Source organism: Platichthys flesus, chromosome 2, assembly GCF_949316205.1.
Source record: "Platichthys flesus chromosome 2, fPlaFle2.1, whole genome shotgun sequence".
NCBI lineage: Eukaryota > Metazoa > Chordata > Actinopteri > Pleuronectiformes > Pleuronectidae > Platichthys > Platichthys flesus.
This window is the reverse complement of record NC_084946.1, coordinates 11,398,607-11,622,159: the sequence shown is the minus strand read 5'-3', so window position 1 is coordinate 11,622,159 and position 223,553 is coordinate 11,398,607. Positions and strand designations below refer to the sequence as shown.

General features: G+C 42.6%; 1 protein-coding gene across 2 annotated transcripts; it reads left to right on the top strand.

Moving 5' to 3' along the window:
- The first annotated feature begins 36,269 nt into the window (after positions 1–36,269).
- On the top strand, positions 36,270–214,602 carry LOC133963007 (plexin-A1-like). 2 transcript variants are annotated; one of them, XM_062398223.1, is made up of 32 exons: positions 36,270–36,389; positions 68,920–70,291; positions 85,526–85,708; positions 118,578–118,718; positions 132,099–132,199; positions 134,779–134,902; positions 135,972–136,125; positions 137,141–137,240; positions 142,864–142,978; positions 157,654–157,854; positions 170,038–170,134; positions 172,630–172,820; positions 178,827–178,978; positions 181,858–181,981; positions 182,100–182,236; positions 184,982–185,149; positions 187,905–187,998; positions 188,938–189,174; positions 190,919–191,062; positions 192,468–192,702; positions 196,306–196,448; positions 197,840–198,096; positions 200,304–200,370; positions 203,266–203,412; positions 203,759–203,918; positions 204,423–204,526; positions 204,817–204,913; positions 207,257–207,447; positions 209,312–209,481; positions 209,852–210,064; positions 210,642–210,792; positions 211,121–214,602. In XM_062398223.1, the coding sequence occupies exons 2-32, from the start codon at positions 69,116–69,118 to the stop codon at positions 211,214–211,216; spliced, it is 5,670 nt and encodes a 1,889-aa protein (XP_062254207.1). In that variant the 5' UTR covers positions 36,270–36,389; positions 68,920–69,115; the 3' UTR covers positions 211,217–214,602. The 2 variants fall into 2 exon arrangements, with proteins under 2 accessions (XP_062254207.1, XP_062254206.1); XM_062398222.1 differs by having other exon boundaries at positions 196,306–196,454.
- The last annotated feature ends 8,951 nt before the right edge of the window (positions 214,603–223,553 follow it).

Genomic DNA, 223,553 nt, shown 5'->3' with positions numbered 1-223,553 from the left:
CGGAAGTGCATGTAAGATAATTTGTTCCGTTTGCTTCCCCTGTTTCCAGTCTTTATGCTAAGCTAAGCTAGCCAGCTGCTGCCTCTAGCGACATTTCATTGGCGGAAATGTCCAAAGAAGACATTTCCACCTGACCGCCAAGAGTCCAGAGTCTGTACAGTAGTGATTGTGATATCATAATTTTTTTTATAGCATCCAATAACTAATTAAAAGTAGCCTTACAGGAGAATGAGTACATGGACACACATCAGTGTGATAAGAACTGCCTAAAGTCTGAGAATCTGTTTTTAATGCGTTCTTTGACTGCTTGGTTTGTTCTATGTCCCATCCACTCACATGGAGGAAGCAGGGTCTGTGACCTATACTGCAGCCAGCCACCAGAGAGCTTTGACTTCACTTTCAGGGAGCTGCCATTCCGTCCATCTTCATCTGCAGTCTATGCTTCATATTTACCAAACAGACAGGAGGGCGGTATCGATCATCTTATCAGCTCTCAGCAGAAATGTCAAACTAGTCCTTTAAACCAAAGGAATCTGATTGGCTGCCTGCTGGGCCTCACAAACCTGCACACAACCTGCGCACAACCTGCACACGACCTGTGAAAACTGGGTCACTCGATCTGATGCCTCTGCTTTTCTTTTACTACCCCGACCCATGAAATTGATTCTTTTTATCTGTATGTTTGTGAGTGTTTTCGCTGCGTGACACAGGTCGCTCTGCTCTTTCCCATCATGCCCTCGCCGCACAGTAACCTGGTACGTCTGTGTTGTGTGCGAGGCACTCATTTCATGCTTCATTTGTCGCCACACGAGCTCCGTTAATAAACAAGACCCTTTGTTGCCAACGCCTCACCCTGTTTGTGTGTGTGTGTGCGCACTCCTTCAGTACTTTGTGTCGGATTAGGTGCTGCGTCGCAATCATCAGCGTCACACCGTCCTGTCGGGAGAACATAATGTCAAACTCATTACCAACTTCACCATCACCCATTTAGCGATTAAAACTCCTTCCATCAAATCAGTGACTCTGACGCTGTTTGGAGTGTGAGACAATGGACTTTTGAATTTGCAATATTTATCAACACAATCACGGGAGAGGGTTGAACTGCTGTTTTTTTTTCTACCTATCATGCTGAAGGTCAGAGTTCATCTCCCATCTGACCAGAATACACCCGAGATGGGAGAGCGGTGCTTAAGAGCGCACTGTAGGGAACGTCCATTAACCCCTCGTGTCCCTGAACACATCCTCCAGCAGGCTCGGTGAGGACGCTGCGTTCTCTTTTCTCTGCATTTTTTGGGTTGAAACACTTTCTCTGATGATTCTCTTACATGACACATTCAGAGCTGACTTATGAAACACTTTGAGGACAAATTACAAAAGAACACTTAAAATATGGCATTATAAAAATGTTCCCCGGTGATTTTAGTGATTTCCAGACACATTCATTATGATGAAGAAGATGAAGAGGAGATTGCATTCACATTGTTTTCACTTTGTGCTGCACCTACTGTTAGAAGCAGTTTCCTTCAAAATTAACATTGAATGGGGAGTTTATTTTGTCCACTCAGACGGCATGAAGGAGTATTTATATATTGTGTTATTAAAAGGGAGAGAGCTGAGACAGTGACTAATCTATTTCCTTTCACACACAGCACCCGGTAATCACTGTTCTATGGAGCTGCTCACTCATCCATCCATAATGTTATCAAGACACATTATCTGTGTGTGTGTCTGTGTGTGTGCCTATGTGGCTTTGTGAGATTTTTAGGGGCTTTGAAAGCAGGTGTTGAAAATGTTCATGTGGGCATTTTGGTGAATGCAAGAGTGCACATCTTTGTTTCTCAGGGTTTGAAATGCGTGTGTGTGTGTGTGTATGTGTGTGAGTGTGTGTGTGTGTGTGTGTGTGTGTGTGTGTGTGTGTGTGTGTGTGTGTGTTTGTGTGTGTGTGTGTGTGTGTGTGTGTGTGTGTGTGTTGGAGCTCCATCCACGCCGCGGAACCAAATGCAACGTGTTTTCCCTGCAGCCTGTGGCTCGATCTCACATTGTCAACCAGCGGAGGTCACACACTAATGTGAGAACACTGGTCCTTCTTTTCAGACCTGAAAGGCAGATGAGGCTTTCTGCTTGGACGAGGAAACAAAGACATGTCTCCCAGCTTTTATATTTTTTTCCAGGGTACTGCTGCATGTGCTGCCCCACTTTTAAGTACGCCAGTTGGAGAGTTTGCGGTGATGCAGATACCACAGGTGGTTTGGATTGAAACCTAAAAGCCAGTAGTGGATGTGATGGGATTCAGAAACCATTGCAGTCACAAACTAAAATGTAGTTTTGTATCAGGTAAATCCGGATGTTGTGGTCGGTGTTACATCTTGTGCCTGAAAGAGAAAACCCACATAATCGAATGAGGTGTTGGCTCATTTAAGGGACCTTTGCATGAATGGCACCAATAAAGTCTCTTTATGAATAAAACTGATGCTGTTTTCAGGGGGTTCAAACGGAGTAGGTAAATTGTAAGCAGTCTCCTGAGGTCCCGAGGTGAGGGGGGGCTGAGAAAGGGTTATTACATCAGTCCACAGACAATTTTGTGAGAACCCCCTTAAATGCTACGATCAGCTACATTCAGGAGACTGCAATGACACAATCAACAGAAACCCCTTAAAGAAGCTTTATGCCATTAGCTTTTCCTTAATCTCTAAATGTGTGTGTATGATGAGTCTTGAATGGTTAAAACTGCACGTAACTCTTTTACTGTATATATGTTGTCTTTTATATTGTTGTTTATATTGTTCGATATTATTGTTTTTTTTTTATTTTGTTTGTAAAGAGCACCAACCACACCAAGGCAATTTCCTGTATGTGCAAATATACATGGCAATAAAAAGAATTCTGATTCTGATTCTGATTCTGATTGTGGGGGTTTGCACTTAAATTTGTTTACTTTACTATCATCCCTCTTTTATACGCAAGTTCTCTGCAACATCCTCAACGTCACAAACGCACCAACAGTTCACTCTCTCACCTCCCGTTGTGCCAAATTAGTGTGTTACCTGGGTGCCACTTTCCCATCACTGCCGGAGGCGGAGCCGTTAAAAGCCTGGGTCTACTGCAGATTCTTCATTATTTAGGTGTATATACAGCCCCTTTTTATACTAAAAGAATCATTTGAATGATAGGAATGATGTGTTTTGATATTGTGTTTATTTTTGAGGGGGATCTTTTAGGTTCAACGCAGATCCCCTTTGGATGGGGTCCCCAAGTCCCTTGAACCACTCCAGGCTGTTTGATAACATCACATATATGTTGATGACTGGAAAAATTTAATTTGGCTTCTCCCATGTTTGTGAGAAAAATAATTTTCTCCCCTCGCTTTCTGATTCACATGGTCGGAGATGGCTTATTAGATTTGTAACTTTTATGCGCAGAGCTGAGAATGTGTTGTGTGCGTCTTTGTGAGTAACAGATATGTAGATACATACATACATCTATCAATATGCTGAGCTTTTAAAGCAATGCTGCAATATGAATATAGCTCTCGCAGCAGGAACACATTCATCAGATGTTTTACTGTGACATCCGTGTGTGAGTGTGTGTGTGTGTGTGTGTGTGTTTGGGCAGATGATGTGTACTGGTCAGGCACCGATCCCCGTGAGAGTGTCAGGACTCTGACCTCGACCCCTACATGACCCCCGCTCTGTTTTACCGCCCTCAGCCAACTACCGCACACTCCTGTCGTCACCCATTAAATAGTATAGCACACAACGCCACAGGAGGTGATCTCGTTCACCGTTTGACCTTTGTGTTACCAACATATAGGCATGATGTACATACAGTAAAGCTCCACCCGTGAATAGCTTCTGTTTTTCAGCATGTCAGACAAACACTGCACTGACGTGTTGATGATCAGCTGATGGCCAAGTACAGTATATGAGCTGGAGGTAAGACTGCACTTTCATTGCATCAGTTGTCACTGCAGGTTACTTCACTTCAGTTAACTTTTGCTTGTGAATGATATTTGTTGTGTGTAAATCAATTTGAGTGTTTAGAAGTATGACAGTTTAGAAAGAGTGTACCTAAAGGGAGAGGGAGGAAGTTTCCAGCAGGAGCATTAACACTGATGAAACAGAACACGGCCAAAAGTTCCGAGAGGACACTCCAATGACCGTCAGTGATTATAAGAGTCGTCTGTGTTTCATTTTGCAGCTACACGACAAGCTGATGAATTGACTTGTCACTGCAGCACTAATTACATACATACATGTCAAATTTGATGCATGTGTAATGACTACGCTATTTCAGCCTTAACCCAAAATAGGAATTTTGTGAGACGAAACATCTTTCAGAGAGAAGGTCAGAGCAGAAGGGTGGTAGGGTGGAGTTAGATTTGCCTGAATGGTGAGTCATACGTTACTGGTTTTTCTGCAGCTCCACTCTGGATATTGGAAAGCAGCCTGCGCGCCTTGACTCATTCCATTCTCCCCGGGGAGTCCTCTCCGTCAGACTGCTGCGGGAAATTGACCTGTGAGTAAAGCGGGCATTTTTTAGGAATGGTTATTTATTGAAATGCTAGAGAGGAGACGTGATGACTCACAGACAGGCTCAGTCACAAACACCTTCAGATGAGCACACAACCGTTCTGCCTGCACTCCGAGGGAACTTTTATGAGGAGGGTTGAAGAATCGAGGTAACTTCAGTCTTCCAATGCGGCAAAGATCTTTTTCCGCTCTGCAGTCGAGAGCGTTTTCTCTGTCCTCATCCTTCTTTCTCTCATCTCCCTCTGACTCACAGCCTCGGTTGGTACAATATGATCTGGTCACAAGCGCCTGTAATTTGATTTAACCCCTTCTATGATTTAACTTTGTATCTGTCAGATAAAAATTCCCTCTCTGAGCTAAGATACAACATTAATTGAGTTTATCAAGAGCAAAGGCTGGGGATGGTTTCCGAGCTGCGGAGGAAACAATCACGTTAGCTTTGTACTGGAGTTCTGAGTTTCCGTGCATATCTCCAAAATTGCAGCGAATAATGAAGTGATAATGAAATGGCACTCAATCTGATTATCACACTAAAAGTATGTAATCGTTCATCAGACATGAATACAAATCATCAAATTGGATTGATTAGGTTTCCTCCCAAAGTCTGTGATTGATAACTGAGCAACTCTCAATAGATAACGACTGATTGAAGATTGATTCATAGATCTTTTTAGTTTTTATCATACGGAGACAGTAAACACAAATTATTATTGCAGACTTGTGGGCAAACATTTGCGTCTGCAGCATCCCAACATTAACAATCATTTGAAATCTGCTTTGGTCTCTACAAACTCCTGAGGGGAAGATCTGACTCCAGCTAAAATGTGTCCCACCATGTTCACCACCTATCGGCTCTGACATTAAGTGCTTGGTTCTGTTTAGCGACTTCACGAGGAACTGATGAGAGGTGTAAAGTGAACAAAAGGAGCCTGCCGTAAAACCACAAGGATCCTGATACCCATACGTGTGAACCACAGCCTGTTTTCATGGAATCAACAGACCATTATGGGATGACCAGGTATATGCACACTGTGAATCTAAAAAGGTGATAAAAAGGAGAAGTTGTTTACTTGAATGTAGTGGTCAGGGATTTAAGGTTATACCTCAAGCAGAGCAATTGATTTCATGAGACCTGCTTATCTGTATTAATAGAACCCATATTTGTTTATCCATTAACCCACCTACCTCCAACACGCTACAATACCAACACTGGATGGTTCCTGTGTTCTACTGCACGTGTGCAACACTGACCTCTCATTCGATCTAGAAAGTGTCATTTCTCTTTTAGGCAAAACAGTTACTCACATTGCATGAGCGGAATCAACTGAATAACTAGAAAAGAGTTTTGAACCCATTACAAAGAAATGTAAGGAAGTGTTGATATTTCCTTTTTTCTAGTGTGGGCTTTACGCCGTGGTTGAGTTGTTGCCCTGCTCCTGAACCTAGGTTAACCATTTCATTTCATAGCATATAAAAATAAAATCAGTTTTTCGATTCTTCAGGTTCAACCAGCCAAACCAAACAAACTAAGAGACACTGAGAGGCCTCGAGAGCATTTCATGATATGCTCCCCACCCAGGCCAGCGGCCCAGCTGATCTGATGCTTAGCGACATGACCTTCTCGTCTTGCCCAGCGCCATGGAAAGCCCTCAGGCTGTTCTCTCTCTCTCTCTCTCTCTCTCTCTCTCTCTCTCTCTCTCTCTCTCTCTCTCTCTCTCTCTCTCTCTCACCTCCATCCTCCATGCCGCCTGTTTGGGGCTATCCCTGCTCTGGTCTCGTACCTACTGTCACTTGCTATTCGCAGACAACACAGAGGTGCAGCTGAGCGTGAGTAACACAAATCCCATAAACAATCTCAAATATGCACGCAGATGACAAATATAGACGATCACAGGGTTAAAGGAAAATCTAGGGCAGACAGGTTGGAGGAGGGTGGAGACAAATGTGTGTCAGTGTTGTTCAGTGGTGTTGTAGAGGTGTTACAGAATACTTAGGTTAGAATTGGGGTGGCACTGTTGCTGCTGTGATGTAATTTAACCAGACATAATGTGTTGGTGGTTCTGTAGGTACCCGGGTTTCTAGTTCTTGTGTGTGTCTGTGTGTGTGTGTGTGTGCGTGTGTAATAAAGCACCGAGCTGTCCTGTCCTGACATGAACTGGCCACTTACCAACCTGAAGACATGCTCACTTTGACAGCTTACATTATAATTCATGAAGTGGACGCTAGTGTCCTCCACACACTCATACACACACACACACACACACAAACATGATATTTAACCTCTGGTGCTCTTCGACACAGCAGAGAGGTTTTTATTTTCTTCATCTCACAGTGTAGAGTCACAGCCACAAAGACCGCCCTGCAGCCTTTCTGTGTTATTGCTGCAGATTGTTTTCTTCACCACACGAGCGACATAATCATTTGATCTGCCCCGTTGATGTGGGTGTGACTCCAGCTGTATGAGCAGAGAAGACTTCAAACCTTTGACCAGGTAAATTGGGACTTATTTGCATCATTTGATTTGCTGAGTGAGGTTGCCAGAAAACTGTGATATTTTAGAATTTTCATGAGCAGAGTTTTCTTTTTAGCCACACCAATAGACACTAACGACATTGATGGTTCCCACATCAGGTTTTCTCCTGGGATATCATCAGGTCAAATTGATATGCCGTCTCCAGTACTTTAGTTTATACAGACTTTCTCCACCTGACCCACTAATATAAAGTCCCTAGAAATTCTGAATAATCCAATGTGAAAACACAGCAGGGGATCCTCGGCTGCATCACACAGGCGAGTGGGGGGGGTTGATGAAGCTTCTAAAACGCAACAGATGCAAGAAAATGGGGTTGTTCGAGGTGCTTTTATTTTATACAACTCAAAAAACAGTCATGAACACTAAAGCCCCTTAGACCAGGAATCGTTTTCCCCCACCTGCAGGAGACCTGATCTATTTCTGACTCTGAAGATGGAAAAGTTGGACATGGGCCTGTTGCCTTTTTCATGTAGTCAGCCACGAGAACATCAGGCTTGTGCCACCAAGTGTATATAAATATAATCTGTGTGAACGAGCCTCAGATGTGGAAGCCAGCACAGGTATGTGAGGTCTTCAACAGGACAGGAGCACAAACACGACACATGACCAGTGACAAGAAGAAACTTTAGAACATTTCTGTTTGTTTGCTTCTCTGTCAGACTGTGAAGAAGTGACAGGAGTGCCGACTGTCTGCGAGGAGAAGCCTGTGTTTCAGGGTGATGTATTTCTGTTTTGGCCTTTCAGGGTGTGTTAGTCTTTTAAGGGAAATTTCACTTTGGTCCATAGAATTATTAATGCAGATGTTTCCCCTTGACACATCTGTGTGGGAAAGTCCAGGTCCGATTCACACAGATTTTGTTTTTCTTTTGTGGTTGGAAAAGCGTGTTTGTGTTCCCTCTCGGAATTCGGAATCTCCAAAGTTTCATTTTGCGAATACCACCGCCCAAGAAAAGTGTAATTGTTGCACAGCTGCACCGAAATCATTTTTTTTTCCTTCCTCTGCAGTAAGAATGAGGCCAGTGTGAGCAAATAATTTGGGTTTGTGCCTCGCTGCTGGACCAGATACTTGGATAGCTGGATAACGTCTGCGCTATGAATAGTCTTCTCCAATATGACCTCAAAGGACCCAGCACATTGTGGTGTGTTGTTCACACACACACATAAAAGCAGTTGAACTGAAAACATGGTCTTCTACATCCAGAAACTGAGTCCATGGAAGTGTCAGACATTGCCAGCGGGCTCAGGAACACGGCCGTGTGTTTGTGTGTGTGTGTGTGTGTGTGTCCGTCAGTCAGTCAGTCAGCCTGTCTTTCTGTCTTACTGTGTATCAGTGTGTGGGTGTTTTGGAAGGATCCAGGCATGGCATTTATAAGTACTGTGAGTTATTGCAACATTTTTATTCACCAACTTAATGAACATGTTGGACGTGGCTGGAGTGGAGTTCAGGAAGGCAAGAAAAAAACAGTGGTCAAGGAATGGAAAACAGCAAACATGAATTCATAATCTCTGGAAAGATTTTGAGTTGACTCTCGGGTTCCAGTTTAAGACATTGTACTCAGCGAACTTGTCTACACAAATAGGTTTTCTATGCAGTCAGGTCATTGTGAGAGATATTCCTAGGTCGCACATTTTAGCAAATTTGGTGACACTGACGTTCTCTGACAACCTATTGGATTGTGTGACCACTTATTTCCAATGTTTAGGCATGCTAATGTGGTTTTTCAGCCATACATTACTTGCCTAACTTCAATGTAAGAATCCAGTCCCATTGCAAGAAGTAGCCTCTTTTTTGAAGTGAGAACCCATTAACACCTACCTGTTGTTAACATCTATCTGGACACATTACCTCCGCCAAGGAGATTATGTTTTTTTGCTGTCTGTTTCTCTAGCAGGATCATCTAAAAAATAATAAAACAATTTTATTGATGGTGGAAGGGTGGGGTCTGGGGCCAAGGAAGAAACCATTATGTTTTGGAGCGGATGTGATTAAGGGGTTTGATCCCGGAATTCTTTATAATGCAGGGATCTTGGAAAAAATACGTAGAGTGCTTAAAGCTATAACAGTTGACATTAGGCATAGATCCGGATAATCAGCCAGACCAATCTGATCTCAATAAATGTAAAATCAACATGGTGATAAAGTGACCTTGGTTGTGATATGCGGTCCGGATAATGACATGGGATCACAGATCATTTCATGCACACCTGGTGTTTACTAAGCTAATTCTGATTCTAGCTGAATTGTGTTATGATCTTAATTCACAAATTATTGACAGGCTTGGTGTACTCAACAAACATGGTACGTCCCAGATTGAGAGAACTGACGCTGATCTATGGGAGGAACTTACTTGTCTTTTGTCAACTTTTAAAGAGTCTGTAAAGTCTGTGCTTTTGTTTGCAATAAAACTTCTGCTGTTGTTTTATAGTTTCCCCTTTTACCATAGGTGAGAAGCCACTGGTGGCAGTGAAACTTTGCCAGTTAATGAGCGATTTGCTATTGCCTTTTGAGAGTGAGCTATGTCTGACTGCTGTGAGCCAACTGTTTTACTGACCAGTGCATGGGATACATTCAGTTTTTTTTTACCCAGGAATCATAGCGTCCATCATTCCTTCACGCAACACAACACAGCAGAGAACCAGCTACGCTCAATTCAATTCAGTAAGGGCAATTTAATGCAGCACTGGGACTCAGTCATACAGGCTTTTCAGCACAAATGTTATTCTCTGACCTGTTGTTCCGGCAGTGGTTTACATCCTCTGAGGTATTTTTCGTTATCGGCTGTTTGCAGAATTTTTTTTTTTCATGGGCAAAACCTACATTTAAATCCAAGTTTTCCGTTCCAAGTTGAGCATTGAGATTTTCACAATCAGTACAACAAGAAAAATCTTTACTTTCCTGTGTTTAAGAAGCTATATTGTATGCAAGAATATAAAAACCTATGAGGAGTTAAAGTGAAAACATCAGTATATTTATTTTTGGGGTTTGCACTCGGATGAGAGATAGAGCGAACAAGAGCCACAGCTTGTGCTGGGAGACAGATGCACTCATCTTCAAGACACTTCCCTCGCTCTAATATCTACATCTGCAACTCTCTCTCTCTCTCTCTCTCTCTCTCTCTCTCTCTCTCTCTCTCCGCAGTGTTCAGGTGGGATGGTAATGCAACAGCTCAAGCAGCCGTCTTATTAGCTGAGCGCTAACAGGCAGCCGTGTTCCCGTGGGAGCAAAATGCTGCTGAGTCATCTTGTACAAGCTGAGCAGCACAGTAAGTCTTCAGTCTTCAGCCTAGAAAACACACACACACACACACACCCACACACACACACACACACACACACAGGTAAAGGAATGCCAAATACACGCACCTGCTTGTACACAGCTGGATTCCAATGGGAGTTTTACATCAGGCTCTGTGTGTGTGTGTGTGTGTGTGTGTGTGTGTGTGTGTGTGTTACACATAGCCGCTCTCTCTTTCACTCCATCACCTGTGCAGCTTGTTGAAGCAGCAGGATGAGAGCGACGTCCTTGATAGATTCTCTCTCCACTCTATCAGTCTGCCTCTGATTACATTAACACTGAGTCTGAAACGTGTCGTACAGTAATGGATCACTGTGGTGGAGGACCAATCACTGTGCTATGTTTTTCTCATCAATTACCACCTCCTCATCCTGAGTAATTTTATTAACAGTTTGTTTTACATGGCAACTGCCAGAGTTTTTCTGCAAGTATAAAAGAACAGGATTTCTGACTTGCTGCTTGTTAAAAGAACAACATTGCGTTTTTCTCAATGGAATTAATTTAATTGGTGTAAAACCGACGTCCTTGTGTAGTTTAGTTTGATGAAAGGATGTGGCTGGTTTAAATTTTAACCTTTTAAATTAGTACATGGATGATCCTTGGTAAAGGAATAAACCCTGGCCCATTTTCAGATGCTCAACAGAAGGGAATCATTGCTACAACAGCTTTCAAATATAAATCTTGTCCACAAAAGTCTGGACTCTCCTCGCAGGTTTACTTTCACACATGAAGAAAGCAGCAGGGGATTCTGCACTCTGACGCCTACACAGCAACACAGATATCTCTGAGATGTTCAGGTGATTGGTGCTGCATCAGGCAGGACAAATTTCATCTTCACATTTTTTCGTTTTGCAGCACAATGAGGCCGGGGTCCCATCGTATGTTTGAAACCTCATCAACCCCCACTCCGCTCACGTGGAATCCTCCAGAGGATCTCCTGCTGTTTTCTCACAAAGGCTTATTTGGACATTATCCAGAGTTTTAGGGGGTTATACAACCCCTCCAGAGATTGTCAGGAGAGTTCAGTGCATGTCTGAAAGTACTGTAGCTGTAAGTGTTATTCTTGTAGCCCTGTGCACACTAACATTCGGAAGCTGTGCCGAGTTACGATTGCTAAGCTATCATTAGACAAACACTGTCTGGCTAAGTACGTTAGTGAACAGTCAATTGCATCAACATGTTATTCTGTCAAATTTGAAAAAGAACCTCGAGACATTTATATCTTTCGCTGAGTCATTTCTGCGTCAGAGGGAGTTCATGTCAGATTTTCTCAAACTTTCACTCTGACAATTACAGCCAATTTTTCACACTTATACAGTATACTGAAGCAAATACTTTCTCAATATGTCCTCAACTGATATTTTAGAGTCTTGGGTTGAGTCAGTGGCAAAGCGAGGGACATTCGGACCAGGGGAGTGAAAGAAACAAGGAAAGAGCGAGTGAGCGTGACAGTAAACAGTCAAATGATCGATGGATCGCCTGACGTGACTCAGCTCTTGTTTGCCGGCCAGCATTTCCATGACTGCCGAGCCGCCTGCACGACGAAGACAAACGACCCGGCAATGAAGGAAAATGAGGATTTTATCACCCATTTCCCTCTCACACTGTTGCTGGCCCACACTGCCCAGATTGCTTGTGCATGTGTGTGTGTTTGTGTGTGTTTTTCTGCACTGGGAAGTTAACCAAATGTGCGGCCCGCTCTCCTGTCGGGCTGGCTTATGGTTGTACGTTGGCCCAAGGGTGCAGTTTAGAGAAATCACTCACTCAGTCGATGACTTGTAGAGAATTGCACAAAGTCTGAAACACCTATATGATACCTGTGATCATGTGTGTGTATGTGTGTGTGTATGTGTGTGTGTGTGTGTGTGTGTGTGTGTGTGTGTGTGTGTGTGTGTGTGTGTGTGTGTGTGTGTGTGTGTGTGTGAGTGTGTGTAAACGGACATTTATCTCATCCTCAGATATAATTACACTGCCCCAGGGTAGAGCAGAGTTATCCAGCTCTCCTTCTTACTTTTTCAAACCCCTCTATCCCTCTGCTTCACCCCCTATCTGCCTCTCCTACCTCCTTTTTCTCCTCCGAACCAAGAAAGACGATTCGACCCTGCCATCCACGGAAGTCCTTACGGGATTAACTTATTCCCAGAGAATGGATCTCTTCCTCCAAGCCCGGCAAAGGGACTCCCGTTCCTCGCTTCTCCACACATGGCTCTCTCCAGCTTTGGTAATCAACCAGCAGCTCTCCTCCCTGCAGCCTAGAGGTCCAACTCGGGGGAAATCACTTCTCGCTTCTCATCACTTCATCCAAAAATATTAATCTCCCCAAAATCAACTCAAAATATGAGATAAAACAAAATTACACATACAAGGGTGTGTCAGGATTCAGAAGAGGAGTTATTACATTAGGAGGAAGGTTATGAAAAATGCAGGTGATTCTCGTTTTAATCTTCACTGTGTAAAGTAATAGCTTCAGCTGCTGGAGCTGAAGAGCAAACGAGCGCTTTTGTAACGACAATAACAGCGTTCCCACCGACCTGACAGGAATCCGCTGCCTGGGGAGAAGAAATGTAATATCATCACTTCCTGTTTGTGAATCCCTCGCCCCTGTGGGCTGTCGGGTAATGACACCTGCCAACATGCCAACAACTCTCACTTACTCTCAGGGCAAGATTAACAGTTGAAAGCAAAACAGTTTGTTCTGAAGGGAGAACCTGATTGAACAGGCTTAGGAGGGTTTGCACCGCTCCTCACCTCGACTCACCAGTGGTTCATCACACAAGATGTACACATGCAGAGCATTTCAGTACAACAACGCACAACCCACAACGACACACACACTGCTAGTCTGTGCTGTACAGCGATAAATGTCACAACCCAGACCAGCCGAAGCTGCTTATGATTTAGCCTGAAAATAAAAAGGGGAAAAGCCACTAAAAGTTATTCATTTGTTGTGCCACACAATCTGTCCATCGATGGAATAGTTCAAGTATTTCTCAGGCCACAAGGCATCGTTTTATTAGTGCGCTGTACAGAGAAATCACATTTAGTGGGGCCTTTCTGTTCTCCACTGTCTTCACAACTGTGCAGCTGTCTTCAGCCTTGCTCGGGGGCATAATAACCATGTGTTGGTGCCACACACAGACACACACACACACACACACACAGACACTCACCCCCATGCATGCAGTGTTATCTTCAGAGTCACAAGTTAGTGTTTTTCTAAATTGGGCCATGTGGTAGCCTTCTGTTATAAAGAGGCCACACATATTTTAGTGCAGGCCGGGCATTTATCTAGCATAATGTGATTGTGCTGATGTGCCCTCGCTCTCGGGGGCGGTGGGTCAGGGTGGGCCACATGGTTTTGGGTCTGCCCCTCCCCTGGGCTCTGCTTTTACTCACAGCAGTGCTGGCCTTTGTTTGTTCAAATGTCGTCTGTCAGGGGAGCCAGGCTGATCAAAAGTGACTTCCTCTGATTTCAGCTCTCTTGCTCTTCCTTCCTCCGTTCCTGTTTCTTTTTGTTGTTTTGTTATCGGCTGCACTAAAGCAGATCACAAGGAAAACAAATGATTTCGTGTCCACGGCCACCTTAGAGGCACTATTTAGAAATGTATGAATTCAGCGGAGAAAATCTCTTGAACCTTGTCGTCTTTTCAAATAGACGTCTTCACCAGCGATAATTGGATTCTTCTGTCGCGTGTTAGAAATGTTATTAACGCACCCAGTGTTCATTTTCGTGGCCTTGTTTTTTTTCAATAGGTCTCACTCAGACATTTTCCAGACATGTTACGATGTTGCTGAGAGGGAAAAAGCAGGAGGTAAATGTTTTGTCTGGAAAATTTCAGAAAAAAATGTGTATTAGTATAGTGAATTTTATGTTATTTGCATGCTTGTACATTCTCACTTGATCCAAAGTTTCTCAACAACAGCAACAAAATAACAGTCAATCATCAGCCTTCACCTTAGAACCAAGTCTGCTAGAGAATGTGACTTGATGCAACACACATCACCTTCTGCTCAAATGCTCAGTGCACACAAACATCCTCGAGGGGTATCTGGGCTTTAGCCCATTTAAACCTCTCTGTGTAAAGTCCATCTTCAAATTTGATTTTCCCTTGGGCTCGGCTTTTCATCTTTTCCATCCTCATATAGGAGTTGGTGTTCGTCCCCTATACCTCTCCTTTATCATTCCCCTCTCTTCCCTTCCTCATGCTGACCTTTTACTACCTTTCCCTGCATCACTCGTTCCCCAGCTCCCCACTCTTTTCGCATCCCTCTCTTCACTTTCTTTCCTTTCTGTTATCTCCAGCCGCCTCCTTCCCTACTGGGAGCCTGCGAGCCCGTCTCCAGAGTAATGGCTCTTTCTGACCGAGTGTTACGACTCTTTCAACCACAAACGTCTCTTGAGTGACAGACTGAGAGAGGAGAAAATGCCAGTCAGATTGCTGTTTAAGATTAGCCAGGGGAGACAGAGCAGCCAATCTCTGCTGGCTGAGAGTTTAAATATTCCACCTAGATTTGGCTCTGGTGACAGCGCCGTGCGACAAGAGGCTACCCTGAACTTCAATAGCAATTTCCAAATGCAGCGATAGCTCTGCTGAGGTCCAGAGGAAATGTGTCGGTTCAACTCCCTGTTGGAAAGAAGAGCATAAGGATAGGTTTCTCTTGAGGGAGGACTACGTGGTAGATGAGGTTCATCCTGCGCCTGTGCATTGCTGTAGTTCAAGTTGTTTACTGTATCTAGCTGCAAAGATACTGACTCATCACATAAAACATCTCTCTGTCAATTTCTTCTTCCTCTCGTCTTCCTCCCTACCATCCCCCTCCGCTGCTCTCTGCTTTCCTCTGCTTGCTGCCGTGGTGGGTTCAGTTCTTGACAAGGCCCCACATCCTGCTATAGTAGCTAAATGAATAATACATGCATGTTCTTGCAGCACTGTTAGACCGAGAGACATAGAGAGAGCGAGGAGGGAGAGACAGAGAGAGGGAATTAGAGAGATGCTGTGTGTGTTTGTGTGTATGTGAGTGTGCCAAGGACTACTTGGGCTTGAAGCCCCTTATGGAAAAGCCAAAGCTGTCACAGAAGTTTCAGAAGATCCAGTCTAAATCAGCGCGTACAAGAGGAGAACTGGGCTTTTGACAATCTCGTGACAGATCACGTGCTTCTTTTAGTCCTCCAGCAGAGAGAGGGTGCTTGAGGTTGTCGGTGAAAATCCCACTGGGGTGAAGGAGAGGCCAATGCAGCCCCTAGGATGATTGGAATTTCAGTCAGGGTTGGCGAGCTATGATATCCAAGACTCTATGTTTTCCATTTAAACCTGGAATTGAAGTGACTCGATCACATCTAGATTTGATTTTAACCTGATTACATTTACACCAAGTGTTAATGTGTCTCCAATGTTCACATTTTCCACAGCTCTCATGTGGGTCCAGAAAACCAGAGCAAAGTTAAAAAGTTAATTAACAAAATTAGAAGATGGTGGCCGTCATTAAAGCTGAAGGAGAAACAGGTTGTGATGTTATGTCACTGGTATGATTTTGTTAGACCAAATATGAGGCAGACACTAATATTGGTGCTTTGGAACAGTTGTGTACGATTACTTTTTCCACCCACGAAGTTGTTGTATTTGGATCAACACTGCAATTTCATTTACATTTGGTTTTACACTTGGTTTAGGTTTAGGTGCATTTACGTCCAAACTCTCATGTGGTCAAGCTCAATCTGATTTCAATCCCATCACCAAACACACATTTTAATTCCAGGTAAAAATGCGGTAATAGTGTGTTAGTAATACTGCAGTTAGGTCTTTAAGTTTCCTTTAACCTGGCAGAACGAGGGTTGCCCTACATTTTATCAGCTCCTCTCATACAGTTTGGTTGGAGATCAAAGCAGTGTGCCAGCAGCCAGCAGGGCATGCATGCATTATCAATCATGTCTGTGGCTTTTCGTTGTACAGGGAAAAATATTGCAGAAAAAGAAAAAGGTAATCAAAGGCAACAAATCTGTTTTTAGGTGCAGGGGGTAAATTTACACGTATACAAAGGCAGGCGCGCAAACAAATCCAATTTTTTTAGCTGTGTGCACATGCACTGTTGCGTGGGATTTGTGTGTATGTGCATGAAATAGAAGTATGAACAAAACCATTTCGGGCAATCTGTCCCCTGACCCTGAAATTGGACATGTGAAACTGTATGCAGTATACTTCAGAGAACTTGTTATTTCTCCTCACCCCCTCTATCCTTCACTCTCTATCGCTCTCTTCTAAAGGAAAGACATTTCTGGTTTAACCATGACACGTTATCTCAAAGGACACATGCAGATTCAAATGATTCGCCTCTCGCTCTGAACTATTTCCACTTTTATTAGTAAAATAGAGCAAATGAATAGGGGCAGCAGGGGTCTCTGGTCAGTGAATGCATATGAGCCAGGCTTGTTTTTAGACGGCATCTGTAAAGTGAGTTTCTCAGGGTTTGGGGACGGTGTTTAACCAGGAATGAAGTGCGGTCTCAGCTGTTTCTAATGGTCCAGGTTCACTAGGAGCTCTGGCAACTCAGACGGCAGGTTGCTGACTGATGCACCATGACTTCACGCCTCTCACACCGACAGGCAGCTCAGGAATGTGTCTAAGCAGCTCTGCACCAGACTCACACAAACATGCACGGACACCTTGTTTCTAGGCAGAGTACCTGTGAGGGCAGCCTCGCCGCTGGCAGTGCCGTCAACCTTGCGGGCTGGTCTCATCACAATTTTGTAGGAAATGCTACTAAAAGTAATGCACTAGAATTCGTATGAATTCCACTAAATTGTGAGTCAGGAGGCTGGGGTCACGTGACCTATGCACTTCTCTCTCTTCGTGAAAACAAAAAACATTGCGGACATTCATCTAACCCTTATATGAAAAATACATATGAAGTCTGCACCAAGGTGATTCAGCAGAGTGACTGGTGTAGGAATCAGCTGTTCCTGAACCTGCTGGTCTGGGAACGGAGGACACTGTAGCGCCTCCCAGAGTGGAGGAGGGCAAACAGTCTTAGACTGGGTTGTGAGAAATTGGGTTATTAATGAACAAAGATGTCTCTAACTTGGTCCAAAGTGAAACATATGATTAAGTATAAAGCAAACATACATATTTTGACCATATCTGGCCATTAAATACCACTTAAACAGATTTGACAGTTTGGATCCAGCTTGGACCTGCATGGGGTCTGAGAAAGTACACCTGAGAGTGTTTGGAGCAAGATGAAATGTAAACTTTGTCGTAGGACAAAAGCAAAGACATCATCGTAAAGGTCTTGACCTCGGGGGTAACATTTTGTGGGAAAATTGTGAATGGCTCCTGCTCTTCAGGGATGACCTTTGAACCTTGCACCTGAGTCAGATTTGATGGCTTACAGGATGGAAACTAAATATGCAACAGACTTGGTATGAACTGTTTTGGAAAGATCTTGAACTCCACTACCATAGCCCAATGCAAAACTATTGGGGGCGCCACTAAGAAGGGTCAAAACCTTGAAAAAACTAGATTGGACCGTTTTATTTGTAAGAAAAATTAAATCTGACTAAAGGTGTTTTTCTCACACCAAAAAAAAAAATGCAAGGTTCACGGTCGCAATCTCACATAATAGTGAAATCTCATTAGAACTACAAAAGATGGGAACAACACACACACACACTTACAGAGACGCCATTAAATTTGTAGTTCTCTGTATGTTTCTTCCTGGTTTAGATTAGGGTTGTGAAAATAGGGTTTAGAAAACATATTAGCGGTTTGATTTTTTAACCCATGAATGAAAATATTGAAACTGAAACACACATATCTCGACATAGATATCATCAAAATACATTTTTATTAAGAAACATTGCTAAAATATAGCATTTTCCACCAGTAATACAGCAATTTCCGCCATCTTTCTTTAACAGAGCGCTGCGGAGCACCGAAAATGTAGTGCTTAAAATTTGTATGATTCTTTACGAACATTTGGACATAACTTTTAGTATGATATCTTACGAACCGTTTCAAGAGACCACGTTGGCCCGCTGAACTAATTTAACCACGAAACCAGAAATCTTCCCGATGTCCCCGGCTACACTGAAGCTGAGGTGAATATAATGTTGTTTCTGATGAAAAATCCCATTTCAAATATTCTGTCGCCACATGTCCTCCGGTGTCCTTGTGTCTTTGGAACTAGTTTCTATTGAGGAAACAGTCCTGGAGAAAAGACAGAATAAGTAGTTATAGAAATAGTGTGTCTACAAAAAGAAGAAGAAGAAGAAGAAGAAGAGAAAAGGTTCTTCTAATTCTCTCACAGAACTCGGTTTCCTCTTCACCTGTATCTGTATCCGTGTGGAGGCAGAAACTTTCAATTGTGGACTAAGAAATAAAATCTATTTATAAGGGGGGGAAAAAACTAAGTGAGAGAAAGTTTGGTATCTTTTAGTAAAGTTATAACTTGTTTGTGTTGAACAATAAAAGAAATTGAGTAGTAAAGATCTTTCATTCTCTTCTTCATCTCGTCAAGTTTGAACACACACGTCTTGTCTTTTACCGACCCTATTGAAATTGTAAGGATTATTAATATTATTCAGACAAATTAATTGACTTCTTGAGGTTTTTAACAGGCTCAAATTCTTACCAAAATTTGCAGAGTTAGAAAGTGGTGAAAATGTACGTATTCTGGAGGAATATTCAAGGGGCGTCGCAAAATGGCTCAACGGTGCCCCTCCTAGACCCCGCCAAGTAAGAAATGAATGTTGAAACACTGTGAACATGTTACTAAGTGGTTTAGTTACATTTTTATAATTATTTTGATAGTTGAATATTTTATTGTGTGATGTTTGTGCAGCTAGTTGTTTCACATTGTTATGTAGCTGGCTAAACTACGCTCTTCCAGTGGCAGGCATGGAGCACAGCAGTCATGCTACGAGGTTTGCATGAGTGCAACAGATGTTGTGTGCATTGTGACCATGGTTAGCTAAGCAAGACACACAAAATGAGAGTAAGATGTTACTAATGTGTATGTGTGTGGTTAAAGTGTGTGAATAATAAGGATTAAGATATTTTTGTTCATTGCCAACAATTTAAGTTAATGTTCCAGTATTAATAGGCCATTTCCATATATTGTTACCTGTCCATTTACCTGTAAAGGATAAGTGAATGGAAAGAAAATGCATGACATTGTTGAGTATTTTATATTCAAAGTCGCTTTATTAACATCTCCCCTTTCCACCAACCAAACATGCAATCTGTTATATTACACATGCAAGGTAGCACTCTCTAGTTGGGATCTGAGGAGATCAGGTCCTAAACGGCCTCCTCAAGAGTTTGCTCAAGAGATCCTTTCTTTTTAGGTGGAGGTGACATCAATTGAATCCACAATTCGTCAATGAAGACGCAGTCACACATCTGTGTCCCCATGATTTGCAGGATCTCCCTTGCATTGCCAACTTTCAGCAGTACTTTGAACAAGGCCTTGTGGATCTGTTCGAACATTTTCTACGGATCTTTTTATCAGGCTTGATCTCTTGCTTTGCCTTCTCTATAAGATTGTTGATGAGGCTACGCTCATTTACCACACTCTGTGGTGCTTTGGCCTTCCTTATGGTATACATTACCAGTCCTGTAATAACTAAGGCCATCTTTACGTGATCTAAGTTTGGCGTTGACTTCTTTCTTGGCTGACAAAGATGCCGGACTTCGGAAGCCTGCCTTGGCTGGACAGAAGTTTTGCACAAACTTTCATCTGAATCCTCCTTAGCGTCATATTTCCCAGCATCACCACATCCATCTTCTGAAGATTCATCTCCAGAATTTCCATCATCAGAATCCAAACTCTCCTCTGAATCTGACAAATAATGTGAGATGACCCTGAATTCTTCATCCAAGTCCTCTTGAGGGTCCTGGTCTTCTTCATCACAGCCATCTGAAGATTCATCTCCAGAATTTCCATCATCAGAATTCAAACTCTCCTCTGAACCCCTGAGATGTGAGATGACCCTCAATTTGTCATCCATGTCTTCTTGAGGGTCCTGGTTTTCTTCATCACAGTCGTTGATGGATGTAGTGGCAACCAGTGGGGGACTCTTGTGATCCTCATCGGATTTTCCTCTCTCCTCTGACTTTCACAGATATGAGATACGGCTGAATTGGTCACCCCTGTGCTCATGAAGGTCCTGGCCTTCTTCTTGACTGTGGGTGGTGGATGAAGTGCTCAAGCAATTTGTTATATAACCAATTTGAGCGAACATTGTGTGTAAGGTGTCTGGAATGTCACAGCTTCCCTCAGAAGTGTCTAAGCATCAAGCCCATGCAGTTGTTAATTTTGCTCACAGTCTCTCGAGCAATCAACCGGCTGAATTCACTTAAGCTCTCACAGTATCTTCTTGATTCGTCCGATGAATTGGTACAGAGGAACTGTGGAAGGTTGTCTTCCAGGTTCTTCACAACGTATTCCTCATCTACATCGAAGTAGCTTTGATCCGGTCGTACAGGTGAATTCTTCTGAATCCTCTGGGATTTCTTTTTCCCATCTAAAATGATCTTCTTGATATTTTTCTGGATTTCCCTGGTGGTCAGTTCAAGAACCTGTTTGCGGTTCCTGTCCAACACAATTGGGGACAAGGTCACCGGAGGGGGATTCGCATTAAAGTCCTTGTGTGGATGAATTGATGTAACTACTTCTGATTCTAATTCAGTAACGAGGAAATTATAATTATCGCCCATCTTTCTCATACCTGAACCCTGATACTCTTCTATATGATCCAGGGTCCAGTGCAGGGAAAGTGAACATTGACACACACACTGCACATGACCCAAATGTATGACTGCTGTTTGTCTCACTAACTTTCTCCCAGCCGCCCTCCCACACAGACACACACATCCACATTCACACCCTATGCTGTTATTCTCAACAGCGTTTTAAACTCACTCCAGTCTGATGGCTGAAGAGTGTCTGGCCAATTTCCATCTATTGAAAAATCCCTACATTTACAGTATAGGAACACTCGAGACCATTGTAAACAAATGTTGGGTAGCTGTGGCTGCCATTGACTTAAACTGCATTGTTAGCAGCAAACGTGTTTATATGTTGGGCAGCAGACATACAGGGTGAATACAGCAGTGGCGTAAAGGCCTCAGTATGCTTCTCCGAGTCCGTTGCGGACTGACGGACGGACGGAGCGGACGGACCCTTTTTGATTTATAGTTCTACGAGCCTTTTTGTTGTGAAAACAATTCACCGCCAGAACAGTAGATGGCGCAACGGAAGTCGATCTTAGAGAAGCCTACCTCATGAGGTATATGGAAGAAGTCCACGCTGGTTTATTTACGTCCTCCCGGCTCCTCACACACAGTGAACGATGGCAGCTAACAGAAAAAGGATGTTAATGACACAACAGTTTTTGCTGAAATAAAGTGACACCCAGCGGGTCATAATGCTTATGTTATCGTGTCTTAACGCAGCGGTTCCCCGGTCTTGTTTCCAAACTGCGTTGCTAATTCAACAGCTGCAACAGCTTGAAGCTACACGGAGGCAGCTAGCTTCCCCCCAGCTTCCACACACAGTCAGCAGGGACACCCGATACTAACTACTACCAAGTGTTTTCTTCTAACCTGACGGTGTTTGAGAAACAGTGTCATGAGCCGTGGGATTAAAGTCAGCGGGTTTTTGCGCTGTTCCCACCGCAGTTAGCATGGTGGCTAGCCCGCTAGCCCCGTTATGAAAGTTCGTTATAACCGTATGTGACCGTACACACATGCCGTAAGTGCTCTAACCAGCCACCGTCAGCCGGACAACGCCGCTGGCTTAACACACTTGTCACATTAATCATAGTCGTAGTTGTGATTTAGGTTTATTGTGATGTAGGGAATGGAACAGGAAGTTTGAGGTCATGAAATGCTGGTGTTAGCGGATCAATCACAGCCAAGGGCTATCCGTGGGCTCTCCGCCATTTCGACGTGTACTTAGAAAAATGAGAGCTGCACGAAAAGCTCTCCGAGGAGCCTCGGAGAGGCCCGGAGAGGGCGTTCCACGTTGGAGAAGGCGGTCCTATCTGTCCGTGTCCGTCAAAACAGAGAAGCATACATTGGCCTTAAGGCATTACAATTTGAAATACCTGACAAATACTAATTCCGGAACACTCCATTGCCTCAATTTTTTACTGTGTTATCACACTGAGGAAATTTTTATTCTGTCCAGGATATGCTGTCTTAACGTAGAGGTTGTGTAATAGCTGGCTTTTTAGACATTTAGTTTCATACTTATCAACCCCCTTTGATGTTCAGGAATCTCACCTTTCAAAATTTCATGGGGAGGGTTGACTACTGTATTTGAAAGTAAATCGAAAAGATCCCAAAAGGATGTTATTATAAAATGTCTTCACACTTAAGTGATCCTATCGTTGGCCACTCTTTATATCAGTTAATCAAAAGCAAATGTTGGATAATAGTTTGTGTCCCTTCTTTGAGTGTATCTATGTGACTTGTCTGCAGTCCAGTGCCGAAACAAGTTTGGACATAGACAGAGTAGTGAATGTGAATGGACAGCAAACAGGTGGATTATGCTGCAGGAGTCATTTGAAAAGTTACAGTGGCCATTCTAATGCTTCAGCTTTAAAGCAAAGTGAACAGAAAATGCTTGGATGCTCTTGTTGCCTTTATATATCTTGTTGCCAGTGAATCACCGACAAAAATCATCCATTTCATATAAACTATTGCGTCTCCCTTTGAAGTTATGTGACGCTCAACATGTCAGCGAATCAGCCAGGGGGGTAAACAGTCATTCAAAGGCGAGCTCAGTTTCAAAACACTACATTTCACGACAGCCCGTGTAAAAAATCAGAACACGCTTCCTCTGTGATGTTATTTTTATACAACTTTACCGCTTTCCTCCGCCGATGTTTCTCCCCATGATGAGAGGGAATAAAGTGTCTGATCTATCCACAGTGGTCACATCGCGTCATGACACACTCAACGTTTACATTTCCACATATATGAGAATTAAATGCAAGACCCTGAAACTAGTTTATTGTGTGTGTGTGGATTAAATTCGTTTGTGAGCAGATGTTGAGGCTAGAAACTGTTGTGTTTGCTGCTGTTTGAAAACACAATGGTGCTCTGATACTTAATGCGATGATGCAACAAATCCTTTTTGTGTCTTAGACCAATTGCATGTTTTTGTTTTCCTGCAGACCATGATGCACTGGGGGCTGCAGTGGGAAAACTGGCAAGTATGGCCACCAAGCCGAGGTTGGAAAGAAAATGTAACGCTTTATTTATATTTGAACCTAAGACAAACTTAGTTTCCATAGCAACTGTGCTGGCAGCTTTAAAGAGACTGTATGTGTGTGTGTGTGTGTGTGTGTGTGTGTGTGTGTGTGTGTGTGTGTGTGTGTGTGTGTGTGTGTGTGTGTGTGTGCATATGTCATAGTGGCTCTCTTGGTGCATTGTGTCTTTATACAAAGCAAGCATACAAAATGACACACACAAAGAAAAAAGTGTAATTTCACCAAAATCATACAAAGCATAATTGTCCCATTTAACCCTGGTGGTATCAAGCCATGCAAATGGTGTTGATGCTATTTGTGCAGGCTTTGAGATGTTATATCTCTACGCAATCTCTCTATCCACACACTTCCCAAGCTTAAACTGAGAGAGTTCATCAATAAAAAAAAAACAAAAGAAACAGAAGCAGAGTTTGCACAATTCAGTTTTCATAGCAGAATTCCTACAGATGAATTAATATACCAACCAAAGCTCAAAACTCAATTCATGAAATTTTTTGGGCTGAAATACAGCCAAAACACAAATAATTATATAGAAATTGAATAAGGAAATAAACAAATGATTTAAACATAAATGCGCATCTTTGCTGTATTGTTTATTCTGTAAAATACAAGTTTTCATATTGGTGCATACCAGCAAACATTAATGTGGGTACTGATATATCTTTGAAAGACTCAGATGCGCAGATTTGATTGACCAATTGTTAAATCGGTCGGGTTCTAACTCCACATGGATTGTTAACATAGACACCACTGAGGTATCAAAAATGTCTATCAAATGTCTTCTGGTGGCTGTGACGCAGGAGGTAGAGGGTCTTTCACTCCCCAGAGAGCCCGTTGATCATTCCCAGTCTACCCCATTCATGCTGAAGTGTCCTTGGGCAAAATACTGAACCCCACGTTACCTCTGACTGTTGTCTTACCAGTGTGATTGATGTATGAAAGAGAAAGTGCTGCACATAGATGCAATTATATGAGCCCTTTGAGTGGCCATCATGAACAGCTCAATAGCTCAATAGAAATTCAGATGACTCACAATTTTAAGTCACTGAAATGTTTACATTATTTAAATACAAGAAAACACCACATATAAAACCATTTGAAAAAGTGGAAATGAAATGACTTGTGCGTAGTTGGTATTTTTGTTCAAGGCGTAAAGCAGAACTTTTTCCTAAAGAAATTCAGCTCATATTTACACAGATGACAGTCCTCAGCGTGTGTGCATGTGTTCTCTGTGACCCCCTGAAAGTGGGTTCAAAAGCATCAGATGATGAACAGAGAGACGCAGAGACAGAGAAACTCTCCTGATTAACCGGAGGGAAGACAAGCTTAGAGCTGGGAGCAGATGCCACAGCACAACTTGCACGCCTCAGCTGGCACAGCAGCTCAGCACACACACAAGTGGCATGACACAGTAGCATGTGAAGGCAAACTGCCGCATGACAACCTGCTGCTGTTAAATATTCTTCAGCATAAAAGATGAGCGTGGCTGTGAACTCCCTTCTTCCCTCGCTCCTGCATCCTGATAGCTCTGATTGCATCCACAGTCTTGTTTGACTCTCACACGCTAACCTGCGGTCTCTTATTTGTCTCCCCCATCCCGATGGCCTCTTAATCGCTTCTCTCTCTCTCTCCCTCCCTCCTGCTCTCTCTCTGGCTTCCTCCTCCCCCCTGAGAATCCATTGAGGATTCACAACAATAGAGTTGTAGACTGGATTAAGCAATACAATGTCTGATGGAGGGGGTGTAGTGTGCAGAAATCAATGGGCAGATGTGATTTCCTAAGCCGCTAAACATCCTCTGACACGTCGACCAATTAGCCCTGTCAATTGGGGATATCTTTACTACGTGTACAAGGTCATTAGATAAGTACGCCTGTTGCTCAAGAGCTTTCTCCACATGCATTTGAATGTGTGTGTTTGTGTGTTTGTGTGTGCGTATGTGTGTATTTGTGTGTGTTAAGACAAAGGAAAGTATGAGATAGAAACATTTAACAATATAGCTCAGTGTAGTTCCTTCGTCTTGATTACCTGTCTGCGTGGCTTAATAAGATTGGGGATTGGACAATTTGCAGCTTGTCACACTCGTTGCAGTTGCATTCGGTTTAGAGAAATGAATCGAAAAACAATTTTGTCATCATTTCTGTTTCATACAGTGGGTAAATGCAGTTAGAGAAAGCTCTATCGGCTTTGTTCGCACACCTTTCATCACACCCAGTGCTTTTCATTACTCCTCTCCCTGCTGTCACAGGATACTTGCTAAAGAAAATGACTGATAGAATAAATTAAGTTTTTTTTTCTTATTTATAATTAAAAACACATTGCAATTGCAACACAACAGCTTACGAATGCACCTGTAGTCTCTGCTGGTGTTCTTGGGGGAAAGGATGTTTCCTAAGAGACACTCACACCTAACTTTGGGGTGTTCGCATCCTTTGGCTTTTCAGTTTAGCCCAAAACAAAATGACAGGTGTGAAGGTTGCCTTAGGCCGTGGTCAGAACCCGTGGACCAAAATTTGTTCTGACCAAAAGACCAGGTCTCAGTCCAGTTGAAACTTTTTGGATAATTCGGCTTTTCGTTGGAAGTGGATCCCAAATCACTGTAGTTATGCTTTTTATTCATAAGTAATATCAACCTCTTGTACTGTACTAATGATAATTTCTCTACTTGTGTTTTGTTAAATTGCATTTTCAAATTGTATTGCCGCTGCAGGTTTAGGATCGTTGACCAGCCTGTATATCATATGGAACTGTGGGTAGAAAAAGGTGGTGTGGGTGGATTATCGGTGCAGTTACCTTTAATGCCTTGTGCTAAAAGATTCTTTGGCTTCAATGGAGCATCGAACTTGAGAAAAACTCTGTGGCACTTGCACATTTTTATTAGCAGCTGGCAGAGAATACGATTTATAGATTTTAATTGATTCTGGTGTTAATTATACCTCTACCTAAAAGGAGAGGATATCTTATGCTCATTTAACCACAAGAACTGACTATAAATATCTGCAGTCAACTGCGTTCGGTGTGAGGGCAGTGGGTCAGTGTTAGCTGAAGCCGAGGCTCAATTATAAATACACTTTATCTCTCAACCTTTCTGCTGTTTCCTTCGGCATCATTACAAATTGCCGTCTGTGAGTTTACTAGATATAAAGTTAAGACAGCATGCATTGATTTTTTGGGTCAGTCGGGTGTTAGCACACACTTGTCTATACTCTCTGAACCAGCACACAGAGCAACCTTTGCATTAACATGGAGTCATGTCTCTGGCTGCCTGATTGATGTACAGACAATATTAAGTCTCCATTCAACTTTGTTTAGCCCTCTATCATTTCCTGAGGCTTACAATAGGTTTATTAAACCTTTTAATAAAAACTGTGGGATCCTGTAAATGTTGCCTTGATGACTTATCATGGCTCAGTTTTGGAGGTAGCCGGACATGTAGGGTATCCTGGACGTCCATCTCCCCAGCCCCACGTTCCAGCTCTTCCTGAGGGATCCTGACGCATCCACAGGGCCACACAGTATATTAAGTTGTATCAGCGAGATCTGTGTCTACCCAAGGGTCTCCTCCCAGTGTGGAGTGCCCAGTGAATCGCCAGTGGAAGGCGTCCAGAAGGCCTCCTTACTAGATACCCGAATTACCTCAACTGCCACCTTTCGACAGAGTGGCTGCTACAAGCTCTCTTCGGTTGTCCGAACGACTCATCCTATCTCTAAGCTTGAGCCGTCGGGGAAAACAATTTGTACCATTAAGTGAAAGCTAAATTTTGAATTAAAATTGTTTAATTCACTGAATTTACCAAACAAAATGAATCAATCACAGAATCCTGACGTGAAACACATCAATACTGGGACGCAACATTTGTGATGCTATGCATCTGTGCAGATGTCAGAGGAAATAAGCTGTCAAACTCAAATATTATGAGTATCCATCCATCCAAGATGACATTTCTTCTCCTCTCATTAGCTGTAATGTCAGCTAATGGCCCTGTGCACTGTTCTTATATATGAACGTTAATTAAGCTCCCTATTTTTAGAATATATATTTTTTCTCCTCCATATGGCACAAAGCTGTGTGTCACATTTGATGAGGCTGTGCAGAGATGGCATTAATTATGCTCTGTGTTATATCTAATGTTGATCGACTTGTTCAGGCTATAGATGATGTAGGCTGGTCTGACTTTGTAGAAAAATGCACTCAGGTTCAAATATACTTTCGCAGACTTATATAGTAATTACCTCTTTTATTTGGATTCTGTTGTTTATAAATCTTCTAGCCTATTGCTTTCCATGTAATTGTCACTATGATAATGAATCTCCATTTGACATTTGCACAAATTTGTTATTGTTCTGATTAGTCACAGAGATATTATCTTTAAAGGATTTCCTTTCTTTTATCATTTTGTCCTCATGCATCACATCCTGTGTGACCTATCCAACCAGGAAGTCATCAGTAAGCTGTCTGGAGTCACAGAGACAGGTCGCATTGTTTAGCATATAAATAACTGCCCGTCCCGCTGCCAGGCGCATCTTAGCATCCTAGCACATCGTGTTGTTTTCCAGGTTGGAGCTGAGCGTGGCTGACTGAGTCCAGGACAGCTGTGAGTGAGGGCCACTCACTGCTCCGTCAGGGGTGGAGACAGAGGCACTGAACTGAGGCCAGCAATCCTGAGAAACTCCTCCATGTCACCGTTTCTCTCTGCAGTAGGTTTGCTGTGTGGAAGACAGCTTGGAGGGAAAGCATTTTTTTTATCATTCTTCTCGTGTTTGTGTGTGTGTGTGTGTGTGTATGTGTGTGTGTTTTTGTTTGTTTGTTTGTTTGTGTGTGTGTTTGTGTTTGTTTCTCCACAGAAATAAACCAGAATGCTCAGGTGAACAACTAACACCAACCCCTTGAGCACAATCTGCCAGAAACATCAAGGTTTTACCATAGAATAGATTATGTAATATCCCTTGTGTGGATTATATAAGGAACACTGAGTGTAACATCATGTGACCCCCGCCCCTCGCTTGAAGGAAAACAACATTCGGCTAACCATAAAACATTTTATGAAATGTGTCATATGGAGCTTGAGTAACCGGTGAGGGAAATGGTGTAAGTATGAGAAATGAGTGTTTCAGACATCTAAATTCATGTGGCTTTGCTTAAAACACACCAAAAAAGCTTGTTGTGGTTTAAATTCATGAGCTCAGATGTCAGTTCTCTTGAGCCACAGTGATGATCCTGTCAAACAGAAATTCTTCTCCCTGTGAAATCACTTGTTGATTTGTCCGGAGAGTCTTCTGAGTGATTCAATTTCCCCTCAGTCCACAGCTTAATAAGCATAAGGTTCACCTCAAATTGAGAAATAAAATCATTATCCAGATACTGAGAGAGGAGGGAGGATGAAGGGAACCTGTGTAGGAACTACAACCATCATGGTGCCATGGTAACCAGGATATGTCAAGATGAGTTGAGAAGAGGAAGGTGTGAATGCAGTGGTAATGTCATTCTGTGCAGTTTTTTGTTTTCTTTGCAAGGGAGGTTCCTGAAGGTTGTGGAAATGATTTCCCTTTGAAATTGAATCCAAGCCAGCGGAATGTTACCTAAGAAGAAAACATTCCAAAGAACATTCCACAGTAATTCCACGTCGTTGGCCTTTTCAATCTGTTCAGTCATTTACACATTAAGAGCTAAATGCTGGAGCTACAACAAAATGATGTCACTGAACGGGACTCCATCTTTTTGCCAACAAGAGTGTGCTGAGGCACCTCTAATTACTCTGCATTTCATGAAAGCTGCATGCATATCTACTGTCACCGCTACGAACTGCAGACGCTGCACAAGCACATGCTGTGGTTATGAAGGGGGTCTGCCTGCTGACATTTGTAATATCAATCCTAAATGGGTGGCAGTTCCCATATTTTTTCACCATCTCTCATATTTATTGTGTTACAGCTGTTGTGCTGTAGAGTCCCTGTATTTCTTTTGGCATCACAGATTAGGAATCACTTAAGCTCCTGTCGTTTAAAGTTGCCAGAGAGAAGCTAAACATATCCTGCTTAATCTGCTGTTCCATAAATCGTGCATAGATACAAAGAGGCTTGTGTGCATAATTGACAACTCCTCTCATTAGATGTGTAGTTGTAATTCAAATTACTGTCACCCAGTCGTGGATGCAACTATAAACTGTTTGCAATATTGATTGATAACTTTTCAGGTGACCTACACTGGCTGCTGGGAAAGAAAGACTCAACTGTTTCATGTGCAGGCTTCCTGTTTCTGTGCAGTGGCCATTTTGGGTTTTTGCCCCGAGGCCACCGGGATGTGAACAGCGCTGTCTCTCTCTACATGGGATCTTTTGTCCTCTCCACCTTCTCAATTATTCAATGGAAAGAGGAGACATCAGCTCTAGTATAATTACGGTGTGAGTGCGACAAGCTCCTCTGTCAAGGACAAGATGGGGCTGAGTTTTACAGTGCAGGAGTCGACTGAAAGACAGAAGCAGTGTGTACTGAGAAGGTTCAGCTACCGGGAGATGATGTAACTGCAGGTAATTTAGGAGGAAAAGCATTGCGACGATTTTATTTTTTCCGTTGAGACCTCAACTCAACTGCCAAATAACCACAAAGCAGCTTCAGAATGGTGACGGCATCAGCGGCAACTCCTTGGAAACACTCAACTGTCCACCTGAAAAAAAAAAATCATTAAACACAGGGCCAACACTTCAGTTATACACTTCAGTGTGTGCCTTGGGTTTTGGTTTTGCTCTGCATGTTCTGAATGGTCAAGAGGTAACACAATCCATCACTGTGGAGAGAGAGGTGTGTGAGATCTGATTTCAGCTCCGGGCCCAGCTGAGATGACAGACCCTGTTAATAAAGCTCCAGCCAAACCCCAAACTTCCTGTTCAGTAAAACCCTCGGCACAAGCATACCTGCCAAGATGTGACTGAAGCTGTTACTGTCACCAGCCCTGGCATGGGCAAAGGCTTGGCATAATGCCCCCAGTTTAAAATGTGCAAGACAAAGTAGGCAGTAAGCAGTCATTAGGGGAAGATGTTTTGACACAATGTCTCCCACAGGTACTCAGGAAAAGGTCTGGACCAAAACGTATCAAGTCTCCTGCAGCTGGAGTGCTGATGGTCCCCTTACTGTCTCATTCCTCATGATGTAAAAGGTTGAACTGATCCAGGATCAGAACTGATGACTCACGTTATGTGTCTTAAAGCATAAAGAATGGTCAAAAGATTCAACACCAAATCTTTTTATTACAATCGGTTATGTAGTTGTCATATTTACAGTTAACCTCAGCCATATGAAAAAATAGTAAAGCTTTAGAGGAACACTTAACTCCACAGCTGTAGAGAATTGAATTATAATGAAGGCTTACACACCCAATATCCATGTACCTTTTATCAAGCTAAAGCCTGAAACATGCTTCTGCGACTGCGTCTGCGTCTTTTCACGCCGCTGTGGCGCAAGAATCGTTTTCATTCATGCCTCCCCAACCGTTGCGCGTCTTACAAACCAATTCCGTGCCAGAACACTAGGCGGAGTAATGCTTTTTGTCGAAGACGACCTTAGAGACACCTTCTTTCTTCTTCGTCAATTGTTTATTTACATAGCCACTGCGGCTCCTCGTAGCCTTTTTCTGGCGGACAAATCCACCAGTCAGTGACAGGTTATACAAGTGATCATACTATCGGATATCTTCTGCCAAGTGCTCTTCTATTTGGTCCATATTCGTTCTTCTAAATCTTCCGTGATTTCTGCCGGTATTATGGGGCATGAAACCGGAAATGCAGCTCCAGAAGGGATGTAGAGCAGACCAATCACAGCCTTGCGGGCTGAGTGAGCTTGCAGAACTTTGCCGTAAATTTTAGAAAAGGGGGTCGACACCCGTCAGCACGTAAGGAGGGATACATAAGCACGTAAGGGACCCGGAAGGGCTCTTGAGCTTACGGGCCCGTGAAAACGCAGAAGCATGTTTCAGGCTTAAGCTGCTAACTAGCTTAGCATAACAGTAATAACGTTACCTTTAGGGTTCGGTGTCTTTTGAGGTTTGCTTTCTGGTATAACACGCTTCTGTTCCTATTGTGCTCTTTATGTAATATCAAAGTCAAACTAGCAATTATCTACATCATGGAGTTTATGTCTCTAATTGAGTTGGAAAAGCTTGATGATGTGATAATCCTCTGTTTTCCACTGCAACTACAGATCTAAGGTCCTTGGAAATGTACAGGCAACCTCGAACATATGTTTTAAGGGGAGAAATGACATCACTAATTTGCATTATTCTCACAGGGGTCCTGCTCTTCAGTCCCATTCATGATTAGAAATATTTTTTTCAGGCTCACCACTTTTTCGGGGGTGCAATCCAAACCTGTAGGACTGAGATCCTTCAGATGATTCACGAGCAATTCCAGATTATTATCATACACTAACATACCTTTTTTTCTCCCCCACAGTATGACAGATTGCAACCCAGAGGAAAACATTCAGCGGCTGAGGAACTTCAGTTCAGACAGGTGATTCACTTCTAATGGATGTTAATGTGGAGGACATGACTGAGAATATTCCCAGTGGTGTACACGTTCAGCTAATTGATAATTGAGGTCTATGAAAAGATGCACATTAAATCATGGCCAATGAGCCTGCCTATAAGGTTGCAGCAATTTATAGAACAAGTCTCCAGAGTCTCTTAAGGTTTCCCACAACTGAAATGCACTCTGGATGAATAATTAAGGCGGAAATATTCTTGACTTGTATTACCTTACTTAAGGCATCATGTGAATAACATTCAAATGCATAAACATTTTAACCTCTGCCAACTCCAGGTTGCTCGAGCCTCTAATGACTTGATGTCTCCATGTTTGATCAGTGCCTTTCCTAATGAGCCCACCTGTTGAGAAGGGATTTACTTTAATGTAAGGTTTTTTTAATGTTTAACATTAATCATCTGCAAAACGTTGCACATAAATCAATGTCTGATTTGGATCTTTGTGCCACCAATGGATACTACACCACAGAGATTTACCTACAGTACACACATTTTGCATTTCATGTTTGCAGGGGCAAAAATAATTTTTTTCTTCCTAATGAAAAACCTATTTAAAGCATTACACCGACTGGAGCACATTCATCATGTATAGTGCCTGTTACTACAGTGTATTAATTGGGCCGGGCAATATGGTATATATCCACATGTTATTAACAACATTTCTTTACAGTATCACATCATCGCATGTGTACAGTGAATGTATACCAGTAATCACAATTAAAACAGCCTGGTCTTTGTTCCATTGTCTCATTTCATCAGACTAGAGTCATTAAATGTGTGAAACAATTATAATTTGCAGAAATGCGTAAAGTAACTATATACCTGCACAGCTGCCACTCCGAGCTGCCATGTAGGTGCTCTAGGCCTAACACATGAAAAGACACTCAATACTTTAACCGATCAACATGTCAGCTGGAAATTATAGGTTCAATGATAATGCAGTTTAATTTAGCAGTGCAGGTAGCCAATCATCCTCGCTGGATCTTGCGCATAATGCTTAGAAAATCCTCAACTGAACAACAGAGCACTGAGATGTGACAGTTTACATCATTAAATCGCTATGGGCTTCATACTTAGAATGTTTGTCTGTGCTTTATAGAAAGAACATTGTGGGCACAGGCAAACGATGGATTCATGATTTTACCTGCTTCTAATTTCAGATCGTTTTGACCAGATGAGATCCTGTCACTGTGCCACCTGACAATCAGCCATCTTGTTAATAGCCAATTAATGGGCCATTACCTGTTTAGACAGAGCTGTGCCACCTCAGGTTACAAAGCCATCAGGCCTGCACTTCACATGCTGCCTCGAATCGGATTAGTTTTGGTGCAGAATTTTTTTCTATCAAATGTGAAATTCAAAGGATCCAGTTACAATAGATAGAGCATGGATTATTGATAAAGAAACAAAACAATTTTGGAGCATTAAAACAAAGGTTTTTGTTTGTTGATTTTAAGCCCCTCTTTGTGTCCTCACAGGAAGTGTTAGTGCATGAGGCTGGGATCTCCTTGAATTCCTTTAGCATTCAGATGATGCATATAGAAAAGCTGCAGAATCAGTGAGAGTGTCGGTTCGACTTGCACAGTAGTAATGCACACATCTCTGCTCTATCCCTTAAGTGTGTTTACACACAACTGTATGTACAATGTGCTGTGCAGGCTCTGCACTAATGCAGGTTATGTGCATTCTTTGTGTGTGTGTGTTTTCAAGGACAACTGGGAGTCCTTCGTCTCCATGATCAGTCAGTTCTTTTATCTCTCCGCTCACTTAAACATGTTTGCTCTTCTTTCCGAACACAGGCCCATTAATAGTTCATGAATGAAAAAAAAACAAAAGCAAATAGAGAGCAAAGCAGCAGCAAACCACAAAACAGCCATGCGTACATTTATTTAATATTCTGTGTGCTTTCAACCCAAGCTGCTCAGCCTGTGCACTGTCTGGTAGTCAAATCATGACAACCAAGATTAATCTGGCTCATTAAACATTTTACATTTTATTTACGCATCTATAAGATGCCTTGTGTTATATTTTGAAATTATTATTACACAAGTCTCTGTTGGTTTGTATCACAATGTATCTGCTGTGTTTCAAGGCTTATTTTGCATGTGTTATTTTGATCCTGGTCTACATTAAGTCTAACCTTGTTCTTGGACTGATGTGATTTACACTCCTTGAAAATATCCCCATGGGAACTTACAGTAAAGGCCTGATATGGAACAGGTTGGACATGAACCGCACCAGCGCACAGGAAATCAATGTGCTTGTGTTTCAGTGTGAGATGGAGAATGGCTATGTCCAGAGGCCTTTCGCATTGTAAGTGAGGCTAATCTCTTAGTATTACTGTATGGCCAAAGCAACCATTTCTAATGGCAGCTCGGCGCTTTTGCAAACCATTGAAAGCTGCGTGGTGTGAGAGATTCAAGGAACAGTTTCTGGCAAGTGCTGAAAATTCTGCTACTCTTTTATTCATTCAACACACACATGCAAATGTCTTTATCTTTTCTAATCAAAAATACACATTCCACCTAGCTTCTAAGAAACACACACACCCTCTCTCACTCACAACATATTGGGCCAGGTGGTGTGGTCAGTGCCAGATCTTGCTCTCTGCTCTCCTGAGAGCAATTGGTAACCTGAGCTGCCTGTTTGAATAACTCAGTTATCCCAAAAGCTTCCTCGCTGGGAAGACATTGAGGAACATGTACACACTCTGTACAGGCTCCTGATATTCACTAGATGTGAGATGAATATTCAAAATCAGCTTTCAAAGTCGTAAGGTTGCATATCATGTAAGAAAGGAGTAAGAATTAAAATGGGATGAGTGGCCTTATGGGTACAGCTAAAATCAGAGTGTCACTCAGTGTGAATTAGTCTGTGTGAATGTGTCAGCTGATGGGACGCGACAGGCCGGCCAGGGGCCTCCCGTTTAATTAGGAGCCGGCCTATAGGTTTGTTGAGCTTGTGAACCAAACCTGACTCCCGGGGTATTTCCTATTTGAAATAGCATTCACTGTAGATTTAGCTTAGATGTTTTCTGACCTACATTAAACCCGCAGGTGTTCAGTGTTCTGCACCACATCATGGCTAAATTGTGCTTGTCAGAGCTTTACTTTCTATTAATGTCAGTCAGTTGTCCTGCAAACATGTAGACAGCCTCTGCCCCTTCCCAGCACCACTGCCCTGATCTGAATAGTAAGAGTTGCCAAAGTTATGTTTCATTTGTTTGATTTATAAGCAGGATTGGGCTCTAATCTCGAGGTTGTGACAATCTAACATGCACGAAGGTGAACTTGTTCCTTCTGCTGTGATTCTGCTACTACACCTTTTCGTTTACATGAAAAGGCACACATGCTTGAAGTGTCTTGTAAGCCCATGGGGGCTGGGCACATTTTAATGCTTGAAACAAATAAATAGTTATTTGTTCTTTTTATTATGAATAAATTCTAATCCATTATATTTATATACAACTTCTATAAGATATACTGTTTTTAGTTTAGAATGGTGAATTTATATCCATACTCAAAAGGTGAAGCCTCTGTCCAAATAAGCTCATTCCAATAGGAACAGCTATGGCAGGGCCCTCAGACTTTATTGTTTTACAACATGATATACTCACATTCTTTTTGTACATCATATCTCATTCTATTGACGTATAAACGGTCTAATCTGCACATTTATGGGCACGTCATCTCAATATCTCCTTATGGCCTACTAATGCACAAATACACTTGTTACATGCTTGTGCAAAAATCCTTTGCCACTTTACTCAATAACATTTCTATACAAACTATTTCTGTACTGAAAGGTTTATATAAGGTACATATTCTCAATTAAAATCTTATTTTTATTGTATTGCCTCTTTATTAGCTGTCTCTTGTCCACCTCTTGTCAGCTGCTGTAACAAGTGAATTTCCCCGATGTGTGGATCGATCAACTCGATCTTATCTCATCTGAAGTCCCCCCCACCCCCCCACCAGAACCCTCACACACCAGGGTTGAGGGCGCCCTCTATGGTCTCGATGTGGTACTGCAGCAGCGGAGCGCCTCCTCCTCCTCCTCCTCCTCCTAGCGGAGCCGCATTCCTCTCCATTCACACGCAGGGAGCAGCCGGGGAGAGAGCACCTCTACTCCGTGTGAGCAGAGTGGAAATGTCCGCAAGTTTTGGAATTTAAAAAGCAAACAACATGGCGAGGACAAGAGTCCTGAGGATCACCTGAATCTGTAAGTACCGGAGGGAACAACTGTGGAGTGGGAGCCGGCGGGTGGCGGAGCCGGTCACACGTTTAGGTTGACGGCGTGTCTTTCTCTCTCTGTCGGCGGCTCCGTGGAGGGAGTTTGTGTCGTGGTGGGCTTTTTCTTTTTCTCTCTCGCCGCGTCCCCCTCGCTCTCCGCGGCTAGCTCCTCCAAGGGGAGCTGGAAGACCCGAGCCGAACCGGGGGTCGTAAAAAAGACGAGAGGCGGAGAAGCCAGTCATTTAGGTGTGTGTGTGTGTATGTGTGTGTCGGCTTGTGGTGAATGTGTGACTGAGCCACACTGAACTAAATAAGAAGCTCGCTTAGTTCAGTAAACGAATCAAAACACTTCCTGCTTTTTAAATGTTTTAATCTAACTCCAAACACCTGGAGCGCGAACTGAGGAATGGCTGCTTTTTTTTCCTCGTCGTTTTGGAGGAAGTTGCGTGGGATTTGGTGCATAGTGAGGTGAGTTGCTGCGGTAAAACGCAGCACTTTTTGCGGGTGATAACGTGCAGTGTTGCCCATGTAGAACCCGAGCTGAGAGGGGGGGAGAGAACACATGGGGGCCAGTGGCGGGCTGCGTGGGGCTGTTGCATCGCCGCCAGCGCCGTGCGTGATCCCAGGTATTCACGGAGCTGACGCCCGCTGTCGCCTGGGTAAACAGTCCGGGGAGGCTGCGCTGCCGCCGCGCTTGTTTATTTCCTCGCATCTGAGTGGAGCCCGTCCAGGCTTTTCCTAAACGGACCTCAGGGAGGAGTTGTGCTGGATGTCTCCAGAGGGCTGGGAGCGAGGAAGGAGGAGGAGGGACGTGGTGCTTTTAAAAGAAATCGATTCCTTTATTAGCTTTGAAATAATTAGAAATTGTGTCCGCGCGGCGTGAAAAGCGCGTTAACCTGCTAACGAATGGGAGGCAATTTGTGGGCTTTTGTTGTTCGACAGCAATTGAATTCCCCGTGCGAGCGCGCGTGGAGCGTTGCGGGCTGTCTGTGGGTGTGAGGAGTGCGCATTGAAAACCTCCTCCATAGGAGTCTCCTCACTTCTGGCTTTTTAATCAAAACCTAGTTAACCAAATTGCAGCCCCCCCCGTCCACCAAGCACGCTACGTGAACTCATTTGGAGCGTTTTCAACATGTGTTCGTGAATCACATTAGGCGAGCAAAGGCTGAGACGGGATTTGAACCTGTTTTATGGAGGAGCAGTACGAGGAGTGGGGTCAGAACAGAGCATATAGACAAAACATCGCCCCAGTGTTCATTTAAGACTGAAGGACTCCTTAGGCCATTTAAACAAGCCCCTGTGTAAACCTGCCCGCAGTGATTGGTGTATTTATCTGCTGTTGCACCACTTGAGAACAGGCGATACGTGACTAATGTGCCCACTCTTTATCATAAGTGACATGACCCATTTTAGCCCGAGCTCACTCGTGCAGCAGCTTCTTATTGAATGTTCAATGTGATGGCCAGCATTCACATGTAAATGTGGGATTTGAACCATGACATGGGTGTTTGTTTAAGAGGTGGTGCCCAGTCACAGCTTTAAATCATTCGACCACAGACTCACTGACATCTCTCCCACCACACAACAGAGGTGTGCCCAACTCCTTCAGCTGGGTTTTTTGTAAGGGCTCTCTTATCCCACCTTTTCTATTTCGCTGGCGGAATTCCAAAAATGACCAAACGTTATTATTTGCTCCCGTTAAGAGAAACAGTGTTTATCCAATGAATAGCCATGGATCCCAGGGGTATTTGTTCTTGTTTGCAGCTTCCCAAATATCACACATTCTTATCTGACCTAATTCACTATCATACTGCAGAAAATATGCAGGCAACAATCTCACCTCAATCATTATTATTTCAGTTCCTCATACAGCCGACTTCTTCAGAAGTTCTTTTTTTGTTCCAAACCTGTGACCTTGCATGGCATTTCACATGAAAGCTGGCAACCCAGCCAGAGAATTACTAGCAATTTGCCTCAATCTTCCCTAATTATGATACAGATCTGCCCCACAATAGACCAGCAGTGTCGTGAATTTTTGAAAGTCTGCCCTGTCCAGCCTGTCTGGTGCTGTGAAGGGTAAATCGGCGGTGTCCAAACTCTGGAATTCAAGCTGACATGTGCACTTTGCACCCCTCTGGTCTTGCCTTTGTGTGGTTTGCCCCCTGTCACATTCCGCGGGACTTTTCAGTGAGCGGCATATTCAAGGTCTAATGAGATTGTAGATGGATGACAGAGCCCAAGAGCTGTGCTCAAGTGAGAATTGAATTGTGAATTGGCACAGTAAGCCTGGCCCTAAATATTTAGTTTTAGTGCATATATTGATGAAGGGCTGGATTTGAATGAAAATTCTCTCAAGCTCATGTGGGAGTTTCTCAGCTGGAGTGAGAATCTACTTCACTGGGTCAGTGAAATTGTTTATATATGAGAAAAGACTTTCAGTGCCTAACTCTATTCTTCAGGGTATACTGTGCTGTGATTCATGGCTTTCATGCTGCGTGCAGCTATATAGACTGTGCTCACACTCACGGCGTGCAGTGTGTGTGTGTGGCTAGAATGCAAAATTTTAGCTCCGAAGTCGTTTCCCTTACTTTTCCACACATTGGATTTTTTCTGATCTACCTCCCCATTCTCTCCCCCTCTCTCATGCACCTGCACTCATTTTCTAGTTGCATGTTGGTTCCCCCCCCACCTGTGATCTTCTTTTGCCTTTCCGGAGAAAAGACCACATGTAAGGTCTTGTACATCCTCAGTCTATTCCTGAGCCTCTCCAGATTCCCTTGCACAATTTCCAGCAGTCATTTTTCTACCTGTTGGCTAAAATTTGGAGCCTGGCCGTCTCTGTCCTTTGCTGCTGCTTGGTGCAGGGTGAAGCGTTTACTACTAGCGAAAGAGGATCCCTTCCCCAACCAGCGCAGGGGCTATATCAGAGAGTGTGGGTTATGTCATGGTCTAAACTCTGTCCCCCGTGTGTGATTGAGGGCTTCCTTGGCACAGCTGCACTGTAATGCAACATCTACTTTCATACCATAGCTGGTGGAGATGGTGTATTTTATTATATAAGTTTTCATTTGTGTCAGTCATAGTAAACAGGTTAGATGCGATGCTGGCGCTCTGCTGCATGTGTGTTTTATTCTGTGCTTCTCTGTCTCTTGCTCTTTTTCTCTTCATGGTTTCCTCTTGTTTGATGTTTCCCTGCTTCTGTCATATTGTCTCCTACTTCTTCATGTTGTCACCTCTCTCTCTTCCTGAACCTGGTCCCGTCATCTCTTCCCTCTATTTGAGTGTTCTTACTTGGTCTCTCTGGGTTTGCGAAGGCGCCCTGAGGCTAGGAGCCGCACAGCAGCAGCTATATTAAAACGCACTAAAGAGGGACCAGCAGCGGGCCTCTACCCGGAGGCCCTGCTGTTGTACACACACACACACATCTGCAGACACACACACCCTCAGCTCTCGTGGCGCTAACACCTCTCCAGCCGACAAGCCTTAATATGAAATAAACTCACTAGCCAATACCTGGCGGGCATGTCTTGACTGACTGCTCGAGTAGGAATGACCTCCATTTGGCCTGTGTAAGAAGCTGGGATTGGGAGTCAGTGGGTGGTATTGCACTGCAGAACGTTGGTGCGTTACGAATCATATCAAGACGTGAGTTTGCAGGCGAGCCAGCTGCATAAAACCTCATCAGTGCCAATCAGAAGCGAATTTAAAAGCAGACCGAGGTATCTGCAAGCTTCATCACATTTTGAAGGCGAAGGGAGCGCTCAGGGCTGGCAGCTTTATTTTGGTCCCTGGAAACCGCCTGAATTAGAGAGTATGCGTGAAGTGTGGACTGCCAGTGTGTTGAATTTTAAATGAAAGCGAGGTCTGTATTGTTTGAAGCCTTGACCTTCTCGAAAAATATTCTTTGTTGCATCACTCACTTCAGATGCAGCCAACTAAATATTACCTCTGCGGCGGCAGAGTAGAAATGTCTCAGCCAGGAATGGCTTATTTTGAGGGAAGCAGCTTTAGTTTCTCTGTCTCTGTGCTCATCCAAGTGAACTGTCTGTTATGTATAATTAATTTTCTTCTCTCCCAGTTTATTTTTATCGCCTACTTTTAACCATTCCTTCAAAGCACCCCTCCCCCGCTTCCGTCCTCGGCGGTTCCTGCTGAAAGTGACAGCTGCTCACGTACGGGGTTGCTTTTTGAAGCAGGCGCTAAAAAGGCCACTCACTCAAGACAACTTGAAATAGTAAAATCTCTGCCATTCTGACAGTATCAAAAACATGCCGGCTAATCTGGTTGCAAATTGAAAATAAACTCTGTGTCCTCTCATGGAGTACATCATTTACACTGTGTCCCTTTGTTCAGAGAGATGTTGATGAGTTTGGTCGAGATGTAAAGCAGAGGAGAGAACAGTTCATGAACACATTCTCCTGTTCACCGTTTTGTGGGCAGTTCAATTTTATTGACAGGAGGACTGCCTTGGGTTTATTCTCTCTGTCATATTGATAACCTTCTAGTTTGTGTGTTGGGTTCTGGTCCAAATAATAAAGAAAAAACCTCATTGGTTGTATTTGAACCAAGGTCTTGTGGCACATCATAGCTGGGGATTAGAATTAAGATTCTGCCTGAAGGTCCAAAGATGCAGGACTGACCACTTCTGACCCGGTGGCCTTGTGTAGAGAAATCCCCCCCGGGCACAGCCACAGCTCATGAGGTTCTCTCTGTGGCATGATAATGCTCTTGTCAGCATTCTGTCCATCTCCCCTCAGAAACTGACTCAACCTGGTGGCTTGGGTCTAAGTTTTGCATGGACATTAAAAAATTGCCTATCTTGTTGCATTTCCTCCTGTGAAGAAGAGCTGGGCACTACTATCGATCAGGATGTCACAGTTCCTTCCTGTAACATTAGCCAAACCTATCATCTGTATTGGTCTGTCATTTTATTGCTGTGGTGCACAACTGGTCTGGTAGTTTCTCGTAATTTCTGTTTTGGTGATCATTCGTGTGTAAATTCTTCTTCTCCCTTCTTAGTTTTCTGTTGCCTCTCAGCAAGGAGGTTCTGGGTTTTAACCTGAGCGCAGACTGTGTGGGTTTTTTCTGGGCACTCCAGCTTCCTCCCATGGTTCAAAGACTTACAGCTTAGGTGGAGTGGAGACTTTAAATGACCTATGGGTATGAAGGTTTGCATAGATAGTTGTGTAACTTTTTGGCCCTGTGAAATGCTTGTGACCTGTGCAGGGTGTACCCCACCTCTCACCCAATGTCCTCCGGGATTGGATCCATCCCATCCCCCAACTTATTTTGCAGACAGTGTCAACCTTTTAATTATATGCCAAATTCAGGCGCTTTAGAAATAAAAATGTTTATTTGGACACAAGTTAATCCAACTACAAAATTTAACTTACCAGCCCATTTGTGGTTTCTTCCTCATTTTTCTATTACTGTCAGCAGCCTCTGAGCAATGTAAACCATGGTATATGGCAGTTCTGTCTTCATAAGTGTCCTTTCAGTGAAGCACACCAAATTCCACGGGTTCAGACGAAATCTATTGATCTCTAAATGAATAAACTCTATCTGGCCCAGTCTGTCAGTAAAATCGGCAGGAAGTGTTGTTGATTTTCAGATCTCAGTTTAGATGAGGGAGCCTACTGGATGTTTACCGTGCTCACTAGAGTCTGTCTGCCTCTTCAGGCATGTTTGGCTTGTTAATGAGAACCACTGTGTGAGAGAGGAGACATTGCGCTGTGGATGTGAGCCTGTGCATGTATTTGCATTGAGATAAGTAATGCTAAGTCTTTGTGACATGCACACTGTATATCAGTAAACATAATGCTGTCTTAATTTGAATGTCTGCATTAACAAGGTGAGTCCTTGTGTTTAGTGTAAGGTAGCAGTCTCCTGTGTGGAGGAGATGAAACTGAGTTTACACAGGCTCATCTGTATTTATTGTTGTAATTAATGCTAATGGTGCAACAACTTTTAATTGCTTACTACCTTTTCTTCCTTCTCTCCACTTCATTCCTGTCTTCCATTTTTCGATCCCCCTTCTTGCACGCACACACACACACACACACACACACACACACACACACACACACACACACTGTCCTGCTTTCTGTTGTATTTAACAAGGAGAATCTTTTCGACTTTAGCATGTCTCCAGTCCCCTGTCCTGTAAATAAGATCAATAGAAGAATGGCCTTTTAAAAAGAGCCACTTGCCCAGGGACAGCATGGCCATAGCCTAGCCAATAATTGAGCTAGCAGCCTACCTTGCCCCTTTAGTGTGGCTGTGTTGACGCCAAGCCGTAAACAAGTCCAATGTTTTAAGAACGAAGGCCGACTGATTTCAGAGAGCTCAGCAGTAAGGTGGTGTTGCCCCCAAGGTGGAGAGGTGGGCATATTCGCAAAGGACACAGGTAGGATCACTCTGCCTCTTCTCTAGTTGCTTAACGTTTGCTTGTGATCTTACTTGCACATTGACACATGCGCCAAGGCTCATAAACCACACACACAAGATGACGATAAGAGCTCTTTCATAAATTTTGTTTACCATTTACCCCCCCCCCCCCACCATTTGTGCCTGTTGCTCTTTACATGTGGGCTGGTGCGTTCTAAGTAGGCAGATACTTAACTGAAAACCTGTCAATAGAGAATTTTTTTTTTTTCATATCTACAGAAAGGGCCTCTTGAATCCACCATGCGATCCCACTTCAGCTGGAGAAAGAGGGGTAGATTTGGGGTAGCTTTGGTCCTAAATCACTTTGGAGCACTTCCCAGCCTTTCTCCTACCCTTGTTTAGGTCTCATTCACTACTTTTCTAAAGCAGGTCCAAATGGGATCTGTCATGTTTTTTGTGCAAACTCAAAACTTTTCTGACTGAAAGAAGCATAAGTTTATTTGAAATCGTAGCCTACACGTCAAATGATTGTTGTTAGTAGAAGAGGTCCAAAAGTACCACAGACATGTTATTTTGAAGGGAACTGGAACATAAATAGTAGCACAATCGGTTTACACTTTGTAGTAAGAATGGGTTTACTTGCTCTGCAGCTGTAATCAATAAAGAATCGTTAAGAAATTGTTTGGCTCATTGCATCTATGTCCCTGTGCTTAAGGTGGAGCAAAATTTAAGTTGTCAAATATCAAATGTAGTCTGAAACTCCCCTCAAGCGGAATAGAATATCCTACACCTCCTCCCTCTCATGCCTTCCTTTTCTTTCCACAGCCTCTTTGTCAGCTCCCTCTTTTGTACTCTTCTCAAAGGGTTAAAGAGGGAGAAGTGATGAGTAGCTCGCTGCGTCTGGCCTCCATTGTGTTTTGGCATTGTGCCATTGCATAGCATGTCGACCATGTACACATGTACAAGGGACTTTTCTCTTTTCACTGGTGCTACAGTTACCCAGTAATACTACCCTAACCTTTTGCAAATCAATGCAAATACTCTCCAAAGGCTTGTAAGGCAAAAAGGCTAAATGCTAACAGAGGCTCAGAGGCAGCCAACTACAAATATACTGTGGGTTTAATGCCAAGGTTTAATCTATTTACTTTTGTATATCCTTCACTCTTCCTTTACAAACTCTTTGGAGCTACATTCAACATCTTTAGACTAAAGTTTTGGGATGCTCCAGAAAGACGTGTTGTTTTTCCTCAACCCTCACAGTGGAAACATGTGCTTGAGCATCATAAAACTCTGTTTCACTCCCTTTCCTCCCTTATAACGCTTGTTAAGGGGAAAACCACTCGATGACATGTGGTTCAAAACACTGGTGGCTGCTCAGCCTAATTCTTTTAGCAGACCACAGTTACCTCCACACTGCAATGGAGTCCCGGGGTGCTTTTAAGTTGCCTATCCCCCACTGACCCCCTGCAGAGGAGTGGCAAGAAAAGCAGGGGTACTCTGGGAATAAGTACTTCAGGCGAGACAATAGTGGACCGCCGGGAAGGGGGTGGGGTGTTGATTGTAACCAGAAATGGAACAGGAGGAGGAGGCCTAAAAACCTGGAAGAAGGGGTATGATAGGAGGAGGTCAAGGTTAGACTGATCCCTACTTTAAAGCCGGAATGGGCCAAGGACGATTTATTGCCAGGGGGCCTCTTGTTGCTTTTTGCCCAAACCAGGGGTGAACTTCAGAGCTGCTACTGCATTATGGGGATGGGACATGAAGGTGGTTGTGAGTATGAGCTGCACATTGCTGTCCCATACTGTCTCCAGTTTTGACCTCTGACCCTGGCATTCTTTCCCCCACCGGGAGCTGTCACACAGGTCATTGGCACCCAACTTCCCACATGAAGAGAGATTGTGTAGAGTATAAAGTCTTAAGGTCTCACTGCTCGTTTCTGACTCTCCTTGAGTTTGCAATTGCGAGTCGGTTTTCTCAGCTGGCAGATTTTCGTGGGCAAATAAGGAGGCTGAGCATATGACGAAACAGCCAGCTAACATGAAGGAATGTGTGTTACCATGCAGCTCTTGTACGGCCACTGCATTCCAAATGAAATGGGGTGTGTAACTTGTGACTCGAGTGATGTGCTGATGCGTGGCAGCTGGGAGGAGTTGCTTCCTTTCTCTCGGGCTGTCCTCCCTCTCTGCCTCACCAAGATTCACCATTCTCTTTTTTTCCGTTGCATGTAGAAGAATGTGGCTGTTGAGTTCATCGGCTCGGCTTTCAATTAATACCCAATTGTGACCTCATTTGGCTCTTGAAGTCAGCATGACATAGCATCCAGTGCAGCAGCAGACTCTCAGCCTGCCCTCTGACACATGAGAGAAAGTATTTGTCTAACTGGCGCTTGTGGCAACACTGGATGTTGAGTGCAGCTTGAAAACAATGGCATAAAACCAATGACTGATATTACAACAAATAAAATGGAAAGAAAAAGTTTAATTTTCCATCCAAGGATATCATCAACTTACAGCAAAATCATTTCTCCCATCTATTAGGAAGATGCCTTTCAGATCCATCGCCACATGCATCAATAGCAAAACATGGCAAAAAAACGTTTTTAGCTGATTCAAGAGGCACACCTCGTCCTGCCCTCTGCAATCAGTGCTGCAGTCAGACTTGGCCGCAGCACAGACATATTTTCAAAAGTAGCCCGTCTCCCATTCTGCTTGTAGCTGCAGCATCATAAAAGCCTTGAGCATTTAGATTTTTTTGAAAGGGCGGGATAGGAGAATTCTGAACAAAACGATGCCAGAGCCTGCACCTCGGCCAGAAACAGCTGAGGGAAAAGAAGAAGACAACAGAGAAGTGAGGGAGGGATCTTGGCAACACTAGCTAACTCAGAACAGCAACACGGCTGCTCGCACCAAAGAATAATAAATACTGCTGCAGAGAGAAGCTCTTGTATGCAAGTCAGAGTGGAGAAGAAGAGAGAGCGTTGGGAAAGGAGGACGACAAAAACTCAGAGCAGCTGAGCCAAACTTTAATTAAGGATTGAACACGGCATTGGAACAGCTTTCTTACGCGACCCCGCCACACCAGCTTTACAGCATTTTTTATTTGGGAGCCAAACAGATGTTACGTGGGGTGGCGATTTTACTGAATGAGACATTTGGTTTCAGAGAAGAGGAGGAAGTTAAATTCTCCCTCTCTATGGACTGCTGATGGAATTAGATGTAATCATGGAATTAGTGTTAAGTTCTGCTGTTCAAATCACTGATGATTGTGACCCAGTGATAACCTGTTAGCTATCCAACATTATAGTGTGGTACAACCATCTCAGTCTCTTCTGAAATCCTCTTTAACAACTTGCTGATTATCTACATAATTCATGGGGAGCATTAAACAGTAAGATGTGCAAATTGTACTGTATGCTTTCTGGGGCCTTTATGAAAGCATACATAAATTCTTATAGCAGTTGTATTAAGGGTCCTGAATAACACTGTCTGCATTGTGCTGGACTATAAAGCAAAACTCCCCAAATTCGACTTGAATCCAAATTTTAACACATTATCCGAACCTGGCACAGTAAAATGTGAAAAGCTGTAATATCCATGAAATCTACAAAGTAACTGAATCGATCAAAAATCTGGTCAAAGTGTAATTAATCAGGACAAACACCCAAAGTTGCCAACAGAGGTCATTATGTATTAAAAAAGCCTTGTCAATATCATGGTAATTTGAAATAATGTTGGCCAGCTTAGGTCTGTGTTGACTGCCCTGATACCGGGGTTCATGGCCAACTTTACTCCTTCATGGTAAATGTTTGTCATCATCGATGTGGAGAGATCCCATTTGGTTGGGCTCGCTCACCCACCACCCCACCCCCCCCATCTCCATCTTACTCGTTCTGTCACTCTACTATGGAGGACATGATGAAAATGGCTGTTTAATCATGCAGAGAGGTCAACCAATCAAAGGGCCTGGACCGAGTGATTTAAGGGCATGTTCAGAGCACAGCTTGAAGAGGCAGGGAGACAGGGGAGAGAGAGCGAGAGAGACTGGTTGGGGTTTGATTGCTGTATGGCGCAGGTCACCTCTCATCCACTTACCACTGTTCTCATTTTGTCAATAATTGTCCCTGACAGATTGATGTATAGACAGAGAGTTGAGTAAATGGATTCAGTAGAGGGCAGATGGGCAGTGACGACCCGCCAATGATAAGATTCATACACAGACTCCAAACTGACACAACGTCATCAACTACAGAATAGACCCACATTCACTGGAAAAGTCAAACTCCTGAGTCACTAAAGCCGTTTACAGAAATGACCTGCAGATAAAATCTGGAGAATTGTTTACGGAGTTTACCCAGAGTTAGCTTTTCACATATGCACAACACAGTGGGAGGTTTTCTGCACATGCGCTTTGACAACAGTAACATACTCTGAATTATTCAGGTGAGAGGTGGTGCAGCAGCGCGGACAGGAAATGACGTATTAACTCTAGTAGATAACATTATTTTCTTGACAATACACAGACACAGCGCTCAGCTCTTATCACCGTAACTCTCTGTCTCACTTGGACATTTGCCTGCTCACATGCAGCTCCTCTGGAGAAAATATGGATGCACTGCAGAGTTTATATCATGTCTGAAAGCAGTAAAACACAGACACACAAACACACAAGACAGGGCAGTTCTCGCCTGAATGTCAATGGTAGAAGATGAAAAATGGTTTGTAGTGAGGACGCTTGTCACTTGGTGTTGTTGTTTAACAATAGGTGGTAGGAAGCTTTTCATACAATTTCAAATCTACTGTTGTCACATAAGATTAGTGGCTTGGTGTCCCTGTGTCTGTAACCTTTCTCACTACACATTAAAGTTGAATATGCCCTTTTGCATGCCTGGGCTGGAAATGTGTTTTTTTTACCCTAGCACGGCAAAGAAAGATTGAAGGGAATTCCACTTGCTCCTGACAGTGTATTGCCTGATTAACTGAGTCAACTGTATTGACTTCTGCTCCTGTTCACACATCACCCTGACATGGCAGTTACCCCCAAGGTTTCTGAGTGAGGCTAAATGTTTTTTTACTCCGGCCCTGTATTTTTTGCCTCACTGTATTCCCTTCTTCTGTCTTTCCTCTTTCTTAACTTCTGTGTCCATCTTATCAACTCAGCTAGTATAATGTTTTCAGATGGGCTTGTGGAGCATTTCTCTAAGCCATGTTTATAAAGTGCTTCAGTATTTAAATATATCTTTGACAGGAGCTGGCAGAGGAGAAAGGTACTGAGGGTTAGGCCGATGAAGGTAGATTATTGTGATTGGCCATTGAAAAGCCATGCAGTATGCTCTCACATGCTCCTGAATTACAGGTACACATAGAGGACAGGTGTTATACCAAGGTCTCCCTGCCTGTCGCGAACTGCATGCCTGCCACTGGGACGTGCACAGCTAAACCAGAAATTAACAAACTTATGCCAAGTTCTGCCTTGAGAGGGACGGTGAGGAAAGGAGTGCTGCACACTACATCTCTGCAATGAACCAACAGTGCAAAACACCAAGTTACAAATCAGTTGGTATTATGACGAGTGTAAAAATGTTTTCGGATCATTATGAAACTCTGGCTGGGCAAATTGGACCATGGCAGGTCGCCACAATCTAGACAATTATCTGCAAACACTGCTGTACCATTGCAGTGTGCGGCGGTCGAGATTGTGTTACTTTGTGCTCACCGTTGCCCTGCGTGTGTTTTTGATACAACCAATGAGTTAGTATTTGTAGAGTACCACTCCAACAGATAGCTGGCCCCTTGCTCTCTCTCTCTCTCTCCGACTCTCTATTTCTCTCCCTCCCTCCCCATCGCTCTGACCTTGCGTCGGCGTGTGCTGATGAGCGCTGAGTGGATACACTCATATGTGGTGTGTGCGCGTGTGTGAGCACTAGAGAAACCGTGGGATCTCCATTTGTTGTGTAAATGCAAGCCGCTAATTGACTGCTGGGCACGCAGCCTCTCCTTCAGCGGCTGAACCCTGCCCTCCGCTGGGTCCCAGGGATCCTGCCAGGGGAATGTTTGCCCCCTCACACACACATCAACACACGCTCACATCATCCCCCCTTCTCTCTCTCCTTCTCTGTCGGAGCAGGCCTGGCACTCTGCCAAAGTGAGAATGGCATAGCCTCAGTGTATCTCTCTCTCTCTCTCTCTGTCCGTCTGTCCGTCTGTCTGTATGTATGTCTGTCTGTCTCTCTCTCTCTCTCTCTCTCTCTCTCTCTCTCTCTCTCTCTATGTTGAGCTTTTCTGAAAATGTACATGTCATTTACTCATAACAATCTTCTGATGCCATTCCTCTTCTCATACAGCACAATTACTTCTCTCTTTATTCTAGTTTTATAATGGTAAATGGTCTGTATCTATAGAGCAATTTAGAGTAAAACTTTTTTCACCCTTTCACACACACATTCATACAGTGCAATAATCTTGATAGATCTTAATGTTAGAGTTTAAACAAGCAGACAATGGGAATTCCTCAGTGTCATAAATTATGTCACAGGTTAAGTAACAGTCACAACGCAAATGCTCAGACTTTATGCTTTAGTTCATTTATGGCCCAGTTCAGAACAACCTCCGTGGGAAGCTCACAGGAACTAGTTGGTCGAGCTATTGGCAGGCATTGGGCCAAACTGTAGCAAGTGCTGCACTATGTTAGTGTTTTTATCACCAGCGGAAATATGTTGGTTCTCTACACAGATATAGTTGATGGGCAGTTTATACTGGGTTGGACAATTGTTCTGGCTCTATATCTAAATATCTCCTGGTGAAAAGCGGTGACACACACATAGAAACCAGCTACGAAGATGTGAAGAGAGTTTGTTGTGATGAGAGCTAACAACGGTATCAGGGTGCTGTAAACATGATCATGTGATCTACGCAGCGGAGTTAATACATCACTCCCGGCCTCTGCCTGCTGCACCCGGCTGCTCCACCCCTTGCCTGAATAATGTGGAGGATTTTAAAGGCATCTTTGCAGAAAACCTCCTGCTGCGTTGTGCATGTGTGAAAGGCATAGTCTGGGTAAACTCCGTAACCAATTCTCCGGATCACTGTGTTTTGCGTGTATCATAGAGAATATTATGAACGAATTGCAGAAATGCAATTACAATACTTTGTGGAAAAAATAAATGTGCTCGCACGAGTTCAAGCCTTGTGTGCTCTAGTTTTCCCATGGCAGTTCATTGTTCTGCTGAGGTAAACATGAGGAAGCACAGAGAGGAACAGACAAACAATAAACTGACACACTCTACTATAACACTCTGTTTAGACTGCAAACACAAAGAGCAAGTGTGTGTCTGTGTATGCAGACAGTACCACAGACAGTTTATATGTATATAGCCAGTACCACAGTAAAGTACTGTCCTGAGAAAGCAAAAGAAAGGCCTGTACCTGGCACATAAGAATGGCAACATGCCTATTTCCCGCCATTAACCTTCGCACGATATGAAGAATCTAAATGTCAACCATTTCACTTTCCGTTCTTGACCACTCAGAAATGCTGAGAATGCTGCGGATTGGCAGTGATAACTGAATAAAGACAGTCCAATAGGTAGCCACATTTAAATACTGTCATGTTCAGCTTGTTTGATGTGATATTTTCTCAGAACTACAGCATTTGTTCATGGTATGCATGAGGATGACTTTGAAAACCGGTCCACACTTAAATGTGAAGGACTTATTTCAGGTGCTCGACAGAAGCAAATGAGACACAAAGACACAAAAGCAAGGATTTAACGTTAAGCTCGCCACATATGCCCAAGAGACAACAACAATAGGATTAGCTGCCACGCCAAATAACTACGGCCAAGGCCAAGCCTATTATATTGTTATAATGCCCTATTAATGAATGCAAATTTGATCACAAAAGTTAATCATGTAATAAATTACCTGGCACTCAGTGAGCGCAAACCTCTTCCAAGTCAGAATAAATTCAAAGAAGTTGGACAGAATTACACACATTTATAGAAATCACTCCACTAAATGCCCCCTTTTTTTTCCCATCTATATCTATGAATTATTTTCTGGAAAATCTGTGAAAATTTAGAAGAAGAAATCCTATTTTGAAACCTTAAGGCAAGTGATAAAATTCCCAGATGATCCATGGTGATCTGGATCTGCACCGAATTGTTTTATGTTCTTTCTATACCACATCCACGTTTCGTAATTATCTGGCCAGTAGTTTTTGAGTAACCTTGCTTAAACACACCATACAAACCAACAGACAGATGGGCGTGAAATCATGAACTCCTCGTGAAGTATGTTCAGTTGATTCCTAAAGTTGTCCAACAAGTCTGATTCCCTATAGTTGCAGCAGTGGAACAGGAACAGCCAGTATCCACAAGTGGAACAATGAACACAGAGCGAGTGAGTCAGGAAAAGATTGATTTGACATATCATGGTCAAGGAAGTGTTTATCAGGCCCTAACCAGTAGAAGCAAATTTATTTCCTGTTTGATTCCCACTGTATTCCCCATTTCTGCTCCAGAAACAAATCCACTGCCAATACAGCTCATCGAGTTATATTGACTCTGTCTGGAAACGGGGAGGAGAGGGGGAGTGAGATACAATGACAGGGTGGCTGGGAAGTGGAGCGAGGGAATGAGAGGCAAAAAAGAGGAAGTGAAACTGAAACAATTGACAAAAACACAGCGTAAAAACACAGAGTCAGGGAAGGAGGAGCAGGATAAGTGAGGGGAAAGAGAAATGGGAGAAAGTAACAGACTGGGAAAGAGCAATTTGCTCTCCCCCTGCTAGCTGTACCAGCAGGATTGCAGCCAGATAGGCAGTGTTGAATCTGAGTCAGCAAGACTTGAACTGGGGCCCTAGCCTACAGCCCCGGGGCTGCTAGTAACACACACACACAGACTCGTGCAGACATGGTATCAGACCTGTCGTCCTATTCTACTCAGCCCTCCAGCTCTACCCTAACTATAGCTGTTCAGCCAACCACTCTTAATTAGTAGCTGCTGCTGCTGCCGCTGCCCTGCCCCGGCGCCACTCTGGTAAAGCCCCAGCCCCACGTCTGTATGTGGTTGTGATCAGTTTCAGTTTGTGTTTACTCTTTGCATCAGCTGCAGCGTTGCCCTCCATGCTCTCTCTCCAGCGTGTATGCATGCTTACTCTGTGTGCAAACGTTGCAGGTTGAGGTGGAAGAACGAATGAGCACATATTGGTGTATTTGCTCAGCAGACAGTGGTTTGGTGTGTCCTTTGTGTTGTTGCACCACAGGCTTTGTTTCTTAAGTCTCTTTTTAACTCTCCATCTGTCTGCTGTTGCTGCCTGAGAGAGCTGCTACCACAGAGCAAAACTAAAATGTTTCCTTAGTGCTCCTTCTCAGAGATCTTTTTGGCAGAGATTCTGGCATGCCACCCTTTAGAAGCCCCCCAAAGATTTCAAGCAACTGGAGGCAACTGATAAACGAAAAATCCAAGTTGAGTTTTTGTAAAATACAGGTCAGCACGATAGTATCAGCAAAGATTATTTTCTCAACTTAGATCACATTAATTGAGCTTAGTTTTCCCCCATAATCATCCTGTAGTTGTCCATACACCCCAGTTTAAGAATGACTTAGGTAAAAAATCTTAGCAGAAATGCTAGCGCGATTACTCTAAGGGAAAACGGGATTTCCCTTATTTCAGGATGTTGTGGGAGCACTCCAGTATGGTTAGACTGTTGACTTCAGTGTCGGGATGGTTTCAGGATCCTGTCTCACTGTTATTCTTGTTGAGGTTGATGCCTATAAATATCGTGTGCAATTTTGCGTGCATATTTTTGTGTATTTACTGATTAAATATTCTGCAGCACTTTCTCTCAATTTCCACGTTCAAACTCTATACATCTTCTGTCTCCTGGTTTCTCATCACATCCTATCAAGTTCATGGCACAAGGCTGCAACGAGGGTCTCATCCAAACCACGGAGGAAGCTGACACATTTCTTTGCGAGGGCCCCCCCCAGTACAAACGCATAGCTGGGATAACTGTCAGCCATCTACCACAGGCACTGGCCTTGTAATCAAGACCATATTCAAAAGAGAGAGAGAGAGACAGAGAGAACACTAGCTTAGCTCAGCACAGGAAACGCACAGCTGGAAAACAGTCGGTGCATAAAGTTTAACCAGCCCCACATGCTCACTCTCTGTACACACACATTCATATCTGTTCCCGGAAGAACACAGGCCACAACTTGGTACCATGGTGACCCAAATTTGTGGCATCACAGCTCCTTTCTTACCGAGGCTGCATGTAGGGCACACCGTGTCACGCTTGCTGGATGGAACACGTCAAGCGTTGACTGTCACCATCTATTTACACTCAACCATAACAGTCCAAACATTGATGGATGACACAGAAATCTACTGTGAAGCAAGAGATTTGGTTGTGTGCTCAGCCGGGAGCTGGTAAATAAATGTTCACAGCGCAGCACTGCAGCTAAGGCTTTCTAGGATTTCTCCTGTTTGACATGATAACAGCTTTAAGAGGTTTTTGGGGGTGGTCAGAGCAGTTGTGGTCACCCTACATAATCTGTCAATCTCTTTTACCCTGATTCTCTCCTTTTTCCATCCCTCTTCTCCATCTGAATCAGCTTACAGAGGAGCTTCATGTTCTAGTGTGCTTGTTAAGCCCCATATGTAGCTGCACAATATCCCTTCTTCAGTGACAGACTGATGCATGTGAGTACCCGAAAATGAGATCAAAATAAAGGCTGTTGGACTGAGCCTTAACCCATTTGCATCTGCTTTGCACACGCATTCATTTACTTCCTGTCGTTATTTTCAACTCTCTATTTTTCAGGAACTTCCTGCATAAAAAACTTTAATTTTGGTCTGCGTTTGCATGGCACACTGTTCAGGTATACAGGTTAGACAGAAGCAATATGCTTTTTAGGTTTTGCTTCTTCAAAGAGCGAGTTGTCCGTGTTTGGAGTAAGAGTTTTATTTGCATTTAAGATGCTAATGTAGCCCTTAGGTTGAGCAGAAATGGCTAGAGTGTGCCAGTGTTTTGTTTCTTTCTAGTTATTCATAAGGCTTTATTAATGGCTGCCTCACGCTTCACCGCAAGGAAAAATAGATAAACTTAATTTTCTCTTTGCAAAGTTCAGGGCGTAAAGCAAGACTGGTCCATGACACACAAGTTCAGGATTCATGCATCACTTTTTTTCCTGGACTATTGAGCTGAAAACTTGCTGTTTGTTTGTGCAACTGTGTGTATGTGTGTGTCTCGCTGGTGAGTTTGAGGCAGCCATTGAAATTCAAATTAAGTGAGCAGGTCAGGACTTGAGTATTCCTCGAGAGAAAGAAATAAGAGAGAGGAGGCATTAATCTTCTACGGTTGTCTATCTTTCATTCTCTCTGCTGGGGGAATGTAGTAGAGGTCACAAGCATAAGTCTGATGGCAGGTTCCTGTCGTTGTGTGAGTCTTAACCTTTCCCCCTTGTGAAATCACATGCCTTTTATCAAACCAATGCAGATCATTCAGGCCAGCCTTCAGCACTTCAAGGGAAGGGTCAGCCGACCTGCAGAGGAAAGTGGATTGCAGTGCGACGATGGAGACCAGCTTAGCTCTGAATCACATTATCAAACAGGGTTAGTCAAATGATAGGTCAAAGCCCACTTGTACCAAAGACACCTTAGATTGTGGTTTAATTCCCTGGCTTTGTAGACATGATTTGCTCTGTGAAAAGTGTTGAGAACAAAAGGTTGCTTGAAGCTTGCTCTGTTGCTAAGGAGAATAAAATTATAACCAGGCTGGGCTGGCACTTATACCATTTTTTCTTTGCTTTGTATTGAGCCCACAGTTGTTAATAATGATATTTATTATTTGCGGCACTTTAACATGCAGTTCAACCATAGCATGAACTCCATGAAATTGAACTTATATTGTGGCTTTTTTTTACAGCAAAAACTGCAGAAACTAAAGCCTGTGCTACTATATTTACCTGCACGGCATATTTCTCGAAATGTCTTGGATCATTACAGACGCCATCTACTTCACTTTGAAACCGAAAGGCCCATCTTGCATAAACACCTAAACAATGCACTATAATGGAGCTGGAACAACGCCTCAACCAAATGTTCAATCAGCTTTGAATGTGGCGCTGAGTGGCTGAAATAAGCAAGGAATTGTGGAGTTATGAGTGGCAGTCAGCTCCTGGGGGACCGTGGGAGATGGCAGGTCATTTGCCCGGCCAGTATCGCTGTGATATATTTGTACACTACAGCAAGGTGGCTGGCTGAGAGTAAAGAGGCGATAGTGGAGGAGCGAGGTGCTTGTTGAGCAGGCTGGAATACAATAGAAACAGAGGGGAGACTTAATCAGCTGAGGCAAATAGCAGTTAAACACATTTCAATCCGCAGGGAGCGGAGAATTTCTTTATCCCACAATGATTACTTCCCCCCCTGATCAGGTTGTGTCCGTCTCTTCTCCGCAGAGTTCTGACCTCAGACTAAAAGGGACAGTTTTATTCATCTTCTCTGCAGGGTACGCTCTGTGTGGGGCTCCACATAGAGTCTGTTGTCTCCATTGTAGATTCCGTTGTCACAAGGTTGGCAAGTGTACAAGTAGTGCATGTGTGCAGATCCAGGGCTGTAGCATCTAGTGAGGCAGGTGTCCTATAAACCATAGTTATGTCTAGCTCAGTGTTGTGTTGAATCAGACGCTGATATATTTAGTTCCTCTTCTCCCCTGCCTTCTTCCCTCTCCTCCCCTCTTTGTCTCTGGCATTCCTCTCACTCACCACTCTTCCTCTCATCTTCCCCCGCTCCCACCAGCCTCTCCTTATCTCTCTTCCTCTGCGCTCACATTTCGGTCTTCCCAACACATTTCCCTCTGTGTTTTTCTTTTTCTCCATGTCTGTTCTTTTCCTCCCCCCACGCTCACCTCCTCCCCCGCAGAGCTCTGCCTCAGCCTGAGTTCTGCTGCTGTAATGATACTGACAAACTCTTTGGACACAGTTTTAGCTTTGTTACTCATCTGCCTTTTTCTCTTTTTTTCATTCACCGTTCTTTCCCTCCCTCCGTCACTCGCTGCATTTAGACACAGGAACTTCTAATGTAAATTTAGACAAACACAATTGGATGCCCACAAAATACACACACACACACACACATACACACGATCAATGTTTACACTAGTCAGTAATAATTGTGCTGTCTGCCAAGCTGATAGACAGTCTTGGTAATATGACCTAATGAATGTGTGCTGGAGGTTGCCTTGTGTTTGTCTTGTGTTGAACCCTCCCACCTCCTTGTCTGCCCCGTGACTGACTCACAATAGCTGATGTTACTCGTCCTTCTGGACCGACCAGTCGACCCAGCCCTTCCTTTTGGTCTGGCTCCAAGCAAAAGAGCAGCCAGGCACCTCAAACGTTTCCAGCTTTTTGATCATGAAATTAACGTGTTGGACAAAAGAATGAAATTCTTCTTAATCTATAGATCTAAAGGTTTTTTGAGGAAATACATAGGTTTAAAAAAAATTAAGAATCATCAAAAAAAATGCTATATGGAATATCTAGGATTATATTTAATATATAAATAAAAATGTCATATGTTCTCAAGGTTGGTGCAGATGTAGGGCTATAGAAATGTTTAGAGTTGATGAAGCTGTCTGTATTTGGCGATTTTTCTTGTAAAATGACTTTAGACAAAAGAGTCTGTCAGAATTGTGTGAATTTTCTCTCTTAAGCTTCGCTGGTTTCATTTTAATAGTAAGACCTTATGATGCTGCTCACAGAAATTCTTGAGCCCGCAGGCTTGTTTATTAACACAGACTTCGAGACTTGAAATCTCTGCAGCCTGACTGGGTGACCTTAAATGATGTCTACATGGAAATAGTGATGGGAAAGATGAATCTGAAACTGACAGACTTTGTGAGAATAGAGAACCAAACAGGTTTCAGATATTACAGATCAATTCCCAGCTGCTCTCATTTTAGGCCACTTAGCGGTAAATGCTCGGCCCCTGGAACACTTGATTAAAACTCTAAAGAAAAGTGTGGAATCCTTGTGAAGGGTGTATTGCGGCATCATAAAGAGCATTGTTTGAAAGTTGAACTGGTGTTGGCTGTAGTTATGTGACATGCACTTAGTTGCCCACAAGCTGAGGAGGTAAAAAGGTTCCCTTTTAGCTAAACATGCAGCGACTGCTCTCCTCTTATCTCGCTCCATTCCTCCTCGTTCCGCCTCGCCGGCTATCTGAAAAAGTATCGTCAACTCCTCTCATCTCACCCTTCTATCGCTCTCTCTCCCCTCCATTTCCATCACCTCTCTCTCCTGTCTCTTGCTCTCCTGCTTTTTTATTGCATGCTCTCTCACTCTGACTCCATCTCTCAGTCATATTTTTTATTCTCTTCTCCAACCTGGTCTCATCCTGATCTTTGCCTCACTCTTGAAAATATTTTAGTCTGTAGACATCAATAAATATACTTTTAAATAGTCTTATCAATGTACAGTGGACAAAGTGAAAGCTTAAAAGTGTTGCACATATGATTGTTTGCCAGTAAAGTATTAGACACACACACACACACGTGTAAGCCAATGGTCTTTGTCATGGTCTATGTCGCCGTCTCTATAGTGAAGCAGTGATGCATGGAGAGCGATGTGTTGCGCTTCACCAGGATTATAGTATGTGCTGACGACCAGGGACAAGACAGGAAATCGTCTGTGCTCTCGAGTTCCTATTCTCTTCCCCCTGAGCATCACATGGGTGTGCACATACACTCACACACTCACCACACTTTGCTCACGCACACAGGCTGTCTGCTGGCTTGAATATTCACCGGCTTAAACCGGGCTCCTGGGCTAAAAACGGCCGGGATTGAAGAGCTTCCTTTTGTTTCAGCTCCACAACTGTGCGACTGAAAATAATTGGCCGTGGCCTCACATGACTGAGATGTAACTGTGCCATCTAAACCGGATGAATTGCCCTGTCCCACTGAGTTCCTGGACATGACAGCGTCTTTGTTTCGTGTTTATGCTGTCGCAGATCTTCCTGCGTATTGTGAGAGTTTGATTATGTGGGTCACTGTGTTTTTCGGTGAATTATTTGTTGCTCGGTGCCTCTTGATTTTGATGCAGAACAAAAGCTAATGCAGCCTCTTTTATTTGAGCTGAACAGTAAATCAGAATCCCTTGAGGACATGTTTTTCAAAATAACTTACATTTGAACAATGCTGCTTGAAATGTTGGAGACCTGTGTGCCCTTCTAATTATCCATGACATTTTCACTTTGTTTTTCGATGGATTCCCTGTTAAGGAATTAAACTTGCATTACCTCAGGACCGGACATCTGCACTAACCCTGATGTCTTGTGACCAATTTGAGGCCAAAAATCGACTAAATACCATGTTACACAAGCCATACGCCTGCCATAAACCATCTAGAGCATAGAATATAGCAATGCGGTCATAGTCAATGATATAGTTACTAATACTCAACAGTACACATGCGAAAACAGTATGGGCCATAATGGACAGAGATGGATCGGGATGCTGTCGGAGTCTGAAGGGATCCAACATGTGTGTGTGTGTGTCATTTGTGTGTTTTCATTACAACAAACCATGACATCTATCTGTATGAAATGGATGATGTAATGACCCCGACTGGAGGAGGCCAAGGGAAGATGGTCAGTTTTCCGTCTCTTTCAATAAAAATATTAGGCGCTGTTGAGTATGATGTGTAAGAGAAGAATTCACAGATGAAAAGATATGAGCCAGATTAAGACTTGGACATGTGTCAAGTCTTTGAAGTGCTCTGGTTTTATTTCAATCCCTTTCATGATGTAATCTCAACAATGAAATCAAAAAAGTATTTTGGATGGAACAGCCTTTCTGTAAAGATGAGCTGCACATCCTGCCTGTCAACACACACTTGTGAAACCACAGATATGAAAAGGCCAACACCCGACTGTACTTTGGCCTTTTGTTTTCAGGCTCATTCTCAAGCCTCAGCTCTGTGGCTCTGTCGGATTAAAAATTGCCTGAGATTAATGCCAGTTTGGAGTTCAGATATCAGCATCTTTGAAGTATTTTCTCATTAGCAGCTTCCGGTGCTGTTGTTTATATATCATTACACGTGTTTAGTCCAAGTATTTGTGCAGTCCGAAGAAAAAACTGACTTTCCATGCTGTCGGTCCACATGCGTTAACTCTGGAAACATCACAACCAAAAAGAGGAGGTTACGTTTATAGGACCCTTAAAACAAAAAGGAGACAGTGATTCTATTCAATGGCTTTCTCCTTGAAGCGACTCCTCGTCCACCCACGACCAACCACCGCCAGCACTGTCCTCAAATCCACGGAGAGGATGTATAACAGTTTTTTCAACAATCAGTGCTCTCTGGTAAGTTTTTACAAAGAGTTGCGGCACAAGCCTACTCTAGTCCTCTTGGTGTCAAGGGTCAATCAAGCTCATAAATGGAGGGTGTGAGGAAGCAAGAGTAGGAGGGACGGAAGTTGCAGCTGAGGACAGCAGTGCTTGGTAATAAGCTGTTTCGGGCAGAGTAGAGTGCATTCCACTATAGTGAACTCAGCAGGGAGAGTATAAGCACTGCTATGCACCAGCATTGTTATAACAAAAGGAGCTCAGAACACAGGCTTTATTCGTGGATGATTGTAGTTAATGAACATACTTTAAAGCAGGGCTGTATGATAGGATGGTAGATATCACGTGACAATATAGAAACGTGTGTGGTTTCACATTATGCTCTATTATATTTAGTTTTACTGCAAATCACACTCTTTAAGGCAACACATGATGCATTGCATGTCAAACACATGGAGAGAGGCTACAGAGGAGAGCCACAAAAGTACAGTTGATTACACACTCCAATGTTGCAAGAGGCTTTTACCTGTAACACACCACGTGACAAAACAGCTGCTGTGACAACTTGCATCTTCAAAGACATAGCTTCAATTTACACGGTCTAGAAAAGATGTACGTTTTGAAGTTGTCATGAGCACACAACGTAAAGAAATGAAATATTTGTCAGTTGACAGTCTTATGACTGTGATCTAAATTTAGCCACTTCACTCCATCCCCTGACTGAACCTGTCCTCATGTTTCATGACATCACCACCAGTGCATCCACTTTGGAAAGCTCAAACCACAGCTTGATTGGTGTATAAATGCCTGTTACAAAACCACAAGGATATCTGTGGTTGACTTTCATTGTGACTGGTCTTGCTTAGTGTTGAGTCAAGTCATGGGGTGGCACGTTGCTGCATGCCTTTCATGCAGGTGCAGCTTTGTTATGTTGTTTTCATTGTTTTAATATGTTGAACAGAAAGTTGCACCTTATCTCAAATCTAAACACTGTAAGTAGACAGGTGACATGTTAAAGGACCTGTGTTGGATCATAAAGCAGGTGAACTTAAACCCAGTTCACTTAATCTCAAACATGGGTCCTCCGAGGTGGTCTGGTACGCATGTGGCCACATTCTTCTCACTGTGAGAACACTAATGTGTCCACATGTGAAGGGTCGTCTACTCAGCTGTGCTCCTCTGACCCGCTACACTGTCACAATCATTCAAATGTATTTTTACTTCTGGGAACTTGTCAGTGCCCATATGTTGGTTGGTTTGGGTACAACGCCACAATATTATCACTGACATCAGCATAATGATTTCTTCTTTTCCATAGTAGATCTGCATTTCTGCCCAGGCAACATCATGTGGTTTACAGACGAGACATACCTGTTTATTTGCAAATAAGTTAGGGAAATCAGATGTGGTCACAGGAGACACATTAAGGACACATTTAAATTTCAGTTGTGAACGGATGCATTCAACACTGTCCACTTGTTATCGTATCTCTCAGGACAGATGTTAATACCAGTTTTGAATAGCAATATTGCTAACAGTAGTTCTCTTTTTAAATGTGAGGCAAGGAATGTTTTTGTTCTATTTTCAAAAGCTGGATTGACTTGCTTAGATGTTGGAAACATTGTTATCAGTGATGAAGATAAATAAAGGTGGATAAAAACATCCGTTGCCAATTAGTTATAACATCCGAATATCTAGGTTTCATTCTTCATTGCACAAATGGAAAAATTGTTGGTTAATTCCAACCTAAACTCTTAAATGTAATCCTGCCTGGTAAAACAGTTGATAACCTCTTGTTGCATGTCATCACCTCCTCTGATCCTACAACCCCGCTGTAGTTCTCCTAAAGCCCTCTCAAACAGATAAAGCATTAGCTTAATGCTGTAGACAATAGTGCAAGCTCAGTGTGATTTGGCCTCAGTGAGCCAGTGGTGAAACGTTAAACTGACTGCACTGGTACTGCATTACTTGTTGGCATATCAGGCATATTCTGGCCTTGACCTACATATCACCTACCTCTCCCACCTACACACACATACACATACACACACACACACACACACACACACACACACACACACACACACACACACACACACACACACACACACACACACACACACACACACACACACACACACACACACACACACAGGATTTGTCATGGAAAGAAAGACCCAGCCGCACAAACACAGTCGAGAGATTAAGTGTAAACCACTAATCTGACGGGGCCTGCATCTGTGTGTTTGTGTGTCTGCGCTCCCTTATGAAATGTGGGCAGGTTTTCATGCGATGGCTGGCTCAACAGTGTTTCACTCCGTCTTAGCAGCAGGAATGACAGCCTTAGTTTTTCCAGGAATTTCAGCCCTGACGAGAGAAGAAGGGAGGAGAAAACGTGTTCCCATGCTCATGTTGTGAGACACATCAATTTAGTGCATACGAAATTTGAGTTTTATTTGGGCTAGTCTAACTCTTAAATCATAGAAGGTGGAAGAGCATAACAGAGAAGACACAAAGAGAAATTTTAGCTGCAAAACTGGAAGAGAAAAACGGAGCCAGAGCGAGAGGATTTGGTCTGATATAAAGATGGAGACATATACAGTTCATGTGATATTGTAATGAAGAGGGCGGTGTGCTTGAGAGACACCCTGGGGTCTATCATCCTGTTTTTACCAGTCAAATATGCCACAATGTTCATAAACCGTTCAGGTGGTGTTCATAATCCTAGCATCTCAAGCCGCTCGGGAAGTGTTCAAACACTACTGCTGCTCGGTACAGAATTCTGGTATAATGTTAGCTTTGTGAGGAGAAGTGAGATTTGAGGGGTAAATCGGGCTGCTTACACACACCTGTCACTCAGATTACCTCACACACACATATACACTCGGTATGTATTTGTTTGATGAGCTGATGAATTCCTCAGAGGTCTGTCCACAGCACATTCTCTCCATACATTCCAGTGTAGAGCAGACTTGGTTCGATTCAGAGATTTGGTAGGAGCTGGTGTCCGTGTCGGCATGAAATGTGTAAAACCAGACACACACACTACACATCACACATTAGGTGACACACACCCCTCCTTCTTCTCTCTCATATTCGACAAATGCAGGGGGGGAGCAGAGACAACTGTGCTGTTGGCTTAGAGCACAGGCACATATTCATATGACCGAGCCCCCAACACACACAAGCTCATTACAACAGAAACGTATATACCGTCATGTCTCTTAAGTAGTATCTGTTGCAGTATAATCCAATTTCTAAAAACACAAGAAAGTGTGTGTTTTTATTATTATTTAGAACAAGGAGTGGCTGAATTTGTGGAAGGTAGTGCCCACAGTCGGTCTACTGTCTCAGAGTGGCAGCTGTCTCTCTCTCCCTCTCTCTCTCTCCCTCTCTGCCCCCCCTCCCCCCCCCCCTCTCTCTCTCTCCCTCTCTCTCTCTCTCTCTCTCTCTCGCACACACGCACACACACACACGTCTGTTATCCTAACAACACATTGGGTGTAAGAGAAGCAGGTGTCCTTGTCCATATTGGCTCTCCAGCCCTTCAGTGTGCCAGTAGATTGTCTGGTAGTCTCCACCCTCATTCTTGGGCATGCTGCTGATTTAAGCTTGGGAAATGAGACAGGCATAATATATAGCAGAGTATGGCCGCTTGTTGAACAGCAACAAAAAAAAACTTTTAAGGCGGTTTTCCATGTTTTCAATGATTGTTTATTATGATGTGTTTTATGACCTGTTATCTCTTGACAGTCTCTCAAAAACATTTTACATCATCAGATTCCATTATTCCATGCAACAGAGCTGAGCAGCTTGTAAAGTTGATGTAAAGGCTTTATTCTCGGCTAAAATACTTAAAATTATCAGAACAATCCGAGGACTGTGATTGTTTCTACTCTGAAGCTTTTCCTCAACTCCGTCTCCTCAAGGGTAGCCACTAGACAGCTCTAGATCAGATTTTATCACTCCAGCCGGGATGATGGCTTGAACATCAGCCCAGCAAGGTGCTTTAAAGACACGGGGCTCAATTTGTTCCAGTGTCCGTCTTAATAATACACACACTCACACACACACAGACACACGAACACGCACACGCACACACACAACTTTTGCACAGTAGAACAAGGCATTTTTTTGGCAGGCCACCTGCCACTGAGAGAGAAAAAGGGCACAGGCGCTTGTCCTCCACTAAACTGATTTACGTTGGCACTAAAACAGAACTCATAAAGGCTTTTTATGCTCCCTGAGACTTGCCAGTCAGCTTGTTCCCCCGGCCAAGGCAGGAAGGAAATGATACAAGATACCACAATTCACAACACTGCTTTATTGTCAGACCTCTTGAAAATTGCTCTTACCTCCTCTGGAATTTGTCTTGGCTTGCTTGGTGAGAGGAATATAGGAAAAGTTGTTTTTGGCAGTAAAAAGTGCTTGCCCAAATGTTTTATATGTTCTTTATTCCGCACTAAATGTATTAGTCACCTCTTAACTGTCTGATAAATAAATAATACGAAGTAATATCACATAAATGCACATCAGATCTCTAAAATTGTTCTGCGTTCAAATGGAACTTGTGAGGTCATGGCCACGACGTCGGAAGTCGTGTACGCAACATGCTTGCTCGAGTCATTAGAACACCGCCAGAAGCTACAGAGGCAAAATAGGAAAAGCTAGCAGCTGTTGAACATTGTGAAGGAGATGCAAAGGTATAACGACGGAGGAAAAAGAAGAGGCAGAGGGTAACATCAACATTTTTCATGCACCTATTAGAGAATCTATACGACGAAAATATATAAAGGTAAAATGAGCTTTCATCGTTTCACAACATCATCAAACGGGTCACAAATCATCGCCTTGTCAAGAATACAAGGAGAGAGACTCTTTTGTGAACACAATAAACATGAAACCACCAGTGTTATTTAAAAATGAGGACCTTTTTGAACAAATGTCCATGGTCATTAAAACATGGGTTAGAATATTCCTTGATCATACACAAGTGAATTGTGGAATAATGTTGACATTCTCTGATAATCCTCTGCGGAAAGACAGAGAGAGTGATTGCTTTGTTGGAGTGCTTGAGATTTGATTCGGTGGTGTGTTCGAGCGTTTTAGCCTCTATGTGGCTTATATTGGTGACCTGACCCCCCCCAATGCCTCTGAGCCCCTGAGGCGGCCTTTAACTGGGACATGTGTCAGACTGGCTGGATAAGCAGGCAGCAAATGACCAGCGTGTACCATGCTTACCTGCATGCGTGTGTCTCCGCACAAGACTGTAAAGAGAGCAAACCATATTGTCGATCCTCTTCTGACTCTAGGTGTTTTATACATCCGTTTGAGATCTTGTTGTCTGTCCAGGGATTGCCACCCATCCCTCCATCAATTCACCCACCCGTCAGTGTGTTGGGGGGGATGGTAATCCATTTTTCCCATATGCAGATAGTGGCGGTGAGATTAGGCAGACCCTGGGAGAGGATTATGGCTTCGGGGCTTGGCTCCCCTTCTATCTTACCTCCTCTGTAACCATCCAACCCCCCCTAACCCACCACTTCCTGCCTCCTCCTCATACTGTTCAATCCCTCACCCACCCCTCACTCATCTCCCTTTTCTCCCCTGGGCAACTCTCCAATCTCTAGAGTTTGTTGGCTGCTGAGAGAAGTGGTGGAGGACAGATTAAGATAGAGACCCATTTAGCTTTTTGTATGTGTGTTTTGATTTGCATGTGCATAATGTACAGGATAAGTGTGTTTTGACGTGTTTGTGTGCATATGTTATAGACCAATTGAGAGGAAAGGCAGTGTAGTGGGTGTGTATGTTGGCTTGTGCACAGTGTGTGTCTTTTAAACCTCATTGCTTTCAGTAACCTCTGTGATTATGCCATGGTTGGGTTACAATAATTGACTTTGTGCATACGAGTGTGTGTCTCGAGAATTTGCATTCATTTCCACAGCCTTGCCTTTTATTTGCTCCCACACACTGTCCCCATCTTCCTTCGTATGTTTTCCTTCCTCGGTTCACATGTTGTGATGCAGTGCAGAGGGCAGAGAATTTGTTTGAGTGCTGCTCTTCTTCCTTCCTCATCATCATCCCTCTCTCGCCACCTTCTCCTCCTCTTTCTCCCCTCCAGTGGTGAGTGCCGTAATTGATATGCCACCGGCAATAAATCAGCGCAGCTCTAGGCTCCGAGCAGCTACGCTGTCTGAAGGGAACGAGTTTAGCTGCCTTGGAGAACAGGATGGGAGAGGGAGGGGAGAGTGGATCGAGCTCTGCTCACAAGACTCGCTGTCCACTCACCACTTCACAAGACCCAGAAATTTCCCCACAGCGCACAAGAAAACACACACACACCACCCCGGGTCTTCGCCGGATTCCAACCCTTGTCAAACCTAATAAACAAAATGAGGTAAAGCTGCGGAAGGACATCTTCTACCTCCCTTCAATCTCTCATTCTCATTCCTGTTCCTGACGCCCATAGGGATGCGGTACAGTCCTGTCAATTGATGGGACATCCTGATATCAAATCCAATCAACTTGGCCCCTTCCAGCATGTCCCCTCTAATGCTTTTCCCTCATGTGATAACGGCCTTGGTTCCTTCGATATCGCAGCTGCCCATTCCCAAAGCAAGAGACACGTTCCGGACAGAAATGATTGACATGTTTTTCCTTGATGGTGCGAGATATGGCTTGTAACCTTGTTCCAGTGCTTTTCCCACCATTTCCCTTTAGTTGTGGAGGAAATTGAAATTGACTAGGGTCTGGAAGGATAAGGAGGGAGGGAGAAAACTTAAGAAATTTAAGAAAAAGAGTGATTGACTATATCCTCAACAGCTAAGCATGTGTGCTATGACAGGAGATCGAAATGGAATGATTGTGGACTTCTTTTCATGTATCTAGTAAAGTTTATATTTGGGAGATGAAAAATTCCATGCTGTGTTTTTACTTGGGTGTTTGTTGTGATGTCACAGTCTTATTAATGGGATAGATTATAAGCAGCCGGAGACCCCTTGATGCAATTTGTTTTGCCACTCGCACTGTTTTACATCAAGCTGCAGGTGGCTTGAATGAAGAGGAATCACCATAAGGACTTTTTTAAGGTTGTCTCATTCTTCAATCTCTCATTTGCTCCCTCCCTCTCTCTAACTCATTGTATCTTTTTTCCGCACTTGAAAATGACAAAGGAAAACGAGACATCTGCTCTCGAAGCACAACCGTTCTGTTGAGCACGAAATTATTTTTTTATAGGCTGGCTAGTCACTTTATTGCGGCTGCTTATGTCAAAGAGGCCACCATCCACATCAAGTCATTTTAATCTCAGAGTAGAGAATGGGGTTTTATCTGATGCTGCTCCAGCCTGTCTGTCTGCAGTTACCGTGCAGAGGTGCCTCAATCCACAGGGCTCCCCTGGTGTTTGATTTAAGCGCAGGTAGATCCCTGATTAAAATGCAGCAGCAGTGCTTCCTTTTGTTTGGCTCCCGCTGCTCCTCACTCTCTCTTCTGCTTCTCGGTCTGTATGTCTTTCTGTCCATGCAGTATTTGTTTCTCTTCACATTTTTCTTGCCCTATACCTCTTTTCTCTCTCTCTCTCTCTCTCCCTCTCCCTCCCCCCTCTCTCTCTCTCTCTCTCTCTCTCTCTCTCTCTCTCTCTCTCTCTCTCTCTCTCTCTCTCTCTCTCTCTCTCTCTCTCTTTTACTGGATGACCCAACCTCTCCATGAACCTGGCTAGCTTTGTCACAGCTGAGCTATGGTTTGCTATTCCATGACCATTGCTGCTGCAATTTCTCTCCTATCCTGTTTACAGCAGGAGTGACTGCAACTGATTAACAATTCAGTAACTCGTCTTGCTGGGGTCCTTAATTCTCTCAATACTTTTAAAAGTGCATTTTTCCCTTCTAGTGTTTACTCACAGCCTCCCACAAGCCCTTCTCAGGGAAAGCTGCATTAAGCATAAAGGATAAAACATCTTCCCTCAGAGCTTGGCTAACTGACCACTCTTCCTGACCTGCTAAGCTCGGTGATTGATAGACAGATAGCCTTGCTCCTTGAGTGGTTTACCAGATGGACAGCAGGACGTGGAAACAGAGACATTCCTCAGTCCCTTTCCTCTCTCTTTTCTCCTTTTGATTTTGCTCTAGCCCATGCTTTTGTCTCCCTCAACCCCCTTCCGCCATCTTCCTACTCTTCTCATCTCTCCCTAGTGTCTCATCTTTTCTGACTTGGTGTGATCATAAAACACCCTTCGTGCAGACACTTTGATAGTCAAGGTGAAATTGAAGCGTGCAGGTCTCAAGGAGAGTTGCTTCCTGTTTTGCATAATCAGCGTTTACAGGAGAACTAATGTCCCACTATTTCTGGAACATGATTGGCCTGTCAAGTAACAGCATTTGCCCCGCAGACCCCGCTCATCATCACTGTACTGTCATTGAAAAATACCGGAAGGGACAAATACTCTTTAAAGCGACCGGTTGATCTGTTGGTCTAATGTTAAATGTTGGTACTGTCTCCAGTGTTACATTCACAGGGGAGAAATACTCTACATTAGGGCTGCTTGATTAAATCGAAATTTAATCGTGATTGAGATTATGGGGTCAAACAATCTCCAACTACTATAATCGTGTTGAAACGATTATTTGGAATTTTTTTTCGAAAGAGATGCGCATGCTCAATTCAGTCCTTCCCCCAAAGCATTCAGCGGCCCAGCTGACTGGCTCTCACTCTCAAGCAGCAGTAAAGTGAAGGAGGCGAGTTGTCTGTGGTGACAAAACAGCGCGAGTGGAAGAGCAGGGAGGGCAGCAGCACACCATGTAGCGGCCGCGCACCGCACCGCTATTCTCAAGCATGCTCCCGCCTGGCTGTTCAGACCGGTCAGACTGGACCCGCATTTCTCTGCGCCGGCCAGTCAGTCAGAGAGTGTAAGGGTAGCCTTCATTAAGGGTTTGAATAACCTGGCACTGATATCCTGGTTTCACGGAGGAATAAGACACGCAGCCGTCATCTGTGTTTACCGGAACCGGAAGTGATTACAAAAATAAAGCATAGACTTCAGAATAAGGGCACATGTTAATAATCGTTTAAATAATCGTGATTTTGATATTGTCCAAAATAATCGGGATTATGATTTTTTTCCATAATCGAGCAGCCCTACTCCACTTCAACAGCTTTGTATGATTAACGTTATGTTCTGCATATTTTTCTTTAGATAAGTTATATATTTTTCTTTATAATATACAGTATATATTGTGAATGTAGGTCCCTGAGGGTAAGAGGAGTGACTTTGGTAACCTGGTGTGCTGCTACATGAGCCTGGTACCTTTATACAGCTGTTGGTGTAATTACAATAAGGGGTTACTGGATGTTATGTTGATACAGTTCAAACTATTACAGGAAAGTGTTTGCACAGACCTGGCTATAAATTGTTTGCTGTCAATATAACAGGCCCCACTGGCAACCTTTCAAACACATGCCTCCTTGAAAGCCACCAGAGTAGCGTTGAAAAATATGAAATATTAAAGAGTTCAGTTTGGTGGGTCTATAACTCACTCCAGCAACAGTTGTATTACATGTACAGTGCTTTTAATAATCGGCCAATGGCTCCCCAGCCATCTTCACTCATAATTAAATGCTGACACATTCTTGCCTTCCAGACTTGATTTGATATCATTTATCATTAAAGCAGCTTGAGTGTTCTTTCGCAATATGGGAGGCTTTGAGGCCTCTTTTTTGCTTTATGCATAATTCAAAGAAAATGTTCCTTTGTCACTCATCATGTTTTTTTTTTTTTTTTTTACCTTCCAGGGCTCCCACCTCACGCCTATGGATGATGTTCCTGATGATGGCTTGCAACTCTGAAAACAGGACCACGCAATAATAGTCGTTTCCCTTATCCTTTTCTCTCTTTAAAACTACCCCCCTTATTCCTTGCTAATAGAGGTGCGAAGAAAGAAAATCCTGATTTGGGAATTGTAACAGAGTGTGTCTAAACAGCAGAGATATGTGTCCCCTAGCCCGGTCAGTGGCTTCCCCTGGCTCAGGGTTTCTCCTCTTGGAGCTTTTGCTTATCATGAGCTCTTCTGTCTGTGGAGGCCAACCCCCACCCTTGAAAAGATTTGCCCCTGCTGAGTGGGGGCTAACTCATCTTGCCATACACAACACAACTGGAGAAGTGTATGTGGGAGCTGTCAATTGGATCTTCAAGCTGTCAAGCAACCTGACCAAACTGCGCAACCACATGACTGGCCCAGTGGTGGACAATGAGAAGTGCTACCCTCCGCCAAGTGTCCAGTCGTGCCCACATGACTTGGCCATGGCTCCAAATGTGAATAAACTTCTTCTCATAGACTACGCACAGAACCGCCTCATTGCCTGTGGAAGCACCTCACAGGGCATCTGCCAGTTTCTACGTCTGGATGATCTTTTTAAGCTCGGTGAGCCCCACCATCGCAAGGAGCACTACCTCTCCAGTGTGGCAGAGTCTGGTACCATGTCTGGGGTGATCATAAGTTCCCCCCACAGTCCTACCAGTAAGCTGTTTATTGGAACCCCAATCGATGGCAAGTCTGAATACTTTCCAACTCTGTCCAGCCGCAAACTGATGGAGAATGAAGAAAATGCTGACATGTTCAGCTTTGTGTACCAGGATGAGTTTGTCTCGTCCCAGCTAAAGATCCCCTCGGACACTCTCTCCAAGTTCCCTGCCTTCGACATCTATTATGTGTACAGCTTCAGCAGTGAGCAGTTTGTCTATTATCTGACAATGCAGCTGGATACCCAACTAACTTCGCCCGATGCCAGCGGAGAGCAGTTCTTTACCTCCAAAATCGTCCGCCTCTGCGTGGATGACCCCAAGTTTTACTCCTACGTTGAGTTTCCCATTGGCTGCACTAAAGATGGGGTAGAGTACCGTCTGGTGCAGGATGCCTTCTTGGCTCGACCAGGCCGGCAGCTGGCCAACTCTCTGGGGATCTCTGAGAATGAAGACATCCTCTTCACAGTCTTCTCTCAGGGTCAGAAGAATCGAGCTAAACCACCTAAAGAGTCAGCATTGTGTCTGTTCACCCTAAGGAGGATAAAGGAGAAGATCAAAGAAAGGATTCAGTCCTGTTACAAGGGAGACGGGAAACTCTCCTTACCCTGGCTGCTCAACAAGGAACTCGCCTGCATCAACTCGGTAAGCACATTTTTTTCTATCTGTTCTTTCTGCAGGAAGTATTCATTTACTTGCTGTTTTCTTCGTTGTCAATTAAAGTAAGGATTTATTCATTGTGATTGTGACAAAGTGGCGACGTCTTTGCTGTTTTATCAAACAAAACAGCTCTCTGGTTCACTTGCTGAGGCTCACAGGCAAACTGGCTTTCTTTTGAGCTAACTGTTAGCTGCTCGTTGTTTTTACAAAGCCTCATTTCAAATATTAAATTAAATATAGATTCTAGAATCAACATGGTTATTATAAAATTGTTAAACAATTATACTCAAGTGACTCAGTTGTTATCCAAGAGTGAAAGTTATTCCTTTTTACAAATCAGTCTTCAGGGAAATGTGTACTGCCCACTTTGGAAAGTATTGTTGCCAGTAAACATAGGCATTCATGCATACATAGGAGGCAACTATTAAAGATTAGTCTAGATGTCAGTACATTAACATCTCTGAAACTGTCTGCTCCAACTTTTCCACTCAGCCTTTTCCACTGCACACATGCTAATTGAACACAGGCCTACGCCACATTCATTCACAAGGACCACTGCTGCAGGCCCGCAGTGATTAACAATACAAAACATGGAAAGCTCTTATTCCCCTCTGCCCTTGTCTTCTTTTCGCTTTTTTCCGAGACATCTTCTTTTTCCCCACAGCCTTGTGTTGCTTTGATTTAGTCAGACAGGGGACATCATTAGCCTGGTCCCCTGGATTTGTGCAATGTCACTCACAAGCACACACACACTCTCACAAACCCACACACAGCTTGGTTTGGTGCGCTGCGGTGGGAGATCCTGGGGGATAGCATGAGCTACACTTGGTTTTTACTAACTGAGCCACAGTGCATGGCCCTGCATGCATTACAGAGGCTACCTCTCACACAGACACACATATGTGCACTTATACTGAAGACCTTACACAACAGCATACCATCTTTATAGTGAACATACAACTGCTCAACTTTATTTTCTCTGACCTTCATTCTTGATTCCTCAGTCTCCCTGTGCTCACCCACTCTCTTTATCTTGAAACCCGCCTGAATATATTTCCGTTCCATCTATTAGTGTTTAGTGTACCTCTTAGATGACCACCTGTCTTAGAGACCCCATCTTCCATCCCTTGTGCTCTTTAAAATCACCCATCCATCGCTTTCCATCTTGCTCTCTCTTAAGAAAGCCTAATTATAAGACCAGTTTTAAAGCTTTAAATGTCAGTGCACACATTTTTCCTGGCAGGTGTCTTCGCCGCGCACACACACAGAAACCATTCATCCTGAGCCGAGTCTAATGGAGTGAGATACTTTGTAAAAACAGCACTCTTCCTCTGTGTAGTTCTCTATTAGCTTGGCCGCACAGGTGTTTTTTTGTGCGGTAGTGAAAGTGATGTGAATCACCCAGCCAAGTCTCACCTCCCTTTCTTCTGTCTTTCAGACATCATCTGTACATGTAATCTCTCTCTTATTCAGTGATTGTCTTCATTCTTTACTGGGGTTTTTCTTTCTTCGGGCCCATCACACTCACAATAGCTCCGAGGCAAAAAGCAGGCTCTCGTTCATTTCAATTAGACCTTTGCCCCGGTGCAACAGGAGCTTTTAGTGCAGAGTGCTATGGTATAACATCACATGTTAGAGAGAAGAATTTCACTTCCTTTTTTGCAGTGCAATGCCAATCATTATCCTACTTTACTGCAACACAAATGCTGCATGTGAAACTGCTGTGCTTATTTACTCTTATCTAGTGAGGAAAAGTATTGACATCATGATAACTTAGACAACAATAGACCAATAGAATCCAACCTCAAAGGAGAATAATCAGCTGGAGAGTGTGTTGGCTTTTTGATAAGACTCCCTGGTTTGCATTTCATCTACCTCGGCCATATCAATGTAGCCTTTACTTTTTATAGCTGGGAGAGCACAGATGCACTATTAGCATTAATGAAGTCATACCAGTGAGCCATCATGCAAAATAACAGGGCTCTGCAAACAGCACACCTAAATGGTATGCAGCCCATGAAAATTCATTATAGTTTGAACCCGCTAGATTTGATTAGAGATTAGAGATTTCTAATAATATCCAATAACAACATATTAAAAAAATAAATGCTGTAGCTCTAACAAGCTCTGGCTAACTACACTACTGCGAATCACTTCTGCATAGCTTTAAAAAGAAGTACATGCCATACAGAGCAACAGCTGGAGAGTGAAAGAAGAAGGGATTTCCAGGTAAACACAACTGATGAGGTTTAGACATCGGTGCACCTCACAGTTACAACATGTTATTGCTTAACATTTGCCATTACTATTAATTCATGTTTGTTTAATCCTCGTTTCTGTCCCACCTCCCTCTCCCTATCCCGTTCACACAGTCAGCCTTGTTACCATGGTTACTCGAGTTTAGATACGAAATACATTCACTGATATTTTATCACCACTTAAACATCCCCTCAAAACTGTTGTCCTGTATAAACTGTCATATATGATTATCTAATAGCCTCAGAGATAAGCCTATTGCCTGACCCCGTGACAGTAGCAAGGCTTGAGGGGTCAGCCTCAGGATAATGATGTCTGCCACGCTTGCCCCTAAGCACTGACCTAATGTCAGCTGCTTGCCACTGACCATAACCTCAGTCAGTGGTTCTTGAAGACCTCAAGTGTGACCTCAGATCAGTGCATGACATCTTTTCTCAGTGCGGAGGCGGATGCTGTGAAAAATAGAAATGGCAGAATCAGTTGGAAGAATCAGGGAGAGCATTTAAATATAAACATGAATATCTTAACATGAATGGCTAGACAGGATTCCCCCACATTCTAAAGATAGATGCTTTCATTAAGTGTAATTACATGTTAATGATATATTGTGGGGTTATACTGTTACTGCAAACAACAACAGTCAAAGTCAAGGCAAGTTGCTTACACAGGGCAGCAGACACTGATAATTGATGTTAACAAATGGAATATACCTTTTTTTTACCTAATAACTTCTTAATGTGACCAGTGGTTGATTTGAATCTGAACATTTGGCTGCCTGATCATCCAGATGAGCTTTTGGGCCCATTTTCAGATTTTGAAACATTATGTTTTATGTATTGAGGCTCGAGTCCTCTTTCTAGCAGGTTTGGCTCTGTCTTGCCCCTTTGCTGCATGGCTTCGTTGCTCTCTCGCTCTCTCAGTGCTATTAGTAAAGGCCATAGTGCCAGAACATTGATATGACTAAAGCATCTTTCTAAATGCCAGCTCCCTACTGGCTCAACAGATACACTCTAAGTAAGGAAAAACTCAAACAACTAACAGCTCCAACCGATCCAGGTATATGAACTGAAGATATCTTGACTCTTCTGTGCTCACATTTTTGAGCTACCCGTGTTCGGCGCTGAGCCCTGCCCAGAGTTTCCGAACCACTCCTGGAATTCAAATGCACTTCTCTAACCTCTTGACTACAAACTCATAAATGGCCTCCTCTACTACATTTGACTGAGCAGTGCGGGATAAGCTGTTTGATGTGGGAGGAAGGGTGAATGCATTTAGCTTGACCCTGCCATAGATCTGGTGAGAGGGCAGGGCAGAGGGGGTTTGAGCCCTGGACAGCTGTTAGCCACATAGCAATGATGGATGAGTGAGCTGTCTGTTAGCTCCCTCTGTGGAGTTCATATTTGTGCTGGATAATAATTTTCAGCCTCTGGCTGTCTTTAGGATGTTTATGGCCATAGTGACAGGCTTGCTGTGTTTCTGTAAACGCTAATGTTTGAGCATATTAGTTGTAGCTCTGTCAAAAAAGAGTGTGTAAAATCTCAGATGAAGCAAACACACACCATTCAACACTTCAGCCCTGTTACCTGGTTATATTTTCCTGCTCTGTACTCTATGTGCGGCCATACATTTTTTGGCCGCAGACTTATGTCCCTGAGCTTTATAAGTGAACCCCTGACCTTCTCTCTGGTTTTAAAGTGGATCAATACAAACCATTTCTACACCAGGAGGGAGAGTCTGACTCAGTGAGATGAATGAAAAGAAAGAAAGTTAAAAAAAATGCAGTGACAAAGTGGGGGGGGAAACGAGAGAAAGAGGCACGGAGCTGGGCAAAAGCAAAGATTAACAAGTTGCAGGAGGTGTGCAGGACGTGGGCGGGTATTACAATGAGAGAACAAGAGGACAAGGAAGTCGGATGCCTAGCAGCATGCAGGAGAGAGTAAGGGAATTTGAAGGATGGTGTTGAGGAGATGAGAGAGATGGAGTGAGTGTGAAAATAACACAGCAAGCCAAGACAGACTCGAGGGGATAGGGGATGGAAAATGAATTGAATGTAACACAGAATGCACGGAAATGTATTACTTTATAAAACCAGAGCCTTGGTTCTGTAATTCTCAGTTAATTGGATGTGATCAGGTCAAGCTTGTTTGTTCAGGTGTCTTTCATGTGCCTACATCACTGAAGTGTGTGTACTGTAGGATAAATGCTACACTGATGCTGCGTATTGTAAAGATTGGAAACCAAAACATCAAGCTGCAGGCTAGAAACGTAATGAACTACTCTTAGCATCACAAAAATTCCCCAAAATATCAGTCTTGAGGGGTTTTTGGAGCCATGTTATGGGCAGCAGTCACGGCTGGTCGACTGCAATGTGGATGTGACGTCAATGTTGTGAGTAATGACAGTTTGAATTCTGATGAGAGAAAATTTCATCAGGAAAGAGAGGCAGAGAGGGAGAATGAAAAACAGCCAAGGAGAGAGCTGTATCCTTTCTCAGGCAGGGACTGCTCGTAGGAGTGGCGTTGATTCCGAAGCAGAAAGAAGATGAGGGCGAGAGGAAGAGTGATAGCATCAGAAATCTTTTCACCACAGCTGCCAAGAACAGTGGGAGAAAAGGGAGAATGACAAAAGGGGGAGAGAATTAGAGGGAGGACAGGAGAGGGTGGTTGAACAATGATAATATTGGTGTCTGTCACCTGGTCACCACACTGTCCTGTATCGAGTCTCTCAGTCATCTCAATGGTTTCACACGGTGAATGTATTTGTGTGTGTTTTTGTGTCAAGAACACAACAAAACTCCGTTGGGGTGTTTGGACAAAATACCTCTAAATTAAAAAAGGTCTACTCTACTTTGAGGAAGCCAGGGGCTCTCTTTGCTCTGGGGTCACTTTGTAGAATATATTTTCTTACTCACTAAATCCATCACATTAAAGCAAAAGATGAAGCAAGTTTCAGCTTTGAGGTCATTCAAAGTTTGCTTATTTAGTTATAGAAAGCCATTGAAAAGTCATGTGAATCAACACCAGGACAGCGGTGGGAACCACTTCCTAAAGCTCTTTTTGAATCTTTTAACACTCAACACAGCAGATTTGGTTTTCAGGCTGTTGAAGTCAGTTACTAATTGACAACACGTAGACAATGTGTTGGCTTTTATCAGCACAAACTCTCCAAACATCTTTGTCAGTGTCTTCTTTTTGTGTGACATTTGTTGATATTTCATTTTTTTTTTTTTGCGTTTGCTGTGGACTTCAAACTAGAGTCCAGGCGGAGAAGTTCTGCAGACATCAGTATTCTCTCACTCGGACATTCAAATTGCATATTTACCTCGACATCTGTTTCAATTACTTTTCTCCATACACATAATGGAAAACACCTCAACCTTTCTTAATGTAGAGCATCACATTTCACACCAACTGCTTATTATGTAGCACAATAGTATAGAACAATATAAATGGTAGTAAATGACTTAAAAACAGTTCTTAGTAGGTATTATAAGACTTGAATTGGAATTGAAGTGATGGGAAAGAATGAGAGGAAGAAAAAAACATAATGGCAACATTCCTTGTCCCAGTTGTTGTTAACTCTTCACTAGACGAAGCTCATATCTGACCTGAGGCCTTTTCAGAATGTCAGGCTGCTTTCTCTCAGTAATCAGATGGATGGGGAGGTTGTGAACTGTGTCACAATGCAATCCATCAGTCAGTCTGATAATCAATCATAGCAATATATAGTTGTCACAAGTGCTAGTCATTTCATGGTGCATAGGCCAACTGTTGTGTCAAAGGTAAGATTTGATGCTAAACCTGAAATCAATATGGGAACATGCAATAATGTTTTTAATGGTTGTCAAATGTATTCGATAAAAACAAACATATTTGAAAGTCGATTTATTTCGATCTAGGCTGTCGGCCAGGAACAAAAACAATGTTGTCAGTAAAATTCCTAATTTGTTGGCTGTGGTATATTTTATATCTTAATAATTATATATTTTATTAGTTTACCTAATTGACTGTAACCATGTAGTTAGATATAATTAGACAAATTTTACATTTGGTACATGTGAACTGTGTGTAGCGCACACAGTTTTAAAAAGGTTTTAACACCATAAGAGAATCAACAGCCCACTTTAGTTTTTATTTGCAATGCGTCCTAGAGATGGCTGCTGTAAAAAGCAAAATGTAAATAAAGACAATTCATTTATTTGCTCCTTAATATTGCCCATAAAGGTTTGCATGGTGTATCTGGAATACTCTCAGTGGACATTTTAAATCTTACTGCCCAGTCATCAAGTTGCTGTCACCGCCGTGTTTCTAATGAGGTGCCCTTTTTGTGCAACCAATACAAATCTTAAAGTGACTTATCATAACTTAAACAGCCTTTCAACGGAATATGTACACATACATACAGAGCACAAAGGCATGTTTATATGTTGATGCTGGTGGTTATTAAATTCACACACAAGGCAAATCAAAACTTTTTTATTACAATCAAAAACAGCACAACTAAAGAGGAGTTGGCTGTTTCCCACCTCCAAGTGCTTATGTTAATCTGTTACCAGCCAGTGTAAGTGTGTGTGTCTGGTTATGTGTTATAAAGGATCCCTTGATGTAGGGCTGATACAAACACTCTACAATACTGTCTAACTGAAGATCCTGTGTTCAGTCCTAGTTTAGTTTCTGTAGAGCCTGTAATATTAGCAAGACAAGACAGAAATTAACACCATGCTTCATCACGGCTACATCGCCTCACATTTAGCAAGCCAAGCCCTTTTTTCATTACGTTGTTACAGAAAGTGGAAATGACTTTCAGACCAGCTCCTAACCTTATTAAATCAATCATTACGAATATCATCTAATGAACGCAACACACTTGTGGTCTTTGTAAAACACAGTCCGATATCTGTAGACCTTATCTAAAAGGATGTGCCAGCAAATGCATTTAAGTAATTACTGTAGGCCTGATTAACTGAGGCAGAGTTGAAGAGCGCAGTTAATTGACAGTCTAAATGAGTTGAGCTCAGATACACCGATTGGGCGGCTTGTCTTAGCTGTTGATTCTAATGGGTCGTCTTTCGGTTCGTGTTTAATTTGATTTGAAATATGGAATAAGTTGATTCCAGCTACAAGTTTTTGAATTTCTACCACACTGTGGGGGTGTGTGAGCTTATATGTGAGCTAACAGTATCACGCCTGCTCTGAGCTAAAGTGGCGCTCTCATCCCATTATTTAATGACAATAGGAAACCTTTTGGAAAAGACCCCATGCAGACTGTGTGAGAGCTGCTTAACTCTCCCTCCCCCCCCCCGAGGAGTGTTTCGCTCAACAAATCCCCATGTCCAGCACTACTCTAATGATACTAATTGTCAGTGTAATTATGTATTGATCTGTACTGTGTGTGTGGTCGGTGTGTTGCATACATCATTATCAGGAGTAATCAGTAAATGTGGTGCAGGGGGTGTGCCCTGGTTGCACATCGCAATAGTCTCAGTGTGTTGGTTTGTCCAAGTTTTTTTCAGGGCCCTCATTTGTTTCAGCTTTTCATTTGATTTCCCATGTTGAAAAAGCTGAATGTGCATACTCAGCAGCTGTTGACATAGATCATCATCTGCCAATCAAGTATGCTTTTTTTTCCCCTGCACTGACGTGACTGTAAAATATTTTTTCTTTCCCAACAACACCCTGGGTCCCATTAATAGATCTGTATTTTAGATGCTTCCAAGAATAACAAGTGGGGCAATTGTGGATACTTCTTTGCTTATTAAAAAGAAGAAATTATGTTCCCAGAGCATCCAAAATATGTGTTTGCATGAAATACATGCTTATTATGCTCTATCAAATAATAAGAGAACATTTTAGCAAAACTATGATGATTTTATGACTCTCTCCCTTAAGGTAAAGGTTCGTATCCATTTACGAATCTAAGGTTGAGCATAAATGAACCCTAAGATGAGCTGACAAGCTGCAAAGCTGGGTTTCTCCATGTTTAATTTTATTAGATGAACCCACATTTAGTCACATTGATCATATGTTTCCTGGCAGCTTTTGTACAACTTGGATTCAGCTACCGGTGTCATTTGAACTTTCACCTTTAAAATATCTTTTGCGGGTTGAAACCTTTAAACCTGTTGACTCCGTCTTCCACTGCTGGTCGCTGAGCTGCTCCATCAGAGCAGTCGGAGGTTAAGTAGCAGGGCGCCCGTGGTGGCTACTGATGGAGGGAGGAAGTGTGTTACTTATGCACTTTCCCCACCCACAGTTCCCAGCTGGTGTGTGGTTGGAACTGATGCTCGCTGATCACAGACTTCTTTTGTTTCAAACTCCTTGTGAGCTTAGATTGTGAAAGAGGAATTTTCAACTGACTGTTAGTTACTCTGCCCGCAGTTTATTTTCCCCCTGTAGATACTTTACTACACACAGTATGCATTATTTTCCTCTGTCTCTCCCATTCAGTTGAACCGCGTTCTAAACATGTGGTGACAGCTTTTGGATGCGGCTCTGTGAATAGGTGCCAACTCCTTGAGGTTTAACTGTCTGCCTGGAGAGCATTCAACATATAAATGACTTCTTTGCACTCCATAAATATGGAATTGTTGCAGGCATCTCTTCATTTAAATTATTGATCAGTGAGGTTTAAGTAGCTTATTCTAGAAAACTGTTCTGACAAAAATAATTGTCTTTCCTGCAATAAGGTGAGAGCACCTCGTCAACCTGTTTTTAAATGAAACCGTTTTCCCTGAAGACGTTGATGCATCATGCTTTTTGTCCCATTTGCGACTCAACCAGTCAAATACACACTCCCTCTGTGGAGACATCAGTGGAGACTATATAGACTGTATAGTAAACTTATAGTAGTCTTGTTTCTCTTAACACGGAGGCTGATTTAAAGTCGTGTGAATGTCCCTTGTCATGTACAGGGTCGTTTTGAGGAGTAGGGTTAACTGGTTTATCACAGTGACATTTTACAAAGGTTAATGAAAACAAATGAACAAATGTAAAATACAAATTTTTCTACTATATGGGTCATTTCTGATACAGGGGTAAATCAATACTTTAAAACCTGTGCCGAAGAAAAAACGGAACAGATATTGTTCTTTTAAAGAAGCACACAACAGCGATCCATGATTGGCAAAGGCAAGGGGAAATTGTAAAATGAAATTTTAACACATTAACCCGGCAAACTCTTAATAAGTGAAGTACTTAAATTTAATATCAAAATATAAATAAGTGCAAAACTCTTCAATTAACATTCAAAATCACATAATAAATAAACCCTATTCTATCCTATCCACCATAATTTAACACTAAATAACAGTTTAATTGCCTAATAAAGCAAATACTGCAGCTTTAATCTTGAATGCAGCCATGTAGACAGTTTGTTGCCACAAGAGGTGAGTGTTATCTTAACTAGGCATGTGCGGTGATGTTAACGTTGCCTGTAGGCAGGGCCAATATTTCTGTCTGTAGCTTCATCACTGAAATGATGCACTTAAAACTGGTTGATTCTGTCTGGTGAGTACCTGCCATGTGGGAAGGATTTCGGTACAGTTCTATACTGTCATGTTCTGTGTCTTTGTGACTAAATTGCCATCATAAGATTAATCTGGAAGGCTGCAGAGAACCAGCTCACGTGGTCTATGTCATACACTGTCTTTCCTCCTGTCTGCGTCTCTTTCACTTCTCTCCTTCTCTGTTTTCCACAGAAAAAACACACACACCTTCTGTGCCCTTTTTGTGCAACCAATACACATATTAAAGAGATAGAGATCACAGGTTTCTATAGATTAATCATTACCGATTTCTCTGTATATTTTTGTGAAAACAAACAATTAATGACAAAAGACGGATATATATATATTTAACATGTTTTCTTTTAATAATCATAAATAAACAAAACAATGGTGCTGCAACTCAGCAGTTCTTTAGCAGTTCTCTTTGCTATTCCATATGGAACATTAATATAATCTTCATCCTAAACAGAATGCGGGCTTGTTAGCCATTCTTTTTATAGGATGGTTGATTTTTTTTTTAAATATTTTTTGTTAAACAACCATTAACCACACCATGACACAATCTAATGCCAAGGTCCTCTTAGCTAGTTATTCTTTAGCCAGTTGGTTAGGCAAACTAACTTGTTCACATTTTATGACAGTAAAGCTGGCCGCTTCTTTTGACCAATGTGTCCTGCGAGTGAAGCTGGTTTGCCGCATTGCACTTGAACGCCCCTCGCCGACCAACGCATGCTTCACTACTGTGAAATGATAACGTCTTCCCAAAGAGTGTACCTATCACCTTGGTTTTATTGAATGTTCGATCTTTGTTTTTTTGGAACACGATCTTCCCGTCCAGAAGGTTCTCTGGTTCTTCAGTTCATCAGAGCAGCTGCCGTCTGACTGCATTAGAGCGGCGACTAGTACAGAGTGGGCTGAATTGTGGGTCCTTGTGCGCATGCGTTAAAAAATACAAATTAATCCTCAAATAACGCGTTAACGCGTTTTTTTTAAATTACAGGATTAATGTTTATATGTTGATGCTGGTGGTCATTAAATGCACACACAAGGCGAATTAAATTATATTTTATTACTCTAAAATAGGCCATTTTGTGCAAATACAGTATGTCTACAGTAATTGCGAAACACAAAAGATGTTGTGTGTTGGACTGTGGGAAGTGTGTGTCAGTTGGCTCAATGAAAAAACAGCTGATGACCAGCAAGCGCCCTTTCATTTGCCCTATCCGACAGAAGCACACACACACACTCTTGCCTTCACGAACACTCACAAGCACAGACCCTGATGAATTGTGGGCTTGTCTTGAATCCATGCCGTCAGCATTTATACCAGCCGCCCCTTGTCCCTGTCTTTTCTGTCTTCTCCACTCCTTTCCTGTTCTCTCATAAAACAATATTTACTATATCTGCAGAAACATGTTTTTATTTAGAAACACAGCACTGCCTAATGCAACATACAAATCTACTGACATGTTATTGAATGAATGAATGTTTCTCTGTGGGCCTTACATGTTTTCCTTTCACCTTAATGACCATAATTCACAGAAGTTTATTCAATCGACAACACCATGTATGTTCCAGTATATAAGCCCATATTGTATCCGGCTGTTTCCATAAGCTTTTTCTGACTGGAGGTAACTATTGACCAGTTCCATGTGAGGTGAGACGTAATGTTTTCCCAAAAAGATTTCACTGACGCAACACGTTTAAAGAAACATCAGTAACAGGGGAAGGATTATTCCAGTGTTTCCTTCACTGCAGGCCAGCACACATCTGCAATCAGTAAGGGTTACCGCGGGCTGAGTCGTGCACACATGCGTTTGGTGCCATATGAACGACTGCATGTATATTTCATCATCTTGCAGTTGGTAGTTGAGTGAAGCAGCTCTGGGAGAACCACCACAGCTGTGGCAGTTTGCCAGAACACGTGATCTCGAGCAGTTTCTAGGGACCACCATGGGTTTACATTCGTCTGTCTTCGTGTGTAAACCTCCTATATTGTATCTGCGGTATCTAGGTCACATATTTCTCTATGACCTTGAATATCAGCTGACAGCTCACATGGACTGTACTGTATATACATCATGTGGATAATGGTTCACTCTCTGCCTTTGTATTAAAACTTTCAAAACCCCATTCGGACAACACGGCCTAGAGAGATTTAAATGGTTTCCAGGCTGTGTGTGCAATATAGATGAGATGACTAGCTGATCAATTTATTTCAACTTCTAACAAGTGAAGGTTTTGAACTCGTCTGAAAGTGAACTGCAGATGGGCTGTATTGTAGGCTCGACAAAACGAGGAGATGGCATATTTTTTGCTAAATTCTGACTTTGTCCAAGTCATTCCGTTAAGAAAATAATTAGTAAGTTCATTAAAAATTGTAGTTTCAGCATCCAAATGAAAAAACTGTTTTATTGTTATTTAAATAATAGATAAAGACTGATACAAATATGGAAGAAAATAATTTGTGACTCCAGTTTTCAGAATGACTGCCTGAAGCGCGCTTTCACACACACAAATATATATGCATCGCATTTTTGAGAGGCTGCCTAGAGTGAGAAAGACCAAGCTCCTGTGAACTGCAAATCCACACATTCATTCAGAGCTCATCGAAGTCACGCTGTAAAAAATCAAAACAAGAAACCACCTCCTCTATATTTGTAAGACCCCGCTGCCAAAGTCAGTGGAAGGTTGTTGGCTTAACTCTTTCATCCCTGGAGGAGGTTTGCATCTTTGAAAACACTGCAGAACGTTAAATAGCGTCTCCAGCCATTAACCCTGCAGAGACCTCAGACGAGAATATTCTTTCCATTCTTAATATCAGCCATGATGCACATGGGAACATTTTTATGCCTTGGATTTGCAGAACCCACACTGCAATGGAGCTTCCATTCAAATGTTCTCCAACCTCAAGGGGAAACCCTTTAATTCAATGCTGATCAATGCTGTACAAACTCCAGACCTTCAGGAATGCTATTGCACCTTTACCCTCAGATGCCCCAGAGAGACCTATACATACGTACGTGCGTGCGTGCATGCGTGCGTGCGTGTGTGTGTGTGTGTGTGAACCCTCATAGACTCCAAGTGCTACTGTATACAGTATTTTTGACAGCCAGTCACCTCCATAGAAGATGGATTAACCCTTTAACTAGTTTCCCTTAGGCTTTGACATCATGGGATTGTGAATGTGTGTGTGTGAGACTATAATGCAGACTGATGGATCTCTTTCTCATGACCACACTATACAGTTTTAAATTGTTGCCCCTAGTTGTATGTCACATGAAGACTACTTGAATTGCTTTGTTGCTCGAAGCCAAGTCTGTGTGTACACACAGAAAATAAACGGGATGCTTTGAATGTATGTGTGTGTTTGTGTGTGTGTTCAAGCGCAGGTTTGTATGTCCACATAGTACATGTGCAGTTGTCAGTGTGTTGTCCGTCAATCGCCTTTGTTCCGAGGGAAGAAATTGCCCAGTAGCCATTAGCAGTTACAAAAGAAAGTTGTTTCAGGTAATAGCTGCGTGTGTTCCTGTCTCTCACTCGCCTTAACACACACACAAACACAAACACAAACACAACCACATACAGATGCTTCCATTAAAATCTGTTTTCGCTTTCTTTAACCACGTGACATCACAGCACAAACTGAACACTGTGTGGCCCTACCACCCCACACACGCTCACACCTCCACAGTCGCTGAACATAACATTAGTTCAAAGAAGTGTATGACGGACAGAGGGAGAGAGTCGTGACTGAGGGAGGAGAGATGCAGGCAGAGGGAGAATTGCCAAGGAAGAATGGATGAAGAAGGTGATGCAGAGAGATAAGACGAGATAGGATGGCTGGACAGAAGTAGAAAAAGACAAAGCCGATATAGATGTTTGCTCAGTTACTGAAGCAGCTGGAACAAGATGGAGAAATAGAGTGAGAAAGAGGAAAAAGGCAGAATAACGGGTTATTGACGTGTGAGAGCTGCAGGCAATTTAGGCATATCAGGAGAACGAGGGAGGGGATGTTATCTTTGCTCCCGTGTGGATCAATCATATGATGTAGTGATAAGACTGTGGATTACACTGCCATTTACACACTCCCCAAATGTGTGTGTGTGAGTGAGTGGGTGTGCGTCTACGAACTCACACATACGTCTTCTGACTCTGGTTAACACATAGTGATGTCCATTCAGTTCCAGCAGCATTAAGTCAGCAACCTCAAGACACAGATGCTCTCACCCTCACAAATTCAGTCACTTTTTTCTCACTGGACAGAAAAACATAAACGTCTTATTTTTTTGTGTTCAGTACAATCTGCATTCATTCCCAGGTAAAATGACTCTGCATTAGTTATGGTTATTGATCAGCTCCAACTCTTATAGACAGAGATGTAAACATGAGAACTGGATTGACACTTCGATGTGCATGTCTTTCAGAGAAGACAAACACTGTATCACATCTGTTTCCGTCACACAATGATCCTGCTAAACCAGGTTACACTTTTTTATTGTTCTACAAATGATGCTAACTAGCGGTTGGCTGTCTTAAATCTAAGGTTATGATAGATTTGAATAAATTATATATTTAAAGTGGTATAAAAAAACTCCTCATCAGATAATGGGCCTAATAGTATTTCATGTTAATGAAAATAAAAGTAAATTTGCCAAATTCGAGTCAATTAATTATTTGTTAATAACTGAATTGATTAATCATCATTCTTCTTCAACAAAACCACACTGAAATTAGATTTATCAAGATAAAGCATTTTCAAAAACACAATTTTTTTTTTAGCCTAACCATTCACTGTCTGTGGCACGTTAACCCCCCTTCAAAGGGAACTGCCTGACTGTGGGAGTGTGGTGACTGGTTAAGGCATCATATGGGTCAGTGGATTACCCAGGGTAACTGGCCCCTCATGACACTGGAATGCCCCAGATATTGTCACATGGTCACGGGCATTAACACCGGGTCACCACAGTGACTGAACACTTTACAATAAGCTCAATATGCTCAAGGCTCATGGTGGGACTCTTTGATAGAAAAGAAGGGTGTATTTTTGAGTGTTCCATATTTGAATAGCATTCTTGGACACATTGAATAATCAGTTAAAAATGTTAAAAGTAGATGATGCACCTATCGTCCTCTATGAGCCCCGACTGTGATGTGAAATCAAGGAACAAGTGGCACTTTTGAGGCATGTGCTATGATTCTTTGACCTCAAGACCCTTTTTCTACATTGAACTGTTAAAAATAAGGCTACAAAATGTATTCATTATTTGAATTACACAAGATCGAATATAGATAGTGGACCTTTTAAGAAAAAAATCCTTCATACATGCTGTAAGACTTCTGTAGTATATATACAATTGATGATTCATCATAATGAGAATTTAAGTTTGTGCAATTTTATTTTTGTTTCTTTTGTCAGGCTCCTTGTTTGATTGTGTTTTTTTCCCACTCTCTTCCAGCCTCTACAGATAGACGACAACTTCTGTGGCCAGGACTTCAACCAGCCTCTGGGAGGAACCAGCACCATCGAGGGCATCCCCCTCTTCATCGACAAGGACGATGGGATGACCTCGGTGGCGGCGTACGACTACCGTGGCAACACTGTGGCCTTTGTCGGCACACGCAATGGCAAACTGAAGAAGGTAGGAATTAATATTTTATGTGCATATGGTTTCTTTCCTTTCCCATTTAGAGTGATGCATTCTTTTGGGTTGAGTTGAAGTGGTGATTTAGAGCAGGACAAACTCTGCTTGTTGTTGAAGACATGTAGGAAAATGGATTGGTTATTTGTGTTTTGGAGATTGACAGTTTTTCTCGCGAGAAAGGGACGTTCAAGTGCCTCTTTAAAACCTGCTCATTTAACAAGCAGTTTAGAGAAAGTCTGTGGCCGCTCCCCCATCGATCGTCATGTTAGTCACGTCGGACATAAAATGTTAACTGCGGCGTCCCAACGCCAAGTGCAGCCTCGCCTCTAATTTTAAGAGCTGGCCTTCAATCTATCAAACAGCTTTGACTGTTGAATAGCTTTTCTGTTCTGGTCAGTTGTGCAGAACTGACCAATTCAGGTGGAAAGACAGACAGGAGGACAGGGGATAGAAAAAGTGAAGATGACAATTAGAGATTGTTTTACTGTTTAATGTTGTTTTAACATCAGCGTATGTGTCTGTGTGTCTATTGTTAACATCTAATACCCAGTTTGACCTGTAATGTAGTGGAGGAAATCATGTTAACTGTACATTAATGGAACAGATCCACAGTCTGTGTTGTTGCTGCTGCTGATCATACATACCGTTTGTCTTTGGGACTGTATGTTAGACGCATACTTTTAAAACATGTCATAGTTATTATTCTATCTATGTAATATGCTTGTGTTCAGCCTGGGTATTTGTCGCTGTGTGTCACGTGTGTGTGTGTGTGTCTGTGTGTGTATATATCCAGTCTTTGGAGGACAGAGCTCTCGGGGTAAATGGTAGTTCATTAGAATTCTCCCTGTTTCCCTTCGCACTGCTCAAGACCTGTCATCCATTCAATATTATGAATGCGTAATCAGCCTGTGTGTTTGTGTGGTTTTAATGTGTGTTTGCGTATACACGCCGTGTTTGTGTGTTTGTCACTCACAGTACGCATAATAATGTGTGCGTTTGTGATTTGTGCGTGCCAGCATGTGTGTTTATGAGCGAGCTAGAGACACCAAACAATACTGTGATGACTAAGATTCAGCACTGTGCATTTGTCAAAGTGACACCCATTCACTTAGCTTGGCAACAGTCCCCTTATTTATTTAGCTATTCTCACATGTCTCCTGCGCTGCTGTGCACTCTGGTTAAGGTATATGTGTGTGAGGAACATCACCTGGGAAAGCTGTGCTACAATAGGTTGTGGAGGTATGTAAGCATCCAGTCTTGGAATAGAAGGAACTTTATCAGATTTGGACAGGAAGGGAGGAACAGAAGTGATAAGAGACAGATAAAGAAAATATTGAAAAGATCAGCCGAATTAGAACCATGTGATTGCAAATTCCTCCTGTACGATTCAGTGGGGACTTGTCCGCTTCTTCACTGCGCTTCAGTGGGTCAATGTCTTTACAAGTGATTTAATTTGTGTGCTTATTATCTTATCAGTAAAAAATAAGATGACTGAGTCTTCTTTACGAGTGTGTTTTTAGCTTTTGACAGCTCGCTGGGAGTGCCTGCAGACCATGATGAAATGACGTAGTGGGCTCCCTTCCTTACACATTCCTCTGGAGAGCACTCGTTCTGAATGGTGTTTATATAGCTGTGCCTGAGGGTGTGGGAGAGAGGGGTAGAAGCAAAGAGAGGTTTGGTAGGATGGCAGAATGTGCTGCAAGGGGGCAGTTTTCCTGTGTGTTTTTTAGCTTTACCTCAAGTGCACAGAGAAGGAAGGATGGAGGATTGACTGAGCACATCTTTTAAAAGGCAAAAAAAGGCAACTCAAAATGTGATCATATAGCGTATATGTCTGCCAAGGGAAACGCCCTATCTCGCTATGATCAAGAAAATTAAGAATCTCCCGCATCAGTCCATTTATATGGATACACTTCAAAATGTTATGGGTTCTTCTTTGGGTCGTGCACCACCCCTCAACAAAATCAAATGAAAATCAGCTCAGTAGCTCTTGAATAATACACACATACAGACAAAGAGTCAGACAGCTATAAGAATACACAACCTCCTTTGGCTGAGTTAACAATTACTGCACAGAGTCCCATATGGATAGTTTTTTTCATTAATGTGTTTAAGCTTTAAATAACATTATTTTACTTGAAAAACCTCCTCGGTTATTATTTGGCAAGATATGATGGGCTTTGATATCTTGTGACATTTCCACTCAGTCTATTTTTAACTAACTAAAATGCTCAAGGTTGTCTAGAGCAACAAGATGGTTGCATAAACAACGTATTTTTAATGCACTAATGAAGTCTCTCTGTGCTCAGTTGGCCAGACACACACACACACACACACACACACGGGGGAATCTTTTACTAATGAGTGCTGGTTTGATGGGACGTAGATAGGGGAGATATACAGGGGAAGGAAGGAAGATAGATGGAAAGATGTAGCAGATAGAGAGGAAAGGAAGAGGATGCGAGAAGGAAGTGATGAAGAGAGGTGACGTCCACTGGTGTCATTAACTAATTCCAGCGGTCATCCGGATACCGCTGCGGTCAAGGACACGGCCGCGGCGAGGCCATCCGCTGCACTTAATATTTGGGATTAAAAGCCTCCATTCCCTTTGACTGTTTCATTTTTTCTGGCTGCTTGGCTTGAATCTTCATCAGTCATCACACATCTCTGTTCATCTGACAGCATGCCAGCTTTAAGGCACCAAATCAAACACTGTACATCTTATACCTTCCTAGCTCAAGAAACCCCACCTCTGTCTGTGTAGTGGAGCAGGCAGCAGATGGACATTCAGGTGAAACTGTGGTGATTTGGGCAATTCTCCCGGCCACTTCTGCACTTTAAGGCACTGTTGAGCATTGACAATGAAAAAGCATTTACCATGACACACACACACACACACACAGACACACACACACACACACATACACACATGTGCGCACATTGACTATCTCAATAGGTGGTCCGAAGGCATCAGACAAAAGAGAGGATCCCAGTCGATAATTCAATACCTATTGTAAGTGCTTGTTTTTGACAGTACAGACACACACAAACACACACACACACACACACACACATATTCCTCAGCTGCAGTCTTCATCAAGGGCCTATGTGGGCCATCTGCTGTGTGTATGTGGCCAGTATGCCAGGTGGTCGGAGCCCCAAGTGCCTGCTGTGTGCCCATTGTGGCCGTGCCAGGCTCAGGTGTGTGCAGTGAGTGTGGAATGCAGGTGCTGCCCAGTGCCCATTCATCTGATCAGGGCATCGATGAAGCAAACTCAAAGCTTCTAACAACAAACATAGCATACTGGAAAAATGTGACACTCATATTTATATATAGCTTCAATCAGAATCAGAATCAATGTCCTTCAAGAAGGCGTTTGTTATTTTGAGGATGACAGAGTGCATGATGGTTACTGTATCAGTTTTGATGTGTCCTTGAGCAATAGCATGAACCACAACATGTTCCCTTATCATAATCCATAAGAGGATGACAGCATCAGTTAAGCAGCTATAATCTAAACGTTTCAAGTCCCAGAAGGGATTTGTCGAGTTGTAACTTTTGTACACCATTACTGAAAGTGATACAAAATTATCACCAAACGACAGATTGGCACGTTAGACTGTGAAGGTTGTGCTGTGAAACACATACAGGAAGTGGATCAATCGGAAACATATCAGCATGCTTACATTTGTAAAAGTAGCGATCTTTCATGCCTTTTTACAAGAAGTCTAAAAAAAGAAGAATAAACTATTGAGAAGCACTGTGCTATCATGAGTTCGGACAAATTATTTTGACTTTCATAAAGGAAAATTCAGCCATGTTCCTCTTCATATTATGTGTTATTGGATTTGTTTGTAATTAAGGTCGCTTTAGTTTCTTGTCCTAAATACTATATGAATATATATTTATAATACTGAATATAATTTGCAATACATGGATTTGTCATGATGAAAACTGTTAGTTTTTTGGCAAGATGTTTGACGTCATCTTCTACATGGTTTGTGTCTTAACAGCAGCTGCACTGACAATATGACTTTCTCTGGACTAATGACATGTGACAGTTTGTCGTTTTGTATGTGTATATTGCAGTGTGAAGTCACTGATGTATTCCACGAGGACCACCAGTGTCACCACCACACAGCATGTGTCATCGCCTAATTGACTAATGATTGTTATTCCAATGGTGCATAATGTTGCCCTGTCAGACTCCCCTGTGTATGTATGTATATGGTTTGAATGTGTCCACAAAGGACCTTCACCCAACAAATGCAAACTCTGAGGAAACATACCAGTAACATTTGAACACTGGTAGTGGTGGTTTAGGGATGATTATGGAGAAAAAGTTTAATCTCTTTCTCACATTCTCTCTATCCCTGAGAAGATGCAAATCTGCAAATCCTTATCTGAAGATATGGCGTTGTGACTTTGTTCCTTTGGGTGTTTGTGTGTGTGTGGTTTGTGTCATCATTTGGCCCAGCTAGCGGAGCCACGAGTTGTTTGGCCAGGGCAGCAACACAAAGGCTGGCTTTGTGCAGGCGTTTGGTAGCCCTCGGTCAGTAGTTCACTCAACTGAATGCGGTTACACACACTCTGAAACACACACACACACACACGCACACAGACAGCGGATGAGAAAGAGACAGGGAAACGGAGACATCAAGGAAGATGAAAGGGATCAGACACGGTTGAGGAAAGAGAAGTTCAAACCGAGTGCTCAAGACAAAACAGATGATTTACACTCTGCACTTTAACACTTTTCCACTTAATTTAGATCTTTCCCATAGCACCATCATTCATCTCGTCTTATCATGATGTTCCCAAACTAACAGTGAAACATTTGATTTACTCTCTCATGACAGCTCTGCTATTTCTTTCCATGTATAGTTAGTCTATAATGTGAGTGTTTTAGGCATATATACAGTTTAGGCCTATATATTTTTTCTACCTTAGCATACAACCGCGCATAAAATCCACACTCAAATAATCGATCTGGCCAGCTAGCATCCATAGTAATTCACACAGATGTGGTTGTCTACTGACTACAGGGCGCAGGGTAAGCACCACAGGGCTCAAAGTGGCTGAGTCGATGTGCGTAAAACCCGACAAACTGAATATTTGTCGGGTTTTGACAATGAGAGTGTCTCCGTATGCTTGTGCATGCATCCTGCCCAAGCATGTGGATATCAATTATCTCTTGTCATTGCCAGCCCGAGTCTTTTCCCATCTGTTGGCATGTCCTCTTGTGCAGCTACACCTAGCTAAGAACACGGCCTGTCCCTGTCGACTTGCAGCCTCCCAGGCACTTCAGGCCTGGGGGACTGACACCTTATTGACATTTGAGAAACAGTTATAGACATTGGATAATATGATAATATGAGCTAGATAATGTAATGGAAAATAATCATTTGCATCCAAAATTCACTAAAATAGCCCCTGTAAAACCACAACTATGAATTAATAAAAGGAGTCATCCACTGCTTATTCACATCTCCTTCCTGCTTCTGTTCTCTCTCTCATTTTCTGATTCATTTGCTGCTCACATATTCTCTTTCTGCTCTGTCTTTCTGTCTTCTTCTGTGATCAAAGATCCCTCTCCATGATAACTGTCCCTGTGTGTGTGCGTGCGTGCGATGCATTTTTCTCAAATCGTATTCTCAGAGAGAAGATCAGAGTGAGAGTACAATCACATGCACACACTCAGTTCAGACATTGAAATATACACATGTAAAGCATGGGGATAACCTTGCATACACACACACACACACACACACACACACACACACACACACACACACACACACACACACACATACTTTCACATCATAGGAATGGATTGTAACACATAGATTGAACGGGCCGACAGTAATGAGGGGTCTTTTTAAAAGATTTAATGGTATCTTCTCCACACACATTTTAGTGAATCCACCCACACAGTCTCATTAAACCAGTCTCTGTCTCGAGCTCCACACCTTCATCTTACAGTGGCCTCATCTGCCATAACGACCAATATTTACGTCCTTATTGACAAGCACTGGTGTCGTTAATGGACACAGTGAATAACGTCAACTTGATTGTCCACTTTGCAAAATCTTAACAAATCTTAAGGTCAGTGGTCAGTAATTTCACCAGTGTATCTCTAAATATTCAAACCACAACTGGGTTCATGCTCAGGATAAGTCACTATGGGCTCCCGTGTTGGCTAATGCCATAGAAAAGAACAGTTCAGACCTTGATAATCTCAGTGCTAATGCACTTCAGCCCACTCCAACAATGTGTGACTGCACTGCACGACTCTCGCTCGCTACCTCTGCGTTCCCATCGTAATTCACTACTACCGGGGATTAATGAGGCAAAGTGGGGAGAAGATGAGAGAGCGAAAGAAAGCCGGGAGAAACGGAGACAGAAGGAAAAGAAAGAGCGAGGGAGATGAATAATAAATGTACCATGCTAGAATCCATTTTTTAAGGGAAGATTAGAGGAGTCTGGATGCAAGCTGGGATACTCACATGATCCAAGTGAGGTCTAGGACAGCCTCGTTTCTAGGTCATCTCCATTAGACATCTTGGGAAAGAACATCAAAGAAGCTCGTTTCATAACACATACTCTGTGTGAAAAGTTACATTCTTTAAACTATTTCATTTTATTTTTTTAACATAATTTAGTTATGAAGAAGAAGTGAATGTATCGAGCGATATTGAGAAATATAATGCATTGTCCATGCATATTTATTTCATCAGCCAATAACGATAATATTTATGAAAGTTATGTAGGTAGGCATATATGATTCTGGGAAAAAAAATGATCACAATTTTTATGCAAGACAATGTGATTATGGGTCTCTCAGATTATTGGAGGCTTTCCTCTGGTTTCATTTACGTTTGTCTTCTTTCTCTATTCTTATTACAAACGTCTGCTTTTTCTCACACACTCTTTCACTGCTGGTTTAATGTTACTCTGCATCACGTGGGCGGACATTGCGATACAATAACTTGGCATTTCAGGGGTACTTTAGATTCTTTTGGAGAAAGTTGGAGCACTTGTTTTTGATGCAGTTGATGTCCCTAATTAGAATGCAGGAGAATTGTTGTCAATAAGAAATGAGATCATATACATATAGGCGTGAATAGAGATCACCATTTTGTTGCAGTCAATCGTGCAGCTTGACTATCAGGTTGTCAATAGCGTAGAGTTATATTGGTCTCTAAATACATTATTTTGTGAATGTCCTTGGTGTTGACATGGTGCAGTATTTATTCCTGAGGGTGAGGCATGTTGCAGGTAGAAAAGGGGAATTTAGTGAACTGGCATAGCTCTATCCCAGCCAACTGATACAGCTGACAGAACACCAGGCTCAGTGCCAGGACTCCATGGGTGCTCTCCCTTCTGGCAAGACACACCAGCACACATGCAACACACCTTGACACCAGAAGGGATGTCATAGCTCAAGCTAACAAGCCAAAATGAGCACATTCATGTAGGTGTATACAAACTTGGAACCCACACTAGGGCTCGTTGGACGGCGGCATAGTGTCCAGAGGGTTAGGCATGAGTGACACAGCGGGCACAGATTACCTTTGGCCCAAAGTGCCTGTATCTCCCACACAGGCTCATGCATGTTTTCTTGCAATTAAGCCCTGCAGCTCACAGTATAGGCCTTGGCATGAATGCACTGCATGCCACACATGGACGCTAGATAACATTTAAGGCAATAAGTGGCAAGAATGATCTGCTGAGAAGTGAACTTGCACAGAAGTGGAGCACATATTGGAACAAGACACAGCACTTCAGTGATTCCCTTAAATCTCTGTAAATAACAGGATGCGAAGAACTCCTTCATCTCCATTACGCCAAATGATGAGTGTAAATGAGTGTAAATATGTGAGTTACTATCAAATTAGCTAATCTGCTGTGAAGAATGCAGACTGCACCAGACACATGCACACACATACACACTCTCCCATGGGAAGCGACTGTTGTGGGCTTATCAGATTACCCATTGCCAAACTAATAGATTCTTAATAGATTGTTTTTGATTAGTTCCTCTGGTTTAGTGACGTTAAGATGATTAACGTTTGTGTGTTCAGAAACAAATACACATTTGTGTTCACCCGCACCCACACGCTCTTTGCATACAGTGTTATTGATTAGCAGAAAATGCTAATGCTGGAATAATTTGTGTGTGTTTTTGTTGCAAACAGCCACATCTGATTGTAATCATGTGGCTGTCATGTGCTGTGGGAGCAAGTCAGGGCCATGGTGAAGAGTCTGCGCGCTCCTCTAATCATTCTCTCTCTTGTTCTCTCTCTCTATCGTTCTCTCTCTCTTTCAAACACACACACAAGGTCTTGTAGACCCACACGAAAACAACTCGAAATACAACAGCCCCCTGCGTTTATCCTTCTCCCATAGCATGGTAGCGTCTCCCGCCGTCTGACTAATTACCCCCCACCCTGCCCGCGGCTCCCTGAGGGGATAGGTTTAGCCTGAAGCCTCGTCACAGTGTTCGCTGGCTTGGTAACTTGCCTCCGTACTCCCTGCTTTTAGCCGGCTCGCCTCCCGACCACTGCTAGCCACATTGCACTAACCCTGTGGCTTATCCCGTTAAGATACGAGTTGGTGATAGCTGAGCGGACAGCCAATCCCCCCATACTGGTCTAATGCCCTCGAGCTAATCCTTAAGGGTAGCAGTTGGCTAAAGTGAACATACTCAAGTTTCTTTGGCTCATTCGTTATTAGTTCTTGTTTGCAGGGCAGCAGGTCCATTCTAATTAGTGAGCCGAGATTTCATTTAGTGCTAATTAAGAGCAGTAACTGTTACTCCAGCAGTGGCTACAGCTCTTGTTTTTAGTGTAAGTGGAGCTAGCAAAGAAACAGCTAATGGCTCTATTATTGGTGCAGCTGACCTCGTGGCTTTACAATTTTCATCTGCTAAGCCCTTAAAAATGAAGAATTAGGCATTTAAGAGGAGGCTCACTGGGCACAGAGTGTTACTTCCGCTCGTTATTTCTTTTTCACCGTCTCTCTCTCTCTTTTTTATTTTCCTGAATTCTACCTTCTCTCCCCATCCACAGTCTCTCAGAGCTCATCATCTCCTCTTCATGGTAAAATATTTATCCATCCTTTGGTTCAAATGTTTCAAACTGATGGAGTCTTTAATTAGTTATGTGTGCATCTCTCTCTCTCCCCATCTCTCATTCCCCATTCATTTCTGCTCCCTCTCACCAAGCCCCTCTGTTTTTCCTCTCTTTGATTCACACACTATTACTACTCTCTTTCTGCTCCTCTGTTCTCCATGGAATTAGTCATTAGCTGACTGACTGAGTTGATTGCATCTATTCCCAAGGCTAGCATTTGTTTGTGCATCTTCTTTCCTCCCATCCCCCCCCCCACCCCCAGTCCTCTCTCTCACTCCCGCTGTCGCTCCCCTCCCACTCTTTCCCAATACAGTCTTTGTCGTTCTCCTCCCATCTTATTCTCACTCGACCCACTTCTTTACAACCCTCCTTAACTTTCCCCAGATCCTAAAATGGTCTTGGCCACAAAGACTGGTTTTCATTGCTAAGTTAGCCTACCAAGGTACATAGGCACACACACACACACACACACACACACACACACACACACACACACACACACACACACACCATTTAGTCCTTGATATAATATTTAATTGGACATTTTGCTGGTACTGCTTGAATGGGGCGTCTTTGTGGAAATGGTTGAGTTGGCCGTCAACAGCACATGTGGCTATTTTGGAGACAGTCTCCTCTTCCCCGTGGGTTTTACAATGATCTGGCCAGCAACTAACACTGCCAAGAGTCAAGATGGAGGTGTGGGTGTGGGTGCGTGGGTGTTTTTTGGAGGGCAAGTAACAAATGGCATGGGAAAGAGATATTCTCCTCTGTCTACCCTTATCTCACTGCCACCCCTCTCCTTCTCTGTTCCTCTATCCATGTGTTGCTGGTGGATTAAGCTAATTACAGCACCGCAAACAGGGTCCCCAGGGAGAGGCTGCATACACACACACTCACATTATTACTATTATTATTATTATTATCTACTCTACACACACACAATAAGAAAATCAGACAGGAAACATGATATTAAGTAAAATATATATAGAAAGTCCATTAGCACAGCACACTATACTCTGCATGAACTGCAGCACCAGATACTGTTTGCATGTGCACACCATACCGCACAGTGGTGTGCATTATATGGATTTGTTAAGTCATCCTGTAGATACTTTATGGACCACTTTTCTGCACAGTAAACAATCTCTAAGTCCTTTTGAGTGGATCTTTCATTAGTGAAGAACTGAGGTTTAGTTTGTGTAACCTCAGCCAACATGCCTTGTGCTTAAACCCAAGAAACTGCATGAGTTTGCTCCAAGCTTCAAATATGTGTTATCATCCATAAGAGCTGTGTGCTGTCTATTTATGGGTCACTCGCACGGAACTATGGCCTAGAAATAATGCTAGATATTTTCAACGTGTGTGTGAGTTTGTGTGTGTGTGCATTATCTCAGAAAACATGTTGGACAGTTTCTAATGTGACAGTGAGGGTTGGTTTAGACCAAGATGTTGGAGCGTTATGCCTTTTTATGCATGGGAATAACATTTGAGTTAGCACGTCTGGACATGTGACTGTGTGTTACACAAATCAAATATTTTCAAAAAAAAAAAAAAAAAAAAATTAGATAGAAAAAAAAGATAAGGGGCAGAAAGAAAGGAAACCCTTGATCCTGTAATAAAAGAAAGACAGGAAGCAAAGGGGACTCAGTGTCACTGCCCAGGAATTCTTTCCGGATGTTTCTACATTCAGAATATTGGCTGTGTTTCTGGGAAACCGCCTGCTTCCAGCGAACCCTATTGGATTACTGGTAACCTTGGTATGGGTAGGGCCAGCTCTGAGGGTGTGTACATTAGATCGAAGGGGAGAAGTGACAGGGAGGGTTTCTTCACTCAGATTCCCCTTTATTGTATTATTGTGTAGTTAAGTCAGTGAAAATTCTGATGATTAACATGTGTATACGCCTGGCTTTCTGTGTCCCCTCTAAATTGTATTTGTCCCCTTGTGTCACCGTGAGGGGACGGCTTCTGACTGTACCGAAGCCCCTGCGAGGGATCTTCTTTTTTTATGGTGGAAGAGATATCACAGTGCTTTGAGCACACAGCAATAAACACAGTCATACCCAAGCACACACTAATACACACCCAATAATAAGGCTCCAATAACATAGGGGTCTGTGCTCCAAGTCGTCTCCAAATCCCCCGTGGTGGGCCTGCTCCTTAGTTACCATGGCAACAGTAGTCAGGGCAGCCATGGCTGGCGATAGTGAGGAAGAGGGAGAGAGAGAGAGAGAGAGAGAGAGGGAGAGGGAGAGAGGGAGTGTGTCACAGGCACATTGATGTTTGTGTTGCAGGCAGGGGGATATGAACACAGTCACAACACTGAAAGTGGGTTGCTGCAACACTGCTGAGTGTTAGAGTTGCACAGTGCTGGGAATGCAGTTTCAACTGGGGTTCAAAATAAGTGGGCTTGTAGGTCATGTTTACCCCTGTGTGCATGTGTGTGTCTGTATGAGTTTGTGAGGAGAGAATGTGAGAGAAAGAGATCACCACACATGCTCATTAACTCCCTTGGCATGTGCATTCTGTTCATGTTTGTGCACTTGAAGATGAGCTCTGTGTGTGAGGACGTGCTCATTCATGCACAACACACAGGATTCAGTCTACACTCTTTAGCTGCTTTGAGACATGCACTGAACTCTGCAGTAATTTCATTTCGGAGGGTCCGAGTAAGATGTTCAGAAGCTTCTGCTGACTTTCACCACCTGGCCTCTTAGTACGACGTCTGTAGCAATCCAGATGAAGTCGATGTGTGACCATAGCAAGGGTTCCCCCGATGGAATCACCGCTAGTGACTGGGGGGGTTGATGACGCTTCAAATGCGTGACAGACGCAAAAATGACGTTTCCTGTCTCTGCCTGCTGCACCCGCCAAGTCTGAAAACGGCTTTTGATCCTGTGATATCACATCTGCTTACAACTACATTATAGGATTTCTACTGCACAAAAAAATGCAATACATGATGTTAATATTCCGTTTGTTATAGATCAATAAAGGTGATTATGTGATACAGTATATTGCGACATAATAATTGTACAATCTGGCATAAACTGGGATGGGTTTTTTCTCTCTCCATATTTTCCCTTAATGTAAGTCAAAAGTTGCCTGCACCTAAAGAATGCTTTACCATTGCCAAAGGATGTGGACAAATAATACAGATGGTGCTGCAGTAGTTAAATCCTCTTATTTGTCCTGTCCACATGTACTGCACAGAATAGCACAGCAAAGACTGGAAGCCCAGCAAACAGGCAGTAAGTGTCAGGGCTCCGATGGAAAATCCATAGTTTCATTACAGGCCCAGTGGTGTGAATGTGGCCAGGAGGCGACCAGAGCTCTATCATGGGCCCTACGGGAGCCAAAATGGCTGCATTTAGTGATGCAGTAGAGTGAGAAGAAGGCAAGAGGGTCAAGGCTGCCACTGGGAGTGAAGTATGTGTTAGACAAAGAGCAGCCGGATAAAGTTCATGCACTTTGACTGGCACAACAGCATTTGTGCTCGACTAACCTTCGTAGACTTCTGCCACACTGTTTTTATGAACGTGACAAGGACCTCACAATATGATTCAACATCAGCGCCGGGGGTCAAGATAGAATTTCATTTATGACACTTACTCTTTCTATTTAGAGCATATGACACAAACAGAGACTTTTATTCCAAGTAGTAAAAATGGCAATATTGCAGATTTATGTTGGTTCTTTACCTTCCAATCAAATTAACGTATTCACTGAACATGCACACATCTTTGTAAACTGCAACCAGTTACGCTAATAATTATTATTCATTTTACTTGCAATAATTCATCTTGGATATAATAAAACAGACTAATATATTGTAGACCACTTGCAGAAATAATCACAACAAAGGCCGGTACAAAATTCACTCAATAAGCTAGGTATGTCTGCTCTCGTGGCACAACACTGTACTATAATGGCATCGTAGACATCTCATCACACTGACATTCCTGTGCTTAACAGAAGTCCCAAATGCTTTTTCTCCCCACATGCATGCTCCACTTTTCCATCATTGAAAATCAAGGGGCACATTAGAGGCACAAAGCCACTTACAGTTATTGGAAAGGGCCTGAGGTGAGTTAATCTGGGAGAAGGTGCGACTCACCAGCTCCTGGCTATTGTTTGTCCCTCTGGGTGATTAGAGTTAAGAGGCATGCTTTAAGGGAAATTAGGTTTCGATTGGGCCCTCTGATGAAGAGGTAGGATTGTAATTGTTAGTGACCTCCAAGGCCAGAAAATAAAGATCCGCTGAGACGTATTGTTCATAGTAATGTGGACTGATTTGAAAATGTTTTTTATTTGCTGAAAGTCTTCTGTCCACACAGTGAAAACCACAGATATATGCTGAACGAGGTTTTTAAATAGAAAGAAACACAATAGCATATTTAGACCATTATATAGTCAGATCCTCTCATGTACGTCAGTGGTACATATTATATTTATGTACATTATGTCAGCCATCTTTTCGCAGAGTTAATCATGTGGTCCACTAACCACAAGGGCACCCCCCCCCATCCATGCATGCAATCTCTATCCTTCTTCCTTTCCACCCATCTTCCTCTCTGGGTCCCCTGAAGAATTAGCAGCTGTATTTTTGACACACATGTACTAACCAGATGATATAATGATATAATGTAAAGCCTTGGAAAAACAACCCAATTCCTCTGAGGAAGGGGTGAGTGAGGGATTACAGGAGAACTGGAGCACAGGAGAAGAGAAGACACACACACAAACACAATTAATCAGACTGATTGCTTGTGCCTCTGGCTCTTCTCATTGCATCATCTCTCTAATGCACTGCTCCTGCATCACTGTATCCCGTGTGTGTGTGTGTGTGTGTGGGGGGGGGGGGGGGGGGGTAAAAGCCACAAGAGGTACGTCCTGATGTTGTGAAATCATTGATCTTCACAAAAATCAGTTTCTGTCTGGTTCCAATCCAGTAAAGTCTGTTAAGTCCAGTTGCGTTGACGTGTGAATAACATGTATCAAGGATGGAGGACATTTATACAACATTCAGCATTAGTCAAACCTGACCTGAATTCTTCACTGAGTCAGTTTGAATGACTCACAAAACAAGCATTTATTTTTCTTCTCAAGCATTAAAAGAAGCATATTTCTTAGTATTGACTTAGCTGACATACATGTTTTGTCTCCTTAGTTATGACAGCCCTCAGAGACATATGCGGTCACTAACTCGCATAGAGAGACACAGACACTCTGCGACTTGCTCTTCATTCTCCTCTCCTAAAAGAGAGCAATGGAGCCAGGAGCGATGCAAATTGGGTAAAATGTTCCGGAAAGTGTGTTTTCCCACTGGGACATCTCAACTCCAGCTCTGAGTTTGCACACGCCTTGTGTGTTTGCATCTGAGTGTCTATGTATGCGTGTGTGTGTGCATGTGCAACAGTTCTTGCTCTTGCATTTGTGGGTGAACAAAAAATTGTTCCGCATGTGCTTGTGAGCACCTGGATGTATTGCTCTCTGTGTATGTGTGTTCATCCCTGTTTCACGCAGGCTGCCGTAGGCTACAGCCCGTCCTCCATGTGATTTTTAAGGAGGATGTAGGGAAAGAAAGAACAAGGGCTTGTAAAGCAAGGCGATGTAGGGAATTGAGGACAGCGCTCTGTCAGACCTCAATAGTTAGATGCTAGAAAGGCTTAGCTAGCTGTTAGTCTGATCATCCATATAGATGAAAAGAAAAAGAGAGGGACGTAAAAGAAGAGTTGGAGGGGAGAAGAGAAGGTATACTTTAGCCTAATTATATTTGTCAAAGATGAACCTGTGAATACCTGTGAACCATCAGCTGGAAAGTACTTGCTCTCATGTTTTAAATAAAAATAAAATAAATAATACCGTCAGTCTTTCTCAGGTTCTATCCAACATCAGTTCACACAGTGATGTATATAATAACAGGAAAAAGTCTCATATTACATTTGAAATAATCGTTGTTATCCACATAAACCACATTTCCCAATTTAATGTTAGATTTTTACAATCGATGAAAGCCAATTCAACTTTATTTGTGTAGCGACCAAATCAGTACATACATCTAGTTCCAGATCTTAAAATATTATAGGGAAACACAACAGTTCTACAACGAACCAGCAGTTGGACAGAAAGCAGGAACAATTCTCCAACAGAAGGAGACCGAGCCAACCACCAATCTCCTCCATTCCCTGCTATACTTGAATGACTCTGACAATAAATCACAGCATTGACAAATTATTTAAACGTCGACATTTTTTTTTGATAATAATAAAACCATCAAAAATAATCCAGCTGCTTTAGAATCTGTGTATTGCTGTCACTGGAGAAGAGAAGCTGACACTTTGAATGACAACAAAAGCCTTTCAGCTGCTGCCAAGTTCCTCCATCGCCGAGGAACGGACCACACTGGCCCTCCTGCGACTGTGAATCAGGTTTACCTCCAGATGAACTCTGGGACTTGGTGTGTTATCTGACATTAGCCGTCCCTCCCCAAATGTCCACTGCAGGGATTGTTTTGTGCTTGTTTGAATTTATTGGCCTCTCTTCATGTGTGAGAGCGTGTGTGTTTCTCTATGTGAGTGTGCACTCAGTTAGGGCGGACAGTGAAGCATCGCTCTTCCTCAGATCTGCTGTGGAATAGCTACAGGTTGGAACATCTGCCTCTTGCATCTCTCTCTCTCTCTTTCTCTCTCTCTCTCCTGCTCTTGCTCACTCTCTCTCTCTCTCTCCTTCTCTCTCTCTCTCTCTCTCTCTCTCTCTCTCTCTTCAAAGTTCGTGACCTGGCCTACGGCTATTAATCCAATTACACACAAATAGTAAATGTATGCAGCGGCTGACTCAACAGACTTGGCACTGGAAGATTTGGAGGATGCAGGCGATGAAGACAATGGGACTGTTCCACTTGGTTTCTACTGGAAATTATGTAAACAAACAGGGAGAGGAAGAAAAGAAGGAAAGGGGGGAAATTTGGAATGAAAAGCTAGAGCATAGGCAGTGCTTGGGAAACCGGGATTGTAAATAGTTTAAGGACAGGGGGAGGAAATGACGGAGAACGAAAACAAAACAAAACAAGGCTGTAAATGTATTTGTGCAAAGACACAAACACTGTATCTGCAGAATCACTGGGTGAGCAGACATTACCAAAGGGATTTCAAGCCATAGATGTGAATTGCCTTTTGAAAAGCTGCAATATCATATTAGCATCAGCAATATTGCATTTTAAGGATTTGTGATACGATTTCATTGGGCACTTATCTCAACAGCCTGGCAAACGCACCACCATTAGACATATTTACATCCAATCCCTCAGTCTTCCCTCTGCACCTCCCCTGTGTTGTTTCCCAGGAGGAAACCAGCTGAGTGTGTTTTTAGACGCAGAGAGCGAACCACGCCATCTGCAACACGCTCATCTCTTGAAATAAGAATATAAGACTAATTGAGCTTTTTAATTGTCCTCTAAATCCCGCTGAGCGCTCGTGCTGCTGCCTAATGGTGTGTGTTTGTGTGTGTGTGTGTCCGATCTGCTGGGACGCGAACGGTTCTTCCTGTGAGTGGAAGGGGATGAGTGAGCAAGCACTCAGGCTCCTTCTGTGTATAATGACCTGATAGCAACGTGTGGTTTCCCTTTAAGGAATCTATTAGTGTGCGTTTTCTCTTTGTAGTTTCATAAAATGTGTATTTGTGTGTGAGTCAGGAGAAAGGGACACTGAGAGACATACGTGCTGGTCCTGGTGTGTCATTATGTGTTTTTCTTTCCTCAGTACCTAGTGTGTGTGTCAGTTCAATACCAGTGTAATGCTCTTTGATTTTTATTTAATCCACCCACATAAATTACACATTGTATGGTATCAACACAGACTGTGCGCAAGACTTCAAGTCAAGTAAGCACAGCTGGAAAAGAGTAATTAAAGTGTGTGTGTGTGAATGTGTGCGTGCCTGTGTGTCACTTTGTAATTAACTCCACCTCCAATCACGCCGCATCTCTATGATTGCATGTTAGTGTCATTGTCTTTGTGTGCGTGTGAGTGTATGTGTGTGAGAAAGTAATCCAGGATGAAGGATTTCCTCTGTTTTCTGTATGGACAACTTCCTCTGCTCATACACACTTCCTGTCTTTTTGTGTTGGGCAGTGGGAGAGTCAGGGGGGAGTGAAAGGGCAAGATAAGCTGGCACATGTTCATATGTGTGTGTCTGTGTGTTAGAGCCCCAACCGATATAGATTTTCGGCAGCTGATACCCATAGAGTAAGTTGATACAAATACAAAACTACAATCCTATTGCTAAATAAATGTTATTTAGGCTTTATAATTTACACTTTGACCATAAATTCTGTTATAAATAACTATAAATAAAACAAAAATTAAATTTCAACCATTGTGTGCGTGTCTGTGTGTGTCTGTGTTAGACTGGGAGAGTCAGAAAGAGGGAGGCACAACAAAGAGCACTTCTATAAAAAGCAATCTTGTGACAGTCCAGTGCACTCAGCTGACTGTCTGGAAACTTTGCCGTGCTTTCTTCTCCACTCTCGCCCATTTTGGTCCGAGGAAATTCTTCTCACCAGTTGAAGGGTTTTCCCTGTGTATGTTAAGGAGGTTGCGCACATTAACTCCAACATCATTTCCACTTTCTTGTTTCAGCGTTATTTTCAGTACAGTGCCCTCAGGAAAGAGAACGAGAGAGCTGGTTAGAAAGCAGCCTGAAAAGCGAGAGGATGGGGAGATTTAATGCTCAGTGGCATGTGTCACAGGCTGCTTTGTCAGGGACACACACATATACACTGGAGGCATTTCCTCAGATGCTGATGGTGGCGCACAGTATCCTGATGCCTTTGCCATTTCTTATCAAGCGATGCTGCTCACACTGCCACCAAGTATGCATGTGTCAGAATATGTTATATTTGATTTGCTGATATATATTCTTACATTTATTAGCCTAGTGTTGTTTTCCTATTCATTATATGCGAACAAGCAGATCATATAACTCAACCCTGACATATTTGGACAACCAGCTTAAGTTTATGCTCTCATGAAATGATCTTTTAACTCCCAGGACAGCATTTTAGTAGTAACCTTTTCACAATAGTAAGATCGGTGAGTGCACATCTTTGAGATGGTCATGGCTGTGTCCTCAGTGGAAGAGAGGATGAGGTTGCTCTTTTGAACTTTTTCATTGAACTACCAAACTTTCAAAACAAGGCATCAAACACGATAACAGAAAAACCTCTCTCTGGTAAATAAGTCAGTTATGTACAGTATGTGGGTGAAACTCCAAATTATACTCTGCATCTACAGAGTTGTGAAGGTCTGTTTGACACATTTATTCAACATGCATGTCCAACATGTGCAGCCCAAACATTTTGACTGACCTGTTTGATCATGTTGGCTTGAATGCCAAATGTCTCACATAAACTCAACTTTCCATAAGTCAAAATCTGTGTCAGTTTAAGTGAGTGTCAAAAACTCGAATTGATCACAAATTGTCTCAGGACAAAGTTCTAAGGTGTGGGTTTATTTGAGAACCAGCATTTCGGAAGTCACTTTATGGATTTTGTTTAGATTTTCTCAGTTCAAGTTGACCATCACTCATCACGACACTGATGAGACTGGCAGACTCACCAGTTGGAGGGAAAGAGGAAAACAGAGCAGATTACAAATTTGTCTGCATGTCACTTCTTCCTTCCTGTTCCTGTTCCTGTTCCTGTTCCTGGCTCAGCTCAGATGCATCCCGACTCTGTTCCCTGTTAAAACTGTTAAAACTGACTCATTTCCGACGCCCCCATGTCCCATATTCATCATCTGCTGTCGTTGTATTTCCATAACCTGCCCCCCCGCTCCCCCTTGCTGACATAGAGGAATGAGAGTTGACCCGGCTGGCCACCACTTCAGACAAACTCTCCCTGTGTTTACATTCATCTCTCTCCCTCACTCAAACAGCCAAACCACACACACATTATCTGTTAGTAATTGGCAGCAAGCCACCTCTGATTTCACAAGTTCTTAAAGTCATTACCTAGCCTCTTATTTTCTTAGTCTTCTTTCCTTTCTGGGTCTCTGTGTTTCTCTCTGTCCTTTTCCAACCATCCTTTTCTGTGTTTATACTTGGAGCCTGTGGGACTGCTCTCAAGTTCAGCCCTTTAAACACATTACAACATAACATTGTAATTACAGTTTCATCTACTGCAAATCATGTAAACACAGATTCTCCATTTGGGAAACAAACTGTTGTAAACAAAAGACTCACACAAACTTACAAAGTCAGCAAAAACAAACATTGTTTTCTTTCTATTGTCCTTTTTGATTTGAATGTTCTCAAACTTGCTTGTGCTAATTGTGCGACTGCCACACAGCCCAGGGAGAAATCAGGCACGCACAGAGACATGCAGCAAGTCCTCTACAGCGTCTAATTGTCAGTATTGACAGGAATGTGGGGGAACGTGGGTGGGCCATATCATCTGGATGGCTTTGGGTGTCAACAAGAGCCATCCCTACCTCCTCCCCAGAGAACAGCCATTGGTCTTGTCCCATGTTACCATGGCTACAGGCCAAACCAGAGGCAGGGCATCTGTCCTCCGCCTGGTTTTACCAGCTGCTCAGACACGGCTGCTAAGGCAGGCAGGAGTGAGTGAGTGAGTGAGTGAGTGTGTGTGTGTGTGTGTGTGTGCTCTAGATGAGGCACTTTGTGGTTTGTATTGCTGTAAGTTTAAACATACACTACACCTCCTCAGCCATAGTGTCTCTCTGCTTGTGTTGATTTTGACCCCCTGCAGTTACATAAGACAATGTAAAGTGGCTCTTGTGGAGCAGAAGAGATATTATTAAACGTCATGTGGGAGCAGCACACCAGGCTCCCACACACATATAGATGCTCAGCTCGGCCCAGCGGCTAGAAAGCTGTAGCCACTTCCTGGTTCATTGTATCTGCCATCGCTTTTCATCGACTGTAATATGGTGTGAATGAATGATTTATTAGCCCTGAGATCCTTAAATCACTTTCTGGTTCAGTGTATTAACCTCGGAAGGGAGACGAGACATAAATTTGTACTTATTCAAAGCCCTAATGATAATCCCTCCTGCAAACAGGTACTGTAGATTCATCTGTCTTTGGTTTGGGCCTAACTTTCTGAGAGGGACAAAGTCAAAAATTATTTTCTGTAGCAATTGGTGGACAGGAGAACAAACTTTCTTCTATATTTATATATATATACACAACTTTGATGCGTTTTAAAGGTAAGATCTAGAAGAAAGTTTGTATATATATATAAATGCAATTTGTTAAATTAATGTCTCATATTAAAGACTAATTTAACTTAGTTACTTCACAGCTTTTTAAACTTTACTTCCCTCTTTGGTCTTATGACTACTCTGTTGCTGTCAGTTTGAACTTTTGCACCAAGAATGACTTTTTAGCCACAAGAGATGCTGAGTTAGCTCATTCAAATTCATAATTCCCGTAAAAGGGAAGGTCAAATACTGAGAAATCAGAATATTTTGAATTTTTCAAAATCTTTAAAAAGAGGTGCTTATGGTTGTGGGAAAAGAAAAAAAAAAACGTATCTTCCTCATTTTCTTTTTGCATTGGCATTATTTAATGAACATCTTGACTGCTAGGGATTATCTAGGTCATGTCTCTGAGTGTGTGTGCGTGCACATCTGCTAAATGTCACCATGTATTCTCCATAGCTGTCCTTTTCTTTCAGCACGCATACACACACACACCAGAGTGTATTTCAACGGGGTCCAGTTAGAACTGTGTGGTCTCTTATTCCCTGGCCTCCCTGTGGAGGACTTAAGCAGCTCGATGTCTCTTTCTCATCCTTCAGTTGTTTAATTGTCTCGTTTCAGCTTGTACTGGACATCCCTCCTTTCCACTTTGCTGTCCTTTTCTTTCAGCGCTCACAAACACACACACGTACACACACAAGGATGCACGCACGCCCCGCGCGCGCGCACACACACACACACACTTTCCGCCCTCTTGGTCCAGTCCAGTCCTTTGGCCCGTGAATCACTCATACTCGTTTTGTATTTGGTGGGCAGCAGCCAAGACCGCCCCTGTGGACCATTACAGCACACTAGGAGAGCGGATTGAGCCGGCAGAGAATATGGCTGAGAGATGGAATGAGATATAAAAAATGTAAAATGGGGACAAATACTGAATGAAAACACCTGAAGCAATGGAGGAAAAAGTGTTGAAGTAGTGAAGGGGAGGTGTGATCGTCTCATTGATCTGACTCTCACTTGTGTTCCTGTCAGTGGCAATCGTCTCACTTTTCTCTTTCTCCTCTACTCCTCCGGTTTCAGAGGTGGCACCAGGCCCGAACACAAGCCTTGGACTTTCCTCTGGCCTCTCACCAGAGACAAGTTAGCTATTTAAGGGGAAAAAGCGGGTGGCTTCACCTGGGGAAGGAGAGAAAGCTGGGCGAGGAAATTTAAACGGTTATATTTTCTCTTACCATAATGCTGCACAGAGTTTTTGTTTCAGGCAGGAACTAATTTGTATTTGCTTGCGTTGAGATAGAGAATGGGGGCCTTGCACTGAAGGAAGAGAGACATTCCACAGCTATGTTATCTATTGGGTGCATACGTGTATACAATTTTTTTTATTCTGCCATAAAATACCAAAAGCTATATCTCACCACTCCTGGTGGATATCCCATCTTTGAAGATGCTGTATTGGCCGAAATATGCACTTACTCAAGTTACCTAATTTATAGGAGATCGTTTTAGTTTCTAAACCTTTATGCACCCTGCGTGATCACCAGCCAGAATCAAACAGCTCCATAACCTCAACCATTACGCCATCTCTCTTCCAGTCTAAGTTATATTTAGCCCCATGCCAAGAAAAACAAGAGTACAGCCTCATGGACAAACACAAATAGAGTCCAGCTGTGTCAAGCTCTAGTTGCAGAAACCCCACCAGACCCACAGATCACACACCACATTATCATGAAAATGCAAAAGCAACACACACAATAAGCTGTTTTGACTCAAACACAAAGTTCATTATTCCCTGTGTGTTTTTTCTTCCACACTGACACTGTCCTGTGTCTTTTTTGCATGCGGTGGAACTAAACCTTCACATACACATTTTGCCACAGAGACTTGTATTCATTACTTAAGACTTAACCGAACACAAAGTTTCACTCAACCGAAAATATGTTTTTACTTAATTGAGGTAATACGTTTTGTCCCGATCAACTCTTCTCCACTCCAATGTCGTTCTTGTTCCCATTTATACATACACGTGTGTTGGCAGACAGATTTAGACTGATGTACATGTTTTCAATCACACAAAGGCATCCAAATAGTCACAGACACACAAAGCAGTTTATAAGGCTATATAAGATTCTGTTATGGGGCAGGATCATGGCAGTCATTTCAGGAATGTGCCTCCTCCTCTCTTCTACAGAAACCAGGAGCAGCACATGCACACGCACACAGCTCTTTCTAAACCCTCACACGCAATACCTTTCCCTTAGTCTGCACTTTTGACCTCCCTCTGCAATGTTTAACAGACTCTGAAAAACAGGTCAGTCATGTGGGTAGAACAACTTTTAAGATGAAAAATCCCAGATTAGTTGATCAATGTGTTTATATTTAAAAAAATGTAACTAAAATACCTAGGCGCAAAAAGTTACATATTTACATTCCACTGCTCCACTAGAAAAATATTTGTTTGTGTGTCTTATGGTGCCTCGGTTTGTCTTACTGGAATACTAAACTCACAGGACCACGTTCTGAATAGTGTACCATGCAAGCAGACTGCCACTCACTGATTAAACACACACACACACCCCCACAAACACACATAGGCAATCACACAAGCCCAACTGCTGCTGTAAAGCGCTCTAAACCACGCTATAAAATCTCATTTTAAACACCATCTGCATTCCTCATTTTTTATAACTGCCAGACGCTGTATGTGTGTGTGTGTGTGTGTGTGTGTGTGTGTGTGTGTGTGTGTGTGTGTGTGTGTGTGTGTGTGTGTGTGTGTGTGTGTGTGTGTGCCGCACACGCATGTGTGTTCTGTCATTACTCCCCTCTCCCCCAAATCTCCTCATTCAAGCCACTAAAGCTTGCCATTGTCACAGGTAACCTCTCATTTAAATTGTTCAGTGTAACCAGCTGATGATGTTGCTGGATTCTGCTCTTGTTTACATCAACTTCTCTTTTTCTACTCTTCCTCAGTAGTGTTTTTCTGTCATGGGTGTTTGTGGTGTGAGCAAGAGCTGACTACGGTTTGTAGTTTGTTGTTCTGTTTTGGAAAAAGGGAAGATTCAGTTTGAAGACTGGGTGAGGACTTGAAAACAAAGGAGGATAAAGGGGAGACGGAAAGTGTTGGAACAAAAATAAAGTGGGGGGGGTGAAGTGAACTGTGGGGTAGATAGAGAAATGAAAGAGGTGGAGGGGAGGCAAAAATTTGTGGCCAGGATTGGTTTGGCACCCATTTCACTGAGGTGTGGTTTTGGCCTGTCTCCCATTAGCCTCTTGTGTTACATCCATTACAAACATCTGCACACACATGGCACACACACAAGCACACACTCTTACATGACGGCACAGTCAAAACAGACCCACATCTTAACCACCATAGAATTCCTCCGCCATAAATCTGTTCCATCCCAAGAAAGATGGGAATCACTCATCTCTTCCTCCCATCGCTCCTTTTCTTTCTCTCTCTGCCTAAAAGATGCTATTAGAGGCACCAGTGGCCATGTAATCACTGTGGCTCTCCCACAGGAAGACTCACACACGTGCACACACACATATACACACACCTACCGTGGTAATTATAGCGGAAGATGAGATTCTAGTCGCTGTAATCCCAGCGAAGGGCTGATCTAGTCACTAGATGGCGGGTCAAGCGGCACTGCATAGTGTCAGGAGAAGGAGTGTGTGTGTATTTGTGTGTTTTTTCTATTCATAATTTTTTTTCAAGCTATTAATTGATGCCTTTTCAGTGTGACTGATTTAAATTAACTCCATGCACACAATCGCACACTTGCTTGTATTCAATGCACGCAAGCATTTTGCTACACATGCAAATTGATAGACTGTCTCACACACTTTGTATGCAGACACACTTCATACAAACCCAACCTCCCCCACAACACACACACACTGACACACACACACACACACACATGCTCAATACAAACACTCTACTCCCCAGCCGATCTCTTCCTGTGTTAGTATGTGCTCCACTTCTCTGTTCAAAGCCACATACACACTCTGTATACGATAGCATCTGTCCCCCCTCATTGCATCCAGCACTCTACCCAGTCTTTGTTTAGTTTGCCACCTTCCTGTGTCTGATAAGACTTGCAGCTTGTTAGCAGAGCTCTCACTCTTTCTCTGTGGCTTGGTCGGTAAGCAGTGGTTCAAAGATGCCAGTGCCACTGTGGGAATCATGTCTCATACGCATGCACACATTATGTCTTTAACATGAATATCCTCTCAGCAGTTTTTGATTTAAATGTGTAATGTTGTTTCGGTTGAGATCTCCCATAAGGGATTTGAGTTGCGTCTCAATGTAGGAGGAGGTCTTTTCTCATTTGAATGGCGACACTAAAAAGGCATTCAATTGGAAAGCTCTATCTTCGAGTCTCATCTTATTGTGTATGATAATGTTGTGGTGCAATTTCTTCCCCCGTTTGCAAGACAGCTGATAAAATCAGTCATAGTAAAGCACCTTTCCAGTTGCAGTGCACTCGCAGCCATGTGTGTGCGAGTGTGTAACTCCATGCATATGATTGAGTTAGTGTGATTTAGTGATGGTCGGAAGATGAAATGCCTCTGCTGCGCTGTGTCTAGCGACTCGCAACACACACTTATCTGACAACCGCTAGCTAAAGGCATTTCATTTGGAGCTAGAGAGGAGGGAGGGAGGAAAGGTAGAGAGGAAGGAAAACAGAGGTGAATTTGTGAGGGATGAGCAAGAGAACCGGAGAGAAACTAATAGAGGAGAAGGCTGAGGATGGAAGAGACTGGTCGAGATAGAGGGATAGAGCTACGACGAGGTCTTTTAATTTCAACAGGAATGCGGATTAAAAGGCCTTAACAGTGATGAATAGGTTTAATTTGCAGCTCACTTTCTTCCACCATGTTTACATTTTATTGAACTCAAGCACAGGAACTGAGAGAATTCAATCACATGTGGTTCTGGCTTTGTTCCTTCTCTCTCCTCTTTGTTTTTTTCGTGCCTCCTGTTCCTCAATAGCCTGTTACGTGTGTGTGTGTGTGTGTGTGTGTGTGTGTGTGTGTGTGTGTGTGTGTGTGTGTGTGTGTGTGTGTGTGTGTGTGTGTGTGTGTGTGTGTGTGTGTGTGTGTGTGTGTGTGTGTGTGTGTGTGTGTGTGTGTGTGTGTGTGTGTGTGTGTCAGAGTATCTGACCTTTTGTAAGCTCTGCTGGTGAAAGGCCACAGGCTCACACATGAATAACCATGGTGTAGACATGCGGGTGAATACCAGAGCCAGACAATAAGAGATGGCATAGCAAGTAACCTGATATGACAGAATACGCTGGATTACGCAGCAGCATTGATGAGTGCCTAATGTAAGCTTCAGGATGTTTGACAAACCTTTCAGGTGCAGCTTCAAAAAGCTGCGGTTACACTTGTGTTGTAAGATGAATAGAGTGCTCAGGTAATCACATCCTGCTCTGGCCAGAATCAAATACCCGCCTCACAACAGATTTATTGTAAAGTTAACTAAATTGTAGCAGCTAATCTCGTGCTTAAGAAAATAAAAGACAAATTACCTTTTTTTTATAAGCAAAAGTATTTGAATGAGGGTGTGTGTGTGTTTTGTCTGAGAGCTGCTGGTAGTTGTGACATTCACATAACTAAATGAAGCTTTGTCATTCCTCTGCTTTCTTTTCATTTTCTCCATCTAGGTAATTTAGCCCATTGAGTGCTTGAATACTACATTTTGTCCCAAAGCGACTTCCAATTAGTCCATTCAACATCTATGAAGGGCCATTCAGAGTGCAGCATCTTGCCCAAGGACATCTCAGCGTGGGCTACGATATTTCCACACACACACAAAAAAACATGATAGCAAGAAGAAAGCTGGGTTCCTCCTGTATACAGTTGTATTTCATAAAGCAGTGAAGCTTTTTAAAGTATAGTAAAAAAGAAGTTAATTTTCGATAAGTCAGTAAACATCAGCTCTCCTTCCCAGACCTTAAAATAACCCACTCCAGACCCACACTGTGTTTTGCTAGCAGCTGCACGGACATTCCAGCGTGTGTATGTGTGTGAATGTGTTTGGGTCAAGCCTCCTCCATCATTGTCACCACAGCTCCTTGTCTGTCTTGTTGCTGCTGAAGGAAAAAGCCTCTCGCTCTCTGACTGTCTGACCCACATATGGTAAAGGTTTACTCCTTCTATGTGCCGGCTGTGCGCGCTCTGCATGTGGACGTGTGAGGAGTCGGTAGTGGTCTGGGAATTTTCCCCCATAGATGTATCAGGGCGATCACTCACTCATGTGTGATGCCTCCATCTGCTCCCAGCTTCTAACGAAAACATACACACACACAACGACACACATACACACACACACTACTTTCAAGCTATATTTAAAAAAAAGGCTTATTTTGCCAGATGAAATAACTTATTCCATCAAAATGTTTTTCATATATCAAGGGAATGCTCTTCATACAAATTATTTATGGCAGCGATGTAACAGTAGGAAGTGTACCTCTGTTCACTGTGCTAGTACTTTATGTTTGAGTATAAGTTAAAGTTCTTAATGCCTCTTTAGTTGCCCCGTTTCCCTGTATTATAACTTGAAGGAACTGAAAATGGCGCAGTGGCCCTAAAAACTCACAGACACATTAGGGCTATGCAATATGACAATATATATCATGTGACGATAGAGAACCGGAGATTGGTTCTCAAATCACACTCTTTATGGTTATATTTTTTCATCATATCGATGACAGTCTGTGTTCTTCCACACTTCAGAGGCAGGCGGGAAAGAAGCATAAAGGCAACTCAAACAAACATGGAGGGGAGTGAATGTGACACATAGAGCAGCAGACTGACTCCACAAAGCCCAGGAGCTTGTACATAAAACAGGGGCTACACCTGAAGCGTTTACGTGATTTAGGTATGAAAGTTTAACACAGACCAGACAGTCGTGCTTTTCAAAGTCCATCCAGAAAAACCACAAACCACTAACCTTTAGATCTGTCAAAGAGTACTGAGAGAGCCTCGGGATAACATCTACAGAAGTACAATCAAGTGTTCAAAACAAACCAAACAGACTCGGACGTTGCAAGAGGCTTCTGCCTGCAGCACATCACACAGCACTGATTCAACTCACATCTGCAAGACCTGGCCCCAAATTACACTGTAGAGAAAAGGTATCAGCAACAAGTAACATTATGTATTGATATCTGACATCTATCAGAATATTCAGTTTTGGTCGTATTGCACAGCGCTTACACAAACTCAGGAAGGTGGAAACGTGTTTGTTTCTCTTTTCTCTTAATGTTTCTAGTGGAAACTTGCTGCTGGAGAAGAATTGATGGATTTGTTTTGTGTGCCTGGCTGTGCTCAAGTTCTGCCAAGCTCACAGTGAGATAGGAGCTGAAGGATTTCAGGTCTTTATCTTGAACGGCCCTGATGCAGATAGAAAACACAGTTTAAAGAGGGACGGACAGATATGGGAGACGTTTACATGAAGCTGTCATTGGGGAGTCTCCACCGAGCCCAATGTAATGTGTTTGTGACTCTTGTGCAAGAAAGGGACAGAATGAAATTCGTGTATAAATTGGTATTGAGTCATTCAGTTAATGTCTTATTTACTTTTCCTTGAATAAGTCAAAATAAAAGCAGATTTTAATGTAATTTAAAGAACATGTGATCCATTAGGGTTTATTTATTCTTGTCCTTCGCAACAACAGTTGAAAAAAATAATCTAACCACATTATCCATTTAGTAGCTTTTCATTACATGATCATTAACAGCAGAAAAATTTAAATAGAGTGCAGAATGATGTAAGAGGGCTACTCCTCTGGTTGGTGCCTCCTGGACAAAAAGCAGATCACTGTAAAAAAAAAAAAAAAAGGTGTGCACACACACACACACACACACACACACACACACACACACATACACCCACACACGCACACACGCACGCGCGTGCACACACTAGGGACGGGGGGGCTCCACATCAAAGTCAGGAATGTGGGTCCTGTTTTGTTGTTATGAAAGGATAGGCCTACTTATGTCAAGTTCACCCCTCAATACAGGTAGGGAGTGTGTGTTTCTATATGCTATAAGTGGGCCTATAGTTACATGAGCGATGTGCTCATGCTGGTGTGTTGTGGCTCCCAGACAAACCTGTGAGGACACCTGGACCATTCTGTTCCGTTTTATTCCCAGATAGTGTTTGAGGTTCCTACCTCTGTCTGTTTTCCTTCCCTTTCTTTTCCCCCGGCATAATTGCGGATATTGGATATTGTGACCATTATATAGATCTGTGTGTCTGTCTGCCTGTAATCATTCCATTTGTGGAGAAGAACTCTAAAAACCTTTGGAATTTTTTGTACAACTTAACAAACTTGTTAATCAGTTAGTGAAGTGGTGCCTTTTGATATTTGGGTCTCTTTAGCGAGTGACACGTATTTGTCTTCTCTTCCATCACTGTCAAGGTCTCTAAATCCTTCATCACACCCTTGTTTCCTTAACTTCTCAGTGTCCTCCTTGTTTGCTCCCCCTCTTCTCCTCTCAAAGTGCACCTTAGCTAAAGCAGACACATAATTGATGATCTCTCTGTGTCTGTCCCTCAGTTTCTCACCTTTATGCACAAGAGCTATATAATTTGTCACTTGCGGCTCTGACAGGCATCATTTTCTGTGATGTGCCACCGTCTTATCGCCCAACACTCTCACCCTCACTGCCAGCGCTACCTATCACTTGCTGTAGCTATCCTGTGTGTGTATCAGAGATACCAGGTCTGCCTGGCACAGATAAAACCTGGCATGTGCAGCTTTTGGGCGGATCGGCAGTTTGAGGGAGGTGTTAACGCTCAGAGAAGAGATTATAAAAAGAATGTTGGATGTTGTCGGAGGAGGGAAGGCAGTTGGGAATGTTGTGTGGTGATGGTGCGGTGTTGTTAGTTGTTCCTATACGGGGATTATTCAGTGTTACTGAAAATGAAGGAAATTGTAGGAAATTCAGCGATGGTGAGAAAATCCCAGGGGAGGTTGAGGAAAGGTTTTGAGTCGCTGCATTTACACCTGAAAGTATTCTGCAACTAAGCGTACCAATTTACTGCTTTCAATTTTAGATTTCCGTGGGATTCAACTCCAAACCTTCGAAATCCATTTTTTCCTCCAGTTTTCCTGAGCTAAAAGTAACTTTACCATTTCAGGATTGAATAACAATTTTAGGTCATGAAAACACACAGAGTAGTTGCTTTGTAAAGTTTGTTGTAGGGTTTTTAAAAGCGACACAAGAAATACAGAGACCATTGTTTTTCACTGCTGTTCTTCATCTGTGGGTTTCACTCCTCATTATTATCCACTCGTACACTCTCTGCTACTTTTTCCTTTCTCTCTAATTATATCTCTGTGTCCTTACTGAAGACAGTGGCTCTAATGTGTTTAGGATCTGTTAATGTTACATAATACATGTTGACCATCATCACTCTGTGCATCCATCCATCGAGCACTTTGCTGAGAGTTGAGTTATACAAAGGAGACAGAAGCACCATCACTGACTATCGCATTAATTTCACACACTCGTGTAGATATTTGTGCAGCTATACTAGCATAAACATAAACCTGTAAATGTATATACATATACATAAATGTGTGAAAAATACGCATTCCTGCATTTTACAGCACAAAAAAGATATTTGTAGAATATGGTAACTCACACATGCGCAGGCACGGACACAAACACACACACTAGGTTGTGCACACATATTTTTGCACATCAAGCTCATCTTATAGAAGCTGTAACAGCCCCCAACCCCCATTCCAATGTGCAGACACTCAGTTTGATTCAATTAGACAAACTTTGCGTCTGCATCCATCCATCCATTCATCAGTTCAGCTGATATATTCCTTTGCCCTTTGTTCACCCTCTGGTTTCCATATTCCCCGTCCAGTCTTGGCTGCAGCATCTGTGGAATGAATCGATTTGAGACGATTTATTACCTGTCGTTCTCACACGTCACCTACGCTCTCTCTCTCTTGCCCACTTTTTCTTTTCTCTCTTTCTCACCTCTGTCACTCTCCCCACTCATGTTTTTTTCTCATATGTTAGCACTGTATATGAACTGCTCTCTAAGACAGAGGGTGAACGTTTGAGTGAAACTTTTAGATATGAGAGAAGAGATGTTGTTAGATTTAGTGGTTGTGCTTCTGAAGTGATATTGGAATCAGTCATAGTCGATGTGAGACAGTTGTTTGTACGTTTGGGATTAAGCAGACTGGGAGATGCCCAGCCACACAAACAAGTGGATACAAATAGAAGATAAGAATACAGACGGACAGGCTTTTATTCTCTGTTGTATGTATAACACATGTCTAGGTTGGAACTGGTCATTAGCCAGTGAACTGGACTGGGGTATCTGGTCCAGAGATGGATGCGACATCCAACAAAAATAACTTTTTTTGGTGGTTTATTTTTTTAAAGGTTAAGAGAGAAAATGATGCCAGGAACCCACAGAATAAAGATATTCTTTCACCTCTGTGTTATATAGCATTGTGTCTTATTCCATTTGTCTGTACTTAAAAACGGTTAGTGTGTGTGTGTGTGTGTGTGTGTGTGTGTGTGTGTGTGTGTGTGTGTGTGTGTGTGTGTGTGTGTGTGTGTGTGTGTGTGTGTGTGTGTGTGTGTGTGTGTGTGTGTGTGTGTGTGTGTGTGGTGTTTTCTGGATGCGAGCCATCCATGAATGAAATGTATCCTTTGTTTACAGACCCATTATCCAGATAATAACATCCATATTTCCTCTCATCTTCAGTGCTTCATCGCAACCTTATGAGGGCTCTCTATATCTCTCTTCGCTCGCTCTCTCTCTCTTCCATCTCTCTCTCACACTTTGGTACACACACACACACACACAAACTGGCAGTGAGAGATAATGGAATCGTTGCCCCTGGTTTCTTTTGGTGAGATTGTACATAAATTCTTTCATCCCAAAGTGTGTGTGCGCTCAGCATCCAACCATGTGCTTCTCTTTCTGTCTTTGTGTCTGGGTGTGTGTGTGTGTGTGCATGTACATATCTATCAAAGCATGTATTAGTGTACACATAACTCTGTGTGTGTGTGTTTTCATCACATCATTTCTCATCTATATGGGTGCGATCCTGTTTGTGTGAGTAGATTTTACTTTGTGTGTCTGTCTGCATATGTGTGTGTGTGTGTGTGTGTTCAGTATCATTTTCCAGCTACTCATTGCCTGCTGTCCCCTCCTTGTCACTGTGGGCTGATAGCAGCAGTCGACAAAGACCAGTAATGGAGAACTGATACCCCCAACCCCCCCTCTTTCACCCCCTGCCGTCGCTCTGTGCTTTTCATTTGCTGCTGAGATGAATTTGGCTCACAGCCATCCCAGCCAGAACAATCTCATATCTTACATCTGAACCATTTCTTACCATATCTGGGCAAATTGTTCGCCAACGCTCACAAAGACATTTTTGAGTGTTTGCACGTCTGCCAGATTACTGTTGTATTCATCTTCAAGTGTATCAGGTGATTAGGTTTTCTTTAAAAACTGAAGGAAAGTGGCTCCCTCTGATTCTGTCTGGGCATTTTACAGGACGTCAATATTTTCACACGAATTGCTTTTTGTATGTTTCAGTTAAGTTGTTTTCATTAATTCCTCCAAGGTGCTGAATAGAGCCGTCTTTTGTACAGGTGCAATAACACAAATAATCAATAATGTTCCTTTTATGCACAAACCACTGTAATCATGTTCCCATTAAAGATGATACTGAATTCAATACTGCTATTAACACAGCCGTTCAATTAAGGTGTTCACTTGGTCCTGTAGAACACACGCTTACAGCCCTTTCAGAATAGTTTTTCTAATTCCACGCCGCCTACCACTATATTAATAACCACATGTCAGAGCTGAAGTCAGTGTAGCCAATTTCCTGCCGGGGCGACACGCATATGGAGACTGCAGTGTTTAAACTTTGATTTTCCCGGAAGAAAATGCAATCTAGGATACTTTTTTGTTTGGATATTGCAAGAGGGATCTGAGATCGGAGAAAACAAAAAGATCAATAAATATATGTTTCATTGTCTCTTACATATACTGGCTGAAAGTTAGTGGAAATGAACGCATGGTGCTAGATGTACTACAAAAGAAACTGCCTTATTTTCATCTTTGTTTAACACTATATCATGACCAGTGTAAAGGAAGGAGTTATTATTCAGAGCTCAAACACTTCTGCCTGCAGCTGCTTCAAAGTAAAACCCCCCCTTGCTTTGTCTTCTAGCTTTATGCATTTCTTTTTCCAAAACTGTGAAAGCTTTTACTTTGAAGCAGTTGCTAGAAAGTTTTCATCACAATAATAATTCAAATACAGAATTGCTCTTCTACTGTACATTGTTTGCCGTCTACAAAAGCAGTGCAAGGTTAGATAATGGCTGATTAAGAGTTGTTGGTGGGGAAGGATGTTTCCATATGTATTCATTTTAAACCACACTTTTAAACAGGTTACAAACTTGACAGTGTTTTTCTAAACATGTTTTCCTGTGTTTCCCTGTAGATTCTGGTTAATTCTGTGAGCCCCAACCGTCCAGCAGTGCTGTATGAGAAGGTGACTGTGAGTGAGGGAGGAAGCCCCTTACTGAGAGACATGCTGTTCAGCCCGGACCTGCAGCACATCTACACTCTGACTGACAGACAGGTGAGTTCACTGGTGGAGATTCTCAGGAAGATGAACAGATGATTAAACACATTCACTCTCAAGCTCTGATGGAGGCCCCAAATGGCACCTTGCAATCAAATACATCTGGCAAACACATACCCACAGTGTGTGTGCTGTAATGATTGGTATATGTTCTCTGTGTTGCCATCATTAGCCTCCATATCCAGCAGCATTCCTTAATGCACCACAGGTGACTGCACAGGGCTAACAATGCCTCGTTAACACACACGGCTCCAGTTACATATTGTATCTGGGTGTACCCGCAAGTCAAGGCACACACACACACACACACACACATACACACACACGCACACAAGCTAGTGTGCTGCATTGCGTGGTTGCAACAGTCATTTCCTCCACAGCAGTCTAGAACCAACTCTCCAGAGCAGACCTCACCCCAATTAGACGTTAGTCGCTGCATTTCTTCACCCTCCTACCCACTGAACAATCACAACACAACTCATCAGCTCTGTATGCAATTACACAGGGATTGTTATAAGTCACACGTGGTCTTTGCGTGTGTGTGTGCGGTTGTACTGTACTTCTTTCTGTGTGAGGACCACATTGGCATTCAGACCTTTGAGGGTAAATCTGTGGTTTTAGGATTCAGGTTAGGATAATGTTTAAGTTAATGTTGGGATAATCATTTGTGATGGTTAAGGTTAGGTTAAGGGACTAGGGAATGCCAATGAGTGTCCGCCGGTGTGTGTGTGTGTGTGCGCGCTTGAACATGTCCGTGTGTGTGTGTGTCCGTGTGCGCGCCTGTGGTCATTACCAGCCCCACCGCTGGCGAGAGCTGTGTCTACTTTGATGGTGAGACAAGGAAAGGGGAAGGGGAGGGGGTGGTTGGAGAACGTGTCGCATCTCTGTTGCTCCCCAGGCCCAGCTGCTCCCCTCGTTTTTCTGTCTCATTAGTGTGGTGAGTGAAGGAAGCAGATATGGAGGGAGGGGAGAAAAGGGAAAGTAGGGCTGTACATGATGTGAATATGTCTGTATTTAATATATCTAAAATGGGCTTTGGGAAAAGCCTGTCTGATTAAAATCGGTGAGACACAGTGTGTGTGTCTGTTTGGGGAAAGGTATCTGAGGCCAGATTTTGTAGCCTGATTTAAAAAGAAAAAAAAGCCTGTCCATAAAATTATTCTTTTTTTCTGCTAAAGGCCAGTGGTTAATGACTGAAGCTGCAGTAATTAAAGCTAATCTGTCATATCCGAATAAAATACTGTCTACTCTCGTACTTACAATTATAGCAGGGTAGTGTTTAAAATGGTTCAAAACAGGTGCCAATGTGCCTGAATATCACACCATCCAACAAAACACGCTGAGCTCTCAGTCCAGTCCTGTTTATGTTGCTGAAAAATACCTTGAAATTCAGTCAGTTTTTCATACCAAATTTTTTACTTAAGACATTCTGGGGCACGATAGCCAGGACTCTTTGTTGCTGAAGAGATGTTCTGGAAAAGATTGTGTAGTAAAAGTATGTTTCTCTCCATATGAGTTGAGTGGATTCATGTCTACTTACACAGCCCATGATCGGATACAGACAAGATATGATTTGTAATGATTTAACTCTGAATGGAAGTGTGACTGATAGAAATCAATTATTTCTGATTATATAATTTCAAATGATGTCCTCGACCAAACTACTGAATAAGACAAAAATTGTTTTGCCTATTAGGTCAGAAGGGAACTTGACAGGAGTTGAGCTTCTACATAATTAGTTTTAGCTGCTAGTACAAGCATTTACTACCTTGTGTTTGGTTAGAAACAAGGTATGAGATGGAGCCTGCACAGATTTACAATTGTACTTAGTTCAGTTTGCTTTTAGTGTTGGGACCATGTGGATCATTCAAATCAGGGTTTGCAATTTGGCAAAACACTGGTGTGTACACCAAGCAATAGGTTTCATATAGTATGTGGTGAAACAGCTGGTGTTAGTGTTTGTGTTAGCGTGTCTTTGAGTCTTGGTGGCCTGCTCCACTTTATCTTGGCAGTGAGAGCAGTTAAGGGCATGAGGGACACACAGACACACACAAACACACACATACACACAGTTTTACTTCCTCACACAAGTGCAAGACAGGAACATCATTCAGGCTCACACACTTTATGTACACACAACACACACATACACACACACACAAACACACACACACAGCCATACCACAAATTTAGACCCAAGGACAGCCTGTCTCCATCCACCTGACATCATGCCCTTTTCTACAGACCTCCCCTCATGCTTGTCAAACACACACACACACACAGACACACACACCTTCATCTCTGCTTGATCCCCATTAATGGTAAGCAGGATTGGGTTAAGCAGAATGGGGGGCTGCGGTTGCAAGACCTCGTAGCTAAACCCCCTTTCCAGCACTAATGAATAGAGGGGCCATTCCCTTCTCTCGCTCCCCGTCCTACCCTCATCTTTATCCTCTGCCCTCCTTCTATATTGCTGCGACCCCCCCATCCCTGCTTCTATAAATCCGGGCATCGGCTGCCACACACATGCACATACACACTCCCATGTTTTCATCTAAGCCCAAATTGAGTCCTCCCCTCTCAACTGCCTTCTACTGATCCCATTCCCATGTTTTAATTATCTCCCTATCGCTGCTGCACCCCCCCCCCCCCCCCCCCCCCTTTTCTCATACACACTCACACTCTTTGTCAACCGCTGAGGTTGAAAATTGTGGAATTGAGCGAGGGATAGATAGATGGAGGGAAGACTGAGGTATTGATGGATGATGGTAGGTGGTTGGTTTCCGGTTAAATGAGGATGGTAGAGTACCACACCCTCACACACATAGACACATTGACTCGCAGGGTGAGACCATGCCTGTATGTATCATGAGTAAATAGGGGGAAAAAGCATGGTTAGATTCCTCCTGCAAGCTTACTTAGTAGTGTCTGTGTGTGCGTGTTTGTGTTTGCTCACATATGTGCGTGTGTGCATGTGGGGCTAGTTGCCTGCGGGGGTTCCTCTGACAAGCCAAGCACATTAAGGTGTCACTGGACATATCCACTGATGCGTTGTCCATGACAAGTCCTCCCTTTTACCCCTACACACACACACACACACACACACACACACACACACACACACACACACACACACACGTGAAGGCCTAGGCTGTGAGTCAGAGTAAGGGGTGAGGCCGAGTGATTTATGACTCGCGCGGTTCCAGCTATATTCATCACTGTCATTATTATCAATGGAGGACATGACAGCAGGAGAGGACGGCCTGCTAGGGGTGTGTGTGTGTGTGTGTGTGTGTGTGTGTGTGTGTGTGTGTTTTAAGCATGTGTAAGTTTAAGGGGAGTGTTGTTACTGGCAAATTAAGTTTATCTTTGACTATAGTCGATGTTGAATCGATGACCATTACTGTGTGTTTGATTTTACATGTTGCTGGTTATTTGACTCAGTTTGAGCAAAACATCGATGTCTGTATCAGGTAAAGGTCCCCCTCTCCTGCCATTTAGAAATATTGACCTTATCCAAAAGGTTCCATTCATTCACTACCAGGCTGTTCACGTACACATATTGCCCTACTATGTTGACACAATATCAAAAACATTTAAATTAAGAATTTAAGTTTTAAATTTCATATTTTTTCGTAAATTATTCTTTATATTGATATATTCCCAGTTACTGTTTAATGTCCTTCCCGTCATAGGCATGGAGAAAAGGTTATCAACACACATTCATAGTTTTAGTTCACAAATTTAACAGCAATGATAATAAATAATAAACTTTATGAAGCACCTTTTTTAAAATGCAGTTACAAACAATAGGAAACTATTAGAATAAGATGAACACAAATATTTTAATACAAACGTGAAACATTATATAACTATTATCATCGACAAATCCAGATGAAGAATTTTGTGAGGTGCTGCCAGTTGCTAATGTTTTTATCAGTTTTTACCAAAATATAAAAAGCTTCACAGAATCATTGTACCCTTGCGACTCTTTCACTTTTTTTTGACAATGTCACTCTTCGAATGAACCCAAACTTTTTTATTCATTTCTCTGTTGTGCAAAAACTGAGAGGGGGGAAATCTTCTCATGGCGTCCTGGCTCAGTCAAGACACGTTGCATCATCAAATAATTTCTTCTTCTGTTTTATGGCCAAAAAGATGGAACGTTGAATTGATGCCACAGCTGCCATCTTTGCAGCCTTTGTACTTGTGTTCAGCCTCAGTGGCATACACACAGAGACACGCACCTCTTATGTCCTTGATGGCAGCCATGCATATGATATCAGTGTGGTGTACAGTGCTGGTTAATTGCTGAAAGCATGAATATTCATCTCTAGTGTGGGAAGGGGGACTGCGATGGGAGTGAGTCTGATCGTCCTGTAAACCGAAGGACTTGGATGGCTTGATACAGTGGAGGGAAATTGTGTATCATATGTATGCATGAGACAGCCTTTGTTCAAGTGGAAAGGATGCTTCCGTGTGTGAGTGCGCATGTGTATGTATGAGTATATAAAAGCATGTATGGCTCAATTTGGATTTTGTAATAGAAATGGTAAGTGTTTGTGTCTTGATTCAACCACATCTGCATGTCTTTGTAGGACTCTGCATTTGTAAACACATTTCAGCATTCAAACATAAATGTGTGTGTGTGTGTGTGAGAGTGATGGAGATAGACAGTATGTGTGGGCTAACATCATTGTCTGACTGTTCATTCTGCATCTGAAAGAGATTTCCCCTTCCACATTTCACCACGACTCACATTCCTCCAAAGAATCCGTATTCATGCACATGCATCAACACAAGTTTGTGTGCCACTCACAAACTGTTGGTTTGAGTCTTTACAATAACACACAATGGTCTGCATTGTGTTGTCGCCTCAGCAAGGCCTCATCAAGTAATATCCTACCCATAGGGGTTTGTCTGACATCAATCCTCTCAGTTCTCTCTCTCTATCTCTATCTCTCTCTCTCTCTCTGTCTGTGTCTGTGTGTTTGTGTGTGTGTGAATGTGAATGTGCGTGCGTGCATGCGTGCGTGTGTCGATCTGTTTACATTCACATATTACTGGTTCACTGCCAATCTCATTAGCAAACACATTAGCACAGACTGACATCAACACACATACTACGCAGCTGGTTTTATCAATCAAATCTGACATTTTAGTGAACTAGATACAGCTAATCAGTCAGTTCTAAGTAGCTAAAAGATTAATTTTCCACAATTTATCAGACTGTGCTTGACTGAGGATCCCCCAAAGTTAACAAGCGCATAATGCAGCATTGAAACATCAGCTACTGGCTGACGCTTTGTTTCATCACTCAGAGAACATGAGTAGCATACTTTTGCTCTGACACAGGCATCCCATGGGTCCTTAAAATGATTGACACTTCTTGAATATGGGAAAAATCAAGTCTTGAACGTTTTTGAAAATTGGCGAAAACAGACATGGATCATTGAAGATGTTAAAAATTCTTCATGTGTCTCCTGGTGTCTCTTACCACTTCTTCTTGAAAATAAGTGTTTTGCTGTATCTCATATTGTGCATTCACACTGACGAGAAAGCAATATGCAGGGCACATTTATTTTACCATTAGCCTTTTATTATTTATTTTCTTCTCTTTGGTTAATGCATTGAGGCCACTAATCATCTGACCTTCTAATTTACATTTATGAGCATGACTCCAGCTTCATGTTTTCCACTCACTGATTTGACAGTGTGAAGCTTGAATGAATACTATTCGCACATACTACACACACACATGCACACACACACACACACACGGAGATGTGGTCATTGTAATGTTAATGTTAATAGACCTGATGCAGGGAGACAGAGATGAGAGCCCTGTGACGAGTGGAGGGTGCTTGCGCAGGTGGCGGTGTAGCAGTGTACGTATATGGCACTCAATTACCAGAGTTCAAACCATTATAGCACCTTTCTCAGCACAGGGCGGTGCACACATACATTAAATGCATTTATGTAGGTGTCCACATTTATTTTATATCAAATCAAGCTCTTAGGATAGAGTGGTATCTTGGAAAATTTGAGATCAACTAGAATTTAAAATCCCCATTTTATATATAGGGTTAGGGTTTTTCTCATCTCTTAACACAATTGAATGTTAAGACTGTTAAGATTATTCCAGTCAAAGTTTGAAACATCTTCTGGTTCCAGCTTGTTGATGACATCCCCTCAGGCTGTTGTAAACTTAGTTAGGGATTTGTAACAGTTGCCCAATGTGTTATGGACAAAAGCATTCAATAATTAGTAGTTAAGTTTAATAGAGACAATAATATACAGCTTTATAGATTTTAAAAAGTCATTAGTAACAGACGCTTTCCCATCCTCTCTGTGATACACTGAGAGACGAGAAAGACGCAAAATAAGGGATGAGAATTTGTTAGTTACATGTGTCTCTTTATATTTCAAATCTCACTCCATTTCTTTTCCTCACTCAATGGAGTTTCCCTGCCTTTCTTCTCACATCTCTCTTTCCAGTTGTCATTCCCTCTTGTGCTTTTTCCCCATTAAAAAAAAGTAATGTGTGCTTGATTGAGTATTTGTGGGCCCCATCAGAAAAGTGTGCTCAGACACTTGTCTTTAGTGTGATGCTATCTAATGGAAGACTAGTCATGAGATAGCTTTGTCTTTCTCTCATCTCTCTCTGTTTTACTGCACCATCCTTCTATCCCAAAGGATAGCGCGATAGAGCAGACTGATAGGGTTAGAAAGGAGGCCGAGATGGATAGGGAGGTTAATGGTGTCTCTCTCCCTCTGCCCCCCCTTCTTCTCAATCACTATCAATCGGCCTACGATCGGTCCTCCTGTTGCTTGACAGTGATTGGGGCGGAACGATGTGTCTCTGACTGATCGTCATGGATTGAGGCCAATCAAAAGCTGGCATGGCCCACAGAGTGCCTCCTAGGGGCACGTCACTGTGTTGAGTCCCGTGCCTTAACCACAAGCCACTCTGGGTAGTACAATGAAGTGTCGCTCATGCTTGACAGCGCAGGGAATTGTTTTGAATTTGAGTCAAACTTCTATTTAAATTAATGCACAGCAGGCCTCATCAGACACAGTCATGCGTTTCAAACTGGGAAGAGCTCAGTTGAAAAGCGAAATAGCAAAATGTAACTGCTAGAAATTACAAAAAGAAAAAATGATGGACACAACTGGGAAGAAATCTGTCCAATAATAGGCAGAGTTGCAACTAATGATAACTTCCGTTAAATTATTTTAATAATTTTCTTGATTCATCTTTTAATTAATTGTAAAATGGCCAACACAAGATCCCAGAACCTAAGGTGACTAGGGGAAATTTCTAGTTTAGTCCAAGCAGCTAAAACTAAAACGTAAACAGGATCGGTACATGATGCAAAACCAGAATATGATTGAACAGAAACCGGCAAAGATTTGTTATTTTTAGTAATAATTGGGCACGTAACCATTATCAAACATAGGATGGAAAAATCATATATCTAAACACTGCCTCGTGATTCATTTTTGGCATCACTTTATCAACAATATATTCATTGTGTTATTACAAAAGCTCCTTGACTTTTTGGCAGTGATATGAATGACAGCAATGCATATACATCAAAGTCAATCAGGCAAATTTAGTTTTTTCTGCTCTGTTATTTGTCTGCTCTCCACACCCATAAAGAAACTTATACCGCATGACTTCAACAAGGGAAATCAAGAAACACATTGATCGAGAATTCCAAATAGAAAAGTCTTCATCCCCAGGATGGCAGTTACATGACACATGTCAGTTAATGAAAGAAAAACCTTGGTCAAGTGTAGTTGTAATATATCTGTTTGAGAAAACAGCTTTTTAAATATTATTTTGGGGCAAAGTCACCAAACTTATCAAGCAGTTAACTATAGATGCAGCTTTTATGTTTTGTGTCCATTAGGAGTGCAGTTATGACTCTCTCCCCACTGATTTAGATGGAGGCCATATGTTAACTGCCCAGGGGTGTTGCCAAGATGGCTGCCAATTGACAAGACTTTCCTGTAAGGACTTTACTTCCATGAAACAACTCCTGCGAGAACAAATAAAGAAAAGCAGCATTTGTCCTCTCTTTTTTTCCCCTCCTCTGTTTCTCTCTGTCTGTGTATATGGTGGTCGCCTGGCAGCACTAATGGAAATGCCAGCTGTGTGGGTCCTCACTCCTCACCAAGTCCATTTACTAAAGTGACAGAGTCATTTACCAGGCAGCCGGTCTCTCCCATCCTCACTTAATTAGAAGACCCCTAGGCCTGTCTACCTTAGCCGCTCACATTTACCTCTTTCTCTCTCCTGTTTCTGTAGAGTCCGTGGTCCAATTCTTTGTTTTCTGTGGTTTTTCAATCTCTGTCTCATCCTTTGTCTCTGTCTTAGTTTTCCTCTTTTACTCTCTCATTCCATTTTGTTCTTTCTATCAGGCTCTCCCTCACATGACGGATTATTATGGACAAATGGCGACACAAAGAATGAGAGTGCATTGACCTATAGCTCTTTTTGGAAGAGGATACAGGAAAGTCCATGTGATGAGGATAGTAATGAAGAGTGATGGGGTCTCCAGGTTTTTATTTTTTAAAGTTGAACTGATCCTGGCTTTTCTTTTGAATGTGTTTGTGTACCCCACAGGCATTGAATTAGACTGGTTAGACATAAAACAAAATAGCTTATTGTCAATTTCTGATTTGTTTGCACTTTTAGAGCACTTTCATGCATATTTAAAGATTTATTGAACACTTTTTAAAACTTAATTCAATGTGTTCACATTCGTTTTTAGTTGCAAACACTTGTACCCTTGATCATCCTAATACTGTATACCAGTTTCCTAGAAGATGGGAATTGGAGTTGTCATCTGTATTGGCCTCAAACTCACGATACGAGCACACACAAATGACAAATAAGTTGTGTGATCTGCAGCTTTTTCACAGGGATAGAGTATAGAGGGAAAGATGAAAGCGGTATTTCAGAAAAGGGAAAACAGAGGAGTGGATGAATAACTGAGCCTGTTGCAGGAGATAGAGGATAAGAATATAAATTAAAGCGCTGATAAAGCAGTAGAGCTCTTCGGGAGGAAGAAGCAACAGACAGAACACAATATGAGAGAGATAAATATAGCGCAGAAGTCAGGAAAGGTAGTGGGCACAAGAAGTACAGCAGGGAGTGAGTTTTGTGGGAGAAAACAAGGGATTACAGCTTTCACTGTGGGTATTATTTTCTGCCACTGTGACACACAAAGGCCTGATTCAGTAAAGCAGGTCTGCAGCGAACAATTTGACTTGACCACAAAGACCAGACCTGTCCATAAAAATCTCTGCAGTGCAACAGCGATTTAGTATTTGGCCATTATTCAGCCAATTGGTTGTGACAGCAGATGATTTTTGGATGAAACAAGGTGAAGTGATTGCTGTTTTTTCACTTTTCATTTCTCCCACTGCACAACCTTTACCCTCTCTCTGTCTCTCTCGCTCTTTAGCCATCCTTCGGCACCTCTTCGTCCTATTCAGTGCCAAGCTCTGAGAGTGGTGTTTGCTTTCCTTCTTATCTCCAGTCAGTCAACACATCAAGCTCCTATCCAGTCATTGATGTCCTAAGCCCCTTACAATCTAGTCAATGCACACATGCTAACCTAGTCTTTGATACAAACACCCCCAATGGCCCCCCTCAGCAGGTATTCCAGCACTGGAAGAACCCTCTCTTACATTGACACCCTGTTGAGAACCATAGTGCATGATGCTCAAGGCTTAGCAGGAAAGCTACTGGGGGTGTGTAGAACTTTCATTGCATAGTAGAGACAGACAACAAACATTTTTCCCAGCTATAGTTATATCCTCTCTGACGTGTCTGTCTTAATTTCTACACTCTGTCTTCCTGCGCCGTGGCTGTAAAGGTAGATATTGATTTTTTTTTTTTTTTAATTGCATAGGACCGTTATCTGCCAGCACATTTTAAACCACAAAAAGATGGAAGATAATCAGGGGTTATTAAATTAATGCAGGTGCAGTCAGTGGCAGTTTACAGAGATGATTCTATGGAAGGATGATCATCCTCCTCCTCCCCACTTGCCACTAAACTGTTGCTGCTATTTCTGAAAGAAAACCTGAACAAATTGAGCAATGTAATTAAAATCACAGTTTTTATCACGTTTTGGAAGGGGATGCAAATTCATCTGTTCATCCCTTACTAGTGTTGCCATACATGATCTAGCAGCAGTAAATGACAGCTGCAGTGACACCGGTGTCGTTTTGGGACGTGCTCCACTGGCACTCCACTGCCTGCATTCTGATTTTGGCCATATGAGTATAAGTATGAAGCACAAGAGGTTTGTGGTACATTGGTTGTTCAGGGAGGTATAGGGCTTACTAATGTATGAGTTTCAAGCAGACATGTATCTATAGCATCCAGAATAAAGTGTGATTTCTCTATCATTGCTCCCAGACAGTACAATCTAGAAAGGAGCCTCTTTTCTGGGAGTCGTCTCTGCTACGCCCCCTCCTCTTTTCTTCTACTGTAGACTGTTTGATTGTTAAAAAAAAAGGGGGAACCGCAAGAAGGCCAATCCTTTTATGTCTTTAGATTTTAACAACCAATGAAAAGCCACACTGAAAGCTTTACAGGTCCTGTGGGTTTTGGGGGGTGACCGTCGCAAAGCCTGTTAGCCGGACGTTTAAAGGCAGGTGATAGCGCTCTGTTAAAATAGATTGGAGAGGAAAGGTGGAAAGTTGATAGCAGAAAGGAGATGTCATGGCATTGTGCCGTGGTCAGGGTGGAGGATTGACAACGGGAAGAGAGAGTGACAAAGGAGAATTACAGCGGTTAGAGTTACAGCGGTGGATGCTATTGTAAATAAGGAGATGGCAAGAGGGGAGATGGCAGGCTTGGTTTATAAGGTCATTTAAAGGAGTAATGTGGCGCACTGTCGGGAATTGGCTTTCATTAAAAGAGCCATTGAGAGAGACAGAAAGAGGGAGACAGTGAGGGAGTGTGTGTGTGCGCAAGCGTGCGCGTGTCTATGTGCGTGCAGTGTTCGCACACATACACACATTTTGTGGATCTACATGCAGTTATACAAGTAAAGACCGGGCTCTAGTAAAGCATTTTATTGCCCAACTGGGAAAATCAACCATCATAGCCCCCCTACCACATCAACAGCACTTTAACACTCCCCCTCAGTACAGCCCACACTGTCTTCACTGCTGGTCCAGGCACAACTGTGAACAGTAGTCTATATCTATCATTACACAGGCTAGTGATAAGGTTATGCTAGCTCACAGAGGACCCAGTGTGATTTATGTGGACCATTGTCCTTAATCACAATCATAATGATTTATAGAGAGGAGAGGGGCATTTGGTTGATGTCCTCGATAATATGAGGAACAGACTATTCTTACCTCTGCTCTCCATTTTCTCATTTTTTCTCTTAAATCACAAACTCTATGAAAGACATCCTGTAAAGATTTTTTTTCTCCAATCACACATCCACAGCTACTTTCCCCCCCACCCTTCTATCCATTACCCGCTCATTCATTCCCACTCCCTCTCCTCCTCCTTCATCCTTTTATTAGCTAGGACACACCGGTACCATGGTCCATCCTTCTTTCAGCTGAAAACTAGACTCACACTTGTTCTGACAATGACACATTGCTGCCGTCTGCCACCATATCCCATCCACTCAGCACAATGTCATGGCCAATTCTGTCCGTGTGTGTATTCCATTATCCCTCTATTTTACTCTATCTATCCATCCATCCATCCAGCACTACTTCCAGTAGATGACCAGCACCCTCTCATCCCCCCTCAAATCTTTACTGTTGCTCGTTTGCATCATTCCATCTGTCTTTCCCTCTCTCTGGGCAGAAAGCCAGCTACAGCACTGAGGTCTGTACTGCTGTTTTATTAGTGGAGTAACGGCGTGTTTCAGTCTGTAAGTGTTTCAGGTTAAATCTTTACAGGGACATTTTAGGGCAGAGATACATGCAAGGAACATGGGTTGTAATGGAAATAACTAAATCTATAGTGGGGAAAGAAGGGAATAGAGAAAAAAAGGGATTAGTGGCTCATAGCGTCAAGTGCTTTTGTCTGTCTGCCCCCTGCTTGAGCAATATTGTTCCGTCAAAGAGTACCAAAGCTGGTCTGATACAAGACATCTCTGGGATAAATGAGTTCCATCATGTCCTATCTATCTCATATCTGTGTTACACTTAATGCTCACCAAGGATTCCCAGCCCCAGTTTAATATTTTAGTGTTGAGTTCCTTTGTCCGCCTGGTTTCCATCCTCTATGGCTAACCAGCTTTATCTCTTACCTCAGGCCTCCACTCTCTGTCTGCCATGTGCTTTTCCTCTCTCTTATCCCTCCATACATCTCTCTCTCTCTTTCTCTCTCTGTTCACTCCCCCCACCCATCCAGAGATCATAAAGAAGTCAGCGCCCACTAGGCCCGACACCACTTTAGTCCCCACATACCAATCGGTTGTTGTTCTCATGGTTAAATCTGTTGGTGTGTCTGTGTTATAACGGTGTTACCCAAGGGTAGGGCTGTTAAATGCTGTTACTTACTGATCAAGCAGTGCAGGCGCGCACGCACACACAATCACACTCACAATCACACACACACACAATAAAAATCAAGGGGATCAAATGACGTTGGTGAAGAAAGGTTGAATGTGGCGCTGACACTTCCAACACATGTGCACACACTGACGCACAAACACATGCGGCCACTTTGCTTCACACTAGCATGTGCTAGCAATCTGTCTGTCACACACTTATACACTCTTGTGAATATCTTGAAATAAACACACTCTTTCAGACCCTTTGGGGCCGTGTTGTGATCCATCTGTCATCACCTTGAAACTAGAGTGGAGGTCTAACTTGAGCATTTGTTTCTTTAGCAACATCTGAAGCCTATCACCAAGCTAAAATGCTACACACACACAAACACACATGCTCTGCCTTCTTCAAAAATGTCCTCACAACAGTGGTATTGAATAGAAACTTGTTTGCACAACCTGCACACACACACTGGGATGTGTCCTTCTGCTCAACTGCCTCCCATTGGTGTTTGAGGTCACCTGTCAATCACAATACACTATTACCACGGCCACCTGTCAGGTCTCCCAGCATGCATTGCGAGATCTCTCCTGTGCACGCTTGACTGGAGGCTGTCACACACTGCTAGACCTGAATCGCTCAGCAGAACAACACGCACACATCTCACACACAAGCTCTCTCTCTATGGAACAACACACAGACACACGCACATTAGGACTATTTGCTGAGCACAATTATGAAATTAAATCAGTCCGATAAGTTGTCAAATTCTCATGTCCATCCAGTTGAATGAACGTTACAACTCGTTTCCCTCTCTGTCTCTAGGTGGTGAGAGTTCCAGTGGAGAGCTGCGAGCAGTACACCACTTGCGGGGAGTGTTTGGGCTCCAGAGACCCTCACTGTGGATGGTGTGTCCTCCACAATGTGTAAGTGCCACACAAACTCATGCACAGAAGCACACACACATTCATGCACACATTAACACACTTCATGCTGGTACCCTTCACATGCAGCCCATTGCATTATATAGTAGTTAATTGTCGAAGGAGTGTTTCCTATATGTGTCAGTGGATCATGCTGGAGTGAAAGCACAATTGTGAAAGCTGCACATAAAACCGGGGTGATTCATTAATCACCTGAAATAGAATTTGTATTTTGCTCTTGAAGTGATTATTTTCAAGGTATTATCCTCATTAATAATCAGGGTATCCAGGCTTGAATATGTTTTTTTCTTTGGATTACGGTCATATTACTTATTATTCAAAAGTCTCCACTCAATAAGGAGAGTTTGTTTTCCTGATCTGCACTGACGTGTGCTTGTTGATATACTGTACTGTTGTTTGAGCCCCAGAGAAATTAACTGCCACACCTTTTACACAACTGACTCTCTCTTAGTGTTGATCATTTACATTGAACAAGTTTCAATTTGTAAAATGACATTTAAGACGGATGGTCGTTGTAAGCTAGAAAGGCTGACAGGTACAGAGAACCAAGTGAACATTAAAGGCACCCGAAAGACGCTGACAGTTGCTCCTTTGAATGTGACCTGTGTTGCCCTCAGAAATTAGTTTCAAGACTTTGTAACAACTTAAGTAAAAACCCTCTAAAAGATAGTAATTAATCACAAATTATGATTCAAAGCTCCCAGTGATGCACTGTCCCTGTGTATGTCTGTCATCCAGCTTAACTTGCTTTAATCACATAAATACCAACACAGCTTGCCTGCCTGCATCACTGGCACTCCCCTCTATCTTGATTCTTGATGGAATTCAACTTCTTATTGTGTGTCAGTGGTTTATAGACAAAGTTTTTAAAGGCTGAATATTTAACGGACGATTTGTGGTTATGTTTGGAGTCTTATCACCCACCAGTGTTGTGATATAACACTGTCTGTAATCTTTTTCCCCTTTCCTCCTTTTGACTTGAGGGCATGTGTGGTTTTGTGTGTGTGTGCGTGCATACAAGAATACGTGCAAGAACAGTTACATGTTATTGAAAGGTGACAGGATGTTAAACCACATTTGGAACACCTCAAGCATTTGGCATAATGCCATCTCGCTCTGCATTAATTAAACTTACAAAACGTATCGCCAACCTGTCTTTCCTCGAGGCACACACACACACACACACTCACCCACACACACACACACACGCACACACACACGCCACCTGGATTCCCCAATTCAGTAGAGACAAACACATGCATGTTCATATTTAATATTACACACACACTCATGATGGACTTGAACCTGTGATAACCCTCCGTTTGGGCACATTTTGACCTTGTGTCTGGAATGCAGCTCGCTCATTTCCTACCTGATAATGTCGCCAAATCTGGTCGAGGCCCTCGCAGACTAAATGGGCAAGTAGTATTAATCGGCAAATTATTTATAAGCCTCATTTCAGCCCTCTGGTGCTTTTAGCCACATCTTATTAACAGCCAGGGTGGTTTCAATCAACAGCGGAATTGAGGGGGGAATACAAGCATACACACACACACACACACACACACACACACACACACACATACACCAATGTCGAGGTGTTTCTGAGCAAATTAGCACACTTCATTCACGCAGTCACACACCAGAGAAGCAGAAGAAAGAAAATAGGTTTATAATGAGAAAATGTGTACATACCTTTGCATCTCTTGTCACACATTTATTTTTTGCGTGTGTGTGCGTGCGTGTGTGTACGTGTGTGTGTCATGGGAGTATATGGCGACAGCTTTTTTCTGCTGCGCGTGAGTGAAGGCTAACTAAACAAGGGGATGGCGGGCTGCTGTGTGGAGGAGGCTGTTAGCATTTTTTCCTGCCCACCTCTTATTGTTAAGGTCTCGCAGAGTGCCGCATCAGCATTTTCCCCTCACCACTGGGACCAGTTGTTGTTAGCGCGAGGGTGAAGTGATAGCTAATGCATTATAAATATCTAATAGTTAAACCACAACAATAAGGGCCTGTATGCTGATTTTTAGCACGATCGGTTGGCTTGTAATAAGCAAGAGGAAATTGCTGACCTCACTAGATATATGGCTGGTAGGAATTGTATCATTTTTATGGTTCAGGGGAACTTTAATGATTGTCTGTATATCTCCTGAGGCACTTGAATTGGGTGGAGCTTTAAACTGAAAAGATAAGTGTGTGTGGGGGGTGGGGGGTTCGTATAGCTTAGTGGTTCTTGCACAAATGTCAGGGCCAATAAGGTAATGATGTAAAGGCATACAGTAATGGCTGGGGTAAGCTATCAGCCTATTTGTCTTTTATTATTGCTCCCATTTGTGTGATGGCTGTGCATGTTTGTCATCTTAATATGATTGTCATATTAGTTTAACAGTTGCTCATATCCTCTCTCTCTTCTCTTTTCTCTCCTCCCCTCACCCCTTGTCTCTCTCATGTGTTCTTTCCTTCTTTTCTCTTCACTTCTCATATAATTCTTATCATTCTCATCATTTCCATTTTCCCGCTGTCCTGTTTATTGTCCCTCTCTTTTGTTTCTGCTCCTATAGATGTTCGCGTAAGGACCGTTGTGAACGAGCAGGGGAGCCCCAGAGGTTTGCTTCGGACCAGAGGCAGTGTGTGGATCTCACTGTTCAGCCAGGAAATATTTCAGTCACCATGTCTGAAGTCCAGGTATGACCTTTATGTCTGTGGCCCGATATGGACTTGAAATAACACTGTTTTATCTTTCCAAACTTAAGACATGGACAAAACCTTTAAGTAATAAACTTTGTGATTTAAGAACAGTATCCAGTGGAAAGGGCTTAGACCTGTTCCATTGTCTGAAAAAAATATGCGTCCACTTTATTTAAGTTATTACTTGAGACACAGGTCTGTCATCACTGCCTTCAACATGTACATCATACCTACAGTTATTGTATTAAAATTACTCTGAAACACAGCGTTGCCCTACCACACTTCTCATCTCCTTTTTCGCCACAATGAACAAAACAGAATACACTTAAGTTCTGTGTTCCTTATTGATCTAATTGGGCAACTGCACAAAAGGAAAAGTTCACAATAAGACCATTAATTGTGAGTGTTGTTTGAGCAATTATTATTCAAAGTACAATCTCCAGGAGTCTTCAGGTTTTTTCAAACAATTTCAAGGTTTAAAACCTCCCCATCAGAAAATTGGTTCAATAATAGAGAAATCATTACTGAAAACAGCAACAGCAGCAGACACAATAGCAGTTGGTCGTATACGATATTCGGTGTCGAAGTTGTTACATTAATTTCGCAGTAGATATTTACCTTAAATTTACAGATTATTTATAGGTTGGATCTTTTCATCATGTAACATATTTCTAATTAGGAAACTGCATTTCTCATCTTCAATATGAAAATCTCTAAGCGTGTGTTTGTGCATGAGAGATCTCAGTCCGTCAGCAGCTCCTCAATGTAACCACGTAGGTTTGAGGTATTACAATTTGCCTCACTTTCTTTCTGCACATTAGCATTGTTCACATTAACCTTGATGTAATACCTGCTGCAGTGACTGACGCACACAGACACATTCACTGACACGTTCACCCTCTTTTATTCCTCCTACACTCGCACATATCTCCTCACCCACCCCACCCCCGAACACCCATTAACCCTCATGTCATATCTTATAACAATCCATGTACACCATGTCCTTCCATTGATCTTGCTCTGACGGTCTCTCTCGCTCTCTCCCTCTCTCTCCCTCTCTCCCTAGCTGGTCCTCCAGGCTCGTAACGTGCCCGATCTGTCAGCAGGGGTCAACTGCTCCTTCGAGGACTACGTGGAGACAGAGGGACGGATCCAGGATGGACACATCTACTGCCTCTCTCCCTCCGTCCGGGACATCTACCCGATCACACGGAACAAAGGTCGGGAAGGGAAGGGTGAATGATGATGAAGTCATCGGTCTAGTGAGGTCATTGGGTGGTGCTAGTGGGAAGGCAGGGTGGGGATATGGGAAGAATTCCGTAATGGACTACTGTATACTGAAAACCTACAAGGGTTGATATATCTCCTCCTAAACTCCTCCAGCTCTAATGTACAAAGACTCTTTGTGCATTACAGCTGGAGACGTCTCGAGTCGTGCATTGACCAGAACAGAATTTTAATGTTAACAGACGATTTGCTTAGTGCATCTATATTCAGAATAAAGTGTCACCAACAATAAAGCTTGCACTTTGCCTTTCAAAGCCGCAAACACCAGTGTTCATTTATCCACTGGAAATATAACTGTTTTTGAATTCCCATTATCATGCATTATGCACTGTTGTCATTTTCATTTCTTTCTCTTTTTCCATCTAAACAACTCCGGTTATGCTTCTTACTTCTTTTCAAAGCAGCACCTTCCATCCGGTTTATCCTTATATTTAAAAATATCTTTGTTTTTTCTTCGTCTCTTTCATGTCCAACTCTATCACACCACAAAGAAGATAAAAACTTGTTTGGTATTGACACTCAAAGCAGTGGAAATATGTCATGTTGAGCTCAGTTTCCTTAAAGCCACATCTCAGTAGTTCTTCAGCTGAAGCTAATGTGCCCCATTATCAGATCTCATCAGCTCTGGCACCCAAACATTGATTGCTGCTGCTATTTTTAATGCCACCCCACTGTGGGTGTGACATGAGGGGTGTGTTGCTAAGCCACACTGTTTCTTTGTGTGTGCGTGTGTGTTATCCGTTGCGGTCACACAAGGGGAATTCGAATTTATAGTGCGACGACGTGTCATTGAAATAAAATGTTTAATAAACACCCAATTTATCACAATCATTCTGTTGTTATACGAAGTTATTAGACATGAGTTTAGTAATTAATTGGTTTTATTGTTCTCTAAAACTTTACAGAGTAGTACTTTAAATGTGTTTTCATGTGTCATTTTTGGTGCAGGTGACAAGCGGGTGGTGAAGCTCTATCTGAAATCCAAAGAGACCGGCAAGAAGTTTGCTAGCGTCGACTTTGTCTTCTACAACTGCAGCGTCCACCAGTCGTAAGTTACAATAATCAAATTTTTCTGGAAGCATTTAATAGTAATTTACTTTTGTTTGCTTTTGTCCTATTTAAGTCTTTTCCTTCTTGATCTTGTAAGAGATTAGAGTGTCCGTCCGGTTTCACAAAGGACTGTCTCATGTTACTGTCCACAAAAGATACAGTTAGATACACACACACACACACACACACACACACACACACACACACACACACACACACACACCTCTTACTTGAACAGGAGGCTTATGTTACCACTGGACTGAAAAATCGAACGTGCTGCATATCATGATTGGGATATGAGATGGTAATTCTACTCCTATTATCATAACCCACAACATACACTAATGATACATTGATGATTAATTAATTATGCCATGCTTCCATAATGCCTCCCTATTACAGATTTTAACCTCAACCTTTTAGCCTCGTCCCAACTCAATAAAACAAATTGTTTCAGCTTTTTTGAGCTCTCGGATATTCAGTGTGGTATTTATTTACACAACAGTTGTAATTTTTTAACATGGTGAATTAAGTCTTGGACTTTCTGAGTTACTCTCCTTCACACTCCACATGCCCTCAGCTCTCTCCCCAATTGAAGTTCACTGCATCTCCTAATCACCCTTCTGCTGAAAATCTCTACTATCCATGCAGACGCACCCCTAGATCATTCCTACCAGGAGCCTGATGCTCCCCGCCACAGTCAAAGAAATCATCCAACTCCTACATCCTGCCCTGTACCATACCCACCCTCCTGTCCGTCCTTGGCTGATCCAGGGGAGGCTGAAACGTCTGCTGGGGTATTAGCCTCAGGGCAGCAGATGGCTCAGAAGCCCCTGGAGAACCACAGGGCTCCATCATGGCTTCCCTCTGGATGTTAGATGAGCCTCCTTCGAGGATTGCCCAAAAACACACATGCATACACACATATACATACACAGCCACACCTCTCCCTGCTCAGTCACTTACATCTCATTGAAGCCCTGAATGCCTCGGACACCTAATCCGTTACTGTGACCTTTAACCCAACTCCCCCACCGTCTCGCTGCCCTCGTACACAAATCCCCTGCCACAGCAACGATGATTAGCTCAGCTGGTTAAGGGTGTGGTGGTTTACAATGTCAACTCACAGTTAATTTGTCTCCAATAAGGACCCCATGGTGTTTGCTCTAACTCCCAGTGCCTTTGACTGTCTGGGGTATATCTTGTGTAAGATGTAAATCCTGTGATTACTAATTTCTTCATGTTACAACAGCAAACAACCAAATTGATAAAATGTTAGACATTGTCTCTTAATGTTTGCATTAAAATACGAAGTCAAAGATTCTTATATAGCAATGATCTCACAAACCGAGGCAAAAAAATTAAATGAAAAGTGACGCAGACAAGATAGTTCCCAATTTAAAGATATTACTGCAATGAACGCTGATTAAATCCGCTTCCCGAGCTGATCTAATGCAGCCTCAGAGTGATGTAATGGACACGTTTAATGAAGTTACAGATATGGCATTTTGCATCCTCGGCAGCGACTGATGGTGAAGAGAGATGCCGAAGATAAGAATCCTATTTCGAGCCGGCACTTCGGCCCGCATACTGGATGTGCCCCCGGGCGTCAGTGTGTGGTGTCTGATGAGATCAGACTGGTAATGTCGTTGGCGTAATGACATCAGGCCCACACGACCACATGCAAGGTTTCCAGAATGCGTGGTCATTGTTAATTTTCCTCTGATGGGCTTAAATACTGCAGACATTTACACGGTGGAGGATGCAGACTGTCCTGCCTCATGCATGAACACATTTTCTATCAGACACAATATATTATCAGCTCTGAGTGAATTACATGTGCATTATACAGGTAATTGTAACTCTACTTTTTTGGAGGAAAATGAATATGCCAAAAATTTGAATTGCTCCATCCTGTTTCTAAATAGTTTACGCTCATACACACCAATGTCCAACCCCCGATACCTTAAAAACACACACACACCCCTTCTGCTCATTTACTCAGCTGATTACATCGTGGCCCTTGCCTTTTCAAAAATTCCATAAATTTGCATAGTGGTATTAATCTAATTGGAATTCCCACTGTTTCAGTTTAAGAGTTGCTGAGATTTAAATAAAAAATCACCCACAGCCATGATTGCTCCTTAATTAAATATATCCATACACCCTCTCTCATTCCACAGCTCCTTATTTAGTTTAGATAGAAGAGGATAGACCGCCAGGGAAATGGGGTTTAAATGTCCGCCTCAGGCCGTGTGAAGCACCTTTGGGATAATGTGGCTCGGCCAGCGACTCTGTCTTTTCTTGTGCTATTGAGAGTGCTCTTAATGTAACCTGTAGAAAAATGCACAGTGATTTGAAAGAATGATTTTTCAGAATTTTCTAAATGAATCTCTGTAAAAGGCGTATTCAAATTGCACTATTTTGAACCAAACATTCAGAAATGCATTAGTACAATTATGTGCAGGAATACTAGCCCCTGGGTGTTTTATCAACTCCCCTCAAATTTTAAAGGGATCCAGTAATGATAGGAAAGACGTCTCTAGAGCGCCATTCAATTATTCACCTCCACTCTTTTGAAGTGAATAGTAGCCTGTAAATAACTCATATTACAACTCTTATGTGCAGGAGTGTCAAACGCACCTCAGTAGGAGAGCAGATTGTATTTAGCACTCCAAACTGACTGAGGTGAAAGAAGGAAATCACAGCCTATTGTGTGAGGCCCTAAAAGAAGACACCACCTCTCCAAAGCTAGCGAAGCTCGATTAGCATCTGAATATGAACGGATTAAATTAGCATCATGAGTGTGGCCATACGGGGAGCGTGGCTCAAAGCCTCTGTGTGGCTATGGGCTATTTCCAGTGACTGGAAGGAGCCCACCCCTGGACATGAGCAGAATTATTGGTAACCCTGGGTGGGTGCTTCCGTCAAAGGCTTTGCACCCAGGCTAAAAGAGAGGTTTTGAGATCCTTAGGCAGTTCATGACAAGGGGCCCTGGTTACCTTATGGAACCAAAGAGCGAGCAGTAGGGGGTTGTCAGATTGGGTCTACTGCTGGCCTTGGGTGGCACACATAATGGCATCATCTTCTGTTTCAAAGTCCATGATCATGAAAGTCAGAGAAAGTTGGCCGTGGTTACCTGCTGATATTTTCCTCGTTATTTCAACGTCACTGGTACACTAACAAGGTTGATTTGACATGAATAAAAGATAAAAGTCAGATGGAAATGGTTAATATCAGGGCTCAGTGACAGATGTGTTGTCTGGTGTTTTGGTGTGACCTACTAACTGTAGATTGTACAGTTCGCTGCTTGGTTCTGGTTGCCTACTGTGCTAAGTGGGTGCTGAACTGTATTTTGATGAGCACTGAACCATTTGTGGCCCCCGAAAAAAACCTCTTTGACATTCAAAGTAGTGATTAGTTTGGAGCTAACGAAACCCAACAAAGACTCGAGCTAAGTTGCCTCATGTTAATTTGTCGTGCATCACTAATATCATCTGCTCTTTTGTTCAGTGTTAACGCCTCCTCATCTATTTCTTACCAAAACACTGAGCTAGAACCCCCAGTTCTGCTCCTTGATTTTTAGCATTGTATGCTAACCTATCATAGCGAAGCCTAATCGCCTCGCCTCCATTTGTTGGCAACATTGACAAATCTCCCACTTGCTCTTGCGTGGTATTAAGAGGCCTGTTATTTCCTTAGCCACACATCCCTCATTCTAAATGGACAGCTTCTCTCAGCACAATGCTAAATTGGTCAATTAAAGCGGTAGTGGGATTGAATTTAGCTCCAGTGCCTGATCTCGCTCTAAAGGGAAGGGGCTGGGACGGAAACGATCGCTTAAAGTGCGCACCTACCAAATGAGTGGCCCTAATTGATCCAAATGAATCCACGTCAGGGCTTGATGGATTCGTACATGAGCTCCATGTCTGAGCTCAAGAGTTAAAGCCCTCATTTTCTATGCGGATGAGGCAAAGGGTAGCTGGAATTTTGCACAGGGTTAAAACACACTTGAAAAATTGTCGGGTGTATGCTCACTGTAGCTCAGACAGATGCACAAATTCAAACCTGGCATTTGCTGTTGAATACAAATCAGCCTGCATGGTGCATCTCTTTGCTCTTTTATTGATATGGATCTAGACTTGCTTACCTTCACTGTATTAAATGTGGCACTTTATTATATTCCCAGCAAAACCATATGCTTGCAAAGCTAAATGAGTCATAGGGAAGAAACTGAGCAACATCTTCAAGACAAAGGGCTCTTGTAAGCTTTGTAATAAAATGAAAGTTTTATTTGGTAACTCGTAATGGCTACATTAGATAATACTGCGCACATAATTGAGATACAAAGTAGTTTTAGCATCTCTGGAGGGCTGAGAGAGCACGGATAACACGATGCTGTGTTAATAAACTGTGCACTTGAACCTGTCTGGCTGTGACACACACACACACACACACACACACACACACACACACACACATACACACATACACAGACTTACCTTCCAACCTAATGTTTCCTCCCTGTCCCATGAGACACCCACGCAAAGCCCCTCAGGCTATACCCCTCCTCCTTTCTATTTTCTCCCTTCTCCCTCTCTCACGATACCTGGCGTCTCCACCTCTCTCAGGGAAATCCACCTGCTTTTGATCTCTTTCTTTCTTTCCATCTCTTCCCTTACCCATCCTACTCTTTCAGTCTGTCTATCTGCACCTCGCCTCAGCTAAAGCAGTTGAATTTAAAATGGGGGCGTACCCGTAGCATCACGGATGAAAGAGAGCTTTAGACAAAGAACAGGGGGGAAGCTTTTGAATGAGGCAGGAGCAAATGAAAGGGATGGATAGAGCGAGAGAGGCAGAGGTGGAGGGACAGAAAGAGGCTTGGGGTTGAATACTGGAGAGAATGATACAGCGGAGATATGGGAAGAGGAAAAAGAAGGGAAATATATGCAGAGAGTGGGCTGATTGTGAGGGGTATCATTGAACTTATAGAAAGAGTAAGAGATGGACAGTTACAAGCATGAAAGAGATGAGTGGGACACAGAGGTTAAGACAGCTAATAGATAGGATGGAGAATGAAGGGATGAAAGGTTGAAAGAGAGAAAAGAGGCTTCCAGACAGGGTGGGAAAAGTCCAGAGTTAACACCTGGATAATAAATAGACTCTCAATTGTAAAATTGAAGATGTCTGTGAAATAATGGTAAATAAAGAAAGAAGTTTAAAAACCCAATGATCACACTCTGTTTGGTATTTACGTTCTGGTCACATGTTATATCACAGTATTTACATTTACAATATATATTTAAAACATCACACATTTACATTTTTAGCTCTGTTTAGTTATTTTAGTGAACATTTTCTCTGTCCTACTCCCCACTTATTAATCTTCTGCAATCTTTATATCCAACACCTAGTTGAATTGTGAAAAGGCTAAGAAAATATGTAACCATGTCAAGTCAAGAGCGCCCAAGATTTCTTTTTTTTTTTTAAAGAAATGCATACAATTGTCTCATTCTGCCCGGATATTTTTCCAATCACCTCTTGAGTTTGTCCAAGGAATTATAGAAACAGTAAAGTAAGACAACAGTTGACCTTTCTTACTCCCTCTCTCTCTTTTTTAGCTGCCTCTCCTGTGTCAATGGCTCCTTCCCCTGCCACTGGTGCAAGTACCGCCATATGTGTACCCAGAACGCCAATGACTGCTCTTTCCAGGAGGGACGTGTCAACATCTCAGAGGTAAGATTTTTCTTGTCTTAATGCAACTGTATATATGTATTCATCTGGGCAGAAATTTGTGAAGAATCCCAAAAATAATCTTCAGTGATTATTTTATAGTTGTGCTGAAAGTAATGTTTTCTACATTTGAGCTACACCTACCTTAGTTCCTCACGCTATGACAGCTATGTTTCACATTCAGTAGTCAAGCTTTGATTGCACGGTGAGAGATTATTTTCTCCAACAAATAAACTTAAATTAGAGCAACACAGGCACAAATGGCATTCAGCTGCACACACATTTCCCCTCTCACTTTCTGTGGCTTTGTGTGTCTGCTTTCTCTTGGCACAGGAACAACAGCTTGTGTACTATGAAGCAATAATTCTGTCGTGGCCCATAAGGCCATAAGCAGGCCGGAATGAATGATTGACTCTGGAAATGCTGCCTTGTTCTTACATAGCCAAATGCTGCATTAGCATAAAAGCTAATATCAATCGTGCCGAGTGGTGGTTACAGCGCGCGACATGCATGGCATATCAAGTGTTTGACAACTGCTGGAGTGAATGCAAGGATATTAGTGATAAACAAATAGCAATTTTATGTTTTCACTGTGGTTCACTCCTGTCTGAATATGCAGGGCTGTGTTTGTAAGACAAAACGGCTCGAAATTGCATTAAAATACATATCTTCTCAATAGACTTACAACTGTAAATCCACTACGCTCCCGAGTGACTGACAGTCATGCTGCATTTATCTGACTGACACCTTGCACCCATGAATGCACACACTCATGCACACAATTTCACCTTATCTCCTCGTGTTTGTGGTCTGACTCGCCCTGTTTCCCCAATGCAGATTAACCCCCCTCCTTGTTGGTCAGCCTAAATCACAGGCCTTTATTAATTGGTCAACCTTTATCCAATTACGTTCCTCTTTATCTCTTTCCTCAACCGAGGCTGGGGCAGAATCCCCAACCCTACCCTGATAAAACCCCAGCCTCCATGCCCATCCAAAACAACACACAGGCCCAGCTTTCACGCCTCACAGAGCTAACGTTAGCGGATTAGTGGGCCCATCTGCAAGACATGGGGAGAGCGCTGGCTAGCACACTCTGAGCTGAGATAGGCCAGAGTGGTAACGGATGGATTTACAGGAAAGGCCTGCAGTGATGAAAAGAAAAATATAGGAAATCAGGATGCAGAGTGTAAACATATAAACTGTGTAGAAATATTGCTGAACAGCTGGAGAAGACAACACTAGGTGTATCGTTTACACATGTAATATCTACCTCAAGATTGATAATTACAGTTTGAAATAAAGGTAGATCATTTTTGCAACACATGTCTATTCAGGCTCTATTTAAAAGAAATATATTTGCATTGTGTTTTGAGGTAGAGGCTTGGTTAAAAACATTGTGGTCGAGAACAAAGGAAGACAGCATAACAAAGGGAAGGAGACAAATGATTTAAGTGGGAAATGACAAGTTTAAAAGAATGAGTAGCAGCAGGGCGAAAGACGAGACGGGCAGAACGGCCGACAGTGGCATGTGGACAGAGAGTCCTCTCCTGTCACCTCAGCTGCCCATGAAACCACCAACCACATGCTCCACCAGAGAATCCATCATCTGCACTGACACACATACACACACAAACACACACACACACACACACACACACACACACACACACACCCTCACCCTCACCCTCCATAGACACACCACCAATCTACTTTGTGTCTTTAATGCACAAATGTGCAAACATTTTGACAGTGACATGTGTGTGCACACACACACATGCACAGAGTCATTCATCATCCTTCCTCTAGCTGCCATATCCATTAGTCTCGCTCTCAAGGCCCCAACTAGTACAGCTCTTCCTGTAGGCTAGACTTATCCCTCTCCTCTCCAGGGCCCATCTCTCTCTCTCTGCCTCATTCCTCACCACTTTGGTGATTGTTCACCCCATCTTTTTCTCATCCTTCTTTTCTTAACCTTCCGTCCTCTGCGTGTGGATTATGAAAGGAGACAGAAGACAGAAACATACCTTTCTTCTTTCGGACATCTATGGTTTTGCTTCTTCACATGCAAATGTAGTGAGAATGGTTTTGTGACGACATCAGGGGAAGTTTATATATTGACAGCTCGTGCTCTGCGTTAACCCTGAATGAAAACAAATTTTAATTTTTTTTTTGCCAAAATACCTGAAAACAGACATTTTAATTTTGCGGCTCTAACTTTTCACTCCTCACATTATAACTCCCCATTTCTGTCACATTGAAATGTTTGCAACCTAAAAAATGTATAGTTGCCATACAAGAAAGACAGATAAACATCACTGTCATCATTCAGAATACAGTAAACATTTCTTCCTGTCCATCATTTATTTATTTCCTCTTCAAGTTTTTCACTCTGTTCTGACAGTATCCAAATCTTCTGTTACCCTGACAACCCAGTGACCGGTGTGTCGCAGAGGAGGATTTTTTTTTCTCTTCTTCTTCCTTTATTTGATGTTCTCCTCCTCACGACCAGCACCGTCATCCATCTGCAATTTATCTGATTAAATCAGATTAGAATAAGTTTCTTTGTGATTGGCAAAAGAGAAAAGAACAAAAACTGTATTAAATAAGTCAGTCAAGGAGCATAGGTGTGTGGTTTGTGTCAAGAGCGTTGAGGAAAAGAAATGGATAGACAGATTAAGCAGAGAGGAAATAAATAAAACGAGTGACATTTCCAAAATCAAACATGCATGAATCAACAATAGCAAAACAAACATATTTTGGAATTAAGGAGCAACCGGGCATAAAATTGCAGGAGAAGAGTAAGAGTAAGAGTTACATTATGAAAACAAAAAAAGAAAGAGAGAGAAGTTTGGACTGAAAGAAGGAAGGTAGGTCTCCTTTCTTCCTTTGTATCCTTTCCTTCTTGAAGGAACTTAATTTCAATTGTCTCCCTTCTTCCTCCTTGATTCTCCTTCCATACCCCAGGAGAGAAAGCCCTATTCTCAGCCATAGTCTTGATGACTGCAAGGCAAGGCGGGAGGTGGTTGGGCTCAGCTATGTTAAGACAAGTTTATGTTTTTTTTGCTGCGAAGCAAGGCTCAGACTCACTTGAGAAATCAAGGCGGCAGTTAATTTGACTGATATTTGTTGTTACAGTGCTGCCTCCCCCACACCCCAAACTCTCTGTCTGTCATTTTTTCCCATTTACCTTTCCATTTCACTTTTTTCAGCCTCATGTTTTAAATTCTTTTAATATTGTTTGTTTAAGGTTCAGATTCAGATTGAGGCAAATGGAGGACTCATCACTTATGAGGATCACCACATACTAAATAATAACACTCCATGTGTTTCTTCCTAATGTGGTTTGGGTTCATGTCCAAACTCTTTTTTTTGTCAAATGTAGTACATCTCATCGGTTACAGTAGCATCTGCATCAGCCTCTTCCTCTGGGATTATTTTTGGCACTTCCTCCACGTCTGTGTCACAAGAATGTGTGAGCTCAGTGATGAATTTTTAACTCTTTCATAAATTCAACACCTTCCGCTCCTTGTCCTCCTTCTGTCCGTCTACTCAAGGATACACAATGAGCTAAGTGATGTCACCCTTGTCCCTTCACTCTCCTCCACCTGCTTTCTCGTCCTCTTTGTGTGGTAATGTGTATGACAACTTTTATAGGAGTGGTTTCACATTTAGGGACATATCCTTATTTACAGGGGTTAAGACCTTTGCCACTCTGAGAGATTTCAGTCAAGGCAGCCTAGGCAAGTGGGGTTGTGAGCATGTTGGTTGTATGTGTCTCATCTTTCTTAAGTTGCCCCTGCCTTTCTTTTATGAAAACCCATAGTGAGCTATTGGGAATGACCAGACCCAGGCGTTTGTTTACTGTCACTACGTATGATACAAATTGCTAAAGACCCTGCGTCCCCCTCGTGCAATGTTTACAACTTTGATAAGAAAGGGAATTATATGAACTGCATCAGGAAGAAAGGGTCAGGTATAGGAGCGAGACTCAGGCAGGTAAGGACCATCTTAGGAACACAGAGACAATAGGTGGACTGTCAAATATTCTATAATGTTGTTTTCAGCTTCATCACACTAAACAATACATATACTAAAGACAGACTTTAAGGATGAAGATGTGTCTGAATCTTAGAATTACTGCTAATACCAGACCCACTCACATGACATCACACACTCTGACTCGCCTGTCTGTTGCCAATTACTCAACTGTAATCTTATTGTGTGACACATTGTCCCTTGACACTACATTGACAAGGGAGGCTCCATATAGGCTGCACTTTGAACAAAGCACCACAATAAACGTGCATGTATTTTCTCAAGCGCCGCCTCTCCCAAGCATTCTTTAACAGTCACAGAAACATGTGCTTATGCTTTCTTTCTCTCTCTCCCTTTCACGCACGCACGCACGCACGCACGCACACACACACACACACACTGGCTCTTTGTGGCTGACAGGGTTATTTGTGACAGAGGTGTGAAGGCCCCAGACCATGACATTCTGGCATACTGTGTTTACCCTGGCTGGTACTCAGACACAGAGCAGAACACTCATGGGCGCACACACACGCATACACACACTAGAGAAGGACATCCCATAGATTTTGGGCCAAGCCCGCTCGAGGGGCCAAACTATGTGTGCATGAACATACGTGTGTGTTAGTTTATACTGTTTTCGCATGTGTTTGTGAGACTGTCACTGTTTCTTATCAGGACAAAGCACAACCAGCAGCACAGGGCTGCAGGGGGCATGTGGGTGAGGGGGAGGGCAAAGTGGGCAATTGGTTCACTAATATCCACCCATTTCTTTATATGTCTTTCCCTCTATTCCTCCGTCTTTTTTCTGTTTGAAGTATCTGTTTTCACCCCTCATCATTATGCTTTGCCTTTTCCACCGAACAACCTACACAGTGCCTTCAACTGAATTGTGTTTTAGCAGTGTCTCTCACCTTCTCTCACTGTTAAGTTCCACAGGCTGCGTTTCTTGTCTCACTTCATATATTTTCCGTACCGCATTAACAACCACGAAAAAAAAATATTTTTTTTATCGCCTGGACACAATACTTTCCTTTTTTTTATCTCCATTGCAAACCATTACCCTTCTTGTTTCCTTTTCTCTCCATGTATTAGTCCGTTTACTTCCCCTGTCCACCTAAGCATACCCTGTAGCTCAAAACTTGTTCCACACATGTTTCTGCCTAATATTAAAAAGAGACATGCCTAACCTGGTTTAATGCAATTTAAACTGTGCTCTGAGGAGGGAACAATAAATGAGAAAATCGGTGGAGGTGGCATCTAATACCCCCATGCTGTTTCCACAAGCAATGTGGTCCTTCTAGTGGTGCATGTATTTCACCAGGGACAAACTAAAGACAGAGGTGCTGTAATTGAGACCAGATGCAAACAGAGCTAGTCAGGAAGAAAAAAGAAGTAAAGAAAGAAACAAACACAAGGGCAAGTACAGAAATCTTGGCAGTAACAAGCAGCATATTAAATTCAGCCTGAATGCGCTCCATGGTTGTAGTTAAGGGAGGAGGAGGAGAGTGAGAGGGAACATGGACAGGAAGTGGAGGCGACAGGGTGAAGTAACCACATGCCTTTTTTTGCCATATGGAATTTAGTCGGACCGTGACCGGCCAGCGTTTAAACCTTGGACTGGTTTGGTAGCGGTGCTTTTCAAACCACTTTTGACAGACCTCCAACCCTCCCCCTCCTTTTTTATGAACTTTTACAGGAAACTTCTCAGACACTTGTCCAAGAGTCAATAATCGCATTTCCACCTCTGGGAAATCAGTGTGAGCTTGTATCAGGTGTTTTGGCTAACTCTGTCGTACATCCCTCTATTTGTTACTGGCAAACAATGTGGTGAATAGAAGAGATGGAGGCGATTTTTGAGCACTAGTGATGTAATTCAGCTCCTCTGTAACGTTATTGCACTAGTTAAGTGTGTGTGCACTGCCCACACTTTCATATTGTATGTATCAGTAACAGTAAAGGAAATGGAGATGTGGATCTTATTTCTAGATGTGGTTGTCGTGAACACAGATGTGTTCTGTGATATATGTCAGCAGATGTTTCATCTCTTTGTCTCTCTGTGGCTATTTTAGTCCTCGCCATTCCCACAGCTTATAGTTTCTTCTTTCCTTTCCTCAAATTCTTTCTCAAGTCCTTTCAAAAGTTCCCCCTTAAACTTTGTCTCTCTTGAAGCGTCCTCACACCAATCCCTCACCGACAGAAGGCAGGGAGGGTGGGTCACCCTGGCTGGGAGACACTGTGGAGTTAGCAGCTTGTCACACCCTAAGATGTGAGCATAGTAGACAACTACACAAAGACAACAAGAGTGATGGCCACAGAAAGAGAGTGGAGTTTAGAAAATGCAGCTTTCTTTAAGTGTTACATTCATGCAGATTTGAAGGACACTTTCTTTTTTCTAATTGGCTTGGTGTTAATCCTCCTATGACATTGACAAAATGTAAAGAAGTCACTTGAGCTTCTCCCTGGCAAGAAGAAGTGTGAGGTACAACATGGCTGCTAGGTTATTCTCTCCTTGAAGTAATCCTCTGCCACCCGGCAAGGCCTGCGATGCATTGAGGAACACCCCAGCTATGCCAACACGCTGGCTGCTGCGATGAATACACAATCAGCGAAAGCCTAATGAAGAGCAAATGTGTGGTAAAGATTCACACAAGCACGCTGCAACATGGCGACATGATAGATGCGATGTGGTTTGTAGGCCACGCATGAGTGCTTTTTCAGCATTTGTGCTGGTGCAAGTGTGTTTCTATGTGTCAGTCACATGTCCCGGTGGTTTAATTATTTAGACTGTATTAAATCTTCATTTCCGCAGCGCTCACAGTCAGCCCGGCTAATGGTGAACACAGACAAATATTGCATTTTAACCATCAACCCTCGGTGTGTGTCAGAGAGAGGAAAAGATAAATGCCGAGTCACAGAAAGAAAGATAGTACGGCAGACGGATGAATAGCACTGCAAAGCGAGGTTAAGGAAAAATTCAGAAGACCAGGGTGGGCAGATAAGGAGAGAGAGAGAGAAGCCGACCTCCTGCTGGGCTGGAGAACCTCTAACATGCTGTGTTGTCCTGTCTCGCCAGAACAGCCGACAGTCTGTCATGTCGTGCTTTTTGCCATGTTGTTTTAGTAAAGTAATCGACACAGATTTTTTGTATCCAACCTCCATTTTACTTACACAATAGCAAAAAGCCAGGATGTTCTGCCATCCACAACATACAATCTTCAGGGACATGGAGATAGACTGCAGTGGCAGTGAAGTGCTGCGTTATTAATACACTTTTGACTTAATGCCTTAAAGACTGTGACATAGGTTTTATTTTTCACCATGTAAGAGCTTAACATAATTTTTAAAATGCAAAGCACCTCACAAAACAAGTAAACTCTTAATTTTCTTGCACTGAGACTATTTGCCTCCATAGTGGTTGTTATTTCAACTTGTGTCGAAGATGACGATAGATAAATGCCATGAATAGTATAACTACTGCAATATTGTTGTGTTGTTTCATTTAAAAATATGCCTCAGTACTGTTAGTTTAATTTACTAATATTACAACATACAACCTGTACTTTAAGTAAATTCTGACATTTATAATAACAATAATATTCTGCCGGTGACTTATGTATGTTTGAAGAAAAATCTTGAAAAGGATAAATGTTTTCAGATGCCGTAGTTTGAATGATACCTGATGTTCCCAGCCCAGTTGGATAGATTGTAGCACAGATCATCGTTTGTAGACTGAAGAAAGTGATACTTTTCAGTTATTTTCTGTTGCTGGGCTCATTCGTTTGGTTTTGGTATTTTTTTTTTTCCACTGCACTGGGAGACAAATATTGTCACATTATGTGAATACTGAGACTTAATTTTGCACGCAAAAGTTCATGCTAAATGCTTTCAATCCTTTTGTTCTGTATCTCAAAGTCTTTTAGCAACAGACTTGACTATTTTATTGAATCTTGCTGCTAAACATGGCGCTGTCTGCAGAGAAGAGCCATAGGCAGCAGATAGGAGAGTGTATCTACCTCCGCAATCAAGGTTTGTCTTTGAAAAGCTGAAAGCACAAGGTTTGATGGCAGCTGACATATCTGGGTTAGAATGATAACGGGGTGCCAGGCATCCCCCCTCCCCTTTTCTCTATGAAAATCCATAAGGATATAAAAAGACCCTCTATGGTTTTTTATTGTTTTAGAACACACTGTACCATCTGTGTCGAAGGGGTAAACTGTTTAGGTTTGACACGTTTGCATGTAAGTCAACGATAGGGTATGAGGAGATGCAATCAGCATGTACTATATGTGCCTAGGTGGTGCATGAAAACAAGGCGCGTGAAACGGTATGTGTGTACATATAACACAAAAATACTGCTGATTCTGTAACCACAAAGTGATCTCAAGACTTTTGAAGCCGACTGTATATGAAGTTAGATTCAGTCAAACTCCTGCCTTGAGTCTTTGATTATCGACACTGAATAACATTCATATCACACGTTCCCTTGCACCTCGCTCTCATTTCTCTGCTCCTGCATTCCTCTGCACTCACCAATGTTTCCCATACACTCCCTATCTCTCTCTCTCTCTCTCTCTCTCTCTCTCTCTCTCTCTCTCTCTCTCTCTCTCTCTCTGTCTCTGTCTCCCCCCCCCTCTCTCTCTCTCTCCATTTCTTCCTCCCTGCATCAATACTGTGCGAGGGAGCGAAGGGCGTGGGCGGACAATCTCACAGTCCCTTTCAAGGTTCAAAGTCCCTTTTCTTCTCCCGCTTTTCTCGCTCCTGCACTGTTCTACATGTTGCTGCCTTATTAAGTTGTTTCACTCTCTCCCCTGCCCCCACTCCCGGTCTTTCTCCCTCTTTCTGCCTCTCTCTCTGTCCTCCCTCCATCCTCCCTCCCCCACAGTAAGTGTGTGGTTGGTAACAGGCCATCTTTCTGGTTTCTGCTTGCTAATGAGCCTATCTCAGCTTTGTACACACACACACACACACACACACAAACATTTTCTCTCATGTGCACATCAATGCCTCCATGTATGGGCCACTCCCTGCAGCTCATGTAAACATATTATTCACCTTTAATAATGGTATTTATCTTGAATAATAGTTGTACACTAATTGTTAAACATTAGATGTTATATCCTTAATGCAGATTCAAGTTCCAAAGAAGCACACACATAAAAAGGCACATGGCTGCTGGACAGCTGGTACGCAGCAGCTAGCTTTGACAATATGAGGTATTACAGGTCATGACACAGTATAACACGTCATTTACTAATTAATGAATGATTTGAAGGTTTCCGTTATCAATATGGTTGTAGATGCGAATAAAAGTTTGCATATCAACTCATTTATTTTAATGTATGCAAATGTTTTATTTAACACAAGTTGAACAATTGAAGACAACTGAAACAAACAAATATAGGCTGTATCTTGTAATTTATGATCTGTAGGTGTAAAACTAAATTCGTATATAGGTTTGCATTTTGTGGCAACTCATAAATAATCACAAACGCATACATTAACATACATTTAAGCTTTAGTTCTACTTCCCGCCAATTCTGCTGCCAAACAATAACATTTATTATATTTATTATTATTCTTTTATTATTGTGTTATTGCTCAGCATTATTCATTAGTTAATTAGATTAGAAAGATTGTCAAAGGTAACATGTTCCATTTCCCACTGGCGTTTCCCACTAGAACATGTATCACATGATTATAAATGTTACCTTGGATGGAAGGACCCCCTCTGCCATACTGCATATATGACATTATTGTTTAGTGGATTGTAGCAAGGTAAAGATGGGACCCCTAGGTTCAAGGTCGCTGTAGTTTCTGTGGTTTCCTATTTGAGATCACAAAGCCTGGGGGGGCATGTCGACAGGCAATGTGGAAGCATTCAACACTCTTCATATACCCTCTTTGTCAGGCCCCATTGACACACACACACACACGCACACACACACGCAAACACATGCGCAAACACACACAGTCCCTCTTATTTTTACCAGTGTGCCCCTTCACTCCTCTGTGGACATCCATGCCATCTCATCCCTCCCTCAGGCTCTCCGTATCGCTTTACTTCATTATTTAGCATGTTATTTTTTCTCCTCCCTGATCTATAGTCTCCACATCACAGAGGCAGCTAATTAATTATGGATGGACTTAAGGGGGGTTGAGGGGGGATTAAAAAAAAAAAAGACCAGACACCCGCCTCATTACATATGCGCAGTGTTTTTGGAGTTTTATTAATTTATATCTTGTCAAGCTACGCCAAAGCCTTCAGAACCCTTTTGGCTTTTTAATACATTTATTTATTTATCTAGCATCCCTCTCTTGCTTTCGTCTTCATCCCTCTACCCCTCCCCTCTCCACCACCCCTCATCTATGTCATGATTTTAATCTCTCACCTTCTTCATGTCTGCATGTACACACACACACGCATTCACAAACGCTTTCCTCCAGAAAGTCTCATTATCGGCCATTGGTGGCTGTTAAGAAGGTGTTTTGCTTACCTGTGAGTAGAGATTTTAACATCCTTCCGCCAAACACTGGTTGTATTTATTTATTTATTATTATGAAAAAAAAAAGTTCACTTGGTAAAAGTGGTGGTGTAGTACACATCAGAGCGAATGGAAAATGAAGGCAGAAATATTTTAGAACAGGCTTGACCTAGAACGACAGCTGGTCTCCTTTGAGTAAGCTCATAGCGACATTCAATCAAAACGGGATCTGGGCGTTGGAAATAACAGAATCAGTATCAAATAGGTCAAGCATTGTACAATTGTAGGAATGTTATGGTTAGTTATCGATGGTGTTAACTTATTTTCATCTCTAGCAAATATAGGTTATTTTTGAATAAATAAAAATGTTCATAAAATATATATAATCCATTTCTTCTTGTCCTACATGTACTTTTATTTGAAGTAATATTTACAGTACACGTTAATAATCTGCATAACTATATATTCCCTTACTTCTAACAAAAAGGAACTGTGGCTCTAGCCTGAGGCAGCACTGCTAACAGCCTCATCTGAATGGCCCTCTGGCTACTTGGCTTTGAACCAAGGTTGGCGACTTGGACCTTCACCATCACAAACACAACATTTGTAAGATAGTCAGAAACACTGGTATGAATAACTCACATAGAGCCCAATCCATTCATAGCTGGTGGTGAATAGATATTTTTTCACCCTTCAGAAAAATATGTTTTTTTATTTGGCAAAGCAGTTTTAAGATTCAATGTCCACATCTGAGGTATTGAAATGCTTATGAAGATATCAGATCGTAAAGACAGTGATCTAAAATCTAAAAATTGAGCAGATGTTTTTATGATGTTTTTGGTAAAGAAAACCATCTGTGGATGGTTCCTTCAAGCATCATTTCCACTTCACACACACGTGTAACTTTACTATAAATGGCTCTTACTAGTCACAGTACTGCTAGATAAAGTCAACGTTACAATAACAACCTTATAAGTTAGCTGCTGAAACAGGTCCTGGTGCATTTGTGTAGACACAAGTAAGTCAGTTGTATGATGAATGAATTTTAAACTGAATCAGTTCAACTTAAGCCTGCTCCCATCCCTGAGGCCTTTAGAGCACACACCCTATCCCAATGACGTACACACACATGACCACTGGCACACACAGGACATTTACACATATAAAACACATCCTTTCTCTTCCTCTGTTTGTCCTCCTGAAATGAACCGGACACCAGTGTGTCACATCTGGCCAAGAAAACCACAGTATCCGTCTTCATAGATGAAAAGAAAGCCGAGAAGTCCGGAAAAGGGGGGGAAGAAGAAAAAAAGACCTCCAGCTTCAAACGATTCCCCTCTGTGAAATATTGTTTCAATGTACTCTGCACTTCGTAGCCCTAATGCCACCTTTGAACTGTTTTGGCACCTGTCACATATACTAATTAAATACTTTCTCACTGCACAGCACTTTTCTCTTTGTTCCTTTACCTTTTCCCTGTACATCCTCTTTTCTCCTCCCTCATGCCTAAATCTCCTTCCCAAAAATTGCGGCATATCATGCATGAGGTGTCCCAGGTTCACTTCCCTTGCATTGCCATTATAGTCAGACCCTTAAATCCTTTGATGTAAATTGCTGAAGTTTTGATTAATTTCATATCACAGCATGAAACTGCACTTCTGCAACACATTCTTCTACAGTCTCCCCAAAAAGCTTTTCTCTTTCTATGGCAGCTATTTAGACTTTAAACTTTACTCTAAAAAATCAGAGTTAGGTCTATGCATTAGTCATGACACAACTTTATTGTTTCAAATGTGTATTGTTCTGACTCTTGATGACAATACATAGGGCTGGATGAAAGATTGGGATACTATTAGGAAAGATGCCTGCCAGAAAAAATGATAAGTACACAGCTGAGCTGACACAAAATCGATACTCGGATGAATAAAACATTTGGTTTGATGCAGTTTGTGCTACAGGCTGTTTTAGCTTCTGACACTCTGGTTTCTGTAAGGTAGCTTTAGCTGCAGGACGCTGAATTATACTTCTCATGATGCACCGCAGACAATGCAAGCCCATGGCTTTTGACATGGCATTCTTTTTTACAGAGATGTGTCACAAGTGGTAATCAGTCACTACTTTCTTCTCTTCCTGTCACTTTCTATCCATCTTTGGTTCCTTCCATCAATTTCCATGCCTTGTCTGAGGCTCCAGGCAGCTATTTAAGTAGGATGTTGTCGAGGGGCTTTAGTACGTGGAGAGTTGGGATGGATGGATGGATGGATGGATGGAGAGAGAGAGAATGGGTGAAGTTAGTAAATATGTATTGGGAACCACGCATTACTCTCTGCCTCCTCACTTTCTCAGTTTCTTGTCTTATTTCTTTCCTTTTTTGAGTACTTGAATTTATTTTCTTTCTGTCTGACTTTCCAGTTTCACTTTGCGGTTCCCCATTAAACCTTCCTCTTCTACTGCTGCTTTATTTCTTCATATCTCTTATTTACTAATTTTCTGTCTAACCAACATCTTCCTTCATTATCACATACTACCTTCCTTTAGAGCCATCCCTTTTGCCTCCCCTCCGTTTCTCCCATCACCCACCTCCCTCAGAGTTGATTATTCACCAGACTTTCTGCATCTAGCTCCTTTCTCCTATAGTATTCCCCTCTCTCATTAGGTGTTGTGCATGTGTTTGTGTGTGATCAGACACACAAGGCCAGGACTAAGCAGGGTAATGAACAAACTCCGGCATTGTGTTAGAGCCCCGGGGACGTGCTGTAGCTTCAAATATACAACAGCTCAGAGTCAAGGAGGGGAAAGAAAAATAAACTGACAGGGAGGCAGCTATTTGCTTAAAAGAAAATCTAAAATGAGAAGTTAAGCAGAGTCTATGGTTGCTGTTTTCTTCAACTAATCGGCTTTGACAAGTCCACATGAATATGTCATCTTAACCTGCAATTTTGACTTGGTAAAACAAAACTTTCAACTTCAGGTTTGTCTCTTTTCCTGGTACATTGAGTTGAGTGAACAAGAGGAAGGGTGGGGGAAGGTTTTGTTGGGATTTAGAAATTACTTTAAGAGATATATCTGAAACACACATTTTTTTTATAAATATTGAATCTTAAGCACATCATTTTGAGGCCACATTTGCAAAGTTCACTTGGCTTCTCTGCTGGCCACATGTGTTTCATAATGTGTGAGTCACTTTACTATGTCTCCAGGTTGTAAAATGTGTCAGCAGTGTTGTGTTTTGTTATACTTTGGGCACAAACCGTACAGTAGAGGGTGGGTTCGTTCCACCCAAGCTTTAACTCATGTTGTATAAGATGTGTCACCCACACAGCCCTCACCCCGGCTCTTCCTTTTCCATCCTCTGTGTTGATGCGATCTGCATTGCTGTCAAATCATGGCATAAACGCTTTAATGACTTTACTCCTTCTAACACATGCACATCTAGACAGCGCTCCACACTGAGTGGACTGTCCTTTCTTATTGTAGTTCAGTAACATGATCATAATCGCACATTACTCCAGCTGCACAAAATGAAATGTATTTGACTTACACATCTATGCACAGACACGCACACCCTCCAGGGTGCTGTACTCCAGTGGTGTGAGCCAGTGAATGGGCTGTTTCCAGATTATCTAAACAAGGCTCTGTCAGCTCTGTCCAATATCAGTGACTGATGTGCAGACGCATGCACACACATGAGCAACTCCAAAGTTCACAAGCCCATTACTCTACTCTACACATGGACATAATGCACTTGAGTCCATCTTTCCGCCATAATAGAACAGCATAGTTGTGTTCCAAATAGTTTCCCTGGATAGATAACCAAACTTTGTAAATTAAGCTATTGCTCAAATGTCGTGCAGCCTTTGCATCTCGTGCAAGGCCAGTGGGAGTGTTGCGCAAGCCTGTAACACATGTGAACTGTGCATCAAAGCTCTTCAGGCCAAGTGTGTCTTAGCAAATCTAACACAAAGTAAAATATGTAACCCACGCCTTGCCACCATTTATTTATACTCGCATCAACAAACAAGTGATTTATTTCATCACCCGTCTCTTATCTTACTGCCACTTCTGTCTTGTTTAATTGCTCTTCTGACTGTTTGAAACAAAATCTTTCATCTATAACCGTTTCCTTTTGGGTAAAACATGTCTTTCTTTCTGATTCTGCAGGACTGCCCTCAGATCCTTCCCTCAACCCAGATCTACATCCCTGTCGGGGTGACCAAGCCCATCACCTTAGCAGCCAAGAACCTGCCGCAGCCCCAGTCGGGACAGAGGAACTATGAGTGCGTCTTCCACATTCAGGGGGAGACTCACAGTGTCCCCGCTCTGCGCTTCAACAGCTCATCCATTCAGTGCCAGAAAACAGCGGTGAGTTAGACATGATAAAATGTTTTCATTTTTGGCTGATGGTGCGAGGGGAGGGGCACTGTTGATGGCAGACGGCACAGCATTTGATGGAGACGCGCTCTTGTGCCATTTTCAAGGAAAAAGAGGTGATGGGGGTATTTTGTTGTTGTTTACAGATGTTTACATTTGCTGTAAAACATCATTATGAAGTAGACCAGAACCCCAACTATTGTGTAGACTATAACACAAAATTAATGTTGAATTTTTGTTGAGCTTAGACCTCTTCCACACTTATGCAGATATTTTGCAATATTAATGTGTTTCCGTGTGTACATGTAAAACAGAACGTTTGGAAAACAACCATGTGACAGCCTTCTTTTGCTCTCGGTCCTTTGCTGCTATGTGTCATGAGCATGCGTAAGAAACATCAGTAAATACTTTGTATCGGTTTCTCTACGTTTGGTAGCTCTGCTAGATAATTTTTAGAATTACTGCACCACATTACCGGCATTCCCAGGCTAGCAGAGTTTTTTCTCATGTATTTGACAGAACATGGCCGTAGACTATCGCCACCAACTGGCCTGGCATGCTTGTTTGAGTAGGAGTTAGTAGGACGCAAATATTTAGTAAAATAGTGTGGACAGATATTTCTTTAGGGAAAAATATCTGTTCAAAAAAAGACATGCAGTAGTGTAGACGGCCTTAAAGCATAGCCATTTAGCCTATTCATCTTGAACCAATAAATGCTATAGGTAACTAAATCAGGGTCCCAGTTTGGACATTGACTCGGTCAGTGTTTAAATGATGGCCTCCCTACAACTAATGAGCACTTTAGACACTAACATGGTCATTTTCCTGATAGATCACCAATGTGCTATTTGGACCCTGGCTTAGTCACAATCAAGATAAATGACCCAATACCGATCTCCCAGATTGAACTGATAGTTAGCAAATAGATATTGACGCAATAATTCCGATTTAAATTAAGAAACACGTATAATTCAGGCCACACTGCACAGGAAGATTTCCTGTAATGTTGTATGGCCCTAAATCATTATGGATTTTTTCTATATTTTGCGTAATGCATCATTTTTTTTAATATGAAGCTGCTGTGGTCAGTTGCTCACCTCTATGGTTTTTATAATGCATTTGTGGCTTTGGCTGGTTGGGATGAGGTGTGTGTTCCAGATTAAAATGTTCTTAAATGTTCATACAATTTTTCTAATAGGAAGAGGATTTACAGGTAGGCAGAGATGTTTCTGTGTGTGTGTGTTCGCGTGTGTGTAAGGCTTTAATCTAGTGTGACAGATAAGAGGTAGCTAGCGTCGCGCTTCACTGAGGCTGAAAATGTGAAGAGGAAGTCTGTCTCTGCACCTAGTTGAGAGCGGATTGATCATGTTTACACCTGGACTCTATACCTCTCCCTCTCTCGTCCTCTCTCTGCCCATACAGCTCATCTTTCTCTCTGCCTCTCTCTCTCAATCTGTCTGTCATACTTTCTTCTTTCCACAATCCCTACTTTTTCTCAGTGCCTCGTCCTCGTCTCATATGCTCACTTCTGCTGCATGCTGCTGTGTCCCTCTATTACTATCTTGCAATGCAACAAAACTGAGATGAAATCAGAGGTGGTGCTGTTCATTTTTGTTATAGATGAGGGTGAGGCAGCTGTCACCCTGCATGTCACACATTGAAGAAAGTATACATATTCAATTTAAGTAGAAACATCCACTAGTCGTCGTGATATGTTTTAAACTTGTATCAAGGCTATATCTTACACATTGTAAGTTTAGTGACACGCTTATTAAGTCACATAGTTAGCAGAAACATGTAAAGCACACACCTGCAGTTGTCTCTGAGTGGGTGCATTGCTTGTTGGGTATACTGCAGTATGACAGCCAATGCCATTTTTGGTCCTGTGTATTGACGAGCAGTCTCCAGGTGCTGGCACGCGCTGACCAGTTGTTTGTGAAGAGCACGCTAATTAGCCAGCGATAGGATTGCCTCTCCACAGAGATGTCTGTTTATTGACTGTTTATTGTTGCTGCAAGGCCAATGCTAATAAGCAGCAAAGCCCAGCCCGAGTCCAAAGTAGAATTTCCCCGTTTGATGTCCACAAAGTAGACATGCTAGCAGCAATTAGCCTTGGGCTGTCAGTATTTAGCCCTTGTTAGCAATTAGCTGTGCCAGCTCAAGTGCACAGTCAGATATATCGATGGCGTGCATGCATTGAGTCTTCATGAGGCTGGAGTTAGATTCAGTGGATTAAAACTTCTGATTAAAGCATAAGTCATTCAAGGGTATGAATATAATAATGTTTCATAAATTATTACAATGAGTGTCTTATAGCTCAGGAGCAGTATTTCATTAGAATGAGGCTCTCTAAATATTAGTTTATCCTTTTATAGATCTTCACATCTCTACCATTCCTGTGCATGCTTCCACATGTTTGTTCGTTACAGTCCTCAGCACCAACTCAATGAATCATGTATGATTCTGCAGTAGAAATAGACTTCATCTGTTATGCTGCCTCAGTTTGAAGGCACACAGCTATCAGGATAGGGGTTAATCATTATCTGCGCCTGCCTGTGTGCACATGTGCATCCTTCAGCTTGCCTTAGTCTATGAATCCCAGGATAGTTGTGTATATGTGTTTTTGTCCTATATGTTTGGGTGCGACATTTCCATTATACTACTGCATGAAGACTCTTTAGGGTGGGTGGTTGGATTGCTGATCACTGGAATAAAAGCAGTGGATCTAATCCACACTTTAGCCTTTTTTTGATATAGACATGTAAGTCCGTTTGACTGACTAACTGACACACACAATACATACTTGTAGGCAAGGCGAGGACAGGGCAGAGACAAGAGTGCTGTGGAGAATTCCTATAAAGTAATGAAGAGTGAGGACAAAATACCTTGAGGTTGCAAAGACAGAGCAAAGCACCAAGAAGGTGAATACAGAGGGATTGGAAAAAGTAAGGAGTAGAGGTGGTAATAGGAGACAGCCGTGGAAAACCACAGAAATGGAGATTAGAGCAGGCAGGATAGACTGGAGAAATTGGTGTGTGTGGATGATGATTTCAGGTGAGATGAATAGGGAAAGGTGAGAAGGATATTAAAGAGCCGAAAATTCCAGCTCAAAATTCCCTCCTGAGGCCAGAGCACATTTTCCTTTCTTTCACACAATGTCATCACACCATACATACCCAACCACAGGATATTCAGAATATCCACTGCCGGATCATGTTTAAACTCCAGCTTCCCATACTTAACCTCCTTTACAGTGCCCGTAATAACTCAATACTCTTATATAGTATCCCCTAACAGGAGGCTGTCAATATCCAAGTGTATATGTGACACACATGATATATGATATTGTAACAGCAGCTCCATGCTAACCTTGTTTGGTATTGACTATCCATATCTGCTTCAGGGTGAAATATATTGGTGCGATGGTGTTTCTGTATAAGGTTTCTGCACATACCAACTAATCCCAAAGGGGAAAGAGCCATTGTGTCTTACAATATGAGAAGAAATGCTGCATTAACACAAAGGCTTCATTTGCAGTTAGGGGCATGAAGCAAGTAGGCCATCTCATGTGTGAGACTGTGAATTATCCTACTTTTAGTCTTCAAGACTTTGGTCTTTTGAAACTCGCTCTGAGCTCTAAATGTTGCTCCGCGACAGAAATTCGTCATCACATATTTTCCATTTCTCATTTTTGGGTACTCAGTCAAATGTAATCCGACGTCTTTTTGAACCTGGGAAACTTGATGAGACGGCAGATTGTCCAAAGTCCTATAGCAAAGTAATTAGAGGAAAACTCTGATCGATTTTATTTAAAAAAAGAGAGTCTTCTCCGTATTTCTTAGTGCCAAACAAGCCCACATTACCACTGACACATAGCGAGCCATCCGCCAGGCCTTATGGTAGCAGTTAACTGTGGTCAGCAGCAACCAAAAGAACAAGCTGGTGTCTGTATCGTTGCCTTCCGGTTTTCTGACCCGGCCTATGCTGCTTCCTGCCGTGTGCGGAGGCTGGGGTGAGGGTGAAATGGCCAGTAGGATGCTGAGCTGTGGGCTGGGAAGTTGTGCTCAGAGCTCCAGAGGGGTCATGGGAGCGAATAAACACATGTACACGCAATACTCGCACACACAAATAACCACACTCTGCGGTCAAGCAGGCTGATGGAGCGCAGCTGGGTGTCGTCTGAGGGCCGAGGTCGAGAAAACATAATTGAACCATACGAAACTTTGCCTTTCTCTCTGCCTTTATCTCCATCTGTTTTTCTGCCTTCTGTCCATTTGTGCTTCAGTGTCTCCGTTTTTGCCCTCCTCTCTCCCTCCTTATCCCTTTTTCCTGTTTCTCCCTGGAGGGCAGGAACGAGAGGACAGATATTATCAGCGCAGGCCTTACACCATTACCTTCTGTCTGATAAACCATTCATCCACTCCATCACCCTCTTTCTCTCACTCCTTCACCAGTGAGGGGGAAAAAGAAGCAGATGAAGGGCTAGGAGGAGGAAATTTAGTTTGGATTATGGTGTGTGTCTTTGTGTTACTTTTGTGTGTGTTGAGAGCAGCTGTTTGTTAAAGAAGAGATGGGAAGTATCAGGGGTCCTGATAGCATCCAATTAAGGCAGATAAAATGATGATGAATTGCGGTCGACCAGCAGAGACGTATGCCCTGTGTTTATGAACACTCATACACAAACACACACAAACAGACAAACACACACACACACATGTGTACAGGAAGACAGCAGTAGAAGGTAGGCCAGCAGGTGTACAGATTTGGAGAATATACTTTTCGGGGAAATAAATAAGCAGGAGAGAGGGAAGAAAGGCGAAGACGTTTGGAGGCAGAGAAACCAGATAACAAGAAAGGGAGAGTGAAAAGATGAATGAGGAGGAGGAGATGGGAAGGAGGAAGAGGGCACCCAGACCTTAGAGAGAATTTTGAGGGGAGAGAGGAGTGATAATCTGCTCTGTACCAAAATGAGGAGAAATGACGGGAGGATGGCAGAAAGGAAGATGGATAGATAGATATACAGAGCAAATAGAGGTCTTGAGAAGAACCCAAACATGTCTGCAGGTGGTCATCACAAACCTCACTGGCCTAATGGTGTCACAAACCCCACTGGGTGTGTGTGTATTTGTGTGTTTGTGAGAGAGAGATAGAACTTGAGTCCTTCTCTCTAACTTTTTGAAATTCATTCATTCATACGTTTTAAATACATTATAACAAGCACATGAATTTACACATGCACAGTGCTAAAGGTGGTGGAGAGAAGGCTAATGAGGGCCGGTTGTTGCCGGGTAGACGCAGCAGAGCATGGTACAGCCTGGTCTGGCATGGCCTGGCACAGTTTAATGAGATATAAACACTGGACCTGCCACTGCAGTCAGCCACAGCACACACTGACACTGTTTTAATTGGCCTGCCGTGTGTGTGTGCATGCGCGCGTGTGTGTATGTGTGTGTGTGTGTGTGTGTGTTGAAAGAGTTTAGGAAATTCACTGGAACTTACTGTGAATTGCTGCAGATTTAAGACCATCCACTGTATTGTGTCTTTTTCAGCGGGTCCTGAAAAACTGTCAGGAAGTTCCATCTCAGTCAAACAAATGCGAAGAACGTTGATGAGATCATGTGTTATTGTTTTGTCTGCAGCAACTGCCTCGGACATTTGTGTTCTACGACCCCTCCGGATAAATTCAGGAGATTTATCAGAGTTCAGTGCTGTGATGTCTGAAAGTAGCTTTATGTACATATATACTTACTTATGTATAGCATTGCATGTGAATTTGTTTTGTGTTGCTCTCTTTACCCTCACTTCTCTTTTTATACATCCCTTCATTCGCCAATATGACCCGTCTCTTTGACGGAGTCATCTACCTGCCTCCGCTTCTCCCTCCTTCTCCTCTCCTGCCTCCACCTTCTTCCTCATCTCCGTCCCCTCACTGACTCACTGGCTCTCCTCCCCCCTGACAGGTGACGAGCAGAGCTCCCACGCTTCTGTCCTGGATAAATAAGAATTAATTGCTGCTCAGCTATCAGCATATGCCAGCTTCTCCGCCCCAACCCACACCTCACTTTCATCATCCATTTCTCATTTTTGTCTCTCTCTCTGCTTGTATCACTGCAATCTGTAACCTTTACTCTACATCCTTCCCTCTCATAGCTGTGCTCCACCTCACGTTTTGTCCATGATGGTTTGATGGGCAAGTGAAGCAGCAAAAGTGATTTTTACAGCACGATTCTCTGGTTATAAGCGAGACCTCACAGCTAAAACACAGACTGTTTGCATGATAAACAGCCACCTTTTCAGCTGATGTAACGTCTGTTGGTTTTGTCAGTGACTGAACCAAAATTGTAATTTCCTTAAAGCACAATTTATATTCCTCCATAAGGTCCGTAGCATATGGTGTTGTAATTGAAGTAAATGCTTTTTTACAAACTTTGTTTCTCCAAACAAAGGCCGACTTGTACAGAATAAAACATGAACACATCCGCAGTAACAGTCGCTACATGGCTAATTTAAAATATCAGAGAATCAAATAAAGGTCGAGGTGCATTTGGCATCTGTTCTGTTAATGACTTGAATTTGACAGAAACTCTTTGAAAATAATCAGAGACCGTGTCTATTATTAGTGATTGGACGTTCTTGCGTAGAAGGGCTCTGACACACAGCATGAGGGGATCTGTCACACCTTGAGCATGCACATTTCTCATTGGCTAAACGAGACAAAGAAATGAAGACCCCACCCAGAGGAGAAAAAAAAACTTGGTGACAAACTTTTAATTTGTTTGTATAATCACAGATGGAGTCCTGCCTATCGTCTTGCAGTTGTTAGAGGCTTGCTAAAAGGTTGTGTGGCAGTGCAGGGGACCTGGCGAAGGGGAGAATGGCCTCCAGAAGAATAGCATGAGTTGACAGAGGGGGAAAAAGAAGGATATTGAAAATATGGACATTTCTGCAAACAACCAAGAATCAGCCTTTTGTCTGGGGAGAAGTCTAGTAAGCTTACACTAGCTTAATGCGTAGGCTGGAAAATAAGAAACATTGGCTATGGCAGCATTATTTTTTCCCTCAAGCCAGCACTTTTCTTTCCTCTCTCTCTCTTTCTTTTTCTTTCCATCAATGAAGGAACTGCATGTGCGAAGCTTGTTCATGTGTGTATGTCTCTGTGTGTGTGTTTATGTTTGTGCGCAGAAGATAAGCTGGGTAACTGGGTCCAACCAGGCTCCAATCCTGTTATCATTAGCGATTAGCACTGGCTAACAGCCCCCTATTATGATCGGGGGCTGATTCCACGCCGCCAATCCCACACATGCAGTCCACACAAATACACACAAACACCCTAAGCTATAGGAAAGATTACCACTTGATCCTTGATTAGGAAGCCTTGCCTGGAAGATGTGTGTCTATGTGTAAAAGGCTACTGTTGTGTATAATTGTATACATTGAAACACAGTTTAGTGCACTTTATATAGACTAGAAACCACATTTCCCCCAAACCATCATACAGTCTGTGTCCTCTCTCAATGTGACTTCTGTTAAAATAAAGTAGAATAATTCTAGAATAATCTGAATTGAATGATGTGTCGTGTCAGGCCGTAATTCTTGATAACCGTTGTCATCCCCTTGAGAGAGCTGGAAAGAGGAAGACAGGAACCAATTCTGTCCCAGGTTAGGGTTTGCCCTGGGCAAGTTTGGTATTTTTAGACTTCTTTCTCTTGCACACCTTCAAAATGACTAATTATCAGGCTGTGACCCTCACAGGAAGTAACTGTCGTTACTTTGTACCTGCCTGCCTTCGTACCAACTCCATCCCTCCTCACCTCTGCTCCTACATTGACAGATGTCGCTGGTGATGCTGTCGTGCCTGCATCTGCACCTTTCTAGTACTCCTACTTATATTTATTCCTTGCAGCATCCGTAAGCCCTATGGGTAAGCTGGATGATTTTTCAGTTTATTTCACATGTGCAAAAAATAGTAGTAAAAACGTATAGCTGTTTTTTTATAGTTTATTTAATCCCTCTGGACATTTCTTTTAACAGCTTTCTATGTATTCCATTTGCTCCCTACTTCTCTGTGTCTTTGTTTCACTGTTCTTCTTGACTATTATATGTTTATCATTCTACTTTCTAAACTGTCTATACCTTTGATTTAACACTCTCTTCATCTGTATCTTTCTTTTTAGCTTCAGTATTTGTCTCACCTTCTGTCTGTTTTGGACTAGTTACTTCTCAGATACAGTCGATTACCCCTCACACTTGCTAATTCTGACCTTTTGAGAGTAGCCTTCTTAATGTTTGTATTTTCATATTGGAATCTGCTGTGCAGTGAATAAACCATGTACATGGTGCATGTGTGTATTCCCTAAACTGTGCAATGTGCAAAAACGCTGGTTAGGTATAAAAGTTTAATAAGCCTTTGGTGCAATGAGATGAGCTTTGGATCGTAACCTAACCTTTTCCCGTGCCTCCCCCACCCTCTGCACACATACATGCACATACACACTTCTTCCTTACTAAATATTCATGTTTTTGTTCAGGGATGGCACATACTGGAACAGAGTAGGTGCCTTTCAACACAGACCCCCTTTGAGGATCAATATGCAAACAGACACGAACCTGTTACATGTATAAAGAAAAGGACAGAGAATAGGAAGTGTTGTTCTTACAGCTGTCAGCACCGACACACCTCCAGCGTGTGTGTCTGTGTGTCTGAGTTTGTATGATCTAGGTTTTCAGGGTGTAAAATAGGGTCAAGAGGTCGACAAACGTCAATCATCTAGTTCTCTATCAGCAGAATCGGTTCCTCTGAAGTGTGTTTTGCAAGGATAACTGATTGGTTTTGATTGGCCAGTCAACATACAAGCAGAGGAATGGAAGTGAAGAAAAACCTGAGCCTTTACTCTAATCCTAAAAGGATAATGGGGCCACAAGAAATGATGTTGTTAGTGATGCTGAAATAGAAAATTACAATATATAGCTGTGCAATATATTTGGAAATGGATTTCTTGAGGAAAATCCTGTTGTTTGATAGTTAATATCTGTTGAATATTTAGAGAAACTGTTCTCCTGTAACGGAAACTGCAAACCCAATTTAATTTATTTTATTTGAGACTAAAATTATTGATCAATTAATCAGGATGAACCCGAAGTGAAACTAAAATGCTTCACTTGCACAGCTGGATCAAGTGTCACATATGAAGCTGACCTCTGTCGGATAACACCCCTCTTTATGTGGATCTGTCTTTTTCTTTACATCTCTACCTCACCAGGTTTGTCCCACTTCATCCTCTGACCTTTCAGCCTCGGCTTTCTCTCCTCTCGTATTCTTACTGTTCGCAGTGCAGTGTGCCCATGAATCTGATTTCCTCCTCTTCTTTCTCATTGTCTTGTACGCTCATACACACTCAAACACACCCATGTGATCTCTCCATCTCTGCCCGTTGAAGTAGTGCTCTTGTTCCCAGGCTGACTTGGGTGGTCTTTTGGGGGGAGAGGGAAGAAATGGAGGATGGAGGGAGGGAGGGAAGGAGGGAAAGATTAAAAAAGTTCATCTGCTTGGACTCAGTGGAGAGAAATAGTAGCTGACATCTAAAACGTGTAATTGTGTGAGTGTCTTATCTTCCTGTGATTGCATGTGTTTCTATTCATCATTTTTTATTTCTGGTATAGACTATACAATTAGTCTTTGATGCCTTTGCTGGCATCCTTCTCTGGAAACCGTCCCGTGTGCAGAATGCATATTTATAGTGCAGTGTTGCACATGTGTTTCCCTGGATATGTTTGGTGTATGTGATAAAGGAATCTGCTCCATATTTCCTTGTTTGACTGTGGGCGTTCTGTGGGATGGAGGAAGGGGAGAGAAAGTTGGACTGAGATTTATTTGTGAGGAGGTTTGTAAAGAGGTAGAAGGAAGGAATAATGAGAGGGAGGGAGAGAGAGAGAGAGAGAGATTGGAAAAGAAGTGGGTGGATAGGAGGATTGCAAGAGAAGGAGAGGCAGAGGAATGTGTGAAAAGACCATGGCAGACATGTCAGGGAACAAATTGAAAATGCCAATTTCACTTTAGCCGCCACCAGCTCAGGCGCTTATAGCCCAGCTCCAGCCTCTTATTCCATGTGTAAATGAATGGCGTCCACAGAATAACACACAATCACCTCTCTCTATCCATCTCGCCCTCGCTATTTCTCCTTCAGCCCTGCTGCTGTATCATCCTCTCTTCACTCTTTCCTTATCCACTTCCTCGTCCTTCTTTTCACAATCTTTTCTTTTTTCAGGTCCCGGCCCGACACTTGTCCCAGCTTGTTCCACTTCTGTGTTTCTGACCCATCAGCCATCAGCTTGTTTCCTTGTCTTTTAATTTATTTGCAAATGAGGCCAGATAAAAAATCTAAAATCTTAACCCACATACTTACTTGCCTGTAATGGTGATTATGTTTCAAATTGAGAAACTGCAACCTCAGACGTTTTTGCTAATTTTGCTTAAATAAAATTAATTGCTTTAAAAAAATGTAGGTGATGATCTCTCTGTTGCGAGACTATTTGATTAATTGAATAATAATTCTAGTAATAATTTTAGAAATGTTTTAGTCACAGTGCAGTGCTGAAACCTCATATAAACAGCAGCAAGGAAACATAAGTGAACCCCTAGGAAATATATTCATTATGTGTATTCATTTGTCTTATTATGGTCAGATTTTACTCAAAATTACATTAATGAACAAACACAATCTTTTTTAATGAAATAATACACAAACCATTCTGCAAGACTGCCCAAAGATGCAACATCTCAGGGGTAAAAGTTTGCTCTTCAATAGTTCATAAATAAATCACAGCACCAAAATGTGCCTGGAGACACACTTTTATAGAAAGTCCTCTCTACAAATACTCTATGAACACAGTATCTCTGCCTTCAGGGCCCACTGAATGTAAATCATCCAATCGCAAAAGTAAAGAATGAATTAATCAGCCATTCACACATTGTGACATTGCTGTGTCCTCTCATTTTCTTATCTTCTCCATGCACATTTCTTGGTCCTTTCCCCCCTCAAATAAATTCAAATTCACTATTATTACAGACGTCGTGATAAATGCCACAGTATCACATCGGAGTGGGTGATATCACAAAGTGGCAAAGTTGTAGCCAGATTCAATCTGTGAGGGCCCATAGCCTCGGGCTCTGAGGCTTTCACATTGGATTTTATCACCACTCCAGTAGAGGAGAATAGTCCTGCTATCTCTCACCCCGAGGCCAGTTAAGATACTGACCATACCACTGGTCGTGAGAGTGAGGGGGCACCCTTTGACTGACAGAGGCACAAGGTTAACATGGCCTATCTCTACTTTTACCAGCTATCACCATCACTGCAGCAGTGGCCTCAAAGCAGTGAGCCGGCATCTCTCGCTATCTAGCATCTGTTCTCTGTTGTATCAGAGACAGAGTGAGTCTCAGAGTGGAGGGTGTGCGGGTCATGATGAATGAGTACTTTGAGACGACTGTGTGTTTACTTCAGTGTTTGGCTGCCTCGTTTTTATGGGAGGGCGGGACAGGGGAGGCAGTGTAACTTTTAGAGCTGCATTTTATTTGCCTGTGATAATCGTGCTTGATAATTTATTAGTCCATGGCTTGGGTGTCTCACTGGAGTCCTTTCCTTTGCTACTCCTTCAGCGAACACACCGCCATCATGCTGCCGCTTTTGAGGCTTGTTGTCTCATTTAAAGCAATTCCATAAAACTGATTACACCGACGAGTCAATTACATTTCAGCTCTTATTAGTTCAGGATGCAACAATGAAATTGGACGAGAATATTATTGTTGGAGATAAATTACACTTTTCATTCATCACTGGAATGGAATGATTCATACAGTTATGGGGATTCAAATCTCTTAATCAAGTCTGTACGGAGTCAGGCAACGGAGGATGTGCCGCATGTTAAAATCACAATATAGCCTGTCTCTCATCATTCATTTTTATAGCCCTTCAACTGTGTGAGCTCCACAGGCTAAGACATTACCATCAGCCGCTAGCTGAACTGAGTCTGCTCCTGGTACTGGCGGATTTTTATTATTATTATTTTTATTAAACGACTGAGAATATATTATGTTGATGTTACTGCTATGAGAACAATATCGTTTAGACAACGTGACATGACAATAAATACTAATCTGTTGTTTTTTTATTTCAGTATTCCTATGAGGGAAATTACATCAGTGACCTGCCAGTGGACCTGTCTGTGGTGTGGAATGGAAATTTTGTCATCGACAACCCCTTCAACATTCAAGGTAGGTTTGTGTTACTGTAACACCAGCTAAAGATATGATCTTATTTATGCTATTAACAGATTTTAAACATTGTTGTTGCTCTTTGTTTCAGCACAAAGCTAATGTACCCAGTGTTCTTGAGAAAATTCTGTCCCATAAATGACTGGCATAAAAAAAGTAAAAACAAAAAACTATTTCTACTTATCCTTAAGATGTTCAAAAAAAAGGTAATAAACAAAAATATCGACCCAACTAATCTTATTTCAGAAGCTGTGTTGCTTCTCCAGTTTTGATCTTCAGCTGAGTCATGGCAGGAACAGCATCTGAAAGATCTCAGATCTGCACCAACTTAAACATTCGGCTGCAGCTGCACTGTAAATAATTAATACTGTGGCCAAAATCCCCCGGAATCACCCAGAAAACCCAAAGAGGTTCATAGACTGTGTTATGTAGCAAATGTGTGATATACAGGACATTCACACGCATAGATATATATAGTCACATGTATTATGTGACATTATATGTTAAAAACTGCGACTTAAACAATGTGCTCTAATCCTCTACCTTTTGCACACAATGTACAGAGAGCACACATATTGTGCTGCTTTTCATTGTGATATATATATTTTTCAACATATATTGACGATAAGTTACTCTATATCTGTCAAGGCTCATGTTTTACCCCACAAGACCGTTCTGTATTTTAAAATGGTTCACAAATAACTGGTGGTAGAAAGCCAAAGCAGTAACAGGTTGGAGTAAGCAGGAACATAAACATCATTAACTAATCACAAAATAATAGTAACTTTAGTTACTAAGGTCTGCAATGATGAATTAAATGTTTACTTACAAATGTTCAATAACAGTAGGGATGGTCAATTATTAATCAGTGTTGTAGTAGTGATCACAGTAACAATACCATAAGCAGCCACTTGCACAAACCTCATGATGGCTGATCGTGCCATGACAGCTAATCTTATTCATTATAATTTATAAAAACACAATGCTCAACCCGGAGAACTACCTGATAAAATCAGGTTACATATCAGCTCCAAAATTAACCTATTGTCACTTTTCTATATCATAAATATCATCAGTACAACCTGATTTACCAAGTTAGTGAGCATTCATGCTTTGATTGCCAGGAATTATTATTATTAATATTATTATTACAGGATTGTGTATAAAACATCTATATCTGCAGTTGTAACCGTATATGAGGGCGTCATATAAACTCAAATGAGTAACCGCGCCTTACCCTCTAAACAAAGAACGATGTGGGTGATGGTTAAACATACACAATCGATGCACTACAGTGGGATGAGACAATGAGATCACGTCTGTTGGATTTAATTACTAGTAGGACATTCTTTGTACTGCTGTGGCCATAATTATTGCGACCTGTACAGAACAGCAGGGGGCTGTTACATTATTTCCCTGCGCATGACAAGCACAAGGAGCTTTATACATCTAAGAGAGCGCTGCATTATCTGTTTGTTCCTTTGGATGTTTTAAGACAGCAAGGATCTGAGATGTTTGTGTTCAGATTAGAAACTGTTACATCTGTAATGTCTGTGAAAAGGCGATCATTGCCATTTTGTCAGTAATGTAAGGTGACACCAAAGAGTCACTTTGCTTTGTTTACTGATGTCACTCCCTGCAGTCTAAATGTAACAAGCAAGCTGTTATCGTCTCAAATTCCACATATTTTCAAGCCGCTGGCCATGACTTGTGTGTCACAGTATATGGATATCTGTAACATATACCATACATCTGTGCAGGGGCATAGAGACCCTGCTGCAGTCTACAGTGATGGGGTGTTTACATTCATGGAGGCAACATAAAATGCTCTGACAGTCAATCGTTCTCCCAAGGACATAGTGTTGCTAAATGGCGGCCTTTATATGCCGCAGCATTGACAGCGTACAATATCAGCAGCATGCATCAGTGTCTATGCATTGTGTGTTATCTCAAGTGTAAATCTCCTGAAGAGCATCCGGAGGCGACCTGCAGCCTGAATATGTCTCCTCTCTGCCTGGCTGTCTCTCCTCCCTGCCAGCCCCCTCCCTTAATCATGATAATCATCTGTGGAGAGCGATGCTCACTTGTCTTAAATACTGATATGTTAATGTAATTAGAGAGGAGTCGTTCAGCATTCAGTAATTGGTACAGGGTTTCTTTAAAGCTGCTCCATGACCAATGGGATTTGGGGATGGAGTAGCAGAGAGAGAGAGAGGCAGATTTTACTGTTCACTTCATGAGGCCTCTGGGAAATCGTGCCTGAACTTTGTCTCTGTGACTTTGAAGAAGTTCTGGAATTTTCCCCACTGAGTTGAGAAACTTAAAATGATGAATTTTGTCAAGAATTTTGATTGATTTGTCTACTTAAATATTTATAGTGAAATCATTTAATCATTATTTATGGCGAGGATGTTTTCTTATGACCCCAGCCCAAGTTCTCCACTATTAAGTTCCTAATGTTTCATTCTCCATCTCTTTCTTCTTCTTGTCTCCAGCCCACCTGTATAAGTGCTACGCACTGAGGGACAGCTGTGGGATGTGTTTGAAGGCAAACCCAAGGTTTGAGTGTGGCTGGTGTGTACAGGAGAAGAAGTGCTCCCTGAGACAGGAGTGTGCTCCTCCAGAGACCACTTGGATGCATGCCACAACAGGAAACAGCCGCTGTGCACACCCCAAGATCATCAAGGTAAGTCTAGATAATAGTCACACACTCGCACATATAGGATCTCAGTGTGCACCTCAAGCTCAGCAGGATAACACACACACCTGACTGCACACATGTCCACCTCTTTTCATTTTTAGAATGAAAGAGCTGGGAAAATGATGATTGTTGTAAACTGAAGACATTTGATATTAAGATCAAACGATGATTATGAAATTATAATGAGTTCTGGTGTTGTTCTTAAATATATATTTATATATATATATATATATACTAGTCCGACTTCTGTCAGGGCAGGGGTCAGACAGAAGCAGGTTCAAGTGATGAAATGGTCTTTGTAAAAGTTGTCATTGCTTCTTTATTGGAAACCTTGAAACCTAATGCCTTTTACACAAATCAGAGAATTTAAATGAAGTCATATTTAGTGGAATAGGGTTAGGGTTAGGTTATTCCTTTGCAGCGTCATTGTTTGGTCTCAGCGAGTGAAGGGGACATAGTAGGCAGGAGGATGGCAGGGAGGGTGACATCTTAGAAACCATCACCATGACTGCAACCACAACACAGATGGGCTGGCCAGGAGGAGGCAGTTCACACACACCAAGACTGAACACACTGACATGATTAGAGATGATGGCTACACCCAAACACACACACGCACACCTGTGGAGGCGGAGAGGGTGTTTGTCTGGAGTGTGTGTGTGCATGGAAGATATAGGCAAAGAGACTGAAACAGTGGAAGTTTGCTAATTGTGTCCCACCATGGGTGTCGAATGTGTGTGCGCACATGCAGTGCCTGTGTGCTTCTGACAGCCCGGGTGAGCTAAGGCATCTAAACACCGTGGTGTACCCATCTGCTGCCACCGGTAACCGTGGCGGTGGTCCTCATCCGAGTGTGACCTGGGTCAGCATCTCTACAGCTCACCACAGGGACTGACACACGCGCTCACACACAGAGCGTGTGTGTGATGAGTCTAGACGTTCCACCTTTCTTTTCTTTCCTTCATGTTCCTTCTCTCCATCATTCTCTCTCAAGCATTTAACACTGCACATATCTCAAGCGTATCTCAAATGAGATGAAGCCTCTTCTCAGTTGAAACGCTCGCCATTTCTCTCCATTTAAACGAGTGTGAAATAAACGTATTGTGTAAAATAAATGCCCATTTCACCAGGGCTAACTTGTATGGACGAAGCGCTCAGCACATCTCCTATGTGACATGGGTTTGTCTCTCTGAATACGTAATGGAGATATTGGATAATTGGGGCACTGGCACATAGATAAATCCTTTAGCTAATGCTCTCTCTCGCTCGCTCTTCCTGCTCGCTTCAGTTATCTCTTTGAAACAAGCATACAGAGGCAATTGGGTTGTGTGTATGCATGTGTAGAGAGGTGGGGGGCTGTGCATGAAAGGGAGAGATGTGTGTCTGTGCATGCGTGCGTGCGTGCGTGCATGCATATTGAGGGGTAAATCCTGGCCTCAGGGCATGATGTTGGTGGCAGTCAAGAAGCAGCCGAGAAGAGCTTCAAAAACAGCAAGAGGAGAAACATACTGAATGTCTGAGACAGACGGACAGACAGAGAAGAACCGAGGGGGAGAGAGACACTGCAAGAAGTGTTATCACATCTCCTCTCAACCTTTGACATTTACAGTGTGACATTTAATGCCAAAGAACATCTGTAGGCGACAAAGAAAATCGCTCCCCTTTCTCCTGCCATTTCATCCTTTAGTTCCCCAAAGAGCATCACAGGCGCCACACAAATTGAATATTACTCCGCTTCTTACCATCCATTCAGTCAAATCCCTCTCTTCCTGTTTTATCCCCACTCTTTTGTTTATTCCTTTTGCTTCATGAAGTCCACTTTGTTCATTTTTGCAGCATGCTAGCTGCTGTGAGGCCATTAGCTTGCGGATTAGCCCCTAATTTCATTTGGAATGGAGAATGTGGGAAACGCCACTGGAGAGAGTGTGAACAAGCACACACACACACACAGGCAGATCTGCGCACACACACACACACACATGTATGTATATATACAGCTATTTGATACTTTCAGTGCTGCACATGTTGAACCCATTTGGTGTCATATCCTTGTGTACTATTGCCCATTTGAAGTTGTTCAATACTGTGCAGTCGAATATTGTTCGGCTAATAGCTCTGGCATCTTAGTGCTGTTCTCCAAAAACAGAAATTTATGTTTTAGACCCTAAATGAACGGTTTTACACCCTGCAAGGATTTGGCTGCCGGACGGTCAAAGTTCTGTTTTTTTTTTCTCTGCAATGACACCATGCACTAAGATTAATTATAACTCCTCTCACAACAAGCAAATATACAGCTTGTGTGTGCATGTGAGCCAGCACAAACACACTCACATAAGCCAAATACACTGTGGTTCCAACACACAAACTCATGCAGATACCCAGATTAAAATATTTAAAACCAGAGATAAAATATGTATTCATGGGTTTGTAAGATCATAATCAAAATCACATTTGCCGCCTCAGAGACGGTTTCACACATTCACACACACAAACACACATAATGTCGAGGGCTGTCTTCCAGTGTAGTGTGGCAGTGTCCTAGTACTGGCCTTGGATGCTGCCTGGTCCTCCATCATCCATCATCTCCTGCCTGCCTTTTCCTAGGGGACAGGAAGAGCATTACGGCTAGCCCTTAGAAACCAATTAAAACAGCACAAGCTGTGTGTGCGTTTACGTACGTGTGTGACTTTCTATGGGGGGACACTTACTGTGTCTTAGCATGTGGCATATTAATGCACACTGTTCCTGTGTGTGTTTTGTTTTCTGGTTTTGCAAGTTAAAATGTCTGAGTGTGTGTGTGTCTTTGTCTGTGTCCAGTTGCACAGCTTGTTCGCTTTCGAAAGGCCAATCATTTCTCCCTCATGTATTGTTAGACTGCAATATTGGCCTTTGCCAGACTTCTTTATCTCTCTCTACCTATCTGTTTCCCCGACCTGCTTTCTTTTCTTAGCTCTCTTCATGTCCTCTGTTTCTCTCTCTTCCATCCATACCTTTAACCATCTCACTTGCCTCATCCCGGTTTAAACCTCAATTCTTTTTACTTTCTTCTCCTTCTTCCTCTTCCATTACCATCCACCTTTATCTCCTTCTGTCTGTTTCCTCTAAAGAGGGCTGCTTTGTCTTGTGTACAAAGCTACACAACTACATCCTTGATATTTTTATCTCACAGGTAGAATTTAATAGTAAAGATAGCAGTCAAAACTTCTTCCTTTTCGCTGTTTGTTTATGACTTTTTGTTTTTGAGAGTCTCACATATGACAGATAGACTTCAGATGTTCATATCATCTCTTTCTGTGTCCCCTGCTTCCCCCTCTCATCTCCTCCTATAACAGTCAGATGCTGTCTCTGCTCTGCCGCTCAGCCGGCCACAATAGGCCTCACACAAAGCCTTCGACACAACGGGAATACTCAGAGACAAAGAGGGAAAAAAAGGGAGTTTAAATGGGTGTAGAGCACTGCGACAGCAAAAGCAGAATAGATAGTGTTTAGACTGGTGGCTTTTATCAAAAAGGGCTTTATGTATGAGTTGTTTAGTTGCGGATGTTACAATGAGTATGTGTCTCTGTGTATTGCATGCACATGCATGTCTGTGTGTTTGCTCTGATAAGCCAGTGTTAGAGAATTAGAGATTTGATTTCCATATCTGAAGATTGAAGAAGAAGAACTGGTTGACTCGCTCTTTTGTCTCCAGCTAAAATATATATATTCAGGCCCATTGACAAAGAGACCGAGGATACATTTAAAAAAAGACAGCCCGGAGAGCAAGAGGGAAAGGGAAAGGGCGAGTGAAGAAGGAGGAGGAATGTTCATCAGAATCTGTGCTGGTGTAAGAATGAAAACACTCCTTAATCACTTTGGCATTTCAGTTCTGGCCTGCGTGACACTGGGCTTTGTTCCTATTGTGAGTTTCTGTCCGTGGTGTCCTCGACACCTGTGGCTTTTACCAGCCTGCCACCTTTTCTATAATGATGTTAGACTGAAGGATCATTGTGAGGATCCAGGTGGAGGAACAGAGATTTGAGCAAGTTGAGAGAGTTTATCGAAATTATCTGAAAGACTGCAGAAACACTTATAATTTGATATTTTAGGATATAAATGTAATCCCTTTCTTGGCAAGTAGTCGATAAATAACATTCTTGTTAAAACAGTTAAAGTTATTCTCCCTCTACTTACCCTTTTTTTACATAGTAAACAAACAAGATTTGAAAAGTAAATTATTGAGCTTTGGGATTCTGGTAGGTGGTGCATTAGACATTTATAAATCCTTCTATTCTGCTGAATTACTGTGACCAAAGCTATCCCACACTTCTTAGTGTGAGAACCAAGAACACAGTCATTTTCCCAGCACCTCCAAGGACAGTCCTAGAGGATGCCAGATGTCTCAAGGTGAAGGCTGCGTGTAACCCAGCATGTGTATAGGATTAGATAATGTGACCTCACCAGACAGTATAAAACATGATATTCCATTACCTGTGTGCTCTTTCTCACATCTAATGTAATTGAATGGGTTGTCAGTCCATTTACAGATGTTGAATTAAACTACAGAAAGACCAGCGTTGACAGAACTAGACAAAGAGCAGTATAGAACATCTTGTCTAATTTACACCAAGACTTCGATTAAACATATTTCCCAAACTATCTCTAAACCATTTTTGGCATCTGTGCACTCCTTGTCCCCATGCTAATTTTTTCTCAGCTATGAAGTTGAAACAGTATCATTTGTTAGTATAGGACCGTTCTAAGCTACAGCAAAATCGATTCTGTTCATTTTACTAGAATTGCCGCCCTCTGTGGATTTGCTCACATAGGTAAAGTAGGTTAACATGGTCTTCTGGTGTAAAGTTCAAATATGGCCAGGTCTGACAAATTAATCAAATTGTTAACCAACTGCATATTGTCTTGACAGCACTGACCTTTGAAAGAATAATTGGAACCATAGTACAAAATGGGGGATGCTCCGCTAAACTATGCCACATGCATTGCTGCTAGTTGTTTGATTGGAGCGGATATTTCATGATTTTCCTGAACATTCGCTTTAACTGATGGCATTACTCAAGTTGCCATGTCACAAGAACCCTGGCATCTCCTATTTTGTGAGGATGCCATTCAGAGGTGGACTGGGCCACATTTATCCATATTCTTTTCACATTGTGAATGCAAAAGCATCCTGGGACACCCTACTCAGCTGACCGGGGTTGTTAGTGTCATTGTAGTCCTGTGTGCGATCTTCTCTTTTTTACCCGGCACAAAACCGAAGTTATTTATGGATCGATATTTCTATACAGTGGAACTCATACTTAAAGGGGAAATGTTTGACTGAGAGCAGGAGTGTGAGCGTTATCGATGACAATTTATGTTATGCTTCCCTTATGGCAAGTGAAGTCAAAATGTGACCTTACCAGCACCCCCACGCCACGACACCCACCAGGCTGCAACAAATGACCCCACCCCCTTCCGCCAGGTTCTAATCCAATTAGCTTTAGCCCTAATTATGCTAGTAATGACTGATTACCAGCGGGGCCATTGTCTGCGTCGGGGCTGGATGAATGGGATCGTGATTAGCGTTGGGCTAGCCTCGAATAGCCATTAGCACCTCTGCACACCTTTCACGGACCTCCAGAGGAAAGAAAGGGAGCAGAGGTCGTTGTGCGCAGTAATTGTGTAGAGTAGATTAATCGTCACAAGGTTAAATGAGAGATGTAGGCGAGGGCTTGATGGGTGGGTCCAGGTTAAGTGCGTGAGTTGGCAGGTGGTGAATGTTTGACTGAGTTGAGGTGGAGTTAATGGATCCAAGGTCATTTTTCATCTCACTTAATGAGGTGGCAAGTCTCTGATTCATGCAGAATGGGACATGACCGTAATCACTTAAGCAAACCATCATTCATGATAACATACAATATATGCTCTGTGACATATTGTTTTGAGTAAGTTGATTGTCACATGTGTTGTTCTGGCTAACGTATGCCCTCTTGCACTTGTTCTGCCTCACAGCTGTCTCCAGAGACGGGGCCCAGGCAGGGAGGAACCATGCTGACGATCTCCGGCGAAAACCTGGGTCTGCAGTTCAAAGACATCCAGAATGGAGTCCGAATCGGAAAGGTGACCTGCAACCCCCAGGAGGACCAGTACATCAGCGCTGAACAGTACGTTGACACTATCTCTGTCCTCATCTCTCATCTCCTACCTCTCACTCTCAAGCATCTTGTTTCTTAGACTCTACTTGTCCAATGTTGACGTGACGCTGAGGACCGAGTTCAACCCTGAAACTCTCTCTCAGCTTCAGTCAAGCCTGCAAAGGTTTTAGTGAAACATTCTCTTTCAATTTAACCAATTCCTCAGAAGAGGGCTCGTGCTGTGTTTTACACTGGTTAGTGTGGACCGTGGAAATGTGGTGGCAGCTGAATTCAACTCAGAGTACAAAAACTTTGCGTAACCACCTCGATCAGAATTCATTTAGAAATTTCTGGGTTAAACTTAATGACATTTGAGGTGGGTGGTATATATCATCTAAAAATGATTCCACAGTTGAAAGCTTGTCATGTAAACGCTCCACCTAATTAAGTTACTTTAACTGCTTTCTGGACAATTGAGACTTAGACTTGGTGCAGCTGGAATGAACTTAACTCTGATTCAATAACCGTGATAGTATATTACGGGAAAATGTGTGCAACAGCAGTAGGTAATCATAACTCTTAAGTTCTCTCTTGAGTTTTCGGTTTGTTGGACATGACTGAACTCTTTGTCTTCTGTAAATGGGTTGCCTCATTTCAATAATATTCTTTAGCATCCATTTAAGTTATAACATGGGAATCCTCAATTAGATTTCATTCGGCATGCAAAACAATTGGCAACCACAGCCAGTGTGACGCTGGTGCCCCATTATTACAGCTAACCAGAAACACTGTTTTTTTTTGGTCCGAGTCAGTGAAACTATTTAATGAGTCACACTCTGTATTTTATGTAGAATTAATTTAGAAGCAAAGATACAATTTAGGATGAGGAAAAATTGGGGACACTCGTCACAGCTGGAGGTGTCCTCAATATTCTATTTCCAACTATGGAGCTGTCATTTGTACCCAAACGCTCCATTTGCTGGAGTTGTGTAGCACAGTCCCAGCAGATTCTGTTTTCTCTCTGCCCCCTCACTAAGAAGGAAACAGAAGAAATGTGACTTTGATGGTTTGGCAGACAGCACAACGCAATGCTCTGCAGCTCTCACCAGCAATGACAGGCGTCCCCAAAATGGGTTAAGATAAAATGGCAGTGACATATCAGCCTTGATTTATAATTTATATCCTCATATAAATTGTCTCATTCACACAGAACATGCTATTTGTATGTGTGCTTCTGCTGCCGTAGAAAAATATCAGGTGGTTCCATGTTCCATGTAGTAACTCAGGTGGTTCTTCACTGCACATTAATTGTGTCCGGGTGTTCACATTAAAAACCACAGAGGTTTCAAAGTTTAACCCTGTCCGCCCTGTAAGGCTTCGTTGGCCTGTTGCCATAGCACCAAGAGGAAGAGGAGGAGGTGTGCTCGGCTGGCAGTGATGCTGTCATGCTAATTAAAAGTGATGTTAGCCATACGGTGCCATTAGTGGCCTTGTTCCTCTCGTCATCCCAGTGACCCTATCCGAGCTGTAGCAGAGCAGAAAGTATGGGGTTGTGGAACTGACAGCATGGGTCAAAGGTCAGCTGCCGGAGAAGGAGGTGTACGGATTGTCGGGCAAAATGTAGACACATTGTTCTTGTTCCTGCTCGTTTCATTTTCTCTCTTCCAGCAGTTGTGCTGCTTGTAGCCTGCCCACCACTCCCTGTTTCTTAAATTGAAACAAAATGTGTTTTTCTTTCTTTCCTTTGGTTTGCTTGTGATTCACCTCAGTGAAATATTTACTACATGGATTTGATTCCACAGTGAGAAAAGTAAATCATTTCCATCAGTGAGAAAAACAGAATCCAGTGTTTCTCTTTTAATTATCGCCTTATAAGTATTTTCTCTGTGACAATTTGAAAAAGGTTTAATTTTTCACGGACACATTTCACCTCAGATGCTTGATTGAGTGAGGTATAATTGATAATGTTATCCTCTTTACAAATGCACCATGATCTTTCTGTCTATCTAACCACGTAACAGCTCAATGTAGCCACCTGTCATCTGTGCACTAATGATGCTGAAGCTACTGCCTAACTGAGAGTTGTCCAGCATTTTAATCACGGCCCCTGTCATATTGGGATACCTGGGAATAAATGAAAGGGGAAATAAAAACAATAGAGAGGCACACAGCGCTGGAATGTGAAACTCATCGCTGCCGCAGCGCTGCAGTTGCCATGGCCACCTGCAGGGAGGCTGAAGAGTTGAGATGTGTTGGAGACGTGTCGAAGATGAGCTTGTTCAGTTAATCAGCCTCTCTCACTTTAACCGTCTCTCCCTTTCTTTCTCCCCGTTTCTTTCTCCTCCTTTCTCTACTTCCCTCTCTCCTCTGTACTCTCACCCTTTCTCTTCATCTCATTCATTCGCTGCGGCTAATTAACAGTCAAGTGTGTCTCCAGTGGGTGAAACATGAAGTGTGTGTATGTGTGTGTGTTCTCCCTCTGGGCTACACCGCCACTCCTCCCCTTACTCAATCATTTCACCGGTGGATTTTCATTTGGCCAGCCGCGCCCAGGGCCAAGTGTGAAGCTTACAGTTCTAAAGATCCACTAATGCAGACACACGCGCGCGAAACTCCCTCTTTCTTAGCACTGCAGATTTCCACTAATAAAGCAATTCGGTCAGATTTGTGTTATTCATATGAATAAGGCAACTGAACTTGTTTATTCTGAGCTACTGGAATGTTTTCCTGACTTAGAGCAGAAGAGAAATGCTGCTCTCTTTCTGTTACCCCCCTCTGTTTTCTTTTCTTCACTAAGTCTTCTAAGTTCTGGAAAATCTGTCTTATTCTTACGTAAACACTGAGAGAAAACTTTGTGATATTTGTCATAATCAATCTCTTTTCTCCATCTGTGTGTTTCCCTTTTTCAGGATTGTGTGTCGGCTCAATGATGCAACAGGATACAGGGTGCAGGAGGCTCAGGTGGAGGTGTGTGTGAGGGACTGCATTCACCCTGACTACAAAGCAATCTCAACAAAACCCTTCACCTTTGTGGTGAGTGTAGCTACGGCAAAGCTTTATGCATGTTTTTTAATACAAAATTCTGTTTCCCTGGTCAGGCCAATAAGTCATGTTCCACCTGCCTGTCCTCTGTCTGTGTGTTGCTCCTCAGTCTCCGTACTTTACACGTGTCCAACCTTCCACTGGCCCGCTGTCTGGAGGAACCAGGATCACCATTGAAGGCAGTCATCTCAATGCAGGGAGTGCTGTAGCTGTGAAGATAGGACTTCACCCTTGTTTGTTCGAGAGGTAAGTCAATTTAAACTACCCAACACCAGTGTTTCAGGTGAAGTGCAACATATCATTTTCTTAGATTAGCTGTAAATGTACAAGTATCACTATGAAAATGCATTTTTTTTATGGCAACAACTTTACATTTTTTACTTAAGTCCTCCTTGTTAAGTAAATCCATGGTCTTTGATGATAAACCTATCACTCTGGCATTCAGTATTGATTTTTCATGGAAGACTTTTTGAGATACTGTTTTGTCACTTAGTCACAAATGTCCTGCTGCTTGTAGACGTATTTATAGAGGCTTAGATCACTGGGGAAATTGACTGTTTAAACTTCCATTGTGCTGTTCTGAAGGCAGGGAGTGAGTTGTTCAAAGCTTTCTCAACAGTGGAGAACAATGTGCATGTGACATGACTGTTACAAGATACACTATTATCAAATTTGGCTGTTTATAATTCTGAAGCACAGAATTAAAACGTCCTTCTGCCACAGTTTCTGTTAAGTAGCTACAGTAATTCTGTTTTCACCTTTTGGTCAGGTACTAGAGTCTGCATGTTCCTTCTCTGTGTGCGTAGGTTTCCAGGTATTGCGGCTTCCTCTAACAGCCCAAAGACATACAAACTGGGGTTAGGTTCATTGAAGACTAATGGGATGAGATGATGGATGGATGGATTTGCCACAGGTCTGAAGAATGTAGCTAGTCATACCAAGACCTGCAGCACTATACAGTAATTCACTGTAATTGTGAGAATGCCGGTGTAGTTTTACTCTGGAAAACTGATGTCGTTGTTCAGTGTTGCTGTGAAGGACTTCAGTGCATGGCCCACATTTGGTAAAACATATGACTTCAATTTGAAAGGGAAAAGATATGGTGCTGCTGGTTATTGGTAACTCAGATTTTGCCATCTTTGAGCATTTGGTTTTTAGAATGATCTGCCTATGTTATCTTCTGTTGTCACTCACTCTCTGAGAGGTTGGGCCAGGACTTCAAGGAGAGGAGACATTGATCTAATTTGATATGACGCTTAATTCCTCGAGCCAAGAACTCTATTGAGTGTGTTCCTGGCAAACTGACAGAAAACTGAGCTCTGGACTTAATCCACCAATGTTTGGTGTCTCGTAGATGGAAGAGAAAAAAAACATGCTGAGAAGATTGCTGGTTAACAAAAGCAATGTATATACTGAAAGGCTATAGACTGAAGATTGTCATGTTTTAGCTTTTCTTGATTCTCCCTCGTAACAAATTCTAGCAAATGCTGGTGTTTTTGTTATAGTGGTTTCTTTCTTTCTCTTAGGCAACAAGTCACAGGTTAAACTAATGAGCTTGGACCTCTCAAGTTCTTTTCATATCATATCAAAAGAAAAGTAAAGGCCAATTTAAAGCTCTATAGCACATCTTCAGAAAGGTGAACATAATAGTCTTGGCCTTTCATTCACTGAGCAGCAATAACCTTTATGACCAAACTAATGAACTGGTTGAGTCCATCTCTTTAATGTGTCTTCGTATTCAGTGGGGCCTCCGCTTTAATCAAAACCTATTTACCCCGAGTCACACATCCTCTTATCTCCCTCTGCAACTCCTTTTCTCTCTGTATGCCCTCTTGGCTTTCTTTTGTGAGGCTGCAACCTTGTCAAAAATACGTACGGGCACCACAGGCTCTTGACAGCGACAGTGTTGTGAAAATGGTTTCCGTGGAAACACAGCACTGGTGGAATGTGGAAAGCCAGTTTTTTTTATATTGTTCTTAATTTTATCCGTCTATATTCATCCCCTCTTCATCCCCTCTCAGTCTTAGGACATTGTTGAAAGTGCCCCCTGGGAGACAATAGGAATATGTGTCCGGCTTTTTGCTCAGTTGCCAAACTCCACTCCACCGCAGCCCGCCAGGATAGAGCTGCCAAGATAGGTTTCAACTTCTCCATCATCTTCCATCTTTCCATGGATTTCAGTTTCACAGCAGATACCAGGGAAGGATTTGTGTACAGATACAAATTTCACATGGCGGCACCAGCCATATAAATCACACACACCCATTTACACACATCGTAACTGCAGGATGTCAGCAGACGATGAGTGACAAAACCTCACCCAATGTTAAACTTCTCGTCCTCACAATGTGAGCACACCTACTCAAAACTCACAGGTAGGCATATCCCTGCTGCTTGGCCATCGGTGTCTCCCCCTGGCAGGGGGGAGGGCACAGTGGAAAGAGCCACTGGAGTAGAGCACAAAGTTTCTGGCAGCTACACAAAGTTTCCCAGTAGGACACAGCTGGCCGCCTGTCTGCTACGGAGGGGGTTACATCACACAGAAACACTACCAGCCTGATCTGTCACTTCAGATCTATTAGCCAGAGAAAGCGCAGGAGGGAAGGAGAGAATGACAGAGAGTGATAGATAGAAAGAGAGAGAGAGGAGCTTTGAAGTATACAGCAATCTGTGATTCGGGCTGATGAAACTATGGATGGATGGAGTGAAAGATGTTGGCCTTGTGGATTGGTGACTGTCACCATTTTGCGTGTGTGCATCAGGGTCTTCACTTGCTTTTTTATGAGATCTGGTAAATTATTTATGAATTATTTATCAGATGCCCTAAATAAAAAAAAATCTTTGTTTGTCTCAGAAACTGCCAGAGTGAAATATTCAAAGTCTTCCTAGAGTATTGTTCCTTTGAGCACACAGTCAACTTAAAGAACCTTGAACCAAGTTCAAACTTTCTCCCTCATATTCACCTCCTCCCTTCATCTATTGCTCTTCCAGGCGGAGTAATAAGGAGATAGTGTGTGTGACCCCGGCGGGACAAAATTCAGGAACCACCCCAGTCATGGTTGACATCAATGCTGCTGAGCTGAGGAACCCAGAGGTCAAGTTCAACTACACAGACGATCCGACCATCCTCAAGATCGAACCTGATTGGAGTATCGCCAGGTGAGGTCCCAATCAGAGCAAAGATGAACCTCTCCTATGAATGTGACAGAGACTAAAGTGAATGATTAATTACTTGAAAAATATACAGCCTACATGTCAGACCTAAAACTATATTGTTTTGCTGCTCCATATAGCAAACATCATCAGACATCATTGTATAACGAATCTGCATATCACATGATTGTTTCATTATCTATAATTTACATCAACTTAGCTTTTCATCTGCAATTCTGCTTGAAGTACTGATCTGGAGAGCAGATACACATGCATAAATACTTTATTGATCCCTGATGGTGTGTGCTATACATTAATACTACTTTTGTTTCATAACTGTAATATGAACTCTACAGTATGTGATAAAAGTATTATTCTGCTGGCATACACTCCCTGTCTGGCTCTGGAAAAAAGAACGAACTGAACATTCCTCTCTGTTTTTACAGTCATCCTGCTTTTCAAAGGAATCTTATTTATTCTGTGTATCTTTATGTTTCAAAAGTAAATCTTTAAGAGCAGGAACAGCAGTGAAGGAGGCTCCTGAAGCAGTGCACTCCTTGTTGATGAGCTGCAGCAGAGATGTATCTGTAAATATTATTTGACTTATTGAAATGAGACTCCATAGCCACAGGAAGATTTCCTGTGCAAACACAAGCTGTGTTCAGGAGGAAAAAAAAGCTTGGAACTTCCAAATGCTAATGGGCTCACTGGTTTGACCTAGAAACTCCTCTACTCCACAGCTCAGATATGAAGCCAGCATGCACACAAACACAGACACACACACTTTCTCAATTACTGAAAAAGTATAGTTCTAGGAAGTTGTAGTACATTATTCATTTTTTTTTATTTTTTCTTGTTGCTTTAATTTAAAATCCTTGAATGCTGGTATCCAGGTAATAGATGCCTCCAAAAGAATAGATGGAGATCACAAAGCAGCAACACACTAAATTACAGCGTAACAATCCACTACTGCATCATTGCAGGGGGTTGAGGTGAAAATGGGGGCCACGTTTAAAACTCTGCGGGGAGACAGAAGTCTGTCTTCATGCGAAAGAGGTGTGAGCAGATGAGAGTCTCATTTGGAATGAGATGAATGAAATGTTGAGGGTAGGCGAGGGGAAGGCGAATGAAAATGTTGGCTCCAGGCAAGGGGGGGAAATAACCCCAGAGCCAGGCTTGTGTTTAGTGTTTCACTCTGCCCTCCCAGAGGAAGAGGTGCATGGTTCTCCAGGCCAATCACGCTTTTTATTTACCAAGATATTTCGTCGCCGCTTCCCTTTTGGTGACCCTGTTGCCGGGGATATTTCAAACAACACAGAGCCGCCCTTGTCCTAAACACAGATCTGACATAACTGAGACTTGCTCCCCTCAGTTCAAGTGGAGGCTCTACTAGCTAACAACACAGATACGTTTTGTTTACAAACTGTAGTACAGTCTACACAGTACATCATATAGTTTACTCTGTAATTGTGGAAATATCGAGCACTGACACAAATCCACTCAAAGCAACTTTTACAGCTTTTTAGCAACTGCAGGTTAACCGTTACCTTAAATGAACAACTTCAGTTTCATTTTAGATTCTTCACCAAATTAGCATTTGGTGAAGTGCTAATTATTTCATCGATGTCCGAGACTGGCCTCAACCGCCTTACTCTTTTAGACACCAGCTTGATGTGACCGTAACAAAATAAAGCCATCTTTTAGGATGTGGATGTTTTTTCATGTCTGCATCTACTACATGTTTGTTTAGATTTCAAGATGGAATCGATGTAGTTGTCTAGTTGCATTGATCACAAGTACTCAGCTGCTTCTCAGATACAAAACACCCAAGCCAATGATTTGTATCCATGTAAAAAAGGCTTTAACACTTAAACAATATTGCAGAGTTTTGCTCGTCTTGTGTCACTCTCTGTAAGAAACCATGCTTTACATCAGCCAGTATCATCTGAATAATATGATGTGGGGTTCTTAGTACATTGGTTCCAGTGGTGACTCACACTGGGCTTCCAGCCTCGCCTGACCCTACTGCAGTTTTTAGGTTGTATGCTAACTTATTTAGCTGCTGTCAGAACACTTTACATCAGTAAAGTTCAGCATCTAAGGCCAGTGGAGGCTGTCAAGAAAGCGGTATGGGGTAATAGGACTCTCACCCATATTACCCATGTCTCCACTGGTCAGCGTCGCATAGACCCGAATAGGTCACAGGTGTAAAGGTTAGGGAAAATGTCAGATCATTGACAGGCGGCACAGTTTTAGAGTGCATCTCATGCTGAAAAAAACAGGGTGTGACTTTAATACACTCTGAAAATGTCTCCCCTGCCTTTCGAGGGTTGGCGTGAAGAGGCCAAAAGCTTCTGCTCTCAGGAGTAATGCTACCCATTCGCTTCTTCTTCCCCTCAGCCTCCATATCAGTTTAAAGAAGCTTTTAGCATTCATGCCAGGGCTTTAGCGTTAGTATCATTACCCTAAAATGGGCTTTCATGAATAAGCAGGCGAAAGGCTACAGCAGGATCGAGCATTAATGGTGAATCGCCAACTGGAGGGCCCTCTTGCCTCCCACAGAGAACAGATTTATTAACATTAATCTCTACTGATAGGTCTGCTGAATAGTGTATGCTCTTGGATCCTGCAAGAGTAAAGGTGCAGCAGGACAGACATGAATATGTGACACAGAGTTGCACATGTTTTTTTTTCCTGGTACCATTGTATGATTATGTTTGTCTTGATTTTCTCTATAATTTGTTTTGTTGCCTTTTTATAGCGGAGGAACCATGTTGACCATTACTGGGACCAATCTGGCAACTATCAAGGAGCCGAAGATGAGAGCCAAGTACGGATCTGCCAAGTCAGAAAATGTGAGTGGTTGGACCCAGACACCCGCACACAGTCTTTAGTTGACAAAACAAAGTGCAGTGACTTGACTCGAGTAGAAAGACCGAAATAGACACAGAGGTCTCTCTCTCTCTCACACTACTGTCTCCCTCTTACTCTCTGTGGAAAAACTGATCTGCAGACGCTACACACACATTCCAGAAACACAGGCACACAGACGCACACGTTTGACCCGCCGGTCAACCAGCCAAGGGCCCATTTTCTGTTTGTTTTTGATGTTGAATTTCCTTTTAGCAGTTTAACCTTTGAAATGTCAACCAGCAATAAAGCGGCTCCGGCAAATCCCCCCTCTCTTCACCTAGCTCCACAGGGCTTAGCTAACCTTTCTCACACTTGGGCTCTTAGCTGAAAGTAAAAATATCCCGTCTTTTTCCCTTTGTCCCCCCCTTCGTTAAAATGTTTGACACCTACAAATATGATTTTGTTTTGTTCTCCTTGGTGTGCGAGCATGTGATGTGTAGTTCATAATGTAAGAGGCTAACATACAAAGGAACTATGCAGAGGTCTCTTTCGCCGGGCCGCATTATGGTTAACAGCGAGTGGCTGACTTCTTCTGCTCCACTGTGTGTCATTACAACCTAATTTGTTCTTCGGTGACTGATTTAAGTGTCGAGCACCACAGGGGATTTCCGGATGATACCAACACTGATTACAACACTGATGTTATTAAGCCAGCCTCTTCCTCAATCTGTTATTACTCATCATTTAAGCACTCACATCAAATAACCTTGTTTCTTTCTCTATATATTCATGATTATGAATTTGTTAGAATAATAATTAGATTTCTTTGCAACAGTGTCAATGAGGTGGAAAGGTTTTAATAAGAATTTAGCTGTTCAACGTATTTGATCTCTTCTTCTTAAATTCACCTGCCCTCCTCCTCTCTCTATCTCCCTCTGAAGAACTGTACGGTTGTCAACAACACTGTGATGGTGTGTCTGGCGCCCTCTGTGGCCGGATCTGACAAAGGCTTCTTGGAGGCGGGCAGCAGTCCTGATGAGATCGGCTTTGTCATGGATGATGTGCGCTCTGTGCTGGTGGTAAACGAGACTTTCAGCTACCACCCAGACCCCGTGTTTGAACCCCTGAGCCCCTCAGGCATGCTAGAGCTGAAGCCCAGCTCGCCGCTCATACTCAAGGTAAATTGCCTCGTGCTCTTAGCATTGATCTGTTTTGGCCTTGTCTCTACCTGGGTTTGCTTTACATCCATCAGGTTCTTTCTCTCCTCATCAGGTTCTTTCTCTCCTTTGTTTTTCTCAAACACTTGTTTCATTCTCTCTGTGCATCTCCTCTTTGTCTATCCTATCATCTATTCTGTCTTATTTTCTTCTGGTTTTTCCTGTATGACACCTGTCAAACAGGTATGACACCTTTCTAATGTTATTTCTCCCGCGCCTCCTCTTCTCTTTCATGATCTAGAAAATACTTCTAATGTCTGTGAAAGAGAATGATGACAGGATAGACTCTGTCATGGCTTTGTAGCAAAACTTTTTATATAAGGTCATTCTATGAAGATGTAAAAAAAAAAGAATGTCATTAAAACCCTCACCAGGACTCGGGCACAAAGTCAGGGTAGCAAGATGTTAGCATTTAGTGGGCACATTACAAGAGCAATATTGGAAGACATCAGCATGCAAGAAATGTTGAGTATTATCGACTATGTTAAAAGCTCAATCCTAATAATTATTTTTGGAAAATGCCGCAGGGACCTTAGCATCCAACCGACTGATGAGATGCTGACAGGCATTTGAAATAATTTCCTCCGAACATTCCTGTACATTCACTTTCCTCCCTGCTATGACAGTTTTTCTTTCAACACATCTTTCCCTCAGATCTGCCTCAACCTTGAAAGATGTTGTTTCTCTGCCTGCTGTCTCCGACAGGGTTTGGAGACTGAAAAATTATTTTTGAAGCACTCACATTAAAATCAGCTGCAAAGGGAAATACTGGTTATAAAGTGGACCCATACGTTGCTCTGCCACCTGCTCAGATATCTATCAATACGTCTGAAGAGAGACCTCATAGCTGTGTTCGCTCTTAAGCCGTAGAGGAAGTACACATTTGAATCCTGAGTGCTTTTTGAACCCACCCCACGCTATATTTTGTCATTTTACCTCTCCCCTTGAACTTCAAAGCCTTTCAGGAGCAGGCTACAAAATGATCATGCAATTTCATGGGAAACAAAAGCCTTTTTACTCTTGGCCAATCAGGGGGAAGTTTTTGAAATGAAAAATCGTGCCTCTCTTCCCCTGTAACTCTAAATATAATTCAATAATGAAAAGCTCTGATTGCCCTACCATGCTCCGGGTAAAGAATTTGAGAAATAAGCAGCTCAGAAATGGCATCCTATTAAATAATTGCAGTGAAATTAGATGTTCATCAAGATTTGTCAGCAGTTAATTCCTCATATTCCCTAAAGCACAGTGAATTAGGATGAGGAGAGGAAGGTAGAGGTAGCAGAGGAGAGGGGGTGGGCTCCAGTATTTATTTACTGTTCTTAACAACCCAATCACACGGCCGCCACATTTTTGGACTTCATTTTTAAATGTGCTTCCTCTAAAATTTGAATATAATACTTTAATTAGTGAAAGTCAAATCCTTTATAGGTTGCAGTTCAATTTCTGAAAATGATTATCTGTCAACTTCAAAGAGATCCACTGTTGCTACGGTTACCTGCAGTTTTAGAGTACTGATTTAAAGCTGTCGCTGAACTGTTGACACCTGCCAGTCGATCAGAAACAAGTATATTTTTTTCTCTCACTAAATCTCTGTTGGGGTTGTTGCTTTTGCATTTGTACCCTGTGAGCATCATTCTGTTTATGGAGACCACCTCAGACCTGAACCTTCTGTAATTAACCAACGCATGTGTGTGTCTGTTTCCAGGGCCGTAACCTAATCCCTACAGCCCCAGGAAACACTAAGCTGAACTACACGGTGCTGATCGGGGAGACACCCTGCATTCTCACCCTATCGGAGAGCCAGCTGTTGTGTGAATGGCCTAACCTGACCGGAGAACACAAAGTCACTGTAAGTAGAACTTAAATGATTTTTTCAGGACTGTTAAGCTTTTTCCCATTGTGTGCTATGCCTCGCTTCTTTACATACAGATACAGTTATATAAAGCCTTATAAGATGAGCGTCACATCCCTCTGAGTTACAGTCTTCTATCCTAAGTACCTGTTATTTCATCATCTCCTTGCTTCTTCCCTTTTACCCTCTGGAGCATCTGGCGTTTACATTTTTATCAGCGTGTCTTCTACAGCTCCCGTTCCCTCTGCTGAGCTATTCATCCATCTTTTTATGTCAATCCACTTCCTGCCTTTTCATTCATTCTTTTCATTCTTTCCTTCCCATCCATCAGACCTAAATCTCGTAAATTACTCTAGATATCTCTTCCCCCATTCCCGTAGCTGAACGCACACAAACAGACGCACACACACAACCTGTCTCTTACACCACTGGCGGTGTTTGTGACTGTATTTACGTCTTAGGGGCTTTTGATTGGTCTCGTTTGGCTGCCATCCTCCTTGGGATTTGAACAGTATTGATATTCAATAGAGACCAAAAATGTCTAGTGGGCGTGAGAGGTCTGTGCTGTGTCTATTTTTACCTCCCTCCATTTAGTGTTTCATAGACAGAAGCCTGTTGACGATGGAATAAAAAGGAAAAAAAATGTAACAGAGAAAAACACATCCCTCTTTTTTTAATTCACGTGCTCTGCAAGGGAGAACTGTTTTTATGTGATATGGTTGAGCGTGTGTGTAGCCCAGATATAGTTTTAGTGGAGTTTGAGGCTGCATTTGGCCTGACTGCAGAGCTTGGTTTGCCAGTATAACTGCAACATGGGATTAAATATTGGCACCTTGCATGCCATTTTTTGTACTATCATATTGGATTTATAGCAGTTGTGGCCAGGTGTAGGCCGAACGCTTTGTAATCATGACTTGGAACGGTTCAGTAGCTTTTTTCGAAAAGTCTTGGCTGAAAACCACAGGAGATAGAGCCTTTGCCGTGAGGGCCTCTAAAATTTGGAACAATCTGCCAGAAGAGATTAGACTAGCAGAATCCGTTACCTGTTTTATCTCTCTTCTTTAGACACATCTTTATAAAAAGCATGTATTAAATTATCTTTATTATTATAATGTTTTGCTCTGATTGTTTGTGAATTTCATATTCTTTGTTGTAAAGCACAATGTTACTTGAAAAGTTATTATAAATATAAATTGTTTCATGACAAAACAATGTCATGTTTGTGCATGATTCTGACAGTGTAAGCTCCAAAGTTGGTGGCAGCAACTTACTTTCTACAATAAACCGTTCAAATATCATGGAAACAAAACCTGCTGTTTTTTTCTATGAATATGTGCAGTGCCATTTATCCACCTGCTCAACATACAAGGTTGCAACTTTTCTATTTATTTGCTTCTACTAGGTGCGTGTTGGAGGCTTTGAATACTCCCCGGGGACCCTGCAGATCTACTCAGACAGCCTGCTCACCCTGCCTGCCATCATCGGTATTGGCGGAGGTGGTGGACTTCTCCTGCTGGTCATCATAGTGGTGCTGATTGCCTACAAGCGAAAGTCTAGAGATGCCGACCGCACCCTCAAGCGGCTTCAACTGCAGATGGACAACCTGGAGTCCAGGGTGGCCCTCGAGTGCAAAGAAGGTGAGTTTGGACAGAATCTGGCCACAACAGGAGGTTGTAACTCTAGCTGGTGAACTCTGAGAAGGTTATTTATCTAATTCTGGTATTCTCCGTGTAGGTTTTCATAATCATTTTTCAATTTTTCTCCCAAGATAACTTCCTATAAATCTCTCTCTCATTGCACCTTCACCTCAAAAGCAGCGCAACTCCCATTCAGCATTCCTGTCCATTTCTCTCTTTGCTCCCCCAAGCCTCCCTTAACTCACTTTGCCAACTGTCCCCCTGCTGTTAGGTGGCCACAGTGTCTATGCGTGAGTGTGAGTGTAGGTGTGTGATTGTGCATGTGTGCGTGGGTGTTGGTGTTGGTGTGTTTCCAGAGGAGTACTTTGATCTGAACCAACCACCAGATGTTGGCTCTCCACCTCACAAGAGAGCCGCCTGGCTGGCCTCACTACCATCCACACTGCGAGATGGAGGTTAGATAGATACAGGGCACAGAGGTGGCCAATAGTGAGAGAGGACAGGTTTGAAATAGAAAAATCCTAGGGAGAGATAGAACAAACACATCATCACATTAGCATATATTCATTGGACAGGAAACAGTGTGGATCAGTTGGAGCCCAGTGATGCTATTGTCTTGTCTGCAAAGAGAGATGGGAATAAACGGTAGAACATTAATAACCAGGGTAATAGAGATCAGTTCAATCTGTCAACTGTTTTAGTGAACCGCAACTTTAATAATAACATATATTCACTGTAGTAAATAGCAGGGATAATTGGTCTGCAGGTTTGTTGATTGTTGAGGTTTCACTGATTGCTGTTTCCAGCAGGAGGAGAAGCAGTCCACAATCAGATTAAGAATATATACAACATTATTGTTGCCTACCTTGCTTTATCCATTAAAATAGACAAAAACTATATGAAATACAAAAAAGGCTACACGTGTGCCTGAGACTGACAGATGTACAGATTGAGTAAGTTGACCTAATTGAAGAACCACTTAATTTTTGTTAGTTTGAGGGGAGCTCCACTCAAGGCAGCTTGAGGTAACATTAGTTGCCACCAACATATCACTCCTCAAGTCTCTGATTGAACCGTCGCCAAGTTGAATTGCATTTTGGGAATGTTTTGGCAAAGAAGAAGAGTAGGTGTAATAAAGACAAGGCTGAGCCAGCTGCATCATTTTTGATAATTTTTGGAATTTCCATTGTGAGTCCAAACATTTTACATCGATGGAGAGCTCTTAAAAAATCTGCCACTGCAGTTTGTGTCTAAGTGATGTTTTGTGCCTCAAGCTAAAAAGAATGAAATAAAATGGCAAATCAGTTAGATTATTAAATGCACACTTCCAATACAGTCCACTTCCCAATTTTCCAATCCAGACTAACTACACTTGGTTTAGTTTTATAAATCCACACTGAGATTAACCCCTGAAGACATCATTAGTAAGATTATACTAATTTTAAAGTGTAAAATCTGTGGAGCTGTGGAGTGCACTTTAAACTGTACAGCACATTTCTTTCCTTGAGTCATGCAGGACTGTGCCACTCATCTGCTTAGTTATTGGCTCACGCCACTTTGCCTGACACTCAACTCCTCGTCTCCTGCTCTTTTGCAACTACCTTCAATCACACAGCGGGTCAAGTGATTGGCTGGGGTGTGAGGCGCTGAGTCCAGGTGCCCTAACCCTGTCTGTCCTCCGCTGTCTGGAAGACAACAAGAGGATGGATGCAGTGAGGGGGTTGTTGTGAGGGAGATAAATAAGGCGGATCATTTGTGTGTGTGTGGGGGGGGGGGGGGGGGGGGGGGGGGGGAGATGGATTTGAAGATTATGAGAGAGGAAATATAAGAGAAGGGGAAGCAGAGAAGAGTAAAGTCAGGGACAGAAATTGTGGGGAATAAAGAGTGGAAGATAATTTTAGATAAATATTAGGTATTAGTAGTGGATGGGTGATCAACAGATTGAAAAGAGAAGAAGTTATAAGAATATAGAGAAGACAGAAAGAATATAAATAAGTGATGGACAGTACGAAGGTGGAATTAACTCTTTTTTGTTAATATAAATGTTGCAGAGAGCAAAGATATTGACTTTAAAGATAGAATGATGAAAAGCAACAGAGTGAATGGATTGGGTACTGTTTAGAGTCAAAGACTGATTAGAGATGCAGAGACTGATGGAGGGCCTAAGAGAGAAAGAACCGAGATAGATGGAGGAATGTAGCAATAGCAAGGGAGAGAGAGAGGTGACCTCCAAGATGACACTGAAGGGAGGAGAGAGGGAGAGAGTGCAATAGGAAGAGAGGGATGGGGTGACGCAAACCATCTGTTAGTCTGGGCTTCAGTTTATTTGTTTGGACTGTGTATCCATGTGTTGGTGTGTTTTGGATGATGCTACAGGGCACACCGACTCTCACACACGCTAATGGAACTATATAGCTGCTCCTCAAGGGAGTTTTATAAAAATCCAATTGAGGCAGTTCACCAAAAGCACGCGCTGTGGGCACTATTGTGTGGATATGAGCGTGAGAATTGATTTGACCCCATTTGTTTCCTCTACATTTGACATGTGAAGCCAGTGGAGAAAACGGAGTAGGGTCAGAACACACAGAGCGGAGAATGTGTGGAAACATTGACACATGCCTTCACATAAATCATCTGGGCACGAGGTTGTGCTCGGCTGAGGGGCAAGACAAGAAGAGCGTGTGTGTGTTTGCTGGAGTACATGCATGTGGGGTGTAAGCGTGTAATGTGTGTGCACTCACAGGCTCATGTTCCTGCATGTGTGCAATTCCATCCTGAACTCCCCTCCAGCCACTGAGCAGCAGACCACTTTCCTCTCCGTCCTCCCTCTGCTTCTCCCCTCCATCTTTCTCTCCGCCTTCAGCACAGAGCAGTCACATATTTCTGCTTTTCTCTGCTGCTACTCCTCCACCCGCCTCCATCTTTTCCTTACCTTTAAAATGTTGTCTTTTACCTTTCTATAGCATGGTGTTTGTGGGAAGCAGGTACACGGAGACACAGATAGTCAAAGTAAAGCTGGAGAGTCGGGAGTTGAGGTGTTTTAACTTGTATAGCGCACTCTGAGCTGTCCTTGCTTTCTTTTTGTTTGTGTTTCCTTCAGTCTTGATTCTGAAAAAAATATTATTATAAGTTAAGAAAACAATCTCAACATTAGAGGTTGTATTAATGTAATTGCCCCTGACTGCTGTGTGTGAATGGGATGTCTGAGTGAACGAGAAGTATAGAACCGCTCTATGAATGGGCAAATGTAACTTGTGTAAAGCTCTTTGAGTGGGCATAAAAAATAAAGCATTGCTATATAAATTCAGTCTTTTTCTATTTTCCATTTAAATACAAACCACACGGCCCCGCAATGTGTTTTACACCTTGTGAATTTGTAGTTTATTTAGGATAAACAGAACCTGGCCTGATTCATAAAGTGTCATTAAATGGCACTTTTGTGCTGGGCCACCACTTGCAGAATGCATAACACCAAACTGAAGATTTAAAATCTGTATATCCGTAGCAATTATTTTGTTATTTAAGTCTGTGTTTTCGTTATTGGTCAAATCTGTTTACCAACCTTATAACATTCACATATCCTTGTCCTTTACTTTCGTGCAGCTTTTGCAGAGCTGCAGACGGACATCCACGAACTCACCCAGGAGCTGGACGGAGCTGGAATCCCTTTCCTGGAATATCGCACCTACGCCATGAGGGTCCTCTTCCCCGGGATTGAGGACCATCCTGTGCTCAAGGAGATGGAGGTACGGGTCAGTAGAGAGCTCTCTGAACACACACACACACATACACACAAACAGTCTGAATGAATGGAAGTTGATCTTCGTGTGTGTGTGCATTTTTAGGTGAGTGATTATAAATGGTCTTTTTCAAAGAAGAGATTTGAAGAAAGGACTGTTTTTGGAGCATGATTACAGAGAACGAAACGTATTACGTTATTTTAGAGGAAGATAAACTATGTTACATCTCTGACTCAGCTGAGTTAGAGGTTGGACTGAGTTAGAAGAAGAAAGTTCCAGTACTAGTAAGAAAAAACACTTTTCTTTCTGGCCATGCTCCACTTTGATGTAATACAGAGAAGGGACAGTTCTTTTTTGGGGAGTGAGCAATGCCTGAGCTCCACTAAAACCGGGTGCAAGTGATAGATTGCTTCTACAGGACAGAGCCAGTTCGAGGCTCCTGAGAAAGCAATGTTCACACGTTCAATAAAACACTCTCCCCTCCGCTGCTGCTCATTCCTCAAGAGGAAATACTCCCTCACTCACGTGAACCTCGCATGAACTCACATGAACTGTGTGGACACCATGTGCACGTAAATATACCAGGGTTGCATGCCCACACTAAACCTGTGTGTGGGAAAACAGTGCACCCATCATCCCTGTGTAGACATTAGTCTGTCACACACGTTACATGGAAACACACACTTGCTCTGTGCTGATATGCATGTAAGGGGGCGGGTGCAGGGAACGAGCTTTGAGGCGCGCAGTACCTGCCCAGGCTATCAACTGTATTCCAAAGCGATAGTGTAGCTCACCATTGGATTTTCATTTGTATGGCCCAGGCAATCACAGGCCACAGTAGTGCGCTCGCAGGCAGATCAATTTCTTATTACAGCATGAAGCTCACATTCTTGCTTCAAACCTCCGATCCTCTCCTTCCGAAGGGGGAACGGCGGAAAGGAGGGGCAGTGAGGGATTGAGGGAGGTGAAGAAAGGAAGAAATACAAAGAGCAGATATAATTGTGAATGGGAATGTGTGCCTCTTTTCCCAATGTACCCTTCATCTGATATATCTTATTCTCACACATGCTCATTAATCTATCTCTCAACTATAACTCAAAACCAATTCTTTTCTCCACATCCTCCTCTTCATCCTGCTCGCAATCCCTTTATCTGACTCTTCCTCACTCATTTCTGTGTATACCTGCCTTTTCCCCCCTGATTTTCTTTCATGCCCCTTTATTTAACCACTTCCCTTCTTCCTTTCACTCCTGTCTCTTATTCTACCTTTATTCCCTTCCTCTTTCCGTGCCTCCATTTGGTTTTGTCTTCCCTGTGTCCACCAAATTAATGCATTTCCCTCATCCAACCATCTTCCACACTCCTCACCCTTCTTCCCACCATGACCTCTCCTCCAGGTCCCCGCCAACGTGGAGAAGGCTTTGACGTTGTTCGGCCAGCTGCTGACCAAAAAGCACTTCTTGCTTACCTTCATCCGCACTCTGGAGGCGCAGCGGTCCTTCTCCATGCGAGACAGAGGGAATGTGGCCTCCCTCATCATGACAGCGCTGCAGGGGGAGATGGAATACGCCACGGGTGTCCTCAAGCAGCTCCTGTCTGACCTCATTGACAAAAACCTAGAGAGCAAGAACCACCCCAAGCTCTTACTCAGGAGGTATGAAAACTTGCAAAGAGACTGAAACAGGCTCTGCCTCTACACAAAAACATGTCTTGTCTACAAGATTGGTGTTTCCACACTGAGGGTTTAAGTTTGAGGTTCTGTGTTATATGTGTTCAGGCCTTTTTGGGGTTAGGATGTCTTGATGAAGTGACGGCCCAGTGAAAGTGTGTAACCTTAAAAAAAACGGGAAAAGCAACAAAAGCATCATGTTGATAACATAAGGAGATGATGCTCTGTGAGCGAAGAACAGTGATTGTAGCTTTTAGAGGTTTACACTGTGCATGGCGTTGCCTTGTCCCTATCTCTTTATTCTGTCCCTGTCAGAGAGGATTACACCCCTGAGCACACACACACTCCCAGTGGAGCAGCAGTCAGACGCAGAAACAGTCAGTCGCTCTCTCCCCATGCACATAGTGTGAAAGGTGGGGGGGGGGGGGGCATTGGGTCGAGGAATTCAAAGGGAGAGAAGAAGTGAGGCAGTCAGGAATAGAGAGACAAAGAATTGGCAAAAAGGAAATATGTGCATTGATGTGCAGTGATGATTGTCAGAAAGAGAGGATGCAATGATGATGGAAGTAGAAACACAGGATGAATATGGAGGAGGGGAAGAAAGAAAATCTCTTGGAAGATAGAGAGGTTCAATATATAGACAGAGTAGATGAAGAGCAAGAAAAGTGAAGTAAAAATGAACTACAGCAGACAGCGAGCCAGGAAAAGATACACACATTTAGGGAAAGATACAATTAGAGGAATGGCCTGTCTCCAAATAAATTAGAATTAGACATTAAATGATAAAAAAGTTATGGTTTTTTTTTTCTTCTTTGCTCCTTTTCCCCGGAGAGATATTTAATTAAAAATCTAATCAAATAAATGATTCTTAGTCAATGTGCCGGTGTGAAGCCTTTTCCAATCCCCTCTTGGGGCATACGGTCACAACACGCTGTCCCTGTTAACTACACCAGCCTCGGGAGCTGGCGTTAATAAGCTTGGCAATTATTTCACATGGTTCACCCTGTTTTGGTCTTTTCACTGCAAAAGACAGGCTGTAGAAATTTTATATTTTTAGATAGACTGTATGCACGGAAAAGAACAGGCCAACTTGATTTCACTTAGCTTGATTTGTTCGTTGTAGACTCAGAGTTGCCATCTGTGGACAGCAAAGCTTCATCAAACCCTCCTCCTGTAGCACATTTATAAACTTTGAAAAGAAAGGTGCTGGCACATATCCGCCATAAATATGACGATGTTAGAAGTCGCCCACCATCAAATCCCAACATGCCTAAAAGCGTGTTCTGTCCAGGTGTATTCGTCTGCCACGTCCTTTGTCCTCCAAACCTTCGCTCTGCCTCATCTTTCATCCGGTGTATTTTGCTGACAGCCATGAAAAAAACAATGCTCTACATACATCAAACAACACTCAGCAGTCAAACAGGGAGGCTCGCAGCAGCGTAGGAGTTCACGTCGTGTTCCTGCTACAGGCCTTCACAAGATTCACCAGCACATTGGCCTAGTTTCTCGTGTTTTCCCTTTATTCCTTTACTATTCCTCAATTGTCAAAAAAAGGCAGATTTTGAGAGCAAAGTTGAGAAGAACAACATTTTCTCATGCTGTCACATCTCAACTAAATGTGCCTTTCCTCACCTTTTGCACCTTGTGCTGTGCTAATGACAAAATTATTTTTATTTACTACAAGCGCGGCAGCCTGGCCTAGTTAGACGACGCAGTAAACCAGCAGAGGTCTATTTAAAATTTCAGATAGTTTGCATTCATTCCTCATTCATCTAAACAAGGAATGGATAAATAGACACTCTTCCAGTTTATCGCTTGTGTGACGATGGTGAAAAGTGAGAAGGTAAATCTGAGTGCGATGACAAATCTTTTGCTTTTTTTGTGGTTTTGACCTTCCTGCCACAACTTCCCATCTCCCTTTCAGCCTTTTAACCAATTGACACAATAAGTTCATTAATGACAACTTAGCTTTGTATTTATTTAGTTCACCAGTTGTATAGAGTTTTCCTTCATTGCATGGCTGGTTTTGTGATTAAAGAGAGAAGTTAGCAAATGATACTTGTGTTCATTGTGTTTTTCAATGAAGACAAGTGGGTTTATGTGTTTATTTCCTTTCACAGTCATCCTCTATTTTCCTGTTATTTCCCTCTCCTGCTCACCCATTGCCTTCTTTTCTTTTATGACTCTCCCAGGACGGAGTCAGTCGCTGAGAAGATGCTCACCAACTGGTTCACCTTCCTGCTTTACAAGTTCCTCAAGGTAATATTGTCTGGTACACAGACACACACAACTTTCCAGCAAAATGCCTCACCAACACACACACATGCACACACACAGCTGCAGCATTAGATAAGGCAGAGGCAGCAGACTACCTATCGCTTACCTCAGCCTTTCATGTGGTAAATTCTGCTTTCTCCAAAATGAGGAATGTGCAGAGTCTGAAGCTCCGTTCAGTCAGAGCTGCTCATGTTGTGATCGCTGTAGCCTGTCGCACTAACCTGTCCGCTCTTTGTGTCCCTTACTGGATTCTTTCAGAGCCGGAATACTCTGTGTGTGTGTGCGTGTGCGTGTGCGTGTGTCCCCCTTCAGAGTTTTGGGCTTAGCAAATGAGGACGCCAGAGATCTTACACAAATGCATTCTCTCATTTCTCTGTCTGTCTTTCTGTTTTCTTTCTCTTTTTGAATTGCTTTTTCTCTGATATGGAAATCAGAGGGAATTATTCAGGCTTAAACTGTGTTAAATTATTGTTTCCACACAGACTAACAAACACACACACACATCACACATTCAAACATCGCTGCAGTGGGGCCTTAAACCCCAGCCAGAATAGGTATTCTGGTGGACACTGTACCAGCCAAGCCCCTGGGGGTCTCAGCAAACATCTGTGTTTGTGAGTGTGTAAAGTGTGTGTGTGTGTGTTTTAGCCTCGTTTGTGAGACTGGTCGGCCATTGTTGGGTTAAGAGACAGTGGAGTGTGTTACCACGAAAGCAGTTTCAGATCTTTTATAACAGCTGTTAATGATTTTCACACAAGACAAAAACAAAAAGCAGCAAAAGGTTGACGAGTGACTGTGGAGAAAGAGTTTGGAAAAGGGGGAAAAAGGAGCCCAAGCGGTTATAAAGGGATGAGAGAAGTTTTTGATTGGAATAACAAGTTCCACAGAAAGTGAGAAGGGTGAAATGAATGGAATTGTAAAATGAAAATTGAAGTTAAGACTTGCTGATGCTAGCAGCAAGGTTACCAGCCTAGCTTTAATCTAACCTCTGCAAGTCAGCACCTCTCTTTCTCCCCAGTTTTTTTCAGAAGAAAAGCCTCAAACAATTTCAAGGTTCAGCCAGGTGTGAATAGAGATGAGTAAAGGTCAAGTAGTTCCTCAAAGAGAGGAAAGAGATGGAGCTTTTACCTTAGAAAAAAACCTTTATCCATTACCCTGCTCTAAGGGTTCACTTGTTCTCCTTTGCACTGACTTGGTTGAGAGTGTGAGGAGTCACATGGTTACGCTATTTCTGCTCCTGAGTTCCTGTCTAATGCTTCAGGTACAATTTTAGATGACTGTCTAAGGACGTGACTTGAACAGGGTTGTTATTATAATGAACTTAATATGTTGGGATTATGACACTAGAGTAAAAAAGACAGGCATAAACCTAAATAGTGAGGTGGCCACCAGCTCACCTGGCCGGCGCCCCACATACCGAGACTTCAGTCCCCCTGCTGCAGGTTTGGTTGATACTCAGACCTTTGATACACTTATTTAACAGATGAGGAACATTTTATGGGATGCATAGTTTCTTAATTTTTTCAAATAATTATAAACAAAGTCTTGTACCTTTAAATTTTTGTGTTGTTCAAATATGATGTTTTTTGGTCAGGGGTTCATCTCATAGCTGATCCGCCTGGTTTGTTCCAGGCTTAAAACTCTTTTTATAAAGATTTTCTTAAATGTCAGGTATTTACTTGTGGAACCACAAACATTCTAAAAGTGGTTGGTCACTGTTGCACTTTCTTGGTTTTCCACACTGGTACGAACTATAGGAGACAGACGTGCTGAGATGCAGTGCAGATACAGTGCTGGTTTGTATGCCGCTACATAGACAGGACATCTGCCTCTGTGCTGTGTTTTCTCCATAGGAGAAAGGCGGTGCTAGATTATCCCACAGAGTTCATCTGACAGCTCAGCAAGAGGACTGACATGTGTGTATCCATGAACACTCACAGCCGAGGGGCGGAGAGCAGCACTCGCAATACACTCCCTCTGTCCTCCAGCTCGAAAGTTGAAAAATTGTTAGAAAATGGGAATCATTGGGTAAACGGCGTTCGTTTGAGACCAAGATCATTTAAAAAGAAATCTCTAATATAATGCATTTAAAGTGCTGATGTATGAGCAGGCAGTGCTGAGTTGTCAGGCCAGCAGAACAAGTGAGTGAGAGAAAGAGGGAAGGAGTGAAAGAGACAGGGGGCCCAGCATCCCAGCGCTCGTTGCCTGTTTGACACGTCTCACGCACCAAAGTGCTTCTCCAAGCGTTTTTCACCCCTCAGTCATTAACCTTCTATTAACTCCTCCATCAATTGCCACTCACTTACACTCACACTTTCTCTGATTTCTCCCTTTTTGCTCAGTGACATTCACATGGAAGCACACACAGACACACACATGCACAAAGACGCACACACACGGAGAGTTATAAATGCTATTTTCCCCAAAGTATAGACACAGGGGAGAGGCTTGAGTGCGTGAGAAAAGTGTGTATGAGGGAGTGAGAGAACGCTGTGTGTGTGTGTGTGTGTGTGTGTGTGTGTGTGTGTGTGTGTGTGTGTGTGTGTGTGTGTGTGTGTGTGTGTGTGTGTGTGTGTGTGTGTGTGTGTGTGTGTGTGTGTGTGTGTGTGTGTGTGTGTGTGTGTGTGTGTGTGTGTGTGTGTGTGTCACCCCCTGTCAACTTTCAGCACTCTAGCCAACACAGGCCATGGCCTCGTCCTTCAGCGCTCTGCCTGCATTTGGCATCAAGAAGATGAGAACAAAATAAACTAAACTAAAAGCTATATGCACTTTTTGCTGTTGTTTACTTTTTATTGTAATAATAAATAATAAATATAGTTGCATTTGGAGTTTGTATTTTAACAATCAGTCTTTCTCCCCCTCCTCCTCTGTTTGCAGGAGTGTGCCGGTGAGCCTCTCTTCATGCTTTACTGTGCCATGAAGCAGCAGATGGAAAAGGGACCAATAGACTCCATCACAGGAGAGGCCCGCTACTCCCTCAGCGAGGACAAGCTCATCAGACAGCAGATTGACTACAAGACTTTGGTCAGTATGCGCGCACAGACAGTTGCATGCAGTTCATTTCATTTAGTCATTTGTGTACAGTAATCTAAATCAAAGACCGTTTTGCAGTTGTTGGCAAAACCTGATTGTCGGCAACTCCACAAAACATCCTCTGAGCATAAAAGCAACACGACCTCTGATTCTGATCAAATGCTTTTACAATAATAATAAGAAGCTCAGTGTGTACTCATCTGCAGTTAAATATCGATCGTAATCTGTGTGGTTTTCTCAGGTCGGATATCATCAATAGTTAATGCTCCCAGTCTGTGCTGACCTCCTGCTCTAAATATAAACTGTGGCTTTTGCCCTCTGACCTCCACCTCTGTAGACGCTGCACTGTGTGAACCCAGAGAATGAAAATGCTCCAGAGGTGACGGTGAAGAGTCTGAACTGTGACACAGTGATGCAGGTGAAAGAGAAGCTGCTGGACGCTGTGTACAAGGGAACGCCGTACTCCCAGAGACCGAAGGCTTCAGACATGGACCTGGGTAAGGGAGGAACTTACATACACACATGCACAAACACTTGCGCACACACACACACAAACACACCAAGGCACAGGTGCACTCCTACAGGGGGTAAAAGAGGGAATCGTTTCAAGGGCTCTCTTAAACAGCAGGGGCCCCTTCAGACAGGAGAGGTGATTCTGTTCAAAAATACATTTTAATGAGGAGCAAAAAGTCATTTAAATTATGCAAATTATACTAATTTTAAATTGCATTAGGTCACTGAACATAACTATCTGTGTCCTTATTTAGCTGTAGATTGATTTGCGTGTCTGAAAAGAGGCCATTGTATCCAGAGTCTCTACGCAATCCATTCCCCATGTCTGTCTTCATTCCCTCATAGTTTAAAATGCAACAAAGACAATAAACACAAACACCAACAGGGCAGGATATAGCACACAGTTACAAACAAACACAAACCAAGAAGACGATGGTAACGGCCTGGTTCTGTGAATGGTTCTCACTCTGTGTTATCGTGTGTGACAGAATGGCGGCAGGGCAGGATGGCTCGCATCATCCTTCAGGACGAGGATGTCACCACTAAGATCGACAATGACTGGAAGAGACTCAACACCCTGGCTCACTACCAGGTAACTCACGGCTCAGACACAACATAAATCCCATGATGCTTTGTGTCATGCTGGAACAACTCCACATTGATGTAGTTGCATATTGTTGATACAGTTTTAGGTGGAAAGTGAAACACTAAAAGTTATAGAATGAGATGCATGTCATTTAAATAAGTCACACTTTTAAGTATCTAAGAAAATTGGCAAAAGTTAAAAAGCTGAGCACAGTGGTAATTGATGTGTTTGAAATATAATCTTGCTGTTGATGTTCTCTGCAATGTTGACTGATTTTTTTTTAAATCCTGTTTAAGGTGACAGATGGATCGGTTATCGCCCTGGTGCCTAAACAGAATTCAGCCTACAATATCTCCAACTCATCCACATTCACCAAGTCCCTCAGCAGATACGGTACGAGAGGAGGTGTGTGTGTGTGTGTGTGTTGTGTGTCTGCGTCTCTTTACTTAATTCTCTGTTGACACAATGCTGAACTGCATAACTGGTATTGTCTTTTTTGTATTTGAAAATGTGACGCTGCTGTACAAAAACCAGGAAGAACCACTAAACTATATGTTTCTATGATTTTAACAGCATCGCACAATGACTCCTACATTCTAAAAATGTCAGTTTGATGCTGAGTTATCTCTGTACTATATCCTTAACTAGATCCATATTTTCTTTGCGTAAACTTATAACAATTATTCAAATCAAAATAATGTTGCACACAGTTGTGTAGAACAGAGTTTTTCTGAGGGAAGTAAAGAACGTTTTCTTGTTATAATACATATGAAGACGATGATATGTGCGACAGCTGTCAGCCGCAGTGTGACAGTAGAGGAGCTGGTATTGTCCTTGCTGACTGTCTGGTTTCTATAAGCCTTTAATCTTATGTCCTTCTTTAAGTCAGTCTGTCTGATCTCCTTTTTACCTGGTTAGTCTTTGTAATGTGTAATGTTGACAGTATTATGCAAAAACACATAAAAGCTTTGTGTAGATTAACACTGTATAGTTTTATAGTATTTGAAGTCTTACACCTCCTCCTAACAAACAATGACCAATTGAAATGTAGAGGACGCTTTATTTTCCTGCCTTAGAAGGATTATTTAATGAGATTGTTACACTATATATTTTACGTAGGCTTATTATAAAGTGTAATATTGATTAACTGTCAGTTACTGTCATAACAATGAACTCTTACAACATATTACAACATAGTTAGAACCTAGCTGCTTGTCAGGGTTACATTTACAGATTGAAATCTAAAACATGATTTAATTTAAGATAAGAAAAAGTTGGAGGTGGGGCAAGTGTAAGAGACTTTTTCAGATATATAGAATCAGGGTGAGTAACACTTTCCTCAGCCCAATGCTGAAAGCAGTTTATGAAATTAATAAATAAATCATTATGGATGTGTGCATCCAAGCAAGAAATCACACAACCAGAGCTGCTCCTTGTTCTGTTGTATCATGTCTGTCTATATCATTTGCAAATTAACAGAAAGAGATGAGTAAGACGCCCCCTGGTTCTTAGGTGCCCCGCTCATTAGCATTGCCAAGATACGATGGCTTCCAAATTTAACCAAGGTGTAGCGTACTTTTATGTCCCAGGCAGCTGGTTGGCTCTCCCCTCGGACACATGAACATGATGCATTCTGGGTGATACTTTGACCTCAAACTCCTGATTCTAGTTGATCCAATGCTGCTCCTCTCTGGGGCCATGGTTTTTTCACAGCACAGCATGGAACAACTATGAGGTTACAAACAGATAAGAAAAAAAGATTTACTTAAGGTATTAAATGAAAGTGTCCTCATGAAATGGTCCCCCTATGATTTTATAAAATCTGAAAGATCCAGACTCTGTCCAAATGCCAACAGGCACAAGTTAATGCCAGGTGTAATAGATTTGTTTCATGATGGTGTACACATAAATACTCACTCACAGCCCCATCACACTTACTCTGTACTTCCCTGGTCCAAATTCTCTCTTGACATTTTGAACCTCTCAATCCCTCCTTCTTTGTCACACAACTGACAAGCATTCAAACTGAAAGCGTAATGCTCCATGTCACAAAATACAGGATCACTGTCCAACAAAGAGAGATGGAGGGAGGGAGGGCAGAGGAGAGAGAGTGACAGACAAATTTATTCTAGAATGAGAGTGACATGCAAGAAGAAGAAGCTGTCACCTTCAGAAACGCTTTCATCTCCACACAGAGATTTTGCTGTGTTGCAGCTGCCTCAGATTTTTTATTCATGTGTTTTGCCACCTGCGTTGCTTAAACTGGTTCCCATTGAAATGTTGATTAAGTCTGAATGAATTACACCTCAACATTATAAACAGCACCCAGTGGAGGCTGCTGAACCACAGGAGCTGGGTTCAGACACACTGCAACTCCAGCCCCGTTACAGTTACACTAACGTCTGGTTAATCTATCATAGTTCAAATACGATTGGCCTTTTTCTTTATGTTAAATCCAAATATACTAATACACTTGAAATAACCCTATATGACAGAACATGATGAAGAGTAGCAAGCCTGCACATTATACATCTGAACTGCTAGATGAGGAGGAGAACGTAGAGAGCCATCCCGAGCTCCTCTTCTGCTCTGTGAACACTCAATGGTTCAATTCAAAAATCCAAACTACTGTGTCAAAACACTTGTTCTACTCTCTGTGTCTGTTTTTTTTTATTTCTTACTGTTATTTTTGGCCCTTCCCGCTCACCGTTCCTCCCATGTCTCATCCTCCTCCAGAGAGCATGCTGAGGACGGCCAGCAGTCCAGACAGCTTGCGCTCCCGTACCCCCATGATCACCCCCGACCTCGAGAGCGGCACCAAACTGTGGCATCTGGTCAAGAACCACGACCACTCGGACCAGAGGGAAGGAGACAGAGGGAGCAAGATGGTCTCTGAGATCTACCTGACGAGACTGCTGGCCACCAAGGTATTGAGAAGCTGTATTTCCACACACACACACCTTTTGCCAACAACCCCACGCCGCCCATAGCCTTGTCATGTTGCCCGGTGCCACCAGCAGCCCCTTCTGACCTTTGTTTGGTGGTGGTCTCGGAGCTCATTAATATGTTTCATAACCTTTTGCACAAAGCCAAACATATGCACAGGAATGAGTGTGTGTGTGTGTCTTAATTAAGAGGTTGACCTTTGACTATTGAGTTGTTTGGTTGGTGTTACTGGGCCCTGTTGGTGGCCTCTGGGCTTTTAGGCCCAAAGCTTTTATGCTGTAATCATCACTCGACAAATTCCTCCATGTCATCCAGACCACACTGTCGAACCTGCACTCAGGTTAATGAGCCTTTATGGTAATCCATTATTGACAATATTCGATTTTTGTTTTGTTTTTGCCTCCCCCCTCCCACCTCCACAAACGTGATTTATGCACTAAATCAAAAGAACACAAATAAATAATATGGAAATATGCCAATTTTTTCCCTCAAAAGTGAGACTTACTTTCTCTCAAATTTACACATATGAGGTCCAACTTATGACAAATATCCAACGTAAGCCAAAGACAGTGTGAGAAATTGAATAAATGGCTGGAGTGTGTGAGCTTATTGACATTTGACAACTGTTCCTCACTCTTTACAGTTCATCATTCCACTGTAACTTAACTTAAAACTCATGTTTTGTCCCAACTCCACTGACACACTCATCTCAAGAAACAAACATGCACATAATACAGATTAACATAATGAACAAAACAATATCTACTCAGCTCTCTAACAGTGTCAAGCTTTTGCTCTCATTTGAAAACATGAACTATCCTGGTGCTACAGCTCACCCTGCTCCTTCCTCTGCCTCTGTGTTCAACTCATTAGCTCTAAATTCCCATTGTTGGAGCTCCAGGTAGGAAAGTGGGAGGTTAGAGGCGTCAGTGCTGCTGCGATGGGGAAATGATTAACATGCATGCCAGAGGAAGACAATGGGGGCAACTTGGAGCGCTGCAGTTTGTTCTCATTTATTACAGCTCCCACAGCTTTGTGTATTTTGGAGGCTGATTTGTGGTTCTGTGAACAAATGCGAAACTGCAGATTAAACTTCTGGCTGGTTTAAATATGATTTTGTGAAAGGTGGCCTGAATGCTTGAAGACGAAGAAGACGGCCCCCTTAACACTTATGGAAATATAAAATCATTTTAACTTCAGAGGAGTTAGAGAGCGTTCCGAATCCAGAGTATGATATGGTAAAAAATACTGAGCCTGAGGCTGAACTCTCATTGGGCTCCATCCTAAACTCTGCAAAGAACACCCGTCATCATCACAAACACAGACAGTTGGAGTTCTATAAGCAAAGCACTGCCACTGACAGCCATCGCCTACAGCCACACTGTCTCCAGTAAACACGACTGTGCAGCAGCGCCAGTCGTTTGTGCTGCTGTAACTCAAGTGAAACTAACAAGGATGTTCACATTTGAAACCCAATGTTATAAGAAGCTGTCAAAGACTTTTCTATTTGAATTACTTCCGACCAAAGAGGGTATGATTGTTATCAGGAATATGCAGAAAGTACTCAACTGATTTCCATAAACTTGTGTGGAGGGGTGGGGCATGACTCAAGGAAAAACCCATTACATTTTGGTGTGTGTTGGGGCCATTTCTGAGAGAATGATTTATATTATATTATTGATAGGAAAAAAACGACTTGACATGTTTAGGTGACTGATATTTATGTGTGAAATTTGGTGGAGATCCAAATAATAATCTGATTCAGGTGAATTTAAATGTTGTTTCACAAGTGAAGGTATGTCCCTTTTGCAAACAAACTAATGCAGCGTTGCTTCTCGTGCTCAGGGTACGCTCCAGAAGTTTGTGGATGACCTGTTTGAGACCATCTTCAGCACAGCACACCGAGGCAGCGCTCTGCCTCTCGCCATCAAGTACATGTTTGACTTCTTGGATGAGCAGGCAGACAAACACTCCATATCAGACTCTGATGTGCGGCACACTTGGAAGAGCAACTGGTGAGTGTTTGTGTGTGTGTGTGTCTGTGTGTGTGTGTGATGTGTACACCCTGTGTGAAAGAGCATAATCTGGAGCATTTGGAAGTTTCTTTGTGTCTCATTAGTGTTGTAGAAAAGTTGCTGTAATGTTAAAAAAAACTGTAAGTTAGTGAATATGCAGCACTTTCACACTGGCAGTGCAGCAGAATGTACAGTGTTCTTATTTCCCCTACCTCAGGCATTTTATCACTCAGATGCCTCCTTTGTTCAGCCATAGTGTGTGTATATGCAGCTTCATTCATCGCACTGCTCTCTGCACCTTAAAAGTTTGTCAAGTCCTTCTAACTGCAACTCTTCCTCCTGTTTCACCTTATTCCCTCGATCGCTCTAGTCTTCCACTGCGGTTCTGGGTGAATGTGATCAAGAACCCGCAGTTCGTCTTTGACATCCACAAGAACAGCATCACAGACGCCTGCTTGTCTGTGGTGGCTCAGACCTTCATGGACTCATGTTCAACATCAGAGCATAAACTCGGGAAGGACTCGCCTTCCAACAAGCTGCTCTACGCTAAAGACATCCCCAACTACAAGAACTGGGTGGAGAGGTACATGAACAAATGTGTTGACTTGTTTTGTCCTTTAGTTAATCATCCGAACAGCGACTGTGCTTATAGACGTCGTAGTCACTGCTCTTGATAATTGGAAACATTGCCATGTTAATTGATTTGTCAAAAGTCTTCTGAGACCTTTGTTTAATGCTCGATAATCAGGCCAAAGCAGGTTATGATGAATCATCCTTGAAGTTGTTTCAGGATTTCCTCTCTGATAGAGACCAGTGATTAAATGCTACACAAATTATGATTCTTACAAAGTTAAGAATGTGTGATTGTATTGGTACAGTATTTGTTCCCCGAATGGAGCCCAAATAAGAATGGTCCGAGAATTTCATGAAAAGCTTTTACATAAAACATACATGCTTGAGTTGATAATTGATTCAATTGAGTAAGGATCGGTCATGATTCTCTCTAGAAAAAGGAATGACAGTATTTACTGGGGGTGGCTTTAAAGGTCATCACTGTGAATTATATCTGGATGTGTGCTGGTCTTTTCTCAGATATAGGAGGAAAATTATTCTTAAAGATAAAATTGTCATGATTTCCACTTTCGACGTGGTTTCTCCAGGTACTACTCTGACATCTCGAGGATGCCAGCCATCAGCGACCAGGACATGAGCGCCTACCTGGCAGAGCAGTCGCGCCTGCATGCCAACCAGTTCAACAGCATGTCGGCCCTTCATGAGATATACTCCTACATCGTCAAATACAAGGACGAGGTGAGTCATCAGCGAGAAGATATCTTCATCAAACAGCAGCTGTCTATTTAACATTCATTGTTCTGCACATCATACCTGCTTACCTTCACTACACCTACAATTTGGACAGGTGTTGATGAAAATGTATCTGGTCTGTTGAGGTTATTCCAGAAACACAAGGTTGAGAATAGAATGTTCTAAATATGATCAGGATCAGAGCGGAGGCTCCCGGCCTGTATTAGCTGTCAACCTTTGTGTTTACTCTTCTATTATTCAATACCAGCTTTTACATGATCATTTTAAAATGAGTGTACGGCAGTAGCGCTGACCTCTGCCCCTCTACCCTCAGATCTTGTCGGCTCTGGAGCGGGACGAGCAGGCAAGGAGACAGAGACTGAGGAGCAAGCTGGAGCAGGTCATCGACACAATGGCGCTGAGCAGTTGAGGACCATCAAGCACCTCCATCTTCTCCTTCTCTTCACTCCTCGTCTCCATCTGTCCCTCCCTCGCTCCTCTCACCCAGAAAAACAAACAAAACTCCAACCCCCAACAATACAGACAAACTGCAAACGGACTGAAGCAGTATACTGCAACCTGGGGGGGGTTCGGCAGAGATGGGCGGGCCTGTGTACGCTTACATGTGTATGTGTGTGTTTGTGTGCGGCCCCATACGGTGAGACTGGGACACCGGACACTTTCACACATGCATACGTGGAGAAACATGTCAACTGACAGCATTTGATTATTGTGGATGTTGGTGTCTGTGGTTTGCTTGATTTTGATTTCAAGACTTTTGTGGTGACAAAGCGATGGTCAGGAAAGAAACAATGGAAGCCAGGAAAGGAACTCCATATATGGCGTCATCATGAGCAGGATGGACCAATCAGTGACGAGCCTATGGAGAGCGGCTCTCTAGGTCATGTGACTCCAACGGGTGTCACAGATGTTAGATTTAGTTTTTAGTTTTTTGTATAAATGTAATCAACTGCCCACTCTCTGATCTCTCGCCACTTGTATTACTGCTGAATTTGCACAATTTACAGAAACGTTACAAAGGAAGACTATATAGATATTATATATAAATACAGCTACGTTTTTAAAGACAGATTAGGGAGCAAACATTTTTGTTGTTTTCCTTTTCACTTTAAAACGAACAATAAAAATAAATCAATGAAACATGATCTGGTATTTCAAGTACAAAAACAAAAGAACGTAGACAAAAAAAGAAAAAGAAAACAAAAAAGTTGTACTGTGCCATGTTTTCTTTGAATGTTGTTTAGTGCAATGACATTTTGTTAGATGGAATGTGCTACCTTATGATTTTAAATATGAACATGCCTAGTGACTGAAAAGAATTGTTTGAGTAATGACCCCGTTTTTAGATCCTCGAAGAAATTAGCAGGAAGCGAGACGACGCGCGTTGTCGCTCTCCCCGAGTTCGGACGATTCATGGTGTCACGGTGAAAAACATGAAGTTGCTGTTGTTCCTAATTCGATTGGTGCAATCTTTCTGAAATATTTACTCGCAGGATTCTTGCTTTATCGTGATCGCGTTAGTGTCTGGTTCCACGGCTGGTTCTCCTCAAGGGTCGAGCAGAAGGGACAGTTCAGTGCTTCACAGTGTTGTGACCGAACAATGAAGTAGCTCCATTGCACTGCAGGAAATTGTCCCATTCGCCCCGTTTAGCACGTGGCCGACAGGTCTAACCGCGAGGATTCCAACCCGTGCAGAGTTTGTGTTTCCCATCTCTTGAAGGATCGTTCATTTTCTGACGCGGCCCCGTGAGAGCGAGGCCGAGGTCTCTGCGCTCTCAGATTCTGTTTACGTCTTTGCGGGAGCCAGGCGGAGGTCAGGCGGAGCTTAGTGGAGCCGCTCAGTGATGAAACAAAGTGGGAAAAGCTTTTTCTAGCCTAAAGCCTCTGTATTTTTTTTTTTACTTTCTCAATGTTAATACCCAAATAAAGGGGCAGGGAAAAGGTCTAGTGAGCACCTCTCTCCACCTCTGACCTATCTATTTGAGACAGGGATTATTGCTCTTTATCCACAAGGGGAGGAGTGAGGAACAATGCAGAGGTGAGACACCTCCTCTCATTAGCTACACGAGGATGAGTAATCCTCCACTTAGCCTGCAGCTCCTGTTTCAGAACTAGCCTATTGCCATGTGTGGCTTAAGCTTTTTTTTATTACTGATCTCATAAGAGGATTTCTTTGTTTATTTTTTTTTTTTTTTTTGAAATCTTGAAGTCATGGTTTTTAAATTTGTGGTGAGAAATAATGTTTTCTGATTATTTTATTTTGCTTGCGAAAAACCAAACTGTGGTCTGTAAATTGTTTTTGTTGATGTTTTCATTTGTAAATTGTAAACTTTTCATGATGAACAAAGAGCTGTTTGCCATTCTTTTGTAATCAGATTGTTTTTGTTTGTTTTGTTTTTATTGTCCACATGTAAATTGTACATTTTACGGTACACAGAAGACAAAATTCTGCTTTGGTTTGCCTGTAAGTTTAAGTACTTGACCGAACTCGAGGGTTTAATTTCCTGATCTCAAGGATCAAACTGAAATAGTTGCATCAGATGAGCGTGTGTGTCTTTGTGATGGAAACGTGACTTGCTGCTTTAACTCTTGTACCTTGTTTTTCTATCAGATTTTAGGGCTGTTATTTCATGCTGATCAGAAATGCTGTCGCTGTCCATCTTTACGCCAGGTTCCTCAGAAAGAAAGAAAAAAACAACAATCTCCTGATACATCTGAGATTAGTGAGCACACCTCCCAAATTACTGTCAGATATGAGATGTGACTTTGTGCAGCTGCAAACACATGAGCCGACTTCAACTGGATCAGGACTTGATCATGAAAAAAGAAACCGTTTTGAGGGGACCACTCTGCCCGGGTTAAGTGAGAAGACTATTTTCAGCCGAACGTGTTGATAAACCTCCACCTACATAAGCTCAGCCCGCTGTACAAACAGTTCAAAATGTTGTTTCCTTCTGACCTTTTGCTGTACGTGCACACTTTGGTGCTCTCATTGTATCACGTGGACGGGAAGTAGACGACTGCTGCTCCAGAGCTCAGCAGTGCTGTTAGAATGAGTTCAGTGTATAGTGAGAAGAAAAATCCACCACTCGCTCCCTGCGGCAACTGACTGAGGCCGCAGGGTCCGACCGGTGATGTGTCCGGCTCTATAGACATTCTCAGTTCATTCTCAGGTTCATGCTCCATGTGGGTTGTAATTTGGTCTCTTCTTTAGAGAAGCTTCCCTTCTCTGTCCTTCATCCCACGATGTCCATTGTGATCACGGACTTGTATCTAGTGTTATTGAGGTGGTTTAGTTGCACTGAGTTGCAGGTTTGTTGCTGTTTTTCTGTCAAATCAGAGCAAATTAACAAGTGGAGTTCACTGCTCTGCCTCCAGTCTGAGCTCAGTCAGCACACAGCCATGCATCTCATGTTTAATTCTCAGCTCTTCAGACATGCTAAGTCACACTTATGCCTTTCCAAACCCTGGTGGAATCAAATGCAAAGTCTTGGCATCTTTCTGTTTTCAGTTTTTTTCCCCCTGCTGTTCTCCAGTTCTGGAAACGTGGTGGTTGGTCTTTTTTTTTCCAACATGGACGTTGCATAGGCTCCTTGGAAACGCAAAGCAAGTGACTTTCAGACTGAGTCGGCAAAAGGAATTTTAATACTTCAGACTTCAGACTTGAAGCGACTGTCACAAGTTTGCAGGTTAACATTCATTGTGTAAATATTCTGTTATTTCCTATTTTGCAGATTTACTACTTGTAAATAAACACGCATCAAGGAGAGATTAAACATTTTTTGCTAAATAAAATGTGACTGGTTTTTATTTTGTGACTAATTTGAATGGAAGTAGCACTGAATGCAATATACATGGATACACACACATAAATATGGTGTAAATCAGGCATCTTTATGGGACTGATCATTCTGAGTGTGTGCAGATCCAATTCAAAATCCGGATCTAATGAATTTAAATGTGTTTTCATAACTGCTCGGTCGTGGTGGAGGGAAACACTAGTGCCAATCTAGTTTATCCTATAAACTAAACGTTGTCATAAGAGCAAACACACGCTGATACCGACTGATATGTGTGCGAGAGGCTCAATTTGTATCACATCAATAAATAAGGTGCATTTGTCATTTCTCTCACAGCATCTCCCCTCCCAACTTATTTCCATAGATGCTTCAATCACCTGCATAACCTTAAAGAGATTCTCCTCTTTAGTGACAGGGAGCTTCCTGAGTGTGTCAGCAAACACATGCTCGTGTTAGTGTTAGTCACGATAGCTCTGTATTTACCACTCAACCCCCCCCCCCCCTGCTTGTTTAAGTACTAACTGTTATCTCCATTGAATTGTATTTTTGAGTTTTGTCTGGAAACTCCAACTCTTCTGTGTTGTGCAATCCAAACCTGTGGATTGTGCTTGTTTGCATCATGTCACTATTTTAGTAGAACCTGCTCTATCGACATGTTTCTTTCAGATGCACATTGATCGCAGCGTCCTAATGAGTCGAGCCATTTAATACCAAACTCTTAGGTTTGAAAAGCGTCCACAGTGAAGTGCGAGCCTCTTGTCAGCCGGCAGCGTGATGGCTCCCCTCCTCCGTCTCCGTCTCTCTGCCTTTCACGATTCGACCGGAGTCATTAATCATTCTTATGGGGATGTGGTTGAGTGGCTGGTGGGGACTGGTTCCTCTGGAGGTGTTAATACGAACACGTTTACCCCAAACCATACATCCACCTCGCACTGCCCTCAGCTTACATGGCCACTTACATGGAAGAGCGGCTCTGAGTGCATAAAACAGTGGCACGTCTACTGGCTCACTCCCATTTTCATGGAATCGACACGTATTTGTAGCTGAAGAAGGAAGCAGGGAGCGACAGAGAAGGAAAAAAAAGAGCATTAGAGTGAACCAAAACCACCTTGTCTGGTTTCTTTTTTCATGGCCTGCCTGAAACCGTCAGCACTTCCCTCTCTCTCCCCCTCAAGCGGGTTCAATGAGCCCAGATAGACAGAAAATGTTATCGTTTGCACCATGTGTAACCAGCCGGGCTAATTCAATTAAAATTCCATCCGAGGAGGAACGCTGAAATTGCGTAATGGTCGTGGGAGCACTGAATCTCGTAATGATCCTGTCAAGAGGCAAATGATCTTGTGGCGCGAACATTATGATAAATTCCTCGCAAGGCACAAGATGCTGGTCCCCCCCCCCCCACCCACACTCCCCCCTCCTCCTCCATCTCTCCCTGCATGGAAAATTCTGTTGCTATAGTTAATAAAGCTGTGATCTATATTTGCCCCCCACCTCTTTAATCTCCTTTAGTTACAATTGAAGAGGGCTCTGTGTTTTATCTCACGCTCAACCCAGTGAAATTGGAGTTCTATTTTTGCTGAGGAATCTTTTGGCATCTGTCAATGTGCGTTGCGTCAAGAGTCTGGCGGAACCGGGGCTCCTCGAGTGGCAGTGGCTTCCGGGGCCCCTAAATCCGGTGAGCGGTTGAGTCGAGTTTCAGATGCTCCTGTTGAGGCAGAGGTGACAGCCATGACTGGTTGGGGGGGGGGCCTACGAGATGGATTACTGTCACCGCTCTTAACTTGGGGTGCACGGAAAAAAATGCGAGTGCGTGTGAGGACAGGAGTGGGCGTTAAATGCAGGTGCTGCCAAACTTCAGCCCACCACTCACATGCACCTTTACACCGTGCACAGCTCCTGAAGGCAGCACGGTGAGAATGAAGCCTGTGTTGGTTTGGCTGTTCAAACCTTTTTGTGAATCAAGAAAAACTCAACTTGTAACCAGATATTTGAAGATAGAGCCGCTCTAATTTACACTTTTATATTAACAATGGATCAAACGTCTGACTGTGATATGAACATGGGAAATGAGTCCTTCACATCAGAGGACAGTGGGGGAGCAAGTTGCTGAACATTTTAGTGATGTAAAAGTACAAAATATTACTTACTTGCTTTAAAATAGACTTAAAGTAATAAAAGTCAAAGTGTAGCCTATTCCCTAATGCACAGGTAAATATGTCATCATGGCTGAGACCCGTCGGTATCCATTCCAGCTGTGTCTTTACAGGCGAGGGCTCACACTTGTGTTTGCTTCCTGTTTCGAGGCAAATCGCTGTGTGGCTTTGCATGTCCTTTAGCTGTTGACATTTCTCGGTCTGCTCTGATTGGATCATTGAACTAGTTCCTCTTGTTTTTGATAAAGTTTAAAATACAGATATCGGTTGATATATTTGAAGTAAAAGTGAAAAGTATCTGAAAGTAATTGTATTATGATGTCGGCGAATTTTCTCAGTCTTCCAGGTCATGTTATATCCAAGTGATAGAAAACAGGTCAACTGGACCTGGTTGAGTTCTTTGAGACGTTTCACCTCTCATCCTTTCTTCAAGAAACTTGACCTGTATTTAGGACTTGGAAGTTATATGTTCTTAAGTCAAGTAACTAAGTAAATGTACTTTGTTACATCCAACCCTCACTAAAAGAACCAGAGATTTATCGAATTGTTTTTGGTTCTTAGGCCTGAATGTAACTTTACTGTAGTTTCCACACTGTTTCTTCTCGTCATAAACTCACAGCTCAGCATCAAACAGGAAGTCGAGCATTTGTCAGCTAATTATCCCGACAGTACCCTGAGGAGCTGAGACCAAATATTGGACTTAAATTTGCCTCGTGGATGAAAAGTCGGCTTCAAATGAATTCAAATATGTAAATGAGCAACGAGTTGAGATTATTTCTGTCCTAATGTGTCTTCGTACAAAACTCAGATTCCTCATGTTCATAGACACAGTTATCACCTCGAGGAGGCGACGTTTTCATTGTGAGCTACTGAACCGATTTCAGACTTTAATATTTAGGTCAAGTCATTTTAGAGGCAGGTGGATTCTTTTCCATCACAGAAATTTCTATCAAAGTGTTACTTTTCATTCTACTTATTTTATTCTTGATTGAAATTCTTGAAACAGATGAAATGAATTGGATAGAAACTTCAAGCAGCAGATTACTGTCTCCAACAACAGGCGGCACACAAGCAGCTCACAGTTACTGTTCTTCAATAAAGTCCCATTAGTACCAGTGATGGTTCAGTTTTCTTCACAGGCTCCTTATCACCTGATTTATGATCTGTGTTCACTTTTCACCGTGGCATCAAACGTCCCTCACAAAGTCAAGGCAGCTTCTCTGAGCCAGTGGCAGCATCTGGTCAGAAGCTCTGAGCAGATCTCAGCGTCTGCAGTTCACTGGGATTTCTCCAGCTGATGTTTGATTGATGGATGATTCTCTCTGTTCTAATAAATCACTGAATTTCCTCTTTTGTATTTGATAAACTCGCATCCGTTTTCCCCCTGAGCCAAACTGCTGCAAAATCGATTATGGGTTGAACTTGACTTCTGAGCGTCACCTCTTCACCTCTGCGCTTCCCTTCCTTCCTGGATACACACACACATACACACAGTGCAAACATACATAGATCCCTGAGGAGACCCCCTGCTGAGGATGGGAGGAGCGGCTCTGTCTACCCCCCCCCCCCCCCCGTCAGGTGAGGGGTCACGTCCCCCAGGACCTGCAGGAGTCTGTCTGATTATCCCATCCACCACTCAGACCTCCACTCAGGGATGGAGAGATCAGCTGTGTGTGTGTGTATGTGTGTGTGTGTATGCCAGCATTGTTATGCTCGTGCAGACATGCTTTCACATGCGTGCATTCTATTATCACGTGCATGGTTTGTGTGCAGTGTGGAGGTCAGAGGGGTCAACTGCAGACTTCCCACACAAAACATCGTCTGTCAATTTAATCACAACTCAACCGGCGGACAGTCGGCACCGGATTGATCAAACTGCTCTGGAATTGCTGCTAATGGCTGAAGTCCACAGTGGCTCCTTCTCTCTTCTGCACACACACACAGACATACACACATTCATGCAAACACACCCAGGAACACACAATGAAGCCCCGTTTGATCTGCGAATGTGTGTCTTTGGCAGTTTTCTTCCCCTCTGTCTTGCAGCTTCAGTCAACCAAACTTGAAAGGCTCTGCTTTTCCTCGGAGACAAGAATGAATCTTTTTAGGTCTATTGTGGCATTAAGCTTTGAGGGGCCACAACAAAGAAGTCAAACAGATATGTACACATTTTTTCCGTTGCTTATTTTTCTCAATTATTGGAAAGGCTCTTGAAAGAGCAGTTCCTCCGACAATAAGTGCAATTATTCTCTCTGTTATTTCCCCGCTAGGTAATTAGCTGCGATGCGTCGCAGTTGGAAGAGATAAAATTGCATTGCGTGTTTCTTAAAGATAACAACATGGAACACATGAAATGGAAAGAACATGTTTACACTTTGTTCCCTGTTCAGAGGCAAGCGTGTGTGAATCATTTTTAAAACAGTCTCTTCGCTCATAATGAATTTCCTGATAAATCATTAATGCTGCTTAGACGTATCAGAGGATGCCAGATGCTTTTAATTCCCTCAAAGATGCAGCCTAAGCTTCGCCCTTTAACCCCCACGTTCAGCTCGTCTGTCGGCCTTTCATGTGTGATCAACGCCGTGGTTCTGAACATGCTACTTCCACGCTGCCGCCATCCTCCCGTGCCTTCACCGCTGTCACTTTGATGTCAGAGGGATGTGGTGCGTCTTAGTGATCCGCCGCTCATGAATTAATTAATCCTTCCTTGGGAATGTCTCAAACACAGCAGCTTGTGATCAAGTGCATTGTGGGATGGAGATAAGGCGTGGACATCGCCTGGCAATGGAACTGACACGAGGACCCTTAATTAGTTCAATTAATTAACCATGGGGATGAGGCCTTTGTGTTTGTGCGTGTGTGTGTGTGTGTGTGTTTGTGTGTGTGTGTGTGTGTGTGCATGTGTGTGTGTGTGCATTTGTGTGTGTGTGTGTTGACAGCTACCTGGAGATTGAGGTTTAACTGCTGGTGTGCAGGTCTTCAGCAGGTTGTGGCGGGGCGATAAGAGAACGGGGTTAATTAGAGCGTGCTGGTGAGAACAGAGCTGCTCAGGGAAGATGTGTTGCTGCAGGTATCTCATGACATCAGCTCTCATAAGTGCAGATGCCACACAGGACAACATGGTGGTCATGATAAACCTCAATTCCCACTTGTGGACTTGCAGTTTCCCACTCTAACCTACAGCTCAGTGTCCTGTGTGTATAGCATTTGCTGTTACACTAATACCTACAGCATTATCGGAGTATTTAACATTTTGTGAAATACGTTTATCCATTTCTTGCTGAGAGATGGAGGAAAAGATAGATACGCTCCTTGTTTCTGTTCATTCATTATTAACCTAGAGCCCCGGAGGTAATTAGCTTAGCATCGTGAACACTCTGGAGGCGGAGTGGAGAACCACTGTTCTTTGTGTGTACAGATTAAACAAAGACGGTACAGCTATAGACTGTATTTAAAGATGGACGACACAACTCCACTTCTTAAAAAAAAAGTATCTTGGATATTGGGACTGCCATCTTGAACTGGTGACATCATCCAGTCTGCTCAGTGGTGAGTGTGGTGTGAAAATGTGATATTGAGATCTCACTGATAAACATTCAACTAATACTGAGTCAGTCTCAGCTGTCAATCATGACTTGTCACCCATTTTTATCGATTTTGGGGATTTGGGGGTTAATGAACCACTGTCCAGTCAGCCGCCAGGGGCAAATATTTTAACGTTTTCACAACACTTTTCCTCACAAAATGAAGCTAAACGGAGCTAAGATAAGATAAGCTAAACTAAGAGAAAAAGAGCTGTCAATCTCCTGTGACAGTCTTTATTTGAAATGTAAAAAAATCAAAATGTTGACTTTTCAAATACTGGAGATCTCATTGAGGTGGGAAGGACTCTGAACATCCCTGCTACAGCACGTGAGGCAGTTAAAAAGAATCAAGCACACGAGTCCAGTGCAGAAATAATTCAGTGTAGCTGCTATTCACTGATTTAATTTTTCCTCCGCAGCATTTTCATTACAAGGCATCAATCGCCTGCAGTCTTTGTGAATGGGATGGCCTATTTACACTGAGCAGGTTCTCACCACTCCACACTGCAAACTGCTGCTTGAATTACGAGGCGATATGAAAATTCTGCTGCTTCTGCTCATCTCCCAGCCTGCCTAGCTGCCAAATGTTCAGATGTGCTTTTATGCACTGTAGCAGGGATATTACAGTGTGTATTCCCTGGTAGCTCATACATCAGCGTGTGCAGAGTACATAAAAAGTGACTCTATTCACCACCAAAGACAAAATGTGCTCGGAGGACAAAAGACGCGCGACAAAGACGTATGAGAATGAGTTAATGGTGTAAATGTTGATGTGCAGCGCTGTGCTGTATACAAATGTGTTTTCTGTACCAGGGTTGCATGCACACATTTATCTAAAAATCCCTTTTCACTGCAGTGCAATTGACCTGACATTGGATTTTCCCCCCACAATTATTACTGTAAAAATAAGCAATGGAGTTCAGAAGGCCTGAATCCAGAAGAGAACACTGAAGGAGGAGGAGGAGGAGGAGGAGGAGGAGGAGGAGGAGGAGGAGGAGGAGGAGGAGGAGGAGCGAGGAAACAAAAATAAATTCACAGTGCACTGTCTCTTTCCATTGGCCATGAATTTTTGATAGCCACTGTCCCTCCCTTTGCCTCTCGAATTCAGTTGCTCTAGTGCCGGGGCGCTGAAAAAGCAACAAACCTCGACCTTCTCCTCTCTTCTCTGAACTCTGGCATCTGTATTGTCGGAAGAAGAAGTGATGGGAGGGAGAGGAAGAGAGGGAAAGTTAGAGTGGGGCGAGGTGGAAGCAATCGCTGCAGCAGATGGATGGAGAGGTGCCTCCAGTGTCAGGTAGTCATGGTAACCTGTCAGAAAGGTGTCATCAGGGGAGCGTTCAGAGAGAGGTGGGAGTGATGGGAGCAACTTGTGAGGCCCATTCCACCTCGCACTTCATGCAAAGGCAAGGTTTTGTCTTCCGGAGGAGGGAGGTGACAAGTCATCATGATGAAAAATAAATAGAAAACCATTGAGAGGTGCTCTGTCGATGACAATACCCCGCCAGTCCACTCATGAAACCACATCCAGATTTGTACATATGGCTGGACTGAATTTCACACATATTATAAATATTAGTCCCCAAATCAAGATCCATGGGAAATTAATAATCCTGCCAATGAACTAACAAACAAACAGACAGGGGAGAAAACACATGGAATGTCCCTCAGTTAAGCATGTAACTCCCCCAAGGCCAATCCACTAAATTTTGCATCAAATCTTTAACGTTTGTTCTCAAACTATTGAAGAAACTTATAAACTGTTGATTATTTCATCTTCAAATTGATGTTAGTTGCGGGTTTTTGGTCATTTTGTTTTCATTAAGGGAGAAATTGGTGAAAGTATCTCAAATGTTCTATCTTTGAATGTTAAAGAGAGTGAACATTCAAAGTTCACTCTTTTTTGCCCAGATCCGAGCCAATATTTACTGAGACCTTTCTCACCCCATGTCCCATCTTTCCTTCTGTTCAGTAGTTTTTACATTATCCTCCTGATAACAAACCAACCAACAAACTAATAGGCCGACAGAAACATCAACAGACCATAGTGGAATCCTCATGGTGGATTAATAATAAGAGATGATGGTACGTAGAAGAACAAACCAAAGAAAGAGACAATTTAAAATGCCTACAATACTCTGTAGACAGGCAGAAATTAAACATGAGATATTAGTCGGCCAGGATGAGTGAGAGCCGGAGACGTGAATCAGACAAGAGTTAAATCATGAGAGGAAAGTAGGAGGCAGCAGGTGTGTGTGTGTGATAATATCCAGGTGGAGGTGGCTGGGCTCTGTTTTCCTCCATCGCTCTACCGAGTCCGGTGGGGCGAAGAGGTGGAAGGCAGACGGAGGAGAAAAAAAGGAAGGAGCATTGGAGGGAGGTGAAAGGAGTTGAGAGTCTGCCTGGGGAGGTGTTGCCAACTTGCCAGCAGTCATCCCATCAGCCTCCTCCACGGTTTCCTCCACCTGAGCTCTCTCCGAGGCCAGTGTCGTCAGCCAGATCCATCACCCCTCTGCTGGAGAACAAAAATGAGGACCAACCTGCAACATGGTGCCACGGTGAGTCACCTCCCTCTGCAGAGTTAGTGACAACTTTCCTTCTTGATATAATAACCTGAATGTCAGTGTTTTAAATATGGCTGTTGTCGTCAGGCCACTGCTACTCTCCTTACACCTGCCCCCCCCCCCCTCCTGAGGTATCACAGCAGGCCAGGCTGAGGTGTAACCAATAACATTAGTGATGGCTCAGCTCCATTTAAATGTGTCGGGAAGCTTTGCCACTGACTCAGCATGAGTAATGGCAGCGCTCTGTAGCTAGAACACCTGAATGTAAAGCAACCATCATTAATGTTATTATCTGTGGCTGACATGTCCATTGTAAGAAAGGTCTATATTCTCTCATTCCCGAAATAAAGTCCCTGCAAAACAGCTCATCTTCTCAGGTAACGTCATGCTGCTCAACTGGGATTAAAAAAACTAAATATACATATATAAAAAAAAATTCCCATCTTACCAGTGAGGGTGGTCTTGAGTTTCCTTCTTCAAGCTCTTCTCCTCTACCAGAAGCCTGGGAGTCTAACAGCTCCTCTTTCAGCCCTTGGTATTTTTTTAACGTCTCTCATCTTCCTCTTTTTCATAATGCCATATCTTGGGATCACTACATCTATCAACACTACTTTCTCCTGCTGTTTGTTGAAAACCACGATGTCCGGT

Bases quoted from the DNA above. Each gene is read 5' to 3' on its own strand.
- LOC133963007 (XM_062398222.1), top strand. From the start codon at position 69,116: ATGTGTCCCCTAGCCCGGTCAGTGGCTTCCCCTGGCTCAGGGTTTCTC. The intron at 172,821-178,826 runs GTAAGTCTAGAT...TCTGCCTCACAG, and splicing joins CACACCCCAAGATCATCAAG to CTGTCTCCAGAGACGGGGCC. The intron at 196,455-197,839 runs GTCAGTAGAGAG...CCTCTCCTCCAG, and splicing joins TCAAGGAGATGGAGGTACGG to GTCCCCGCCAACGTGGAGAA.